Source organism: Pseudorasbora parva, chromosome 8 (genome assembly GCF_024679245.1).
Source record: "Pseudorasbora parva isolate DD20220531a chromosome 8, ASM2467924v1, whole genome shotgun sequence".
NCBI lineage: Eukaryota > Metazoa > Chordata > Actinopteri > Cypriniformes > Gobionidae > Pseudorasbora > Pseudorasbora parva.
In genome coordinates, this window is record NC_090179.1 from 13,584,092 (window position 1) to 13,872,449 (window position 288,358).

At 39.9% G+C, this 288,358-nt stretch overlaps 7 protein-coding genes across 12 annotated transcripts in view; 2 read left to right on the forward strand and 5 right to left on the reverse strand.

Annotated features, from left to right (window-relative positions):
- The first annotated feature begins 12,376 nt into the window (after positions 1–12,376).
- On the forward strand, positions 12,377–29,904 carry clrn1 (clarin 1). Its single transcript, XM_067451598.1, has 3 exons — positions 12,377–12,820; positions 17,152–17,331; positions 26,088–29,904. Exons 1-3 carry the CDS (start codon positions 12,568–12,570, stop codon positions 26,351–26,353), a joined length of 699 nt encoding a protein of 232 aa, XP_067307699.1. The 5' UTR covers positions 12,377–12,567; the 3' UTR covers positions 26,354–29,904.
- Positions 29,905–46,596: 16,692 nt separating this feature from the next.
- Positions 46,597–73,559, forward strand: mindy4b (MINDY family member 4B). Of its 3 annotated transcripts, XM_067451599.1 has the most exons (12): positions 46,598–47,098; positions 47,179–47,206; positions 54,329–54,505; positions 62,989–63,108; positions 65,946–66,040; positions 66,171–66,336; positions 70,172–70,237; positions 70,994–71,064; positions 71,436–71,508; positions 71,588–71,764; positions 72,896–73,076; positions 73,154–73,558. In XM_067451599.1, the coding sequence occupies exons 1-12, from the start codon at positions 47,004–47,006 to the stop codon at positions 73,294–73,296; spliced, it is 1,392 nt and encodes a 463-aa protein (XP_067307700.1). In that variant the 5' UTR covers positions 46,598–47,003; the 3' UTR covers positions 73,297–73,558. The 3 variants fall into 3 exon arrangements, with proteins under 3 accessions (XP_067307701.1, XP_067307702.1, XP_067307700.1); XM_067451600.1 differs by lacking the exon at positions 70,172–70,237 and having other exon boundaries at positions 46,597–47,098; positions 73,154–73,559; XM_067451601.1 differs by lacking the exon at positions 62,989–63,108 and having other exon boundaries at positions 46,597–47,098; positions 73,154–73,559.
- A 2,148-nt stretch (positions 73,560–75,707) lies between these two features.
- zmp:0000001236 (mastermind-like protein 2) lies at positions 75,708–176,121 on the reverse strand. 2 transcript variants are annotated; one of them, XM_067450152.1, is made up of 6 exons: positions 175,892–176,121; positions 171,973–172,401; positions 101,196–102,452; positions 78,745–78,909; positions 78,322–78,430; positions 75,708–77,310 (listed from the first exon to the last, which is right to left on the reverse strand). In XM_067450152.1, exons 2-6 carry the CDS (start codon positions 172,372–172,374, stop codon positions 76,484–76,486), a joined length of 2,760 nt encoding a protein of 919 aa, XP_067306253.1. In that variant the 5' UTR covers positions 172,375–172,401; positions 175,892–176,121; the 3' UTR covers positions 75,708–76,483. The 2 variants fall into 2 exon arrangements, with proteins under 2 accessions (XP_067306253.1, XP_067306254.1); XM_067450153.1 differs by lacking the exon at positions 175,892–176,121 and adding an exon at positions 175,642–175,876.
- Positions 176,122–178,118: 1,997 nt separating this feature from the next.
- On the reverse strand, positions 178,119–201,562 carry LOC137084162 (NACHT, LRR and PYD domains-containing protein 3-like). Its single transcript, XM_067450154.1, has 13 exons — positions 201,175–201,562; positions 198,797–198,883; positions 193,873–193,980; positions 193,687–193,794; positions 193,501–193,608; positions 193,315–193,422; positions 192,952–193,032; positions 190,994–192,796; positions 187,264–187,437; positions 185,148–185,321; positions 184,145–184,318; positions 182,498–182,671; positions 178,119–181,709 (listed from the first exon to the last, which is right to left on the reverse strand). Exons 2-13 carry the CDS (start codon positions 198,814–198,816, stop codon positions 181,703–181,705), a joined length of 3,039 nt encoding a protein of 1,012 aa, XP_067306255.1. The 5' UTR covers positions 198,817–198,883; positions 201,175–201,562; the 3' UTR covers positions 178,119–181,702.
- An 8,860-nt stretch (positions 201,563–210,422) lies between these two features.
- On the reverse strand, positions 210,423–222,620 carry LOC137084165 (E3 ubiquitin-protein ligase RNF14-like). Its single transcript, XM_067450159.1, has 7 exons — positions 222,574–222,620; positions 218,538–218,705; positions 218,032–218,162; positions 217,355–217,858; positions 217,020–217,242; positions 212,219–212,391; positions 210,423–210,785 (listed from the first exon to the last, which is right to left on the reverse strand). The coding sequence occupies exons 2-7, from the start codon at positions 218,686–218,688 to the stop codon at positions 210,645–210,647; spliced, it is 1,323 nt and encodes a 440-aa protein (XP_067306260.1). The 5' UTR covers positions 218,689–218,705; positions 222,574–222,620; the 3' UTR covers positions 210,423–210,644.
- An 18,922-nt stretch (positions 222,621–241,542) lies between these two features.
- LOC137084164 (E3 ubiquitin-protein ligase RNF14-like) lies at positions 241,543–267,676 on the reverse strand. Its single transcript, XM_067450158.1, has 7 exons — positions 267,424–267,676; positions 262,430–262,590; positions 260,942–261,072; positions 260,308–260,811; positions 259,960–260,182; positions 250,985–251,157; positions 241,543–241,756 (listed from the first exon to the last, which is right to left on the reverse strand). The coding sequence occupies exons 2-7, from the start codon at positions 262,578–262,580 to the stop codon at positions 241,610–241,612; spliced, it is 1,329 nt and encodes a 442-aa protein (XP_067306259.1). The 5' UTR covers positions 262,581–262,590; positions 267,424–267,676; the 3' UTR covers positions 241,543–241,609.
- A 654-nt stretch (positions 267,677–268,330) lies between these two features.
- LOC137084166 (E3 ubiquitin-protein ligase RNF14-like) overlaps positions 268,331–288,358 on the reverse strand; it is a 43,870-nt gene continuing 23,842 nt past the window's right edge. For 2 of the 3 annotated variants that reach the window (XM_067450161.1, XM_067450160.1), the window contains exons 5-7: positions 288,121–288,343; positions 284,540–284,661; positions 268,331–269,910 (exon numbers count right to left, since the gene is read on the reverse strand). In XM_067450161.1, coding sequence (XP_067306262.1) covers positions 269,779–269,910; positions 284,540–284,661; positions 288,121–288,343 — 477 coding nt within the window. In that variant the 3' untranslated portion in view covers positions 268,331–269,778. Of the gene's footprint in view, positions 269,911–271,948; positions 272,054–284,539; positions 284,662–288,120; positions 288,344–288,358 lie in introns of all 3 variants that reach the window. The other variant, XR_010906713.1, reaches the window with a different exon arrangement.

Here is a 288,358-nt window from a genome sequence, read left to right on the forward strand (position 1 = left end):
AAAGTACATTTTATTCTTAAATTTATTTTTCATCTCTATTTTTGTGTTTATTTGAAATAAGCAAATTATAACCTTATATCTGTTATGTAACAGTTGAGCTCGTTCTTAACGCTGATCTAACCAGCAGAAGACACACAAGCTGGGTTTAAATCATTGTTGTAATACTGCATTACAATGAGCCCCTATTAGAACTACACTATTATATTTTATACTTTTATGAATTCTTTTGAGAAACCAGGAGAACATTGTGAATTATGGCCGAGACTCAATGTTCAAAAATAATGAATTATTATAATGTTTTGAGTTTGTGCCCCTCACATTACAATGTACCCCACCTATGGGGCATGTTGTCACATTTCACTTCCATTATTTTGGGATAAATAAAAGTATATACTGAAGGGGGGATTTTGAAATCCACTGCCGCTTCAAAATACCTGTATATATTTATATCCTATAACTTCATAATCAAAACCTTAATTAATATTTATCTTCCTATATTACCTATATTATTATAATGATTCTATCCAGATTGATTTTGTTTTAGTTTCTTGTTTTCTAAAGTGTGTATTTGGTCTCTGAGGAGTGACTGAGGGTCTGGCCTAGAGATGTGTGATGTGTCACTAAACACTGGCAACAAGGTCATGTGTTTGGATTTAAGGTATCACACACCCCTAACATGTCAGGAGTGCAGTAACAGGGTTTACTCACTTAGCCCGGCTTCCAGATATGAAATATGGATTTGTCTTTCATTTAATTTATTATGTTTTATTCCTTTTATATTTCCTTTTACTGAAACACTAAAGACTCAAGATGAATATTGCCGGTACTGTGTGTCCCTCTCACTAAAGGAAAGCACATGTTTTCAGTATGTTTTGGTAAGAACTAGTTAGAACTGGAGCTTAATCAGCTCCAACCTTGGAGAGACTGTGTATCTGTGTATGTGCGCAATATTCTATGCTACAGATCAGAATGGTGTACAATGGGCACCCTAAGAGATGGGTGGACTTGTTGTTCTGGGCAAGCTGGCGCCTGCTCCATATCTGGAAGGTCACTACGGGCCTAATTCTGGGTGAAAGCATCAACAAGTGACACGTCAGTGGAAACGTGCATCAGATTAACTGACTCGAGTGGAAATTTACCATGACTGTGCATTGTCTCTGAGCCAATCAGAACCATCCACATCGCAGTAATGACGTGGATAAGACCTTGAAAACGGTATAACTGTTGGGACAATTGTATGTACGATAGGGCGAGGCAACCAGACGGTGAGAGAGGGAGCGCGGCCTACGAACTCCTTGTGAGACTTGAAGCTGGCTTCTGCTTTTGAAACTGCAAACTATTCTTAAGTAAATTTTTCTTTTATTTAATTGGAATCCTGACTCTGTCTTCATTTCTTCACTACTGGTCCTGGGTCATAAGCTGTTAACCCCTAACAGTTTTGGTGGAGGATGCGCGGGCAATCATTTCTTGGTGACACCCCTGGCAAAACAACAAATAAGGTAGTAGAAAGCTTTAATTATTTGGTTAGGGTTGTCTGAATGGAAGAGATTGGAGAAGGAGAGCAGTGTGCTTCGCTTCATTCCACTGGTGAAGAGTGAGGCATAATTATACTAAAGGGTAATAGTATAAGAAGTCGCTGAGAGCATCGTGACGTGCTGAAGGCATAGGTAAAAACGGTAGCAGACAGTGCAAAGAAGCGGACTCAATAAAGGGGAGGCCCTGCGGGGCAGAGGTAACGTCCTCTACAGGAGCCGTCTTGGATCAACTGGTAAGGTCCAGGAGACATTGTGAACCTTCTCCATCTCTTCCATCTCAGACAGGGGTACCCCGAACTTAGAGTTTAGAACTTAGAGAATCAGGCAGTCAGGGAATAAAATATTAGTTATTAGTTAAACAAAATAAAAATAGATTCAGGAGTTGTTTGCCAGGGATGCATCTGGAACGATCCCGAGGAAAATAAATATTGTGGCCCAAATTGGCACGGACCAGTATGTGTGACGTTTTCGTACAAGTGTCCTTTGCAGTTTCATCACGCAGAAGCCACAGCTGTGTTGGGTAAAGATCGCCGCCTCCATCTCTTGCTGTCTCGGTGAGTATGAACTTTGACTAAAATGTGGCTGATAAATTGTGAGATGATCAGTAACTTGATCAGTCTTGATAATATGTTGAAATGAAAGAGAGCAAATGCTGTAACTAGCTTTGCTCTGAAGCCCTCACTTAAAAGAAATTTGCAGAACATATTTATAAAAAAAATTAAAACATGAAAGCAAGGTTTTAATTCAGACTGAAAAGTTAAATAGCAACCTGACTTGCTACAAACAAAGAGTGCTTATTAATGAATTTGTAGAATGGGTGGGGTTTAACCCCTGTAAGAAAAATCCCAGAAGATTACTGAGGGATGGTATAGTCTAATTGCCAAACGTAATAACGTCTGAAATTACTGGAATTGAGTTGTAGTCTGAAAAAAGGGCTTAAGATTGTTTTTGAAAAAGCGAAAACACCAAGATGTGTGAGCAGCCAGTCTTATCTGCCCCCTCCCCTCTCGCGCGCTCGTCTCTTCTCTGACTGTCCGAGCGACTGCCGCTTTAGGCACCGCCTTACAGACTGGGAACTAGACTGAAACATGCCAGTTGCTAAATGACAGAGAGTTTTAATTGTGGTCAGCAGGGCCATTTTGTATGTAACTGTAACCACCCACCCATAAGGTGTAGAAATGGTGGCAAATCAGCCCATCAGACTAAATTTTGTATATGAAACAAAGTAAGAAAGTAACAAAGAAGTGGCTTCCACTCTGTCCAACAAAATAATGAAATATGAATTTAACGTCTTATGTTATTATTTTTGAAGGAAAGATCTATGAAAATTAATTAAAATTATGAGGTAAAATGAAAGACATTGACTGAAAAACGTGAGGCAAGAAAATGTATAAATAGTAACATAGAAGTTTAAATGACAGGTTTATAAAAAAGGTGCTTCCTGTTCCTCTTTTCTGATAAAGTTAATTTGTCTGAATGTTGGTAAAAACACTGTTTGTAAGATAAATTGGGTTAATATGTTAAAAACCCTAGATTGTTGGTGTTTTAGTTTCAAAAGATAAGCTGGTGCTGAGCTGTAATAAAACAATTCGCTTATCTGAATCTGGCCCCCACCGTTTCTGGTGCTATGGCCGAACTTGCAGGAGTAACAGAGACTTCATCTGAGTCTTATTTGAAAACAATTTTAATTTCTAGCCAGACCTTATGCTGAGCTAGTGTGAGTAGTATAAAATTTATGAAAACACAGTGTACCATCCTGAATAACTCAGAGTCTCTCTCTCATTCAAAACCAGCTCAATGCTGTTATCTGAGCCTGATAAGATATTTCTAGTAAAAGCACAGTGCATCAGTTGAAAATCATAGAGACAGTGATTTGTTAAAAAGAGTGAAAGTGTCATTAAGAGGGCAATAATAAAGGTATCAAATGTTTTTAAATACAGAAGTTTAATGAACTGAATTTTTTTAAATAAATTATCCCATGACCAGTGACATCTTTGTCTAATCTTAGCCGCCACCATGCACAGGACCAATGGATCAGGTCAGAGTCAACATGCAGGACATTAAATTGAGTGGACAGTTGTTATGGCTAAATTCACTGAGTATAATCTACGCACTAATATGTTGCGGTTTGGAAGATGTAATTGATATCAGTGATTAAGTAGTGTTATGATTAACCTGTCTCCATGTTCTACCTATAGTAAGCAGACTAAATGGCTCTGGTGACTCTTGAATGCACTTTCCCCAAGAAAAACAGAAAAACATTTGATCCATTTTAAGGATCAAAGATCTCAAGCGATGACCAATGTGAATGAGGGTGATTCGCCTAAGACGGGTAAGATCCTCTTTTGGCCAGCGGGGGATGACCTAAGACATGGGGGTCACCGGCATTGGGCACTTCCAAGAAGGGAGGTGTTTTTATGTGAGGTGTGTATGAGAGTTGAACCGATGTCTGTGAGGCCAGCAGCATCAGTAAGGGGGGACGCTGTGGTTGTAGGGGCCGAGAGTCCAGACAGGACACAGCATGGCCTGCCCTAATAATGGCTCCTCCATACCGCTCACTCAAATACCGCATTGTTTGTGAATGCCAGGGAAGACCCTGAGTCAAAGTTATGATGGGTAAAGGTCATTCAAGAGCCAGCTGAGACCATGATGTGATTGTCATTAACTTCTGTGGAGACCAGAACAAAATGCATTAACTGAATCAGTAAAACTTTGATATTGAACTAATATTTCCATATCATGAGTTTAATCCTGCAGGTCATTAGATATGGCAGAGGAGAATTTGAAGGCATGGTGGTGTCTAAAGATAAGGACAGCTGTTGAAGTTTAAAGAGGTCTGGATAACAAAAGGTATTTAACTAAAGTAACTTGAAGAAAATAATTCATAGCATAACTTATTTTGAGATGATTATATAGCTCTAATTGGAAAGTGAAACATTTAAATTTTTTGATACAAATTTATTCTTTAAGGATAAACTTTGTGAAGGTTAAAAATTAATGAATTTAATAAAAGAGACTATCCATGTAAGAGAGAGAGAGACTGCTTGAGAAGGAGGAATGGTGCTCTGTCTGTTATCGTCCTGCTAAAGCTGAAACTAAACAAAAGCAATGATATCAGAACCAAAACAACCCAGCTGACTTCTCTAAAAATGAAGGAATAATGAACAGACATGATTTGAAAATTGGTTAAGAAACCATGTAAGAACTGAGTTTAAATATGTTTTAGTTAAACACTAAAAGCAAATTTTGAGAATGAGCAATTCAAAATTATATGTTTAATGTGCGTATGTTTGTTGATGACTGCACTTTATGTTTTGTATGTGTTGGTTTGTGTAACTGTTCTGTCCTGATAGTGTGTATGGGGTCATTAACCTCTGGAATGAGTGTTTATCATTACAGATGGGTTAAGGCAAATGACAACCTTTAAAGAAACTGCTAATTCTGAAGGAATCTGGAAAAGTTGATCCAGAACATGGGACGAGCTTTAAGTGGACTGGTATCCAGCTCTGTCCGTTACTGGTAATTATGACTAATTTTGTCATTTATGATGCTGATTTGAATTAATCTCTGGATTAGTTGAAGTGGAATTATAAAGTTAAAGATTGCCGTTTCTTAATGGATTAAACACCCATCTCTAAATTTAACTGAGGGTTTAAATTGAAATATTCAATTGATTAGAAATGGTAAACATAAATGTTAGAAACTTGACGGCAGAGTGACAAATTGGCTGAAGTCACTATCTAAATTATCCAGAGATTCCCTCATATTTCTGAAGGCAGAAGGGCGGCCAAAAAGATAACTTCTAAAAGAAAAAGTTTTATTTTTATTTTTCATCCCTTTAATGGATGCAGGACATTAGATGTCTAGTAATAATGTCTAATTAATGTTAAAGGAGCAAGTGACTTTAAGTTTTTCGGTGTGACTGAGATTGAAAGATGAATAAAATAATATTTTGGTTTCTGTAGAGCAGTAGAGATAAGACTGAAACAATAATGATCACATGGTGCATCTGCACTGGAGACTTACTATTTTGATAAAGAATAATCTGACAAGTTAAAACGAGAGAGAAATAGCCCTAAAGATTAATGTTGTGAAAATAAAACTTCTGACATAATTTATGAACACTTTACATCAAATTAAGTTAATATTGAACAATGGATGATTTTCAAAATACAGATTATTTTAGAACAGCTTTAAATAAATTGATGATGACAGTACAAATTTGGATTTCTTATGAAGTAATATGGGAGATTATGGAAATGTGTAAATTCTTGGTAAAATTATAACAATTTTGGTGTAAGTGGCAAAGGAAGGCTAGTGAGGATTTGATGAGAAGTATCACTGCCAGATGACATGAATCAACAGGGTTAAGATTTTGGTCATTTGGAGTTTACGCCTAAAGAGTTTTAATGGACAAGACATTGAAAGAAAAATGTTACTGTAAAGGAAACCCTAATGAATTGATTTTGAATGGTTAACTAAATAACATGGGTTTGGAAATTTAGTTTGAAAAATAATTTGTATTGAGTATGATTAAGCACAATGTCACAAGATAAAGATGTGAACAAGCTAAATGAATGTAATACAAATGGATAAATATGTCATTTTGATGAAGTTTTCAACATTAACAATTTTATGGTTATGTTCATTTAAGTTAAATATGATGTGGGCTATCATGAGTGAAAACTGAATTTGATGGAAAAAGCAAGTGTAACAAAAAGGTTTGAGTATGTGGAAATCTATGTGGAAAAGAAAAAGATGAGTTATGAAAATGGGTTTAACAAGAAGGTTCTTGAGTAAAATCAGGGAAAAGCGATTGAAATGGATGTTATGAACATGTTTGGGAAAGAAATGAATAGGATGTGTAATTAAGATGGTACATGCATGTAGAGTGTAAACTGAAGGATGTTTTATGCAGAGACTGAATGTAATTGGATGGATTATGATGCCTATTTATTTTGTTTATTTTTATTTCAGACCACTGTTGTTTTTGAAGATGAAGAAGGTCTGTGTTTGAAAGAAGTGTATTTAAAATCCCTAATTTTAGATGAGATATCTTGGTATTTCTAATGGGGTGGTATTTAACATGGGGTGATGTAGTATGTCCTCCTGAGGATGAATATGTGCTTATTGTAATCAATCAAGCCATTGATAAAACCAAATTAGATGAGATTAATAATGATTGAAGTTAAATCCCTGAGGGGAAAAGAGATTTTCTTTTTTTCAAAGATTATAAACTAAAAAGGGAAGGGCATTGAACATTATGAAGCGGCCTAAAATTGGTAGACCAACTTTAGGGGGTCATTGGGACCCCAAAATTGGCCTTTAGGAGGGAGTGAAGGGGGGATTTTGAAATCCACTGCCGCTTCAAAATACCTGTATATATTTATATCCTATAACTTCATAATCAAAACCTTAATTAATATTTATCTTCCTATATTACCTATATTATTATAATGATTCTATCCAGATTGATTTTGTTTTAGTTTCTTGTTTTCTAAAGTGTGTATTTGGTCTCTGAGGAGTGACTGAGGGTCTGGCCTAGAGATGTGTGATGTGTCACTAAACACTGGCAACAAGGTCATGTGTTTGGATTTAAGGTATCACACACCCCTAACATGTCAGGAGTGCAGTAACAGGGTTTACTCACTTAGCCCGGCTTCCAGATATGAAATATGGATTTGTCTTTCATTTAATTTATTATGTTTTATTCCTTTTATATTTCCTTTTACTGAAACACTAAAGACTCAAGATGAATATTGCCTGTACTAGTGTGTGTTCCTCTCACTAAAGGAAAGCACATGTTATCAGTATGTTTTGGTAAGAACTAGTTAAAACTGGAGCTTAATCAGCTCCAACCTTGGAGAGACTGTGTATCTGTGTATGTGCGCAATATTCTATGCTACAGATCAGAATGGTGTACAATGGGCACCCTAAGAGATGGGTGGACTTGTTGTTCTGGGCAAGCTGGCGCCTGCTCCATATCTGGAAGGTCACTACGGGCCTAATTCTGGGTGAAAGCATCAACAAGTGACACGTCAGTGGAAACGTGCATCAGATTAACTGACTCGAGTGGAAATTTACCATGACTGTGCATTGTCTCTGAGCCAATCAAAACCATCCACATCGCAGTAATGACGTGGATAAGACCTTGAAAACGGTATAACTGTTGGGACAATTGTATGTACGATAGGGCGAGGCAACCGGACGGTGAGAGAGGGAGCACGGCCTACGAACTCCTTGTGAGACTTGAAGCTGGCTTCTGCTTTTGAAACTGCAAACTATTCTTAAGTAAATTTTTCTTTTATTTAATTGGAATCCTGACTCTGTCTTCATTTCTTCACTACTGGTCCTGGGTCATAAGCTGTTAACCCCTAACAATACTGTATTAATAAAACAAAACCACATAATTGTACTAGACGTGGGAAATTAATGTGGGGAAAAATACAGATTTGGAACCACAAGTGGGTTAATACAAACTGTCAAAAAGCATTAGGCTATGGCCAGCTCTCCCCTACTCATTTAGTGCTGCAAGGATATGGCACAGCACCTAGATCTTCTCACCTGAGCCTCTGTGGTCTATCACCACTCATCGATGTCAAACCATTTGCCAAATGTGCCCAAAGTAGGCATGCTTTATGTTTATTCAATTCATTGACAATATGAACACATTAATTATTAATGTTATGCCTAATATGATGAAATCATATCCTACCCTAAACCAGCTGTCAAATATTAAATATTTAGCTCCTTATCTCACATTTTATGACCATAACCACAGACGCATGCAGCTGACCATGAACTCTAGCATGACGCTTCATAAAGATAAGTATGAGATAAGTAGCTTAAGTACTGTTTTTTTGTGTTTTTTTTTTTTTTTTTGCAGTATTTAATTGCAAGTAATTGTTTGCCTTTTATAGGGTTTACACAATTTAAAATAATAGACAATTTTGTAATTTAATGGGGCATTAAATAAATATTGAATATCATCTGCCTAGCAATGATAGTGTCACGTACACACAAAGGAAATGGTGCGAGGACTCAAGTGCAGAAAATAATATATTTATTTATAACAAATAAAACAAACTCAAAACAAAACCCACGAGGGGGAAAAACACATAATAGAATAATAACATATAAACTTAAACAAACCAACAGAATCACGGGGAGGACGGAGGACGGAAGACGCAGACATTACACAAGGATCCAACCCAGACTGACAAACACAAGGAGATTATAAAGGGAACAAACAAGGCAGATAATGAGGGAGAACAGGTGGGGCAAATTAACCAATAATCAGATAACAAGGGGGAGGGAACTGACAGGGACACGAGCACATGCTCAACATAACAAAACCCACAAGTGCACACAAGACAGGACAGGCATGTGACATTACCCCCTCCTTAAGGAGCGGCTACCAGACGCTCCACTAGGGACGGGAGGGACAGACCCGGGCGGGACGGGAGGGACAGACCCGGGAGGGACGGGAGGGACAGACCCGGGAGGGACGGGAGGGACAGGGACGGGAGGGACAGACCAGGGAGGGACGGGAGGGACAGACCAGGGAGGGACGGGAGGGACAGACCAGGGGGGCACGGGAGGGACAGACCAGGGGGGCACGGGAGGGACAGACCAGGGGGGCACGGGAGGGACAGACCAGGGGGGCACGGGAGGGTCAGACAAAGAAGGTACAGACAAGGGAGGGGTAAACAAGGGAGGAACGAGGAAAACAAAAAGTTCAGGAGGCCATGGTGGCCCACAAAGTTCGAATGGCAAGGGAGGCCCACCAAGTTCAAGCGGCCGGGGCGGCCCATAGAGTTCAGGCAGCCAGGGAGGCGCGGTGAGAGCAGGGTGCCAGAGAGGCGCGGTGAGAGCAGGGTGCCAGAGAGGCGCGGTGAGTGCAGGGGGCGCCAGGGAGGCGCGGTGAGAGCAGCACGCTTTAGCGGCGCGGTGAGAGCAGGACGCCTCAGCGGCGCACGGAGAGCAGGACGCCTCAGCGGCGCACGGAGAGCAGGACGCCTCAGCGGCGCACGGAGAGCAGGACGCCTCAGCGGCGCACGGAGAGCAGGACGCCTCAGCGGCGCACGGAGAGCAGGACGCCTCAGCGGCGCACGGAGAGCAGGACGCCTCAGCGGCGCACGGAGAGCAGGACGCCTCAGCGGCGCACGGAGAGCAGGACGCCTCAGCGGCGCACGGAGAGCAGGACGCCTCAGCGGCGCACGGAGAGCAGGACGCCTCAGCGGCGCCCGGAGAGCAGGACGCCTCAGCGGCGCCCGGAGAGCAGGACGCCTCAGCGGCGCACGGAGAGCAGGACGCCTCAGCGGCGCACGGAGAGCAGGACGCCTCAGCGGCGCACGGAGAGCAGGACGCCTCAGCGGCGCACGGAGAGCAGGACGCCTCAGCGGCGCACGGAGAGCAGGACGCCTCAGCGGCGCACGGAGAGCAGGGCGCCTCAGGGGCGCAGGGAGAGCAGGGTGCCTCAGCGGCGCAGGGAGAGCAGGGCGCCTCAGCGGCGCAGGCAGGGCGTTGGGGAAACTTCTCCAGTCCAGCAGTATCCACCGGCACTGGGACCACCGGAACTGCCTCCGGGGCTTCGGATAAAGCCCTGTGCTCCTTCCACGCATGCAGGACTGCCACCACAAAGCATCCCATCACAGCCCTCCAGGCCGTTTCCGGACTCGGGACCACCGGAACGGAGTCCACCGGCACAGGGACCACCGGAACACGATCCACCGGCACAGGGACTACCGGAGCACGATCCACCGGCACAGGGACCACCGGAGCACGATCCACCGGCACAGGGACCACCGGAGCACGATCCACCGGCACAGGGACCACCGGAACATGATCCACCGGCACAGGGACCACCGGAGCACGATCCACCGGAACTGGGACCACCGGAGTGGTGGATGACACCCTGTGCTTTTCCCAAGCATGCAGGACTGCCACCACAAACCCTCCCATTACGGCCCTCCAGGCCATGTCTGGACTCGGGATTCCCGGACTCGGGACCCCCGGAACTGGCACCGAGGGAGAACTTCTCTGCTGAGTCCTCATAGTATGGTTGGATCCTTCTGTCACGTACACACAAAGGAAATGGTGCGAGGACTCAAGTGCAGAAAATAATATATTTATTTATAACAAATAAAACAAACTCAAAACAAAACCCACGAGGGGGAAAAACACATAATAGAATAATAACATATAAACTTAAACAAACCAACAGAATCACGGGGAGGACGGAGGACGGAAGACGCAGACATTACACAAGGATCCAACCCAGACTGACAAACACAAGGAGATTATAAAGGGAACAAACAAGGCAGATAATGAGGGAGAACAGGTGGGGCAAATTAACCAATAATCAGATAACAAGGGGGAGGGAACTGACAGGGACACGAGCACATGCTCAACATAACAAAACCCACAAGTGCACACAAGACAGGACAGGCATGTGACAGATAGCCAACACACTTAAATGAACGCATCAATTGACCTAAAGGCAGCAAACTATAATGCAAAAAGCAAAAGGGCCAAAACAGAACCCTGGTGACCACCATAGGACCGAGATTCTCTTGGTGAAAGATACCTGTAACTGAAAAAATGCTGTTTCAGAGATACCAACACATACTCTGAGCCTCTCAAGCAGTGATCAACAGTCTCAAAAGCAGTCGTAAGATCTAAAAGAACCAGAGCAGCTTCAGAAGTATGCAGACTGAAATTTACCAAACACATTATAATCATCTGAAAGAGCTGTAAGTTGACACTGGAACTAAGAGGCCAATCCCAAACCATGAAAAACAACCATCCACCATAATCCTCCCTCCAGCAAACTTTACACTTGGCACAACACAGTCAGGCAAGTACCGTTCTCCTGGCAACCACCGAACCCAGACTCGTCCATTGGATTGCCAGACAGAGAAGCGTGATTGGTCCCTCTAGAGAACACATCTGCACTGCTCTAGAGTCACACGAAGTTTGGAGAACTGTAGCTATTGACTCTGCAGAAAGTTGCCGACTTCTGCGCACTGCACTTCAGCATGCCCTGACCCCGCTGTGATTTTATGTGGCCTACCACTTCATGGCTGAGTTGCTGTTGTTCCCAAATGCTTCCACTTTGTTATAATACCACTAACAGCTGACTGTAATGAGGACATTTCATGAATGGATGAACAGGTGGCAACCTATCATACCACGCTTGAATTCACTGAACTCCTGAGAGCGACCCATTCTTTCACAAATGTAGAAGCGTCTGCATGCCTAAGGTGCTTGATTGAATAAACCTGTGGCCATGGAAGTGATTGAACTGAATTAAATTATTTTGAAGGATGGTCCAATACTTTTGGCAATATGTGTGTGTTATTATATTTATAGTACACATTCATATATAAGCACAAACGTTTATGTTAGAGGTGATTAATCTATTTGACAGCACTAGTATACTAAAAAACATTAATGAAGCTAACAAGATTTAGATTTTTGAAGCATGTATTATGTTTGGTTGTTAATTATTTCTTATTTCAAATGCAGTCTAACAGATGCAACTTTGTATTGTTTATTTTTAGATCAGTTGAACTAATGCTGTTAACTAATGCAAATCACACCTTATTGTAATGTGTTACCCATTATAACTATCCATAAATCCTCCATCATATCACACACGATGAACAACATATTTAAAGTTCAACTGTAGCAGTGAAATTGCTTTATTAATTGGCGCCAGGGTTGTTGATCTAGTAACCAATCCAGTGTAAGGTCACATCATGCCCGATCACTGGTGCGAGACGTTCTCCCGGTCGCTTGGTGACGGAGTCAGTGAACGCGCCTGGCGTAACACTATCCAGAGAAGACATTGGGACACAACTTTACTCTCTCAACATGTGCATTTCAGCATTAGAGATCACAATATGGTTTTAGACTTGAGGGGAAATCGACAACAGCACAATGTCTTTTTCCATATTGGATTACGGGAAGATTGACGTGTGGATATCCATTGATTAGTGAGGCTGTGCTCGTCGCCGTGTCTGACACAATGCCGAGCCGTCAAAAGAAAATTATATTCTCTATTGGTGGGGTGCTTTGTTTTGGTTGTGTTCTGGTCGTGGCAGCTGCGATGGGGACTCCGTTTTGGGTTCAAGCGACTGTTCTATGCAAGACGGGCGCACAGATCGTCAACGCGTCGGGAGCAGAGCTGGACAAATTCATCGGAAGGGCAAACTACGGACTTTTCCACGGCAAGGGGATGAAACAGTGTGGTCTGGGAGACAGACCCTTTTATATCTCGTGTAAGTGAACTAATCATCTTAAAGTTAAACTAATGACAAGTCTTAAAAACACACCAGGAAAAATCTACTTCTTGTTCTCATATAACACTGCCCTTACAAAAACGAACCATGGTTTTACCACAAATAAAACAAAAAAACATGGTTATAATTAAACCGTGGTGACCACAAATTAACCATGGCTGTGCTACTCTAACCATAGTTGAACCATGGTATTTGTTGTAAAACTGTGGTTATGTAAATGGTAAATTAGCCAAAAATCCATGGTTAGGCACACTAAACTTTTACTATAATAACAACCACACTTAATTGTCCTAAGAGTAAAGACAAATTACAAGAAGTACATGTGGATATGCGCCTCCAAAAGTAGCCTGGTAATCTGGACAAACGCTTGTCGGCTACCACCAATGCCGTTGCCGTTGCATTTAATAGTATAACAGGTATAACAACTCACAAATGTTTGTTAAATCTCAAAGCAGTAGACATGCTATGCAAATCGAAGATGGTCTTTTGTTGCAGACCATGCTCTTGCATGTGTGTGCAAGTGCCACTCTTTGTGATTTGTGTATCAAATGCAATGACATTAATGCATTTTTAAAATGTGGTTCCCCTGAAGTTATTATATGGTATCAGAAGGCTTGTTATATGGGTCAAATGAACTGCTTTTATGATTTGTTTTTTTCTTCTTTTGCATAATTTTTTAAGCATTAAAGGGTCATGAAACCCCAAAACACTTTTTTTGAGATGTAAACAGATATGTATAGGCTGCACATCATTGAAAACACTAAGGGTACTCATTAATGGTATTAATATGTGAAAATAATTATTTTTGCATTTTTCAGAGCGATTTCTGTCTTCCGGTTTGAAAAGCTTAGTCGGAGCAACGTCACAAATGCTGACGTCGGCACGGCCTTTTCGGCCCAAGTATGGGCTGCTGGGCACATGCTGACGTCGACCGCTCCGAGCGATTCTCGATATATATTCATGACATAAAGCTCATTCAGTCCAATCCCTGCGCTGTAGTATGCGTACAAGATAATTTATTTAATATGTATGAGACAGTCACTTCTGTCAGGCTCGTCTTCCATCATTATTGTAGAGATATGGTGGGGAAGTTTTGGAAGCAGCGTGCGGAAAAGTCACGGAGGAAAGCTTTGCGTTGTGCTGATACGAAGTAAGAGAAAGGGCGCCGAGCGAGCTGTAACCGGCGCCGTCTGTGGAAGCCTTTGCTACAAAGGCTCGGTAAAGTAAAATTCACCTGAGGAATCGCACGCCGAACCTGCAAGCGTTGACTAACGTTATCTATGTCAGGAGTGTAAAATAACCAATCTGTAATCTGTAGGCTAATGAACAAAAGCCACGTCCTCTCCGTTTTATTTGTGGTCACAGACATGCACTAAACCGCATGTGTTCGGGCTCTTAGTGAAACAGCGTGCTGCATATTTGGACAAATATAGATTTAGCTGCCGAGTGACCGTGCGGATCGTCACGCAACCCAGCGCGCGTCGCTCTGTGCTTCAGATGCGCGGTCGAGACTAGCCTCAAACCCCTTCGCTTTTACACCGATCTAGAATTACACATCTCTATCACATCGCATGTTGGGGTTCACGTTCTCTTATCACGTCGGCGCGTTGTTCATCTTGCCAAACAGCGTGCATATTTGGACAAATATAGTTTTATCACGTTTGCAAAATATTTCGTCATGCAGAATAACATTTATTTTCATTTCTCACTGAACTATGCTGGTTTGAACTTAGAAGAGCTGAATGATTTGCGATCTCTGCTGCACGCCACTCATAGCTCTCTCATTCGCTGTACTCATCCCTCATTTAATCTCACTGTGGTAAACAATGCCAACGTGAACCAAGAACATGTCTCAGAACCGCTGTCTGCTGCTGCTATATCTCTAATCTTAATGCACCTATACTGACAGACACTCCCCTATTTATGCAAACATTCCCTCTTTCCACACAATACCATCCCACCTTTTCACAGTCGACCACTCCCCTTTTAACAAGCTTTTTCAAATCGAAGGTGTGAAAAAACACCGCTGCAGCAGGGGGGTTTCATGACCCTTTAAAGGAGTAGTTCTCTTTAATCTGAAAACTGCCCCATGATTTACTCACCCTCAAGCCATTCTAGGTGTATATGACTTTCTTCTTTCAGATGAACACAATTAGAGTTATATGAATAAATATCCAAACGCTTCCAAGCTTTTTTTTGGCGTGGTCCAATGAGTTTGAAGCTCAAAAATAGTGAATTTGATCATCCATCATAAAAGATCGATTGATCGATCTATCTATCTATCTATCTATCTATCTATCTATCTATCTATCTATCTATCTATCTATCTATCTATCTATCTATCTATCTATCTATCTATCTATCTATCTATCTATCTCATCTCTCTCTCTCTCTCTCTCTCTCTCTCTCTCTCTCTCTCTCTCTCTCTCTCTCTCTCTCTCTCTCTCTCTCTCTCTCTCTCTCTCTCTCTCTCTCTCTCTCTCTCTCTCTCTCTCTCTCTCTCTCTCTCTCTCTCTCTCTATATATATAAAATTTTTAATCTTGTTTGGCCCAAAGATTGTTTCTCAAAGATTTAACGGAGACAAGGCACGCTATTTGCACTTGGTGTAGACACAGATATCCATATTTAACACGGTACAGAGTAAAATATCTAGCTACCTCCAGACCTCCTTCGGTATTCAACTTTCTTTCTTAAAGTTGAATACAGAAGTACTTTTATGATGGATGCACTTTTTTGGACCCCGTCACTGCCATCATAAAGTTTTAGAGCAAAGTTCGAGAACAAACTTCGTTCTGTATACTTTAGATCGGTCGTGGGCTTTGTGTCTCACCTGGTTGACCGTTGATGACAACATTGCCCAGCAACATTGCTCAAAAAATGTCCCTGTGTATCATCACCTTGAAGATTTAATTTCCTTTATTAAATAAATGTCCAAATACGTTTTGCGGCCACTGTAACATTCTCTTTCAAATTATTTTTATTTATATATATATATATATATATATATATATATATATATATATATATATATATATATATATATATATATATATATATATATATATATATATTATAATATAATTATAATTTTTTTTTTTTTTCCCCTCATGGGGAACAAAAAAAATGCCCCTACAAGGACAAGGATTTCGGATATTGCCATCTTTATGGGGACATTTTGTCCCCATAGCATAGGGAAAACCTGAACCACACACACACACACACACCCTTATTTTCAGTCATCATCAACCTAATGCGTTGGAAAATTGTTCCTGTATCTTCCAAATGTCATCACACATCACATGGCAAGTAAATCCCCTCGAAAGAACTATAATGTATGAGTCAAATGGGCTGCTTTAAGAGACATCTGATTCATTACAACCAAGTGCAGATTTTCAGTTTTTCAGTTGTTTAATCTTCATTTTATCTTCGTCTCATTAAATGTGAACTGATGGATCTTTTATGACAGCTTCATGTACAACAGCATTCTTTCCTAATGGGATCTGGAAAAGGCCCAGATTCCAGAGCCAGACATTTAGCACAACAAAAGAATATTGCATGGAAATGCATAAGTGGAATGCAGGAGATGCATGGAAATTGTCATAAGTGCCCAAAACGTGCATCTTATTCACATATTTTTGTTTTAAGATGGACATTCGACAGGCTTGTGCAGCAGTTCTATTGAGTTATATGGCGGTTTTGCATAACTCTTGACACAGATTAATTTACAATGAGGAATCTTTGATCAGTGTAACTCTCTCTCTAATTCTCTGTGGTTCTCTTCACAGAAAGTTTAGTTTAGTTTTATTGTCCATTCAGTTTGTCACAGAGCAGAAATGTGTCTTTGACATTGATATTGCATCCATAAATACATCCACATAAATGCTGACATTGTCACAAACATTAAACTGCTTGGGACATGTCCAAGCATCCCACAATAAAAAAAAAAATACTGCTAATATTACATTAACAGAGATTACTTTTAATAATTTTCATAATTTTTCATTTGCACTGTAAAAAATATTTTAAGTTTTCTACTTCAGTCGTTCGTGTTTAATTCATTGTATTATTTGGCAATTCTTTGTGAAATTTACTAGCAATTTCTGAGTGAAAATTGTTTCTACAAAAAATGTTCAGTGAATCTTAATGATCAGTCAAAAGGAAACACACGTAACAGTCACTCACAATAGCTAGTGAGAGTGAATATGAATGAAAAACTATGTTTTACTCACATTATGAATCATAATGATTCATAAGCTTCCCTTACATCTAACTCTGGTGATCATGTTAGAAACCTTTTTACCCTGTGTAGTTTTTCCTGACCTGATGGATGTGGTTCCAGCCAGTCTACATGTGAGCGTGATCTTCTTCTGTGCGGTGCTCATCGTCTTCTCCTCTGTGTCCTGTGCGTTCTTCTTCTACAATGCCTTTGGAAGCCCATATGAGACACTGCACGGACCCCAGGGCCTTTACCTCTGGAACATGATAAGCTGTAAGACTTTGCTCCAACACACACACAGACACACAATGGGATGTTTTAATGGGGACTCTACACACAATTATTTTGATACAAACTATATTTTCTATCTCCTTATACTAAAACATCCATTTTGTGATTTATAAGCGATTTATAAGCCGTTTCCCTCATGGGGGACAAAAATGTCGACACAAGGACAAGGATTTTGGATATTGTCATCTTTGTGGGGAAATTTTCTCTCACACTCAAACGAGTGCGTGTGTACACACGTGACCACAAGCACACAAACACACACACACAAGTGAACGCACACACTCACATATTGGAACACAAGCACGCACACAAACACATGAGCATGCACACAGGCACATACACACAGGAACACACACACGTGAACACAAGCACACACACATATATATGCACACACATACAAAAACACACATGCACACAAGCATACAGGCACCCACACAAAAGCACACTCTCTCACACACACATACACACACACACACACACACACACACACACACACACAAGCAGAGATGTTTGACACAGTCACATCTACCTATTATTTATCATTACTATTTCCCACATACAATTGTATAGTAGAATAACTTAAAATTAAAATTAAAACTTAACTGATTCTGACTCTGGACAGTCTCTCAACCAACTTCATGAACTTCATCCTGGGATGCTTTGAAACAGTCCCCATATGGCAGATTTCCTTAAAGGGATAGTTCACTTTAAAATGAAAATTCTGTCATCCATTACTCAACCTCAAGTTGTTTCTAACCTGTATGAATTTCTTTCTTCAGCTGAACACAAGGGAATTTTTTTTGAAGAATGTCAGTTACCAAACAGTTAACTAGAGCGATTGACTTCCATAGTAGGAAAAACAAATACTATGGAAGTCAATGGCTCTAGTTAACTGTTTGTTTACTGACATTCTTCAAAAAATCTTTCCTTGTGTTCAGCTGAAGAAAGAAATTCATACAGGTTAGAAACAACTTGAGGGTGAGTAAAAGATGACAGAATTTTCATTTTAAAGTGAACTATCACTTTAAAGGGGGGGTGAAATGCTGTTTCATGCATACTGAGCTTTTTACACCTTTAAAGACTTGGATTCCCATCCTAAACATAGACAAAGTTTCAAAAACTAATGTTGGACGTTTGATGGAGTATTTCTGTGTCAAAAATACTCCTTCCGGTTTCTCACAAGTTTCGGCGAGTTTTTTTCGAGTATGGGTCTATTTGACGTTAAATAGAGCGGAAGGTCCTTGTATGGGCTGTACAGGCTCTTCTCCCGGAAGGGTGCGCGCGCGTCACTAGAGGGAGAGAGAGGAAATGCACGCTGTAAACAGTCTCTCAGCTTCAGATCCAGTCGTCCGTGAACACTTATGTGGCGCGCCGTGCTACACTTTATTCCTATGGGTGACGTCGAGCGGCTTCAGCACAGCATTCCGGGAAGGCAGCGCTGCATTTGAACCGATTTGAACGCAGAAATGACGGGAAGCTTCAAGGCATCGCTTCAGTCGCGTCGCAAAGTGGATTTCCACGGTCACTGCTGTCACAGGACTTCACCAAATCATACCAAAGAAGTGTGTTTTTGACAGAGCGGTCCTGCTTTGGAAGATGCCGGTGAGTAAATCAACTTCAAATGTCTCTGCTATTGGCTACCGTCGCATGAGTAAACATCAGTAAACGATACGATCGCGTGCTTCGTCATTCAAATGCGCTAACGGTTACTCCATTGTTGTTCTGTATAACGTTACACTAGTCTGACTCTGACGTGCAAAACCGTTTTGCTTGCTACCGCTAAGGTCTAGTCACATACAATAGTCCATAAACCGAATCATGTCCTCATAAACTGCACACAAAGGCCCCTAAATACAGTACATACCACAGAGATGGACATCCTGATGTTGCCGTTTCTCCTGTTCAATTTATTTCAGCCTCAGATTTGATTGTGGATCATTATCTGTATTAGCTGAGATAGATGGGTTTCTCCACGCTTGAGGACGTCACAGCTTTGCGCGTTCATCATTCTTTAGATCCGCCCACACGATACGCCTCCAGGCGCTCGGTTTTTTCCGGAAAGACTCGGTACAGCCCATATTTCTTTTATAAATATGATAAAACTAAAGACTTTTCGGAGATATGAAGGATGCAATACTACTCTATAGGTACTCAAGATTGACATGAGATTGACTGAAACTGAGTGTTTCACCCCCCCTTTAACTGTTCTGTCCAACTCATCAATTTACATTTTTTTAATATAAATTATTTAGTAAATGTAAGTAATTAGTAAATATAATAAAATTAAACATGTACTTAAGTTTATAAGAAAAACAATACGTAATATTAAACAATATAAAACTAATTTCAAGCATTTACATGTTTTGAAATTGAAAGAGTCATTGGCAATATTTTGGCAATTTAAGTTTTTTTACCAGGTCTATAGATGCTTGAATTCTTGAATCTTGAGAGAAAGTCCAGATCCTGAAGACTGTATATGATAAATATTTCACACATACATCCACTCAAACAGGGTCTATACTGAACCACGATAGAAACGAGCCTCGTTGATTGTTAATCTGTTAGTTGTGAGAAAGTGAGCTCAGCTATACTGAGAAGAGAGAATTGCATGATAAATAAATAAAGTGATGGAAATGAATGCGCTTGGTGGAACTGGCCAGATTTCCACTCCATCTCTAGTGTCAGGTGCCTCTGTTGTGTTTGGACTGATGGAGGCCATTTGACCTGTCCACACAATTGAACCATTAAGTCAAAAAATAAAGTAGGATCACTTGCAGTGATGGCAAGAGAGCATTCTGTGGTAAACCTTAGAGATAATAGCAATTCTGAAGCTTAATATGCTACTGATTTCATGTAGCTAGCAATTTCATCATGTCATACTGAATATATTAAAATATAGAGAAAAAGAGAGATATATGTCTTTGCTAAATTGTGAACATAGTAAGCATGGCTGGAATGTTATACTGACTAAACTAAATCAAGTTTTGGATCTTTCATGTGAGTAAATGAGTGAATAAGTATGGGAATTAGTGAGTAAGCATGAGAGTAAGTATTGGAATATGAAAGTATGGCATTAAGTGAGTAAGTATGAGAGTAAATAAGTAAGTATGGGAATATGGGAGTAAGTGAGTAAGTATGGGAGTGAGTAAGTATGCGAGTAAACAAGTATGGGAATAAGTGAGTAAGTATGGCAGTGAGTTAGTAAATATGGGATTAAGTGAGTTAGTATGGCAGTAAGTGACTACAGGAGTAAGTATGGGAGTGAGTAAGTATGCAAGTAAACAGGTATGGGAATAAGTGAGTAAGTATGGCAGTGAGTTAGTAAATATGGGATTAAGTGAGTTAGTATGGCAGTAAGTGACTACAGGAGTAAGTATGGGAGTGAGTAAGTATGCAAGTAAACAAGTATGGGAATAAGTGAGTAAGTATGGCAGTGAGTTAGTAAATATGGGATTAAGTGAGTTAGTATGGCAGTAAGTGACTACAGGAGTAAGTATGGGATTAAGTGAGTTAATATGGCAGTAAGTGAGTACAGGAGTAAGTATTGGATTAAGTGAGTTAGTAGGTATGGGAATATGGTAGTAAGTGAGCATGGGAGTAAATAAGTGAGTACGTATGAGAGTGGGTGAGTATGCGAGGAAGTAAGTCTGGAAGTATATGAGTGAGTAAGTATAGTAGTAAGTATTTAAATAATTAAGTATGGGAGTAAATGAGTAAGTAGGAGTAAATACGAGAGTAAGTGAGTAAATTAGGGAGTAAAGGAGTGAGTCAATATGGGATTAAATGAGTGAGTAAGTATGGGATTCATTGAGTGAGTAAGTATGGGAGTAATTGAGTGAGTAAATATGAGATTAAGTGAGCGGGTAAGTATTGGAGTAAGTGAGTGAGTAAATATGAGATTAAGTGAGCGAGTAAGTATTGGAGTAAGTGTGAGTAAATATGAGATTAAGTGAGCGAGTAAGTATTGGAGTAAGTGAGTAAGTAAATATGAGATTAAATTAGTGAGTAAGAATGGGATTGATTAAGTGAGTGAGTATGGGATTAATCGAGTGAATAAGTATGGGATAGAGTGAGTGAGTAAGTATGGGATTGAGTGAGCGAGTAAATATGAGATTAAGTTAGTGAGTAAGTATGGGATTGAGTGAGTGAGTAAATATGAGATTAAATTAGTGAGTAAGTATGGGATTGAGTGAGTGAGTAAGTATGGGATTGAGTGAGTGAGTAAATATGAGATTAAATTAGTGAGTAAGTATGGGAGTGAGTGAGTGAGTGAATGAGTAAGTATGGGATTGAGTGAGTGAGTAAATATGAGATTAAATTAGTCAGTAAGTATGGGAGTGAGTGAGTGAGTGAGTAAGTATGGGATTGATTGAGTGAGTAAGTATGGGATTGAGTGAGTGAGTGAGTGAGTGAGTATGGGAGTAAATGAGTGAGTAAGTATGGGATTGAGGGAGTGAGTGAGTAAGTATGGGAGTAAATACAGGAATGAGTAAGTATTGGAGTTAGTACGGGAGTAAGTGAGTGAGTAAGTATGGGATTGAGTGAGTGAGTAAGTATGGGATTGATTGAGTGAGTAAGTATGGGATTGAGCGAGTGAGTAAGTATGGGATTGAGTGAGTGAGTGAGTGAGTGAGTGAGTGAGTGAGTAAGTATGGGAGTGAGTGAGTGAGTAAGTATGAGATTGAGTGAGTGAGTGAGTAAGTATGGGATTGAGTGAGTGAGTAAGAATGGGATTGAGTGAGTGAGTAAGTATGGGATTGAGTGAGTGAGTAAGTATGGGATTGAGTAAGTGAGTAAGTATGGGATTGGGTGAGTGAGTAAGTATGGGAGTAAGTGAGTGAGTAAGTATGGGATTGAGTAAGTGAGTAAGTATGGGATTGAGTGAGTGAGTAAGTATGGGATAGAGTGAGTGAGTAAGTATGGGATTGAGTGAGCGAGTAAGCATGGGATTGAGTGAGTGAGTGAGTGAGTGAGTAAGTATGGGAGTGAGTGAGTGAGTAAGTATGGGAGTAAGTGAGTGAGTAAGTATGGGAGTAAGTGAGTGAGTAAGTATGGGATTGAGTGAGTGAGTAAGTATGGGATTGAGTAAGTGAGTAAATATGGGATTGAGTGAGTGAGTGAGTGAGTGAGTGAGTGAGTGAGTGAGTGAGTGAGTGAGTGAGTGAGTGAGTAAGTATGGGAGTAAGTGAGTGAGTAAGTATGGGAGTAAGTGAGTAAGTATGGGATTGAGTGAGTGAGTAAGAATGGGATTGAGTGAGTGAGTAAGTATGGGATTGGGTGAGTGAGGAAGTATGGGAGTAAGTGAGTGAGTAAGTATGGGATTGAGTAAGTGAGTAAGTATGGGATTGGGTGAGTGAGTAAGTATGGGATTGAGTAAGTGAGTAAGTATGGGATTGGGTGAGTGAGTAAGTATGGGATTGAGTGAGTGAGTAAGAATGGGATTGAGTGAGTGAGTAAGTATGGGATTGGGTGAGTGAGTAAGTATGGGAGTAAGTAAGTGAGTAAGTATGGGATTGAGTAAGTATGGGATTGAGTGAGTGAGTGAGTGAGTGAGTGAGTAAGTATGGGAGTGAGTGAGTGAGTAAGTATGGGAGTAAGTGAGTGAGTAAGTATGGGAGTAAGTGAGTGAGTAAGTATGGGATTGAGTGAGTGAGTAAGTATGGGATTGAGTAAGTGAGTAAATATGGGATTGAGTGAGTGAGTGAGTGAGTGAGTGAGTGAGTGAGTAAGTATGGGAGTAAGTGAGTAAGTATGGGATTGAGTGAGTGAGTAAGAATGGGATTGAGTGAGTGAGTAAGTATGGGATTGGGTGAGTGAGTAAGTATGGGAGTAAGTGAGTGAGTAAGTATGGGATTGAGTAAGTGAGTAAGTATGGGATTGGGTGAGTGAGTAAGTATGGGATTGAGTGAGTGAGTAAGAATGGGATTGAGTGAGTGAGTAAGTATGGGATTGGGTGAGTGAGTAAGTATGGGAGTAAGTGAGTGAGTAAGTATGGGATTGAGTAAGTATGGGATTGGGTGAGTGAGTAAGTATGGGATTGAGTGAGTGAGTAAGTATGGAATTGGGTGAGTGAGTAAGTATGGGATTGGATAAGTGAGTAAGTATGGGATTGGATAAGTGAGTAAGTATGGGATTGAGTGAGTGAGTAAGTATGGGATTGGGTGAGTGAGTAAGTATGGGATTGGATAAGTGAGTAAGTATGGGATTGGATAAGTGAGTAAGTATGGGATTGAGTAAGTGAGTAAGTATGGGATTGGGTGAGTGAGTAAGTATGGGATTGGATAAGTGAGTAAGTATGGGATTGGATAAGTGAGTAAGTATGGGATTGGGTGAGTGAGTGAGTGAGTAAATACGGGATTGAGTGAGTGAGTAAGTATGGAATCAATTAAGTATGGGAGTAAAAACGGGAGTAAGTATGGGAGTAAGTAAGTATGCAATACAATTGTTGTTTATTCCTCACAATTCTGACTTTTTTACTTGAGTGAGTAAGTATGGGATTGGGTGAGTGAGTAAGTATGGGAGTAAGTGAGTGAGTAAGTATGGGATTGAGTAAGTGAGTAAGTATGGGATTGGGTGAGTGAGTAAGTATGGGATTGAGTAAGTGAGTAAGTATGGGATTGGGTGAGTGAGTAAGTATGGGATTGAGTGAGTGAGTAAGAATGGGATTGAGTGAGTGAGTAAGTATGGGATTGGGTGAGTGAGTATGGGAGTAAGTAAGTGAGTAACTATGGGATTGAGTAAGTATGGGATTGAGTGAGTGAGTGAGTGAGTGAGTAAGTATGGGAGTGAGTGAGTGAGTAAGTATGGGAGTAAGTGAGTGAGTAAGTATGGGAGTAAGTGAGTGAGTAAGTATGGGATTGAGTGAGTGAGTAAGTATGGGATTGAGTAAGTGAGTAAATATGGGATTGAGTGAGTGAGTGAGTGAGTGAGTGAGTAAGTATGGGAGTAAGTGAGTAAGTATGGGATTGAGTGAGTGAGTAAGAATGGGATTGAGTGAGTGAGTAAGTATGGGATTGGGTGAGTGAGTAAGTATGGGAGTAAGTGAGTGAGTAAGTATGGGATTGAGTAAGTGAGTAAGTATGGGATTGGGTGAGTGAGTAAGTATGGGATTGAGTGAGTGAGTAAGTATGGGATTGAGTGAGTGAGTAAGTATGGGATTGGGTGAGTGAGTAAGTATGGGAGTAAGTGAGTGAGTAAGTATGGGATTGAGTAAGTATGGGATTGGGTGAGTGAGTAAGTATGGGATTGAGTGAGTGAGTAAGTATGGAATTGGGTGAGTGAGTAAGTATGGGATTGGATAAGTGAGTAAGTATGGGAGTAAGTGAGTGAGTAAGTATGGGATTGAGTGAGTGAGTAAGTATGGGATTGGGTGAGTGAGTAAGTATGGGATTGGATAAGTGAGTAAGTATGGGATTGAGTAAGTGAGTAAGTATGGGATTGGGTGAGTGAGTAAGTATGGGATTGAGTGAGTGAGTAAGAATGGGATTGAGTGAGTGAGTAAGTATGGGATTGGGTGAGTGAGTATGGGAGTAAGTAAGTGAGTAACTATGGGATTGAGTAAGTATGGGATTGAGTGAGTGAGTGAGTGAGTGAGTAAGTATGGGAGTGAGTGAGTGAGTAAGTATGGGAGTAAGTGAGTGAGTAAGTATGGGAGTAAGTGAGTGAGTAAGTATGGGATTGAGTGAGTGAGTAAGTATGGGATTGAGTAAGTGAGTAAATATGGGATTGAGTGAGTGAGTGAGTGAGTGAGTGAGTAAGTATGGGAGTAAGTGAGTAAGTATGGGATTGAGTGAGTGAGTAAGAATGGGATTGAGTGAGTGAGTAAGTATGGGATTGGGTGAGTGAGTAAGTATGGGAGTAAGTGAGTGAGTAAGTATGGGATTGAGTAAGTGAGTAAGTATGGGATTGGGTGAGTGAGTAAGTATGGGATTGAGTGAGTGAGTAAGTATGGGATTGAGTGAGTGAGTAAGTATGGGATTGGGTGAGTGAGTAAGTATGGGAGTAAGTGAGTGAGTAAGTATGGGATTGAGTAAGTATGGGATTGGGTGAGTGAGTAAGTATGGGATTGAGTGAGTGAGTAAGTATGGAATTGGGTGAGTGAGTAAGTATGGGATTGGATAAGTGAGTAAGTATGGGAGTAAGTGAGTGAGTAAGTATGGGATTGAGTGAGTGAGTAAGTATGGGATTGGGTGAGTGAGTAAGTATGGGATTGGATAAGTGAGTAAGTATGGGATTGGATAAGTGAGTAAGTATGGGATTGAGTAAGTGAGTAAGTATGGGATTGGGTGAGTGAGTAAGTATGGGATTGGATAAGTGAGTAAGTATGGGATTGGATAAGTGAGTAAGTATGGGATTGGGTGAGTGAGTGAGTGAGTAAATACGGGATTGAGTGAGTGAGTAAGTATGGAATCAATTAAGTATGGGAGTAAAAACGGGAGTAAGTATGGGAGTAAGTAAGTATGCAATACAATTGTTGTTTATTCCTCACAATTCTGACTTTTTTACTCAGAATTGAATTTATATCTTGCAATACAGTCTTTAAAAACTTGCAATCGTAAGTTTATATATTACAGTTCTGACGTTTTCTCATAATTGTAAGACATAAACTCACAAGTTGCAAGAAAAAAGTCTGATTTGTGAGATAAACATTTGCAAATGACCTTTTTCATTTTTTATTCCCTTGTGGAAACAAGCTTCCTTGAAGAACAGCTTTTTCTCATTCTTATATTTCCTGACAGGTTTCTGTGGCTGTTTGGTCCTCATTCTGTTCTCCTCTGAGGTCAAACTGCACCACCTGACCGAGGACATCTTCAACTTCAATGAGGGCAGCTTCGTCTACAAGACGCAAAGCGAGAGGTACGACAGATCCTTCTGGCTCATCTTCCTCACCTTCCTCACGCACGGTCTCAGCACCTTGCTCATCCGCCTGGCCGGGATCCAGTTCCCTTTTCAGGAGGCCAAAGAGTCTGATGTTAGCACAGGAGCTGCGGATATCATGTACTAACCAGCTCTTTTGTTCTACTTCCTCCCCTGCACACGACATCCTACCGCAGAGACTAGCGCTTCTCAACAGGAGCCTTCAGAGAAGCAGCAGCCGGTTTGTTTACATCTGAACAGGCGAGGCACATCTGAGCCTCTTAAGCTATTCAGACCATGTGTGGCGGTGAACTTGGAGATGCTCGTGGGTCTGGGAGAGAAGGGTTCTTATCTCGCAGCGGGGAGGCGGGAGAGAGGAACTCTCTCTTTCAAAACAGTCTGCTGATGGAGCATTCATTCTGTCAATCACTCAAACAATTAACGCTCACCGTTTCAAACGGCTGATGAAAACACCCTGTAGTTTCCAGTCTGGCTGGGGACATTGCAGTTTCCTTTCGCGGTGGATCTTTCATAGTCCAGTAGCACAAAGGGATGCGACAATTGGCAATTCTACAGTGACCACAGAAAGTATTTTGACACATAAGCCACACTTAAATATGTATGAATGTCTTTGCATTAGATAACAAAATAATCTAACTAAGCAGCACAGAAAGAAGTTTGTTCATCCACTACAAATCACCAGACGATTAAAAGTCTTAGCAAAAATAGCTCAGAAATGTAAAGTAATCTCTGAGCAGGGATAGTGTTAACTGAAACTAAAATGATAAAAAAAAACATTATTTCATTACTTGAAATAAATAAAATGTAAACAATGAGTCTATCTCAGCTATTTGCCAAGACACCATTTCTCACTTTCATTTATTTTAAATTGAAGTACTAAAATAAAATGAAAGTAAAATGGAAATTGGAATAAAACCCCTCAAATCTACTAATAATAAAAATACAACAAACTGACTAATCATACACCATATCATACACCGGCGCAATGCAGCACCAGACGCGGCGCAATGATAGCGCACTTATCATTTTCACGTCCAGCACTACGTTGTTTAAATATTAAAGGTCCCGTTCTTCGCGTGTTTTCGAAGCTTTGATTGTGTTTACAGTGTGCAATATAACATGAGTTCATGTTTCGTGTGTAAAAAAAACAGTATTTTCCACACAATTTACTTATCTGTACAGCGCTGTTTCCTCTGTCCTAAAAACGGCCTGATGATTTCCTTGTTCTATGAAGTCCCTCCTTCAGAAACACGTAACGAGTTCTGATTGGTCCAGCACTTCCCGTGTTGCGACTGGACAGCAGCTTAGCGCACTTTGCCCGGAAAGTTCCCGCCTCTTACCATAACGGGGAGATGCAAGCGCTGAATGCGCGCTCTTCTCCACGTGGGAGAGCAACAAGACCACGCCCCCATTTTGCGTGTTCTTGTGGGCGGAGGGTTAGTCAACAAACGGTTCTAGTGACGCCATTCCTGAAGGAAGTGCAGAGCTGTAGTCCAAACCGGCCGTTCGCTGTAGGCTTTGAAAGGGAACTTCTGTGAAATAAAATATCTCGCTTGGCATTGAACTTTGAGCTTTATAATTTTACAGGTATTATTTATGCTCCAACAGCAACATTTCACATTAACTAAAGTTTGAAAGATGGAATCGTGAAGAACGGGACCTTTAAATGCACTCGTGCCCATCTGTTCACCCATGGGTGTGCTAGTCTGAAAACCAGGTGTGTTCAGGCACATTGTTGGGGTGTTGAAAAAGACTGCGCCATTGACCAAAAAAAACCTGCTCTAAAGTCAATAGCGTATTTATTTTCAACAGTATTTTGTGTGTTATTTAAAGGGCGCGTTAGTAATATGCGCTTATAAGCGGATGCGCATACACTCTGCTTATTATGCACAGCAGCACACAAAACTTTTTGAAATGTTAAAAAATAATAGGATTCCTCTCTGGAGAAGCATTCAGTCTTTCCGCCCAAACAAATTCCCTGCAGCGAATCCGCCGTAGTGTGAGCGCAAATGGCTTTCAAAGGGAAAGGGAGATTTCCCTTGACTTCCCAAAACACACCCATGACTTTTTAGACCATTTTTCCCGTTGCTAAACAAGCAAAGGTGGATTCACACCCTAAGCCCACTTGAGCCATGCGCTTTAGACCATTGTTAAAATATTATTAACAGGGCCCTATAACTTTCAAATTAAAATAAAAACTATTTTATTCAAAATATGTTACAAAAACTACAATAGTATATCAATGGTACTAAAATAACACTGGCTCTGAGATGAGATCCAGCATCATTTGTTTACAGATGCCATGGTGGCGCATGTGGTTTGATATTTTGTTATCTAATGCAATGCCATGTATAGATTTTTCATGAGTTTTTAACTCCACTGTATAATGATATTCAAATGTATTTGCCTAGATATCATTTAAACAAAGCACACATTGAAATGCATACAGTTAAATTCACAAAAAATAAATAGGTTATAATAATAATAAAAATTATAATAATATCATTAACTACATGGCTTTAGAATATAAGACACATGATTGACCACATACACACTGTATAAAGTTTCAGGAGTGAGAGCCAGATTTAAAACATTAGTTCAGTCAAAAATGAAAATATTGTCATTAATTCCTCATCCTCATGTCGTTCCAAACCCGTAAGACCTTTGTTCATCTTCAGAACACAAATTAAAATGTTTTTGATGAAATATGAGAGCTCTCTGACCCCTCCATAGACAGCTATTTATTTAACACTTTCAAGGCCCAGAAAGGCCGTAACAGGGTTGCCACCTGAAAGACACACACTTTCTGGCTCTGTGTGTTCTGAAGATGAATGAAGATTTTACGGGTTTGGAACAACATGAGGATGAGGAATTAATGACAGTATTTTTATCTTTTGTGAACTAACCCTTTAAATTGTCCCATGTTTGTACAGAGCAAGACTCACTCCCGAAATTGCGATGATTGACAGTGATAACATGCGTCTCGTCTCGTCCTGCTATTTTTGATCAAATATAACAGCGACTCATTGTGTTCTACGGTTTAAACTATACCACCATCTCCTGAGCTGTCGTGTTATGTTTCAGTTTGTAATGTCTTGAAGCTCTCGAAGTGTTGCCATGTTCACTTATTATACGCATTTTTGGGCTTGTTGGATTTGGTTCGTAATGCGATCAAGTTTATGGAGATAAAGTGGGCAGGTGCGGGTCATGATATTTTAGTCTTGTTTTAAATATAAAGAATTTTCATTTATCTCTGTTTATTGCAGGCTTCATTTTTTTATAGCAAGATCTGGCAACACAAAAGAGTCAAATCACTTTTTAGACGATCAGTATGGTTTTATTGTTATCATTAAGTCAAGACCAGTGAATAGGGTAAATATATATATATATTAGGGATGCCACAATACTCAATATAATATTGAACCGTTCGGTACGGCATTCACGGTTCAATACGCGCTGGTGAATTGCGTTTTTTCAGTTTTGCATTTAATTAATTATTTCCATGTCTCTCCATTTAAAATATTTCTCTCAGTTTATTTCGGCTCTGTTTGAGTGTGCCTGTGAGTCTACGCGCTGATATGTGCAAATATCCAGTCATATGCACTAAAGGGTGTTTAGCCGCGTTTTAAAGCCTTGCCTATGGAAGTAAAACTGTGCCACTGGATTTTGAATTCTAATTTTTAGCACTGAATTTTTTTACATCGAATTTTTAACACTGAATTTTATTTTGCATCTAAATCAGACTTTGAATTTTAAAAGCCATCGAATTTCTAGCACTGTTTTTTTTTTTTTGCCTATGACATTTTTTCAATGTTTTAAAAAAATTCAGTGTAAAAAGAAATTCAACGTCTCAAAAAATTCAGTGTAAAAAAATTCAACGTCTCAAAAGATTCAGTGTAAAAAAATTCAACGTCTCAAAAGATTCAGTGTAAAAAAAAAATAATGTCTCAAAAGATTCAGTGTAAAATAATTCAACGTCTCAAAAATTTCAGTGTAAAAATATTCAGAGTCAACATCTGGGTAACCAAGGAGAAGCGATCCCCTGTATCAAATCATCCAACATCCAGCCAATCATTTACGCTCCATTGGTCATGTGACGCTGAAACAGGAAGGCGGGGAAGTTCACTTCAGGTGAGCTCCAGAGCTCAGCAGCATGGCTCAGAACACACACGATGGCGCTTCGGTGAGTTTACTCATGACCAATGGAGCGTAAATGATTGGCTGGATGTTGGATGATTTGATACAGGGATCGATTGCTTCTCCTTGGTTACCCAGATGTTGACTCTGAATATTTTTTCACTGAATCTTTTGAGACATTCATTTTTTTTTACACTGAATCTTTTGAGACGTTGAATTTTTTCACACTGAATTTTTTGAGACGTTGAATTTCTTTTTACACTGATTTTTTTTAAAACATTGAAAAAATGTCATAGGCAAAAAAAAAAAACAGAGCTAGAAATTCGATGGCTTTTAAAATTCAAAGTCTGATTTAGATGCAAAATAAAATTCAGTGTTAAAAATTCGATGTAAAAAAATTCAGTGCTAAAAATTAGAATTCAAAATCTAGTGGCACAGTTTTACTTCCATACTTGCCGGTTAAACATTTCATTTGCGTGCTTATGCACAGTTGTACATTGAAGCACACGCACTAAACTTCTGTCAAACACAAGTGATTACTGGACAGTCTTACTGCACTGATGCTGTCAAATACACGCAATACGTATCTACACATATATACACAGGTTAACATACAAACGCAGTCGGTTATGTCTAAAGTGAAAGTAAAATCGTGTGCGTCTGTATATGAGATGCGAGCAGGTCTTCATTTGACAGCAGCAGCCTAGTGAACACGCTAAAGGAACAGTTCAACTCTTAAATGATTTAAATAACAAAACAAAAAAAGACCTTTAATACAGTAGCTTTTAATCAATGTTGTATATTGAAAGATATAGTTTTAATTTTAGCCTACTGTACATCTCTGAGCTGCCACTGTAATTATATATATATATATGTATATATATATATATATATGTATATATATATATATATATATATATATATATATATATATATATATATATATATATATATATATATATATATATATATATATATATATTATACAATACACTGGGAATGTGTACAAGGGTTTTTTTTAAGTAAAGTTTTAAGTTAAAGTAAGGGTTTTTAAAGCTACACTGTGTGATATTTTCCCCCATCTAGTGGTGTAAAGGTATATGACCATCCAGTGTATAATAGTTTCTGTTCCTCTCAATTTCGATTTCGTTTCAACTCCTACGGTGGCCGATTTAGTCATGGCTTCCAGTTCGACCTCTTCGGTGAGTGTTGCTTCAAGTGATGAGGTTACTTTTGAAAACTATTATAATTTGCAGTTATTTAATTTGCCAAATGATCTATGATCAAATTAATCTATGTAAAATGAATAATAGTTTTACGTTTTCGTTATTTTTAACCAGTTCATTGCTAACATCAGCTATCAGGTTCCCAGACGAATGCAAGCTAATCTTAGTAAAGTAACTTTTTTTTATCAGTGCTATCGTTATTCTGTATATTGTATGACATCACTAGCGTACGGCAAACAAATTATAATGCAATTAAAATATTAATCTCATGTTATCCGTCATAGAACACGGATTTATGTTACAAGGTAAACAATACTTTTTCATCATTGACGCGAGGAAAACTATCCTAGACGTCGTTCTAGTGTTATGCACAGCACACCATGATATAATCAGCCAAGCAACAATAAAACTTCCAATATACACAAATAGGCTGAATTAATATTACCTGTTGAGAAGAAAGCAGGAAACGTCGGCGTGCTTTTTAAATTCGTTGCTCCTCATGAGCTCTTTCCATCTTGGAAAGGCCACTCCAATATTTACTTTTGTCTTGTTGATTTGCCTGTCGCGTTGCCGTCTTAATTCTCTTTTCCGCTTCCTTGGCGACTGATACATATCCCGCAATGTTACTAGGTCCCCGACCCGGGTCGAATTCGGTAATCAATGCCGGGACGTGGTTGCTTTTACACAGAAGGCGACCCGGCAATGTTCCGGGAATATTGCGGGTCCGACGTGCATTTAGAAAGGGGCTTAAGAGTGATCCTCCATCATCATAAAGCAGCCTCAAGCAATCCTCCTCTTCACATTCGACACAGTGCCATCGAGTGTAAAAACGCGAAAGGCGGCGCTTGAATTTACGGGTATGTCCCTCTTTGGCAAATGTACTTTCAAGATGGAGGAGCAACATGGCGACCGCCATCCGAACCCTCACCCGTATGTATTTTCAATGGTATATTATAAAATTACGAGAATACATTATTACTTGAAAGAAGTAAATATACATTAATGAGCACATATATTTTTGAAAGAACTAAGTGATTTTAGCTAAGAATAAACTAAAAAAGTTACACAGTGTAGCTTTAAGTCTTTTAAGTAAAATAAAGAAAGAGTATTGGAATAAAAACATTTTCTCCTTGACCCTTCTGTTCCTGTCGCCTAAGAATAGAATAGCAAAAAAAAAAAAAAAAAAACGAACCACACCGAAAAAACGTGGTTAAAAACCGAGGTATGTATTGAACCGTGGACTAACTGTATTGTTGCATTCCTATATATATATATAGGAATTAATCAATCAATTTGCCCAGTTGATTGATTGATTGATTGATTGATTGATTGATTGATTGATTGATTGATTGATTGATTGATTGATTGATTGATTGATTGATTGATCGATCAATTGATTGATTGATTGATTGATTATGTTGATTTGCAAAAAAAAATAAAATAAATGTGTTTAAATATGCAAAAGAGGCATTATCTAATTAAAATATGCACTCTTTTCCATAACTTTCTAGAACAAAATCCTGACCATTGGAGTAAGACATACAGTATTCATAATTAGAGTCAATTGTTTTTACTTTGAGGATTTTGGATACCCTTTAGAATATAGATAAAACTGTAAAGTTGTGTGTGTGTGTGTGTGTGTGTGTGTGTGTGTGTGTGTGTGTGTGTGTGTGTGTGTGTGTGTGTGTGTGTGTGTGTGTGTGTGTGTGTGTGTGTGTGTGTGTGTGTGTGTGTGTGTGTGTGCTGCTGATGTGGAGATTGTCAGAGCAGGAGAAAATAATAATAATTCTGAGAAAATTGATAAAGTGCTATAAAAGATACACTTAAAAGTATATTTTGGATGTTTCTTTCCACTAGCCTAAAAAAAACTTTACAAAAAGCTAAAAAGCCCAAAATCTCAAAATTGAAAGATGCACGAAAACCTGTTTAACTATTAAGTCTATTTAATTATATTAATCTATATGCATTTCTTTTTCACAAAACTAATTATTACTTGTGTTATGTGTTCATAAACTCTTATTGTGCCAATGTGCTACATTACTGATGACAAAATGTTTAATGGATCAGTTGTTGGTTTGTAAAAAAATAAATATTCTCAAATGGAATACCTAAACTGTGTTTTTACACAATTTTAATCAATGAATTCAATGATTAATACAATTTTTATTATATCATTACAAATGTAACTAAAATGCGGTACTATATGTTTAGTTATTTGACATACAGTATACTTATTAGTTGTGAGTGTTAAGATATAGAATGAGAGGCCAAAATTATAATAACATATAAATGATGTTATGCATAGATATGCTGTATCAATCCTGAGACACTCTTTTTCATCGTTTCCAGTCATTATGAATCTCTTTACTCAAAATAAAAATGTACAAACTTCAGTTTAGTTTCAGTTTGCTTTGTCGGGCTCCACTCGTCCTGGAAAACTGATGAGACATTTTCCAGTCCTGGTAAACACATTGAAAATTAAAGACAATGTAAAATGTCCTGGAAAACTTATGGAAAACTATTTTTTTAAAGTTAAAAACAGAGTACACTGGCCCAAAAAAATGACTGTTGGTTGCAGAAACTATTTATCTCAATTGCGAGTTTACATAACTGTGATAAAGTCAGAATTGTGAGATATAAACAAAAAATTGTGAGTTATTAAGTCTGAATTTGCAAATTCTGACTTTATTCTCGCTATTGTGAGTCTATATCTTGCAATTCTTACTTAACTCAGAAATGTGAGATATAAACTCGCATGTTATAAAGTCCAATTCTGAGGGAAAAAAATACTTTTTGTGAGAAAATCGCAATTGGGGGGGAAAAATTATGAATAGCAAGATTTAATTTTTTTTTTTAACTTTTTAATTTTTTATTCTGTGGCGGAAACAAGCTTCCATAGTCATAATGTATGATTAAGAGCTCATATTAAAAACTGATTTTATAGTTAAGTCATGGCAATAAACTGTAAGACATGGAGAGCAATATGTGAATAAAAATCCCTGTAAAATTTACAGTAAAAAAACTGCAGCTGTGGTTGCCAGAACTTTACTGTAAAAAATACGGGATTTTAGGTTTTACACATTTAAGTTAAATTTACAGTAAGTAACCATATTTCATTAACTGAAATAATGTTAAATTACCAACCTATTAAAAATACTAAAACCTTTTATGTACCTTTGATATATACTGACAACCACCAATCACAGTGGTGATGAGAGTCACATGATGAATCAAAGCTCATCACAAGCAGATTTAGGAGGACAATACTATATAGACGGTGCACAGTGTCACACAAACACTAAACAGCATCATGGTGAGACATGATATTAAAAAACAAAATGCAATAAACATTAATTTAACAACATCATATGTAACATGAAACCCTAATGTACATAAGTGATTAAAAAAGTTATTTATACGAAAATAAAACAAACGTGAAGTGTCAAGCAGGGAATTCTAGGAATGTCAGTTTATGTTTTTTCACTGTAAATTACACAATAACGTTATTTTTCACTTCTAAAAGCTGTACATTTAATGGTATTTTACTGTAAAATTACATTAAATGCAAGGTTAGCTCTGTTACATTTAATCAACTTTGTGTTAACCAGTTAACTGTTTTTAACTGTTTTTTATTTATTCATTTATTTTTAGCATTTTTACAGTTTTTTATCACTCAAATCATCATGTTTTACTCGCTGTAGTAAAATTGAAAATGTCCTGGAAAATGACTGCTTAAAAAGAGTGGGAACCCGTTTGTTTTTGTACTGTATACAGTATTGTGCATAGCTTATATATGCTTCATGAACACAGAATGTATTTGGGAGGTTTAAAGCGTCCAGAAACAATGCCGTGAAAGAGGAGAAAAGCAGCTCTCATCACTGAAGACATCGTTTAAGAGCGATGCTTTGTGTGACCAAAGAATTCGAAGCGACAGAAAAGGAACAAAGTACTCCACCTGCTGCCAGGAAAGTGTAAAATGAAAGGAGGCTTTCTGTCCTGTTGTGAAGCCATGTGTCTGTCCACCTCCTGAATATAAAGTGTCAGCTATATAAGCAATGTCTTGGTGAAGTCGTTCCCACTGAAGTTTGAGCTTAAGTTGGATTTGAGTTTACAGGATTCTCACCAGCGAATCTGTCTGATAAAGAAGAGTTAAGGTAGGCTTCTCAAACATCTGGCATGGAAATGCAGTAATGGCAGGAAGGACACGTCGGTCTGTGGTTGTGTGACAGATTTAGGTTGACCCAATTTTAAAGCAACTTTTGAGTTTGTACAGTGTAAAAAAATGAACAGCTCAGAACTTTTGTTCAAAAACACTTTATAATCAGGTTTAATTTGTTAACGTTTGAAATGCTGTACAAATATATATTGCTCATAGTTAATTCATGTTATTAATTAATGTTAAAAATGAGACCGTATTGAAAAAAACTTAAATTAAATAAACATTATTCAGCCTTGATTTATTTTTCTTTTATATTAATTTTGATTTATTAGCTTATATTTCAGAATAAGTTTGAAAACAAACTCTTACATAATATATTTATACAGTCAAACCATAAATTATCCAGACAACAAATATATATATAAACATTTTTACTATTATAATAAATTTTACTATATACATTTTTACTAAATTTAATTGAATTGCTAATGTGATCTTTTAATGAAGCTTTGCTTGGTAATGGTTAACCTAAATTGGTATTATCTAATTGTGTACTTAAATTAAACAGCTGGCAGCTGATTTGTTGATTGTAATTACATATATTTTTTTTTAATCAAAGTTATCTGACATTATCAAGATGAATTTAATCTGACACAGTTTACCTCTGACCATGTCATATTTTATTTTATTACTGTTTTCTAAACTATAGCAAATAAACTGTAATAATGTTGAAGGTGTCTGAATAAATATTGGTTGATTGTTTATATTATATATATATATATATATATATATATATATATATATATATATATATATATATACTAACTTATTCAAACATTCAAATCTGTTTAACTTTGTACATGTTATATTCTGTGAGAAAGCAGAAACATGATCTCTTAATCTTTTCACACATCACAACTTTATTTCCGGAACAGTCATATATGTCTTGGTTGTTGGTTTACCAGAAAGCATGGTCATCATATATCAGCGTTTGCTGCTTTTTGCATTTTCAGCTTTAGTTTTTTATATATGCATAATGTACTAGTCAACATCCTCCAAATGCAAAATGCATGTTCCCTCTTGTACTTATTCCAGGTTGAAGAAACTATAGAAGAATCAATAGATGGCACTGTACACAAAAAGCAAGGATGATTTTAAGTATTTTTGTCAATGTATGTACAAGAAAAAAAAGGGGATAATATATTATATATACTGTGTGTGTGAATATATATATATATATATATATATATATATATATATATATATATATATATATATATATATATATATATATATATATATATATATAGGGGGTTATTCCACCAAATATTGATATACATATACATATGTATATCAATATTTGGTGGAATAACCCCCTATATATATTATATATTAGGCGTGTGTTGTTCATCTCATTAACAATCGCTCCAGCGGTCGTGCTCAGTTCCTCAACACTCGGTCCTGCTCTGCTTCATAAAACAGTGATGTTAATAACCGCAACCATGAACATGATTTCTGCCCGAGTCTATATTTTCCACCAGCTGTGAGGTGAAGACCACATGTCCCACTATTCTGAGCTCAAACTTGACGACATCAAACTAGGGCTTTGTTTTGAATCGGTTGCCCTCTAGCGGACGGAAAAATTGCATAGTGCACTTTTAAAACTACATCAAATATTAGTGCTGACATAACTAACTGGGCAGCGGATCTGTAGTTCCCAGTATGCTTTGCAAGGGACTGCATTAGGAGAGAAAATGTAGTGATTAAAGTGTGATTTTATGTGTTTTTCAGTAAAGGAAAGATGTTGTTAGTTTATGTTAATTTTTAATGTTCAGTAATGTTGGACATCGAGGAGTTTCTGTAATTTTGTGGTTACCATTACGCAGAAGAGTGGAGTGTTTAGGAGGTGGGGACTTTTATATTTTATATTATATATACTGTAAAAAAATTCAAGTGCTTTCAACTAATTATTATTTAGTAACTAGTTCCACAGACTGTTTTTACGTTCACTCAATTTCGTTCTACAAATTGTTACCTGAATTAACATTTTTTAATTGGCTCAAACTTGACTTCAATATTAAAATGTACGTTTGCGCAATTATTTTTAAAGTTAATTGAATTAATAATTTTTAGTTGGCTCAAACTTGACTTCAACTGTAAAATGTACGTTTACTGAACCTGTTTTATAATTAATTCAACTAAAACATTTTAATTAGGGGTTTCATTTTTAAATGATTTTAATTATTACTAGAAATTGCAGTGGAACTAAAATGCAATAGTTTTGCAATAAAATGTATAAAATGTTATAGTGAGGATAAAAACAAATGAAAACACATTGTATGATCTGCATTTATAACATGTCATACAAACAATACATTTTCATAACAACAATTTCAAATTTCTTAAAACAAACACACAAAAAAAAGACCAAAGCCCTTCACTGTAAAAAAATATTTAGAAAAAAAGTTACCTGGTTGCCTTAAAATTGTGAGTTTATTGAAATTAAAATTGTGAGTTAATACAATTAACATTTCTTGAGAATCGACAACCTTTATTAAAACATTATTAAAAGATTTTGTAAGCATATTGTGTAATTGTGTGTGTTTTATTTCTGATGACGCAGAGAAACATGACAAATAGTGCTATTTTCATGATTTATCAAAACATTTTATGTGGTTCAGATACAAACATATTTTGAGTTTCTATTTATTAAACAAATTTCCTTCATTGTATCAACTCAAATTTTTAATTTCAATAAACTCAAAATTTTAAGGCAACCAGGTTACTTAAACCAACAAAAGAACAACAAACAAACAACATTTTTTTTTTTTACAGTGTTGTAACTTTTCTTTAATGTCTTTAATGCACCTTTAGTTTGGAAACTACACACACAGTCAAAGTAGATACAGTGGAGCATTCTTGCTTCTTGTCAGTGTTTCAGATGGTAAAGGGATAGTTCACCAAAAATGAAAATTCTGTCAGTTACTCACCCTCATGTTGTTCCAAACCTGTATGAGTTTCTTTGTACTGCTGAACACAAAAGATATTTAGAAGAATGTTTGTAACCAAGCAGATAGAGCAACCATTCACTACCATAGTATTTTCTCCCTACTATGGTAGTGAATTGTTGCTCTATCTGCTTAGTTACAAACATTCTTCCAAATATCTTTTTTTGTGCTCAGCAGAACAAAGAAACTCATACAGGTTTGGAACAACATGAGGGTGAGTAACTGACAGAATTTTAATTTTTGGGTGAACTATCCCTTTAAATTTCTTTAATTTAAAGGGACTTTAATTTAAAGGAAACTTTGCAATGATGTTAGCATCGATGGATATCTTGGTCACACCCTGTTGGAGAAAGAAAGGGAAAAATTAATTAAAAAAAAAATCGAATTATGCTCTTTAAACATTTTATCAACATTAAGAATGTACTTGCATGTGTGACTAAACTAAAGCTGCAAATTAAAGTAGTTTTTTTTTACCCTATATTGTAACATACATGGCTTTCTTTCTCTTATGCTGTTTAGAATTTGTCCCGCTTAAAAAAGAGGGCCATTTTATCATAGTATTCATGGTTATCTTGTTCTCTTAACTTTACGGGACAATTTCACAAGTTGGAGCACGAAAAATCACGTTCAACACAACCACGTAACCCTAAATAGCGGCCTACATTAGATGTCTGACATGTTTCAGTAAATTTGCTCAGATACAAATCCACACCTTGGCCTATAGCTTTTGAGAGAAAGACGTTAGTTTCATATGAGCATTAATTCGGTGACGACTCTGACTAGTGAACTTGACAGACATCACTTAAATAGCAAATCCCTATTTCCCTTGGATATATTTACTTCTAACTCCTACTTACTTCACTTCTAAAGTTAAATATCCACACAAGCCTAATATGTTCGGCCCATTTGTCTGCAATTTAATCAGTACCACTTACCTGAGGCATGAACTGCACCCTGTAATAATCCTTCCGCAAATACAGATCCTTCCGCGAAATCAAACGAGAACTACAGATCCCTTCCGCATGATATTGGAGAAGTCAGACGAGCTCTTGTATGTATTCATTAAAATCAGGCAGATTAAATGCAACAAAATAGCTACATATGTTCATGAATTATATATTTATGTTAAATAAGAAGTGTTGTAGGATCCATCTTCTTATCATAATGCAGACAACATCATAAAAAAAACATGGAAATTACATCTAATTTCACAAATGTTGTTCTGATATAGGCTATTACCAAATGTTTCTTACAGTCCATTTCAACAGCACAAACAAAAATCTATTTATCGTAGTAAACTATTGTGTGTGAAATATTGTTTTGGCCTTAATAGCCTACTTTTATAAAACATTGACTAGATTTATGTTTTTTTAGTCCAGTCAACATTTGCAATTCTAAAAGTTAACTGGATTTGAAAATATCAATTAATTTAATGTTCCCTTTCAGTCGGTCACGTTCAACGTACGTCGGACTTAGACTGACAAAGTGGGATCTGCCTTTAGAGACCAATCCTACTTCAAATGTGTGTAAAAACGAGCCAATGAAATTTGGCATGCGATCCACGCATTCCACACTCCACCCCGCAGCGCGGGTATAAATAGGAAGGGGAATGGTAGATCAGCGCTTTCTACTTCGGAGCCGAACAGTTGTATTGCTGTTTCTAAGGAGAGTTTGAATTTCGAGGCTCGTGAGAGAAAACTGCCAGTGCGGGTGATACGGCACATCAGCGAGTGATCGACGAAAGTGAAACTAAAAGAGCTTGTTGGTTCGGTTGGCGGGTTCCCATTCAAACAAATAGAGCTGTTGGTTCGCTGGGCGTTGTACATATACACACACACTGAGAGCTTACACAGGCTTGCACTATCAGGCTGTGTGTTGCCGCGGTCATCTCCCTGATTGCTTCAGCACGCAGTTTTCCATTCACAAAAGCAGTTTTCCATTCACAAAAGAGCAACACGGTTTGACCCTGCGTCTTTTTCAAGATGTCATTCAAACCGTGTGTTTCTGGGTGCGGGCAATTTCTGTCTCCGCTTGACGGGCACGTTCGTTGTCTCACGTGTCTGGGTATTAAGCAGGCTGAGGCTGCGTTCGTGGATGAGTCCTGTTCCCTTTGCGGGAATATGACCATCGCAGTGCTACAGTCCAGGCTCCAGTAACTCAAGAGAGGTGGCGCGCCATTGCGCATCCCCCGATCTAGCGGTCCTCCAGCTGCAAAGCAGAGGGCTGCTACTTTGGCTGATGACCTTGGTGGGGACCTGAGGGTGACGGTCAGGGCAAACCCGACGGGTCAGATGGCTCCTTGGGCCCCTCCACTGCGCCAGTGGAGTTTCCGGAAGGGCACGCTGACCTCCCACATGGAGCGCCAGTCGTCACTTTCTGGGCTCCGATAAGATGTTGGTCGCTGCATCGGGGGACGAGCTAATGGGCTCCGAGGATGAAGATTCGGCTGTGTTGCCCCCTTCGGGTGTGACAGCGTTGCCTGAGTCCGGCCGAATCCAGCGTTGCCCGAGTTGGAATCCTCCACTGCGTGCTGGTTCTCAGCGCCCCACCCCGGTACCATTCTTCCCGGAAGTGCATCAGGAGCTCACGAAGTCATGGGCAGTGCCCTATAGTGCTCGCCTGCGATCAAATGACTCCTCCGTCCTCACTACCCTCGATGGTGGTTCGGCTAAGGGCTACGAGGGGATCCCTCCAGTCGAGCGGTCGGTTGCAATGCACCTGTGTCCAAAGACGGCTGTGGACTGGAGGCAGGCCCCGCTTCTCCCCTCCCGGGCGTGTAAGTTCTCGTCCGGTCTGACGGGCAAGGCTTACACAGCCTGCAGGGTTCACTAGACCAAGCAGGTCCACTAGGCCAAGGCGCTCATGGAGCTGCACGAGGGGAGTTCCGACCAGGGTGTTATGCAGGAACTGCGTGTGGCGACGGACCTCGCCCTTATGAAAGTCACTGCACGCTCCCTCGGTTGGGCGATGTCCACACTAGTGGTCCAGGAATGCCACCTGTGGTTGAACCTGACAGACATGCGTGATTCGGACAAGGTTCGCTTTCTAAACGCCCCTGTCTGTCAGGCCGGCCTTTTCGGCGACGCCATCGAGGACTTTGCCCAGGAGTTCTCGGTGGCCAAGAAGCAGACGGAGGCCATCAAGAATATCCTGTCACCGGGGACAGCACCCCAGTCTGCTCGTCGCTGAGGGTATCCTCCGGCGTCCGCCCCTGCCAAGCCCAAGCAGCAGCCTCCACCTGCGAAGCAGGGTGCCAGACACAAGGGAGGCGCCCAACCTGTCCAGGGTCCAGCTTAACCGGCCGGCAAGCACAAGGGGAAGCAGCCCAGGGAGAAGAGGAGCAGCTCTGAGGGAGATGATGTCCGCATCTCTCCCCCACCCCCCGGTCCCGACTGGTCACACAACACCTCTGCCGCTGGCTCTCCGGAGTCCAGCGGTACCCACATTCTCACAAAAAGAGCAGTTTCCTCTCTCTCTGGGCCCCAAGAGGGTCAGGATGGCAGTGTGCGACGCCCACGGGCCTTGTCACTCCTTTCCTCCCCTCCCTTCGCCAGGGGGCAGCAGTGTGGGTCTCGAGGACGCCCCCGGGCCTTCTCCCCCACACGCTGCCTCTCTCTGGAGTACTCAGTCAACACTCCGGGCCGCCCCCGGGCCTCCCGAATCGGTGCTGAGCTGAGTACCCCACTTCCCTGCCTCTAGGCAGTGGACAGCAGAGTGGGCTTCAAGGATGCCTCCGGGCCTTCTCACCCACCCTCTTTCCAAACCAGGAGTGTCTGTACAACCACCCGAGTCGGGCCAGAGCACTCCGCTTCGCTTCCCCACCTTGGGCACGTCTGTGGTGCTGTTGGTCCCGCTTGCTCCCGTATGTAGGCTGGGTTCCATATGTAGCGGTTCCCTCACGGCAACCCCATATGTGTATTCTTCCACGGTACCAGCTAGCCCCGTGTCTTTCCCTGGACAGAGCCCGCTCTGCCATCTCTGGGCGTGTTCTTTCCCCCCTACAATTAGGTTGGAACCACCCCAGAGACTGCCATATGTTGCACTACCCTGCCAGATTAGTCCTTATGTGTATTCCACCACCAGGCCCTCCGTGGACCAGGGTTCCGCAGCGTTCCATCTCCTGAGACGGGCACGCTTTCCCAGCGTTATCCAATAGTCATACTGGCCCTCATTTATCAAAAGTGCGTACACCAAATTTCCAGCGTACAACTTGCGTACACCCAAACCCACGGTGACTTTGAGATTAATCAATATGGACGTTGGCGTACGGCACGCTCAAATCCTACGCCAGCTCAGGAGGTGGTGTAAGCACGTTTGAGGTAGTGGGAAAATGCGCAGAAAAGCAATTCCTAACACCACAAAACGCACTGAAAAGATATGCTATATGACCCACTGTTAAAAACCACAACAACAACATTCAGTGTTTATTTTTGTGCAACATGAACGTCAATGTTTAATTTGTGTGACTTTACCAAAGCGTTTGATCTGTAGGCATATGTATTCCTCCAGTCGCGAGCCTGTGCGCTTTATCTGACGTTTCAGACCCGCCTGGCCCGGCAGCTGCGCACGGACTGGGACTAAAATAATTCAGACTGACAAAATAATAAAAATGACCTTCTTCTTTTAAATAATAATAAAATCAATAAAAATGACATTCTACTTCTAAATAACAAGCGTCATTAAGAATAATAATAATAATAAGAAGAATCTTACAAATTGTCATGTAATTATTAATGTGAATGAATCTTACTCCACATCACATCAGCATCACTATTGTACACCCCAATACATGTGCTGTGATACGAAATTAAATGCTAATTTTTTCAAAACGTGCTGTAAAATAATGCATTGTGATGGTAATTTATCATCCAAACAGCTAACTGCTGGAGTGCGCTTCTCAACCTCCACACTATTAACAGTACTCGTAATTTGGGTCCATATTTTGTTTTTGGAGGTGCCTTTAATTCCACTCTTTAAACTCCCAAATAAAACAATTTCGTTTTTTTTTTCCCCCACTTCCCTGGTGATCTCGATGGGCATCTCAATCATCTCACTAGTCCACTAGTCAGGGCACTGATCAGGGAGTCAGCCCATTGACTTATGTCCTAATCAGTGCCCTGACTAGTGGACTAGTGAGATGATTGAGCGCGCCCGATCTCCACGTCGGAGAAGTTTAGCTTCTTTGCCGTCTTCTGTTTGTCCATGACGTAAAATGAGGGCGTGGGGGAGGCGGAGACTTGAATATATAGGGGCGTGTTATTCTAATGACGATCGTTTTCAGCCGCCGCATTTATCAAGGGCAAGTATTGCGTACACCTGAATTGCAGAGGTGCGCACAGCTTCATAAATCAGGCGATGAGAGGAGTGTAAGCATAATCTTACGCCAACATATACGCCCGTTTCTACGCAAGATTGATAAATGAGGGCCACTGAGTCTTGCAGAAACAGCAGTGACGGTCCTCCCTGCTTGGAGCCCTGACTTCCGTACCATACTAGACGGTACAGTGCGCTCAAGCAGGACACTGGAAGGGCCAGCCTCCTGGCGTTTTCAATAGGGATCCCAATTCGTCGGTCTAAGTCCGACATACGTCGAACGTGTCCGACTGAAAGGGAACGTCTCGGTTATGTATGTAACCCTCGTTCACTGAAGGAGGGAACGGAGAGGTACGTCTCGTCGCCAGGCGCTGTGCATCCGCTAGGAGTCCGAGTCACTAGTCGGCTCCTCAGCATAAAAAGTGCTGATCTACCATTCCACTTCCTATTTTTACCCGCGCTGCGGGGCGGATCGTGGAATGCGTGGATCGCATGCCAAATTTCATTGGCTCATTTTTACACACTCAAAGGAGGATTGGTCTCTAAAGTCAGATCCCAATCCGTCGGTCTAAGTCCGACGTATGTCTCCGTTCCCTCCTTCAGGGAAAATTAGTTCAACATATATTTTTTTGCTCTTCCAACATTTTATTAATTGGCGTTTTTAGAGTGTGTGTATATATATATATATATATATATATATATATATATATATATATATATATATATATATATATATAGTGGGGAACTTTTTTTCAGGATTCATTGAAGAACAAAAAGTTAAAAAGTACAGCATCTAAATATCAGAAAGTCGAAGTAACACCACAAGTGTCAACATATGTTAAATAATTAATCAAAATTCAGCTTCATTTGAATCACCTTTGCCATTTTACAATATTTCAAATCATTTATTATATATTACATTTATTATAACGTCTGTATCATCCATCCTGCTATTACTATATGAAGCTACAATTTTAGTTAATGTGCATTTCAATAACAAATCCATTGTGACTAAACCTCTTAATTGACCAATTAAAAGAACAGTGTGTGAGGGATTAGTAAATGTAAAATGTTTAGATCATATTTGATTTATGAAAGTTGTCATAAAAGCAATATCATGTTGTGGCAAGCAGCGGGGCGAGGGACCGTGAGAGAGGGCCGTGACGACTGATAATGAGTGCCAGCTGCGCGCCACACTGGTCTCGTCTTACGGAGGAGTGACGGGAACATAAAAGGGGGAGCGATGACAGTGCAAGATGAGAGAGGACCAGGCCTGGATTTTATGTTGGGTTTTGTTTGTTTTATGTGTGTGTGGGCAGTCGTCTGTGAGGAGCTGCCCGGATTACTTTCAGTTTGTTTATTTTATTTGATTAAAGTCTTTAAACATTTGCCGGTTCCTGCCTCCATCCCATATCTACAAACTTTACTACACATGTACTATATGGATATTAAAATGGGTATCTATTTATTTTTAATGATCATTTACACATTAAACAATGAATAATGTTTATTTATTGATCTATTCTATTGTACCTATTGCTTGAATAACACAGACTTAATTATAGATAATATCACAACCAAAAACTTCTGCAAACATTTACAGTAATCAGTAGCTTATAAAAATTGCTAGTTGAGATAATTAATATATTCTTAGTAATAATAATAAATAAATAAAAATCTATATATTCTGCAATTCATTAACCGGCTCACTTTAAAAAATATTTTAATAAGTTACCTGGTTGCCTTAAAATGTTGAGTTTATTGAAATTAAAAAATTGAGTTAATACAATGATACAATACTACAATACTTAAAACATTTTTAAGAATCAAAAACCTTTATTCAAATATTATGTTGGGTAAATGTTTGTTTTATTTGTGATGACGCAGTGAAATGTCAAATTGTGCTATTTTCATCATTTATCACATTTTTTATTTGGTTCAGATACAATAATATTTTGAGTTTCTATATTTATTAAACCAATTTCCTTCATTGTATCAACTTATTTTTTTTTAAAGCAAAATTTTAAAGCAACAAGGTTACTTTTTGTTAAGTTAAACCAAAAAAATGTTTCAGTGCAGTAACCACCATAGGCACTGAAGGGGACAAGTTCCCCCAATAATTGAAAATCCCCCCCCCCCCACTCCCCACCCCAAGCATTGAAGGGGACAAATTCCCCCAATAATTGAAAATGTTGTTTTACAATGTTTGACGAATCAGAGTAACATACAGGGATGCAAACTACTCAACATTTTAATGTCTTCGCCATTTTAAAAATATGCTGCTATATACATTTTTGACATACACATACAAACAAGAGTGAATCTGTGCATATTTTTAAATGGATTACTTCACATATAGCCTATTAGAACAGGGATTTATTTTATCATTCTTTATTTCCTTAAAGCCCTTTAATTCATTTCTTTAAATAAATAGACCTCCCCTCCGGCCTCCGTCCCCCCCTGATGCTGTACAGGAAAACGGGATTAATGTCACGCGCTCCCATGCACGGCGCATCACCCACATGTACAACACCTGCTGGATCTAATTACCACAACCTGACTTTAAATCTACTAATAAAGATATAGGGCCTACTATGTGTTCCAAATGCACATTAAGGCGCTCCCAAATTACGCGTTCTCGGCTTCAAAACCAGCTAGACTGAGCGCAACGGAACTGAATGGCATATGTTCTCAAGAGACGTTTATTTTAAAGACAATGTAGTTGACACGCCGTGTTAAAACACGATGCTCTGAGTAAAACGCCCTGAGCGTTCTGTCTGTGCGCAACCGGGTGATTGTCTCACTTATCTATTCTTTTGTTGTGTGAACCTGGGGGAGCCCTGAGACTGTTTTACCGGGAATCCCACTGAACTCGAGCCGGGGAAGGACTCGTCTCGAACTAAACGCAGATGTGATGTTTCCTGTCACCTGCAGATGGACGCTGATGTGGACGCGAGCAGTGAGCTGAATGAAATCCTGCAGCAGGTCGCGGAATTGGATGAATGGAGAGAAATATTTAACTCCCGCGGGTAGGGTCGGATACGAAAGCGCTTCCTGATGTCCCCTTCTGCTGAGACTCATGTTCAGTTAACCTGTTCTTATCTTACAGGTTGGAATTACAACAAGACAACGTTAAAGTAAGTGCTTGATTTGGATTGCTTAATTCTATCTCTAATTTAGACGTCTAGGGTGCGTTCATTTGTGCTGTGCCTAGTATTGCATTAGCAAATTGCGTTTTCTACAGCATAATTTTTTACAAAATGGCAAATGCTATCCTACTTCTCAAAGTAAGGTTCTCTCAACGTAGCCTACATTAAAATGTCGAGCCCTAGGGAAGCTTCCGGTAAAAACAAACAAAAAAAAAAAAAAAACTGTTCCTTTTAACCCTCATTTTGACCTGAAACTATTAATATACTCATATTAATAATATCAATATACTCATATTAATAATAACTGGGAGTTCATTGGAGTGGTCCAAGACACTACGTTTGCCGCACTTGAACCATGATTCGATTTCGAGGAGTTTTGTGTTTGAAATTTAAAAAAGTAACATCCTTCCTTCACAAGTCAATTATTTGACCCATGTAGGAATGAAGGAAATGGGATGACTGCTTCAGTATAGAAAATCAAACTTCAAACTAAAATGCTTTAATAATGTCTACTTTTATATGAATTGAATTGGAAACTGACTTTAGGACCCAGCGGAACAGGACAGATCATTTGCTCCCTATTAGTGCTATAAGGCCATCTAGTGGCAAAAGGGTCATGAAATATCGTGTTAAATTCATAGAATGTAAAAAATACGTAGTGTCCATGACGTCAGCCATAGGATTCTGATAAGCCGTTCTTAAGCTTAAAGTAGGGGCGAGCTGGGCGTTGCCATCTTGTGAGCGAGTCATCGCGTGTCATTCCCGGATAACAGAAAAGGTGTGTTGTATGGCAAGCCGTATTAGCATTAAATACACCTTCGCATACTAGTCATAAATCAGTTTTGACTAGTCATAATTCCAGTTCCAGATATCTACAATGTGATTGTGACTAGTCATAATATGGATTGAAGATATCTACAATGTTAATTCGACTAGTCATAATATATATTCAAGATATCTATAATGCTATTTTGACTAGTCACATTCTTCCATTGACTTCCATTGGAAAATATTTCCAGATATCTTCAAATGAGTTTTGACTAGTAGAAATTGTAATTAAAGATATCTTTAATTGATTTAATACTAGGCAGAATTCTAATTAGAGATATCTCAAATTACAATTGCACTAGTAAAAATTATAATTAGAGATATCTCTAACTGGTTTTTGACTAGTCATAATCACATTTAAGATATCTTTAATTCATCAAATTTAAAGATATCTAAAATACATTTGTAGATATCTGCAAATAATTTATTACTAGTCAAATTATAATTGTAGATATCTTAAATTGGATTTTTGTCTAGGCAAAACTTAATACGAGATATCTTGAATTGGAATTCTTCCTAGTCAAAACTCATTTAAAGATATCTGCAATTTAATTATAGATATCTCTGTCTGATTTTTGACTAGACAGATCTTTCTTTGGAGATATCTGCAATTAGCTTTGTGACTAGGAAGAATATAAATGTAGATATCTGGAATTAACATTCTGACTAGTCAAAACTCATTTATAGATATCTTAAACATGCATGCAAATATGCCTTAGCTAAGCCACACCTTAAACATTTTATTAACCAATCCTACCGTGGAAACCGTTGTCATCTGCCATTTTGTTTAAGAATTGTATAATAAAAGTCCTGCGTCTTTGGTCATTTTAAGCTCATTTATATAGAAGGAAATCAAACGTATGAAAATAAAAATGTACCTGGGACATGTGTAAAAGTGACATATAATATGCTGAGAAGATCAAGAAGGTTGTTGTCTAATTCTAGGCTATATATTAAAGTAATAAACAAGGTTGAGATGTGCATGCTGTGGATTAAATTGTGTTAGTTTTTATTCCCAAACGAACACATTTAAAGCTAAGCATTTGGCCTTATTTCTGGTGCAACATTACATATGTTATAATTTTAAAATAACTTTTCAACTCAGTGGCGCTCATCACTCAACACAGCAGAATATCACATCGCAGATCTTTTGCTATAATACAACACACCACTCCCACCTTGTGGATTATTACCTTTATGACACGAGTAAACACAACGCAATATACTAATCAATGTAATCAGTATCTACATCAGGTCAATGTTATTTAAACATGTATTAACCTGTAATCTTTTTAAAATCATTCTTAAATGTTTTTGACTGGGTCTGCTGGAGACATTTAATCATATGCATCCAAATGTTGTCACTCGTCGATTATTGGTGGAAAATGTCCTCACGTCACAACCCTACACAACAGCGCAGATTTGACTAGGAGCAGGTACAATTCAGATATCTTAAAATAGAGTTGTGACTAGTCGAAATTGAATTAGAGATATCTCTAATTACCTTTGCGTATGTGTGACGCGTCTATTGAAGATATCTCTAACCTCATTACAGATATCTTTAATAGAGTTTTGACTAGTCGAAATGTATTTAGAGATATCTCGAATCAGATTTCTTACTAGTGCAATTATAATTGCAGATATCTCTAATTGTCATTTTGACTAGTCGAATTATAATTATCACTAGTCAAAATACAATTGTTACTATCTTTAAATATATTTATAGATAGTCAGACAAAGGTTTAAATGTTAAAATGGCTTGCGATAGTGTTGGACATCGGCTGCGGCTGGATGGATGCGATCGGCGAGAGTAGCCGAGTGCAGGCGGGGAGGAGCTGCAAACGGAGACGTGAAGCCGGACACTTTCTGCTTCCTGTGGTGACGCATGCACTGCGTTTGCAAACTATCACAGCTGAAGTTAAATAAATACAACATTTCTCAAATACACAGATGTTTCAAATTACATTTTCATTCAATACTTTATGTACTGTTTAATAAAGCGTTTATTTGGACAAGATTAATGTTCAACATATAAACATACACTATCAATGAAGTCTTGTCAACGGTTTTTATCAGTTTTAGTTTGATAAACATGATGATATAACATCGCAGCTACATGAAGAGGTTTTACTGTTATAAATAAATGATCTGTGAGCATTAGCATAACGTAAGGTTTTAGAATAAACACGAAACGCACGTGTTCGCTGTCATGCGGTGAATCGGCCAATCAAGTTCAAGTTCAAGAGTTTTATTTGTCACATACACAGTTATACAGAATACAACCGGCAGTGAAATGTAAACAGGTCCGCTCCATGGACAGCAAATAACAATTAACAAAAAAAGCACAATAAATTATAAAATAGGGATAGGATAAAATAGGAATAGGATAAGGTGCTATATATATATACATATGTAGAATTATGAATAAATCAAGTAAAAGAACTAAGAGATGTGGAATAAAATAAGCGAGATAAAGTAAACTGGAGACTATAAAAATAAATCTGTGGATAACAGAAGTGCAGGAGTGTAATGTGCAAACAGCATTATAATGAGTAGTTACATGAAACACAAGAATAAAGTGCAGTGCAATATCAGTATGTGAGTTTGTAAATACTGAAGTGAGGTGAAGTCACATGTATTTAAGTGACAGCGTTCAGGAGTCTGATGGCCTGTGGGAAGAAACTCCTCCTGAGTCTCTCAGTTTTGGCCATCAGGCTACGGAAGCGCTTACCAGAAGGCAGCCGGGTGAAGTGGGGGTTGGCCGGGTGATTAATGTCCTTGATGATTTTTGTAGCTCTGCCTGTGCATCGTTTGATGTAGATGTCCTGCAGAGACGGGAGAGCTGACCCTGAGATGCGCTCGGACAAGCGCACCACTCTTTGCAGGGCTTTGCAGTCGTGACTGATCCAATCATGGATCAGCTGTGTCGTCATCAGCGCTCTTGCATCCACCTGCAGTCCCCCTTGAGAATCTGCAGCGGCTGCATCAGCCGGCTGCTCTCGAATCGCTCTCGCGGTACTTTGTTGACATACGTCACAGTCATGTGATGTCGGCACTGTCTCAAGTCGGACAACATTTCTAACCGGCATGCACTGCTTCAAGTCAGCCGACGATCGGTCTGCGCATCGCTAGGTGAAGTCGAACAAGCCTAAAATGGGCAAATGTGGGCGGAGATGTGGGCGGCGCTTAGGTGACGCAATGACTATAGACGGCAGATAATTGGCTATCCACCTGTCACTCAAAGTGACCATTCCCTTAAATATGCAGAACTTTAAGGCTTTATATAATGTAAATGAATAAAAAACATTCATCCCCCTCACAGTTGCCGTGAAGGTCAAAATTAGCCTTAATAGGCCAAAACCACAATTTGTACCAGATTTGTATCTGATATGATAAACAGAGCTGCGTTACCTCATACTCATGACCGGAAAAGCAGGAAATGGCGCGGGCGCCCAGCAACTGTGTCCCTTCATAATAAAAGTCTCGCAAACTAAAACTGGACCAATCAGCAGCAAGTAAGGATACAATAAAGCCACACCCCCTCTGTATGGCTCTTTCCAAATTAAGGAAGTGATATAGTCAGATATTCTTTCAGCTGCCTTCTCAAACTCTCGACGCTGCAGCAGTGTTTATTCCTGCCTTGTAAAAACATTTAATTTCATAGTAATTTTCAAACCGATCTCAATCTTCAAGAAGTGAATCAAACAGACACAGTGATTGGCTGTTTGCCACACGTGTCACACTTTCAGGTGTACGCGCTTTAGAGTTGATCACTAACTCTCTATTAAACCTGAGTCAACAGGGAAAGTTTATACCGAGCTTTGAGAAACGGTTGAACTTAATCTAAACCAGGTTGGATTTGTTAACTCTAACCCTACCCTGAAACTCAGTTTGTTCAGCTAGCTTCATGCAACAGGCCTTAAGCCGGGTGCACACTGTGTGATTTTGCCCACAATTTGGCCATCTGAGACAAATTTAGCAAATCCTAAAAGATTTCTCAGATCCTAGGCTAAAATCTGACGTCTTTGGTCATTAGTCTGTCATGTTCACCGGCAGCCGATTAATGAGCGCTGCGATCAAATTTGACCTCAGACGAAATTCTGGCAGTGTCAGAAGATTTGGCACACAATCCTGCAGTGTGACTTCTCCTACGACGACAGTCAAATATCTCTGTTTTTCAAGACAAACTATGACCAAAATAAGAGCTAGAGATTTCTTTGTAGCCTCCATTTCAGTCCCGCGTGTAATGCAGCTCATTGTTACCGAACACGTCATTCATTGATGATATAAAACTCCGGACGAGTTTTCATGCGCGCGTCCGTTTTTAGCGCGCCCTCTTCGGGGATCATGCTCGTACAGTCTGACAAGGGACATTCGCAAAGGATTTTGAAAAATCGCACAGTGTGCAGGACCCATTACATGTCCCAAGATTCTGCGCTCAAACTTGGCATCATCAAACTACGCCTTTGTTTTGAATAGGTGCCCTCTAGTGGATGGAAAAGTTGCATAGTGCACCTTTAAAAGGGTTATGCATGAAATTAAACAAAATGAATGAAGTAGAACAAATGCGATTGAATAACTATTTATTGATAAAATCTAGTAATTTAATGGTAAATAAAATAAAAAATAACTTAAAATGTGCCTAAAATATTATGTTTTCTGGACAAAGAAAAAAACAAGTATAATTTCCGGGTTACGGCTCATTTTGACCCACGAGGGAAGGATTTGTTACAAAGTGCAAGGGAAGGATGAGGGTATAATAGAGACCCTTAATACATAATATGCTCCATGCAGTTGTTGTTGTTGTTAATTAATCCAGACCGTATCTGTGTGAAGATCCTGCGATCGGAAATGTAACACACCCTGTGTCAATGTCCTTCTCATGTGGTTGTCTGATTTTTCCATAATTGATACTGCAGACACTGGGCTCTCAGGTGGCTGCATGTCATTTCTCCCATGACATACAGTCAGCCAATCAGAGTCGAGTGTATGTATGTGCCTGTGTGGCTGCCATACTCTCAACAAACTCCGTATCACAAGACTGGAGGACAGCTGTGTGGGTTTAGTACCAGATTAACTGGTAGGCTGTTTACTGGTCATATTGTTAATGCCATGTGTGAAATCGAATCCACATGCAATAGTACAGCGTAAGTAAAGCAGTCATGACGGATTATCAGGACCTTCTGCAAACCATCAAGAGTTTGCAGCACTCCAGACTGAGCTACATAGAGCTTCTTCAAGAGGAAGTGAAGAGAAGCCAAGATGTGAGTTCAGATCTGCTGACGGCTCCTTCATCACAAACCTGGTATCACATTCCTAAGAGTAGTTACTCTGTGCTTTCGGTTAATATTCTGTTAATATAAAGTTTACTTTGAGGAGCTGTGCTCACAGTTTAGGAAGAGGGTGATTTTATAGAAAGCAAGCAAGAAGAAATGTAATGGATGCTATGGTCAAAAGTTGTAATTTGTTTTTTGCTTACCAAGGCTGCATTTATTTGAACAAAATACAGTGAAAACTGTAATATTACAATTTAAAAGAACAGTTTTCTATTTGAAAATTGTATTTATTCCTATGATTTAAAGCTGAATTTTCAGCATCATTACTCCAGTCTCTAGTCACGTGATCCTTCAGAAATCGTTCTAATATGTTGATTTGCTGCATTTATCATATATTATTGTGGAAACTAGTAATTTTGGGGTATGTATTTTATTTATTTTTATTCAGCAAGGACATATTCAATTGATCAAACGTGTCAGTATAAATTAGTGATTTTTATATATTAAAGAATCCTGGGGGAAAAATGTATTACCATTTCCACAAAAATATTAAGCAGCACAATTTTTTTCATCATTGATGATGATGATAATACATGTTTCTTAAGCACCAAATTATAATATTAGAATAATTTCTGAAGGATCACTAAAGACTGGAGTAATGATGCTGAAAATTCAGCTTTGACATCACATGAAAAAATACATTTTAAAATATATTCAAATAGAGAACTGTTCTTTTAAGGTGTAATATTTTACAATGATCAGTTTTTTGATTAAATAAATGCCACTTTTGTGACCATAAGATACTTAATTCAAAAACATGAAAAATCTTAATTATTCCAATTTTTTTTTTTTTTTTTTTTTTATGTTTTGAAGGGACCCTATTCTTTAACAACGGCACGTTCACTTTTTATATTGTATTGAATTGTGATGTTTCTTTTCTTCTAGACTTGTTTTTGCTATGCGCATTGTGATTTCTAAATATTCACACTTTTTATCTCCTGTATAGAGACCTAGTGAGAAGATCAAAGCTGATGAGGACAATGATGACTCATCTAGACCTGCCACGTCATCCCATCACGTCAGTGCCCCAAATAACCAGTTCATGGTGCCGTACTCCATACCTCAGACCCTTGCAGTGTCTCCAAGTCTGGGTGGGCAACCAGTGTCACCAGAGCTGGCGGTGGTGAGTTGTGGAACATGACCCTGTCACTTGACCCTCGCTCTCTTGCCTCCCATGTGTCTCACAACAGACTTGTGCTGTGTGTGTATGTGTGCATGCACCGAAGACAAAAGACGGGATATAGACTCATTGCTTATTTATTAGCACTTTAAGCAATAGATCAGGTGAATGGGGGCATTTTAGAGTTAACATTCAACACTGAAGTTTGTAGTAATTAAGATTTTTTTGTTATCTTTTTGAAAGACGTCTCTAATGCTCATCAAATCATCATATATTAGAATGATTTTAGAAGGATAATGTAACACTGAAGAGTGGAGTAATGGATGATAATTCAGGAATAAATTACATTCTAAAATGTATTGAAATAGAAAAGTAATTGTTTTTCAAATATTTCACTATTACATTTGTACTTTTTGATCAAATAAATGCAGCCTAATTGGCATAAGACAATTTAAAAAATGTTATTCCAAATGGGTGACCGATAGTGTCCAGTATAATGATAGATGCTGCTTATTCCTCTTTGGTAGATTATAACATTGACTATAATGAATTTGAGCAGTAAGTACCTAGCCTAGAAATCTAGACGCACCCTAGTGGCAGCAAATCTAGTGTACTAGATTTGTACACTAATAATACTAGTGTAGTCTAGTAAGTCTCAATAGACTTATGAGCTGTAAAAAAACAAACTCTGGTCAGGCCAATCACATTGGCCCTCATTTATCAATCTTGCGTAGAAATGGGCGTATATGTTGGCGTAAGATTATGCTTACACTCCTCTCACCGTCTGATTTATGAAGCTGTGCGCACCTCTGTAATCCAGGTGTACGCAAATGCTGTGGCTGAAAACGATCGTCATTAGAATAACACGCCCCTATATATTCAAGTCTCCGCCTCCCCCACTCCCTCATTTTACGCCATGGACACACGGAAGACGGCAAAGAAGCGAAACTTCTCCGACGTGGAGATTAGGCGCCTCTCAATCATCTCACTAGTCCACTAGTCAGAGCACTGATTAGGACATAAGTCAATGGGCTGACTCCCTGATCAGTGCCTAGTAGGGCTGGGATAAACAATTATTTTTTAAACGATTAATCTAGCGAATATTTTTTTCCCGATGCATCGATTAATCTAACGATTCATTTTTCCTGTCCGATTCGGTTACGATTCGATTATCGATTATCTCCCCATTAATTGCCTAATAGCAATTTATACATGTTGATTTAATTATCTGAATGAAAAAAACTAATTCCTTAACATTGCAATATATGTTTATTGCTTTTAAAATTCCAAAGTAAAAGACTATACAAGAACAATGCATTCAATAAAATCATAAAGTGCACACACACACACACACACACACACACACACACACACACACACACGCACAAATAAATAGCTAAGTATAAACCAACAACAAAGAAACACAATATACGATTTTTCTTTGTATGCAACTCAGCCTACAGGCTATGCCCATCGATTAAATATCAACAAGTTGGCTAATCATATCCGGGGACACTGAAGCGTCTCGTGAGCGTCTCGGCTGCGTGGCGTGTCCGTTTTTGTTTCGGCTCCCACGTAAACAGGTTGGAGTTTGCACACTGCCTGTGCCGTCAATATCATAGATATGTGGTCAATAGGCTACTGCCGACGTTGTCTTTGCTGTATCAGTAGGCTATTTATGTTTAACATTAAGTAAAGGGGTTCCCTCCGCATCAATAGCAGCAGCAGCGCCGCGTCAGACACGCTTCTAGTGTGCAGAGGCAGAGAAAACGCCACACAGCCCCGTGGATGACACGCAACAGAAACGCCACGCGCAACCGCGGCATGACAGTGAAAACAGTTACATGTAGAGTGCATTACGGCGCCAATATTCCGTTTAAAAACGGAATAGTCCTGGGATGAAGCTGTGCTCACTTAGAGGATGGATACCCTCGGTCACATCAGGGCGATTAGACAGTGAACATTTTAAATTTAAAACAGCTTATTATGTAGGTAACGGAGCCAATGTGTCCGATGCTTTCACTTGATGCAAACGTTTGTTTTTGTGATTAAAATACATAAAATATTACCAAAACATCTGTCTTCCTGTGTGCAGAATTTTTTTTATGTAGCCGTGACAACAAAACGCGTGCATGCGCGCCTGTGTTAAGAGCGCTTGCTCCGTGCGCGCCGCGTGCCAACCCGCAAGCCTTGCACTTCTGAAAGTCTGAGGAGCCACTCGTGTTGCTACCATAGATATACATAATAAATAATATACTTAATTACATAATAGACTTTATTATGTATATCTATGGTTGCTACTAATCTCCGGCGCCACCATCTATATTTTGAGTCTGACGAATCGACGCGCATATTTTGCGTCAACGTATTTTTTGCGTCGACGTCATCGATGACATCGACGTGTTGTCCCAGCCCTAGTGCCCAGACTACTGAACTATTGAGATGATTGAGACCCGCCCATCGAGACCATCACCAGGGAAGTGGAAAAAAGCTAAATTGTTTTATTTGAGAGTTTAAAGAGTAGGAATAAAGGCACCCACAAAAGCAAAATGTGGACCTCAATTACGACTACTGTTAATAGTGTGGGGGTTGAGAACCGCACTCCAGCAGTTTAAATCGCTGTTCGGATGAGAAATTATCACAATGCATTATTTTACAGAACATGTTTTGAAACAATTAGCATTTCATTTCGTATCACGGCACATGTAGGCTATTGGGGTGTACAATAGTGATGATGTGATGTGGTAGCCTGGATGCCAACCGAACCTAGCCCCGTCCACAACATTTTTAGGTCGGGCATTTCGTTCTGGCCTCGCTTAATAGAGGAGTAATTATCCCCAAACAGAAACCGTGCGGACCAATGAAATCATCAGGGCGGGCTTTAGATGATGACGGACAGATGATCAACAGTAACGTAATCATGCACGTCATGAAAGGGGCTTGGGTTGTATTTACTCGAATCCTAAACGTAGAGCTTGTTTGTATATGCATTCACCTTCCTAATTTCTCTCAAAGATGATGATCATGTTGGGTAAGTACTCTTTGTATCAATCAATTCTTTTATTTTTTTACAACACGGCTAAGATCGTTTATTCCAGCGTGCGTGCAGACAGGGTTGCCAAGTTTTCACAACAAAATCCGCCAACTACTAGCCCTAAGCAATAGCTTCTCAGGGGGGTTATCCGGGGGAAAAATGGGGTTTTGAGGGGGTGACGTGTTATTTTGGCAAGGTTGCTGCTAAAATTCGCACTCATGGGTCTATATATCACATAATAGTCGCTTCAACCCTTGGACATAGAAAACAACCGCGGAAAAAAATGCGGACTTTGCAACACAGTGCAGTTGAGCTCTGTCTGTTGCGATTTGACAATGCGTCCTTCGTTGCTCTGATTGGTTGTCGGTCTGTCCAATTGAGGTCTTTTTCTGGTTCGGTTAAAACACGCCCCATAAACACAGCCCAATGGAGCAGTTTCAGACTCATATTCTGACTAGAATTGAGTATGACCACATCAGGCTAGTGATGTGGAGTACCATTTATTCCCTTTAAAGGGGTACTTCAGCGCTGGGATGATGAATCTGTATTTAAATTGGGTCATCAATGTAGTAGAAATGTGAAATTATTTTTAAATTTGGTGCCTTCTAGACTGAGAAAAGACAGATCATGTATTTTTGTCTCATGGGGATGAAAGACAACAATTCCCAGAATGCTTTGCTGTCCTGTGAGGCCATTCCCAAAGCCACCAACTTGATTACTGTGACTGAGTTGAAGACACTACAATTAAAAACTGAATGTGTCTGTTCAATATAATGAGTGAGTCAACGTGCGAGTATCACAGCACTGAGCACTAACTGCAGGAGTGAGATAAATGAGCTGATGAGCTCTTGTGATGAGAGCTGAGGTAATCGCAACTTCACTCGCGGCATACATTCACAACCCAACGCGAGTTCAGTCTGGCGCGTTTCAGTTCATGCCTTTGCAAGCTTAACTTTCATAGAAATTAATTTGAGAAGCTAGAAGACTTACATTGCTCAGCTCACCATAGCTCCGTTTAAATGAGTGCCTGTAGCTGCGAGCTGAGCTCTGTGTGTAATCTCCATCCCCCATGTGCGGGTTCAAAACATGCGGAAATGGCTCCCTCTGCTGGCTGTAGTCTTTAGCTTTGGCCAAACATTCCTCCTATGATGCAAATATCGTCTATTTGTGTCATAGGAGGAATTTTTCCAGAAATAAAATGCATAAATCTCTGGTCTCAGGGGGATATGAGGGGGGAAAGCACAATCATTTGAATATACTCCAGGGTTTCTACTGATACAAAGCCATATGCTAATCGCTGAAGTAACCCTTTAATAATTGCATGACAATTTGTAAGATTCTTATTATTATGATGATTTTTATTATTAATGATGCTTATTGTTATTTAGAAGAATAATGTTATTATTTATTTTATTATTATTATTATTTAAAAGAAGAAGAATGTGATTTGTATTATTTTGTCAGTCTGAATTATTTTCAGTCCCAGTCCGTGTGCAGCTGCCGGGCCTAACCCTGAAACGTCAGGTAAAGCGCACAGGCTCGCAACTGGAGGAATACATGCCTACAAATCAAATGCTTTGGTATAGTCTCACAAATTAAACACTGAAGTCCATTGCACAAAGTTTATAATTATTGTTTTACAGTGGGTCATAATATAGCATATATTTGTCAGTGCGTTTTGTGGTGTTAGGAATAGTTGTTCTGCACATTTTCGCACTAACTCAAAACGTGCGTACACCACCTCATGAGCTTACGTAGTATTGTACGCCAACGTCCATATTGATAAATCTCAAAGTCACCTTGGGTTTGGGTGTACGCAAGGTGTACGCTGGAAATTTGGTGTATGCACTTTTGATAAATGAGGGCCATTGTGAGTCAGTGGGCAGTTTTAACATAAGGACAGCAGAGTTGCGTGTTACTTGTAAACAAAGAAGCTGGCGAATGGCGGTCTTTCGAATCGGCTTTGGCCACGACTCTGGAAAACTTGGAGTTAAGCTTTTCTTTGAGAGAAGAACAAAGAATGGCACTGAAATCATTTTTAAGAAGGGAAGATGTGTTCGGCGTTTTGCCGATCAGTTACCGCGAAAGTTTACTTATCAGTTAAGTGCTGTCCAGTTGCGTGCAGAGGGAGTCTGAAAGACAACCGTTTATCCCGCCCTTGGGATTGAGCCCTGCCAATGGTGAGTTTCCAGACCAAACATCTTGATGTGGGTCTGGCTTGTCAGGCTAATAAGTACCCTAAACATCCTTAAAAGCTGCAGTCTGTACATTTTACCTCTTTGTCTCTATCTGTTTAAAATTGCAGCTATTTGCAGAATTATGTTCTTTACGTGGGTTGTGCATTGGCACATTTTGAACACTGGCATGTTTTGTACTTTGTAACGTGTTCTTAAAGGGTTACTTCAGCGATTAGCATATGGCTTTGTATCAGTTGAAACCCTGGAGTATATTCAAATTATTGTGCTTTTCCCCCTCATATCTCCCTGAGACAAGAGATTTATGCATTTTATTTCTGGAAAAATTCCTCCTATGGTGCAAATTGACGATTTTTGCATCATAGGAGGAATGTTTGCCCAAAGGCTAAAGACTACAGCCAGCAGAGGGAGCTATTTCCGCATGTTTTGAACTCGCGCATGGGGGATGGGAGATTACACACAGCTTGCAGGTAGAGCTCAGTTTGCAGAGCTCAGTTTGCTCATTTAAACTGAGCTGTGGTGCGCAATGTAAGTCTTTTAACTTTACAAGCTTAACTTTCATAGAAATTAATTTGAGAAGGCATGAACTGAAACGCGCCAGACTGAACTCGCGTTGTGAATGTATGCCGCGAGTGTAGTTGCGATTACCTCAGCTCTCATCACTCCTGCAGTTAGTGCTCAGTGCTGTGATACTCGCGCGGTGACTCACTCATTATATTGAACAGACACGTTCAGTTTTCAATTGTAGTGTCTCCTCTAACTCAGTCACTGTAATCAAGTTGGTGGCGTTGGGAATGGCACAGGGCAGCGAAGCATTCTGGGAATTGTAGTCTTTCATCCCCATGGGACAAAAATACATTTTCTGTCTTTTCTCAGTCTAGAAGACAATAAATTCAAAAATAATTTCACATTTCTACTACATTGATGACCCAGTTTAAATACAGATTCATCTTCCCAGCGCTGAAGTACCCCTTTAAGGTGTATGAATAGTTAGGTCTTGAGGCCAGTTGCGTAAACGTATAGGGGTATGTATGTAACCCCAGTTCACTGAGATGGGAACAGGATGCTGGGTCAGCTGCTAACGATATGGTGACTGACCCATTGCAGAACCCGGTGTCTGAGGCACGTGTTCAAACGCCATTCAATGGCCAACACTTTTTAACAATGTTGCAAGGTGCACCCCAGCCTATAAGAATGGCACCTGAGAACACGTCAACACATTTTTGTTTGATGGAAGATGCAGAGACATGCATGTAGCATTAAATAGACAAGGCCTCATTTAAGTCCATGACCTATGTCTAACAATAAGGGCAATGAGAAGGAGCATAACCTCAGTTTAGCGTCCAAGCCTGGTGGAGGTGAAAGGGGGGAGAGAGCATGGGCTTCTCCCCGCTCAATCGTTCTCCCTTTTTTTTTTCTCCCAGTGCCCAGATCTGTGTGAGTGGCTTCTCTACTGCGGTTTCACTTCGCTCCCAGTTCCTCAGATGAAGAGCTAGCTTTAGTCACACTCACCTTTGCTCTTCTCCCCAAGAACTTGTTCCTTGAAAGGGCACATGGATATAGAAAGGGCTGAAAGAAATTAAAAAAGAGGCGAGAGCTTAAGCCTCAGCCCTGCTCTATAACTCTCCTCTTTCTTCTCTCCCATACTTCTCAGAGAGGGATCTCGGGCAGCCACATGTGCCTTCTGCCTTTCTCTCCAGGAACTTGTTGCTAGAAAGGGTGTAGACTGTTTAGGAGGGGCCTGACCCCAGCGAGGGATATACTTCCCAAAGGTGGCCAACCATGTTCTCACCTCTCTGAAGCTGTCCAACACAGTCTCAATGGCAGTGCCAAACAATCCCAATGGTGAGACCGGCATCAAAGAGGACAGCTTTATCTGACACCTTGATCCCTGAAAAATATTTTTTTTTTACAGATGCCTCTATATCGTCACCATATCAGCCGTGTACCATCCAATTGTGCAGTCCGCCTACTTAGTGCACAGAGAGGTAGATCTATGGCTATAGTCAGTTCAGAGACAGCCTCAAAATGTAAACCCTCCCCTAGATCTAGCTCTTTGAGCAGATCTGCCTTATAAGCTTGCAGTACTGCCATAGTGTGCCAAGCTCCACCAGTTTTCCCAGCTGCGGCATAAGCGCTGCAACTATTCTCAATGTTGTTTAACATGTTTTTGAGTGCAAAAGGGGAGCCTTCAGTGATGTCCCCAGGGAAAGTTAATTCTCTAAATTCCTGACTTTACGCCAAAGTTCCTTAAATCTGGTCCTGTAGGGCCACCTACTGGCAAAGTTTAGTTCCAACCCTAATCAAACACCTGAGCTAGTCAAGGTCTTCAGAGTTTCTAGAAAATTGCAGGTAAGTGGTTTGAGCTAAACTGTGCAGGACAGTTGCCCTCCAGGGCTGGATTTGAGGAACCCTGTTTTACACTCACTGCTATTTACTCTGTGGAAGCTGCTTGTTTGTGTATAATAACAAAGACAAAGCTGATGCCGTGCTCTCAGGTGCCCTTCTTATACATTGGGGCGCACCTTGCAACGTCATTACACTGCATGTGCCACTGAATGGCGTGTTTGAACACATGCTTCAGACACCAGGTTTCGTGAGGGCACGTCTCCATGGGATCAGCAGCTGATGCAGCATAGAAGTTCCCTCGAAAGGGAACATAGCCATTACGTTAAGACTGTGTCTTAAGTACTAGTCTGATCAACTAGCAGTGATGGTGCTTTGCCATTGCATGGTACTGGTGCTCGGCTCGCTTTTACTTTGGCTCTGCAACAAACAAACGCACAACACAGGAGCAATGGAGCATATCGACGAAATGGTGTTCTTGATTCTCTGTATGTGGATTTTCACTGCAAGACGAAGAGGTTTGTTTCTAGTGGGTTTGGTGTCTCGTGTCAAAAAAATCCAATGGTGCTGATGGTGATGATTCTCTCCCATGATGACCAATCATGCAGTGATCTGCAGTATTTACATGTCACATTTTAGTATTGGTACGTCTTGCTTCGTACCACCTCGTTTGAGGTATCATTTAAATGAGCCATACCGAGCCACACCATGCAGTTAAAAAGTAAAACTGATTACCTTTACCATGCTTTATGTATCAAATTAGACCACTCTATGCAATTTATGCAAATCTCTTTGGCCAAAACGTGCTGTTTTTAAATGTGCAATAGAAAATAAGTGTTTTTATTTTTTATCCTAAATAAATAACTATTTACTGCATTTTGACATTTTCCACTTTGTTTTATCACTTACAGAGTTTAAGAAGTATTTTATTTGGAAACACCTTCCATATATTCAACTATGAATGGAAGAAATCATTCTTCAAGTTTCGTGAGCCTTTCTCTGATATGGCATATGCTCTGGAGACTGAGAGGGTGAGTATGAAATTCAACTTTATCTGTCATTAGCAGCCATCGCTTACTGTCATAATTTGTCTGTAAATCCTTGGAAACGGGTAGGATATTGTTTAAAAACATTTTGAAAATTGGCAGTTGACAATCTGAAGAAAAAAATATATATTGTCTCCATAACTTAAACATTATTTCCACAATGTATTAATTCATGGCCTCATTAATTTGTTCACTATTTTTAGTCAAATCATGGCCACATTATAGTAAATTGTTCCCTCATTTTTAATTTCGTAAAATAATGACCAATCGTGGGTTCCGTACTTAACATACATATTTATTTTTGTTTAAAGCTGGTATCAGTGCACAATGTACCGCTGTTTAACATTGTATACATACACTGCTCAAAAAAATGAAAGTAACACTTTTTAAACACTTCAGCTCTGAATGGGGAAAATATCATGCTGGATACCTATACTAAAATGGACTGTAGGTAATTTTAAGGATAAAAGGATGCCACATCTTTGATGGAAATGAAAATGATCAACCTACAGATGACTGAATTCCAAGACACCCTGAAAATCAAAATGAAAAAATTATGCAGCAGGCTAGTCCCTTTAGCTGAAATTTCATTGCAGCAACTCAAAATTGTACTCAGTGGTTGGTATGGCCCTCACATCCTTGTATGCATGATGAGACAATGGATGATGTCCTGGGGTATTTCCTCCCAGATCTGGACCAGGGCATCACTAAGCTCCTGGACAGTCTGAAGAGCAACCTTTCGCCGTCGGATGGATGGAAACCTAATGTCCCAGAGATGTCCTTTTGGATTTAGATCAGGTGAGCGTGGGGGCCATTGAATGGTATCAATTCCTTCATCCTCCAGGAACTGCTTGCATACTCTTGCCACATGAGGCCAGGCATTGCCATCCACCTGGAGGAACCCAGGACCCACTGCACCAGCTTAGGGTCTGACAATGGGTCCAAGGATTTCATCCCGTTACCTAATGGCTGTCAGGGTGCCATTGTCTAGCCTGTAGAGGTGTGTGTGTGCATCCCTCCATGGATATGCCTCCCCAGACCATCACTGACCCACCACCAAACCAGTCATGCTGAACAATGTTACAGGCAGCATGACTCCACAGCTTCTCCAGACCCTTTCTTGACTGTCATGTGTGCTCAGGGTGAACTTGCTCTCCTCTGTGAAAAGCACAGGGCACCAGTGGCGGACCTGTGTTTTCTGGTGTTCAACGGTAATCAAGCTCCACGGTGCCGGGCAATGAGCACAGGGCCCACTAGAGGATGTTGGGCCCTCAGGCCACCCTCATGAAGTCTGTTTCTGATTGTTTGGTCAGAGACATTCACACCAGTGACCTGCTGGAGGTCATTTTGTAGGGCTCTGGCAGTACTCATCCCAAGGACCAATCCGGTTCGTTTATTTTTCTATAGGCCGTACTCACAAAGGTATAATGATCTAGATAAACTTAAAAATTCCCCAGAGTTGTCCTTTAAGAGTACTCAAAAGTTCTCAAAATGCTTGTTAATACTGGAAATGGAGAAAAACTTCAGGTTAAGTACAAACTTGAGGCTTTGTACTTAACCACTTGCGTGTGATCACATTAATAATGCTACTTGCCCTTTGCCAGAACTTACACAAGTGAAGAAGGGTTATGTTACAAGCTTTAGTTGATCACTAATTATTGTGGTGAAGCCATGACTCAGTATGTTTCTGATTGATTAGTATGACACCATTGTCTGAATATTACATCACTTCCCGCCACCTCATTATTTCCTAATGAGCTTGAAATGTTGCCACTTTCTTAACCACAGATCATTGGTACAAAAAGTAAATATGCTTCCCCATTATCCTCAGGTAGTGTAGTATGCCTCATGTCATTTATTGGCAGATTACACACTGGCATTATGATGCTACAAGAAAGCACAGTTATATAAAGAGCACTCCAGCAACTGATTCAAGATTAACTTTCTCCACCAAATGAATATAACATTTGAAACTTACATGACCCGTAAAATGGTTGATAAACTGAACACTTAGTGTTGCATACCATTTAAAAGTCTTTATAGGTCTCTTATGCTCACCAAATATGAATTTAATTGTATCAGAAAAAGAGCTGTAATGTAATATTTCACTGTATTTTTATTTTAATATTCATGTTTCATATATTTTAAATATAATTATAGTGATGGCAAATCTGAATTTTCAGCATCATTACTCCAGTTTTCAGTGTCACATGATCTGTCAGAAATCAGTCTAATATGCCAATTCTTATTATTAATGTTGAAAACAGTGCTGTTTGTGAAACCCATGAGTCATATGTCCTGTATACTCTCTCCAGCTGTAAGAATGCATTAAAATTTACACATTTTCATTTTTGATTGAATTTTAATGCATTCTTTCATCAAAAAAAGTCTTTCAAATCTGTAATTTAGTCAGTTTGTCCAAACCCATATAAATTTCTTTTTATAGAGGAACACAACGAGAAGTTAGGCACAATATTAGCACTTTTTCTTTTTATTCCTTTTTCTTTTTTTGTTAACCACAGTTAGTAATAACACAAGAGAAATAAATAACTGAATACACAATTTAGTTTAAAATATTCCTTTAAATATATCAAGTATGTACAAGCAGAGCAAACAGCTGGTTTTAATTATGGATTTTTATTTATGGAATTGTATTCATGTGTGCTGTATTTTATCATTTAATATGAAAATATCCTGCATTTTAAAAAGGCAATTACTTTCAAAGGAACTTTTTGTGTAGAAATGATTTACTAAAATGGATAATTTGTTAGAGAAACTTTCAAAATGTGAGGCTTTTTTTCTTTACTTCTGTCCTCTTGCAGGCAGGAGTCAGTGCTATTCAGATGGTGGTTCAGGCTCATATTATTAAATATTTGCTCTTCAACCGGCCAGGGAATTCAGCATGCGCAATGCAAAGGTTCTTTGTTCTTGTCTTTAAGTTTGTAAAAAAAAAAAAAATTGTATGGAAAAATTATCGCAGAGATTTCATTGAATAATCACTTTTTGATCTGTTCCCATTATTACTATGTCTTTTTTCTCTTTCTCAGCATGCTGGAGGTCGGGGAGAAGGAGCAGAGGAGAGCACTGGCAGCCGCTCTAGCTGACATCTTGTGGACAGCTGGTGAGGAGCAGACAGCTACCGTCTCCTTGGTCACGTCAGAGCGCTGTTTCACCCCCCACCTCGACTACAAACTGGACAGCTTCACAGAGAGGGTACGTGCTGGGGGTAATCCATTACAAGTAACATGAAGTAATCAGATTACTTTTTTTCAATTACCGTGTTACTTTTGAATGACAGCTCTCCTGTTGTCATGTTGAGAAAAATCATAAGGGCAGAAGCATTGTATGGTGTGAGAATGATGAGCATAGTAGTTCTAGACTGAATGTGAACATGCATTTACTCAGATCACTCACACAAATACACATTCAGTATTCCTCAAAATAAACGCAAAGTTAAATGCAATCCAAACTGCTGACAAATTATACCATACAAAGCTAAAATTCACACAAAGCATCTCATTTGTGTTTACTTTAAAAAAATAAAATTGTGTATATATATATATATATTTTATTGTTTAAGTAAGAGAAATTTCTCGCCCCGTCTCTTCCCGCCTTTACATCTGGCAAAAATAGATTACAGAAGATGAGCATCCAAAAACCACTACAACAATATTATATAGTTTGTTGACCTGTGTACTTGCATTAAACTAAACTTTTCCAACAATGTTTAAATCCAGAGACATCATCTATTTTGACCAGTTTTACGGAGCGTGTCGCCTGTCAATAGCATCATATCTGTACTACCCTTGATTTCCAGTTTTACTTTCATAGAAACCATGGAAATAACAAAGATGCTTTTAAAATGTTTTATTTGACCAGTCAGTATCTGTTTGAATATACATTTATCATCAGAAAACTAATCATTGTCATATACACCGATCAGTCATAACATTATGACAGGTGAAGTGAATAAAACTGATTGCCTCTTTATCACGGCACCTGTTAGTGGCTGGTATATATTAGGCAGCAATTGAACATTTTGCCCTCAAAGTTGATTTTGACTTGATTTTGTTGGATTTGAGCGAGTTTGACAAGGGCCAAATTGTGACGGCTAGACGACTGGTTCAGAGCATCTCCAAAACTGCAGCTCTTGTGGGGTGTTCCTGGTCTGCAGTGGTCAGTATCTGTCAAAAGTCCTCCAAGGAAGGAACAGTGGAGAGCCGGCGACAGGGTCAAGGGCGGCCAAGGATCATTGATGCACTTGAGGAGTGAAGGCTGGCCTGTGGTCCGATCAAACAGACAAGCTACTGTAGATCAAACTGCTCAAGAAGTTAATGCTGGTTCTGATAGAAAGGTGTCAGAATACACAGTTTGTTGAGTATGGGGCTGCATAGCCACAGACCAGTCAGGGTGCCCATGCTGACCCCTGTCCACCAACAGTGGGGACGCGAGCATCAGAACTGGACTACTGAGCAGTGGAAGAAGATGGCCTGATTTGATGAATCCCATTTTCTTTTACATGTAGATGACCGGGTGTGTGTGCATCGCTTACCTGGGGAACACATGGCACCAGGATGCACTATAAGAAGCCAAGCCGCTGGGGGAGGCAGTGTGATGCTTTGGGCAATGTTTTGCTGGGAAAGCTTTGGTCCTGCCATACATGTGGATGTTACTTTGACACATACCACCTACCTAAACATTGTTGCAGACCATGTACACCATTTCATGAAAATAGTATTTCCTGGTGGCTGTGTCCTCTGAGGCAGGACGCATTATCCTGCTGAAAAAGTAAAAAAGGTTCAGGGATTGTTTGAGGAGGACAACAACGAGTTTGAGGTGTTGACTTGGCCTCAATTCCTCAGATTTCTGTCCAATCGAGCATCTGTGGGATATGCTGAACAAACAAGTCTGATCCATGGAGACCCCACCTCACAACTTGCATGACTTAAGAATCTGCTGCTAACAACTTGGCGCCAGATACCACAGCACACGTTCAGTGATCTAGTGGAGTCCATGCTTCGACAGGTCAAGGCTTTTTTGGCAGCAAAAGGGACCAACACAATTTTAGGAAGGTGGGTTAGGGTTAGGTCATAATGTTATGCATGATCGTTGTATAAGCTCAACACGTTTTCTTGATTTACCATGAGTGGTACCATGTTTTACCATGCCTCAGAGACGATGCTATTTTGTCAAGTGGCTAACAACACAATCAGAGAGAGCTTTCTCCTTCCATGTGTCCATACTAAAGCATGTGTAAAGTACTTAGTTTTAACTCGTTATATTTAAAATGTATTTAAAATGTTCTAGATTGCAACTTCTTCATTATAAATGTTTAATTACAAATATTTAAATATTGAATAAAATGACATTAAGTATATTTTAGTTTACCATAAATGCTTGTCAATATATTCGGCAGTATACATTTAAACAATATTGCCATTTAGCAACAATCATTTAGTCATCCTGGTTTTATTAATTTGCTATTCTAATATCGATCTAGATTACTGCAAAGTTCAACAGGTCTCTCATAGCAGCCACCAAGCAAACGCACTCGTTATCACGACATAACTTTCAACACACTCAAATGTATTTAGTATGATAGTTTTAACTGTAAAACAGCGCTGCCTTACCCCACATACGCAATGAAAAGAGGAAGCGGCGACTGCAGCTTCAGCTTAATAAAAGCTCAGAGACGGTGTTTGGCGCAGGCCTCTCATTAGCATTCGCTCTCGAAGGATCTCAACACATCCTGCTTCATGCCACCGTGACATTAATAAAACGTTAATACATTCGCTCATTCATGAATGTGATTTCTGACCATGTCTGCCGGATTCATTTCCACCGGCTGTGGAGGTGACGAGTCAAGACTACAACTCCCATGATTCCACACTCATTCACGGCGTCATCAAGTCTTTGTTTTGAATAAGCGACTTCTAGCGGCAAAATGACACATTATGCCTTTTAAGTGTTTTTTTTAGTTTTTAACACAACCAGCAAGTCCAGCCCAGAAGCCTGTTGCATGAAGCTAGCTGAACAAACTGCGTTTCAGAGTAGGTTTAGAGTCGAAAAATCCAGATAAATCTGGTTTAGATCAAGTTCAACCATTTCTCAAAAGCTCGGTATAAACCTTCTCGGTCAACTCAGGTTTAATCCAGAGTTAGCGATTTAACCCTGAAGCACCTGAAAGTGTGACACGTGCAGCAAACAGCCAATCACGGCGTCCGTTTGATTCACTTCTCGCAAGAGAGGGCGCAATTCATCGTTTGTTTTGAAAATTATCATGAAATTAAATGCGTTTACAAAGCAGGAATTTACAAAGCCCCTGCTGCAGCGACATTTTGAGAAGGAAGCTGAAAGAGTATCTGACTCTAACAATGCATGATTTGAATCAAAGAAGTATGCCTATAATTATAAGTTTACAAAGAGCTCAAATGAATACACATTGTTTAAAAGAATTATGAATGAATGTTTTATAGTACTATTTGGGTACTTGTCAATTCATATAGTAATTATATGAATTTTATATTAATTAAAAGTAATTTTAATTTGTATAATATAAATATAATAAATAATTAGCGCCAAAGGTTGAGCAATTTTGTCTCTAACGTTTTTTTCACTTTTAAACAGCAAATTTGGAACGAGAGATACAGGGGGTGTGGCTTTATTGCATCTTTACTTGCAGCTGATTGGTCCAGTTTGGGTTTGCGATCTCTAACCCAGAATAAAACCTGCTCCAGAGCAGATTAGCTGTGTAGTGTCAGTTACCATGGTGATAAACACAGCTAAAAAACAATCCACCTTCTTGAGCCCCCCAAAAAAACATAGTTTGCTCAAACTAATCTTGAACTTACCTGGGTAGCAACTAAACCCAGCTTTGTGCAAAAGTAATGTAACACCACTTTTCATAAAAAGTAACAAACACAATTAGTTACAATATTGCATTACACCCTAAAAAGTATCACATTGCTTTGAAAAGTAACTTTCCACAACACTGTGAATATGTTGTAATGTTTTTTTGTTGTTTTATTTTATTTTTTTTATTCCACAGTTGCAGCTTTTCACCTTTAAAAAGAAAGATGATGTTAGATCTTTTATTTGCGAGCACATCCAATGTGTGGGTAAATTTTAAAACTAATTATTTATTTTATCAGGAAATTCTGTTTAATCTGTACTTTATATCAGGGTTCCTCAAATCTTACCCTGGAGGGCCAATGCGCTGCAGAGTTTATCTCCAACCCTGATCAAACACACACACACACACCTGTGATATTCTAATGATCCTGAAGACATTGGCTGCATCCAAAAACCTAGTCAGCTGACTCGTTGCCTCGCTGCCTTATTAGACAATGACTTGTAAGGCAGTGTTTTGTGCATGAAGGCACCTTACGAAACTAATTTCGGACAGACTTCTAAGGCAGTGTAACGGTTTAATGATCTACAGCAAAATAGAGAGAGCTTTGGGAAAAACTAAACATATACACATTTAATTACTACATTAGTAATTTCTTGCTAGAAATTACATCAGAAGTGGAACATATTGGTAAAAAACATACATTTACACACAAACTGACCAGCAAATGCATTTTTCTGAAAGAATAAAAATCGATCAGATGCAGGTATCTCAGGAGGCAGGAAGTGAAGCTAATATTAGATTCGGACATGCCTTGATGCCTTCCTGCCTTGAAATGTGTCATCCGAAGGCAGCATTTTGCCAATTTCGGACACAGTAATTGAGTAGCATGTTCAGGTCTGTTTGATTAGGGTTAGAGCTAAACTCCGCAGGAAAGTGGATCTGTTGGGCCAGATTTGAGGATCCGTGCTTTATATTATAAAAATAAGGTTATATTAACTTTCACCTGAATGTTTGTAGTTTAAGGAAGAAGGAAGCCATGGAATCATACTTTTTCTGTACAGCGTTATCTTCTCCAGGACTATTGACAGGTACGTTCACAGATCAAGCACTGATCAAACATGACCGTAAATACTTTTCATTCATTCAATAACCATTTCAGTCATATCTGACCCGTGGTGATTCTATGGGCAATCTCTTGCCATACATAAGAGTTTGTCTATGAATTTTTATTTGAGATTTATTTTTTTCAGGGTAGATCACCATATCTTTCCCCAACCCTCCCCATTACATGACTCACACACGTGCATTCACACCTACAGACAATTTAGAGTCTCCAATTCACCTATACTGTATGTTTTTGGACTCTGGGAAAACGCTATAACAGTGGCAGAGAAATGCCTCAAGATTTTCTTCAAAATTGAATGAGATGAATTAAGTATACTTAATCCTATATTTGTAGGATACGAGCAGACTTCGATTGCACCACCTCTCATCTTTTGCATTTGTGCTTGGGAAACTTTGTTTGTCGACAGGTAACGTGTTTTTTTTGTTTTGTCCATTTGACTTGTTAGTAGCTCTTTAATTGCTTCATAGTGTCTCTGCATTTATTAGGCTTTATTAAACCTGCTGTTGACCGGGCGTGCTACCCCTCATGTCTTCAACGGTACATCACTTACCGACGAGAGAGACCAACCACTCGCCCACCCGCTTCACGGGGTTCTGACTCGCAGTCATGTCGGGTATCTCTTCTGGAACAGGGAACAAGTCAAGCATGCACAGCTCCCCTTGGTACAGTACCCATCCTACGGGTTTTCACATCTTTCTCTTGTACAGAAAAGGGAAGCGTTTCTTCTGTCAGACTGATCTGGGATTTTGTCCCATCACCTTTGACACCTAATCTTACTTTCTCTGTAGGATAACTGTAGGTAACCTACGAATAAATGCTGTAAACGACAAGATACTTGAGCCACACTGATCAAACTCTTTGAAGAATTTCTGCTCTGATGTAATTAAACATTAAACGTTGCACTAGAACATACTAAAGCATGTGCAAAGTGCTTAATTATAGTTTATCAACACATCAAAATAAGTGTACTTCTTGAGAGCCGGGGCGGCAGTGGCTCAGTGGTTCATGTAGATTGTCTACAAACCGAAAGGTTGGTGGTTCGATCCCCGGTTCCACCTGACCAAGTGTCGAAGTGTCCATGAGCAAGACACCTAACCCCAGCATGCTCCCATGCTGGATGGCGCCTTGCATGGCTGACATCGCCGTCGGTGTATGAATGGGTGAATGTGAGGCAAAAATGTAAAGCGCTTTGGATAAAGGCGCTATATAAATGCAGTCCATTTACATACTAAATGAAGTTTTTTTGAGAAAGTAAAAATGCAGAATGTTTCCTGTGATGGGTAGGTTTAGGGGCAGGGGCAGTGTAAGGGGATAGAAAATACGGTTTGTACGGTATAAAAACCATTACGCCTATGGAGAGTCCCTGTAAACCACATAGACCAACGTGTGTGTGTGTGTGTACACATTAATCATTTGCAAATGTCAAGATTTTGTGTGTGTGTGTGTGTGTGTAAAGACTTCAGATGCAAAAACCTGTCTGTCTGACCGTTTTCTTTTAAATTAGTGTTTTAAATGAGCACTTTTATCAGGCTCCAATCTTAAGTTCAATTACTTTTAATAGCATTGAAAAGTTATTAGTCAGTTATTGAAATGCCTTATTAAAAAAATGATACTGTTAAAATAAAAATGTTAAAATGACAGAATTAGTGGGTTTTGCATCTGAAGTCTTTATACTGCATTACTGTATTAACTAAATATTAACTTAGTTATTTATTTGGCTAACACTTTACATTAAGGTTCTTTCTCCATTATATTTTAAAAGCATTCATGTTAAGTTGATCCCTGTTTCCTAGGTGGGCAGCATGCTGAAAACCCCCAGGCTGCCTATCTGGGTGTGCAACATCAACGGCACTTACAGTGTTCTGTTCAGCCCAAACCGCTCGCTGCTGTCTGACTGGAAGATGGAGCATCTTTTTCAGCTTTACTTCTACAATGGCCAACCGACTCAGCTCAGCACAACAGTGCTCACCATAGGTATAGTCATTCGCTTATCCCGCATCTCTTACTCATTGACACTGCCTGCTGAAGAATATTGCTCTCTTGTATTTCAGATACACACTCCCATCACTGGGAAGCTGAAAATAATGACATTCAGGGAGACCTAGAGAAAAAGTTTCCATCTGTAGAGATGACCATTAGGACAAAGTGGGAGGGTGCTGTTATTGACTGGAACGGGACAGTGGCTTTTTTCTAAAGAGGTTTGAACAAGAAGTGTCTGATATCTAGTCCACCTCTTATGGCATGCAATAACAGCATATTAAATAGGTTTTAATTCTGGCTTAATTTTATCTTTGGGTTGTGAAAGTTAATAACATGATTTGCAGCCTACCCATTCAACCAGCTCATTTAACATTTAACAAACGTGAAAACCAAAAATGGCCCCACTTTATATTAGGTGGCCTTAACTACTATGTACTTACATCAAAACAAGTACAATGTACTCACTGTCTTCATATTGTATTGCAAAACACTTTTGCTGATATTGAGGGGGGGGGGGGGGATACGGGTAAAGTTAGGGGCAGGTGTGGTGGGATGGGTAAAGTGTGAGGGAAGTGTCACTAAATGTAACTACAGAAATTACAGATGTAATTACTGTACATGCAGGTATATTTTACAATGCAAAAACATGTATGTGCACTGTATCAAATTATTAATTAAAATGTCAGTACATAGAAGTTAAGGCCACCTAATATAAAGCGGGTCCCCAAAAATATATTTTGATTGTCAGAAATATATATTTAAATCTGGTTTACAAATGTCCCATAGATGTCTACCTCTTTTCTGGTGTTTATATGATCTATGATGATCTTCTATACTGCTTTTGTCCTTCCATTTGGATGTGATATGGGTTGCTGGTCTCAAGTCAAGTGTCAAGTCATGTTGGAAAAGGCTGCTGCCTCAAGTTACAGGGTTTAATCAATTGAAGTCAAGATCTTAATTCAAAGCCGTCTTTGATTCCTATCTGGTATAAAGCATGTTTATTTTATTTGTATATACCTTATGTTCATGTTTGCTGATCAATGTTTATGTGAATAAAAGCCTAAATTCTTCAGTGTCTAAAATAATCAAGTCTCTTCAGAAAACTTGGACTAAACCACTCAATTCATATGGGTTAGTTTTTACGATCTTTGAAGCATTAAAGTGGTAGTTGTGTAGACTGTCAATGGAGGGACAGAAATCTCTCAATTTCAATAAAAATGCACTATATTACCAAAAGATTTGGGACGCCTGCCTTTACATGCACGTGACCTTTAAATGACATCCTATTCTTAATCCATAGGGTTTACTATGGGGTTGGCCCACCCTTTGCTGCTATACCAGCTTCAACTCTTCTGGGAAGGCTTTCCACAAAGTTTAAGAGTGTGTTTATGGATATGCATATCATTTTTGACCATTCTTCTTGAAGCACTTTTGTGTGGTCAGTCACTGATGTTGGACGAGAAGGCCTGGCTCGCAGTCTCCGATCTATTTCATCTCAAAGGTGTTCAATCGTGTTGAGGTCAGGCCAGTCAAGTTCCTCCACACCAAACTCGCTCATCCATGTCTTTATGAACATTGCTTGGAACAGGAAGGCGCAATCCTCAAACTGTTCCCATAAAGTTGGGAGCATGAAATTGTCCAAAATCTAGAGTCCAGTGGTGGCTTGCTTTACACCACTGCATTGCACTTGTTGATGTAAGGCTTGGATGCAGCTGCTCGGCCATGGAAACCCATTCCACAAAGCTCTCCACACTGCTCTTGAGCTGATCTAAAGGTCACAGGAAGTTTGAAGTTCTGTAGATACTAACACTACAGAAGGTTGACGACTTCTGTGCACTGTGCCCCTCAGCATGTGCTGACCCCGCTCTGATTTTTGAGTGGCCTACCACTTCATGGCTAAGTTGCTGTGGTTCCCAATTGCTTCCTCTTTGTTATAATACCCCTAACATTTGACCGTGGAATATTTAGTAATGAGGAAATTTCACAAAAAGGGTTGCATCCTGTGCAATAAGACTATCACGGGACCACACTTGAATTCACTGAGCTCCTGAGAGCGACCCATTCTTTCACTAATGTTTGTAGAAGTATACTATCTGCATGAGCTGCTTGATTGTATGCAATTTTGGACATGAAAGTGATTGGAACAGTGATTTGGAGGGGTGTCCTTATACTTTTTGCAATAAAGTGTATCTTAATTTGTGTTCCAAAATGAACAAATGTCTTACAGGTTTAGAACAACATGAGGGAGAGTAATTAATTAAAGAATTTTAGTTTCTGGTGAGCTAACTCTTAAACCTACCCATACCACCTAACCTCACGTGTCCCACCTCAACAGCAGCACAAATGTTTTACAATTCAATATGAACACACTACGTACGTTTTACATCTTTTAATGCGACTGAAAATTGACTAGCTACTATTGAGCTGCGGAATTAAAAACCTTACAAGTAGCAGTATTTTATAACTGTGTATAGTGATGATGGATGTCAGAGCTGATATGATCAGATTTTCTGAATCTGGTAATAACAGAGGACCCAAGACAGAGCCTTGTAGTACTTCACTTCCATTTGACATGGAGTATAAGAAATAAATAGTCAAAATGTTCTGTAAATTTTCTTCTTTGACGTAGTTTATTATCAAAGGCTAAACTGACAATAGGATATACACTTATGACAGAATTATAGTGCATTATAGAAAAGAAATAGAAAAAATATCTTTCATATAACTGAGATACAGATGTACAAATACAATATTACCAATAAGAACTTTTAAAACTTACTGCGTCTTTCTAAAGAAGGTCAACTTTATCAATTAACAACATCTAACATTCTAAGCATGTTTATTCCCTTTACAGATTTGACTCTTTTGGATGTGTAATGATACAAAAATGGCTATTTTTTCAATACCCGTTCATATGTAATTTTAGACTGGATAGTCAAAACGGATCTGAACGTTTCATGTCACAGAATAGTATTTTAAATGTTCAAATATTTAAGGTGTATAACCTCAAACTATTAGAGCCAGATTAAGCAAAGTATTGATCATGTCAAACTGCCTGCTTGTTAAGTGTCAACGTAATGCTCGATGGCTCCATTATGGCATTTATTTTATATTAATATGTGCTAATGGAGTAATACAATCTTTAACAGAAATCTCACAGCGTTTTAATGATAACTGATATGAATATAGGGGTAGTGTGTGGTTGACTAAAAAAAAGTCACTGAAGCAATGCATGTGAAACTTTACAACGTTAGTAGAAGATATGAAGAAACAACCCAACAATATACTAGTACATTTGTTTCCCACACAAATACAAGGATAATAAAATATTTTAACAGGCCTTTCAGATCAGGCTCCTAATACAGACATTTTGAACAAAATTCTCATGCTTTGAGTCTGTTTTATGAATGTCCACCTAGAATTTCCTCCAGGTTGATGTCTTTCATCCAGTCATCATTGCTCGAACCAGATTTAAGCAGGGAGTCGATGAAATCAGAGTCTGTGTTTATACCTGGTACCGTGTTATCATCCTCCGGTAGGAAGTCAAAGGTCAACCGGCCTGCTCGGTTGTTCTGATAATTTGCTGAGCTTTGGCTCAGCCCTCCAAATGTAGTCGGGCAACCCTGCTGTTCAGGGGAGGATTGGGCCAGGCAAGTCACCCCAGGTAGTGGGGGTATTCTAGGATGACTGGATCTGGGAGCAGAGCTTCTGATCACAGGGTTTATTGGTAGCAGGTTAGAATGAGGTGCCACCTGGTTAGGTGGGCAAATAGACCTTGGAGGAAAATTAATGTCACTTTGGGGGGTCACTGTATTGGGGAGTCTTTTGACATCTAGACCTGATAGCGCTCCACTCTGTTTGGCACTGGCTACCCAGCTCAAAGCAGTGTCCAACCTGCTGGGGTTTGTGCTCATGTCACCCAGTCTTTGCCCCAGCAGGGAATCTTGACTGACGCTGGTCCTCGCATGCTGAGTGCTCGATTGAAAAGTGGGTCCCTGGTTGTTTGTCCCATGGAACTGAGGCTTGTTTTGCTGATGCCCCATTCGGATCAGGCTGCTGGGTTGCTGTCGGACCTGGTTTGCACAAGCCTGAGCACCTGTGGGTCCTGAATTAGGGTCTTGTCCAAGAGGAAATCTTCTCTCTCCAGAGGAGGACACCATCTTGGTTCCCTGTCCACTCGGCAGGTGGCACGATAACGATTGGATGTCACTTCGATCTGACCCATTGCCTGTTGTATGAGCATAAAAAACATTGGGGGTTTAAAATATTGACTTACCAAGAAATATCATACTGTAAATGTCTTAAAGGGATAGTTCACCCTGAAATGAAAAGTTGTTCCAATACCCTATGTCTTTCTATCTTTTTTGGGCCTCAAAAGGAGAAATTTTGAAAAAACGTCCTGCACGCACTCCTTCATATTATGGTGACCAGGCTAAAACTTTAGAAAATGGATACAAAAGTATCACGCAATGATACAGTGAGACGTGTGCCATATATGGAAAGTGTTCTGGAGGCATACATAAACCTTATTGTTTCTTTCTCGCAAAAGTCTCACTGTATCATTGCGCGATACTTTTGCATCCTCTTTGTAAAGTTTTAGCCTGGTTGCCATTCACTTCTATCCTAGAAATCTAGACGCACACTAGCGGCAGCAAATCTAATCTGCTGCGAGCGTAGTCTAGTAAATCTCAATAGACTTCAGAGCTGGAAATACCAAACACTGGTCAGGCCAATCACATTGTGTATAGAGTCAGTGGGCGGGGCTTAACATAATGACGGCAGAGTTGCGTGTTACTTGTAAACAAAGAAGCTGGCAAAAGGCAGTCTTTCAAATTGGCTTTGGCCGCGACTCTGGAAGACTTGGAGTTAAGCTTTTGAGTATTTTCAGAGGTAGAGCACTTGCTACTGCCAAAAGATACAGACACTTTGCTGTGAGCATGTAAGACATGCTGCTGCCGTTGCATCAATATAAATCCATGAATCCCATAGCAGGTCTAGGCAGGTGGCGCTGGGGGAGGTGAAGGGTTCCAGAAGAACTCTAATAGCTTACAGCGATAACTGAACCAGACTATTTAATTTTTAAGCCAGCAATCTCATTGGCTAAAGAATCAGCGGAAGCCAATTTGGCAGGCGCTGCATAGTAAATTATATGATTATTAGCAGATGCATGTAAAGGACCTATCAGAGTTTACTAAATATTTCCCATATTATATAACACAAAAAAAAATACAATCCACACCTGAGTACAAGCTAGGCTGTTGAGATCCAACTCCATTGCGTGGGTGTTTGTAGTCTGGTGGAGGTCGTGTTAGATGACGACTGAACGGATCCTGCGTGCTCAGTTTATCCTGAAAAATTGACAGAAAAAGGACATAATTTAGAAGTTTAGGAATAAAACTCTGGGACTAGGTATTTAAGGATTCATTAGTATTTTCTGGTCATAACTTTAAGGTTTGTGCTTATATGCAGGAACTGACTTTATTAAAAAATAAACCTAGTACCAATAGACGTGTAACAACTAGCCCCGGTCTCTAAAAAAAAAAAAAAAAGTAATGGTCATCTGTAAATTGTAAAATTCCTTCACCTTTCAGAAAATATTTAGAAAACCTCAAAGTTGTAAGTATTTAGACAATAAAGCACATTTCCCAACTTTAGCACTCACTGTATCAGCGATGTTGTGTTGCGGTTGGCCCAGTCTTTGAATGTTCTGGTCTTGGCCTGGGTTCTTCTGCTGAGAACTGAGAACTGGAGGCCTCTGCTGTTGAGCCTGGCCTGATATATCTGCAGGACGCCCATTCGCTGGTAAACGAGGGCCTGGTGATATTCCCTACAAACAGAAACTGTTGTTATCATCTGAACTGCACATCAAACTAGCCACTGCATTCATTTCTACTGTGCTTGACAGATCAGTCCACTAGAGGGCGAGCTTTGTTTACGGTGAGTCTGATGTTACACAGTCACTGTTCACATGTGACTTCCTGTGTGTGGTGATAGGGATTTTCCATAGCCTTTCCCACACTGTTCTATCACTTGGAGAAAACACGTCCATGGCTAGATTCATAATGGTCCCCATTAATGGTACCAAAGGGAGAACAAATTAGTCAAAAATTCTCAAAACATCCTGTCATTTTAATATGCCTGCAGTTAAAGATAAACTTTAAATAAATACTTGCTCTTATATTATTTATAAAGCAAGGTCTAAAAGACTGTTGTTTAAACAAGTAAACAGCCGTTTTCACTGGAATTAAATAACTGAAAATGTGTTGGCTACCCTGGTCAATGAGGCTGTCAGGACTAGCTGTTAGTGAGACTTTTTGTATTTTATTTTTGTGCATACAGTAGCATAGGTTTATTGTATGACTGATAGCTGTGCTCAAGCCCTGCTGCACTCTTATAAAACTGATCCTATGGGGCGCAACCCAATTGCTGCCAGCAAAGGACAGATTTATTCAGCCACAGGGCAGAGGCATGCAATAACAGATAATCTCATAGGCCTACTTATCCCTTTTTTTGCACTTTGCTGAAATGCATTTATACTGAGCTGTGATATTTCATGTTAGTCGCTCTTTCAAAGCAGTGATTAAATGGTTGCGCGCTGCTACTTTAGCCGTGAAAAACTCAACTTGGATGAGAGCAGAGCACCATTATAATCAATTATGAAAACACACTTATCGGTTTCAAGGTAGTCAAACTTAAGTAATTGTGTGTGTGTGTGAAATCAACTAAATTACATTTGCAACAATTAAATTAGCATTAAGCACGCACTGTTAACCCCAAAAAAGCTAAATAATACGCTTTATTACGGATAGTATAGATCCATTTAAAAATATACATTTATAAAATTTCACAATTATAATATATATATGTATACACTGTAAAAAAATATTGTTGGTTTTTGTTGGTTTAAACTTAAAGTAAGTAACCTGGTTGCCTTAAAATTTTGAGTTTATTGAAAGTAAAAATTTGAGTTGATACAATGAAGGACATTTACATAATCTTTTATTAATATTTTAATAAAGGTTGTCGCATTTTAAAAAATGTTCATTGTATTAACTCAAAAATTTAATTTCAATGAACTCAAAATTTTGAGGCAACCAGGTAACTTTTTTTCTAAATCATTTTTTTACTATATATATATATATATATATATATATATATATATATATTCATTCACAATTATTGTGAATGAAACAATTTTAAATGTAAATATTAAATATAATAAGAGAGTTTTGCCATATGTTTATTTTAGTTTTTGTAATGTTTTGTAAAGTAATAGTTGTGTTAAAATGTAATGTCTGTTTGACATGCAAAATCATCATCATTAATAATTATAACAATACTATACGAAACCCACAATAATAATAAAAAAAATGTATTGTCCCCATCTTTTAATTAATAGATATCAAGTGAGATTTTGATTATATTTCGAACACTGTCCCCAGTTTCGATTGTTCCCCTTAACCCTTTTCCCTAGCCAGTTCAAATATTTTCTGTCATTTACGCTTCCCTGCCATTGATGAGGTTTTTCGACAATCCGTGTTTTTGCTGTTATGTGGTGGGGGGTGCTGTTAATGATCTCCTGAAATGCTACAGAATCTCCAGATCCAATTTTTTAAAATAAAAATTAAGATCATCTGCATAAACCTGAAGGCACAGATAGCACACACACAAGTAAGCTAACGAGATAGCCAAACAGCATGTCGATAATTACCTAATTTTGGATCATATTGCCTATGTTTGCCTGAGCGGTTAACTTGAAACAGCTGATTATCCTCCAATGAGAGAGCAGGTAAAGTCCAAACAATATGCATGCCAATGATTTGTGAGGAGGTATTCATTCCCAAGCTTTCCTTGAAACTTCTTGATTTTTAAGAAATACTTCACCCCCAAATTAAGATTCTGTTATTATTTACTCTCCATCATGACATACCGTAATTGCATTCCTGTAGCTCAAACTGTTGCACTAGACACAACAAGGTAATGGGTCCGATTTCAAAGGAGTGCATGAACATGCAAAGTAAGTTGATTTGGATTCAATGTATAATGTATAAATGCAAATTACAAACTTGTATAACTTTATTTGTTCCATATTAGACAAAATAAGTTTAGTTCAATGTCCAAAAAGGACCATAAAGTGTCACAGCAGTCCAATTGTGTGAGATATTTTCCCATGTCTCCTATAATACCTTTGCGTGAGGTACAGACTCAGAAGTCATTTTAGCTAAAAATCTGACATGGCTCTTCAATGCTCACACACATTCAGATACATAATATATGGGATGGATTACTTGTACTTGTATGTCACTGGCCATTTAAATGGAATCACATTCCATTATGTATGGGGAAAAGGCAGCTTGAACATTCTACTAAATACCTCCTTTTGTATTCTATCGAAGAAAGTCATACAGGTTTGGAATGACAAAATGGTGAATAAATCCTGACAGAATTTTTGAGAAAATATCTGTCGCTGCATCAGATATGGGCTTTCTGCAGTAAATTATCCTATAATAAATGATAAGGCATGTCTAGGAAAAAGACCATTGTGCTGAACCAAAAAGGAACAATTCTGTCTAATAGCTTCAGAACTCTAAACAAGCCTGAATCTGAGGAACTTCTCAAGTGGCTAGATCTCGCAAGAGCATCTGCAAAACAGCCGAGGCTGTAGGCTTCTGTCCTCGACAAACTCTGTTTGAGAACATCAGCCCGAACGGCCAAACACACACTGTGTATACAGTGTCAATCACAGTGTTGACACAAAACATTTCCCAGGGCAGAAAGGATTTTACTGAAACCCCACTGCGTTACGCGAGGCTATTAATTTGAGAACAGATGTCTTTAGGAGAGAAACTCCCTCTAAAGCCCCACTCAAGAGGTCCAGAAATGAAAACACTAAACGAACTCTTCTGTCATGGGAGGAATTCCACAGTAGACCACAGAGACGGAAGAATACGAGAGTGTGAGACAGAGATTATTCGGAGAGAACACTTTCTAGAGATGCAGTGGATCTCATAGATGCCACATTCCCTGATGGATCAGCTCTGGGATGTCTGAAAATGAATGTGAGGGCGAGTGGGTTCAGTTCGGAGCTCTGATAAGCTCCTTTCACAATGCAAAGATGAATCTCTTCCTGGAAGAAAAAAAAAAAAAAAGACAGAAGAGGACAAGATAGTGACTAAAAATGTGGCCAAGTTGTTATGAAGCTGCTAAAGGTGTTTTAAGAGGGTTTTTGTTCATTTTTTCTGGCCAGATTGCTAAAATTGTTTACATTGGACAATTGGTACTGAACGAGTTATGCATCTAAATGTAATATTATCCTTATGTACATTTAAATTTAGTTTAAAAAATACATTTACCAAGATAGGAATATTCTCTTTGTGTGTATGTTGGTATCTTCAGCGATTAGCATATGGCTTTGTATCAGTAGAAACCAAGGGGGTAATCTAGCGCTCGGAAAGCGTTCCACCCATAGGGGCTGCCATTGCTAACCAAGCCATCAGCTGCTGTTAGCATCCCATTGACTCCCATTCATTTTTGAGTCACTTTGACAGTGAATAACTTTACATCTGAGGCGTTAAAAGACTCCATTTGTCCATTGTTTATTTCTAAAGAAACACGACAATGCATAAAAGGCTCCATTACCTTGTATCTTACACTATCGCCCCGCAGAAGCTGTTTTTGTAAAAATAGGCTAACGATTGCGTCATAACCAACGCGACTCTGTCGCACAGTTGAGAAATTACCGTATAGACCTGAGGAGACGCTCGCAGGCAATCTTTTACTGTCTATGAGACAGTCGGGGGGACGTGGAGACAAAGTCTGATAAAGTCAAGGGGGAAGAAGCCCATAGTGAGCCAAAAGCAACAGGAGAAAATATTTAAACAACGTGATTCAGATTTCACTTTCCACATCTACTAGAAGACCTACAGCTGTCAGACAGGAGGCTCACGTCACATCTACGTCGTCAAGCTCAGTCTGAGCCTGCGCAGTTCGCTCAGCCATCAGGAAGTGAGTGCCCCTAGGTTGACTTCATTATTTCGCCGTTGACGTCAATGGGATCGCTCAGTCCATTTCTTTTACTGTCTATGGTAGAAACCCTGGAGTATATTCGAATGATCGTGCAAGAGGATGATCATTACCGGAGCAGGAAACAGGTGAGGATCATTCAGAAACCTGTCAATTCTTACACACCGTTAGGTCAGGGGTCCTCTCTACGATATCATTTCCAGTTTAATGTTTTTTTTACATTTGTTAGTCGCACCACATGATCTTGATTTGTGCAAGTTTTTTGGTAACACTTTAGTATGGGGAGCACACATTCATTAATAACTATGACTTTTCCTCAGTAAACTCCTAACTTACTGCTTATTAATAGTTAGTAAGGTAGTTTTTGTAGCATTTAAAGGGGGGGTGAAATGCAGTTTCATGCATACTGATCTTTTTACACTGTTAAAGACTTGGAATCCCATACTAAACATAGACAAAGTTTCAAAAGTTAAGGTGGACGTTTGATGGGAGTATTTCTTTGTCAAAAATACTACTTCCGGTTAGTCATAAGTTTCGGCAAGTTTTTTGCGATCATGCGTCCCCTTTGACGTTAATGGGGTGGAATTTCCTTGTATGGGCCTTACGGACAATTCTACCGGAAGCGCGTGAGAGAGAGCGAGGGAGAGAGCGAAAGTAACAGGCTACGCCCATCAAAGCGCTGGCTTGTAGGATGCTGGACAGGTGATGTGCACATAACAATGTCACCAAAAAAGTGCGTTTTTGGTTGCCAGACCAAGACAGTCCTGCACAGATTCCCCAAAACCCCGCGTTAAGGCAACAGTGGATGTAATTTGCTTTTCCGGATCAGCAACTGAGTTGCGCGAATGTTTATATCTGTTCGCTGCATTTCGGTGCCGACTGTTTCATAAACAAGGCCCAGCTCGACGCCGGATTTTCCCAATCGCCTAATGCTGAAGGATGGAGCAGTCCCAACGTTAGAAGGGTGAGTGAGACTGCTTCAAATGTCTGTGTTTTTTTTAGTCCGCTTACTGTCTACACAAACCACGCGTAAACACACAAACACACGTGCACAACTGCACTTCCCACATGTACACCTTCAAAGACAAAAATACGACGATATAATTCAAGTATAAATATGTAAATAACACAAGCCGCTAAGCATATTATATAGTTAGTGTATAACTTGTACCACATAGAGACGTCCTGCTCTAGTCGTTTTTGCTGCTGCTCCTGTTCAACTGCAGCCTCTGGGTCTGATTCCGGATCATAGATGTATGGCTGTATCTGATTAAAAGCCATATTTTTATTTTGAATAAAGTTTTTTTCCCGCTGTTAGGGATGAGACAGCTTTACGACGCACTCGACTCAACACACAGCGCGCTGCTGCACACGTCATTATTTAGCTCCGCTCACACGACACGCCCCCACCCGCTCGGCTTTTTTCGGAAAGACTCGGAACAGCGCATCTTTCTTATATAATTATTAAAAAAATAAAGACTTTTCGGAGATATGCAGGATGCAATGCTACTCTATAGGTACTCAAGATTGACATGACACTGACTGAAACTGAGTGTTTCACCCCCCCTTTAAGTTTAGGTATTGGGTAGGATTAAGGGATGTAGAATAAGGTCGTGCAGAATAAGGCATTAATATGTGCTTTATAAGTACTAATAAACAGCCAATATCTTAGTAATATGCATGCTAATAAGCAACTAGTTAATAGTTAATAACTGAACCTAAAATAAAGTGTTACCAGTTTTAAAATCAACAGTGAAAAGAGAAATAATAATAATGACAAATCACAGCACATAATAAGGTTCATTTGTTAATAATTGTATAATTGATGAGGCCTTTTAATGGGGCTTTTATTTCTTCATTATGATATCAGACAGTCGCACCACCCTGACATTTTTTACACTTTTATTTTGACCAAAAATGTATAAAAAATAATTTAAATCATAGTCATCAAAGAAGAGGTACTCAAGTCATTGTGTGTGAATTCATTGTTTTTAAATGTATAGATACACACACAAAAACGTACAAAAAAAAATTGGTGTAGAAACCATTTTCACAAGTGGAGATAGGCATGTAACTGATTTAATCCTGAAATGTATGTGTTTTATTTACAACTTTGAAAAATATGTTTTTTAAAGTAAAGGTATAAAGTATAAGTATTTTAAAAATAGCATTACATTATAAGCCCATGTGCATGTTTGCTAATGCTAATAAAGGAAGAGAGAGAGAAAAATGCCACGTATTTGAAGAACGTAAAGCCTCTCATCACATTCCACACATGCTAACATGGTTAAATGTCATATTGTTGTAAATGCTCTGGTGGTGACGACTATGTCCTAAATACAGAAAAAAAGGGGGTATTCACTTCTGTTCAGGTCTATTCATTACATCTGAACTCCCTCCACCAGTCGATACCGTGAGAAATTCAGACCATTCTCATAAGTTGTGACCACAAAGCCAGATTGTGTTCACATTTGACTGAAATCGACTGCCTCAGTCAAACCCTTTGTTATGTGGGGGAGCTAAAGCCTCGTTAGTGTGGCCGTCTCTAATCCACTCTTTGTGATCCTGATGTGTCATAAAGCTGTTTTCCATCTCTTTTTCCCTCTCCGTTCTTCACCAGTGCATCGTTAAATGAATACCACATGTGTCCGCGGAGTCCATAAAGGAGAAATGTGATTTAGGCTCCCATTCCACCAGCATTACAAGCAGTTGACAGGACTCCAGACCCGGGCCCCGCTGCTCTCTCACAGCACTTCCTGCCGACTGGAGGCAGGACGCCCTCCCCGGGGAACAGCTCGGCATCTGGATTTGGCCCCAGATCGTTTTCCCAGGAAACATGCGCTCCTCTCGGAGTTCGGCTACAACAACCTGGCACTCTACCCCCAACCCCCACGCTAAACCAACTCATTCCCACTCGCATTGAAGTTGCTTTAATGAAGAGCTTCAGTCAGGCTCTGAGCAGAACTTGAGAGTGTGAGAAAACACAAACCTGAGGCCCCAAACTTTCATTTCCCTCACCAAAATACATTCTATATTTTACTACTCATGTGAATGATAGAAAAAAAACATGTCTTTCTGCAAAGACGTATGATTAAGAGGGGTTATATAATGGCACATGCACTTTTACAAGTTGGAAATGTATGTTGCCAGTGCCTGTACACAGCCATCCTATAATGATAAAAATCCATCCCTTTTTAAAAAAAAAATCTCCTTATATGTTTTCTACTGTCTCAAATCAAGCCGTACGACCATGTGACACCACACACGCCCCTCCCACGATTGATAACTGACAGCAGCGTTTCAACACAGACCCGCCCTGAGCGAGCTCATCACAGTCCGCCATTGTGGATATGCTGAAGCAGAATGGCGTCTAAGCGATTGTGGTGTTCTGTTCTTGGGTGTAATAACGAACTAGGGCTGCACGTTTTCAAGTTTTTCATTAACCGTTAACCGAGGCCCTTAGCGGTTAATACTCGGTTAACCATAGTGTGCGTCAGGGTTATTTTTAGCTTATTAATTTGACGACCACCATCTCCGTAGTGAACGCGCCTATAGAGAGAAATGCACATCATGGATTACACAATCAGAGAGTAGCCTATTTCTTTTCGTTTTAAATTGTTAAAAGACATTTCAAGTTTCTTAAGATCTATTTCATGTCTGCGAGGCGTACGCTGAGTTTCGTTAAATTAGGATGAGATGCGCTCCAGTTCACGAGCAATGCGAGTGGCCGCGAGGGCGCCTGCACGATTAGGGCATGTAACGTTAGTAAAATATGCAGCCGAGAATGATTCACACAGACAGCGTTTGACTCGCGCGGCTGATGGGCCTCTCCCGGCAGAGAGTTCAAGCATCTGTGGACTCGTCCCGTCAGCTCTGGCCATCTTGCTTTCAGTCCGCGATCAGCTTTTTTGTTTTCTTCATTACAGTTAAAGTAACGTCTGCTTTTCTCTAGTCATTCACAAGTTTCTCACTTCAAACTTTCTTTCTTCTGATCCGTTATGCACAGCGCGCGCGGCTCCCGACTCTGCTTCTGCCCTAATGCGACTTTTAGTCCAGTGCGACGTGTTATTTTCCTCTTCATGACGCATATTTTGACTGATGCGACTCATACTCCGGAGCAACTTTTGGCCTGAAAAATGCGGTAAGCACTGCATTGCAATACTTGCATTTCGCCCCGTCACTCTCATTTTTAAAGTGCTCCCACGCTTTCTTTGCCCGCTTAGAAAGCTGGTCATGACTTCTTCTTGTGGATACTACCCTAACCCTATGGATACTACAAATGTCTGGGAGCGCTCTGGCGGTCTATAGGGGTGCAAACATATATTACAACTAAATTCAAGGGACGTCATTGACGCCACTTAACCGAGCAAAATGTTTCACTCGGTTACGCAATTTTTAACGGTTAATCGGTCAATCGGTTAACCATGGACACCCCTATAACGAACACAGCAGTCATTCTGATGTTCCTAAATCCGAACCGCTGAAGACGCAGTGGCTGAGTTTAGTTTTCGAAGGGAATATTCCCCCTGATCAACGTCAAAGCTTTTATGTTTGTGCGAATCATTTCTCACCAGACTGCTTTATAAGCGAGGGTCAGTATGAAGCAGGTTTTGCTGAGAAGCTGCTCCTGATACAAGGATCGGTACCAACTATTCGTGTTCCTGCTGCGCCTCCAGAAGAGGGGAGTGTAACGTTTGAATCGCTTGCACGCTTCACGATGAATGCGGCTAAAGTTTACAGGGTAAGTTACATTACGGCATGCTTTCTATGTATGACGTTCTCAATATAATTCATAATCCCACGTTTATAATGAACAACACATTATGGTTACTGTGTTACTGTGTACGCTGGTGCTAAAGTTAACATGGTAACACAGCACTAATCTTACTTTTGTAGATGGTTTATAACTGTGTCTGTTACTGTCCAAACAAAATAAAAAATAGCGTTGTAACAGTTATTACACTGCATAGATAATGTTACGCATCACTGATTCAAGTCAAAGTTTTTATTGGCATCAGCTGTAACATCAATCTGTCAATGAACTAACTTATACATCAGTAAACACATAGCATTCATATCTCACTATGCTAACGTTACCCTGGCAGTACATACAAAGATAAATCAAAGTGACATTACATTAACCAACCATTCAGAAACGTCATATTCAGCCTTAATTGTCGAACTTCATTGGTTGGGGCTGTCATCTTGTTCCGGGTCCGATCCGGTTCAAATTGTTACAATGACTTCAGTTACTACTAACTGATAAGGGCGGCAGTGGTTCAGTGGTTCATGTAGGTTGTCTACTAACCGGAAGGTTGGTGGTTCAATCCCCGGTTCCACCTGACCAAGTGTCGAGGTGTCCATGAGCAAGACACCTAACCCCAACTGGTTAGGGGTGCAATTTTGGCATCCTGGCCAAATTTGCCTATTGGCCTCTGTCCATCATGGCCTTCTAATCATCCCCCTCTCCTGATTGGCTTAATCAGGTCTCCTCTCCAACAATCAGCTGGTGTGTAATGTGTGGTGGGGGTTCTGGTGCAACATGGCTGTCGTCTCATCATCCAGGTGGATGCTGCACACTGGTGGTGATTGAGGAGATTCCCCCCTCCATGTAAAGCGCTTTGAGGTGCCAGAAAAGCGCTATATAAATTATTATGATCTTCACTTTAGAATTAATTATACACTCACCTAAAGGATTATTAGGAACACATGTTCAATGTCTCATTAATGCAATTATCTAATCAACCAATCACATGGCAGTTGCTTCAATGCATTTAGGGGTGTGGTCCTGGTCAAGATAATCTCCTGAACTCCAAACTGAATGCCAGAATGGGAAAGAAAGGTGATTTAAGCAATTTTGAGCGTGACATGGTTGTTGGTGCCAGACGGGTCAGTCTGAGTATTTCACAATCTGCTCAGTTACTGGGATTTTCACACACAACCATTTCTAGGGTTTACAAAGAATGGTGTGAAAAGGGAAAAACATCCAGTATGTGACAGTCCTGTGAGCGAAAATGCCTTGTTGATTCTAGAGGTCAGAGGAGAATGGGCCGACTGATTCAAGCTGATAGAAGAGCAACTTTGACAAAATAACCATTTGTTACAACCCAAATATGCAGCAAAGCATTTGTGAAGCCACAACACGCACAACCTTGAGGCGGATGGGCTACAACAGCAGAAGACCCCACCGGGTACCACTCATCTCCACTACAAATAGGAAAAAGAGGCTACAATTTGTACAAACTCACCAAAATTGGACAGTTGAAGACTGGGAAAATGTTGCCTGGTCTGATGAGTCTCGATTTCTGTTGAGACATTCAGATGGTAGAGTCAGAATTTGGCGTAAACAGAATGAGAACATGGATCCATCATGCCTTGTTACCACTGTGCAGGCTGGTGGTGGTGGTGTAATGGTGTGGGGGATGTTTTCTTGGCACACTTTAGGCCCCTTAGTGCCAATTGGATATCATTTAAATGCCACGGCCTACCTGAGCATTGTTTCTGACCATGTCCATCCCTTTATGAGCACCATATACCCATCCTCTGATGGCTACTTCCAGCAGGATAATGCACCATGTCACAAAGCTTGAATCATTTCAAATTGGTTTCTTGAACATGACAATGAGTTCACTGTACTAAAATGGCCCCCACAGTCACCAGATCTCAACCCAGTAGAGCATCTTTGGGATGTGGTGGAACGGGAGCTTCGTGCCCTGGATGTGCATCCCACAAATCCCCATCAACTGCAAGATGCTCTCCTATCAATATGGGCCAACATTTCTAAAGAATGCTTTCAGCACTTTGTCGAATCAATGCCACGTAGAATTAAGGCAGTTCTGAAGGCGAAAGTGGGTCAAACACAGTATTAGTATGGTGTTCCTAATAATCCTTTAGGTGAGTGTGTATTATTCATTATTCATGTTAATAATTAATCTGTATGTAGTAGTTCTTAGTAGTCTTCTAGGAGGTCCAAAAATAGCAGTTATTGATTAACTAATAATGAATTACCACATTTGACTAAGCACTATTACTTTCTAATTCATTAATTAGAGTTTCTTGTAAGTTAGCTTTCAAAACAGGGTTTTCAGGGGTTTCCGAACTTTATGATGCCAAGGACCCCCACATGTGATAAACCTTTTATGAGGGACCCTACTATACTATTTTATAAGAAAAAAATAGTATAGTATGTGTGACATTACAAATACTAAACATTGTTTCCAAACGTAATTTGGCTATACTCAATGTTGACTATATTAACCCGAAGAAGAACATTTTCAGTTAAAACTATTTGTATAAGCTACTTTCACAATAATGTATGTAAGCATCTTACCGCATTAAAATACTCGTACTAGATGGATACAAAGCAAACATATACAATTCTGGAAAGTATGAATATGGCAATACAGGAGAGAAACTTTTAGAAATGAAACAATGGTCGGTAAACTTTATCCCTTTTTGCTTTGTCTTTTTTCTGGGGACCTCTTAGAACCTTCTGGAGGACCCCTGGGGTCCCCCAGTTTGAAAACCCCCAAACTAGAGTGTTAATACTGCATTACTCAATTGTTCCTGTGTAGTGATAGAACAGTATTCTAAAGTGTTACCAAATCTTGTTCATATTTGATGCAACAAGCTTTTATGTAATATGATATAGTGAGAATATGGAGCACCCCCACCCCACCCCATCCCACTCCCCAAAACAAATCAATGAGATCTTTAAAAAATTAGCAGACTATTTACATAAAATGCATATAAATAAGGGCTGTCAATTTAGCTCATTCATTTTATTACAGTTTTTCTCAATTGCTAAGACACTAAAAGCCATCAGCTAACACATTTCTCAGTTGCCTGAACTCATTTAGCTAATTGTGCAGTCTGTTTTCAATACCTTAAACCATTTCACCTTGGTAAAACACAATTTGCAGACCTCACTTAGACTTTTCAGCAAAACTCTAAACACATTCTCATTGTCAAGACACATTCTGCACTCTAATGCACGTCATCCATACGGGTCAACACAAGTGGCAACAATCAAATACAAATGGAGAACACAATGTCATTGATTGAACACAACCACTCAAAACTGATTTAACCTGTTTCAAATGATGAGACAAAACCAATATAAGTACAGTGCATTAGGCTGTATACTGTACAATTAACAAATCGTATTGCCCTGAACATGTTGCTTTCCAGTTGTTTACAGTACTGACTGCTCAATAGATTTTGACCGGTTGCAGGTTCATATCAACAAAGAACAAGTATTACAGTTACAGTATCACAGAAACAAAGGACAAGTTTGTGAGATTCAGAGTACAGTACTGTAAAAATCATATACCAAATAAACGATTGTCTTTCAGACTCCCTCTGCACGCGATAGGATAGCGCTACCACCAACCAGAGCAACGAAGGTGAAACAGAGCTTGTTGATAGATTAAACATTCTCCGTATTTGGTCGGCTAAACTCCGACCACATCTTCCCTTTTTAAGAATGACTTCAGTGCCGTTCTTTGTTCTTTTCTCAGAGAAAAGCTTAACTCCAAGTCTTCCAGAGTCGCGGACAAAGCTGATTCGAAAGACCGCCACCGTTCGCCAGTTTCTGTGTTTACTAAAAGCACGCAAACGCAACTCGGCCGTCGTTATTATGGCCCTGCCCGCCGACTCTATAAACGATGTGATTGGCCCGTCCAGATTGAGAGGAATACAGCTCAGAAGGGTATTGAGAGTTGCTAGACGACACTTGCGGGCAAATTAAATTTGCTGCCGCTAGGGTGCGTCTAGATTTCTAGGCTATATCTATAGCACAAATTGTATTTATTGTGTGATTTATATGCCAAAATGAGTTATGTGCATATGCTACGCAGTTTTCGTGTGCATATGATATGTACTTTATATTGTGTTATGTGCACATACTCCAAACAACTAAACCTACCCAATGGGGTGACAATGCAAATAATATGCACATAAAAACAAATTGTGCCATATAAATCACACAATAAATACAATTTGTGATGTATATGCATTTCATGAGAATGAGTTGGTAAAAATAGGGCTACAAGCAAGAGGAAGAACAAAAAATTGCAAAGTAAAGCAGAGTAGTAATAATTTCTGACAAATTTCGAGCTACTATAATGGAACATGTTTTCATTAATTACAAGACAATGGCAGAAAAATATGACATTTGTTTTGAGATTAAAAATGTGCTTCTCCCTGAGAACTATGTTTTGAACAATGTGTTTTCTATTTTTTGCTTTATTGTTTACTGATTGCTTGATAGAGTTTATCATTTTGATCACTTTGTTTATGATTTGAGAGCGGTGTTTGATTTTGAACACAGGTAAAACTCTTTTGAGGCGAAAGTTTCATTTTGCAAGAGAAGTCAGAGGTTTTGTGAATGGTGCTTGAAGAGGAGGTTTTGTGAATGGTGCTTGAAGAGGAGGTTTGGTGTTTAATGGTTTCAGAAAATGGAGCAAGGTTTCAGAAATAGTGTTTAAGCAAGTGAGAAAAACTGTAATTAGTTAAGCAAAAATAACATGATTCAAATTATTTAACTCACCCGCCCTGCCCCAGATCTACGTAGTTCATCTTACATTTCATACAGGTGATTGGTGATGAAAATGAAGCAGGACAACAACTAACTGTGTGATAGCCTGTAGAATGCCATTACAATACACCTCAATTTTAACATATCAGGGTAAAAATGCCCCTGTATGAGTTTCCGTCTCAATTCACAACAGTTCAACTAATAACAAGTTAATATTGTGGTATATTTTAGACACAAAATAGTCTGTTTTGGCTAAATTTTGCCACTGAAAATATTAGCCGGATCAGGGTTTACGGTCTCAAATAGTACTGTACTGAACTGAACCGTTCCGCACCGCTCGGTAGAAATGAGCAATTAGAGAGCAGACGGTTCGATATGCTTTCGAATCACTCTTGCAAATTAATAAATATATTAAGCAAATCAGTCTGGGTGAACCAATGATTCAATGGCCCATTCATAAATAGAGCCATTTACTTCATTCCTGAATGAATTAGTCGTTTTAAATGAATGAATGACTCAATGTCTGCATCCGAAATCACTTACGCAAATCCTCTTGAGTAGGTACTTAAGTAATTAACTCACGGCAGCTAAAAAAAGATTTTTTTATAGTATGAATGAGTGTCGTAAGTGTAGTATGAATGTAATCTGGATGTTTTCTTTTTATTATGTGACCAACCAGCAGCAATTACAATTCACATTTATATTTACACACCCTCATGTTGTTTCAAACCGGTCCAACTTTCTCTCTTTTGCGGAACATAAAAGAAGCTATGCTGAACTGTTTTGGTCTATAAATATATCTAAATACCAGTTCAGAAGCAGATTCTGAAAAAAAAAGCAAAAATAAATAAATATAAATGCACATTGTAGCCTAAAGTTCACGTGTAATAAATTCTGTTTAATCAAATATTTATTTCTAAAGCAACTTTTTTTCTAATGTCTATTTAATGCTTTTCTTATTTAACACAACACATTAAATGGTCTGTTTTAGAAGTAATTTCTCAGCCAAATTTGATTCATTTCATTTGTACAATTAATTTGTGATTATTTAGATTAATTAATCGGCACATGATGCAATTAATTAGATAACGACTTTGAATCCTTTGACAGCCCTACAAAAAATAAGTTGTCACTCTGTGTCTGCCAATAATATGTCTTAGTAAGATGATATTTAAATGCTGACCAAAGCCAATAATTTTTCTAAATACAAAAAATATAATGATGTATTGATAATCAAGTAAACCTAAATTGCTTCGGTAGGCTAAGTGTTCATCTTGAAATATTGCTAACAATATAAAAGTTATTTTTACATTTACTTCATGAAACTCAGTCAAGCTTTCACAGCAAAAAGACATGAACCACGACCTAAAGGGGGACGCTTTTACAATGAAAGGCCTTTTACGTGCTAAATAAATTATACATTTGACGACAGAAGGGATGTGGTAGTGTTTTTCAGCAAAACAATTTAACACGTTGGTAAAGGCCAAATAAATCTACGTCACATATGATGAAGTAGGGCTTAATATGGTTACATTTGTCTTACTTGGGTGTTATGGATGGCTGTTACATGTAGGTCATTGCCTACTAACTTAATTAGGAACTTTCTAAACCAGCTTTTTTGTTGAATAGATTTGGCTATGATACTATACTAATATTATGGTTACCAGGTCCGCTTTATCTGTCCATTCAGTGCCCTGTACTGTAGATATAAAGATACTGTTTAGATCTATTTCAAAACCTAGTCAGCTGAAGAAAACCCCATAATGCACTGTGACAAGCAGCGCAAAACTAAATCCTAGATGGTGGACAAATCAAAAGAAATGTCTTCCTGTTAAGCTGACTTCCATATTTTGAAAAAATCCTAAGAAATGCATACTCAGACTAAAACAAATACAGTTTGTGAATCCTTTGCACTAAAAGCATAATTATGGTCTCATTTGAAAGCACACCTAGCAGTTTACTGTAAAGTCAAAATGATAATATTTTTTATAATCAAAAAAAGCTAAAATAAGCTTCAAAGTTTTGTAAAGTTATTAGAAATTTATTTGTATGAAATATCTTTATGAAAATAAAATCGAAGTGGGCCTTGGAGAAATCTAGAAATGCACTACAGCTAAAGCCACAAGTCTGACCATGTTATATTTCAGATCTGAAGATGATCAGTCTAAAACTCTGAATTTTATTAAACGTTTTACAAGATCGTTTCATGTGATTTTATTTTGAGATATCTCTGAAATATCAACTGATGTTTATTGCCACATCTTCTCAGCTTTCATTCACTATATTGCCTCTATTGTTTAGAGGTGCAAACTGCCCCATTCAGTTTGTCTCCCCGGCACACATTCACACTTCTGCGGACTGGTTATGGCTCTAATTATTATTCTTTTGTCTGCATTATAATTACTAACGATTCTCTATTCAAACTGTTCTATTCAAACCTCATTTCTAAATCAAACCTCACTTTACCCTCACTGAGACTCTATCGAATGCATTTCGTCCAAATAAGCATTTCAGTAGTTTTACATTTAGAAAATGTTCATAAAAATAAGTATTTACTCAGTGGCAGGTGCATCTAGGGCAAGCTAGCATGTTAGCTTAGCACACCAGCAAAACAACAATTTATACGATTAAAATCATGTTTTATTCAAAACTTGCTTCATATCACTTTATAATTTATAAGTCGAGTGTTTTATATAACAATATGTGATCTCATATAGCTTCGGGTCAAAAAATCTGACAGAAAATATACAATGCTAAAAGCTATGTGGAATAGCATTGCATTATAAATATAATCTATTATGAAACCACCCAACATGGCATAAAGAACACAGACCAACTATATATTGCCGCGATTGTGTGTTTATTGTCTTAAAACGTGTCTATCTGCATAAAATATAAATAAGGGCTTCTGACGATCTCTGGAAGCAGTTTTGGTCATGTCAGATACTTCCTGAATGTCACATGGTGTGTCTGTTCTTCATGTGTTCCACATGGGAGTGAATTTTCAGTAGTACAGCTTTCCAGCGCCCTCCGGCTGCCAGAATGAATTGAAAACACAGCACATCACAGTCTACTGCTCTCATAATCATACATCCGCGGATTTTGGATAAAGATTTAATAAATAATACTTCTCTGTATAGAAATTTGACTCAAACATGTGAGAATCTATCAATATTTCTCCACATCTGCACACTTTTGAAGTAAAAGCCCTGAGGGAAGTTGTTTTGTCGAGTGTCTTCATGACGATCACAGAGGAGTATTTTATGAATGGGAGCAAATGACGCGCATATTACAATCAAAAGGTAGCGACGCCCAAGATCATATTCATAACTCCTGGCACATATTAAACATTACGGTCATTATAAGACTTTGAGAATAAAACGGGGGTAAAAAAATTAAACTTTAGTCTCAGATCTTTTTAATGATGTATAGTTTGTCAAGGTAATTACTTACACCTGATAGTAATTTTGAGCTAATTTAAGCAAAGAGAGCTTCAGTGCGTCCTCGTCCTTGTGACGGTTAACAGGTTGGGATAGTTCACCCAAAAATGAAAATTTGATGTTTATCTGCTTACCCCAAGTGCATCCAACATGTAAGTGTCGTTGTTTCTTCAGTAGAACACAAATTAAGATTTTTAACTCCAACCGTTGCTGTGTGCCAGTCATATAATGCATGTGAATGGGTAACAATTCTATGAGAGTAAAACAAACAAAACAAAAAAATACATGCTTAGACAACAGGCACAAAAATCCTGCTGCTCGTGACGACACATTGATGTCTTAAGACACAAACCGCTTTCAATTTTATACATTTTATATATATATATATATATATATATATATATATATATATATATATATATATATATATATATATATATTTCTCATTAGCGCCTGTGCGGATCGGCCGAATGAGCCATCTACATAATGCCTTTTTGACCTTACCAGACGGAAGTAATAGCGGATGGGAACATTAGATGAGACTTGTCGGGATATGAGGTAAAAAAAATAACAAATACTGTTTGGTTTCTCACGAAACCGATCAGTTTGTGTCTTAAGACATCAATGTGTCATCAGGAGCAGCAGGGTTTTTGTGCCTGTTGTCTAAGCATGTTTTTTGTTTTGTTTGTTTTGCTCTCATAGAATAGTTACCCATTCACATGCATTATATGACTGGCACACAGCAACAGTTGGAAGTGAAACATCTTCATTTGTGTTCTACTGAAGAAACAAACACACCTACATGTTGGATGCACTGGGGCTAAGCAGATAAACATCACATTTTTTTTATTTTTGGGTGAACTATCCCTTTAAAATAATTATTTAGATTCTGAAAACTATAAATAGTTTAAAATCACCGAACTGTGTAAAACCCAACATACAAAACAATAAGAATGGAACTGCGTTCGCTCGCAAAACTTTTGCAAAAGCAAATACAAAACCAGTAAAAGAAATAACGGGAGGTGGTAGGAAAAAATATACGTTTTCAAAAATTAGAGAGAAAATGCAAATTTTCTCAGGGGAACACAATACTTTTGCTAAATATACATTTTCCTCCCATCCCATTACCATGTCCCTTAGGAGCATTTAGCATTTATGTATTTCTATTGGTTTGTTTATTGTTATTTTTTGTTCAGACAAGAACCTTGTAACACTTCTTAAAAAAGTAATAAAATGTATTAAAATACTTTTTAAATATATTGATTTTTGTTTTATTTTGTGGTAGTCAAATTTTTTATCCTTGGCAGTTTCAAACTAACTCGTGTGTATGCTTTTTGAGCATTACGTTATTGTTCATCACGTGCTATTGAACAACTGAGAGTTGAGTCCTCTGAGGGGGTGCACAGCACCGCTGCCTGTGTAGAGCGCTTTAATTCAGTCACTTATGAGCTTCCACTATCGTTACTGTATAATGCTACTATTGCTGATATGCAGTCAGTGGTAGGCAGTTCAATAGGTTTTGAAGCACAGCTACAATCTCACATCAGAGCCAGAAATACTTGAATCGCTCCTCCAGATACTGAGTCAGTGTAACAGCACTTTAATCAGAACGTATCAGGCGCTACTTGAAGTTTTTGGGGCATGCAGGTCTCTCAATGTGATATATTACACTGTCTGAGGCTTTTTTCCTCTCTCAGGTAGTGCATGCGGCACATTTTTTTCCTCCACTGGCAATAAAAAGATTTCCACTCGACTCTTACGCCTGTGATAACACAGATACCCTGTTTGTCATACTTACTGTAGGCTGACAACTGATCAGCAGGCTGTGAGAACGAAGAAACAAGAAACAGACCCAACATTCTGGTCTCTTTACATGCAGTTTTTTTGTACTGCACCCAGTGGGAGAAAATTCAGCTTGAACAAAAGTTCTCGAGGGCTCCGGTGGGATCACGGCACCATTTCGGAACCTTTATTTCCATGGCATTACTAATTCAGTTCACTGTGGGAAGACTGTCCATTGCCTATTTTTCTCCCTGTTGGAACAGACATTCTGGCTTCATTTCCACTTGTGCAGCATACTTAACCCCATCAATGCCGTATCATCTTTACAATCACAGCCAATGCTCCAAAATATCAAAACACAATCATGTCATTTTATGAAGTTTAAGCTGAATAATGGACATTTTACATTAATCATGAAGACCATTCAACTCTAGAAAGCAGTGCTGGGTAGCACTTGCACAACAAATAGCAAACAACTTTCCTTTTCCTATTTCTCAGTTGCAAGGTGGCAGTGAAGCTAAATATTTTTGATCATCTGGAGAATTTTTATATCACAGTATATATCGCAGAAAAACAAAACATCACAATGTCAGTTTTTTTTTTGTGTGCAGCCCCAATAAGAGAGTTATTTCTTAGCTTAGTTAGCTACAGTTTTCCAGTAGCTTCCCCAACAACGCCTAATAATGATGGTGGCTGGAGGCATTGTTCTGATATGCAATATACGGTAACAACAGAATACTGAACTGATAAAAAAACAAAAACAGATGTCTATTCTGTAGGTACAGTACACAAGAAAAAAGCTCTTGCAGAGCCTAAACAACTGTCCCCTCAATGGCTGCAAAAAGAGCTGTATGTTCATGTGATTTAACGACTTTGTGTCAAAATCAAGCATGTCTCTCCACGCTCCACTCCCTCCGATGCGCTTTTGGAATTGGGTAAGGATGACTCCTCTTGTGTGGCTCCCGTTATCATTTCCCACAAAAAAAGTTGAGAGATACTGTTTATGTGAAACTGAAAAGGGGGATGTTCTAAAGCTTCCCCAATCATAACAAATCAGTGGTTCAACCTCCGGCACTGGGCTAAGCAGATTACTGTCATTTTCCACAACTTGTCCCTTGCAGCTAACAACCTCCAATTAGCAAATCCCGCTGTGCGCATCTATGCCCTGACGGCAAGTGACTGTGACAGGCGGAGAAATTAGAAGTTTCGCATGTTAATCCACCATGCTCTAGAAAGTCAGGCTACCATCAAACTGCTTTGAGGGGATATACAAATTCAAGGCACCCTACACCCACCTAGACACCAACAACAATCAGGAAAAACAAAATGAGAAACAGGCCTAGAGCAAAGTGCAGAGCTATTGAGTTTAAAGCAGTTGGCAGACTGCTAACGGCTAACACAACAGGCTGACAGATGGAAAGAAAGCAGGGTGTGTGGCTTTGACACTACGACTTTATTCTGTCAAGAACAACCTGCTCTGCACAGTGAAAGTGTTTAAACAGAAAATGCAGCAAAATCAATTATTTGACTTGGCGTATCATACGGTCTAACACAAAGATAGTTGATGTTGCAAGGCGGGTCTCATTTACGAAGGGTATGTTTACACAACACCATTTTCAAATGAAAACTAAAAACTTATATTACATTTTTCTGTGAAGTATGTAGTATTTTCACACAGAGATTGGTAGGCATTAGTAAAATCTGTTGAGTTCAGCAATCTTTATTGCACTGAATGCCAACAGTGACAGTTCAAAAATGGCAAAAGGTATTTCTTGTTTTTTTTTTGTTTTTTTTGCCTCAGGTTTGCATGCCTGTAACTCAAGAAGTGTTAAAGATATATTGCTATCCTTTTAGATTATGGTTTCTAACAAACTGTCATCTGTTGATGTGGCTCCGTGAGTACATTGTTAAATTGTACACATTTGCAGTGGTCAAAAGCCAAATGTGGGTAACTTTACATACAGCTGATACCTTTTTTTTTTTTAAGATGAATATCTGAGGAACAAATCATGTTGAATCAACTCAGTTGCATAGAGCATACCTATCTGAGTGCCATACATTTTATTTTTCTAAAGTTGGCGTGCCTGTTACTCACAATATCTTAATATCCTTCTAGATTCCCATTCATAATAAACTTTTATTTTGGAAACTTAAATTTAAGGCGTTATGTAATTAATAATGTGTTACACTTATATATCGCTTTTCTAGGCATTCAAAATGCTTTACATATTAAAGGGGGAATCTCCTCAACCACCACCTGTGTGCAGCGTCCAGCTAGATGATGAGACGGCAGCCATATTGCATCTGAACGCCCGCCACACACCACACACTACACACCAGCTGATTGGTGGAGAGGAGACCAAGTGATGAAGCCAATCAGGAGAGGGGGATGATTAGGAGGCCGTGATTGACAGGGGCCAATGGGCAAATTTGGCCAGGATGCCAGAGTTACACCCTTACTCTTTTCCCGAAGGACATCCTGGGATTTTTAATGACCACAGAGAGTCGGGACCTCGGTTTAACGTCTCATGACCTTATAGTGTCCCCATCACTATACCGGGGCGTTAGGATCCACACAGACCACAGGGTGAGCACCCCCTGCTGGCCTCACTAACACCTCTACCAGCAGCTACCTAGTTTTCCCTGTTGGTCTCCCATCCAGGTTCTAACCAGGCTCAGCCCTGCTTAGCTTCAGTGGAAGACCAGTCTTGGGCTACAGGGTGATATGGCTGCTATGTAGGTCACTCCCATAAATATTAGGACTCCAATGTGACTCCATGTCCACATTTTTTTATTTCAATGGTCAAAGATTTCAACTCCAAGCTTGGAATTTTGGCACAAACCCAAAGTACTCCCTCCATATCCCTGGCTGGATAGGACCCAACTGAGAGTGAAGAGACGAAGAGACGGAGGGATGCAGAGAACGATTGAGGAACATAGGTGAGTTGGCTATGTTGGCCTTCTCTCATGCTGATTGGATAGATAATATGAGCATGTTCCACCAGAACTTTGTTAACAAAACATATTTCTTTCAGTGCATTTAAGACTATAAAGCTAATTTGAAAGAGCTGTCTTCCACTCACGTTACAGTCAATAACCGTCCTGATGAGAGAGCAAACATAAGGTGCTCAGAAAAAGAGTCAGATGGAATGAAGAGTGAGCGTAATCCAGTGAAAGGCAATAAAGAGTGCATTGCATGGCTTTGTAATAAATGCATTAATAAAATGAGAGAATCTTTACACCAGGGTTTTACACAAGATATCAGTGGGAACATATCATACTGTCAAACATGCAACAGTCATTAAAAGGACCATAAACACAGTCGCTTACCTGTCTCTGCTGTGCCATTTTGAAACTGATTCCAGCACCATGCTGACTGAGTGTAGGCCTTTGAATTAAAGGCTTAGTTTGTAAGCAGGGAGATGGCTGCATGGGCAGCTGGCAGTTCTGGAAGTGCATGCCCTGGCCTGCTGTAGACGGCTGCTGTTGTATGGTTGTTTTGTTAGGTGGAACAGCCATGATGGGCATTTGTTGGCCAGTCGTGGAAGATGGTGCTTTAGGGCTGAAATGCAGCAGGGGCTTACTGCCGAGAACCTTTGTGTCGATATGATGGGAAGAGTTGAATCCATTGGGCTTGAGAAAGCAGTTGGACATGCCTTTTGCCTGACCAGCACTTTGAGTGTTATGTCTCTGCTGTGAAAGGGAAGCATTACCGGGAAGGGTCTCCTGATTGAAAGAGCCAGGAGCTTGGTGACCACCTAATGCGGAAGACCAGTTTCTAACCCCTCCTGCTTGACTCTGCTGGTGGTTGTGAAGCATAGGGTTGGGCTGCTGTTGGTTAGCAGCCATTTGCTTCAACTGCTCAGCATGTGACATCTCAGGCCATGCTGGAAGACCTCTAGAGGCATTACCAGTAGGTACCTGTCCATGGTGCCCTGAAGTGATGGTTGAGGTGGATAAAGTCGCATTGGCCATGGAGAACGAAGGTCCAGCCGAGGCTGGTCTTAGTTGTGGAGAGCCTCCAGATGACTGGCAAAAATCTGGTGAGTACTCTGTCTTGATTGGCTTATCCAGGTGAATACATGGAGGAGCCGCACCAGCTGAATTAGGTCGGCCCAGATCCAGACCAAAGTCATCATCTTGCTTTAGCATCTTCTCCAGCTCTAGATCGTTGAGTGATGGCACGGTCTTGGTGAGCTCATCGAACAAGTCCTGGAGCTCTGGGTCAATCTGTCCACTTACTTCATCTTTGAAGTCAAACGTCAATGTGGCATGATCTGTGGACTGGCCACAGGTCTGAACTTCAATCGGTTCCTTCTTCATATCCCTTAGAGTTATGTTGAATAAATCACTGCCAACTCCATGAGGCATCAAGAAGGTGTCCTTTCTTCGAAGGATGTTACCCTGGGCGGCATCCCCAACCAATCTTTGAGTCTGCCCTGAAGCCAAAGCACAGGAACCAGGTCGAAAAGAGCTGGGCTCCATTCGAAGACGCTTGAAGTCGGATCCTGACGCTCCACAGGAGAGGCCATTCTGCTTGGGTGTATATCCAGGAGACTGCGCTTCAATCTTTCTCCTAAGTCCTTGCTGAAAAAAAAAGAAAGGAAAAAGAATTGAAATTCAATAAGACTTTATATTAAGCTCAGTATGTTCACAAATCACAAATCAGGTGCCAACAGATTATATTGCTCTACAAATTTAATGAAAAGACATCTTCAAAAGCCTTACTCTAGCTTTCTACAGCCAAAATGAACTCATTTTCTGCTCAACTGGGAGACAAGGGCACATAATGTAACAAGACCATCTCTATCTAATTAATGAACTCTTATTAAACACTCTTTGATGGTTCAAACCAATTACAACTATGACAGGAGTTCTAAATATTAGTGTATGAAAAATGTGTTCTCTGGGAGAATTATCTCAATGAAAATTGCTAAGAGTTTTGTAATTTACAGCCGAGACTCCTTAGCCTTTTTCAGTTGCCCATTTTTCATTTCAAAAGAGACGTATTAGATTTAATATAGAAAGTTTATGTTTTCCCACTGGGTCCTAATAGAGTAATGTCTACAGATATAGGTTAGACTCCTTCTTACTAAGAAAGTATGTGCTAGACATAGAATTTGGGTCTCAATTACATGAGTGTTTTGTACTTATGTGCACAAAGAAAGATTTCACAGTGGTATATGCGCATACATTTATTCTTACCCTTGTTCGAACGTGAATTAAACTAGATTCATGTTAAATTAGGGAGCTCATGCCCACAGTTAGTAATTAGCATAATGCATGCACAAACCATCTTCTGTACAGCGATTCATCACTCTCTGCAAATGTATTTCCCTCTAAAGATATGCTCTTGCCCTCAGAGCATGCATAGCAAGATATTTATGTTAAGCCACTCTCAAACCCAACTGAAACACAAAAAACACCTTTTATAGAGGCCTAGACTACGTGATCAGCTATATTTTTATGCAGCGCCTGTCCCAGCTATAATATAGCTGTATTTTTTTCATGACTCTGAAAACACATTTTTTCTTAACACATTACGTCTCTAATGCCATCACAAGTGATTTTTGCATTTGCATGTGGGTTGGTTCAAAACCTTAACCTAATTTTACACTTGGTTTATTTGCAAACGTATTGATAAATCAATTTCTGTGTGAAAATGTTCACACACACACACAGGGTTTACACAAATATGTGTACGCACACTACTACAGTTAATGAGACCCAATCTTAATCATATCATTAATATCCCTGGATAAGATGTGAGTATCTCTGCTAATCCATACGTTTTACTAGCAGCAGGTCTGTGCTCCCTAACAAAAAAATATATTCCAAAAACTATTGTCTCAAAACCTAGTATTAGCTGTGAGGATAAATTTAGCCATTAGATAGATGACGTTAGACAAAAGAAGGCTTTATCTGTGTCCCTCATTTGCATGAATTACATTTCCCACTGTTAGCTTGCTGTAAAGATAGCAGCATTTTCCTTGTGTGAAATGGTTCCCTTTGTTCCTCAAGTCTTAATTTATGTAAATAAGGCTTGAACAATGAATCATAAGTGCTGTTTAAGTAGCCATATAAAGACATGTGGTAAAAGGAGGGATACATTACTAAATAAAATGTATTGTCAGGTAAAATTTTACTTTTTAACTAAATGAACTGTCTGTATTGCTGATGTAGTCAGGTTTAATCTAAGACTACAATATATTAAACCAACAACGTATTTCAGATCAGGTAGAAATTGCTCCTACATCTGCACAATTTTAATTTTTATGATGGAGAATGATGAATATAATTTAACAGACAGAATAATCATGAGGTAGCTGCTGACCGAAACCGCCCTAACCAACATTATTTCCAGCCAGCCGCAATATTGCCAGCACATGGATATGTAAAGTTATTTAAACACCATCTGACATTATTGCCTACAGAGAGAGAGAGAGAGAGAGAGAGAGAGAGAGAGAGAGAGAGAGAGAGAGAGAGAGAGAGAGAGAGAGAGAGAGAGAGAGAGAGAGAGAGAGAGACCCAACATCATTATCAGTGCAAGGACGGGTGACTGTGGTGCAGTTTTTGCTGTAGCGGCAAATTGGAGGCATTTCCATTTACTGGAAATATTACTGGGCTGGGATGTTTTATGCCTTCAGGACTGGGAGTGATCACAATTCTCCACACCTCACCCCCATCTCTGTCTCTCAATAGCCAGTATGATATTTAAATTAGCTATAAATGGCATGCTGGCATATCAGTATCAAATTATATTTCCACTGTCTGACTCATCCAGGTTACTGACATGCATTGTGTTTGTTCAAACAAGATCATTGGGATGAAGCAAGATTTGAATTAGGCCGGACATCAGGGTGTGTGAGTGTGTATGTCAATGCTTGGGTGTTGCAACGTGGTTAGGTTTTTGTTGTGTTGTTTTCTGAAACTGTAGTAACATGGTCACACCCCCTTCGTTTGAACCACATGAATTCAAATATAGGTTTGTCAATGTCATGCACGGGAGAGTAATACCTTCTGCAACTTCATTGATTAAAGTTTAAAATTCAGATTATTTGTTCATTTACACAGACCAACAAAAAGCCATTCTTTTTAAAATCATGATTACATGCATGTCATTGGCATACACTTTACTCCAGTATACATGAGGTTAATTTAGTCAGCAGTTTTCTTGAACATGGCTCAAGCCTCTTGAAATGCCGCAATAACAAACATGGTTTCTAAACAAGACCACTATTTTTGTTCCTTGTCGTTTTTCTTCATTTGATGTTAGATTCACTGCGGGTTCCCTCTTATCTCAAACTCCAGGGCTCTCTTATGAATTTACTCACATCTTCAAAAACAACATTGATTGTTGCCATGCTAAATATACACCGATCAGGCATAACATTATGACAGGGGAAGCGAATAACACTGATTATCTCTTCATCACGGCACCTGTTGGTGGGTGGGATATATTAGGCAGCAAGTGAACATTTTGTCCTCAAAGTTGATGCGTTAGAAGCAGAAAAAATGGCCCGAGTTTGACATGGATCAAATTGTGATGGCTAGACAACTGGGTCAGAGCACCTCCAAAACTGCAGCACTTGTGGGGTGTTCCCGGTCTGCAGTGGTCAGTATCTGTCAAAAGTGCTCCAAGGAAGGAACAGTGGAGAACCCAGAGAGAGGGTCATGGGCGGCGAAGGCTCATTAATGCACATGAGGAGTGAAGGCTGGCCTGTGTGGTTCGATCAAACAGACGAGCTACTCAAGAAGTTAATGCTGGTTCTGGTAGAAAGGTGTCAGAATACACAGTGCATCACAGTTTGTTGTGTATGGGGCTGAATAGCCGCAGACCAGTCAGGGTGCCCATGCTGACCCCTGTCCACCGCCGAAAGCAGCAACAGTGCTCTGGACCACAGAGCAATGGAAGAAGGTGGCCTGGTCTGATGAATCACATTTTCTTTTACATCACGTAGATGGCTGGGTGCGTGTGTGTCGCTTCCATGGGGAACCCATGGCACCAGGATGCACTATAAGAAGAAGGCAAGCTGGCGGAGAGAGTGTGATGCTTTGGGCAATGTTCTGCTGCTAGGAAACCTTGAGTCCTAACATCCATGTGGATGATATTTTGACACGTGCCACCTACCTAAGCATTGTAGGTATTAGGTTACATATACCTATATTTACATATTATTTACATATACCTATAGTTAGAAACTTTGATTTGAAGCAAAAAAGACAAAGGACTGTGTACTTAACGGCTTTAGTGAGGGGAAGAACTACAATTCCATGAAGCATTTTGAACAGCATAAAATGGTGGAGAAATATGAAACTACTATTTAAAAATGTTAAACAATATATTTTAAGCTTACATTTTCAGAGCGTTGCAAACATTTAGATAGAGGCACCTATTAAAAAAATTAGTGAAATGAGTTTATTGGCCCCTAAAAATCCACTTCAGATTTGTCCACTTGTTTTATTATCCGACAAGCAAAGCAATAGTTCAATTGTCTGCACTGTCTGATGTATCATTCATCATTCACACAGTGCCAGATAGATTACATGCAAATGTAATACTTAACCATAAGTAGTGGTGCTTGCTAAATTGATACAACACAGAACAGCACTTTACGATCAGCTAGGATTTTATGCTACATCAGTGAATCTTTCTATGCTTTTACAAACTCTTTGTCACTTCCCTCAACATTATTTATATTAGTTGATGAAACAGAATTGCAACACTCCAGAATCTTTCTTCATGTCCCTACTTGGTGTAAACAGTAGATTATTTCCTAAGACGACATTTCACAAAGGAAGACTGTTTTACAATTATAAATAAAATCCCATTGTAGAATATTCTCTATATCTTTTTCACATAGATAAGTGTCTCTCAATTCCCAAATCATTGGCCAGTGAAGAACTGTGTCCCAAATTGAGAGAAGATATATGTGTGTCACTAACTTTTACAGTCCCTCACCAGATTAAACAAGACATTTCTATAAAATATTCACATGGTGACACAGATATAACTGCCACTAACCAGATGTAGCATATTAAGGCAAAGAGGAACCTGACGTTTTTTTGTCTGTATGCCAACCACACATGAAACGTCTGATAATTCTGTGTTCATTTTGGCGGTAGGGTTGCGAAGAAACAGTGCCCTCTATTCATTGGAAATCCTCCTGACAGAGCTACAAGTGACCTGAAAATAGATTTTCTGATTAAGCTTTAATGAGCTCAGAAGCTCTGGATCACTTTGAAAGTGACTCCTGGAAGGAGGAGAAGAAACGTCTCTCAGCACAAACCGTGCAAAGGCTCAGAGGTATCACACGTGTGACATTGCTCTTGCTGAAAACGAACACAACGGCAGATTAATACTGTAAAGTAACACTGCTCCACTGACGCACTCTAGGCCGTGTGCTGCGCTCATGTTAGACAAAGATCTTCTAGCTTAAGAACAATAGAAATTAGTGACTATAAACCGCTAGAAAATGAGCTGTTGGTTTAAGGCTGAAGTGTTAACGCTTTTCAATGTTAGAAATCTTTCTTATTTCTGCTTGAGAGTTTTGATGCAATTACGCTTGCAATAGAGCTACATGATTCTGGATAAATTGAAAATCACAATTGTTTGGGGTGGGGGTTAGTTATCTATACACTCTAAAAAATGCTGGGTTAAAAACAACCCAAGTTGGGTTGAAAATGCACCGACCCAACAATTGGGTTGTTTTAACCCAATGGTTGAGTTGTTCTTACCCAGCAATTGGGTTGTCTTAAGCAACATTTAACCCAACCACTGGGTTAAAACAACTCAACCACTGGGTTAAAACAACTCAACCACTGGGTTAAAACAACTCAACCATTGGGTTAAAACAACTCAATTGTTGGGTTAGTGCATTTTCAACCCAACTTGGGTTGTTTTTAACCCAGCATTTTTTAGAGTGTACATAATTTGAAATAATAATTTCTTTTTTTTTTAATTCAATGACTCACTCACAAACACTTGTTTCATAGTCTCACGTAGCCAGACCTTCAGACTGATGGCAGAAAGTGCCGTCTCTTTTTGCAGCTTAATTGACCAAGCACCGCCCAAAGGACGTTTGACTGACATGTGACACAACCAATCACAGTTTGTTTTGTTCTGACTCTTGTTTAGGGGGTCTGAAAATGTAACGGCAATAACAGACCGGTGTGCATTAATGATTCATTCAAGAACGTTAACTGCAACAAAGAAAATACTTTTAAAACTCAGCGTTTAGATGATCCTGGTAAGCGTTCAGTGTAAACACGACGGCCATCTTCGTCCATGAGAGAGCTTGGCATCACAGCATTTGTTTCCAGGTGTGATTACGTTAAATAGACACAGGCAATGTCTTTCTCTGTTTCTAAACATTGTGACTGATGCACTGTGCATGTGCTGAAGTTTTGTTCGGAGAATATATGTAATGCAAATATAAACAGTTATTTAAGCCTTTAAACGGTTAAGGGTATATAAACAGTACTTCAGGAGTCTAGGTGGTGATGTTTAAGTCATACAACCACGGTGCGTTTTGTGTATAGCTTTTATAGTTTTACAGCATTTGCATTTAGGCTTCGAAATGTATAAAAGTTTAGTGTTCAGTTATGCAAAATATGTAAGAATCATAAACTTTTGTTGGCCACTGAGCTTATTCTCTAGACTGGGTAAACCCAGCCTGATCTGCCGGCGATTTGATTTTGCCTTGGAACTCTGAAAAACTGTACATTCATTTCTACAGCTTCTATAACCAATCGCAGACTAGCTTATCCACCTGGCATGATATTGGCTGGTTTAACACGATGACCGATAGAGAAGCGATGGGCCTGTTGATCACGCCTCTTGTGGAGAAATTTCTTAAAGGACTATCCAATTGCGTACAGAGTCATTTGAATAATGCTCGTTGATGACGCCTCTTGTGCACACTCTCCAGACCAATTTTGGTCAATTTTGGCTTGGTCTGGTGATAGCCAGACAACTTATTCTCTCCAATTATCCAAAAGCCAATAGAAAAATCCTATTGGGTTTTTGTTGAAGAAACCAGAGTGATGCGAACTAAAAAAATACATCATTACTGCAGCATTTTATTCTAAGACCGACTGTGAATTTCTTCAGAAAGTATAAAAATCGAGGTTATGTTTACAATTCCATTTCATGCCACTGTTGGCACACACAAAAAATACATATCGCACCTTTAAAAACACAAATTCACAGTGTTAAAATAAAACATATTACCCAGAATCCTCTTTAGTAATAGCAACCAGATTATGTCACTGTAATGTAGGCTTTCTACAGTATATGCTTACAAACTGGAATCTTAAAAAGCTGCCACACAACGTGCACCATGTGCATGTCTGCTGATAAAGTGTTTGTAATCCAGCGTGACCATTAATTAAAACGTTTTATGACAGCTTGTCAGAGGTTTTGCCCTCTTGCCACTGTCCTCTCTGTAAAACGCAGCGGTAATGGCTTGCTTTAGGATTGAGATTTAAGCAAAGCATCAAGTGTTGACCCAAACAGTACCAAAATGATTTTAACATAAATGTAATCAAAAATGTGAATATTTCCATGAATTGGATAGGCCAACCAATGTGTCAAATTATGAAAATGACATTGAGACTTGAACAGGAAAAATACTATTTTGGTGTCTTGCTCTAACTATGCATGTTAGCTCCATTGAGCTTAGCATTCAGCATTGTTTTACCCTTCTGTCCATGGCCGGATCAGACAACTTTTTTGGTCATGACCAAGCGGCAACCTCACGTGATCTCTCTTGAAGCCAAAACGGAGGTAATGTAAACTGCAATTCCTCGACTGTCCACACAGGCTCCAGAAGGGAGCAGAATCTTATTGAGCCCCATGTTAAAATTCTCAACTTTACAGCAGAAAAAACATGTTTACAGCCTGGTACAAATTGTGGACAAAATATCAATATAATACGAGAATCGATACGCTGGCTCCAAATATCGATAAGGTGCTTCAAAATAGATTTACCTGCTCTCATCGTTGCTACATATCATGGCTTCAAGGTGGCGTTCAACAAATGGGGAAACGTGAACATCAGTTAACTAGCCTAGGTTTTTAAAGGGATGGCGGACAGCAGTGTAAGTAAAGTAATAGATGCCCTAGCCACGTTTAAGTCCAAAGTCTGGATCCACTTTGGCTTTTATACCGTTGATGGGACAAAAAAAAAAAATCGACAAAGAGTATGCAAGAACTGCCTGGTAAAGGTAAAGTACATGGGTAATACCACAAACATTGTCTACAATGTATTGATTATCGCATAATTGCGGTATTGTGATATTATCGGTACCGTGAGCCATGAATCGTGTATCGTATCGTATCATACCGTACCCTGTCATTCTCATCCCTAATGAACAGTATAAAAACCATTATGTCTATGGAGAGTCCTCGCAAAGATAGTAAACCAGACATGTATGAGTGTGTGTGGTCCAAGCAACATGTGTTGCCAGCAAAAGGAGTGTAATTGATAGAGCGCTCAGGGCAATGAGTGCGAGAGGATGTGACAGTCATCGTCCTGGAAGCAGCTGTCAGACCTGTGGCACATCCTACAGGCCCGGGTCTTCATGTATTTGTCTCTGTGTCTGCCTGCATGTGTAGACATCAAAGTGTACTTAAAAGCGTGATTGACTGCACTGCATTACACTGAGGCTCAGTATTGGGAATACAGAATGTGTTTACTCTTTTAAAATAATGATATTACATCATTCATTTTAATGGAAAGCAAAATGTTATTTTTTTATGTGTACTTTTTCTCAACAAAAAAAAGAAAGAAAAAAGATTTGACTTAAAAACAGAAAGCAACCACATATCAACGCTCTAGTAACAAAAGCCTCAATCCATTTTCCAAACTGCTTGTTCAATGTAGGGTTGTGGAGAGGCTAAATCACCCTAGCAACGCATTATAACACTCAGAACCCCTTAGCAACAAAAATTCTCTAGCAACTAAGGCGATATTGGAAAAAAACTGACCGATATTTAGTTTTTCTGCTGTATATTACGATATCAAACTTTTCTCTAGATGATTTGAATAGCTCTACTTGGAAAGAATGAATCAGTTTAGAATGATTGATGTGATTTTATAGGGGACTGAATCTGCATAGAAATAATAAACAAGCATTAGACAAATAAAATAGAACAAAGGTACAAAAAGAAATATACAGTGTTTTATGTTTTTCAAGTACAGAAATTGAATAATCAAAATTTAAAAAAAAAACTGCGCAGTCTTCACTGTATAAATTAAATATAACAAGTTTTTGTTAAAGCAACAAAAGTGATTTTCTCATTGTATTTTGCTGTTTTATTAACATAAATGTCGCAGACAGTAGCAGGAATATTAGGCTGCTGTTACTTTAAGAGCTAATGCACGGATCCAATACAATGATATGCATCCATTATACACAAACCATATGTGACTGTTTACGAAGACAAATGCTGAGACTGGTATTTTAACATTATTGTGTGTGTGTGTGTGTGTGTGTCTGTTCAAGCACAAATAAAGACGGAAGAGAGCAGAATTTTGTGTTGGCATGCGTCTGCGCCGCTCTATTGGCGTGCATAGAAAACTCTGTGCGAGTTCCGAAATTAGTTATTTTGCGCCTTGTTGTACTTGAATTGCTTTAAAAAAAAAACATTTGACTTTAAATACATTTTTAATGTCTGAGTCACTTGAAAGTGAGTACACTTATTTTAATTTGTTGATTTGCATACTAAAAACGCATGAAAATGATTATAATTTTAACTGTTGACTGTTATTTGATATAACATTCAATGTTTATTTTAAATGTACTAAATTGCAACATCATCATTACAAATGTTTAATTAAAAGTACAAACTCAATTCCAAAAAAGTTGGGACACTGTACAAATTGTGAATAAAATAGAATGCAATAATTTTCAAATCTCAAACTTATATTTTATTCACAATAGAACATAGATAACATATCAAATGTTAAAAGTGAGACATTTTGAAATGTCATGGCAAATATTGGCTCATTTTGGATTTGAGGAGAGTTACATATTCCAAAAAAAGTTGGCACAGGTAGATATACAAGGCCAGAAAATGTAAATGTACATATAAGGAACAGCTGGAAGATCAATTTGCAGCTTATTAGGTCAATTGGCAACATGATTGGGTATAAAAAGAGCCTCTCAGAATTCAAGATGGGCAGAGGATCACAAATTCCACTAATACTGTGGTGAAAAATAGTGGAGCAATATCAGAAAGAAGCTTTTTAGAGAAAAATTGAGTTTGAATTTAACCATTCTGGATGCCCGCGATCTTCAGGGGCCTTAGACGGCACTGCATCACATACAGGAATGCTATTGTAATGGAAATCACAACATGGGCTCAGGAATACTTCCAGAAAACATTGTCGGTGAACACAATCCACCGTGCCATTCACCGTTGCTGGCTAAAAATCTATAGGTCAAGAAAGACCTTCTCTGGACCAAGGCTCATTTAAAATGGGCCTAAAGAGGACAAGGACAGCCCAAGTTGTTATCAGCACTCAGTTCAGAATCCTGCATCTCTGATGGTATGGGGTTGCATGAGTGTGTGTAGCATGGACAGCTGACACGTATGGAAAGGCACCGTCAATGCTGAAAGGTATATCCAAGCTCTAGGACAACATATGCTTCCATCCAGACGTCATCTCACTCAAGCAAGACCTTGCATTTTCCAACATGACAATGCCAGACCACATACTGCATCAATTACAACATCATGGCTGCGTAGGAGGAGGATCCGGGCACTGAAATGGCCAGCCTGCAGTCCAGATCTTTCTCCATTAGAAAACATTTGGAGCATCATAAAGAGCAAGATGCAACCAAGAAGACCTAAGACAGTTGAGCAACTAGAAGCCTGTATTAGACAAGAATGGGACAACATTCATATTCTTAAACTTGAGCAACTTGTCTCCTCAGTCCCCAGACGTTTGCAGACTGTTGGAAAAAGAAGAGGGGATACCACACAGGGGTAAACATGGCCTTCTCCCAAGTTTTTTGAGATGTGTTGATGCCATGAAATTTAAAACCAACTTATTTTTGCCTTAAAATGATCAATTTTCTCAGTTTAAACATTTGATATGTCATCTATGTTGTATTCTGGATAAAATATTGAAATTTGAAACTTCCACATCATTGCGTTCTGTTTTTATTCCCAATTACACGGTCCCAGCTTTTTTGGAATCGGGTTTGTATATTTTAAGATGTTTCAACAGAAATTACATTAATTCTTGTCAGTACAGCCATTTTTCAAAGTCAACAGAAGTAATTGTAAAATTAAATATTATGATGAACTTGAGAGTGCTTTTTGACCCACTTGAGTAGGACAACTAATTGGATTTAATATAAATTTAACTTATGACACATTTTAATTTAATTGTAAATAACAAGCAGTTCATTCAGTTACATTACATTTAGTTTACACTCAAGTATATTCTTTTAAAGTATATTATTTCTGTAATAAGTACAATTTTATAGAGTATTTCATTTTTATAAGGGACATTTACACATTTACTTACAGTAGTGACCTAGAAAAAGTGCAGAATATGAAACATTTCTTCGTTTTACAAAAAAAGGTCGATCCAGATTTCACTGTGGTATAATATTCTATATCACGGTATATCAGAAACTACTGGACCTTTGACTGTCTATTTAAAGAGAATCTTGCATTTGACAAACAGACTCAATATCTTTGTGTGTAAGAGTGTCTGTGCTCTTTAATCTATTCTACAGGCCCTTCAGGCATATTGTAATGCACTCCTGAGAATATGAAACCCTCTCAAATCCAACCTGGCAAAAAACATGCCCAAAATAAAAAAAATAAACACCGCTATTGTGTTCCCAGGGAGACATAATATTTATACGGTTACAAGGGATGCAGAGTGCCGAGAGGTGGAATTTCAATCGGAGAGAAGCGAGAAATTACAGCCTTGAAACCAGTGTTTCATAGTCCCAACTCCCTGCTACCTGTGCATGAGAACTAATTACACTCAGCCTTTGAGTGGAGAAAGCACGAGAGGCAGAGAGCACTTATCACAGAACGATAAACACAATAAAAGCTATTGGACTAGCAGCTTTTGTCTCTGCGTGTGCTGATTTAATGATTCCCACTAATCGCTCCCAACACATAATGACTCAAGCACAGTGACATTCAGATGCTGGATGATTACGGCCAAACAAATCATAACTGTTGATTATTCATTCTGATTCATTATTCATCACTAGCTGTTTAGTTTTAGATGTTGTCCCCCCCCCAAATTCTTTTCAGTCATTCATTTGAAGAAAAAAAAAGTTTTATGTTTGATATTTTTGAGCAGGCATTCGAAAATAGCATTGTTTCAACTGGAGCGCGAGACATAGTGAGACTGGTAGCATCACATTTTAGGTTTCTACAGTTTAAAGTGGGCAGCATGTCAAAACAATGGAGCTGTACACACCACAAGCGCTTTCAGTGGTATAACCTCTAATATTTTGGTCTAAAGCCAAACACACTTCATTCAAGCCCTTTCCGCTCAGTTGCTTCTCTCTTCCGCAAGCATTGTGCAGTGTTGTCCCACATTGGCTGCACAAGCTCTGATGAGGACAAAGGTGTTTCACGATTGGCCGGAAGACACCGATCACGTGTGTTTCGTGTTTTTTGAGACATTCAGCTCAGCTGATGCTCACAAATATGTGTTATTATATATTTTCAAAACTCCCGTAATAATCAAAAGATCTCTTATTTACATTGTGTTTGCACTGTTAGTTATGATGAAAGCATTCGTTAGTGTGCAGAGATGGCGAGATCACTGCATTCATGCGCTCAACATGTGTCTGTGATCGGCAACAAGGCTCATCACTGCAACCTTTCATCCCACAATCTAAATATAATGGCAGAGACATAAATATAATACTATAATCAACACTTTTCATGATTAGTAAACCTTGACAGCTGTAAGAGTAAAAATGTGCTAAAGTTCCGCATGTAATACTTAGCTATTTCATATGCAGAGATGTAAGCCAATCACAGCAGTGGGCGTTTACACTGAAGTCTCACAGCGGCCAATTACAGCAGTGGGCGTTTACACTAAAGTCTCACAGCGGCCAATCACAGCAGTGGGCGTTTACACTGAAGTCTCACAGCGGCCAATCACAGCAGTGGGCGTTTACACTGAAGTCTCACAGTAGCCAATCATAGCAGTGGGCGTTTACACTGAAGTCTCACAGCGGCCAATCACAGCAGTGGGCGTTTACACTGAAGTCTCACAGCAGCCAATCACAGCAGTGGGCATTTGCACTGAAGTCTCACAGCAGCCAATCACAGCAGTGGGCGTTTAGACGGAAATTTCACAGCAGCCAATCACAGCAGTGGGCGTTTACACTGAAGTCACAGCAGCCAATCACGGCAGTGGGCGTTTACACTGAAGTCTCACAGCAGCCAATCACAGCAGTGGGAGTTTACGCTGAAGTCACAGCAGCCAATCACGGCAGTGGGCGTTTACACTGAAGTCTCACAGCAGCCAATCACAGCAGTGGGCGTTTACACTGAAGTCTCACAGCAGCCAATCACAGCAGTGGGCGTTTAGACGGAAATTTCACAGCAGCCAATCACAGCAGTGGGCGTATACACTGAAGTCACATTAGCCAATCACGGCAGTGGGCGTTTACACTGAAGTCACATTAGCCAATCACGGCAGTGGGCGTTTACACTGAAGTCACATTAGCCAATCACGGCAGTGGCCGTTTACACTGAAGTCTAATTAGCCAATCACGGCAGTGGGCGTATACACTGAAGTCACATTAGCCAATCACGGCAGTGGGCGTTTACACTGAAGTCACATTAGCCAATCACGGCAGTGGGCGTTTACACTGAAGTCACATTAGCCAATCACGGCAGTGGCCGTTTACACTGAAGTCTAATTAGCCAATCACGGCAGTGGGCGTATACACTGAAGTCACATTAGCCAATCACGGCAGTGGGCGTTAACACTGAAGTCACATTAGCCAATCACAGCAGTGGGCGTTTACACTGAAGTCTCACAGCGGCCAATCACGGCAGTTGGCGTTATACAATGTAGTCTTACAACAGCCAATCAAAGCAGACATGCCCCTTCAAATCAAAGGCTAAAACCAGGAAAAATGTCTTTTATTTAAAAATTATGACAAATTTTTATTGAAGTAAAAATCATACTAACATTATAAATGCATCACAGAAAACATAAAACAATGCAGTTCATGGCCCTTTAAGTAGCAGCCTACATAAAGTACTGAATTTCTGAAGTTTCTTTTGCTTCATGAAAACATCATCAAACGCTTCAGTATTTGACAAATAATCCATCTAATTCACTTCATCTGTCATAGATTATATAAACACCTCACGAAAGTGTCCGACTTCACATCTCCCTTTTCAACTTCTCCTCGCCTGCAACTGGCAGATTTTGTCCACCGGTGGAAGTCACTCAAACGCACCTTTAATATCATGTCACCAGACATGCATGCATTGATTTATAAAACTACAGTCAGGTGTCATACATTTCATAACTTTTTTTTTTTATTCTGCTCCTATTCCTTATCAGTGTCATTAATGCCACAGCAAACAAATTAAGAAGAAAGAATTAGGGAAGTCCACAAATAAACAGGAAAATGGTTATCATGAAAGCCAGAAAAACTGGAGTAATCAGATGGACGGGTGTTCAGCCTGCTTTCTCACAGATTAACGCCTCTGACAATCCACCGGATCAGAATAAAGCACTTTATACAGTATACAGCGTCCAATGGGTTATGCTTTTGGTTCATATGTGATCAGAAGTCTGTTTTACGTCCTGTTATAACCATTTCTTTCTGATATGCATATGTCTGACATTCAAATATGAAGCAAGTAAGAACCATTGATGCCAAACTCTGCCAAGTTTTAAAAACGTACATGGATGAATAGAATTATGGCACATTTTTCTTTTTTTTATTAAAAATATAATAATATTTCAGTGAATAACAGCTTCAATTTCTGATCTGTTCTGATTTCGAATATAGTTGTATGAATTTTTTTGTGGAACCTTTAATTGTGTTTTTATGTCATGGCTTTACTTTTATGACATTGTCTCTGCAACAGAGAAAGATATGTTTGATAACTAGCTTATTGGAAGAAAAAAAAACTCATTTCACAGGGAATGTGGATGAAAACGGAGGGAGGAGAACAGAATATTTATTTGCAGTCTTTGTTGTTATTAAGGTCTGTATTCTGTTTGAGTTGCCATGGTGGAAATTACTTGCGGAGCTCACTGTTCTTGCCATAATTTTATGGCTCTGACAGATTTTCTTGAACCAAACATGTCCTCCAAACTATGTTGAAACATCATCAATCATTACTATCCTACGTGTAACCTGTAGAAAACAAATATCAAAAATGAGATTTATTTAATATCACGCATATTTCTCAGTCAGCAATAAAATTATAGTAAATGGAGCGTCTGCTGTTTCTCAGATGTTTCTCTTGAGAAAAAAGGTCTCTGTAATAGTAGTTTCAGGAGAGATCTGCAGTCAAAAGTCAAAGAGTTCAATAAGAACTCAAAGATTTCAACTTCTGACTTCATTTGACATGGCAAAAACACAGGTGTTTCAATGTGTGAAAGTAAAGAATTATTTTAAACATATGTGTGTATTGTAACTTCTTCTTTTGAGGAGTGAACCCAAGTGTGAACATCCATAAAAGTTTGTAATATTGACCGCTAGCGAAATGGATGAATGAAATGGATGCTGTTGTCCAATTTAAAAAATGCTGGACCCTGCACGGGTTGCCAGATTGAGACCACACAATCGGAAGTAGCACATTGACAATATGTGTTTAAATATGCCTCTGGTCATAGAGCTTTGTAGATGGATGCTGAGGCTTTTTATGTCAGGTACAATCTGCGATCGCTGACCTAGTTCGTTTGCTTGCTTTCATGGCTGCAATACACTGTTTTTTGGTATGTGAACTTAGCATGTTTCCTTAATATCAGCAATTAGTTATGGTATTTGTATGTTTTAGTGCAGCCTAAAAAATTACATACAGCACCTTTAAAAGTAACTACTTCTATTTAATTAAAAAGGATACAAAAAACACACAAAAAAAACGATTTACTTCCATATTATGTGACCATTAACTGGCAGAGAACCGTGAACATGCAAATGTGTCATCATTTTTTTCAAATTTAAGAACTTAAAATAATGAGTGGTTTATGTTTACTTGTCAGCAAAAGACTTTTGATGGTATTTGTGAAAACTATAGATTATACTTCTGCAACGTCAGATCAACAGAGGGCTTATTGTAGAACAGAACAGTTATTGCAAGCGTAGATTTAGCACTAAAAAGTTGTATTTTACCATCTCTTCTCTTTGAACAGCATTGTGAGAAAGCTGTTGCCATAGTGTTTTTACCATACTGCTTCAGGCAGAACTGACGTTTGGCCGTTTCTTTCAGTTTTTCCTAAAACACTGTGTTCTTGGTCATGCAGTTTTAAATGTTGACTACAAACACAGAGGTTTTTCAGTTTTTCTGTCACAGCATTCTCTCTATATTTACCATTTTTGCAGCCTTTAGTCACTGCTTACAACGCGCTGGATCCTTCACTGGAAACTGAAAGTAACTCACTCCTGCTAAACGTTTACTCTTTGAATTCTTGCTCCCGGGAACAATACAAGTCAACTCCACTGTAACTGATAGTTTACTAAGGAGTATTTCCTACTAAAGCAAGGCGGTATTTGACTCTGTTAAGCGTATTCATTGCAGACTGTTAGAAGTGGCCTTGGATGGCAAAATAACTAGTGCATCATGGCTGTTAAAGTTTCCGGTAACACTTATAAGGTTGTATTAAGTAAGGGATAATGTACACCCAGCCGGTTGTTACCGCAGAATAAACCCCGACAGAGTGATCAGGTCTTGCATCACTCTGAAGGGGTTTATTCTGCGATAACAATCAGCGGGGTGTACATTATCCCGCTTATTACACGGCTACTAGTCTCAAATAAATAATTATTAGACACAAAATATTGTCTTGAGATTAAATCTTTTATTAGCTCTTACGCAAAGCTTCCGCGAACAAAAACAGTTCCAACCTGCTTTAAGCCTTTATCTATTGCTGAAGATTTGCCATATGCCCTTGCTAAATGTTGAAAATGAATGCTGAAAGGGTTAGTTCACCCAAAAATGAAACAAAGTCTATGATTTACTCACCCTCAAGTTATCGTAGGTGTACATGACATTCTTCTTTCAGACAAATACAATCGAAGTTATATTTAAAAAGTCCAGGCTAACGTTAATCCAAGCAGTAGGCTAGTTGTAGTTGTGTTTGAAGTCCATAAAAAATGCATCTGTCCATCAAGTAACGTGCTCCACACGACTCCGATGGGTTAATAGAGCCTTCTGATTCGAATCGATGCGTTTGTGTAAGAAAAATATCCATATTTAAAACATCATAAAGGAAACCTGCCTTGAAGTCTTCCATTGTAACCCACGGCTGTTTAAGCCACAAGATGGCGCCAGCGTTAAGCACAGAAGTAGTACCGGTCAAGTAGTACCCGTATAAGCGGGTGTTATCTGGAAATAACATACCGCTGGAATGTGCGATTGACCAATCAGAATCAAGTATTTCACAGAGCCGTGTAATAACATTAGTTAATGCATTAGTTAACAGGAACTAAAAAAAAAACAACTTGTAGCTTTACTGTTATTTAATAAGGTTATCTTACTATACATATTTACATTAGTATATGTAGCAGTTGACATAAACTAAGTATGAACATTCCTAACTCACCATCTCAGTCTAAAGGTAAAAATGCTTTTGTGTTAACATTATTAAACAAAGCATGTATTAATGCCCTTCTTATCAAGTGTACAGTAGCTCGCCATTAACTGATGTGTTGACCTTTATAGGTTCATTACAAAACAATAAATAATAACAAATGCTTTGTTAATGGTAAGTCATGTTAATAAAGAGTCTACAAATGTAGTAACACATACGTTAATGATGAAATAGTGTACACTTCACAATAAGGTTCTCAAAATGTAAGTAATGATAGTGAAGTGCATATAAACATAAATTATTTACCAACAGCTCAAATCAATGCCTTATTTTTAGATCATTTTGATAAAGTACATGACAGCATTTTTACCTTTAGAGTGAGATGGTAAGTTAGAAATGTTCATCCTTAGTGTGTGTCAACTGCTATGTAAACTAATATAAATGTACAGTAAGATAAACTCACAAAAACAGTAAAGCTACAGGCATTGTTCATGGTTAGTTCATGGTAACTAATTGCGCTGTTGATGTGTGACTTCAGATGAATGCTAAACCGAGGTGTTGTTCATGGTTAGTTCATGTTAACTAATGCTTCAACTAATTGCACTGTTAATGTGAATAGATGCATTATTATACACTCACCTAAAGGATGATTAGGAACACCATACTAATACTGTGTTTGACCCCCTTTCGCCTTCAGAACTGCTTTAATTCTACATGGCATTGATTCGACAAGGTGCTGAAAGCATTCTTTAGAAATGTTGGCCCATATTGATAGGAGAGCATCTTGCAGTTGATGGAGATTTGTGGGATGCACATCCAGGGCACGAAGCTCCCGTTCCACCACATCCCAAAGATGCTCTATTGGGTTGAGATCTGGTGACTGCGGGGGCCATTTTAGGACAGTGAACTCATTGTCATGTTCAAGAAACCAATTTGAACTCATTTGAGCTTTGTGACATGGTGCATTATCCTGCTGGAAGTAGCCATCAGATGATGGGTATATGGTGGTCATAAAGGGATGGACATGGTCAGAAACAATGCTCAGGTAGGCCGTGGCATTTAAATGATACCCAATTGGCACTAAGGGGCAGGGGCGTGGGACTGGGGGGATAAAGGGCACTGAGTAACTAGGGCCCGAGGCAGGGAAGTCCGTTTTCTATACATACACATACATGGTACGGGGGCCCAGCAAGATGGTTTGTACCCAGGGCCCAAAATTTGGTGCTACGCCACTGCTAAGGGGCCTAAAGTGTGGCAAGAAAACATCCCCCACACCATTACACCACCACCACCTGCCTGCACAGTGGTAACAAGACATGATGGATCCATGTTCTCATTCTGTTTACGCCAAAATCTGACCTTACCATCTGAATGTCTCAACAGAAATCGAGACTCATCAGACCAGGCAACATTTTTCCAGTCTTTCCAATTTTGGTGAACTCATGCAAATTGTAGCCTTTTTTTCCTATTTGTAGTGGAGATGAGTGGTACCCTGTGGGGTCTTCTGCTGTTGTAGCCCATCCGCCTCAAGGTTGTGCATGTTGTGGCTTCACAAATGCTTCACCTATTTGGCAAACGGGAAGACAACAGCCTTTTTTTTCTCTAGTCAAGTAATAAACTTTTATAAAAAAAAATAATAATAAAAAAAACACCTTTCTACTGCATTGGAAGCCCAATTTTATTAAAAGCTTATTTTGCCAGTGATGACGTGCCACTTTAAGCCATTATTCATTGATAATCATTCCTCCATTGAGCTGCAACCACAGCATTGGGATGTCTGAGAACAAATCATTCAGACCGCATTGCTGCACCGATTTACTGATTGATAATTGAAAAGAACCACTATGAAGGGTGTCCAGTCCTTTTAGTTGTTCTGTGTCTCACAAACATCTTAGCTTTAGAAGACTTGGGACACAGCAGACAAAAATGTAATAATACTTTTTAATGGTGTTTTGATGTCATACAATGCTTCTCAAGTTGCTTTTTATTTGAATTACATGGGAAAAAAGAGCATGGAAACAGTAAAACTGTTTTTTGAATGTGTCAAAAAAACAGTCTTCTCAATTTGAGTTCCATGGGGGAAAAAAGAACACCAGTGAGGGTGAGTAAAAGATGACAGAATTTTTAATTTTGACTGAATGATTCCTTTTCAAGCATGTCTGATACTCGACTTGGTGGGTGTCTACATATGTGTGCATGTGATTACCAGTCTGTGATAAACCGATGTGATGTATGTATGTGTGCATACTAAATAAGAGAGATGCCTGCAGCGGCGCACAAACAGAGCAGAACGCTCTCTCTCAGAGATCTAGGCAGTTCCCTGGAGAGAAAAAAGGGAGGAAAAGAATAGAAAGATCAGCAGCATATGAAAAAGGGAGAGAAGGAGAGAGAGGAGAGGCAGGCAGCTCCATCACAGAAACATCTGAGGGAAAACGGGAGTGCGAGAGACAGGAAGAGAGGGACGATCATGTGCCTCTTTGAAGAAGTCAAGCATCCATTATGTTTACTATGGGCCGCGTGTTATTAAACAGTAACTCACAGCACCTCATTTCCCGTCTGTCTACGGCTGTGCTGAATCGCACGCGGCGGCCCACTTCACCAAACCCTCTGCGGAAAGAACCCTGAGATTCAGAGCCTAGCTGACCCCGTTCACAAACCGACAAAGCAATATGTTTGTCCTCAGCACCTTTTTTTTCTGTACCAGACAGACCAATAGTGTAGAAAACAAAGAAAAAGAAGAGATGACTTGTGAAATAATTTCCAGAGATCTCATTGGGGGTTCTCAGAGCAGGTCTGATCTGGGAACAGGGCTATTTTCTGCAATGATTTAAGAAAAAGTTGCATTTTTGCTTTGTTTATTCAATGTTTGTATTTTGTGGCAGTTTTAGTTTTTAACTCTTGTGAAAAATAAGTACTTTTAAAAAGAGTACTTATTACAGACATTAAATATATTAAAATAATATAAGTAACTACTAACATTACTAATTACTAAAATGTATATTAAATGCAATTAGTTGAACTTTAACATGCTTTTTTGCCCACTTAAGTACATCTTTAAGTGTAATTTCATTCTTTTAACCCTTAAATGCATGAATGTTTCTCCAATCATTATTACATATTCGGGTCTTTAGTGACCCAGCTCTATCTAACACAGATGGGTCTCTACCTGTCGTGATGATATAATATTAAAGTAACAATTACAGAAGAATAAAATAAAGCATATTTTAAAAGCTTTTGGAGTTTGTCAGGGTTCAGTTTGAGCAGATGTTTTATACTATCATCACTGCCCTCGCCAAAGCCAATTTCACAGTATATTTATTACTGCCTCATTTTCTCAAAACTATCATTCTCTTCCCTGTTTGTTTTCAATCCTCAAATAAAGATTCAAACGGTGAATTTGAATACAGTGAACAGTGAATCGATTCATGATTCGGATCGCCAGTGTCACATGATTTCAGCAGTTTGGCGACATGCGATCCGAATCATGAATCAATGCGCTGATCAATGCCTTTGAATCTTTATTTGAGAATTGAAAACAAACGCGGAAGAGAAGACAAAGGCGAATAAAGTCGTATTTTTGTGTGATTTTTGGACCAAAATGTATTTTCGATGCATCAAGAGATTCTAATGAACTAACTGATGTCACATATGGACTACTTTGATGATGTTTTTATTCCCTTTCTGGACATGGACAGTATAGTGTGCCTACACTTGCATATGCTCTCGGACTAAATATAAAATATCTTAAACTGTGTTTCGAAGATGAACAGAGGTTTTATCCTTAGGTACCTTTAATCCGTATCCTTAGGTGCCTTAGGTATCAGATGTTTTTTAAAGTAAGCTATTTTGTTGATTTTACTTGGTTTGAATTTTTGTTGAGTTGCACTGGGTAGCTCAACCCTCAGTTAATTTTTCTCTCTTGAGGTCACTTTGTTTTTTACTTGTTGGAAACTTATCTTGCATGAAATTATGAAACTATAATAATTCATTAGAGCACGCCAGGTTGAGATTTGAGCAAGCAGCAAAAGTAAATTTGCAAAGTAAAATTGTGTACAAAAGGTAGTGGGGCAAATTAAGGGTGACCTCAGATGCTCTCTGAGAGCCACCAAGAGAAGGACACAAATATTAACATGTCAAGACCCCACAGCAAGACAATGTCATGGCACTAGCCTCCCAAAAACCACACACACACACACACAGTAGTCACTAAGGAGTCCATCAAACTCGGCATGACAGGCCGTCACATTCAATGACCATATCTATACTGCTTTTTTAAAGCATGCCCCGGATATGACACTGTTGTCACCCTCAATCTTTACGTCACCTTCAACTCTAAGGACAGTCAATGAAAAATCCCCCCAGCACTGAAAAACACATCCAAGCATCAGGTCACCAATATTACTTGATGTAACACGTTCAAAACAGCAATTACTTAAACCATTTATGCTAAAACATAGGTACAACATACACGATAAAAAATAAATAAATAAATAAATAAATATATATATATATTATATATATATATATATATATATTAATAAAACTATTTTACATTACACAAATTTAAATTTATATATATATACACACATTAACCTAAAGGATTATTAGGAACACCACACTAATACTGTGTTTGACCCACTTTCGCCTTCAGAACTGCCTTAATTCTACGTGGCATTGATTCGACAAAGTGCTGAAAGCATTCTTTAGAAATGTTGGCCCATATTGATAGGATAGCATCTTGCAGTTGATGGAGATTTGTGGGATGCACATCCAGGGTGCAGGGATCTCAGTCTTGAAGGGCCGCTGTCCGCCAGAGTTTAGCTCCAGCCCCAAATAAACACACCCGAACCATTAGTGTTACAACCAGGCCATAGTAAGACACTGATTAGCGTGTTCATGTGTGTTTAATTGGGGTTGGAGCTAAACTCTGCAGGACAGCGGCCCTCCAAGACTGAGATTGGAGACCCCTGCTCTATTGGGTTGAGATCTGGTGACTGTAGGGGAAATTTTAGTTCAGTGAACTCATTGTCATGTTCAAGAAACCAATTTGAAATGATTCGAGCTTAGTGACATGGTGCATTATCCTACTAGAAGTAGCCATCAGAGGATGGGTACAAGGTGGTCATAAATAGATGGACATGGTCAGAAACAATGCTCAGGTAGGCATGATGGACCAATGTTCTCATTCTGTTTACGCCAAATTCAGGACCACACTCCTAAATGCTTTGAAGCAACTGCCATGTGATTGGTTGATTAGATAATTGCATTAATGAGAAATTGAACAGGTGTTCCGTTAGGTGAGTGTACATATACAGTATATGATTAATCGATTGCCTAGCACTAGTTATAACCTGTGTTCATCTCTTTTACTTCTGTCGATCGTATTTAAGCTTCAAAATTCATTAACGTTGTGTTGATTAGTGAAAATAAACATGATGAAAAAAAAAAAAAAAACTTGTGAGATAATTCCTATTGTGGTTTTGTCGAGGAAATCAGGGTGATGCTAACTTCTAAGTTCGGCTGAAAATTACTTGTATTATGCCTCTCACTTTTAATGAGAATTTCTCTTCATTATTACATTGAATTGTACAGTATCCAGTGTTTCCCATTAATTACCTAGGCTGTAGCAGCCCACCATAGTTTAATCTAAGCCACCAGTTTCATAATAAACCAAAAATATTTGAAAACTTCTCATAATAACATTACAGGTCTATAAAGTTGTTTTGCACCATTGCTTTGGCAAAGTATCTGTCAAACAAACTAAAAATCGAAAGTGTGATATGGCTTTGTGCCCTTACCAAAGAGCTCCATTTAATTAAGTATATAGTCTGTGCTACATGTCTCAAAGCAAAGTGCACACATTTATTCTAATTGTTTGGCTTCTTAAAACACCATGAATGCAATATTGATTGTCTGGCTATCACCAGACCAAGCTCAATCTTTTATGACTGAACATTAGTCTGTAGAGCCTTCTCTGTATTTTCTACTGCACAAGAGGTGTGATCAACAGGCATAATTTAAATGACTCTGTACACAACTCCTTCAACCAATCAGACCACAACAGGCATGATCAATGAGCATAATTCAAAAAGGACTGTCCTTCAACATCAGAACAACGATCCATCTCTTATCTGTCGTCATCGTGTTAAAAGCGTTTCCACTCTAGACTAGGGTGACCAAACGCCTGTTTTCCAAGGACATTGTGGTTATAGACAATATTTTGTAATATAACAATTTATATCCATTCAGAGGGGACATCCTTTAAATGTATTGCAATTAATAAGCCATTTAGAGTAAACTTCGAGTATCATTTGAGTATCTTATTGCAGGGCCGAGTATCCTGGTTTTCGGTAATCAAAATATGGTCACCCTACTCTAGACGTTCTACTAACTATAACTAACTTTGGAATTAAATGTCAACTAACTCTCAGGGTAGCAGTAGACTGTAGCAGACTGTTAGTAAACTGGTAGTTTAGGGTTCGGGTTAGTAGAATAATTTTACATGTATCCAGAGTCCACACTTTCGTGGCGTAACGCAGCTTTGACTGCTGGGAGGGTGCATATCAGCCGCAAAGGGGGCACACTTCTGAGATCTAAAATCAAAAATGGCACACCATACAGTCTCGTGGACTTAACATACACACGCATGATTGTCTATGTAAGTCCACAAGAACAAAAGTGCATGTGAAGTGTGCCATTTGGGACAGGGCCATGGTCAGTCAATGTATTTTGGGGGACCATCAAAATAAAGTGTTAGCAGATCTCCTAAAACATCTAAAACTCCCATGAGCATTAGTTGACATGTAGTTGTAAAGTTACTTATCGTTAGTAGGATGTCTAAAGTGGACTATCGAAATAAAGTGTTACTAAAAATATTTTATAATAAATAAATACTGCAATATTCTATTAATTCTGAATTCATGGTGACTAAACCTAAAGTACAAAAACCTACACTGCAAAAAAATATTTAAAAAGTATGTTACCTGGTTGCCTTAAAATTTTGTTTTTACAATGAACATTTTTCAGAATTGACATGACCCTTTATTTAAATAGCATTAAAAGATTTAGTAAGTATATTGCATAATTGTGTTTTATTGTAATAATGCAGTGAAACATGCCAAATTGTGCTTTTTCATGATTTATCACAACATTTTTTTTTTAATTTAAGTGGTTCAGATACACTAATATTATGAGTTTCTATTTATTGAACCAATTTCCTTCATTGTATTAACTCATTTTTTTAAATTTCAATGAACTCTATACTTTAAGGCAACCAGGTTACTTACTTTTTTAAGTTAAACCGACAATATTCATTTATTTATTTATTTATTTACAGTTTTTCTAATTTGGGTATATCTAAAAATGATGGCAAACAATTATATCCATGTTTCAATCGCAGGAACTTTCTCCAGGTACGAGGCACTGGGGTGATGCTCGGCGGGTTTCGGCCGCAGGGACCAGGGTTCAGGAGTTCAGGAACTTTTGGGGGTGGGACTTGGGCACTGAAGATGCTGATTGGTTGAGTTCAAACTGAATTTTATTTTAGTCAGTTGTGGTGCGTGCAGTAAGAGTTGCTTGCTATTTAAAAAACAAAAAAAACAAAAAAACAAACAAAAAAAAAAAACAATGAAGTTTAAAAATACGACAGATGGACCGGCAACAAGGTTCAGGCTTTATTAAGCTTATATGCGGAGTACGAAATCCAGCTGGAACTGGAAAGTCGCACACAGTCCTACATCACTGGACTCATCTTCATGGTACTTTAGTATGTGATGGAAATGCAGACAGCAGCAGGTTTGGGGAGAAAACAGTTCCTGGGACAAACTGTTCCGGGTAATTTCTGTAAAAACGTGGCTTATTACTGCAGCATGTAAAAATGAGGTTCATTATGGAGCATTATCATTATTTCAGCTAAGTTAAACCATGGAAGAAAAAAAACAAGTGCTTGAATCTCCTAATGATATATTTGCGCCTTTGGAAAAAAGAGACAATTTAATTTGAAATATAGGCAATGTGCTGCTCCATTGGCTCGAAAATGCTGCAAGGGAGAGGTGGGGGTGGGTATACGCTGCTTGACTGAGCTGTGTCGAACAAAAGCCCTTTGGTATCTCCTTTACAATGGCTGCTACAAAAGACCACTGTTCTCCAGGTTCAGTGGGCATTTCCTGCCCTTGCGTACTAGTTGGGTGTTTAATTTCATTGTTTCTATCACACACAACAGCCACCATTTTTCGAGACCCAACCTGGCCCTTCTTTCTCACTCGCTTTGCGAGCAGGATTAGGAAAGAAACCTCCCACTAGCTCTCTGAGCTCTTCTCGACTGATGCTCTTGCAGCGATCTGTCAGGCAGGCACACGATCCTTCCACTCAGGCTGAAAAGGTTTAATTTAGTGGCAGCTCCGACACCGATGCTCATTTGCCTGAATGCACCTCAGCAGGCTTGAGAACAGAGTTTAATCTCTTCGACAATCTCGTTTCGTTCTCATTAACCAGCGCAGAGATGGCTCTGACAAATGTGTGAAAACCACTTCTAAAGTGGGCCTACCTACTATAGGAAGTGTGCAGGAAAAGCACAGCTGTCACGATGTACTATTGTGCAACGAAATGGGTTTTGCCCATGCTTAAGTTCCTGCAATGACGCCAAGGTTGATAGACTACTGATAGATAGTCATTTAAACTATCAGTTGCTATGGTGTTCCGGGTGGTTGCTGGGTTGTTCTTTACTGGTTCAAGTCAAAAGTGCCCCAAGTCAAGGAAACACTGGTTAGTCGAACGACATGAGCTTTTTTTTGAATGGCTGATGGCAACAAAGGTATCTAAGATCAATGACAATATAACGATTTACTTGTTTATCATGCACTACATTACACCTGTTCTAGCTGATTTGTATTGTTTGCCCATTAACTCTTTCCCCATCAGTGTTTTTGATCATTTTCACAAAATATTCATGGCCCCCAGAATTTTGTAGTATGAATATCTGAACATGCAATATATCAAAAGAAAGAGCAAAAAAAAAAAAAGAAGTTTATTCTAGCTTCATTCATTCCTTTTTATCAACACTTGAATGTGGGTCCGTTTCATAAAAAAGCAACATTTTTAACAAAAAGCTGAGGAAAAACTTGTTTTTAATCAAAGACTAAAAGATCTGGATGGGATTCAGAACGATGATCAAAACACAGATGGAGTAGATCGAGTCCATCAACACACCCAAAGCTTCACAGTCCTAGAGCTCACCCTGGGTTGACATTTCATTTAGTACCATTTGGCAGTTTTGCTTGATATGATATTTAATGTTGATAATCATATTATTTGTTAGGCATATCCCAAGGGCGTAGGTTTGATTTTGCCCCAGAATCTGAGGATTCAGCTAATGCAACCAATTCAAATCAGCTAGAACAGGTGTAATTAGGTGCATAATAAACAAGGATTCAAATTAATAGGATGTATTAAGGTTTTTAATCTATATTGACCTTAACAATATGTTAATTAATGAATTATGCAATGTTACCGGCAACTAATTAAGACAAGGACAAAGTTTAACTTTACTCCGTCCATGGTGCATGCAATAGTCAATGTGTCCGTCTTGTTCCGTGCTGTTTAAAGAAGCCAAACACATGTCTGTGTCTGTCATTAACAGAAATGAACTTTTGGCATATTTGTTTCACATATTGCCCAGTTTATCTTGGTGGACATAGCACACAGCAATACTGTTAAGTCTCACTTTTGCAATTGTTGTTCTGTACCATGTTTTCAGTCTCCTAAGAGCACTAAACAGACCAAGCAATGTTGAGTTTTTATGTTTTATGGGGACTTTACACAGACATAATGGTTTTAATACTGTACAAACTGTGTACTCCATCCACTTACACTAAACCTACCCATCACACAAGAATTCAGAATTTTTACAAACATCACTTAGTGCAATTTATTTTCCTCCTGGGGACCAACACATTTTCAAGATTTTGTCCCTATAATGTTTCACACACACTCATACTCAAGTTTAGCCTTGCCACTTATCCCGGGATTGTATTGGGAAAAAAACTGCACTGTCCCGGAATCAATGTGACGCGATTTGCCCAGTATTTTCACATACAGAACTGTTGACTCTCACGTACCGCATCTATCACGTACCTCACGTAGCGCATCTAGGTTTCGAAAGAGCTTTGCTTTGCCGCTTAGCACCACCAGATGTAGCTATGACCTCTGACAAGTTAGAAAGAAAAGACAAAGCCAATCAGATCAGCGATGTGGGTTCAGGAGGCGGGACTATTCTTTGGGAGGCAGGACTATTAACTGTTTATGTACTAGGAATTGAGCATTTTTCGCAGAATGCTCTTTTTTTTTATTTAAATAAGATGTTTACTAATTAAATTAAATAGGTAATACATAAAAATCATCCGGACAACAGCGAGTATATATAAATATAAATTTTGATCGAAATTATTGCTAGGGACAAATCAGTGTCACTACTAAATTCTACGCCCCTGGCTTGTTTCTGCTTCTTCTTCGCCTGTGTTTTGATCGTGAGATTCAGAACTCTTTCAGAAGATGTTTCATCGCGCCCCCTACCGTATAACAGTGAAAACATGGAAAGCTGGCAAATTCCTTCAATGGCGGGGAAAGAGTACATTGATCTTTTAAAATGCAGCTGAAAACACATTTTTTATAAGTTACAATTTCATATTTATTTAAAATCTTTCAGAAATCTATTGAATTATTATTTCCTGCATTTTTGCTTTATTTTTGCTCTTGCAATTTGAAGTTTAAAAGGTGCAAAATAAAATGTACTATTAATTTAGCATTATTATTAATGCACTGTAAACCCTAATGTTGTCTTTACTTAAACAAATCAAGTAATCTTGACTAAATATTACTAGTTTAATCCAAAAACTCAAAAGTATAAGTTAGTATAACTTATTAACCTACGAAATACATAAACTTAAGATTTCAAGTTGAATGAACTCAAAATCATAATTAGAGCTCACTCTGCTCTTGCTTTGATGTGATTGGCCATGCAAGGAGGTCTGTCTGGCAACAAGAACTAATTCACTGATTGGAGGACATTTACAAAAGGCGGTCCTTTTCTGTTGCTGATTCATTTCATTGTGTGCAATCTTAAAATCGGTAAAAAATAAATAAATTGTAAGTTACTAAACATAATAATATGTAAACTAACTTATAACTAACCAGACTGACTTTATTTCTGTTTTAATGAAAATAATAGTTTCGTTGGAAGTCACCATGATGGAGATCAGTGTTTGCTTTAGTTGGGCTCTAGACCCTTGACTGTATAATATTATAATATAATGTTTCTCTGGCTGATTTGTGTTTGTGAGACACATTTGTGAAGGAACACAAAGTCAAGAGAAAATATCATCAAGTGATGTTGTTAATACATTGATGATAATAACATCATCATGTAATGACAGAATCCCTGACCTCATGCAGAGTCTAATGCTCTAGTTGTCAAAGCAGTTATTAATAGTTTTGAAATATTAATAAAAAAATATCCATGAGATTCTTTATTCTTGTGGTAATTGAACAATTTATTATTTATTTTTTGTGCACAAAATGTTTAAATCTACCTTATTAGTTAGACATGCACAGACATCAAGAATCCGTGTATGAATCTCTACAATGGTGACAATCCCAAAAAACAAAACAAAAATCAGATAAACAGATCAACTCAGAACATAAAACAAGCTACAAAAACATCAGAACAAAAGAGAAAAAGTAAAAGCTAATAGTACGAATCAAAGAAAATGTGTCACAATTCAGATGTATAATTTATTCATGCTGCAATGCGTGTTGAAGTTTTGATTGGTTGTACCCAGCATGGTGTACTGAACTTCTGGGGTACCCAGTTTGGTGAACTTAAAGGTGCACTATGTAACTTTCCGTCCACTGGAGGGCGCCTATTCAAAACAAATGAGTAGTTTGATGACGCAAAGTGTGAGCGCAGCATCTTGGGAGATGTGGTCTTCTCATCACAGCCGGTGGAAAATAGGACTCGGGCAGAAATCACGTTCATGCATGCGGTTATTAACGTTACTGTAGTCTAAATCAGAGCAGGACCGAGTGTTGTGGAGCTGAGCACAGCTGCTGGAGCGATTGTTAAACAAATACCCGCCTCGCGAATACCGGGACTTTTATTATGATGGGACGGGACACAGTCGCCGGGCGCCTGCACTGATCCGCTCTTCCGGTTATGATTTTGAGGTAATGTAGCTCTGTTTATCATATTAGATACATTTAAGTGTGTTCAAAACGATGTTAAGACGTTACTCCGTGCGTTCATTTGTTCACACTGCTAAGAGTAAAGCGCACCCGAGGGTAGTGCAGATATGACACAATTGACAGGTGACTCCCTCAAATGCAATGCTGAAACGTCCTGACCTTAGTTAAAATAGCAATGTTCTCACAATTTACAAATAGTTGGAAACTTCTGGGATATTGTAGGTACTCAACTGAACAAAATATATAACACCGGCCTAGTGGTTTTTGGATATTTTACTGCAAAAATACTACATAGTGCACCTTTAACAATTTAAGTACAGTGAATGTGAGCACCAAGTTAAGTGAACTTAAATATACAAGTTTTGGGAGACACTATTACTAAGGAACGAGTTTACTCAAATCAATTGAGTTCAATCAACTTATTAGGGTTTTCAGTGTACTGCATAATTTAATGATGGTAAATCAGAAATGAAATGATAAAAGTATCACTTATTTTACAATAATTTAAATTACTCAAAATTCAATGAAAAAAATATCTGAAAAGAAATGTGTCTTACAAGCACATTATTGAAAATAAGGAAGAAAATAAATGGTTATATCAATATTTCTGGTCGCTATACTATGAATAGGATTTTCTCACCCGCTTTATCGTGGGGCAAAAATCAGGAAAATCCAAATCCAAAAGCCTAAATATGAACAGTAGTAGTGATGCTTGTCACTAAACCCCCTAGTCACTGAGCCATGTGCAGAAGAGCAGAGATCGGAGACGAGAGGAGAAGAATCTGCTTGATGAGACAGTCTGAGCGTGTAGGAGGGAGAAATGAAAATCATATTTTAAGCTGCACCCTGATAGGAAGTATAACAGATTACTATGCTAAACCTCAAACCCTCGGCTCATGCCATGCCAGCAGGGGTCAGTCTGTTAAGCTGCAGGAACAGCTGTGTTCAGTATTTCAATAGTGAGAACTTGACGATAAACCAAATCTACTGCTGACCAGGCTCGAAGCTGCTCAGCACAACTGTAAATTACAAGCACAAAAGAGGTGCAGTTATTTATCACAAAACGTTTGCCCTAAAACGCAGTGGCATCAAGCTTAGTTACACTTAAAAATAACTAAATATCAAATTAAGTCATCTGCAAACAAATGATGCAAGGTCCTTTTTCTATGGCATTTATCTTGCTGGTCTGGTTTTTAATGGATGAATAAATACAGCTGCCACATTTATCTTCATTTTGAATATAAAATCAATTTTTTTATGGTTTAAGTTGCATATTTCTTTAAAGTTAATGCGACTTAATTTGTTTTTGTTTTTTGATATCTGATGCAATGACATTTCAAAAGTTATTTTATTGTAATTTTAAAACTAAAAGACTGTAAAAATGCAACCGTTGATTGTTTAACAGTATATGTTCCTTTATTTTTTACAATGAAATTATTATTATTATTATTTTTTTTACAATTTTAATAAATCTAATAGCACATTTAATTTTACAGTGAAATACTTTTTTTGGAAGCAAAAAAGAACAAGTCTTCTTTTAAATTGACATTTTCAGAGTTATCTGTGTGTGTGACAACTCACATTTGACAGTTTTTCATTGACTTTTAGTTTTTTTTTTCCCTTTCTAATCAGTTATGTACGTTGGGCTTTCATGCACCGTATCTCATGTTATTAAATTTAAGTTAATTGAATTTCAGGGTCATGTTTGTTTCCATGATGGTGGTGGTGGTGGTGGTGTGTGTGTGTGTGTGTGTGTGTGTGTGTGTGTGTGTGTGTGTGTGTGTGTGTACGGCCTTATAATACATTGTGGAGAACAAATGTAACCACACAGATAGTAAAACCTGCAATCATCTACACTGTAAAAAAAATTCAGGTCTCCAATTGAAAATTTTCTAATGGATGATCACATCTAAGTTTTTCAGTTGGCCAAATTGATTTGATGTCAATTAAATTGCACCAATTCACAGAAATTCAATTTGGCCAACTTAAAAACTTAGATGTGATCAGCCATTAGAAAACTTTCAAATGGAGACATGCATTTGTTTTTTACAGTGTACGTTTTGGGGACCCGCCAGCGGTCCCCACAATGTAAATGGATTCATAGACATACTGAAAATGTAAAAATGCAGAATGTTTCCTGTGATGGGTCGGTTTATGGTCAGGGGCAGTGTAGGGGGATAGAATGTACAGTTTGTACAGTGTAAAATCCATTACGCCTATGGAAAGTCCACCCAATTCACAAAAACCTAATGTGTGTGTGTGTGTGTGTGTGTGTGTGTGTGTGTGTGTGTGTGTGTGTGTGTGTGTGTGTGTGTGTGTGTGTGTGTGTGTGTGTGTGAGCCAAATCATGTTTCTATTTAAGTGTAGTGTTTTGCACATGTTTATGTGATGGGTAGGATTTCGATGAATTCTTGATTCTGGTTCAGCCATTAATGATAAATACTAAAATTATTAAAAAAAAAATGATTAAAAAAAAGAATGCATGAGGCTACTTTTTTTCCTTCCTTTTTTTAAGCAGGGGGGCTGTTCTTTCTTGTGATATATTGACTGATCAGATATCCACACAACAAAATATTCTGGGGGCCATTAAATAATTTTGTTATATTTAGAAAAATACAATTTTAAAATTAAAAACCCATTGGTGGGGAAATAGCTAACATTATTTAAATTAATTAAATATAATATTTTGGTAACACTTTACAATAAGGTCTTATTTGTTAACATTCGTTAATGTTTTAACTATCATCATGAACTAACAACGAACAATACATTTGTTACTGTATTTATTAATCTTTGTTAATATTAGTTAATAAAAAACTAGCTGTTCATTATTTGCTCAAATTAACATTAAGATTAATAACTGCAGTAGTTGTTTATTGTTGGTTCATGTTAACTATTGTAAAGTGTTACCTTTTTAATTTACTGTAAATTTAAGTTAGGGCAACCTCAGCTGCCCTTTTTTTTAATTAATTCATTAAATTATTTAGAGTGAATTGATTCAAAATCTGAGATAACATACAACTTCCATGAAATGCAGCTACTTGTTGATTTAAAAAAAGAAAGAAAAAAAAGTGGTAAATCCAGCCAATTGGCCAGTCCGGCTTCCTCTTGTACCCATAAATGGTCATTTCCAGTTATGCACCTTCTCAGTAAAATGTCAAAGCCCACAGTCTCCCCCCGGTCCCTTGCCACAGGAAACGGCCCATAAGCAGGGAACAAGTTGCCTTCCTGTTTTCAAAGACGACTCCTGTGGCATGCCGAGCTGTTTCCTGCTCGCTCTCTCTCTCTCTCTCTCTCTCTCTCTCTCTCTCTCTCTCTCTCTCTCTCTCTCTCTCTCTCTCTCTCTCTCTCTCTCTCTTCTCTTTCTCTCTTTCTCTCTCTTTCTCTCTCTCTCCATCTCAACATCTGGCTCTCCCTCAACAGTGCAGCTGCCTCATATGGCTCAGATAAGCCATGCTATTGACCACTAAATGATTTCAGCCATATCGCTTGGCCCAGCAAGATTTGTGTGGGGGAAATCCTGATTGAGGTTCTTCTGTTGTGCTGATCCAGGACCAGTTTCCCCCATGTGAATGCAGCCTGAAACCACTAGAAAAAAAGTGCTGCATAGCTGATCTCAAACGAGCCACAAAGGCTGTACAAAGTGCAGTACAAAACATGCACTTCACTAAATCACAATATATATATACTGTGTATGCCTGATGAGTGGGCGAAATACCCGTAGACACGATTAACCAATAGAAATTTGTCAGAATGATTTTGCTATGCGTGTGCTAAGTGCTGTCTGAGAGCGTGTGAGTACTGAACTGAGTTCTTTTTTTTCTCCACATAATTGGGCTTTAAAGGTTAAAAATGCATACTTAGTCAAAATGCCCATTTTTAAGTATTGTTTAAGTCATTTATGTATTAAGTGGATAAAAACAGAGAGAGAAAAAGACTTGAGTATAGTGGATCAGTGCAGTCTTAAAGGGGTGATGAATTGAGAATTCAACTTTCCCATAAGCTTTTGATATATAAAAGGTTATGGTAATATAAGATTATCCTGTAAGTTTCAGATCTGAAAACTTCCTTGTTAGTCAAAGAAAAGCTTTTATAGAAACCAGACTCAGCAAACGAGAGATCTCAGAATATGCCTCACCTTGACGTCATTGTGTGGTGAAACACCGCCTCTACAGAAGCAGACTAACATCTGATTCTGTAGCTCCGCCCACTGACTCGTGCTTGACATGCATTAGTCCTACATAGAGCTAAACCGGATCCAACTTCCAAGCAATAAACATACCGCATAAGCTTCATTCGGATTCCAATATTAGGAAGGCATGGATGAACTTTATTTTTAATGAATGTCCAGCTCATGTGGGGAACACATTGCGCGTCTGTTCCTTCATTTTCGTTATGAGGTACTATATATGATAGTGTATCATTGTTACAGATCGTTTAACATCTATTGATTATGTGTACGTGTCTAACTGAACATGCCTTAGCCCGCTGGATAATCATTTATTTGTGGTGTTGTTAGTTTATTTTCCAGCAATTCGTGATCAGACTAGAACATGTTTGGGCCAAGGCTCTCAAAGCCCGACGTCCCGGGGCTATGTGTTTTCCAGACGGGCTACTAAGTGTGTTGTTCACTCTCTTGACTTGATATTTGAAGGAAAAATACAATCACAGAAGTTTTGATCAATGCCAATCTGTGTTTGTGTGTGTGTGTGTGTGTGTGTGTGTGTGTGTGTGTGTGTGTGTGTGTGTGTGTGTGTGTGTGTTAGTGATGCACGGTTCCAAGTTATATACACCCATCAGATGGACCAAGTAATAAAAAATAGCATTCCAATTAATTGCAGGTAAATGAGAGATAAATCATTGTGTTTGTTTGATAAATACATTTTGCGAGCCCTGGTTGGAGCATCCTGGTTGTTGTTCAAAACAATTACTTGTGTGTAATAATGGGAGTCGAAGCAAATTATAATAAGCAAATCTTTTCCAATTCTATCCGTGGGCGTTTACTTCCAAGTCTTTAATGCAGGCCACCCATAGAAACTGAGCGATCCAGGAGCTAGGCTCAAAACCAGGGTAGTAAATAGCCTATTACTTATTAATTATGATGTTTTTGCATGTAACCATGCAAACATCATTAGTTGACCTCAGACAACTGTATAAAACAATTTTAAAAAGCCAGTGCATGACACATTTAAAGTGACAGCAGCCTAATAAATGTAATGTCAAACAGCAAAAATCTCTCACTGTTTGGATTTATTCTTTATAACTTTAAAAATAATGAATCTTGTTTTATTTTTTATTTTTATTTTACTGTCATACATTCCAAATAGTTCCAGAAGCTGTAATCAATAGATATGGGAAAATATTTTGATGTTGTATTATAATTCTGACCAAAATTGCCTGAAGTTCCTTATATTATATCCGTAGATGCTTAATTTAAATCAATATGCAGTTAATCTCCCGTGGGAACATGGGACAGAGGGGTTAATTCTGGGCTCAGACACTATTGTTTATGTCTCTAGATCGAACAAGATCGCTTGTTCAACAAAACGTCTTTTCAGAACCAACAGGAGAAAGATGGACAAGTGTGTGTGTTTAATGGATAAAGCCTGAAAATTGAGAAATAGTACAGGCTATTTTTGGAACACTCTCTTCTCCTGAGCCTACTCTGTGCGGATCTCAGCCATGAAATCCTCTCCCGAGCTTTTCTTGCATTCAGTTAAAAATGCTTACTGTCATAATGCTGAAGTTTGCAGTGGACTCAGCTCACCATACAGTCTGGCTTCACTCCCAAATATATTAAACAACATAGTTGACTGATTTTAGGACCGCACAGCAATTCCTTCAGTGCACCACATATGGGCTAACGCAACTCCAACAAAGGAGCACATTATAGGATGATTTCACAATGCGCAGAGAGGGAACGCAGTAGGAACTGAACTCCGCTCAACTCCCACACACTTCTGACATTCCGACTAAGGCCTGTAGACCAATATTGGCAGCCGCACGCACAAACCGAGGCTGAGGTCCCGCAGCCAAGAACATGGGAAAATAGAGGCACGCATTCAAAACAACTTCTAACCTCACCATCTATCAACAAGCGGCCATTTACTGAGCTGCACTCGGAGCGATAGTGTGTTTGGAGTGATTCAGTGGTTGAGACCGGCCATTGTTGTGGCTAGAAAATTGTCGGGTTTCTTGTGCTGTCACGCAGCCAAAACCTCTCTCTTTTGACAGCAAGTGTGAGAATTTAGCAGAGGACGGATTGGATGACACCAAAAAATATAGGGCTTTATAAGTCCTAAAAGCCATGTGTTTACTATTGAAGAAAAAGAGCTGCGTGTGCAAAAGTAAAACACGATGACAAATCTTCTAGAGATGCTCCGATCAGGATTTTTGCAGCTGATAACGATTTTTTTGTCATCATGAACGGCCAAATACAGATAAAAATCTTGATAATTTAAGCTTTATATAAATAATAATTAAGCTCTCTGCTGAATGTCAGTCTTCTTTTTCAGAAACGTTAAACCACAACATTATTTACAGTAGAGCTAAAGATTGTTGTTCTAATTGAGAATCAAATAAATAAAACACAACAAATATACATTTTACACTGAACATTTTAATAGGCCTTTAAAACAGGACTTATGCAAAACACTATCCTTATTAGGATACTATACAAAACCTAATGTCAAACTGAACATAATTACAACCCGTAAGGTGTAATTAATATGACTGAGGATAAAATGCAGCACTCCTAAATGAGCTAAAAGAGTATTCTGATAGAAAAATGATCAGGAATATTATTCAGCAATTGCTGAGTATGTGTGTCCTTCCTTACTTTATCCTACTTAAGGCAAAATTCTTCAAGCCTTTTTGCATTTTGGGAAAATATTATTTTCTCTCTTTTCATCAAAAACATATGCGAATGTACTGAATAGTTGCTCACCGTCAACACTCAAATGCTAAATCTAGCACTAGAAATAGAAATACAACATAATATTGCATAAAGTAATTCAATATATAAAAACAGTGCATAATCTTCACTAAAGTGATCTAGTAAAGAGCAATGACAGACTGTTTGATTAACATAAGTGGCTTTCACTTTAACACTGAATTCACTGTTTACATTCATTTAAGACATAAACAACTGGTTTTACGGAAATACTCACAAAGACGGACATATTGACCGTTCAAGCACAGAAAAATAAGTACTCACGCGCTGTATCTGACTGCGCTCTGAACCCCCCTCTCAGACAGCACACACACTTATTGAATGGTTTCAAATCACTTGTTCTTAAATCCCAAGGCTTTTGCTGACGGCATAATAACTTCACACTGGCGATGACACGCTAAATTCTCACGTCATCAATTCGCGATCGGTTGATGAGGACTATTTAAAGGTGCACTATGTAGTATTTTGCAGTAAAATATCCAAAAACCACCAGGCAGGTGTTATATATTTTGTTCAGTTGAGTACCTACAATATTCCAAATGTTTCCAACTATTTGTACATTGTGAGAAAATTGCTATTTTAACTAAGGTCGGGACGTTTCAGCATAGCGTCTGAGGGAGTCGCCTGTCAATTGCGTCATATCTGCGCTACCCTCGGTTTCGGGTTTTATTTGACAGAAGCGCTTTACTCTTAGCAGTGTGAACACACGGAGTAACGTCATAACATTGTTTTAAACACACTTAAATGTATCTAATATGAAAAACAGAGCTGCTTTACCTCATAATCATAACCGGAAGAGCGGATCAGTGCGCGCGCCCGGCGAATGTGTCCCATCCCGTCATAATAAAAGTCCCGGTGTTCACGAGTTGGGTATTTGTGTAACAATCGCACCAGCAAACGTGCTCAGCTTCACAACACTCTGTCCTGCTCTGCTTCATACTACAGTAACGTTAATAACCGCATGCATGAAAGTGAGTCCTATTTTCCACCGGCTGTGAGGTGAAGACCACATCTCCCAAGACACTGCACTCAAACTTTGCGTTATCAAACTACGCATTTGTTAAGAATAGGCGCCCTCAAGTAGACCGAAAGTTGCATAGTGCACCTTTAAGCGACTCCCGATCGGCCGATACCAGTCTGTGACAGATTGATCCGAGCACGTTCACACAATTCATATTTTAGCATGAGCTGATTTTGCATGAAATTAAATTAGCATAGCATTGAAACATTGTCACACATTTGTAATGATGAAGTTGCAATTTAGTACATGAAACGGACTACAGTAAAAAAATGTATCAAGCCCTTTACAAGTACTTTAGTATGTAAGTCAACGTGTCAAACACTTCTTTAAAGCACAATAACAATCTTTTAAATGTACAAAACACATGAAACAATGAAAACACACACAGTCTCATGTTATTCTGTGTACCTATAGGGTAGTACTGAATCCTTCATATCTCCGAAGAGTTTCGTTTTATCATATTTATATCCTTTTGGAGCACAAAGAAAAGCTACGTGGCCGAAACAGGACAGAGATGTCATCGTCTGAGACAGCACAGAGTAATTAGCGCTCTGTAAAGCAGTTTATCCGTTTAGGGCTACTGTAGAAACATGGCAGCGCAAAAATGGCGACTTCACTGTAAGGGGACCCGCGGTGTATGGAGATAGAAATGGCTCATTCAAAGGTAATAAAAACAACGGTTCTTTATCCATGTTAGTCTTATTACACAACTGAAAACAAAGTTATGTATATTATATTGCTTTTCTGTCAATAGAGCCTCATAAATACTACACACTGCACTTTTCACACTTTTTTTGGGGCAGCTGAACAAGGTTATCTTTCCCTCACAACCAAAAACACACTTCTTTAGTGATATTGTTGATTTTGTGGTCTAAAAACAAAAACAGGTTGTCTTCCGTAACCTGAACGAAGTTCGTTGATGGCCGCAATCTTTTTTTCGCTCTGGCTGATCATCCGGGAGAAGCTTATTTGCATTTCTGAAGGAGTGCATTTGGCACAGAAATATGCCGTCATTCGTCCCACTATTTTTCTTTTTTTTTTTAATTTTGGCTATGTTTAGCATGATAATCAACTCTTTAACTTAAAAGTGTACTTAAATAGCCTACTTAAGAAACTGTCATAAAACTATACTCTCTTTAAGTACACTTAAGTGGCCTTTTATTATCTGCAAGTAAAAAATAAATAAAAATGTATATACTTTTACGATTTGAAGTGCACATACAATACAATTAAGTGCACTCCTTTTTCACAAGAGTTGACTGCTAAAGTTTCCAAGTAACTTCCCAATCACCGTCAGCATGCATACTAAGGGTTATCGCTGCACAGCTACATCTTTAGTGTGTAAAAATCCAGGCTCTGATAGTCACATGGAGAGTTCAAGGTTGCAGCAACTCTCTATATCAGTGCATGTTTGAACATGCGAGGCTGGTTGCGTGTGAGCGATGTGTGAAGCAGCTTTCTAAAGTAGCTTTACAATGTACAGTTGAAAGAAATTGAGAGAGAGAGAGAGAGAGAGAGAGAGAGAGAGAGAGAGAGAGAGAGAGAGAGAGAGAGAGAGAGAGAGAGAGAGAGAGAGAGAGAGGAGAAAATCATGTGACCTGCTGAAATCAATCTTCACTGTATTTCTCACTACAGAGTATAACATGGACTTCCCACTTTGTAAGCAGCTTTCCCATTCATTTTGTCCATAGACGTGAACCAACTTAGAACACATTAGAGAGAGGTTTGATCAGTGGAGACAATGAATGGGATTATTTTTCTTCTGGAAACTGAAAGTTGTGAGCTATCGACCAGCTTGAATGTGATTAAAATAATGACTCGGCCTCTGAGTTATAATTCTGTAAACGTCATGACAAGTGCGTGTTAACGCTTTCCACGCCAACGTTTACTTGCGTCATTCATTCTTTATCAACACTTGAATGTGGGTAAGTTTCAAAGAATAAAAGAACATATCAGATTGAGAGCGATGATAAAAGCAGAAGCCCCTTTTACACATTAGCGGCAAATTGGTTTTTGCAAAGATGCTGTTTTACTTCAAATGATCCATCCCCTACCGTACAACAGTGAAAACCTGAATTGCCAGAAAAAAAATTGTCAACGGCGGGTAAAGAGTTAATGTAAACATTGAGGAGAAAGTGCTCATATGACACATTCATCTCTGGATTAGTGGCCTGAAGGCAGTGTGCATGTCTCTTGCAACAAAGACCCAACCGCTTAAAGAACTTCGTATTTAATCAGATTGGTTAGAATACACCCCAAAAGGCTACAACCTTAACTGAAGCGCTAGAATTGTCACGAACAGTCTATTAGCTGCATGTCAGGCAAAGTTCAGAATGGCTTCCTTATGGCTGTTGTGGTTAGAATTCATGTTGATCTCAATTCCTATGCAGTGCATTTTCATGGCACAATCACACATTTTGTACCAAATGACGCACTATTCACTATGAATTTATGCCTCACATAACCTTGTAATGTATGAATTTTATGAGGTTATTTTCTTTCAACACTGGAGCCTGATAGCCCCTCCCCTCTATGTAAGGCATGAAGTGTACATTCTACACAGTTTTTATGCTTAATAAAGTGCATCATGTGGGTTTTAAAGTGCACTTTTTATTTGGAATGTGCAGTCTGTACACACCTCTCACTATTTAGAATACAAAAGCAGTGCATAAGTACGTGAACTGGGACAGGCCTATGTTTTGGTAAAACAAAAAAATTATAATAATATAATAGTGTGAATTTAAAATACTCATTGCTTTGGTTTGAGTAGATAGTTAGCATTTTTGCCATGTTAATTTTTAAGATGAAAGCTCATGGGAAAATTGATTCAATTAGTAATCATATCTGAATATCCTGATGCCTCAATTTCACTTTCTATCCTGGGAATTTTCTGTAATATCCCTTTTAACAAAAGCAAATTGGGGGTAACAATTATTTGAAGGTGATGTAGTTTCACATGTTCTTACTATAGCAACATATAAATTAGGCATAATTACAAGTAACTAACCCTGAACCAACTCAAATCCTAACTGTAAACCGAACATAATCATAAAAAAATTGCTTAACTCAACATAACTTAAAAAAGTAAGTTACTGTACCTGGTTGCCTTAAAATGAAACTCAAAATATTATGTTATCTGAACCACATTCATTATTTAAGTTGACTTGACAAAAGATAAAAAGTTGTGATAAATCATGAAAATTATTTTTTTATCAAAACTGTATTGTTGCTGGCAAAATAAAAGCACAGATTTGCAAATCTCAGTATTGGTAATGGATTTGACCACTATAATAATTTATTATAATATATATATATTTTTTAATTATATTAATTAAATTCAAGTTATTGTTAAATTCAATCACTTTCTAATCACTAAATGTCTGTAAGAAAAAAATCCCAACAAGTATATTAATAAATTATAAAATCTGAGCAGCTGTACTGTATGTTCATATGTAACTTAATATCTAAGAGAGAAAATAATGTTTAAGGCAACATTTAAAATGAAGTAGAAAGACAGAGATTTACAATCTTCATAATAGTTGCAAATACAACATAAAATATTTACAAACTGCTTACAAATTCCACTTAAATAGCAAAAAATTTAATATTCATAAAGTCTAAATGACTTTATATGACCTTAAATGACCCACCCTGAGTGTTTAAATAGTTGTAAACTCTTTGCCATTTGTTATTAAAAAGACATTATTATATATTGTATTTTCCTACAAAAATTGTGAAACACCATGGAAACCATATCAAATTAGATATCTGTGTAAAATAAAAATCACAGTTAAACATTTAATTAATATAATTTATTATAAATATAATACAAGTGACGTTTGATTCCAAAATATTTGTGATGCTAAAGTTTGACATGCATTAGACTAACACTAATGAAATAATATAGTGTTGGAATATGTTCACACCCAAATTAGGGTCATATTCTCACAACTAACTATTTACTATGACTTTTTCCTTAATAAACTCTTAATTACTGCTTATTAATAGTTAATAGTGGAATATGGTTAATGCAGAATAAGGCATTAATATGTCCTTTATAAGTAATAATAAACAGTCAATATCCTAGTAATATGCATGCTAATAAGCAACTAGTTTTTTAGTGAGAATTTGACTTTAAAAGTATATAATCCTTATTAAATGTCAATTTAATGTGCTAGTGTGATTAATTATAAAATGCTATTAATTGCTATTTACAATAATCAAACGCCCTGACGTAAAGTCCGCCATAAGGGTTTTATTCATGAGCGATACATTTTATGAAGGTTGAGTACCATGGGAAATGCTTAATTTTTCGCTCCATATAACGCAATATAAAATGATGTCATAAAATACATTATTATAAATAATAGTATTTTATAGGAAAATCGCTTTCCCTTCCAGGCTCATGTAGACAGAAACGATCCAATCACACGCAGAGAGTGGGAGGGAGAGAAAGAGAGTGAGAGACATACAGGCGAAGTAAAGGAACCTTCATCAATTTTATGAAAATATTTGATCGTGCCCTTGAACGCTTGCCATGCGTGAACATGCTGTTGGTATATGGCACAAGCTTCTCTTTGTTGCCGGATGTGGGAAAAACATCCAATAGATGCTAAAATAAGAACAGGAAGGAAGCAGGGGGTGGGGTGGCAGCGGCAAGCTACGGGGGAGGACGAGAGAGTGGGAGTGAGAGAGGAATGTTCCCTTTTCACTCAATTCCCTCTTTCAAAAGCACACACACACACACACAATAGCTATGAGCGGAATGTAACATTGCAGTTATTTTCCGGGCAAGTAGTGGATACAGGAGTCTGAAACTTTAACAAGCTTTATGATTCATTAAGCCGTTGTTGAGCTTCGCGGAGAGCGTGTGCAGACGCCGCGAGTCTCTCAGACTCTTTATACAGCCTCCTCAGACATTTAAGAGGCCTGACATATACTAGATAGAACAAGTTCTTCTTTTTGATGAGTCAACAAGTCAAACTGACACGGTGCTCCAGCTAAAGGGGCCCTGGGCAGAACACACTCGTTTATCACTGTGTACACACACTTCTGCTGCTGATCTCTGAACAGAACGAACAGAGACTCAAAGACGATATATCTGGACAGGTTATAAATACAGATGGGAAAGTATGGAGCAAGACTACAGCCTTACAAAAAAATACTGTGGTGGTACCATGGTGTTCACTCAGTCTAGGTTCAAACAACCAGTTCTTTTTGTTTTATCCTTGCATTGCAAACAAGCAGAGACGTTCAAACTTTGTGCAGAACTTAATTCGCAATAGCAAACTGTCCTCCAAAAAAATATGTCTCTATAGGTTGTTTTTCTAGCACCTTATTACGACCTACACTCACCTGAAGGATTATTAGGAGCACCTGTTACATTTTTTCATTAATGCAATTATCTAATCAACCAATCACATGGCAGTTGCTTCAGTGCATTTAGGGGTGTGGTCCTGGTCAAGATAATCTCCTGAACTCCAAACTGAATGTCAGAATGGGAAAGAAAGGTGATTTAAGCAATTTTGAGCGTGGCATGGTTGTTGGTGCCAGACGAGCCGGTCTGAGTATTTCACAATCTGCTCAGTTACTGGGATTTTCACGCACAAACATTTCTAGGGTTTACAAAGTATGGTGTGAAAAGGGAAAAACATCCAGTATGCGGCAGTCCTGTGGGCGAAAATGCCTTGTTGATGCTCGAGGTCAGAGGAGAATGGGCCGACTGATTCAAGCTGATAGAAGAGCAACTTTGACTGAAATAACCACTCGTTACAACCGAGGTATGCAGCAAAGCATTTGTGAAGCCACAACACACACAACCTTGAGGCGGATGGGCTACAACAGCAGAAGACCCCACCGGGTACCACTCATCTCCACTACAAATAGGAAAAAGAGGCTACAATTTGCACAAGCTCACCAAAATTGGACAGTTTAAGACTGATTGAAAAATGTTGCTTGGTCTAATGAGTCTCGATTTCTGTTGAGACATTCAGATGGTAGAGTCAGAATTTGGCATAAACATAATGAGAGCATGGATCCATTATGCCTTGTTACCACTGTGCAGGCTGGTGGTGGTGGTGTAATGGTGTGGGGGATGTTTTCTTGGCACACTTTAGGCCCCTTACTGCCAATTTGGTTTAAATGCCACGGCCTACCTGAGCATTGTTTCTGACCATGTCCATCCCTTTATGACCACCATATACCCATAATCTGATGGCTACTTCCAGCAGGATAATGCACCATGTCACAAAGCTCAAATCATTTCAAATTGGTTTCTTGAACATGACAATGAGTTGTCCCCCTAAAATGGCCCCCACAGTCACCAGATCTCAACCCAATAGAACATCTTCTATCATTCCTTCTCTAAAGGAAACTTCATCTGCATAATGGGAGGTTGTGACATTACAGACAGGATTTTGGTTCAGTCTGCAGAGGTGGAGAAGAGTAATGAAAAAGACAGCAGCCAGGTATTTTCCTCAGCTGACCTCCAGTGAGGGGCTGTAGTAAAACAGCGGAGGGCCTGTGTCTGTGAGAGGGAGGCTGAGGGCACCAGGCGCCAGGCATCAGCTCTGGCAGGAGCCAAGACTGTCACCTCACAACACAAACACACAGCCATCCAGGTGCAAGTCCTGAGCTTGCATACTGTCCTGCTCTCTTTATTGAAATAGTCCACTGTAATATAGTAGAGCTGCACGATTAATTGGTCAAAGTTCACAATCTCGATTCAAACACTGATGCAATCTTATTCCTAAATGACAGCTATTCTCCTGTGCCTATTAAACCTTTAAGAAAATTAGAAAAATTTGATTATTTAAAATTTAAATTTAAATTTGTGTTTGTGCTGCCGTTGACCCAGAGAGAGCAGTTGTCATGTATAGGTATGAAACGGCTTCACAAACAGTCTTTTCAACACCTTAGTATAGTTATTTCTGTAACAAATATTCTAGGGCTGTCGATTAAATGCCTTAAGGGGGGGGGGGGGGGGGGTGAAATGCTGTTTCATGCATACTGAGCTTTTTTACACTGTTAAAGACTTGGATTCCCATCCTAAACATAGACAAAGTTTCAAAAACTAATGTTGGGCGTTTGATGGAGTATTTCTGTGTCAAAATACTCCTTCCGGTTTCTCACAAGTTTCGGAGAGTTTTTTTCGAGTATGGGTCGGCTTGACGTTAATAGAGCGGAAGGTCCTTGTATGGGCCGTACGGGCTCTTCTCCCGGTAGGGTGCGCGCGCGCGCGTGACTAGAACGAGAGAGGAAATGCACGCCCATAAACACTCTCTCAGGTGCAGATCCAGTCGTCCGTGAACACTTATGTCGGTTATAGTCCGCGCCGCGCTCCACTTTATTCCTATGGGTGACGTCGAGCGACTTCAACGCTTCAGCACAGCATTCCGGGAAGGCAGCGCTACATTTGAACCAATTTGAACGCAGAAATGACGGGAAGCTTCACAACATCGCTTCAGTCGCATCGCAAAGTGGATCTCCACACTCCAAGAAGTGTGTTTTTGACGGAGCGGTCCCAGCAATAAAGGTTCGGTCCTGCTTTGGAAGCAGCCGGTGAGTAAAACTGCTTCAAATGTCAGCTGTTGCTTATCGTCGCGTGAGTAAACATCAGTAAACGACACGATCGCGTGCTTCGTCATTCAAATGAGCTAATGTTACTCCATTGTTGTTCTCTGTATAACGTTACACTAGTCTGACGTGCAAAACCGTTTTGCTTGCTACTGCTAAGGTTTAGTCGCATACAATAGTCCATAAACCGAATCATGTCCTCATAAACTGCGAGTAAAGACACACAAATGTTGACAGGCCACTAAATACAGTACATACCACAGAGACGGACGTCCTGCTGTTGCTGTTTCTATTTCAGCCTCCGAATTAGATTCTGGATCATATATCTATTAGCTGAGATCGATAGCAAGGGTTTCTCGACGCTTGAGGACGTCACCGCTTTGTGCATTCGTCATTCTTTAGCTCTGCCCACACGATACGCCTCCAGGCGCTCGTTTTTTCCAGAAAGACTCGGTACAGCCCATATTTCTTTTATAAATATAATAAAACTAAAGACTTTTCGGAGAAATTAAGGATGCAATACTACTCTATAGGTACTCAAGATTGACATGAGACTGACTGAACCTGAGTGTTTCATCCCCCCTTTAAAGTTGTCATGAATTGAGAAATCAAATTTCCCTCAAGCTTTTGATATATAAAAGGTCATGGTAATATAAGAACATCCTGTAAGTTTCAGCGCTGAAAACACCAGTTTTATTGACACCAGGCCCAGAAAACAATCAATCTCAGAATGTGATTATGTGTACGTGTCTAACTAAACATACCTTGGCATGCTGTCACAGGCTGGAGAATCCTTTATTTGTGGTGTTGTGTGTGTGTGTGTGTGTGTGTGTGTGTACTTGTTGTTGTGTGTACTTACTTATTGTGGGGACCAAATGTAATATAAACCGGAGATCACCTACATTGTGAAGTTGTAAATGTACAAATGTTTGAAAATGTAAAATTGAGAATGTTTCCTGCGATGGGTAGGTTTATGGGCAGTGCAGTGCAAGGGGGATAGAATGTACAGTTTTTACAGTGTAAAACGCGTTGCGCCTGTGGTTTGCAAATGTTTTCATTCATTCCTTCAAGAGATAGACAAGGTTTTGTAAGATTCAACACATTTTTCATTTCCCTAACCACAATGGTTTTGTTTGCATAATTTGTTTTTATTTAAATCCTCAATTTAATATATTAGGTTGTCTTTTTGGCTCTGTGGCAATGGGTTGTTAAATGCACTCTGATGAATGTGGTTTGAAGAAGGGAAATAGGTTGCGCAACTCCAATGACTTTTACAGTTATCCAGTCAACTGATCCTTTATTTGAAATCTGGACAATGATTCATGGCCAATAAATTATATATTTATATATATGATTCTGTACCAATATTTTAATCTGCTATGCCCATTAATTGATTGCAATAAGATATGAAATATTTGTCAGAATGTTTTTTTTTTCTTTTCTGAAGCAAATGTGAGTGGTGCTTGTCCATTCAAAGATCTGGGTGGTTGCCAGAATGTTGCTACATGGAGTTTATAATGTGTTGCAATGCAGTTGCTAGGGTTTTCTGGTCCAATTGCTAGAAAAGTGGCCTCGCACATACACGGTTTGAGGCATCATTCATGTTTGTACCCGCCAAACAGCAACAGGATGGATTAAGTGAGAATGTTTACTTTAGGGTTAGTAGTTTATCTAAATCTCAAACCCTAAGCATGTGCAGTAGAAGAAGTGATAATACAACCACACAGAGATCACAAGCTTGCTGTATTGGTCAAGTAAATGGAAAGTTGCATGGTTGCATTTGTTCTAAACATGGCAAGTTTGGCATGCCTCACACTGGTTCGACTCCATGTGATCACAATTTTCTTGTAATAACTTTAAAGTTAATTCTATAATTTCTTCCCACAATGTATCAAGAGGATATCAGCAGAGATGAGGGCCAAAGCAGTGTCAAAAATGCAGCATCGAGCATTCTTTAGTCAGCATGTCATTCTCAAGAGACTGGGAAAATGCTGTCAGTGCCACATTTCATATTTTAGGCTTCTGTGAATATAAGACACGATGTGTAGATGCTTAAAAAGTGTATGTTTTGCACTACACCTTTCTTGCAAAAATCTGAGTTTAGACAGGAGCAAAAAAGTGAGATATTTAAAAATAAAAAAATGACGATGCAACAAACAGAACACATAAACAAATCTTGCGAAATTCTGAAGTTATTTGGCAACAGTAGACCTCTAAGAACTTTGTCAAAAGGTCCTTCACAGGTTACAGCACATAAACTTCAGAAACGGCAAACAAAGATGACCTTGAAGTTACCTCTCTGCGCAAGCACAAGTCTGCATATTGTTTAACATTGCATCATGCAATTGCAGGAGGACCTCTAAAGATATGATTTATGGTGCTTTTTGTCCTTTTTAAAGCTTACAAACCACTGCTTCCCATCCACCTTCAGTGTAGGGAAAAGAGCAGCTCGGACATTCTGCTAAACATATTTTTCATTTGAGTTTAGAACAACATTAAGGTGGAAAAAAAAATTAAAGTCCCCCTGCAGTCAATAATTTTTTCCATGACATAAAATATATCCATTATATGCACTTTGTCTCTTTTTTTTAGATTGTAATGTTACAATGTAATGTGATTTGACACCCTTTTTTGCACATAATAGGCCAAAATCATAAATTACACAGCTATATTCACTGGGTTTGATTTTATAGCCTTCAATATCAAAATGGTTTGTAAGACAGTATTTGGCAAGATGTGATTTTTTTATTAATTTTTTTGTTTCAAAATATTATTGTTTATTTTTTAAATGTAAAAATACTGTGATTTACCATACATCACCATTCTGCCCCAAAATACAGAGATATGATTTGTTTAGCCTTATATTGCTCAGCACTAACCTATGGCATGCTTTAAATGCTGAATTTTCAGCAAAACATTTTTTAGCTAAGCAGTAATGATGCATTATTATATAGCCTATGTTAAATGGTAATTTAAAGATCAGTAGGCTATACAGTCAGTCCTTCATTACTAATTTGGTATTTTGGTGACCCCCAAATGCAACTTTGACTGAAATAACCACTCGTTACAACCGAGGTAGGCAGCAAAGCATTTGTGAAGCCACAACACACACAACCTTGAGGCGGATGAGCTACAACAGCAGAAGACCCCACCGGGTACCACTCATCTCCACTACAAATAGGAAAAAGAGGCTACAATTTGCACAAGCTCACCCAAATTGCACAGTTGAAGACTGGAAAAATGTTGCCTGGTCTGATGAGTCTCGATTTCTGTTGAGACATTCAGATGGTAGAGTCAGAATTTGGCGTAAACAGAATGAGAACATGGATCCATCATGCCTTGTTTCCACTGTGCAGGCTGGTGGTGGTGGTGTAATGGTGTGGGGGATGTTTTCTTGGCACAATATAGGCCCCTTAGTGCCAATTGGGCATTGTTTAAATGCCACGGCCTACCTGAGCATTGTTTCTGACCATGTCCATCCCTTTATGACCACCATGTACCCATCCTCTGATGGCTACTTCCAGCAGGATAATGCACCATGTCACAAAGCTTGAATCATTTCAAATTGGTTTCTTGAACATGACAGTGAGTTCACTGTATTAAAATGGCCCCCACAGTCACCAGATCTCAACCCAATAGAGCATCTTTGGGATGTGGTGGAACGGGAGCTTCATGCCCTGGATGTGCATCCCACAAATCTCCATCAACTGCAAGATGCTCTCCTGTCAATATGGGCCAACATTTCTAAAGAATGCTTTCAGCATCTTGTTGAATCAATGCCACGTAGAATTAAGGCAGTTCTGAAGGCGAAAGGGGGTCAAACACAGTATTAGTATGGTGTTCCTAATAATCCTTTAGGTGAGTGTAGTTCATCATAATATCATAACCACCGTTCTGCACATTGACCGGATTGGTTACATGTAGGAAACCAGTGGTTTCACTGTGCACTTTTTACAGGTTTTGTTGTTGTTGTTGTTGTTGTTGTTTTTGTCTTTGGTACCCTGCAGTTGAATGACTATGCACATGGTTTGTCTTGAAGCATCTTAGAAACACCACATAGACATATAATCAACATTAAAAATAGAATTTTCACCACAGGGTGTCTTTAAAAAAGTTAATTTCCTGCGTCAAAAATCCCTTTAATGTCTGTGCAGATCTCTAGTTTACATATTAGCACCTCCATATACACTTTGCTATGAGCAAAAATCAGCAGAACCCAACAGAGGTCAAAAGGTTAGACTACCGATACAGTTAATGATGGTTCAGAGATTGTTTAGCGACTAATAGAGGGGTCATGTTTCATAAATAATGAAGATAGCCAGAACCAGCAACTATAGTGTGAGTGCGTGTTTTCTTTAAAGGAAATGAAGACGGAAATCAGAAATCAGGTTGTGGTTGAACGGTTTTGTCAAAAAAGCCTTTAATCAAATATAATTTAAATCTAACCAAAGCTATTTCACTATTGAATCCTTTGACACATTACTCAACATTTCCTACTCATAATTAGGGCCAGTTGATGCAGTTCATAAGTTTACATAACCCTTGTAGAATATGTGGGATGTATTAAAAATGCATAAAAAACTGGAATGTTATTTTTTATTTAGAACTGTCCCGAATAAGCCGTTTCAAAAACAGATGTTGAAATGTTTTGTCCAGAAGGCAAAAAATGTACCCTTTACACACCCTTGAATCTTAATATTGTGATTTATTACCTGAATGATCATTTTATGTTTTGTGATATTTGTTCCCGAATCCCTTGTTTGTCCTGAGCACTCTTCTTCTTCAAAAAAAAAAAAATCCTCCAGATCCTGCACAATCTTTGGTTTTTCTAGTTTTTTTTTTGCTTTGTTTTTTTTTTTACAAAAGCCTATCTGTAACATTTTCCAAATGTGACTATAATTTTGAGTGTGAGATCTTCACACTGAGGACAATTGAGGGACCCTTAGACTATTAGGTGAAGGTAAAAACATGCACTGCTGCTCAAAATAGCATCATAATCCACTGAGAGCCATGGGTTGTAAATGTTTTTTCCATTTACCACTGCATTTAAGAAGCTACATTAAATATTTACATATGTCTACCCAAAGACAAAATTTGTACAATTTACCCTGATAATCAAATCAAAAGGTTTACACCCACCGTCTTGCAATGCTAATTGTGTAAGAGGTATGCAAATGTATATTTGTTATTAACAATGTATTTGCAATTATTTTACTTGTGATGGATTAATGAAATTAAGCAAAGAAGTATTCTTAAAAGATATTTTGTCTTTTTGTTCATACAAGGGAAGTCAGCAATCCAAAATATATCAAAATATCTTATTTTGTTTTCAAGAATAAAGTTGGTTCTACAGGTTTGAAATGACTCAAATGGATTGTTCACGGATTTGATTTATTAAAAGAAGGAAAAATGGGCAAGCGTAAGGATTTGAGCGAGTTGGACGAGGGCCAAATTGCGATGACTGGGTCAGACCCTCTCCAAAACTGCAGCTCTTGTGGGGTGTTCCTGTTCTGCAGTGGTCAGTATCTGTCAAAAGTGGCCAACGGAAGGAACAGTGGGGAACCAATGACAGGGTCATGGGCGGCCAAGGCTTATTGATGCACATGTGGAGTGAAGGGCTACTGTAGCTTAAATTGCTAAGAAGTTAATGCTGGTTCAGACCAGTCAGGGTGCCCATGCTGACCCCTGTCCACCGCCAAAAGCGCCAACAGTGGCACGTGAGCATAAGGATCGGACCACGGAGCAATGGAAGAATGTGTCCTGGTCTGATAAATCATGTTTACTTTTAACTCACGTGATGGCCGGGTGTGTGTAGGTGTCGCCTACCTGGGGAACACATGGCACCAGGATGCACTAAGAAGGCAAGCAACCTTGGGTTCTGCCATCCATGTGGATGTTACTTTGACACACACCACCTACCTAAGCATTGTTGCAGATCATGTACACTCTTTCATGGAAAAAGTATTTCCAGGTGGCTGTGGTCTCTTTCAGCAGGATAATGTGTCCTGCCATAAAGCAAAAATGGTTCAGGAATGGTTTGAGAAGCACAACGAGTTTAAGGTGTTGACTTGGCCTCCAAGATCTCAATCCAATCGAGCATCTGTGGGACGTGCTGAACAAACAAGTACAATACACAGAGGCCCCACCTTGCAACTTACAGGATTTAAAGGATCTGCTGCTAGCATCTTGGTGCCAGATACCACAGCACACCTTCAGGGGTCTGCTTTGCTGTTTTGGTAGCAAACACAATATTAGGTCCTAATGTTATTCCTGATCAGTGTATATGGTGAGGGCTGTCACAAATGAAGATTTTTTTAACTAGCCACATACAGTAGCTACAATATAATGAATGTATGGAATAAGGTTTTTTCACCACCCACTCCCTGCTGAAGTTGTACTTTTGACTTTGACCCTGGATGAAGAGAGGGAGAGAAAGAGAAGCATGAGGGAGGGACAAGAGCGCGGAGGGAAAGGAGAAATAGAGAGGGCCTGTGCTCCTTTTCAGGGCTGTGAGCGAGGAGCCTGGGAACGTGGAGAAGTTTGGCCAGGCTGATAGAAATATCCTGAGTTGAAATGTAAACAGGCCTGATCTCTGATCTACCCAGAGAGCCCCTGATGTGACCCGGCATTCCACCCAGGGGTTCAACACTGACATCAGGAGCCCACTTTCTCATTTCCTGGGCTGGACGGTGAACCCTCGGAAAAGTGGGGTGTTTGAAGTTTCACAAATTTAATGAGACTTCTATAACTAAAACATCTATTGTTGTATATAATTTGGAAAATTATCTTATCTGTATAGTAACCCATAGGGTTAATCATATTTAAGGTTAATTTATGACCATCCGCTCACTGGCTGGTAGAGGTGCACCAATCCGATATTAGGATCGGATATCGGCCGCGATACTGACGACAAAGCTGGATCGGGGATCGGAAAAATGAACAGATCCACAGGCTGATCCAGGTGTTTTTTTTTTTTTTGACGCAGCAGAACCTACGTCATTGGTCAGCTTCACGTGTCTCTCATGCTCGAAGCAACATGGAGCGAGCCAGAGAGTTCGTCTGTCGGCAATACCAATTTAATCCAGAAACACCATGTTAAGGAGCACTCTGAATTCCTGCAGCTCAGCAAAACTAAAGGAGTGGACAATACATTCCAGCAACTAACTTTGTAGGATGCAAAGGATTAATTTAGTGTAAGTGGTGACTGATAGTGGATATGGATAAAGGCTAATGTAATGAACTGACGGTAACAACACGCTGTTGACGCTCGCGCATCTTAAGGAGAAATCAAAAAAGCGCCGCTCACACAGTAATTGCGGTAAACATTCAAAATGTTACGTTTTTATCTTTATAACAAATTATACAGTTAAACAACATCACACAACCAAATTTGCTGTTTTCCTGAATACCATCCTTCCTATACCAGCTCCATAAACAATCATTAACATTAGTTACTTACATTTTAGATGCAATATTGAGTGTTTTTGTTCTATTTCAGCTGCGAAAATAGTTCAAAACAAAGATTCCAAGCAACAAAGTTCCAAACAGCAGAACCATAACACGTCTCACTGATTCAGTGTTTGAATCAAAGATTCAATAACCTGTTTGTAAATGACTGCCCCATTCTTACGGCCGTTTCACACCGCAAGCGTGAGCGGCGCGTGAGCAGCGCATATTTTTTCCGGCGCCCATGTTAATCATTGAGTGCATTCACACCGGGAGCAGGAGCAGCACGTGAGCGTCAAGCAGGAGCGTCGCGTGAGCAGCAGTGAAGCGGGGGTTTCGGCTGCGAGCCTATTTTTGCTGCGCTGCTGACGCTCCTGACGCTCAATTAAAGTGAAAGCACACGTTTAAAGGACAAAATAAATGTGATTTCACACAAAAAGTGCCTAAAATTCACACAGGAAGCACGTGTAGTGTATTTGAACAATAACTGGATTATGTCAGAGAAGAAAACGAAGAATAAAAAATATCTGTGGAAGATTTTAGCAATTTAAACTTGTTTTGATTATTCAGTTTGGGTGAAAGTATGGTTATGATTATAAAAAATAAAGTAAACTAGCCAGAAAATATAACAAACTTTCGTTTTTTTTTAGTATTAATATTCAGACAGGTAAAGGCTCTCGGTCTGCAGCTGCAGTCACGGTGTAAAGCGAAAGCACACTTTTGATGGACAAAATAAATATAATATCACAAAAGCGCTCAAAATGCACACAAGAAGCATATGTGGTGTGTTTTAAAAATAACTGGAGTATGTCATTAAAGAAAACAAAGAATAAAAATCATCTGTAGAAGATTTACCCATTTAAACTTGTTTTAATTATTCAGTTTGGGTGAAATTATTATAAAAAGTAAAGTAAACTACCCAGCAAATATAATAATTGATTTTAGTTTAGTATTTAATACTCAGACAGGTATAGGCTCTAGCATTGTGGGAGCCGCTGCTGTGACGCTGCACCAACGCTTCCAGTGTGAATACTCTCGTGCGTCTGCAGCTGCAGTCACGGTGTAGTTACGCTGAAGTGCTGCTCAAGCGCTGCTCACGCTTGCGGTGTGAAACAGGCGTTAGGGTGTACTCACACTAGCCAGTTTGAACCGTGCCCGAGTGCGTTTGACTACCAAAGCGCGGTTCGTTTGACTAGTGTGAGTGCTCCGACCCGTGCCCGGGCGCGGCTCGATTAGCCGGCCGTGGCCCGCTTGGAAGAGGTGGGCCAGAGCACGGTTCAGTTGGACTCGGGCGCGGTTCACATGCAGTGTGAGCGCTAACCGTGCTGGAGTCCGTAATCAAAGCTGCAAAGTCCTTGCTGCACTTCAGCTGGTACCTTACAAACCTCCTCATACGAGCAGCACGATTACGTGAACATTTTCGCGCCACTAAGGCGACACATATCTGTTTAACAACAGGCTGTGAGAGGGCTGTGGACCACCGTGGACCAAACGACACAAAATTATCCACAAAGAAAACAGAGCGATGGACTCCATTGTGTTCAGAGAGCGCCGCTCTTCCTGTTTATCCCGAAACCGTCGCACCATAATGACGTAAGCGTGATCCGACACGAATGCTGAAACCCTATGTGAGTGCAGGCCAGCGGGGGAGTGGGGAGGGGGGACAATCGCACTCGGGCCCGGTTAATGGCAACTGTGCCTAGTGTGAGTACACCCTTAAAGGAATCAGTCGTTTGAATGAATCGTTTGAATTAATGACTCACTCATTAAGACTCACCTACTGCCACCTACTGGTGGTTTAGTTTCCTATATTTTTCAACATTCATTTTGTTTATTCAAAAATACAAATCTCATATCATTATTTAATGCAGTAGTAATTTGTATGTGTAAATAATTTAATTTGATTGGTAACATCCCTATAGTGTCTTATTTTAATTTAATATATAGATCAAATTTAAGAATATTATATGAAACCTGAAGCATAGCTTATATTTAATAAGATTAGGGGAAAATGCCCTTTATAAAGGAAAAATATCACAAATATGCAGATTTAAAATATGCCAAAGCCGATTGAACACTAAGAATATTGCTTCAGAATAAGTTATATTTACAACACACGCACGCACGCACAAATCTAACTTTTTTCCAGACAAGCACATTTTTTACTCAGACAAGTGAATGACCAATTAACTCATCTGAAGAAGAAGCACATGAGCATGCTTAATGTCGAGCCCTAAATTATATTTTAGATTTGAATGCACAATTGTTAAATAACACATTTATAAGAATTAATTTATTTTTTACATGTTTACAATGTTTGGTAACTGTCAGATTACTATTGTATGTTTGACTAATACACTGTTTTGTTTCCACTGCTACACTTTATTTATTTAAAGAAGTTTGATTACATTCTATTTTAGATTTGAAAGCACAAATCTTTTTTAAATAAATAAGAATTCAACACTTTGCATACATCTGTTATTTTGTCTTATTATCTTTATTTAGTAAAGTCTGGTGCCTTTAGTGCCTTTAGTTTATTCATTTAAAGCTACACTGTGTAACTTTTTTAGTTTATTCTTAGCTAAAAACACTTAGTTCTTTCAAAAATATATGTGCTCATTAATGTATATCTACTTCTTTCAAGTAATAAAGTATTCTCGTAAGTTTATAATATGCCATTGAAAATACATACGGGTGAGGGGTTCGAATGCCGGTCGCCATGTTGCGTCTCCATCTTGAAAGTACATTAGCCAAAGAGGGACATACCCGTAAATTCAAGCTTCCCCTTTCGCATTTTAACACTCGATTGCACCGTGTCGAATGTGAAAAGGGGGATTGCCATGTTAATCTTGGATTAAATCGGCCACCGTAGGAGTTAAAACGAAATCAGAATTGAGAGGAACAGAAACTAACATTCACTGGATGGTCATATACCTTTATACCGCTAGATGGGGGAAAATATCACACAGTGTAGCTTTAATAATAGTATCGGATCGGTATCGGGTATGGACAGATTAACAAAGCACAGACATCGGTATCGTATTGGGACAGAAAAAGTCGAATCGGTGCACCCCTTCTGGCTGGCCTTTTAAATTTAAAGGGTCCATTAAATGGTACTATGCCTTTAAGAGATCCCCCTCCCTCACACACTAACTGAGGGTCTAGCGCAGTTTTTAACTGCTTTATCCTTCAATCAAAGCTCCTTTGCCAAACCTGCATTACATTTTGACATTATAAAACAATTTGCACTGAAATATGCCACAAAAACTGTTCGAATCAGATTGAAATGATCAGGGATCTGCAAGATATGCAGAGCGGAAGTTGCTACACACAGGAAGGAACAGCATAATGTTGGACAATCATTCTCACATTTATATTCAGTTTCTTCTGTTCTTACCACGGCTCTTTATCCTCATTTCATCCTTTTTAATATCCCCACCATAAAGGCAAACTTATGAGTAAATGTGGACAGTCAAAAGATGATTTTAGTTATGGAACGTTTTTTACCGTTGGTTTTCAATAAATGTTCTTTTTAGTCTGTATAATGATTTTTTTTTATTATTATTATCAATATTGTCCATTTTGGATATACATCATTATATATTTGTGCACACTCATTTCCACCTCTTTTATATTTAGAGTACTTTTGTTGTAGCGTACTTACATTGATACATTTAATAACCCAGATAAATTTAATCTTTAGTCACAACATTTATATTTGCCTTTTAATAAATGCCAAAAATTACATTTTTATATTTAATAATTTTAGACAATATAATGTAGAATTTAAATACTAGTCCTTTATCAGTTAACTGCAATTATAAGCTAATAATTATCAGCTTACTAGAATCAGTCAGAATTTTAATGGCAGTGGATTCCTAATAATTATTACGTTAACACTCAATTTTTTAACACTCAATGTCTGTGAAACACAAATTTATCTAACCCTCTCAGGGAGAACTAGTTTTTCTTTAATGACTAATGGTTAGAGCTAATGTGGTTAATCTAATGTTGTTTACAGTGAAATTATTAAAAGTTGGAAAGTGAAAGAGGTAACTGATATCACAGGGGAGTGTGGATATTTGAGTCATATCGGTCATATATGCAACTCCCACATACTGTATCTGGGACTGAACATTTACAAAGGCATAAATTATGGGTTGGGGGTTTTGTGGGTTATTGTTTTTGCAGCAAAGAGTCACAGATTTTATCATCTCAGGGCCCATGGATACACACCTGAGGATGCAGTTTCCCACAAGGGTTGAATTTCAGGTGAGTTCAACAGAGCACAAGACTTGTCGAAAGATATAGTGAGCCACCCCCTCTAACGCTTCACCTCTTCTTTCCTGCTCTGTTCTATTTAGTCGGGCAGGAAAAACCTGACAGACTTTGGAGGGCTCTGTGTGCTTTCTCTGTGCTAGGGAAAATCACACCAAGCATGAAAGTGTCTCAAAATTCACAACCACTGGCTGGTGCAAAGAAAAAGTCAACACAACTCTTCCCCAATCTGCATTGCTACAGAAATATCCTATTTTGCCCCACAAGTATTTGGAAATTTTTAAAAAATGTAAAAGTCATCTAAGACTAATTTAAAATGAGTCTAAATGTAACATATCAGTCTGAGTATGTCATTTATTAAAGCTACGAAATAACCTCATTCCATAAATAAGTATTAAAGTAAAATAGTTCACACCTCGCGCATGTTACCACGTGCATCAAAAACAGAGGTTGCCAGTGAAACCCTCATTGGCATCCAGCACATCACTGACTATATTGCCAGCTAAGAAATAAATTGTTATTATTACCTTACAATCCATTGGTTTTCAAATTCACATCATTTGAATATCATGATATCTGTGTCTGTCAGAAAATAACGCGCACAATACAGGGTAGTATTTACAAAAAGCAGAGGTCCAGCGAGTACAAGCATTTTCTGAAAAACCTACACTAACGGATGTTTTGACTATAGCATCGCTTTCTGAGAAGAGGGAGAAATTGGCAGCTTGAGCGGCTTTAACATGCTGTCTGTCAGAAACATAATACATATAATACATAATGTGCATATTACATAACACACACAAAGGGCCTGACTGATTAGTTTGCAGATACATTTGATTGTGGTCTTCTCAAAAGGCACAGGTTATAATCGTGTTGTGCATTATGAATCGAATAAACCGAGGCGTTCAAAATTAGTCATCATTGAAACATCAGAGTTTTGCTCTCACTCACTGAAATCTGCAATCTCATCATAAACAATACAGCAGACTAGTGTTGTCAAAAGTACCGACCGCGATACCAAATCGGTACTGAAATGTTAAAAATGTGACGCTTCGAGCGCTGTTGAGCTGTAATCGGAAACACCTCTGACTGGTCATTGTGCTCACGCGCTCGTCGGATGTGCCTGTGATTGGCTACAATGATCAATGCACGGCAGCGGTTTGAAACAACACGGAAGTGTTTGAAAAGGAGCGGGAGCGTTTGAAAGCACAAGCAGACGTCGACCAGCGGACTGGTAGGCTGATAGACAGCTACAATCAAACGCTCTGTGTGTATCTGTGCAAGCACTCAGTGAAAAGCGTCATTGATGTATTTTTACAACATGTTTGTGAAGCGCTGATCAAAGTAGCCAATCATAGACCTATTTGATGAGCGCGTGAGCACAATGGCTATTCAGAGGTGTTAACGATTCCGCTCAACAGCGCTCAAAGCGTCATATTTTTAACATTTCAGTACCGAATTGGTACAGCGGTCGGTACTTTTGACAACACTACAGCAGACATGCACGTGCAACGCATGTAGGAGATTCATTCAACATACAGTGATTGACTGTTTTTGTTCTATTTCAGCAGCGAAAATGTTTTTTTTTTTTTTAAAGATCACAGCAGAACCATAGCACATCTGATGTGACTGGCATAAATTTGGCAACTTACAAGTGATTTTTATAAAATTTACTTTTTTCTCAGTTGTTTAAAAGATTAAAGGTTTAGTTCACACAAAAATGAAAATTCTGTAATTAATTACTTAACCTCATGTCATTCGACACCCGTAAGACCTCCGTTCATCTTCGGAACACAAATGAAGATATTTGTGTTGAAATCCGATGGCTCAGAAAGGTCTTCATTGACACCAATGTCATTTCCTCTCTCAAGACCCATAAAGACACTAAAGACGTCGTTACAAAGCCCATCTCACTTCAGTGGCTCTACAATCATTTTATGAAGCGACGAGAATAGTTTTTGTGCGCAAAAAATCTAAATTACAACTTAAATAGTGATGGGCCGATTTCAAAACAAAGCATCGAACCGTTATGAATCAGCGAATCAATTCATGATTCGGTGTCAAACTGCCAAACTGCTGAAATCACCTGACTTTGGCGAGCCATCAGTGATCTTTGGCGAGCCATTTCTGAGCCATCGGATTTCAACACAAATATCTTCATTTGTGTTCTGAAGATGAACGATGTCGTATGCCTGGTTCAGTCTACACGATATTAGCCCGAATTTGACGTAAGGTGTCGTAGGGATTCGTAAAACGATAATGGACGTCGGGACGCAAGAATCGATCGTTTCATCTCGTATAGTGTGTCAAAGTATACGACAATCGAATCCGCGTCTGCGATGGTTCACGACGTCATGACAGAAAGACTAGCATGTTGAATTTTTTTGCGGTCCTTCACGACAGGTTCTGTCACGTGTGACGCTGACCAACCGGAGCACAGACAGTTTTCGTACACAGCTTTCAAACACGGCGAAACGCATGAGATGACGGAGCGGCTAACTTTAGGTGGAATTATAAAATGGAAGAAAGGTTCATGTAGTTGTGGCAATAGTATTCCTGCCTGTGCGATGTGTCATCAAAATACTACCACAACCAAATAAGAAAAATGCTGGAGAACGATAGCGGAAGCCCTTCAGGAACCCGGTGAGTAACGTTACTGGAATGTAAGCTTAATAGATGCTTTACAAATACGTTGTGGTGGCAAGCTTTTACTACTGGCTAATAACTAAATATTTAATATAAAAAGAACAAAATTTTACCTCAGGTTCTCTTTGGAGGATTGACAGCCCATAATGTCATCTTCCAGCAAGCCAGGAACATGTTCTTTGTTGGGTTTTCTTTCTATTTTTGTGCTTTTCTAAACAAAACAGCCAAAACACGCTGCTTCAGACATCGTTTGTTTACGCTCTTGTTTCTTGAAGTCAATGACATCACGCACGTCGTGACAACAAGCGATGATTGGTCGAGTAGCAACGTGTAGTCTGACAGTGTTGTCAAAAGTACCGACCGCGATACCAAATCGGTACTGAAATGTTAAAAATGTGACGCTTCGAGCGCTGTTGAGCTGTAATCGGAAACACCTCTGACTGGTCATTGTGCTCACGCGCTCGTCGGATGTGCCTGTGATTGGCTACAATGATCCATGCACGGCAGTGGTTTGAAACAACACGGAAGTGTTTGAAAAGGAGCGGGAGCGTTTGAAAGCACAAGCAGACGTCGACCAGCGGACTGGTAGGCTGATAGACAGCTACAATCAAACGCTCTGTGTGTATCTGTGCAAGCACTTGTATTTTTACAACATGTTTGTGAAGCGCTGATCAAAGTAGCCAATCATAGACCTATTTGATGAGCGCGTGAGCACAATGGCTATTCAGAGGTGTTGACGATTCCGCTCAACAGCGCTCAAAGCGTCATATTTTTAACATTTCAGTACCGATTTGGTATCGCGGTCGGTACTTTTGACAACACTAGTCTGACATGTTTCCAGTCCAGGACACAACAAGATTTTAGGAGTAAAAATCGCGTAATCTGACACAGTAACTATCTTAACAGACAAAAATATATTGTAGTCTGAACGAGGCATTACAGGTGTCAAACGACATTAGGTTAAGTAATTAATAACAGAATTTTGAACTAACCCTTAAAGGCAATTATATATATATATATTTAGACACACACACACACACACACACACAATAATTTCTTAATGTGCAAATATTTGTATGAACAAATATAGTAGTATAGCAAATGTCAATGAGCAGACTTCAAAAGAACTCTATATCCGGATATTTGCTGCTTCCAAACAACTAAGACAAACATGCAGTTGAAAGAGTTGCAGACAACAATCAAGCTCTCTTTCTAGATCCAGGACAGACATACTGTATCACAGGATTAATAGAGCGCATTAAAAGAGATGACTGATGCTTTACTTAATCCACACACTACTTTGTAACATTCACATGCTTCTCAGAGCATGTTTCTAACTTGTATGTAACAGCCTAGAAAGTACTTTCAGTTTCATCATTCCCCTTGGTTAACTATAATAAGACTAAAACTCTTAAAGAATTTGGGTAATAGAGGCTGATACTAGACGCTGAGGGGGCGAGTTCTGCCTGCAGCCATTATGTTGTGCAAACGGAGGTAGGGATGTATATGCCGAATGGTTTCAGCACTCTTCAAAGCCCCAGTCATGTCTCAGACTGTGAATAAAACATGAGGTATACACAAGGCGCACCTCACAAAGAAACCTCTCCGAGAGCCAGCGCAGATGAGGAGGGAATGCTTTTGATTTAAGCAGCATGAGCGATCCTACTTGAGTTTCCTAAAGTTCTCTTCTATTTATGCCTCAGCCTTCCACTTGTAAATTTTGATCTTGTTTTATAGGTCACACTTATTGCATATAATGCATTTGTTGCTGCACATAGCTCAGATTGAAATGATCAACAAGCCCTCTATCCTTCAAAATCCTTAGACTTAGACAACACACCCGCAGATCAATCTGTTTGCTGGCTGTCGGATGCATATTGCGCACAAATGACAAGAGCTGACTGAAAATCAGCCGTTTTCTTAACACAACGTCCAAAAGGCAGACTGCACCAGTCCGTTTGCGCTAAGATTGCCAGTTTGGTGGTATCTAATCTTTAAAAGATACTCAAAAAACTGTTTTCACATAACTGCCCCAAACCTAAATAAACTTTTGCTGGTGACTTCATTGTCCATCAAAACGCCTTCTACCAGAATAAATTGCAAACTGGAACACACTTTATGCTGACAGTCAAAAATGTGACTCTTTCCTTGACTTTTTAACCAATTGTTCATGTAGGACTAATTCATTTTCATGTCAACGTGAATAACAACAACTATGGGACAAACTGCCCAGGGATCCATTAATATCCCCTCAAGTAGGCATAGACAATTTTGCTGGGCTTAAAGTGGCCTCCAGGGAGCGGGACTGATTGTTCCACATTCAGGTGGAGTGAAGCTAAGCCTGGGCCACCTTCAGCTTCCACTCCTAAAGCACTATAGCCGAGAAACACCAGGAAACACTTTGACATTTCCTTCTTCCACCTATTATTTTGAATGCCTGCCTGTAATGCTTAATTATGTCCATTTATGTTGTGACATTCTTAAACATTAGATTGAAGGTTTAGTCTTTCCAATAAGTATTGCTTATGGGATCAATCACTCACTCACTCACTCACTCACACACTCACACACTCACACACTCACACACTCACTCACTCACTCACTCACTCACTCACTCACTCACTCACTCACTCACTCACTCACTCACTCACTCACTCACTCACACACTCACTCACTCACACACTCACTCACTCACTCACTCACTCACTCACTCACTCACTCACTCACTCACTCACTCACTCACTCACTCACTCACACACTCACACACTCACACACTCACACACTCACACACTCACTCACACACTCACTCACTCACACACTCACTCACACACTCACTCACACACACACTCACTCACACACACACTCACTCACACACTCACACACACACTCACTCACACACTCACTCACACACTCACTCACACACACTCACTCACACACTCACTCACACACTCACTCACACACTCACTCACTCACTCACTCACTCACTCACACACTCACTCACACACTCACTCACACACTCACTCACACACTCACTCACACACACACTCACAAAAAAAATAAAAAATCTTAGGATACAAGACATCGGTATCGGCAGATATGTATATACATTTGTAATGTTATCAGTATCAGCCTGATAAGAAAACATTAGCAGATATATTAATGCAGATAAATAATGGATTATAATTGTGTGCCTGGGACATGGCTTTTAATGGGTAGACTTTAGTTTTTGTAATCAGGCTCTGAAATATTATATAAAAATTTGGATTTATTGGTCATTATAGCGGTTATTGGCTTACAGATATAAAGAATTATCGATTATCATTTGGTTTTCCATCTTCTGCAAAACAGAAAAGAAGATATTTTGAAGAATATTTCAAATGTTTTTGTCCAAAAAGTTATAGTCAAAGACAAACAACACTGGAAAACCATTCAAATTAAAATATATTATTTAAAATGTACTTTAAATATCAACTTTTATGTGCATTTTTATTATAATTGTGCATTATAATAAAATACACTTAAGCGTATAGGTAAAGTGTGTAGTATTTATGAGGATCTATTGACAGAAATGCAATATAATATGCATAACTATGTTTTCAGGGGTGTATAAAGACCTTTCATAATGAACCGTTATGTTTTTATTACCTTAGAATGAGCCATTTCTATTTCCATACACCGCGGGTCTCCTTACACTGAAGTCGGCATTTTGTGCCGTCATGTTTCTATAGTAGCCCTAAACGGACAAACTGCTCTACAGAGCATTAGTCGTCTCTGGCCACGGTAGCTTCTCTATGCTCTGAAAGGGAGGGGTGAGCGGTTGCAATTCACAACCTCACCACTAGATACCGCTAAAACAGTGCACTTTTAAGTGTGTTAATAAACATAATGAACCCTCTTTAGGTAGACTACGCCTAATTGAACTTTTGTTTAATCAGCGGATTGATTCATGATTCGGATCGTGTGTCAAACTGCTGAAATCCCGTGACATTGGCGATCCGAATCATGAATCAATGCGCTGATTCAGAACCATTTGAATCTTTATTTGAGGTTTGAAAACAAACGCGGAAGAGAAGACAATGCTGAATAAAGTCGTAGTTTTGTTATTTTTGGACCAAAATGTATTTCCGACGCTTCAAGAGATTCTAATGAACTAATTGATGTCACATGTGGACTACTTTGATGATGTTTTTATTCCCTTTCTGGACATGGACAGTATAGTGTGTCTACACTTAGATACGCTCTCGGACTAAATATAAAATATCTTAAACTGTGTTCTGAAGATGAACGGAGGTCTTACGGGTGTGGAATGACATTAGGGTGAGTCATTAATGACATCAATTTCATTTTTGGGTGAACTAACCCTTTAATCCTATATTATCTTCAAGTACAGTTTTTTACAAATGTACAGTTAAGATTTGAAGTACACTACAAGTGCATATTAAATTCAATTAAGTTCCCTACTTTTTCTTCACTTCGTTGGGGAAGTACTGCATGAAACGTGCATTAAAAAAGAATATCATTGAAGATTTATATAACCTGGGTAAATTGAAAGCATTCATAATATCCCACTTTCTCTTCTCTTCCACAATCCCCTTCTGTTCCCAAGTCGTCATAACTCTGAAATTAGGAAAAACTAATTTATCCGTAAGCTCATAACACTTAATTACTGGGCAGTCCTGTGACAATCATGTTTTCAAGGCCTGTTTGACTTTGAGTAAACAAAACCAGGACATGTAGGCTATCGAATGGCTCTAACCATTTATACGTAGGCTGCACGCTTCAAATGGCTTTATGGGAAAGCCATCATTCAAGAAGGTGCTTAATAGAGCAATTTATCAAACCTTTGATAATAGAGAACAACAATGCATGGCATGGAACAAAACACGAATCCATTCATGCTGTGTTTGCGAGGTTTCATCATCCAGCAATTTCTGCTCATGTCTTTGTCAAGTTTGCTTGATAGATATCGGTGTACACTTTCAAAATCTGAAAAGGTGTTGAATGGAAAACCTGATGCCTCACTTTATGATTATGCATTTTGCACGAATACTCTTACGATACACTAGACTGGAACTGTGTCTGGACAAACAAACAAGACAGACTCTAGAGCACAAACTGTGTGTCACTAAATTTGTCAATTCCACAAAATATGTTGTCTTAACAGAGGATTTCAGACGTCGTAAAGCGCTCATCTGTGTCCATGAGTTTAGATACTGTAGAGTGGTGTCAAGCAGTGAAGTCCCAAGAGACAAATATAAGGATGGAGAACAAAGAACCAGAACTGACCCGCTGACCGCAAGTACTTCCGTCTGTTACAAAAGCTGAGGTTACAGTACAAAACACATGGTTTTTATTCTGCACTTTTATTTCTGTTCTGATCAGGGGTGGTAAGTAATCAAGTAAAAATACTTTGATACTTTACTTAAGTATTTTTTTCGGGGATCTGTACTTTACTTGAGTATATTTTATTTGCATCTACTTTTACTCTTACTCCACTACAATATTAAAGGCAAAGTTTACTTTTTACTCCAATACATTTCCCCATGCCCACTCCAAGTATTAAGTATTTATTAGTCTTGATTTCCAAACCGGTCTGGTCATTCATGGATGATCCAGTCGGGTATAGACTTGGAAAAGCTGACATGTCAGGTTTGCCACACTAACGTTAGCTCAGTGTTTCCCCAACTTTTTTATTTTGCGGCACACTATTTACTATGAAAACATCGCTAACACTTTACAATACAGGTGCACTATTATAATTCATGCCTAACTAATGCACAGATAAACAGAGTTAATGTATTACTAATGAAGAACTAAACCATTTATTAATGATTACTGCATCAGCAACTAATGAACATTCTCTATGATTAATAGATTAAGTAATATATGAATTGCTATTAATTAAATATGACATCATTAATTCCCTAATAACACGTTACATGAACTAATAATGTAAATTCATGTATTCAAAGCCATGCATTCCGACTCTCAGTTGTCTGTTTAATTAATCATTAATCATAACAATTGGCAAAATTATAGTATGACTTTACTTGTTGAGGCACATGACTATTAACTAATTGTTACGTAATATGCCATTGTGGTTATGGCTTTTGAATAAATTTTGAATTAGTTAATAGTATCTTGCTCCTCATCTGTTTTATGGAGCTAATGTTATGGAACATGTCTATTTTAAGTTTAACCCCTATACTGCGTTAAGGTGCTTCATTGTCTCGTATTAATTGCAAATCTAACAAATTCTTAATTGCAGTATAATCTTATCATTTGTTCAATTAAAGCATTGCATATCAGTCCCAAAAGATTTTATCTGCTTATTGATATTTACAGTTAATTTGAATATTTACTTTTTACTTTCGGTACTTGAGTATGTTTTAAATCTGATACTTTTGTACTTTTACTCAAGTGATGTTTGAATGGAGGACTTTCTACTTTTACTGGAGTATTTTTTTATTTAGGTATATATACTTTCACTCGAGTATAACTTTTGAGTACTTTTACCACCCCTGGTTCTGATCTATAATTGTGAAATGATGCACACATCTGTACACAGTGGCGCCGTAAAGCATTTGGAAACTTAAGCAACTATGAATAATGAATTTGACCAGATATTGAACTAAGTGGCAAATCATGTTTATCTTCTCTTTTCTGTGCCATTTTCTGCAGTTACTTTTAAACAACTGGTGTCAGTTAGTATTAATTTGATCATTTTAAACCATATAAACTTCTTTGTTAAAAGTGTGTACACTCACTGGTCATTTTATTAGGTACACCTGTTCAACCCCATATTAAAAGGATTAGTTCACTTCAAAATGACTCATCTCATCCTATATGTTCATGTCTTTTTTCTTCAGTCGAAAATAAAATGTGTTTTGCGGAAAACATTCCAGGATTTTACTCCAAATAGTGGACTATAATGCAACCAATGGGTTGAAGGTCCAAATCAATCCAGTTTCAATGGGCTTCAAATGGCCCTGCTCAATCCCAGCCGAGGAAAAGGGTCTTATCTAGTGAAATGTCTTTTGTATACTTTTTAACCTCAAATTTTATGACTATAAAATTTGATTATGGTTATAAAGTTATGATTCTTCACACAGCGTATGACGTAATCACTTGAATAGGTCACGCCCGTGATGTAGGTGGAAGTACCGACCTCATGTTCTCCTCCAACTTCAAAATCGGCCAACATCGTTGGTTTACCTTTATTTTTTGCCCTATATTACCTTTGTTTTTTAGTAGTTAAAGAAGTGACGCCTGATGACGTCATACGCAGTGAAGAATCACAACACCAAAGTCAAGCATTTGTGGTTAAAAAGTTTATACATTTGAATTTTTTCTTGAAAATGCCCAATTGTTTCGCTAGATAAGACCCTATACCCGGGCTGGGTTAATGCAGAACCCTTCGAAGCCCATTGGTTGCCAATGAAATCCATTATGTGGAGAAAATCCTGGTATGTTTTCCTCAAAAAAACTTCATTTCTTTTCGACTGAATAAAGACGTTAGAATATTGGACGACATGGGACTGAGTAAATTATTAGGAAATTTTCATTTTGAATTGAACTAATCCTTTAATCCAAATTTCTAATCAGCAAATCACATGCATGTAGACGATCTGCTGAAGTTCAAACTGAGCATCAGAATGGAGAAGAAAGGTGCTTTAAGGGACTTTGAATGTGACATGGTTGTTGGTGCCAGACAGGCTGATCTGAGTGTTTCAGAAACTGCTGATCTACTGGGATTTTCACACACGACCATCTCTAGGGTTTACAGAGAATGATCCGGAAAAGAGAAAATATCCAGTGAGCGGCAAAAATGGCTTGTTGAAGCTAGAGGTCAGAGTTGAATGGCTTGACTGGTTCGGATGATAGAAAGGCAACAGTAACTCAAATAGCTGCTCATTACAGCTGAGGTCTGTAGAAGAGCATCTCTGAACACACAATACGTCAAACCTTGAAGAAGACGAGCTACAGCAGCAGAAGACACACCGGTGTCACTCCTGTCAGCTGAGAACAGCAAACTGAGGCTACAGTTCACACAGGCTCACCAGCACTGGACAATAAAAGATTGGGAAAGCGTTGCCTGGTCTCAATTTCTGGGTCAGAATTGAGCGTAGACATCATAAAAGCATGGATCCATACTGCCTGGTATCAACGGGTAATTCTGTTAGTGGTGTAATGGTGTGTGCGATATTTTCTTAGCACACTTTGGGCCCTTTAGTACCACTTAAAGGGGGGGTGAAATGCTGTTTCATGCATACTGAGCTTTTTACACTGTTAAAGACTTGGATTCCCATCCTAAACATAGACAAAGTTTCAAAAACTAATGTTGGACGTTTGATGGAGTATTTCTGTGTCAAAAATACTCCTTCCGGTTTCTCACAAGTTTCGGCGAGTTTTTTTCGAGTATGGGTCTACTTGACGTTAATAAGAGCGGAAGGTCCTTGTATGGGCCGTACGGGCTCTTCTCCCGGTAGGGTGCGCGCGCGCGTGACTAGAGCACGGCGTAAACAGTCTCTCAGATGCAGATCCAGTCGTCCGTGAACACTTATGTGGCGCCGCGCTTCTCTTTATTCCTATGGGTGACGTCGAGCGACTTCAACGCTTCAGCACAGCATTCCGGGAAGGCAGCGCTGCATTTGAACCGATTTGAACGCAGAAATGACGGGAAGCTTCAAGGCATCGCTTCAGTCGCGTCTCAAAATGGATTTACACGCCACTGCTGTCAGGACTTTACCAAATCATACCAAAGAAGTGTGTTTTTGACGGAGCAGTGCCAGCGATAAAGCTTCGGTCCTGCTTTGGAAGCAGCCGGTGAGTTAACTTAAACTGCTTCAAATGTCTCTGCTTTTGGCTATCGTCGCATGAGTAAACATCAGTAAACGACACGATCGCGTGCTTCGTCATTCAAATGCGCTAACGGTTACTCCATTGTTGTTCTCTGTATAACGTTACAGTATTCTGACGTGCAAAACCGTTTTGCTTGCTACTTCTAAGTTCTAGTCGCATACAATAGTCCATAAACCGAATCATGTCCTCATAAACTGCGAGTAAACACACAGAAATGTGGAGAGGCCATTAAATACAGTAACTTACATACCTCAGAGACGGACGTCCTGATGTTGCCGTTTCTCCTGTTCAATTTATTTCTCCCTCAGATTTGATTCTGGATCATTATCTGTATTAGCTGAGATAGCGATGGGTTTGTCCACGCTTGAGGACGTCACCGCTTTGCGCGCTTGTCATTCTTTAGCTCCGCCCACACGATACGCCTCCAGGCGCTCTGTTTTTTCCGGAAAGACTCGGTACAGCCTATATTTCTTTTATAAATATGATAAAACTAAAGACTTTTCAGAGATATGAAGGATGCAATACTACTCTATAGGTACTCAAGATTGACATGAGATTGACTGAAACTGAGTGTTTCACCCCCCCTTTAAGCATCATTTAAACACCACAGTCTACATGAGTATTGCTGCTGACCATGTCCATCCCTTTATGACCACAGTGTATCATTTCTGATGGCTACTTTCAGCAGAATAACACCCACGTCACAAAGCTTAATCATCTTAAACATGACAGTGAGTTGACTAAAATCAAATGGCCCAAACCGTGATCAGATCTCAATCCAAAATCTGAGGAATGTTTCCAGCACATTGCTGAATCTATGCCACCAAGAAATTAAACCGGTTTAAAGGCAAAAGTGGTTCAAACGCACTACTAGCAAGGTGTAATAAAGCGGATGGCGAGTGTATATCTTTCTTAGAATTAAATTCCACGTGGACTGATATTGTAACGCAATGGCATTCAAACATTTTCCAACGTGACTTACGAGTGAAAATACTTCTTGGAGGGACTGTATGGAAATGTGCATTGTAAAAAAAAAAATCAGATGTCGGAATCACCACCTCCTTTTAAGTTATATTTTGTTTTGTTATATTTTTAAAAGACCTTTAAAAGAATCATGTGCCTGCCTGCAGGGCCCTTTTTAATTAAACAGACACCCCCATCTCTCCCTCACACACCCGCAGTAATCACATCATATCAGTGTGTTGATGTCATTCTCTGGGGAATTGGTCTGACACGTGTCCCAGTGTGTATTAGACAGATTATAAGATTTATGATGTGGGTGTAGTTAATTCAACCCGTAAAACTTACTGCTATTTGAGAAGAAATTTTGGATTCTGCCTCCGTTGAGCTGTGGCCTTTATGTTCACCATTCACTCTGCTGTATTCAGGAGGCTGCTGAGAGGCCGATCTATTGCCCTTGGTCTTCCTGTTCCCGGGGCCCTGATGGACGATGTTTAAGAGCTGCAGTGTGCTCTCGTGTTCCCGGTCCGAATTTTCCGCCTGACCACGCACATAGCGGTCCTCGCAGGTGGAGTGATGCCGCCGGCAAAGCTCTATTCTGGCACGCAAGCGCTCCACTATGGCGCTGTGGAGCTGAGGAACGGCTGATCCTCTTGAAGTGGCGATTGGTGTCATTGATCCTCCCATCCCGACGCCCAACATGGGTGCAAAACCACTCGGGGTGGCCTGGGTCGGAGCCGCCTCTCCCATGACCTTTAGTTCCCCTCTTTGTTAACCCTTTAATGGTCACAAACCAAAAAAAACAACAAAATTATTTATTCAAGTAAAAATGCATTTGATTAATCACAGAAATATTACAAAGTGAAAATAAATTTACCCAGGCATTCACATATTCTACAAAAATACGTACTAAAATGATCTAAATCTAAATAAAATGCTACTTTTCAGGAAATAGAAGAAAAAAAAAACCTGAATTTTTGCAAATAATTAACCAAGGTCAAGCTGAAATGAAATTAAGTTATTGACCAGCGAATATTGTGTCGCATCTGAGGCATTTAGTGCATCACATTACGTTTTTATCAAGTTTACTGTAGTTAATTTGGCCTAAATCTCATGTTATAAAAGATGTGCTGTGCATAAGCTATTTAAGACAGTATATTGGCTTTGACTCGACAACAATTACTGGACAAAGACACTTTCACCGCTTCTAAAATACACAAAACATTAGCCCTTATACAGTATATAGTGCTTCTTGAGTAGTGAAAATACTGTACTCATTCAAACATCCAGTTCTTTATTCACCAAATTGAATTGCAAACAAGCATAGATGTTGCAAAATGTATTTTGTGATGAAGGTATGACGTCAGAACTCAGAAGACTGATGCTGGCTTCACATGCTCCTGGAATAATCGCAAATATGAGTTTTCTTGGTAAAAATTGCACATAAACGCTCTCCTCATGACTTTGGAAGTGGGAATTATCAAATTTCCGATAGCACGTGAAGGCAGCACAATTCGCCGCTGGTTCCTTCAAGAGTTTCCCATGGCTTTTTATATATTTCTTTAGATTTGTGTGTAAAATAAGGCCTGTGATAAACAAAACCTTATTAAACTTTGACGTGTCTTATTATACTACAACGTAAATTACACACACCCATAGTGAAAACATGACTTTAGAAGCAATTACATTTTTTAAAACATGCAATTTTAATAACTATATAAGACAGCTTCTGGTGTAAGTGTGTAATTTTGTGTGTACATTGTAGAACACAATGTCAAAGTTATGGTCAAGTTATGTTTGCCAAAGGCTTTATATTACTCATCAATTTAAAATCTCGAAGGAACCAGCAGCAAATTGGACTTTTGACGTCATATTCGAGGCGGGTGGAGTTTGGTTTGACTGACAGTTTGAAGAGCCCATGGAGTTACACAGTATAGACACAAGCTGTTTGTACTAGGGCTTTGCGACATTGAAGAAAAATGCGATATGCGATATCTTGTTAAATAATGCGATATTCGATATGCGATACAATATTGCTATTAGTGTGTAAAATCTTTTTAAATTATATTTTAGCATTTAAAACTGAGAATGATATTATTTGTGTGTTTCACATTCTTTCTGGGACAAGAAAGCATCGCTGCAACTTCTGAAAGTGACCAGCCTAAAACGTACTTTTTACAATGTTGACGTAGCCTATTAAAATCATTCAGATATTGCATATTGCGATATGCATATTGCGATATGTACATTTGAGATATTTTGATATATTGCACAGCCCTAGTTTGTACTACTTTTTCTTTGGTTATAAGAATTTTCAAAACCCACAGAGACGTAAACGGTGACCAATAGTAATTTATTTCATATATATATATATATATATATATATATATATATATATATATATATATATATATATATATATATATATATTATAAATAATTGTATTAACTTATGAAGTAATCATCTTACAGAGTTTTAGCATTGAATAATAATTCCTGTATATCAGGAAATGATAGCAAGGTAATGACACTACATGTTTTTAAAACAGCATTAAAGGTGGACAGTGGACTTTCCGTCCACTGGAGGGCGCCTATTCAAAACAAATGCGTAGTTTGATGACGCATTTTGTGAGCGCAGCATCTTGGGAGATGTGGTCTTCTCATCACAGCCGGTGGAAAATAGGACACGGGCAGAAATCACGTTCATGCATGCGGTTATTAACGTTACTGTAGTGTAAAGCAGAGCAGGACCGAGTGTTGTGGAGCTGAGCACAGCTGCTGGAGCGATTGTTAAACAAATACTCGCCTTGCGAATACCGGGACTTTTATTATGACGGGACGGGACACAGTTGCCGGGCGCCTGCACTGATCCGCTCTTCCGGTTATGATTTTGAGGTAATGCAGCTCTGTTTATCGAGTCATTTAAATGTGCACTACTACATAGTGCACCTTTAAAGCCACATATATTTTGAGGTTTTTATTTATATTTTTATTTAGAGGTCGCTTATTTAATACAGGCATAGCTTGATGACACCTTGATTTCGCTGAGCTTTTATTATGGCACAGACGACTGCTTTCGCTTCTTCCACTAATGTGTATGTGAGATAACGCAGCGCTGTTCGGCTACTATGAAGTACTTGCCACTGCAGAAAGCTAGATCAATATTAGGCATGGTAAAACATGGTATTCACAGTAAATCAAGAAAATTAGATTTAAACAGTTAGACTAAATGTGTTGAGCTATACATCAATGATTTGCTTATTTAATCGATGAATGCATCCAAACAGTTGCTCACCTGTCTAAAAAAAATGCAATATATTAAAGCGTTTTTATAAGACCAGAAATCGAGGGTTACGCGGACATGATGTCACAGTCTGAGTCCTGGGTAAAATGGCTTATTTCTCTGGATTTAAACATTCTTAATGGAAACATATAAGTACACAAGTCAACAAAATATATAACTGTTCTAGTGGGACTTTTTTTGTTGTTGTCTATTTTAATCCAAAAATCTTACATGTTGTGCCTTTAATGTAACTTCAATGTGATGCTTGTGTCTGATTAAAGTTCCAAAGAGAGAACGTTATTGTGCAACTTTGTTTGAACTATTAAATATCATTTTAGTAGTGATGGGTTATTGGTTTAAGAGCAAACGTCAAAAATAAACAATTTTAAAAAAAAACTTGTTACAAAGGAAGTTTGGTGACGTTTTCAAGACATCTGGCTATGTCGTCTTATTTTGTTAAACAGCTCATATAACGTTTGCTCTATATCGTTCTTTGTACCTTACGCAAACATTTCGACGTTCTTACAGCAATGAAATGTTTGGGAAACGCTTTAGAAAGCACATTTGTTATCTGGGTATACAAACTCAATGGAAGTACGCGAAATTAGCTAGGCTACTCCTCAATATATCTATGTCACACAGACCCCCATAACAAAGTGCATAAAATAAATCCAAACGTGATTTCAGTGTCTATGCAGTAGATCTCAACATTATTAAAACACTATGCATTATTACTTTCCAGTGCACGGGGGTGTCTTGCAGCTTGCCAGGTTGCCAAAATCGCAGCGTGCGCTCATTCAACTCCATGCAAGGTGTAACAAATCCACAATGTGCAGTCGGACGGCTTACACAGCCCTGCACCAAACGCAATAAACGCAATCACGCTAATGCATCCGGCTAGTCGGTCATACCCTAGCACATTTATGGCTTTAACCAAGGGTCCCTTTCTGCTGACAAATAATAGATGCAATTTTAATCCATTTACTTGAAGACAGAAATCCGCGAACTTCGAGAGAGTTCAGGCAGTGTGCAGGCACTTTCCATCATTGTCATCTTTGACGCTGTTTATGGTTCCTTGTGGTGATTCCCAAACAAACTGAATAGAACTGGAGTTGCGGCGCGTTCTCCGCGCAGTGGATTGTCAGCAGTCCGAGCGCGTACGGGGTTAGTCCGGAGAGGCTGGCTTACCGCAGCTGACTACAGACTCTCATTGTATTGCAGATCCCTCATGCTGTAAAGACATCCTGGGATTGGTGAGCTGTCATTTTGCAGGCTCTAGTGGTGCCAGTGGGGAACTACATGAAAGCCAATGAATGCGAGCCACAGCCTGAACCATATTCATACAGACAAGCCCAAAACAAAATATAAGACATTGTGGTACAGTTTAGAGTATGTAGAACAGAATAACAACATCACCTAAAATATAGATTAAGTTAGTATTTTTTAAAATAAAAAATAAAGTATAATATTAGGGCAGTTACATAAATTTGAAAATCTTTACATTTTTGTTTTGATACGTTTTTGTGATCTTATGTTTGAAAGGGTTTCAATGTATTTTGTGAGATCATCATAAGGTAATATACGTGGGTTTCTTATGAGTAATTATTGTCTAATGAATATAAAACGTAGCCAACATAATTAAAAATATTAATAGTTTTTCAGAAAAAAAAGTGGGTTTTGAAAACAGCATAACATTTTTTGTCATGTCTATTTTAAAGTCAGTCCAAAAGAAACGGAAAAGTGCAATAGAAAGGGCGACGTGTTGCAAAAAGTTCATTTATCACAAACAGTGTGAATATATCTACGAATGGTTGCATGATAACGTATATGAACAATTTTGTAAATTATTTATTTTACTTTATTAGAAATAACATGTATGTGTTAATTTCCAAATGCTGTGCCAAGCCTTAACCAATACGAGAGAAAAATTTTTTTTTTTTTTTTTTGTTATGAAACATTTACACAGCTTATTGGGGAGACCGGCTATATTTGTTTTCATTCCAAATATAATGGTATAATTATTTTTGAAAATCAGTTTCTGTATAGACTAATTCCTTACAGTCTTGACATATAAGGTATTAACGGTTTTGTACACTTTATTTTGGTGCATGTCTAATCATCAGTGCTGGGTGTAATTTAGTAGTGTACTAAGTAATCTAATTAATGTAATCCAATTACTTTTCCCCTTATAAGGTACAATAAGGGATTATTCTAATTTTTTTCTGTAATTTATTTAGTTACTTCTGGTGTAATTGCATAGTAATATAGCCCAACACTGTTAATCATACTTTTAAAGTCCTTATATGTATTACCAGTGTTGAGCTAAGAGTAATATTAATGAACTACCCTCTCAGAAAAAAAAGTTACAAAAGCTGTCACTGGGAAAAATATGTAGGCTACCATTTGACAAGCTACCAACCTTAAGATATGCTTTAGGGATAGTTGCATTAAGCATTATTTATACGTATTACTGTAGAAACTACATGTAAGTAGAAGGAGGAAAATAAATGGTTAGGATCCAAATGTAATCCTGGTTAAACCACTAGATGGCGCTGTGCGAGTAGGCTCGTATCGCATGATATTCCTTGGGTTGTAGGAAGAATGTTCAGGAATTTTTAACTGTATTTGTACTGACAAAAGTTTTGATAGGAATCATATTGAGCCACATACGCAGTTATGTAAAAGATTAGTTAAGTTAATGAAATCCCATGATATTATTGATATCTGGAGACAATATATGAGTATGTGGCGTGCATATGTCATCATTGGTTTCAAGCATCAGTCATTTTTTCAAAGATTGTTCAATATTTGGATTTTCTGATCCCGGTCTGGTAAAATGTGAGATGTTTGTTGATTGTTTGATTGAAAACCAAAAAGTGCATTTGCCACTTTAATAATGCATTGTTGTGACAAACATTTTAAAGTTTTTGTTTTTTTGTTTTTGTTTTTATGCACATTCCATTAATTCTTCTTTTGAAACTTTACAACAGTGGTGGGAGTTTGTAAAAGCTTGAGTTAAACAATATACTCTCAACGTCACAAGAGATAACATTAGGTCAATAAGAAAGCTAGAAGATGATGTAGCTAAACTTCAAGAACTCTAAGTTGAAACTCATTTAATGTCCTTTAAAAAACTTATTTGACTGAATTGTTAGATTTAACTAGGGTGCTATAATCAATCTGTTAGGAAACAGACTAGAGAGATGGGTAAATAGAAATAAAGACAAGGCTTTATTTAACACAGCAGTCATGAAATGACGGAGGATGATATGGCAGTAGTGTCGATGCAGATAGAGATCAACAGACGGGTAAGTTTCCACACACACGTATTCAGTCACTGATGGTATGATAAACACTTTATTTTCTTTGTAGGACAAACACACGGAGCTTTGAGGGAGACAGATAACTGGAGATAGGAGACTGGGGTGAGGAGATGAACAGCAGGTAGATAGATTTCAGATGAGTAACAATCCAGGAGAACATCACCATCCACTAGGGAAGGCAAAGGAGGTACGCCACTATCACCAGGCTTTATGGAAGGGAAAGAAACAGGTGAGTGATATGGCTTGAGCTGTGAGACAGGACTGCTGGGTGAATGCAGTAGTGATTGGGAAGTCCAAGATGGAAGGATACCGGATTGATCTCCTTGGTAATTCCAATGGGGCCAATTGTACCTGGGACTCAGCTTCTTGCAACTTGGACGCAACCTGATGTTGGTTGAAAGCCATAAGCTTCTGACCCGGATGATAGTTTGGAGTGGACGATCTACAGCATGTCGTTTCTGTCTCCTTATGGCTCTTTGAATATGATGATGAGCTGAGTCCTGGACCCTGTCACTCTCCTGGAACCTGTGGTTGACCAATGGTACATTTGACGGTTTCCCCTGACCAGGGGAACAAGGGTGGTTGGTAGCAGAGTACGCACTGAAATGTAGTAAGACCTGTGGCTCGTTGACAAGAGTTTAATGCGTATTCAGACCAAGCTAGATTATGGCAGAAGGTTCGGAGGAAACTGCCTGATTTCTGGCATGAATCTTACTTCCACCCCTAAAGTAAAAAATCAAATTAAAAAAATCAACTACAGCAGGCTACATTATTTTATTCGTTATATTAAAATACCCTTTTAAAGGATATTGGTTTACTTATGCCCTTTTTGAGCTCTACTTAACTGAATCTTAAGTGTTTGAAGACATTTAAGTGGCTGTTGTGTTGACCTTTATTTAGAGACCAGGTATGGGAGAGTGGTAACGCCACCAACTTCACCAATCAGGGATAAGCTAGGAGTCCTATGATCACCCTTTTCCTCCCAGATCCCATATGAATGGTTGTCAAGGATTTTATAAAGAAAAAACTAAATGATTTTTAGGTAAGAATATAATTTTTTACTGACTATATTTAGTTTGATACAGATAAAATCATATAACTTACATGCAATTTTTTTCTCTGGCAAAATGTAATGCATTTTTAAACTGCTAATTTCAAACATTTCAAAGTTATGCTTATACAGCTAGCTAAACACTGACTGACAGGGATGGAGTAGGTTGTATTAATCATCCCCTTACATACAACTAAGAAGAGTTTTTATATATATATGTTCAGGCGGAAATGATGGAGCCGAATCATCAGGTAAACAAACTTCTCGCATGGGCACACTTCATGTTCCAGGCTGTGCAGGGGATGTGAGGACTTTTCTTCCCTTCCCACAGATAAAAAATGTCAACAGTCATAGTTGATGTTTATAATCCGATACCACAACAATTTATTACAAGATTGTTCGTTTGTTTGGTCCATTTCAAGCAAATTTCACTCAGCGTCTTAAACTGAAGAAAGTTGCAATTACAACTGTTTTCCTGCAAGCAGTAAGTAGCGATTAATCCACTTATTGACTGTTTAAACCATTTCTGATTAAATTGAAAGTTTCTTAGAGAGACCGCATTGTCTAGATAATGCAAGATGCTAATACAGTAACAATAGGAAACTTCAAGTACCATACCAAACTAAATAGTGTGTCTAATGACAAAGGGTAATATTATTTTGTATTACAAAATACAACCGTAGATTCTTTGCTTAGATCGTTCACTCGATCCTTCTAGCAAACGTCACCCTTTTCCACCATATTAGTTAAAACGACAGTCATTTGACAAGGCTATTCATTTTGTAAAAATATGAGTTATATATTTATATTTTTGAGAACTGAAGTATGGTGTTTCCTGTGATGTTTTTGCCTATTTGTATTTCAGATTAGGCTACATCACAGTCACTGCGTCCCGTCAGCCTACATTGTGACTAACATTATATAAACAGTCTCGTTGACGAAAAAAGACAAGTCTAAAATGTAGACTGAACGACACTTTAAGCAGAACATCTCAAATGGAGATTGATAATAAAATACAGCTTACTTGTTTATTGGTGTTTTCAGAGCTCGCGTTCGTGCGGTTGCCAGATTGTACATGTTTAGGTAAAACACCAGATAGTATACGTGTTCTTTTCACAAAGATCAACATTAATATTCATGACTCTTCCAATTAAGGCAAAAACAGAATATTACATCCTAGGGACAAATTATAGGGTTTTAAATGGACCTGTAAAACTGTATCTGGACAATTTTTGCCCATAAATAAGCCACATAACCTCTATGTAGATATCAGCAAACAATTTAACATACTGTTTCAACTCATTCTAGGCCACCTTAAAAAAGTGTCAAGTGTCTACAAGTCGAGTGTTCATTTAGCATACATACCCATACCGCATAAGGACGTTTGTTCTAGTAGAAAAATGATCTTACTGTTTGACTCAGGAGTGCGTGCATGTGTCTGTAGCTGTAAGTGGATTTGAGCTGTGGTCAATCACAGAAAGCGAGGCATGGTTTTGGATTGTTTCAGTTAACCTGTTTTTGAAGCATATTGCCTGGTGTGGTTGTTTTTTTGTTTGTTTTTTACAACTTACCCCAGTATATGTTACATCCTACCACAGTAGTGAGGCAGATTTGAACTAAGGCAAACCATATATTTGTGACGCGTTTGTGTAGGAAAAATATCCATATTTAAAACTTTACAAAGCATAATCTCTAACTTCCGCTAACTGTTGAACACGATTTGAGACTGGCGTTCCAGCGTATGGCATAGGAGTACAACAGTTAGCTGAAGTTTGAGATTCAAGTAGATCCCTTAGGTTAAGTAGGCTACTGTTAAAATTAGATACTCCAAGACTAAGTAGTTTTGGAATTGGTGACTTGTAACTTCGCTGTAAAATATATGTACTTCTACTTATGTATGAATTTCAGGTAGCCTACTCTTTACACCTGCTCACATAGATTTAAATTACTTGAAATAATCTGAGTGAGGCGGTGTAAAAATTAACACTCAGCTAGTACAATAATAAAATAACAAAGTCTGTAAATTGTAAATGTTTATAGTTAATATTTTGGAATAAATATAAAAATGCTAAATATAATAATAATAACAACAAAATAAACTGTAATATGAATTTACATTAGATTTAAAAATAGAGAGGATTTTCCTAAATGTTTCACAACAACACCAAGCTGCATTGATGGAAGTTGAAGTTAACAAACTTGTGATCAACACAATGACAGTGTTTAACTTTTTTAAGAAATGTCACACACACACACACACACACACACACACACACACACACACACACACACACACACACACACACACGCACACACACACGCAGGGTTCACTGTGCCTCCAAGGTGTATTCTGTTGACTGTAGATTCTCTGAAGTGGCTTCTTATTCAGCTTTAACTGGTTCTGGTGGGATTAGACTGTCATCTAAAACCTGTTATTAAACAAAAGTCACATTTACTTTAATTATTTAACTTGTTAAATCCCATTTGCAGTCCAATCTCTCAAACTGAAAAAGTTCACTTGTGCATTCGCGTGATTTTGTGCAGATATAATTTGTGTTTATTTTGTATATATCTGATTAATATAGGATGTTTCGTTGAGCTAAATAACACGCTAGCAAAGTGTTCCAGTGTACCAGTGTTTATTCAGTGCTTCAGCGTGTGCGCTCAAACAGCAATGCATGGCTAATAATAACTATGATTGGGACTGTCACATTACATAACACTGAGAACACTATTTTTATAAATCATTTTGAAATCATTGGGTCTAGTTGCCGTTTTTAGTGCATTGTTCCAGAAAGAGCATATCCACATTCTGAATAACACGCATCTGAGATGGCATTAGGGTGGGGCATTGTATTAGTTGTTACATTTGATTATATAAATAAGTGATTTAATGAATGATAAATCACATCAACTCGTTTTACAATCCTACTAGCCCTTAATTTAGACTAAAACACCTTCTCATTCATTTGGTGATGAAAATAGTGTTTTGAACGGCATTTGCACACCTTGTCATGCTGTTGCCTATAAGACACTGCTGTAAATGCATATTCCAGTGTTAAGGATAACGATTAATCGTTAATTTAAATGACGATCAATCATGGAAATCTGTGTAATTTGACATCCTAATCAGTATGTATTAATATCGCAAGATCTTGTAACAACCCAAATGTAAACAAATGAGACCTTGTTGTAAAATGTCACCTTTACTACTCACCGCAGTGTCTCAAGTTTATAATCTGCATTATTTCGTATATCAGAGAGCAGCTTCATTCCGGAGTCTGTCGGCTTATTTTTGACCAGATCCAGTTCTCTCAGATGTGAGGGGTTTGATTCCAAAGCTGAAGCCAGAGCAGCACAGCCATGATATGCGACACTGCAATCACTTAACCTGCAGAGAACAATGACACACTCCTCAGTTTGTCCTTCTGTACGTTGAAAGCCATTTACTAAAATCTCTGTTAGGTATGAGAACAGCTGATATTCATGCAATAATGTCTATATTAACAGTACAGTAAGTTAAAAGAGAAAAATTAGAAGCCTGATCATTTTTTCTCAGTCTTAAAGGTCCCGTTCTTCGCGTGTTTTCGAAGCTTTGATTATGTTTACAGTGTGCAATATAACATGAGTTCTTGTTTTGCGTGTAAAAAAAACTGTATTTTTCACACAATTTACTTATCTGTATACCGCTGTTTCCTCTGTCCTAAAAACGGCCTGATCATTTCCTTGTTCTATGAAGTCCCTCCTTCAGAAACACGTAACGAGTTCTGATTGGGCCAGCGCTTCCCGCGCTGTGATTGGACAGCAGCTTAGTGCACGTTGCACGGAAAGGTCCCGCCTCTTATCATAACGGGTAGATACGCGCGCTCAATGTTATTGCAATCTATATTGCCTTATCAATTTGAGTCGGAATCAGACCCGGAGAATATCGAAGAGGATCGATTACAACCTGCTCAGGAAAGACTTTTGCTGGATGTTTCAGAATGGTAAGCTGTCTATTCAGTAGTTTAAACTGATCATTACAAACACCAACAATCGATGGTGTCTGAATGAATTACTACACTTTTATATACTACGTTTTTCGGATTAGTTTCACAAAGCTAAACAGCATTGCACTTTGTGTCATGAGTTACATAAACTGTTAAACGGACCAACTTAAATAATAAAATACACTTACCGGTTGTGGTCCATAAACAACGCCTTCTCCAGACAAAAAGGGGAACTGCGTCATCTTTTAAGAATAATCTTTCTGCGAATCCGGCATTAAACTGATTGAGATTGAGGAAGCAGTCCTCAGCAAAATGTGCTGCACATAGTTTTAAATTGTGATTATAATTTTCCGGAACCGAGTTAACCATAAACTGTAGCCATTGATCTCGTACATCGTCCGTGAGAAGGCCAAACAAAGGTGATTTGACTCCGGGATGAAAATAACAGCGTTTCAATGGCATGGCGACAAACACACTCTACAAAAACAACGCTTCCTATTCTCGACCTGCGAGAGCAAAAGGACAACGCCCCCGAATTTGCGTGTTCTTGTGGGCGGAGGGTTCGTCAACAAACGGTTTTAGTTGTGTCATTAAAGCAGGAAGTGCAGGGGTGTAGTCCAAACCGGCCGTTCGCTGTAGGCTTTGAAAGGGAACTTCTGTTAAATAAAATATCTCGCTTGGCATTGAACTTTGAGCTTTATAATTTTACAGGTATTCTTTATGCTCTAACAGCAACATTACACACTAACTAAAGTTTGAAAGATGGAATCACAAAGAATGAGACCTTTAAGGTATCAAATATTTTGTTTCTATTATTTTTTGCATTTTTACCGCACCTTTCTTTTCAGGTTTTTGTCATGCGTCATGTGTCTTACCATAATTTTTCCAGTTTACAGTGTGGATTCTCCAGTCCTACAGAGAGTAACTTCACTCCTGAGTCTTTTATTTTATTCCAGGAGAGATTCAGTTCTCTCAGGTGTGAGGGATTTGATCTCAGAACTTGCGAGAGAGTGGCACAACATTCATCTGTGACATCACAACTGCTCAAACTGCAGAGACCAATGACAAGCATCATATATGGAGTAAATTTATTTTTAGAAACGCATAGCACCCTTAAACCATGCCACAATCACAAAAGTATGCTTTAGTTGTTCGTTTTATAAATTATATACTGTACATTACATCTACTTCTACACATGCCTGGAAATTACTTCACAAATTAGAGGACTCACTTACAGTTGGCACATTGGAACATTAGGCAAAGGGGAAACAACAAAGGTGGATATACACCTTTTTGCAAGCATTAACTATGAGTTCAGGGTCAGTGGAGTATACTCAGAAATACTAGAACTCTTGACATGCTACTGACAGTAGACTCAACAAGCTGTAGATAAACTGGACTGAAACATTTCCTCCGATTGTTATTCTTGCGTAAATGCCAAATGTGTTTCATAATAAAGATGTATTAACTGTTTTACGTGGAGAGAAAAAAATATTATGTCCGGTATTATATGAATGTGTGAGAAATGATAAGTGTTCTGGCTAGAAGGAAATAACCTTGGGTTACAGAACAAATTTGGACTATCATCCACTAACTGGTGACTTCTCCTACAGCTGATATTTATCCAATCATTTTTACACAAACAGTATGATAATTAAATAAGAAAATGAGAAAACAAGAATCACATCAATTTAAAGAATAAATGTATTACACATATTATTATTGTACATATTACTCTTCAGTTATCAATTCTATCAGTTATCATTTTTCTATGTAAATTTTGTTACATACAATTGTGTTTGTCTTATGATGTGATAAGAAAGTGAAGATGAATCTGAGGACCAGTTCTAATATAATTATTGCAGACATGATCTTACCAGAGTTTCTCCAGTTTACAGTGAATATTCTCCAGTCCTACTGAGAGTTGGTTAACTCCTGAATCCCCTAGTTTATTCCATGACAGATCCAGTTCTCTTAGGTGTGAAGGGTTTGATTTCAGTGCTGAAGCCAGAGCAGCACAACCTTCATGTGTGATTTCACAATACCTCAACCTGCAGAGAACAAAAACTCTCAGTTTATAAACATAGATAAAATGTAGGGATGCACCGAAATCAAAATTCAGGCTATACTTGACTAAAAGCCCAAACCAAAAATACCTAAAATAATAATAATTATCTTGTTTTAAATTATTTGTTGTATAATTGTATTATTATTAGACTTAAAATATATAAGCTAATAAAATAACCACACTTTTATTTAACCCCCTGGACTCGAAGAACGAGGCCACACGTTTTGCTGTATTTTTCCTCATGACAGTGTAGAACAACTTAAAATACTAATTGCTTGGAAGCTTGGAAGACATGCTTGCGAGTTTACCTTGGATTTGCCTCAGAATAAGAACGCAATTTTAAGGTAAACCATTTCTTCTCACCTATATTAGCGTTATTGATACATTAACTTCATATTGTAGGCTACAAGTTGAACAATTGTCAAACTAAAATGTGTGAATTTAACGGAAACATGTTGAAATATGAAACAGGTAGGCATAATATAATATTAAACGCATTATGATATAAAAGTAGCCAACATTACACTATTATCTAAAGATGTTTATTGGGCCTGTTTATTGGGCCTAAATGTCCCGTACATAACTGTCCCGGTTATTGACTGGTACGCTGATGTAACCATGTCTCGCTCACACCCGTCTTTTGCGCACTCAAGTTCATTATTTTAAATGTAAATGTGTGACAAGCGCGCTCAAATAGAGACTAATTCCCTGTTTCCATGAATGTCTCTTTTGCACTGTTTAAAAAAAATAAAAAATACCACTGCTCTGTGTTGTTTTCATGTGTCAACCCAAGTATACACTACCAGTCAAAGGTTTTAGATTTTCTACCGTTTTCAAAAAAGTTATTCTGCTTAACAAGGCTGCATTTATTTGATCCAAAATACAGCAAAAACAGTAATATTGTGACATGATCCATCAGAAATCATTGTAATATGCTGATTTGCTGTTCAAGAAACATTTCTTATTATTATTAATGTTGAAAACAGTTGTGTACAATTTTAAGATTTAAAATTGATAAATAGAAAGTTCAAAACAACAACATTTATCTGAAATAGAAATCTATTGAAATTAATACTTTTATTTGTAAAGATGCATTATATTGATAAAAAAACCACACTTTTTATTTCAGATAACTTTCCGTTAATCAAAGATATATCCCTCTAGGTTAAATCTTTGATTTATTAAATGATCCTGAAAAAAATAACACAACTGTTTTCAACATTCATGATAATAAGACGTTTGTTGAGCTTATATATCAAATTCTCATATTAGAAGGATTTGTGAAGGATCATGTGACACTGAAGACTGGAGTAATGATGATAAATTCAGCTTTGATCACAGGAATAAATTACGATACTTGACTTTACTATATATTCACATAGGAAATGTTTATTTTAAATTGTAATAATATTTCACAATATTACTGTTTTTACTATTTTGGATCAAATGCAAAATAATGTTTATGCATAGTTTAAAAATAAAATAAAAAAGTTAATTTATATATATATATATATATATATATTAATATATATATTAATATATATATATATATATATATATATATATATATATATATATATATATATATATGCATAAACATTATTTTTTGAAAACTATAAAGCACCTGAAAAAACAAACAAAAAAACAAACACAAATGCCAGAGCATGTCAAGCTTCTTCAGGGCCACAAATTAGCCTTAGGGTCCAGAGGGTTAAACATTGAGTTTATTTCTTAAGTCGAAAGCAAAATATGTTTTTGAAGACATGTTTTTGTTTTCGGTTTAATCACTCATGACAGCATAGTTTTCCAATGCTGGTCTGTTTGACACTAAGAGCTGATATTTGATAGAGTATTATGCTTATTGCAAGTCAAAATCTGGTTCTGTAATATTAGTTAATATACAACTCTTAAATATATTATTTTACCACAGTTTCTCCAGTTTGCAGTGAGGCTTCTCCAGTCCATCAGATAGTTGCTTTACTCCTAAGTTTCCAAGTTTATTCCCAGACAGATTCAGTTCTCTCAGTTGGGAGGTGTTTGATCTCAGAGTTGAAGCCAGAGTAACACAGCCTTCATCCGTGACATCACAGTTGTTCAACCTGTAAAGAACAATGATGCATACACAATGTCAAACTCTTCTTAGACAGTATTTTTCTAGCATTTTTTTTAACAATAAATACTATTATATCCATTGGGTTTTGATAATCAATGCTGTGAGATCATAAGTTAATTGGCATTGCTGAGATTGATTGTATTTACAACATTAAAACTTCACTCCTGAATCCTGTAATTCATTCTCATCAAGTTTCAGATCAAGCTGACAATCAGAGTTGCATTTCTATTTCAGTTAATAGACAATCTCAGGATTAAGGAAGGGGGATGAGACGCTGCATCTTGGTGTTTTGATGCTATGGGGAGCCCTCAGCTTGACAGGTGTCTGAGCATGTGTGCACACGTGCCAATCCACTGGCAGACAGCAGTTCATAACATCACAAGCGGAGCTAGTGTTATAACTTGTCACCACCTAAGCACATTCTATGTGATTTGTGCAGAGAGTAGCACAGTGGCCTCCCTAAAGCCAGTGCCCCAAGGTGAACGTATTCTGGCCAAGGAGGCTGATAGGGAGCAGCCTAAGGAAGGGAGCAAACAAAGCTTTTCTAACTTTAACAGTCAGACTGAGAGTACTGAGAGTACAACCTTCAGTAGTGCCACCATCCAAAGAGGAGCAACATTACTCCTGAAATAAAATGATAAAGGGAGGAAGACAAATTAGAGCAATGGGACATATTGTGGTTTGCCCAGAAACTCATTCACCAGCCTCTATACCCCAAGTGATCAAAGGGAAGCCTAATCCCTATTTAAAATCCAAATACATAATTAGAGAGGGTGGAAATAAAAGAAAGGGATGCTATGTGGTCCATTCTCTTAACTCATATTTGCCTAGCTCATACACTGACTAAGTAAAGGTAATCTCCAGAGATCCGTTATGGCCAGTGACCTCCAGCGCAGTGCAAAAGTGTGTAACAGGTAGGAGGGATTCCACCAGCAGCCACACAGGGCACGGACAGCCATGTACTTTCTAAAGGCAGATGACTGCGCTCTTGCCTCCTTGAAGAGTGGCTTGTTTCCTTTAGCTTGACATGCCTACAACACTGCCATTGTGTGCAGAGCAACACCAGCCTGACCCGAGACTACATACGTCTTACCTGCGAGCCGGGATGTGGTCGGACGCGTTTTTGATGGTAAGACTGGAGCCCTTAATGAGGATACCGTACCCTTTGAGAGATAGCTAGTCGACATCTCTTCTACAGGGGAAAAATTAAATACCCCTGTTCATATAATCCCTCCACATAATAATAATAATAATAATTTCTGATAATTTGAATGTTGAAAGGGAAAACTGTGTACCAAGTATAGTTTCTTCCAGGATATCTCCATCTCAGTTACCCCTTTTCCACCAAGGCAGTGCTGGTGCTAAATCAGAGCCAGAGCCTAGTTCCAAATCGCTTCTTTGTGTTTCCACACCCAAAGCACCAGCTCCGAGCCAGGAAAAGTAGTTCTTAAGTAGCACCAAAACATTGCTGGGCTAGAAGTAAAAAACGATTACTTCAGGCGCTGGGGGCGGGGTCAACAAGATGAACACAAACTTGAGATCTGACATTTTTTTAAATAGCAGCTAATGGAGCTAAAAGCTGCTGCTCGTTTGTAATCACCGTCTATACAAATTACTGCAAACTGCATGAATGCGCTGGATTCGCTGTGTTTTGATGCCGATGATTTACGATGTCGTAAAGCCATGTGAATCAATAGTAATGCAGCGTTCGCCATTGTTGATGGAAGGCTTGTTCAAGATGCATTGGCGCTGTGCAGCCCGATCGCCGAATGACATCAAAAGTACAGTGAGAGCAAACGACTCCTTATGCTTTTGAATCACTCGTGCAGTATTTATCATATGTGGGTTTGTCTGCGCAGTGGCGATGCATTAGATAATATGTGCTTGGTGTGTGTGTTTGTTTCTCGCTACCTCGCTAGCAGTAGAGTCCATGTGAATGAGCGTCACCTGCGAGCCACACCGGTCTCAAGTCCTCTCATGAGGGAGCTCTGAGGCATATAAGGATGAGCGACACTAATAAAGGACGAGAGATCACCAGACCTGGATTTTACGTTGAGTTGTGTTTATGTTTTATTATGTGTGTGTGTGTGGCAGTTGTCAGTGAGGGGCTGCCCACGTTACTTTCCTTTTGTTTGGTTAAGTCTTTCAAATGTTCGCCGGTTCTCGAAAAACGATCATAACGATTCGGTCCTCCTTCTTCCCCCCTGAACATACTGTATTACAATTTCTATGTCCAAATTACCATTACACATACACGCAACAACATGCCATTTGACCCATCGTGTCACGTCACCACCAATGCTACTTTTGTTGATGCCTCTTGTAGCCCAGTTGGAGCGAAGGTTGCAGGAGTAGCAATGGATGAAGTAAAAGTAAAGTTGGTGAGTGGAGTATATAAAAGTGTTGACAACGAGTCTATAAAGGCACTTGAGCCTGTTTTTTAGCCCATTCATGCTGTTGTGATGTTTAGAGAGGTGCAAGAAAAAAGCATTTTAATTGGAATGATTTTTTAATTGGTGTGATTTATTGCGTGCATGGATCGGGTAACGGGCCAAATATTAACGGGGCTGGGATGAACCTGTGCAGGACTCTGGTATGAAGTAAGACCTGGATCTGTTGTGGCTCTTAGTATGTGGAAAAGCAAACGGTTCTTAGAAAGCTCTCAAGTCGAACCAACTATGAACTGGCACTAGCACTGGCTTCAAACTAGCACCCGGTTCATTCTGGTGGAAAAGGGGTAAGTGTGAAGGTCCAGAAGGTAACAAAAAGCTCAAGGGGGAGGGATGATCGTGGCCCTCCAGGAGTTGCTCATCCAATCAGTTGCGAGAGACTTCCCGCTTTCTCAAGTCAAGATTCAACCTGGTCGTTGCAGGTCCACTCAGTAATTTCATGTCCTACTTCCACCACAACTAGCTCTAAAGAGCTAGATGCCACCAACAATATGCTCTCTGCTAGCTTGGAATAAACCACAGAGCAGTCTTCGGAATTCAGCAGATTGCCTGAAGGTGAGAGGACATTGACACCTCCCAAACTCCCAAACTCCTCCGCAAGCTCAACCTGTGACCACCATAAACAGAGTGTGAGCGGAGCTTTTTCACTCCGCTCCTAGGCAGATAACATAAGTTCATGCATGTCCTCTGATGTCAAAAACTTCCTGAAAATCTTGTTCTCTAATATCATGCGTCTAATAACAATATTTTGTTCTCTCAAACAAACGGCTCCTGAAAACAAAAAAGCTGATGATGTGTAACTGATAATGTGTCAGTCCGCGAGTGATGTCATGGACTTTTATCTGCCAATGGATTGGGGTTTGTGTACACATGCTCAGACACCAGTCATGCCGAGAGCTTTCCCCATAGCGTCAACAGTACACCAAGACGCTACATTGAAGTTGCACTTCAAACGGGCACTGGATATTCATAACAATCAATTAACATTTGCAATAATATATTATGTATTAACTCATGGACATTCAAAAGAATTTTGATATCTTAGGCTTTAACAAACTTAAACTTGAAATAATTATCTACAGTGTTACTTACTGAGCTGATCTGTATGCTTTGACCACAGGTAGCAGCTTTAGAAGAACTTCGTCAGCTTTCATCTGTGATCCAACAAAATCTTTGAGCTTAAACACATTCATCTCTTGCTCTGATGTCAACAACACAAAAATTAAAGCTGACCACTGTGAAGAGGACAGTTTCACTTTATCTAATGTTCCAGCTGTCACATAATGTTGAATTTGCTCCATTAGTGAACAGTCACCTAGTTCATTTAGACAGTGAAACAGATTGAGGAATTTCTCAGGAGACAGATTCTTCTTGATCTTCTGTTTAATGTACTGAACAGTTTTCTCTTTGTTATGCAAGCTGTTTCCTGTCTGTGTAAGAAGGCATTGTAAAAGAGTCTGATTACACTCCAGTGAGAAGCCAAGAAGGAAACGAAGGAAAAGGTCCAAATGTCCATTCTTACTATGTAGTGTCTTGTCCACAGCTTTCTGATGGAGATTTGATATAGATATCAGTTTCGGTTTGGTATATTTCATAAAGTTCAAACATTTGGACAAAAACTTTCCTTTGTTAATTAGATCAAACGCATTTATGTTATCTTTTATGAAGGATATGTGTCCATATAGAGCTGCAAGATGTTCTTGAATGCTCAGATGAACAAAGCAGTACACTTTCCCCTGATACAAGCCAGACTCCTCTCTGAAAATTGTGCACAATCCTGAGTACACTGATGCTTCGGTCACATCAATGCCACACTCTCTCAGGTCTTCCTCATAGAAGATCAGGTTTCCTTTCACAAGCTGCTGAAAAGCAAGCTTCCCCAGTTTGAGAATCATGTCTTCATCTTTCACTGTCTTCTCATAGTCCTTCTCATGTTTGATGTTGGTCTGAATGATCAGGAAGTGTGTGTACATTTGAGTGAGAGTCTTGGGAATCTCACCACTCTCTGCTTCACTCAGCATCTTCTTTAGAACAGTGGCTGAGATCCAGCAGAACACTGGGATGTGACACATAATAAAAAGGCTCCTTGATGACTTCAGATGTGAGATGATTCTGTTAGCCAGAGTCTGATCACTGATTATTTTCCTGAAGTATTCCTCCTTCTGTGGCTCATTGAAGCCTCGTACCTCTGTCACTCGATGGACACACTCAGAGGGGATGAGATCAGCTGCTGCTGGTCTGGTGGTGATCCAGATGAAAGCAGAGGGAAGCAGATTCCCTGCAATGAGGTTCGTCAGCAGCACGTCCAGTGAGGCTGATTCAGTCACATCACACAACCTCACATTGCTCTGAAAATCCAAAGACAGACGACACTCGTCCAGACCATCAAAGATAAATGACACTTTATATTCACTGTTGGGAATATCCAGTTCTTTTGTTTCTGTGAAAAAAATGTGAAGAAGATCTAAAAGACTGAGTTTTTGGTCATGTATCAAATTGAGCTCTCTGAAAGGAAGTGGAAATATAAGGTGGATGTCCTGATTTTCTTTCCCTTCAGCCCAGTCTAGGACGAACTTCTGCACAGAGACTGTTTTTCCAATGCCAGCAACTCCTTTTGTCAGCACAGTTCTGATGGGTTTGTCTTGTTCAGTTAAAGACCCAAAAATGTCATTGCATCTGATTGGTGTGTCCTCTATTGCTGTTCTTCTGGATTGTCTCTCAATCTGTCTTACCTCATGTTCATTACAGTCTTCACTTTCACCTTCTGTGATGTAGAGCTCAGTGTAAATCTCATTCAGAAGTTTAGGGGTTTCTTGCTTTGCGGTTCCCTCATACAGACACTGAAACTTCATTTTTAGTTTTGCTTTAACTGCATTGCAGACTTGAGATGCATTGCTATAAGTGTAACATAACAGATCATTAGTAAACATATATACAAACTGATCAGTGTATGCAGTCCAAATAAGCCTGCTTGGTAAAAATGTTTACTGGGATTTGGGAGGGGGGGATTGTTGGCTTTAATAGCCACTATTTGTGAGAATATGTCTTACTCAATGTCTCTAATGCTGATGGTCTGGTTATTTTTCCAGCTGATCTGTCCAGTTTCTATGTCTGACTCCTCCTGTGGGACTCTGAAAAACAAATATGAAATCATAAAACATATTTTTAAAGTCTTACACATTAATATTTTCATTGACTTTCATTGAAGAAGAAATGTTGTGATCAGAATCCACAGTGCAGAAACTATGACAATTTTGTGATTACCCATAAACAAGCAAGTAAGTAAGTCTAAGTAAGGTAGTCAGTGTGAAATGAGGATTTTTTTTGAGAAGGACCTGTATAAAAAATGGGTAGTGGAAAACTGCAAAAGTTTATCTCCCCTCATCTTATGAATTAGACTGACATCTAAATACCTGAGATCAGGAAGACAGCCTTTATCATTGAATTTTGGAGGACATCCCATTGACCGGTCACTCTTCATAGACACACAACTGGGTTCTGGTACCTTTTGGTTGACTGATCTAAAGAGAAATGTATTATCATATAACTGCAAAAGGTTATGTCCCCTCATCTTATGAACTAGACTGACATCTTAATACCTGAGATCAGGAAGACAGCCTTTATCATTTAATTTTGGAGGACATCCCATTGACCGGTCACTCTTCATAGACACACAACTGGGTTCTGGTACCTTTTGGTTGACTGACCTAAAGAGAAATGTATTATCATATAACTGCAAAAGGTTATGTCCCCTCCTCTTATGAACTAGACTGACATCTAAATACCTGAGATCAGGAAGACAGCCTTTATCATTGAATTTTGGAGGACATCCCATTGACCGGTCACTCTTCATAGACACACAACTGGGTTCTGGTACCTTTTGGTTGACTGACCTAAAGAGAACTGTATTATCATATAACTGCAAAAGGTTATGTCCCCTCATCTTATGAACTAGACTGACATCTTAATACCTGAGATCAGGAAGACAGCCTTTATCATTGAATTTTGGAGGACATCCCATTGACCGGTCACTCTTCATAGACACACCACTGGGTTCTGATATCTCTCGGTTGACTGACCTTAAAGAGAAAGATATTGTCCTATTTTCATAGGTCATTCAGTCATTTAAATAGCGGGGTCAGCGCATGCTGAGGCGTTCAGTGCGCAGAAGTCACAAACGTTCTGCAGAGTCAATAGCTACAGACCTCCAAACTTTGTGTGACCTTCAGATTAGCTCAAGAACAGTGCACAGAGAGCTTCAAGGAATAGGTTTCCATGGCTGAGCAGCTGCATCCAAGATTTACATCACCAAGTGCAATTCAAGGTATCTTAGCTACTTATTTAGCTCCAGTGAAAGGAACTGTTGGAGGGATAGTTCACCCAAAAATGAAAATTTGATATGTTATCTGCGCACCCCCAGGGCATCCAAGATGTAGGTGTGTTTGTTTCTTCAGTAGAACACAAATTAAGATTTTAATAAGATTAATAAAATTTAATAAGATTAGAATTAGACCCTATTGACATGCATTATACGTGCAACAGTTGGAGTTAAAAATCTTAATTTGTGTTCTACTTAAAGGGGGGGTGAAACACTCAGTTTCAGTCAATCTCATGTCAATCTTGAGTACCTATAGAGTAGTATTGCATCCTTCATATCTCCGAAAAGTCTTTAGTTTTATCATATTTATAAAAGAAATATAGGCTGTACCGAGTCTTTCCGGAAAAAAACGAGCGGCTGGAGGCGTATCGTGTGGGCGGAGCTAAAGAATGACAAGCGCGTAAAGCGGTGACGTCCTCAAGCGTGGAGAAACCCATCTATCTCAGCTAATACAGATAATGATCCACAATCAAATCTGAGGCTGAAATAAATTGAACAGGAGAAACAGCAACATCAGGACGTCCGTCTCTGTGGTATGTAAGTTACTGTATTTAGTGCCCTCTCCACATTTCTGTGTCTTTACTTGCAGTGTATGAGGACATGATTCGGTTTATGGACTATTGTATGCGACTAGACCTTAGAAGTAGCAAGCAAAACGGTTTTGCACGTCAGAATACTGTAACGTTATACAGAGAACAACAATGGAGTAACCGTTAGCGCATTTGAATGACGAAGCACGCGATCATGTAGTTTACTGATGTTTAACGTACTCATGCGACGGTAGCCAAAAGCAGAGACATTTGAAGCAGTTTAACTCACCGGCTGCTTCCAAAGCAGGACCGAACCTTTATCGCTGGGACCACTCCGTCAAAAACACACTTCTTTGGTATGATTTGGTGAAGTCCTGTGACAGCAGTGGCATGGAAATCCACTTTGAGACGCAACTGAAGCGATGCTTTGAAGCTTCCCGTCATTTCTGCGTTCAAATCGGTTCAAATGCAGCGCTGCCTTCCCGGAATGCTGTGCTGAAGCGTTGAAGTCGCTCGACGTCACCCATAGGAATAAAGTGGAGCGCGGCGCGTCATAAGTGTTCACGGACGACTGGATCTGCACCTGAGAGACTGTTTACGGCGTGCATTTCCTCTCTCGCGCTAGTCACGCGCGCGCGCACACTACCGGGAGAAGAGCCCGTACGGCCCATACAAGGACCTTCTGATCTATTAACGTCAAACCGACCCATACTCGAAAAAAAACTCGCCGAAACTTGTGAGAAACCGGAAGGAGTATTTTTGACACAGAAATACTCCATCATTACTCAATACTCCACGTCCAACATTAGTTTTTGAAACATTTGTCTATGTTTAGGATGGGAATCCAAGTCTTTAACAGTGTAAAAAGCTCAGTATGCATGAAACAGCATTTCACCCCCCTTGAAGAAACAGACTCAATACAATAGGGGTAAGTAGATAAACATCAAATTTTCATTTTTGGGTGAACTATCCCTTTAATGCTTCAGCATACCGAGACATTTTGGATCATTTCATGCTCCCAACTATGTGGGAATAGTTTAGGGATTGTTGACATGCACCTAAGATGACAATTTCAGACCCCTCCATGATTTCAAAGTGGGAGAACTGGCAAAATAGCATGGTGTTCAAATCCTTTTTTTCCTCACTGTAAGTCAAGTCCCTTTTTTGTCACAGATTGCTTCAAAACAGCATTACAGTGATAATAGGAAATTAATTTTGCTCTGGAAAAAAAAAAAATTCTAAGTTTTTGATTGATTATTTTCCGTTGCAAAAACTGATTAGTTATTTAATTTGGCGCAACTGAAACAACACCATCTTCAGCTAAAACAGAAAATCCCTCATGCATTTCAGACACCCATCCACACTAGACTGGGTTAACCTAGCTTGATCCGCCTGCAATTTGATTTCACCCAGCAGCTCAGGCTGGAAACCTGTACATTAATGTATCCTGCTTCTGTTACACATTCGCAGAAACCAATCAAAGACTGGCTTATCCACCTGGCGCGCTATTGGCGTATTTAACATGTTGACGGATAGAGAAACAATGAATGATTGGTTGATCATCCCTCTTGTGGTCAGATTGGTTGAAGGACTATCCAATTTTGTACAGGGTCAATACATTACGCTCGTTGATCACACCTCTTGTGCAGCAGAAAATACAGAGCAGACTCCCCAGACCAATATTCAATCATAAAATATTGAGCTTGGTTTGGTGATAGCCAGACAACATCCGCATGTGACATGTTCACCCTGCTAAGAGAAAAGCGCTTATATGACGCAATTGACAGGCGACTCGCTCAAACGCTATGCTGACACGTCCCGGTTCATTGGTTAAAATAGCAATTTTCTCACAATTTACAAAAAGTTGGAAACATTTGGGATATTGTAGGTACTCAACTGAACAAAATATATAACACTGGCCTAGTGGTTTTTGGATATTTTACTGCAAAAATACTACATAGGGCACCTCTAACTACTTTGTACTTGCATAGAAAAAATAACTAATTTTGCATTGCCAAACCCTTTTGCTGCTATTGAGGTGGAAAATACAGGTAAGTTTAAGGACAGGTTTGGTGGTATAGGTAGGTTTATGGGTGGGTTAAGGTGTAAGGGAAGGCTCAATAGTGTAAATATAGATATAATTACAAGCAAGTATTTAAAAAATATATACATATATAAGTACAATGTATGTACATAGTAAGGGCATTGTATCAAATTATTACATTTAAATACAGTTAGTCCACACCTAATATTAAGTCTATCTATCTATCTATCTATCTATCTATCTATCTATCTATCTATCTATCTATCTATCTATCTATCTATCTATCTATCTATCTATCTATCTATCTATCTATCTATCTATCTATCTATCTATCTATCTATCTATCTATCCGAATATAGTTCAGCTGGCAAACCATTAAGGTACGTTCACACCGAACACAAATAGAGCGCCTGGAGCGAATCGAATGATTTCCATGTTAAGTCAATGGAAAGGCGTGTTGACGCGCGTCTCAAGGTCCTGCGGCGCAGTAGACGCGTTTGGCAGTGTGCGATGGATGTGATTCTGCCTCATTCGCGCGCCCAGTTCGCGTAATGTGTTTCGTGTATTCATGCATTTGAAGTAGGGCTGTAACGATATGCGATATGAAATCGAAATCGCAATACGCAGGTCCACGAACCTGTATCGCGATGTGAGAAGGCAGAATCGCGACACACCCCTTCCAACTCCCAGAATTATCCTTCCTGTCCAGGTCCAACTTTTAAGTTGCCAACTTTTAGTATGGCAACATTTCAGCTACCCGGTGGAGAACAAGGATGGCAATCGTGTAGTTGACAAGACCCAGACAATTTGCCGTAAGTGTTTCAAGAAGCTTCCCCAACCGGCTGGCAACGTGGTGTGAGCGTGGCGTTTCTGTTGCGTGTCATCCGCGGGGCGGCTGCGTGCCGTTTTCTCTTTCTTTGCACACCAGAAGCGTGTCTGACGCGGCGCTTCTGTTGGTATTGATGTACAGGAGGCCCTATACTTCATGTTAAATATATATTGCCTATTGGTACCGCAAAGAAAACGTCGGCAGTAGCCTATTGACCATACAGATATATGGTATTGATGGCAAAATAGGCTACAGAATACTGTACAGAATAAAACTGTTTTATCCCCCCCATATCGAGGTTTGTATCGTACCGTGGGTCAAAAATCGTGATACGAACCGAATCGTGGGTTTGGTGTATCGTTACAGCCCTAATTTGAAGGGAATTCGCATCTGAAGCCCAAGTTGTAAAATCTGAACCTTGGCATCAATTAACCGTGTTAATCTGGAGCCTGTTTGTTGCTGTCACGTGGTAAAGTGACGTGATGAGAAACCTGCAGAATTTACAAAATACTGTTTTGCCACTAGATGTAGTTTTAATGCTTTTCAGTTTATAATGTAGTTGTTTAAAGCTAAAATATGTCATTTATTTATAAAGAGAGCGCCTATTTAAAAAAAACATTCTTGCGTTTCTGTAATATTCTGTATAAGGCGGTTTTGTTGCGTAGTGACGTAAGTATGAAGCACAAGAGCGTTTGCTGGGCCTGGTGACTATAAAAGCTTCTCTTTGACTAACAAATAAGTTTTCAGCTCTGAAACTTGAGGATAATCTTATATTACCATGACTCAAGGGAAAGCTGATTCCTCAATTCATCTCCTCTTTAAGTAACCTCAAAGTTTGTGGAACATGCCAAATAGTATACCTTCAGGTAAGTTATACCTTTAGAGTCTTCATAGCGCTCTGAGACAACATTATCTGGAAATTCAGCCCAGACCATTTAAGCATCCTTTAATTTAAACATAACCCTTATAAATCCAGAGTTCAAGCTCTGATCTGTACGAAGATGTTTTGTAATGTATGTTTGTTGGTATTACGGCTTTATGACAAATTGCCATTTATTGTAAAATTTATAAAACCTCATTAAGATCTTTTAATGGTGACAAATGTTGACTATACCTGATTCCTGAAGACTCCATCTCTAAATGTTTGTTTTTTATCTGCGTAGGTTATCATTCCATCCTCATGAAGGACTCCAAAAAACAACTGCACATATAAAAAGCCACAAAATGATTACTGAAAATTAAATATGGACAGACAAAGAACCTGAGTGTGTTCTGTTTGGATAAACTCGTGGGAGTTGCAGTTGCAGTATTTATCTATTCGAAACAAGTTTTTTTTTTTTTTAACAAAATATTGTTTACAAAGTCAAAGTTTACATTTTGGAACATTTATGTTTATAAATGCCTAGTAATATCAAGGATACGCTATTTCAAACATTCAAACGTAAATTTACATTATTGAAGACACATTAACAAATTATAGCCATGTCAGTAGTCTATACTATGGGTAGATGACAAATAAGGGTGAAACAGCATTTTTTTAAACAAAGTTCTAAATTGCTTGTGAATTGTATGAATTTGTAAAGTTCAAATACTGTTGTTTTTGAAACTGTTAGAGGTTAGCACATTTTTTTCTCATTATGTAATTTATTAAGCTTTTCTTACAGCTCCAGGCAAAATTTGTCCTGCGGTGTGACATGACATTACTATAAAATTCAAATATTGAAAATGTTTTAATTTCAAATACAAATCAGGTATGTTTTAAGTTTAACAAGTATTCTTAAAGAATGATCATTAAAATTCTGCATATATTTTTTTTTCACAGCTGTTTTTCGATTATATTCTTTGCTGGTACCATCTTTTACCACTCACTCCAGTAGAAATATTGTGTAAAATTAGAAATAATATTTGAAAATGATTTTTTCTTTTTTCTACCACATCTTTTCTTCCCTTCGCCTCTCTATTAATGTGCTTGGACACAGAGCTCTGGGATCGGCCAGCCTCTTTTGCAATGACCTTTTGTGTCTTACTCTCCTTGTGCAAGTTGTCATTGATCATCTTTTGGACAACTGTCAAGTCAGCCGTCTTCCCCATGATTGTGTAGCCTACAGAACTAGACTGAGAGACCATTTAAAGGCCTTTGCAGGTGTTTTGAGTTAATTAGCTGATTAGAGTGTGGCAACCAGGTGTCTTCAATATTAAACCTTTTCACAATATTCAAATCTTCTGAGATACTGAATTTGCGATTTTCCTTAGTAGTCAGTTATAATCATCAAAATTAAAAGAAATAAACATTTGAAATATATCAGTATGTGAGTAATGAATTAAAATAATATGCAAGTCTCACCTTTTTAATGGAATTATTGAAATAAATTTTTGATGATATTCTATATGACCAGCACCTGTATATTTATGTTTAATATATGTATAATATATGTATATTGTATATAATATTTACAATATGTGTTTAATATATATAGAGACGGAGATATATTTATATTTATGTATAATTTTGTAAACATAACAGACGAAAACTCTAGCTAGACATCTGACTTAATAATGTCACGCTACAGGACGGGCTGTTACACCACAGGACTTGTTCATTTTGAGTCATTTCTATACAAGACTGATCTTAGGCCTCACAGTAACTGAATAAGTTCATTGTTTTAAACCTGAATATGTTTCTTTTATTTTAAATATTTTTCTTTTTTCTTATACTAGATCAGTCACACCACAGGACTATGAAAAATTGACATATTCATGGTCTGACAGAAATGATGAAATTTATCATATTAATAAGAGATTAAAATTCAATTTTTAACCTCTTTAGCACATCCAAACATCTGGGGGATTTCCTGGTAGGGGGCTTGACTAAATTACCCCTATGGCTGTCCATGTAACTGCCAGTACAAAAATCTAATATCCTATGTCACACTGCAGGACAGCATTTGTGTTTCAAAACTAAACGTACTGTAAATATTATTTTAGTACTTTTTAGCATTATGAAAACTTAAGTTAATTAAGTAAATACATACAAAATAATGCCAAGGCATTTATTAGCTGCTCCAAGCATATCTGCTTTATTTTACTAATAATTACATTTGATGAATCATAAATGTTACAGTCACACCGCAGGACATTTTGCTATTCACCTTGAAAAACACCAAAACATTTTATGTCCCAAAATCATAATATTGAAATAAAATCATGATCTATGCCCCACTGGCATGTGTTGTTTTAGTTGAAAATACAGTTCAGTAAACATTTACACTTAATTACAGAAAAAACATGCGTCACATCATCTGCCCGCAGATTTTTAGTGCAAAAGCACTGATGCTTGATTCACTGCAAAGTCTAGGTTGTACTCTACTTAATATATTGAAAATGAAAACATAGTAGACTTTTTAAATGAGCTAAATGCATTCAAACTGCAGATGGCAAACACACAGGACTGAGTAGGCTAAAATAAATTTTAAACACCGCCGTAATACTTACCTTATATTTGGTCGTATTTGTAGCCAAATTTTTGCAAAAGCTTTCAATAACGTTAGGCAACAATAAACAATACTGCATTCATTGTTGCTCTTTATTTGGTGTGCAAGCATTTTTTACTGCCTACAATTAAAATAACAAAAAGACACATTTCGAAAGTAACAGGACAGAAGACCGTTGCCTGCAACCCTGCAACCTTTGCAGAAAGCGCCACGACAGAGGAAAGCGGTGTCGATGTAAACAGGAAGAGGTATTTTCGCGTCACACTATCCCATTTAAGAGCAGACGGTGACGGTGAGTTTATGATCATGAAGGTTCCTGACTCATAAAGTATGGGGAACATAACAGTCCCGTGTAAATCCCCCGAGTCCCGTCATGTATTATTCCCTATACTGTAGCAGAAACAGAAATTATGTATCACAGGCAATTACGCGAACAGCTAGTTTTTTTTCCTCTTATCGTTGGCGATTAACCCCGAAAGACCCAGCTAGGCTATATCCTAATAAAAAAATAAAATAAAAAAATAAAAACACCTTTTACATTTTCTTGTAGGAGGCCTATAGGTGAATATATGATGTATAATTATTATAACTAATATCAGTTTGTATATTTGTTAAATTGGTGCCTCATGGCATGGGCTCTCTGACTTTATGACCAGGTCAAAAATAAAATGGCAAATTATGTCATCAATCCCATTAAAGAAATGTGGTAAACTGGCAATCATTGGTGACTCAGGAAAAATAATAGTGCACACATTCTAAACACCATGTTCCGAATGACACCTGAAAAATTCAATGTACAGTATAAGAAAACACACACACACACACACACGCACGCACACACACCCGCACACATATAAATAAAATATATATAAAATATATTCAACTTTTCTGGTTAAAACTGTGCTGGATCTTTTCTAGAATAAAACAAGGTAGTATATTGCTCATACTCAGTTATAAGATGATTGGTGAATTAAGCCACTACACAATGATCATGTTCTTATCATCAAGCGGCCAAAGGCATCTGATTGTGTTTTCTCTGCTTTTCTTGCCATATTAAACCCAGATACAGCAGTGAGAGAAACACTAACATTAAAAAGTCGCCAAACTGCCCAACTAAAGAAAACACTAATCACCATAATGGTGACATATAACAACTCTATTAATTCTCAATAAGAGCCCTCACCTATTACCAGTTCACCTTTTGTGGTTTCCTTTTCACTTTTATTTTACCTCCATCTTATTTTTTTTTTTTTTGTGTGTGTGTGTGTGTGTGTGTGTGTGTGTGTGTGTGTGTGTGTGTGTGTGTGTGTGTGTGTGTGTGTGTGTGTGTGTGTGTGTGTGTGTGTCAATTGCAGACATCAAAATCAAGATTTGTTTATATTACAAAATTATTACAAAATACAATAAATTTGGCCAGTGATATCATTGGACACTTTTTCTTTGTACTTTTGTCAGTTTAATAAAGGATAAAGAGAAATAAATAAAAATCACAGATTCGTTATTTCATTAGATTTTACAAAACATCTCTGGATTTTTAGAAGCGAAGTACACATGCGTGTTCATCATACATTTATACTGTAATATCTATGTGGACAGCAATATGCATTGATCCAGATTACTTTATTTGAATGTTTCCTTGATTTAACATGACACTGAGAAACGCATAAAATAAATGCAGGAACCTATGAATCGGCTTTTTGAACCAGTACTTTGAGCCGAACTGACTGAACCGGTTTGTGGAAATGAATCGCGTTGCATCACTAATGCAGGTAAGAAGATGATAGGAGAATAATAATACAAATGACAGTGACAGTTTTGCACCAAGTAACCAACACGTTCTAAGAATTGTTCTAATGTGTATACTTTCTTTGATGGTTTGCTGATGCCTTGTTGAAGTGTTTTTATAAAATGTTGTTCACATTTTCTTGCTGGTCAGAGAGGTTACATCATTTCAGTTGCAAATGTCCATGCTGTGCACACGAGTTGTTCTGCCTCCTTAAGAGGCTGTGTAGTTTTTAAGGGACATTTGCAGTCATAAATATTTGGTTATGGTTTGTTTTTGATATTCTGTTAAGTTTCGGTTTTGCCTGCCGCAATTGTATAGGTTTTATGAGAGGACTTTTATTATGACGTGTGTTCAGGAGCAACACACGGTGAATAGCAGGAAATAACAAGCTCATGGCGCAGTGAACGCTCAACATACGTTTGTGATTCAGCTGATTCATTCCTCCTTCTAAACATTGTGGAAATCATTGGCTGTAAGTTTATCTAAATAATATATATGTCTGTAATATATTGTAGGAGTTAAAACGTGATAATCAAAGATGTTTGTTATTGCGGATTGGCGCTAGAGTGCTGTAACGTTATGCTAATGAGTCAGCAATCTTTCTCTATCTACATTTACTTGTTACATTGTTAAGTATGATGCCATTTTGATTATTAATACGTTTTCTGTATTTCTTTTATTTCATTCACAGTTTTACTCGGTTCAATGGCCGACGTTTACCCCTGTAAACTGCACTAAATGTTGTGATCATTAAAGGAGCAAGACGCTCATATCCTGGCTCTTGAACAGAGTTTGGCTTGCTGTTTATCTATGTTCACGCAAGAAAGCAAACACATAGAGAGAACAGTACAGTAAAAAGCCAATAATCAGCGTGTACAGGAGGAACATACAGTAATCATGGAAACTGAAGTGAGTGGAGGGAAAGAAAAGGCATCTTCAGAGGTCAGTTCTAAGCGCTCTTCATCTTCCTCTAAGTGTACAGTTGCTAGCGCCGCCGCTAAAGCTAGAGCCTCTGCAGAAGCTGCACGTGCCAAGATGGCGTTTGCAAAAAGACAGCTTGAAATGAAGAAGGAGAAAGCCAGGCTGGAACAGGAAAGAGCAATGGTGGAAGCGAGTCTAGAAGCGTTGGAAATCGAAAAGGAAGCTGCCGCTGCTCTTGCAGAAGCTGAAGCGTTAGAGGCAGCAGCAATGGAACGTGACGACAATCGCAGTGAAAAGAACACACTTTCGTCACATGTTATTTCAATGAGAACAGAAGAATATGTAAAACACCAGACTCAGATGAGCTCTGATTTTTCTACCTTACCTCTGAATAACGCTTTGTCTTCCTGTTTAAAGGAATCAACTCCACTTTTGATAGACAAGTCGCAGAGCATGAGCGCAGCATACAACGGTGACACAGAAATAGCTCAGCAGCAGAGCATATTCTTTGATAAAGAACATCTTCAGAGCACAAGATATCCAGATTCACTGTACAATCTGCCTCGTTCCATACTGAATACTACATCTAAGGCATCGGCATGTCAAGATCCTGCTTCACAGAGGTACGCAGTCCATTCAGATACACAACATTTCTCTCAAAGTCAAGCCGTGCCTATGTTAGACTTTGCTAGATTCGTGGCCCGTAGAGAGCTAGTCACCACTGGACTTACCAAGTTTGACGATAACCCAGAGAACTTCAGAGCCTGGGAGTCTTCATTTGTTAATGCTATGCAAGACTTGCAGCTCTCAGCCAGTGAAGAATTAGACTTATTAGTCAAGTGGCTGGGAAAGGAGTCGTCAGATCATGTGAGAAGGATTCGAGCTGTGTATGTTACTAATCCACAAGCTGCTCTTCAACTCTCTTGGATGCGACTACAAGAATGTTATGCCACTCCAGAAGTGATAGAAAGTGCTTTATTCAAGCGGCTGGATAACTTTCCACGTCTATCTCCAAAAGACAACGCGAAACTCAGGGAGCTCGCAGACCTGCTCATGGAGCTGCTTGCAGCGAAAGGAGATTCATACTTACCTGGGTTAACTTATCTCGATACCCCTCGCGGTATTAATCCCATAGTGGAGAAGTTACCAACAAGTTTGCAGGAAAAATGGCTGTTCACTGGCTCACGCTTCAAGGAAGAGAACAAGGTTAGTTTTCCCCCATTCTCGTTTTTCACTAATTTCATCTGCAGTGAAGCTAAAGCCAGGAATGATCCTAGTTTTAAACTCTCAAACAGTAGCCATACAGTCATCAGAAACGAAAAACCTTTCTTCAAACATGGTGCTAGCAGAGTTCCTGTGTCAGTGCACAAGACAGATGTGTCTGCAAATGACGAGTCGGATTCAACAAATGTGAATGAGACTATTAAGGGAGACTTGAAATACTGCCCTATTCACAACAAATCACATCCTCTGTCAAAATGCAGAGCCTTCAGGAAAAGGACATTGATGGAACGCAAGACCCTCCTGAAAGAACACAAAAGATGTTTCAGGTGTTGCTCTCCGAAGCATGTAGCCAGAGATTGTCGCACGACCCTGAAATGCAGTGAGTGTGATTCTGACAGACATTGCACAGTTATGCATCCTGACATAGCTCCACCCCTCTCAACACCTCTGATGCAAGATCCAGACACAGAACAGCAGGACAACGCTACCCCAGAGGTAACTTCAAGGTGCACAGAAGTTTGTGGAGAAAATGCTTCAATGCGATCCTGTGCAAAAATGTGCTTGGTGCGTGTATTTCCTCAAGGGCAGCGAGAACGAGCTATCAAGATGTACGTCATCATCGATGATCAGAGCAACCGCTCACTGGCCAAAGGAGAGTTCTTCCGTCTGTTTGGAATCCAGAGTAACCCCTCTCCATATTTGTTGAGAACATGTGCTGGTTCCATAGAAATGTCTGGAAGAAAAGCTCTCGGCTTTCAAATAGAGACGCTGAATGGTAAGACGTGTCTTGATCTCCCACCATTAATAGAGTGTAACGAGATAATGAGCAGCAGATCTGAAATCCCCACTCCAGAGGTTGCCTTTGCTCATCCACACTTAAAACCTGTGGCACAGTTCATCCCTAAGCTAGATCCTGATGCTCAGATCTTAATATTGCTGGGAAGAGATATGATCCGTGTACACAAAGTGAGACAACAAATCAACGGGCCTCACAATGCACCCTTTGCACAGCGGTTGGATTTAGGCTGGGTGATTGTAGGTGATGTCTGCATTGACAAAGCCCATAAGTTGATGGTGAGAGTCTTTAAAACTAACATCCTGGAGAACGGCCGCCCATCTCTTCTCACTCCATGTCAGAGTCACATCAAAGTGAAAGAGAAATTGTGCTATGGCGGGGAGCAAAAGTCTGTCATTTTTCCGCCTTCATACAATCACGCTACTCATTGCATGCAAGCAGAAGACGAACTGGGACTCAAGCTATTTGAGAGAACCAAAAATGATAACAGACCTGCCATGTCCTTTGAGGATGAGAGCTTCTTGAAGATCATGGAAACAGAGTTCCACCAAGATGAACAGAAAAACTGGGTCGCTCCTTTGCCATTCAGGTCACCCAGACCATTACTCCCAAATAATCGGGAACAAGCATTGTCTCGCCTTAATTCCTTGCGTTGCACACTGAGTAGGAACCCTGAGATGAAGGAACAATTTTCTGCCTTTATGGAGAAGCTCTTTCAGAACCATCACGCGGAAATAGCACCCCCTATCCACGAGAATGAAGAGTGTTTGTACTTACCCATCTTCGGAGTTTATCATCCGCATAAACCGGGGCAGATACGGGTGGTTTTTGATTCCAGCGCGCAACACCAAGGTATTTCTCTGAACAATGTGCTCCTCTCAGGCCCTGACCTAAACAACTCCCTGTTAGGTGTGCTGCTACGGTTCAGGAAAGATCTTGTTGCGATTATGGCGGACATCCAACAAATGTTCTATGGTTTCCTGGTGAAAGAAGATCATAGAAACTATTTGAGATTCCTCTGGTACAGAGACAGTGACTTGAGCAAGGAAGTGGTAGAATACCGTATGAGGGTACATGTTTTTGGGAACAGCCCTTCTCCGGCAGTGGCCATATACGGTCTGCGGTTAGCTGCACAACAAGGTGAGCAAGAGTACGGAACTGACACTTCGCACTTTGTCAATAGGCATTTCTATGTCGACGACGGTCTCATATCCTTTCCCACAGAAGCCGAAGCAATTGACCTGCTCAAGCGCACTCAAGAATCGCTTTCTAAGTCAAATGTCAAGCTCCACAAAATAGCCTCGAACAGTATTGAGGTGATGCAAGCTTTCCCACCAGAAGACCTGGCCTCTGACCTCCAAGATCTGAATTTTGGGAATGAGAATTGGCCCACACAAAGAAGCCTGGGTTTATACTGGAACATTAAAACAGATACCTTCACCTTCAAAGTCGCAACTAATGACCAGCCCTACACTCACCGTGGAGTGCTCTCCACTGTGAACAGCCTTTTCGACCCCTTGGGCTTGGTGGCACCAGTGACGATCCAAGGTAGAGCGCTGGTACGTGAGCTGACTAAAGAGATACATGACTGGGACACTGTTCTTCCTGAAGAGAAAAGAAACAAGTGGGAAGAATGGAGAACCTCACTTCAGAAGCTAAGTAACCTTCAGATCACACGCACATACTTACATTATTCACTCTCTAACACTGCATACACTGAGTTGTGTGTCTTTTCGGATGCCTCGAACTGGGCCATTGGGGCAGTGGCTTACATACGAGCTCTGACTGATGAAGGCGAGGTCAAAGTGGGATTTGTGCTGGGCAAGGCAAAGCTGTCACCTCGTCCTGAGCCTTCCATCCCTCGTCTAGAGCTTTGTGGAGCGGTGCTGGCTGTAGAGATGGCTGAATATATCCTTGACGAACTAGACTACAAGCCGAATGCAGTGACATTCTACTGTGACAGCAAAGTAGTCCTAGGATATATCTACAACGAGTCCAGACGCTTCTTTGTTTATGTGCACAACCGTGTTCAGCGGATACGGCAGTCGACTTCTCCAGATCAGTGGAATTACGTGCCTACAGACCAAAATCCAGCTGATCTAGCGACAAGATCTGTGGTTGCGTCACAACTTAGCAACACTACATGGTTCACAGGACCCAGGTTCCTCTACAAACCACCCCAAGTGCAAGAGTGTGAGTCCTTTGGACTAGTGAATCCAGAGTCGGACACAGAAATCAGACCTTGTGTGACCAGCTTCGCTACACAAGTTGAAAGAAGCCTCTTCTCAGAACGGTTTCAGCGCTTTTCTACCTGGGAATCTTTGTTAAGATCTGTTTCCTTTTTGATTCACCAAGCACGTTCTCACACGTCAAGGCCCATCAGCACATCCCATGGATGCAAAGGATGGCATCAGTGCAACGGAATACGCACACCTGTAGAGCAGACAGCAGCAAAGAGACTAATACTTCTACACATCCAAAAAGACCTGTATCAAGAGGAGTATGCTGCTCTGCAGAGTAATGAGCAAGTTTCCAGTTCAAGTGTGCTGCGGAATCTTGACCCCTACATATACGACGGTCTCTTGAGGGTTGGTGGACGTCTCAGACACGCCCCTCTTGAATCAGAAGTAAAGAATCCAATCATCCTCCCAAAACAAAACCATGTTACCAAACTGTTGGTGAATTATTACCATTCAAAAGTGCACCATCAAGGCCGACAGTTCACAGAAGGAGCAATCCGATCGGCTGGTTTGTGGATTGTAGGAGGGAAAAGATTGATAAACTCCATTCTTCATCGTTGTGTGACATGCCGCAGACTCAGAGGAAAGCTGGAAGTCCAGAAGATGGCAGATCTTCCTCCTGAGCGCCTCAGTACATCTCCTCCATTTACTTACGTGGGGTTAGATGTTTTTGGTCCATGGACAGTGGTCACTAGACGCACCAGAGGAGGTGTAGCCGCAAACAAAAGGTGGGCTATACTCTTTACGTGTATGAGTATAAGAGCTGTACACATAGAAGTAATAGAGTCTATGAACACTGCCAGTTGCATCAACGCTTTGCGAAGATTTTTTGCTTTGAGGGGACCGGCAAAACAGCTCAGATCAGACCGAGGAACCAACTTCATCGGAGCTAGCCAAGAACTGAACATGCAGCCAACAAAAGAAAACCAGACGAGTCTTCTGAAATACCTCCATGAGACTGGCTGTACATGGGAATTCAATCCTCCACACGCTTCCCACATGGGGGGAGCATGGGAACGCATGATCGGTGTGACTCGCAGGATTCTAGATGGTATGTTGTTGGAGAAGAAACATGCTCATTTGACTCATGAGGTACTTTGCACACTGATGGCAGAGGTGTCCGCAATCATAAATGCTAGACCTTTGGTTCCTGTCTCGTCAGATCCCTATTCTCCATGCATACTCACTCCAACAATGCTTTTAACCCAAAAGACGGGAGTGTCTGTCCCATTTGAGAACTACACTGAAACAGATCTCCTAAGGTGTCAGTGGAGACTAGTACAAGCATTGGCCAACGAGTTCTGGAGCCGATGGCGAAAAGAGTACATCAGTACACTCCAACCTCGACGCAAGTGGCACGAAACTCACAGAAACTTGCACGCTGGAGATGTTGTGCTGTTGAAACAAGCTCAGTCCCCAAGAAATGACTGGCCTTTGGGCTTAATCACATCCGTCTTCCCGAGCAGTGACGGAAAGGTCCGCAAGGTAGAGGTTAAAACAACCTCAAGTGGTAATGTGAAGACATTCTTACGACCTATTTCTGATGTGATCTTACTGCTAGCTAAAGAGGACTAAGTAAGAGTAAGACAGACTGTTATAGTGGCATAAATCATGCCAAGCGGGGAGTGTTCTGCCTCCTTAAGAGGCTGTGTAGTTTTTAAGGGACATTTGCAGTCATAAATATTTGGTTATGGTTTGTTTTTGATATTCTGTTAAGTTTCGGTTTTGCCTGCCGCAATTGTATAGGTTTTATGAGAGGACTTTTATTATGACGTGTGTTCAGGAGCAACACACGGTGAATAGCAGGAAATAACAAGCTCATGGCGCAGTGAACGCTCAACATACGTTTGTGATTCAGCTGATTCATTCCTCCTTCTAAACATTGTGGAAATCATTGGCTGTAAGTTTATCTAAATAATATATATGTCTGTAATATATTGTAGGAGTTAAAACGTGATAATCAAAGATGTTTGTTATTGCGGATTGGCGCTAGAGTGCTGTAACGTTATGCTAATGAGTCAGCAATCTTTCTCTATCTACATTTACTTGTTACATTGTTAAGTATGATGCCATTTTGATTATTAATACGTTTTCTGTATTTCTTTTATTTCATTCACAGTTTTACTCGGTTCAATGGCCGACGTTTACCCCTGTAAACTGCACTAAATGTTGTGATCATTAAAGGAGCAAGACGCTCATATCCTGGCTCTTGAACAGAGTTTGGCTTGCTGTTTATCTATGTTCACGCAAGAAAGCAAACACATAGAGAGAACAGTACACGAGTGATGTGTACACAGGATTAGCCTGTTGAAGTACTAACCGATATGTGCAAAATATACATAATGCAGGATATATATAGAAAAGTGAACATGATACAACGTTCATTTGAGGGCATGTATACACAATGGCACTTAAAAATCACATAAAAAAACCCACATTGCATTAGTTATTTGCCATATGTTGTTAGTTAATATCGGCGAAATTCACTATTCGTCTGTGTATCACTATTCGTTCTGGTTGTAGCACGGAGAGCTAGTGTCAGTGTAGTGGCTGTAGGGATCCCTCCAGTTGAGAATTTGAAAGCAGATCCAGCAGAAATATTGCTTACAGGCGGAGCAGGTCATCTTGTTACAGCCCATTGTTTTCTTTAAAAAAAGAAAGAAAAAAAAGGTTTAGGAATATGTAGGATAACTAATGGAAGTTTCCATATTTCAAGCAGTATTGTTAGATGTTTTGAACTATTATTTTGTAAACTCTTTTATTAACTAAATTGCCATTTGATGGTGGTTGATTGTTTTTCTTTTCACTGAGACACTTTTTGACACATTTTTGAGCCAAATGGATTAGATTGCAGCTCCCAGAAGACCAAAAATTTCCATATTTTTACATTTGATATGTGGCAAGCAGTAAGTGTCATCTGCACAACGCATCGGCCTTGTATTTCATAGAGGAGCTATATGAGCATAAAAAGAGGAGTGACGACAGTGAAGGATGAGAGAGAGGACAAGGCCTGGATATTTACGTTATGTTTTGTTTGAGAGTGTGCTGTAGTCATATGTCTGTGGGGCCACTGCTTTTACTTTAGTTTTGTGCTTGTTTAAATGTCCCGTTCTTCGCGTGTTTTCGAAGCTTTGATTGTGTTTACAGTGTGCAATATAACATGAGTTCATGTTTTGCGTGTAAAAAAACAGTATTTTCCACACAATTTACTTATCTGTACAGCACTGTTTCCTCTGTCCTAAAAACGGCCTGATGATTTTCTTGTTCTATGAAGTCCCTCCTTCAGAAACACGTAACGAGTTCTGATTGGGCCAGCGCTTCCCGTGTTGTGATTGGACAGCAGCTTAGCGCACTTTGCCCGGAAAGGTCCCGCCTCTTACCATAACGGGGAGATGCAAGTGCTGAATGCGTGCTCTTCTCCACGTGGGGGAGAAACAAGACCACGCCCCCTATTTTGCGTGTACTTGTGGGCGGGGGGTTAGTCAACAAATGGTTCTAGTGATGTCATTACATCCCTGCACTTCCTGCTGTAGTCCAAACCGGCCATTCGCTGTAGGCTTTGAAAGGGAACTTCTGTTAAATAAAATATCTCGCTTGGCATTGAACTTTGAGCTTTATAATTTTACAGGTATTATTTATGCTCTAACAGCAACATTACACACTAAACTAAAGTTTGAAAGATGGAATCGCGAAGAACGGGACCTTTAACGTTTGCCAGTTCCTGCCTCCTCCTTCCCTTAACTGACTTATCATGACTGAGCATTACATAATAATTATGCCTTTAAAGCATTCCCTTAAACGCAAGCAAGAGCTCGTAGGGCAGCAAAGAATTCTGGGAAATGTTGTCTTTAATCCCCATGAGACAAAAATACATTTTCTGTCTTTTCTCAGTCTAGAAAGCACTAAATTCAAAAATAATTTCACATTTCTACTACATTAAAGACCCAGTTTAAATACAGATTCTTCTTCCCATCGCTGAAGTACCCCTTTAAATATGAGGCCTGTTTTTTAAGGATATCACCTTTAGGACCACAAAAGTAAAATGTCTGTTTGCTGTCATGAGGTAGTATTTTCTGACCTGTATGTTAGCGCCACAGGAAGGGCACTGTTTAGAGTTTTCCTGCACCCAGTCTTCACTTAAAGAGTCCTCCATTGCTCTTTGAATTCGCTCCTTTTCATAATTCATTTCAAGTTGTTCCTTCTCCTTTTCACTTGCAGCGAGGTACTCATCCCTTATCCTGCGAAGCTCACCTAATAGAAATGCAACGCAAAAGAGAATAACGCTTGTGTGTGTGTGTGTGTGTGTGAGATATATATATATATATATATATATATATATATATATATATATATATATATATATATTGATATATATAGATAATATATATATGTATATACATATACATACATACATACATACATACATATATACATACATATCATATGTATAGATATAGACATCTCATAAACTTTTGTTAACATTTACTTTAAATAAAATACTTTTGGTGTATATTGAACTTTTCAATAAAAGCAAGATAACATTCATAATAATGATGTAGGTATGAATATCACTGATGCATTGAACAGATGTTGTTAAATATTATAGTAGTATAATATTTTACAGACTAATTACACAGTCCACTTGTCTGGCTATCACCAGACCAAGCTCTATCTTTAAAGGCTGAAAATTGGTCTGTGGAGTTTGCTCTGTATTTTCTGCTGCACAAGAGGCGTGATCAACGAGCATAATTCAAAAGGACTCTGTACGCATTTGGATAGTCCTTCAACCAATCAGACCAACAATCAATCATCGTGTTAAACCCTCCAATAGCGCACCAGGTGGATAAGCCGGTTTGTGATTGGTTACTGCAAATTTCTAACAGAAGCAGGATTTTACAAAAAAGACAAATTTACAGACTGACAGTCTAACAGTCCACAGCTCCTCCTTCAAGCTCTTGTCATTTCAAGACTGGACTAGAGCAATCATGCTCTACAGTGACCAGCCTTTATTTACATAAACAGATGACTTCAAGTTTTTTGGAAACACCATTTTGAGTTTTCTGAGTATTTTCTGCATTCTGTCGCATAATTTTTTCCTGTTTATTTATGCATTTCTTTATTTACATAGGCCTAATTGTTCCAGCAAACTGTTGCATAAGAGAAATGTCACAAGGTTTTTTTTTTTTTTTTTTTCACATTGACTTTGCAATATTTATAAAATGTTAGAATTGTAATAATGAAAAATGAGTATGCCTAAATGTAGGTAAGGAATACAAAAGCCCCGACACGCAGTGGATAAATACAGTAGAAAGATTAGAAGAAAATTAGCCCATCAAAGCCAGCAAGAAGCTTTCTCTTCCCGATTCAAGAGAGGGTTTATTCGTTTTAATTTGTTCCCATTAAAGTTAATGTCATTAGCCTATAAATAATTAATGAAATTAAAGGGATAGTTCCCTTTAAAATGAAAATTCTGTCATCCTTTACTCACCCTCAAGTTGTTTCTAACCTGTATGAATTTCGTTCTTCAGCTGAACACAAGGGAAGATATTTTGAAGAATGTCAGTTACCAAACAGTTAACTAGAGCCATTGACTTCCATAATAGGAAAAACAAATACTATGGAAGTCAATGGCTCTAGTTAACTGTTTGGTAACTGACATTCTTCAGACTATCTTCCCTTGTGTTCACCTGAAGAAAGAAATTCATACACTTTAGCTCAAAACTAAGCCACCACACTATAAAACTCATGGCTCCTAGCATGCATTGTTGCATTAAGTATGTCACCATTGTTGAGACTCCTATGCTGATTCTTGATATCTATTTGCATATAAAACTTTTTCCCCCCTAGAATCATCATTATTCATCATCATTAGGCTCTGTCATTCAGAAACACTGCTTCTCCTATCACTGCTATGCGGATGACACTCAACTCTACTTCTCATTTCAACCAGATGATCTTACAGTCAGTGTTCGTATCGCTGCCTGTCTGACAGACATTTCTGGCTGGATGAAGGAGCATCACCTTTAACTTTAATCTTGCAAAGACAGAATTACTTGTTGTCTCAACCAACCCAGCATCTTATCAAAATATCTCCATTCAGCTTGGTTCATCAACCATAACTCCATCTAGGACAGCCAGGTTGATGACCATTTAAACTTCACTGACCACATTACTGCAACAGCCCGGTCCAGCAGATTTGCTTTATACAACATTAGAAAGATTAGACCCTTCCTATCAGAACAGGCTGCACAACTCCTGGTTTAAGCTCTTGTTCTCTCCAGACTGGACTATTGTAATGCTCTTCTGGTTGGGCTTCCAGCATGCACTATCAAACCCTTGCAGCTGATCCAGAATGCAGCGGCGAGAGTGGTCTTTAATGAGCCGAAGAGAGCTCATGTCACGCCTCCCTTCATCAGACTGCACTGGTTGCCAATGGCTGCTCGCATCAAATTCAAGGCGCTGATGCTCGCCTGCAAGGCAACCACAGGCTCTGCACCAATATACCTAAACTCGCTTGTTCAGACTTACACACCCTCCAGAAGCTTGCGTTCTGCGAGTGAGCGACGCCTCGTGATGCGATTCCAAAGAGGCATGAAATCGCTCTCGCGGACATTTTCCTGGACCGTTCCCACCTAGTGGAATGACCTGCCGATCTCAGTTTGTGCAGCCGAGTCTGTAGCCATTTTCAAAAAACATCTTAAGACACATCTTTTCCAACTTAACCGCATTATTCAATGTGTTGACGTAATTTCCCCTGAAACGGCTTCAACTGTTAGCAGCTCCTCCCCTTTTTTGAAACAGCCAATAGCGTTTCGTTAATATACAGTTTGACTAGAGCGCAAGAGCGGACCTTCTCTGTTTGGTAAAGCCAGTTTCCTCTAACACTGTTTATCATCATAATCTCCTTCATATCGCTTTGGAAAACAGCATTCTGTGCAGAATTCAAATGGGACGATATGTTTGTTGTCTGCGCGGACTCGCGCATATGATCCGCACTGCGCTCTCATGTCTGTAGTCTAAATTTAGACCAGAGCCGTAGGGGTGTGTGCGCTGAGGCGGTGCGTGAAACTAATGTGAAAACAGACTTTATTCGCCTCAAATGAAAGCATATTTACACTAAATCGTTTCCCATCACATATATAGTGTGCTATGTGCCTTTCACCATGTAGAAATTAGTAAATGTGTGTTAACAACTCCTGACCGAATTCAGACATAGCTTCGGCAGTGTAGGGGGCGGGCTTTAGATTCTAGAGAGCATTTTGATTGGACAGAAGATTTGACGAGAAAGTGAAGTCTGCGATGATGTCACCAAAATCTGAGATTTGTTTTAACGGAAGTGGGAGACTGTACATTTTGAATGCTTATATCTCCTAAATGCAAATTTTGGAACATACCAGCTTATTCATAACTTTAAGGCTAACACAGTCATACTAAAAGCTAAAAAACTTAAATTTTGATTTCAGTGGACCATTAACTATCCAATTAAATGTTCTATTTGTTTGTTTGAGGAAAAACATTTTTTGTTTGTGTACTGTTCTTCATTAACTGAGACTTCTTACAGCACTTGCAGGTTGTTGCCCTTGTTTGTTTCGTTGCTTCTATTGCTTCGAAGTCGCTTTGGATAAAAGTGTCTGCTAAATGATTAAATGTAATCGACGGAACATCCTCAATAAACCCGTCTCCTGGGTGATACCAAGAAATTTAGAATATTCCGATCTAATGTGATTTCTGAAGATTGCTAGCCTGACAAGCCAGACCCACATCAAGATGTTTGGTCTGGAAACTCACCATAGACAGGGCTCAATCCGAGGGGCGGATAAACGATTGTCTTTCAAACTCCCTCTGCACACGATAGGATAGCGCTATCACCAACCAGAGCAACCAAACAGAGCTCGCTGATAGATTAAACATTCGCCGTATCCGGTCGGCTAAAACTCTGAACACATCTTCCCTTTTTAAGAATGACTTCAGTGCCGCTCTTTGTTCTTTTCTCAGAGAAAACCTTAACTCCAAGTCTTCCAGAGTTGCGGTCAAAGCTGATTCGAAAGACCGCCGCCGTTCGCCAGTTTCTGTGTTAACTAGAAGCACGCAAACGCAACTCGGCCGTCGTCATTATGGCCCCGCCTGCCGACTCTATACACGACGTGATTGGGCCGTCCAGATTTTGAGGAACACAGCTCAGTATGGTATTGAGAGTTGCTAGACAACACTTGCGGGCAAATTAAATTTGCTGCTGCTAGGGTGCGTCTAGATTTCTAGGCTAGAAGATTGACAGAATAATGATCATACACTGTTTGTTAATAGGCCAGAGGAGAACTGGCACCCCGACTGAGTCTGGTTTCTCCCAAGGTTTATTTTTCTCCATCATGCCCTGCTGGAGATTTGGTTCCTTGGCTTGCTCAGTTGGGGACACTTAATCATGATCAAAGTTATTTAACTAAATATACAATAAAAAATTAATTAATTGGGTTATTAATTCATTTTATTTAAATTAATTGTATAAACTATAATACTGATCTGCCAACATTGTCGCTATATGATAAAAGAAAATAAGCTGATAACATCACTGTTTTCTATAGAACAGCTGTACAGCCAAATCAAATTTTGTTGCAGTATTGTCCTGTTTAACACTGTGAAGCTGCTTTGAAACAATCGGCATTGTAAAAGCACTATATAAATAAAGTTGATTGATTGATTGATTGATTGATTGATAAATCGGCCATTGTGTACTATGAATATTGTTGGCTTTGTGAGAAATTTATTCCTCTATTGATGCTCTGTATAAAAGTGTCTGCTAACTGCATACATTTAGATCACTATATAAAACTAATTGATCAACTGTCTTTGTGTTTATGATTGCCACTCCACTGTGATCTTACGTTCTTTGCAGAGAGATGGGCCATGGTATGTTCGCTTGCAGAGGGTGCAGAAGACGAACTGGCATGAGGGGCAGATGCCCATGTTGGCATCAGGCTCGATCATCACAGCCATGCAGCAACTCATGTTTGGACAATAAACAACATCTGGCATTAGGTTCAGACTCGACTGCAGAAGGAGGCGATCATAGCGGGCAAATTCATCTTCGCCCACGAGAAGCTTCACCTATAGTAGAATAGTAGGCATTAGTTTTTTCTTAAACAGCTGTAGAAACAGCTATAGTCCGTAATAGTCAAAGCCTTTTCATAGCTCATACTAATGTTCAAGAAAAAAGTACCTGTGCAGGAGAAGCCATGGACATACACTCAGGCTCAGGGCAGGTAAGGGACTGGACTTGGCCATCTCTAATCTGGACCTGAAAGTATTCCTTCACGCAGGCCTTGCAGAAGACATGCTGGCACTCCTTGAAGAGCAAAGAGTTGGAACCAAGATTCTCAGAGAAGCAGATTCCACAGCAAAAAAACTTGCCATCAAACACCTTCTGTTTCTGAGCTTCATTAAAATCCAGCAGCTGGGTAAGTATATCTGTGTGAGGGTCAAATTCTTGAACCGCTCTTTGGTCCAACTCTTGCACTTTACTCTTTTCTACAGCAGTGTCTACTGCTTGGTTCTGACCAGATTCATATTGAGGCTGCCCACCAATGGTTTGGATCTCGAGTGGAGATTGGATGTTCAGAAATTCAAGAGTTTCTTCTTTTAGAAACTGGATCCAGGTAAAAAGAACCACATTGCCCCTGTTCTCTTCCCACAGTTCGTCCAGTCTCTTGCAAAGTGCGGTGATCTTTTAGACATTAAATAACTTATTAATTGAACAGAGATTATTTATCTTCAGAGCTATGTCATTATCATTAGGACAAATCAGGTCCAAAAATAAAAGTAATTCCATAAATATAAATTATTTAATTATTTAATGTTACCATTTAAATACACTAGCTCAGATGCTAAAATACAAACCTGGACTCTTGAAAGCCATTTGGAGCTTAGAGTAAAGACTGGAGCTGATGATGAAGGGTAGTCTGTAGGTAGTTCAAAACTCAGAACCAAGGGGGGTAGAAAGGACATTGCACACTCTATGCATGCCTCCCCTATGAAAAATATGCACAACACATAAAGACTATGGAGAATAGATGCATTAGAGCTCCAAAATTAATTGAATTAATTAAATAAAAATTGTACTATATAATCAAATAAATATAGTTATATTTTTTATCTTACACGAGTTACAATTTAAAAAGTCAGAATTGTGAGATATAAACTCGCAGTTGAAAAAAACAAATCATACCACTCTTTTGAACAGTTTGAATGCAAATAATTTTTTTTACAGTTTGGGGGGGAGGGGGGCATCATTGTTGAGTGTGAGAACTGTATCATGTTTATCATGATCGTTTACAGTAGCTTATAATAGTTTAACATACAATATTATTTAAAAAAAAAAATCAAAATCCTGCATAAAATCTTACCCCTGACTAGCAGTCTGAAGTTGGGAGGAAGCTCAAGGCACAGATGGATCTTGCCACTCTGTTTTGATTCTGTCCTGTGAAACTCCTCTTCATCATATATGCTCGCTAGAGCCAGCAGTTCATCTGTTTGTGCTTCCTGGTTGGCTGACATTTGAAAACTCTTGAGATCTATATGAAAACAAGTATAGTAAAACTTCTCCAATGGATTGATAGACTGCTATCTGCCAAAGTGATGCATGACAGTGCAAAAACAGGGACTCTGGAATACCTACTGCAGGTGTGCCCAATACTGTTCATGGAGATCTATAGTTCAGATCCAAACCTTATCAAACACATCTGTCTGTATCAAGTGCTCCTTATTTAAGTTACTCACCCCAAGGCCATCAAAATAATACCCTTATTTGTTTACTGGAGCCATGTGGACCCCTTTGAAGCTGCCTAAATATGGATTTTGGATGATCAAAAATGGTCTACATTGGGCACCGCTCACTTGCATTAGTTTAAACTCAGTCCTAGAGGGGCATTGTCCTGTAGGGTTTTGATCCTGGCTTACAGGACTGCCACTGGAAAAGTAATGCTGAAAACAGCTTGTGGTATGTGTAGGAATGAGATCCCCCGTAAGACAGTGCAAGCTCAGCCATTATCGCGAAATAAACACTCAGCTCTCGTCTCCTATGGGGAAATGCGCTGCAAATAATTTCGCTGTAGCGATTAAAGACGATAGAGAACTCGTTGAAAGAAAGGAGCCGAGATGAATTAACGGCCACATTTCTTAAAGTAACAAAGAAGTTATAGTAGAAGATTTTATTATTGAAATGAATGTAAAATAAGCTGTATTGAAGACACTATTAGATGTATGCTGAGGTTGCGTTTGCCCTGTATTAAGTTTGTGTGGACGTTGACAACGTGCTCTAAAATGACATGCAGAAGATGCATGATTGACAGAAAAAGAACTTGGAATGTGGTGACGTGAGCCAGGAAACCAACTGGAAAACTAGCTGAAGGTTGTTACCATTTTGGGAAAGCAGCTTTGTATATATGCTAGGTAGACCAAAAGAACAGGAGTTGTCTCCTGCAGGAGAGTCTCGGCTTTGTTGATGTGAATAAAGCCTTTCTGAAATCAAATGATCTTTGAGAAATTATTTTTGCAAGAAGAAAATTTCCAACATTAGCTACATTAATTTGGTGGTCTGAAGTGGATGGAGGAAGTAAAGATAATAAGGCAGATAAATCCACATCCGCAACTGATAGAATTTGGGTCCTTTGCTACTTGTGCTCGCTTTGGCCTTCTGGAGGAAGAAGTCGATTTGGGAAAAAGGGAGGAAAATTGAAGCGACACATACAGTGTGTATAACTGTGCTTTAGTTATTTTCAGAGAGAAATGAACCTCTGCGCTGATGAGCGCTAAGGCTTAAGACTCTCCATTTCTCTGTCGCTGGAATTGTTGGATGGGCCGAGGCATAAGAAGATGCTGGAGTTGCTGGTCGGTGTCTTGTTGGAAGAGGTGAAGGTAATCCTCTGCGTCATGGAGAACGGGAAGCTGCCCGAATGGGCTGATGTCCAAGTATCGGCTACGGGGATTGAGAAATGGCATCCGGTGGAGCATGGGAGCTCATGACATCTGCATGAGGTGAAGATTCCTGGGAGATGAGGGTCTCATCGGCAGAAGGGTAGAGCTGGATTTCTGACATTTGCAGACAAGACTGGCAGACCAAATGCTGGAAAACTGTCAATGAACTTGGGTGAGTTGACTGGGTAGGGTATTTATGTAGTCCTTCATTTGTGCTGATTGGGTAGTCATGTTGATTGCTGATTGCTGACAGCTGGTTTGAATGACATGATGATTGGATAGATTATTTGAACATCCTCTCGAACTTTGTTAATAAAAACATCATTTATTGTACTATGTTGTACATTTTTGTGTCCATTGCAGTCCTGGGTTAAGAAAATATGACGTAACATTGCAAACTGCAAATGGCTTATTCTGAGACACTGCTTATGATTTATTGGGGTTAAAAAAAGGAGTGTCTGGATTTGTACCAATATCCTATAGGGTGGTTGTGTACACACACTTATATTCAAATCCCATGTAAAAGTAAATTTTGCATAATCCTTTAACACTTACCTGTATGGGCAGTTGGGGCAGTGCCCCACCAACATTTATAATCTTAAAAAATATAGAACACTTTATAAAATTAATCATTCCTAAATTATGTGTTTAACATTATTTAATACAAAAAAAATCTGATTTTCTAAACTGTTTTATGTCATAACGTGATATGGATATGTATTGGAAATTTAACACATGGCATTGTACGGCAGGTTGGCTCTGTAAAGTACTATGGGTGGCAGAGGGAGCTGCTGCCCTCAAGCTCAATGGCACCCCATATTTTTCCAAAGTAAATATGTGGTGAAAAATGGAAATGCACAGTGCCCTAACCGAGAACCATATGGGCCAGACTGATATATATATATATATATATATATATATATATATATATATATATAAAAATATATATATATATATATATATATATATATGTATATATATATATATATATATATATATATATATATATATATATATATATATATATATATATATATATATATATATATATTTTTTTTTTTTTTTTTTTTTTTTTTTCTGGAGTAGATTGATAAATCATCAACATTATACTCTTTACTTTTGGAAGTGATCAATCACTAGAAAATGTTCAATTGGAGACCTGCATTTTTTTTTTTTTTTTTTACAGTGTATACATAGTAATTACATGTAATTTATACTTTAATTTGACAGATACATATTTGCACAAAAACATATATCCATATTTAAAACTTTATAAAGTAGACCCTTGAAGTCTACCATTGTAACCCATGGTGGTTAAGTGTTTTACAGCCACCTCAAGATAGCGCCAGACAGTCAACGACGTTAAAATATAAGTAGTACTGGTCAAGATAACTCATAGTCCGCGAATGACCAATCAGAATGTGTGTGTGTGTGTGTGTGTGTGTGTGTGTGTGTGTGTGTGTGTGTGTGTGTGTGTGTGTGTGTGTGTGTGTGTGTGTGTGTGTGTGTGTGTGTGAGCCTGTTTATGTGGTTTATGAGGACACAAATTTGTATAACTACATGGGTATTACACTGGTATTACTCTATAAATGTGGTTTATGAGGACATATCAAATGTCCCCATAATTCAAATGGCCTTAAAAACATACTAAATGATGTTTTTTTGAGAAAGTAAAAATGCAGAATGTTTCCTGTGATGGGTAGGTTTAGGGGCAGGGGCAGTGTAGGGGGATAGAAAATACGGTTTGTATGATATAAAATCCATTATGCCTATGGAGAGTCCCTGTAAACCACATAGACCAACATGTGTGTGTGTGTATGTGTGTGTGTGTGTGTGTGTGTGTGTGTGTAAGTGAGTGAGTGAGTGAGTGAGTGAGTGAGTGAGTGAGTGATTATATTTGCACACTTTATACAGAAATTTACCATGGTGAACATATTTAGAGAGTTTGTGAACCCTGCAAGTGTTCAGTCATTAAATGTAAAATTATAATACTAGCAGTTAGTCATACAGTATAGCTTACAATATGACCCATAATCTGCCCCACATAAATGTATAATCAGGAGCCGCTTATATGTTAACACAACTCAGTTTGTAACATGACAACGTTTTAACGCAGAGGGAAACATTTTCAGATGGTCCCTTAATATCACGCGCATCCTTATATTCACTTGTTTCACATCGCCTAATAGCAGCTTTGGCTTTGGGTCTTTTTTTATTTTATTTTTACCATTGCCTGGTAAGAGATGTTGCCAAATATAATACTAGGCTTTCCTAAAAGCTAGCACATTGTAAGGGGCAAACTCAACTTTAGGCTATAGCCTAACTAGAGAAAATAAATGACACGTAATAACACGTCTAATTACGTCAGCAACTGCTTTAACAGTTAGTCAGTTCACTCTCTTTATTCTGAATGATCGGCCAAGAAAATTAATAGCTTCTAAAGTGCTTAGTATTCTTATTTCTTACCTCTTTCTTTTTCTTCTGCTTAGTTTCTGGCAAACCGGCACATCGTGTGTTCCGCCCACAGTCTATTCCGCCACTACTGGGTGTGATTCCCTGGTCGATGCAGAGCTTTGCTTGGTCTTAAAGCCTTCGATTTACACATATTTCTCTCTCTCTGTCTGTGGTTACGCAAAACTTCACAATAAATGAAGCTAAAGATAACATGCCCCATACAGAGTGCGCACTTTGCACGGGTGAAGTCATGAAAGTATGATGAGAACGCAATAAAAAACACTGAAGAAAAATATTCATCTCAGTGTGTGTGCGTGTGTGTGTGTTTGTGTGTGACCCCCCCTTTCCGTGTTTTAAACAGATTTAAAGGTTCTTGACTACGCCACCTGGTGGCTCTCACACCAGGATATACCTTACACCTTAACTGCTAAATACATGATCTAAGGCAAACAGATTCGAAGTACACGTGAGATGAACCAGACAGAGACGTGTTCTCAAAAAAACAATAACAACTTTATTATATAATGGTATAATCACAGAAAGCCATACCGTCATACCACAGACATATTACTGGCACGAGAGACTAGACCTGGTATTAGCTGTAACGAGGGACAATATGATTACCATTTAAACTGGAGAATACAGAGTCACTGGCAAGGCAGGTTACCCGTCCGATACATGCGTGACATCCACCAACCGTGCTCTGGAACCTAGGGCCCACGATCACACACACACACACACACACACACACACACACACGATTCAAACAATATTGTGAAGTGCAGTTTACCACTACAATACGGGGTGCAGTGTGTGGGGCGGAACCAGGAACCTCCCCTGTGAGCAGCTACACTAGTACTCTGGAAAAAAGAAAAGGAAGTTATCACTAGCAGAGTGGACAGGATTCTCGTACTAGAACAGCCAATACCACATCAGTCAAACAGCAGTAGACAGAGGCTACAGCAAAAAACACAATAAAGAAAAAGAAATAAAACTTAATTCAGGCAAGGCAAAACAGCAGGAGCAATCTGCCTGCAGATACAAAACCATTAAAATTAGTACTTGATATAAACATGCAATAATAGTCGCGTAGTATCTCAACAATTTCATAAAACATTTTCTTTTACCTCAATTTTAACATATGAACTGCCACAATGGAAAAACAGCCCGTTGCTCCAGTTTTCACAACCCTACATAAATTATTGCACACAGCATACTCATTACATACATTTATATTAAGAGTTGGCAATAAAACAAAGTCATACAATATGGCAGGGCAACACAATTAGACTCATTTTACATGTGTTCAAAAGCTTTTAGTCCTAACACACTGGATCTCATCATAACACAATAAACACTTTTTTTTTACCTTCTTGATAATTCTGCTTAGTTGTGGCATGTGCTTTGTCCAGGACCTTTAGTAATACACAGCACCATTACCCGGAAGCATCTATCAGTAACGTTAAAGGTGGGTACTTTGCCCCAGACCTGTGTGCAAATATGCTCATTAAAATGCATACATCTCAACAATAACACCCACATTATGGTTAACAATGAATTGCACAATACCTTCTTGATGCCACTAAATTGTGGTAAAGCTACCCGGAGTGCGCTTTGCCCAAGACCTTCGGCAATACACAGCGCGATTACCCGGAAGTGTCTGGCAATCAGTCAAGCACCTTTGTGACTCCGGAGAACCACATACCCGAGCAGCAACAGGGCTAAAGAATGTATCCATACACCAGAGACTATGTCCAAGCCCAACAGGCAGACGACTTTATAGAAACTGGCCCAAACGCAAATGAGTTGTTTAGCCACTCGCAGCTAGTTGGGTGACGTCAGGGGGTTACCGTAGCTGCGGAGGGACAAACTTCAAACAGAACGCGATTTCTCCACCGGTTACACTCTACCCCGCCGATTTGTTATCGGCGTCCCGCCGATTAGCTCAATAGCTCATAACTCTACCTTCCTTTACTAAAAACAGTAAAAAAAAGTAAACAAAATGCAAGGGGGTAACCTAATACCAAGGACGGAAAACGGTTGTCACTTTACTGCTAGACCCAAGTACTTGAGAATCAGTAGCCCCATCTGCCCTACTCACCACCGGCCCTGGGAGATGATGTAGGTTGGCATGTCTTCCTGCAGTAGTCCGAGCTGTTCTCCGGGGGGCCACTGAGCCAGCTGGTGTCTCGTCCATGATGGGGGCGACCCGCTGGGAGTCAGGCAAAACCAGCATGGGGACATCCACTGGAAGAGTTGTGGCAGGCTGGATAGGTGGAACCTCTTCCCAAGAGCGGAGAAGAACCCATTGGCCAGGGCTGTCACCATCGGCTAACTGTCTTGCCTCCTCCTGCAGTCCCACAGGCCTATTGGATGTTTGTGGGTCCTGGGCCAAGTGGACCGGTTTTAGCATAGTTCGATGTACTTGTCGTACTTTGCTTAGGTCCTGTGCTGGAGCCACAGAATATACTACCCCACCAGATGGGGGTGCACGGATGATCTGATGTATTGTGGTGCCCCAGGCATCTTGGATCTTTGACCGGCCCCTCGTTGTATGGTCTCTGATGTAGACATGCTGTCCTTCTGCCAGTGGCTCACTCCGGCTTTTCTGGTCATGCCGTTCTTTTCTCTTGGAGGCAGCAGCTTGCATTCGCTCCTTGGCATTCTGGAAAGCCACATTAAGGCGCCGCTGGTGCTCTCGAACCCATTCACACACATGCCCATGTCCAGGCTCACGTACCCTGCCAAGCAGGAAGTCCACCGGTAACTGGGGGTCTTGCCCAAACATCAGGTAATATGGTGAGTCGCCAGTTGTCTGATGAGCAGCAGTGTTGTAACTAAACACTAATTGGGGTAGGTACTCTGGCCAGCGCTGCTTCGCGTCTACGGGCAAAGTACGGAGCAGATCGTGCATCGTGCGGTTGAAACGCTCACACTGGCCGTTGCCCTGAGGGTGGTAAGGGGTGGTCCGGGTTTTCTGGATCCCGTACAGGGCACACAACTGGTAGATGATGGCATTTTCGAAGCTGCGTCCCTGATCAGAGTGCAGACGAGCTGGGACCCCAAAACGAAAGAACCACTCCCGGATGAGTACGTTGGCCACAGTTGTTGCCTTCTGATCCCTGGTGGGCACGGCCTGTGTGAATTTAGTAAAAACATCAGTCATGATCAACACTTGTTCCCTACCATCCATTGCAGGCTCCAAGAAGGTGAAATCCACCGCCAGTATCTGGTTTGGACGAGATGCCAGGAGGTGCCCCATCGGTGCATGGGGTCGGAGTTGCGAAGACTTCGCAAGAGTACAACGTTCGCAGTTCTGACACCACTGCTTTATATCTTCCCCCATTCCAGGCCAATAGCACCGCTGTCTTATCAGCTCCGTGGTACGTTCAACCCCTTGGTGGCCATGGTCGTTGTGGAGCTGCTGTAGGACTTCCTCCTTTAAGCATGCAGGCAACAAGAGCTGACGCACCTCTTCGCCCCCATCTGGACGGAATGTTCGGCGGTAGAGCAGTCCATCGGCTCCCACAACACGGTCCCATTGTTGAAGCAGCACACGGGTAGAGCCCGGCAATTTCCTACGCACTGTCGGGTCGGGCAGTTCCTGTGCCAGCCAGAACGGCAGGAAGGCTCCGATAATGGGGTCCGCTGCTTGTAGCCTTCTTAATTCCTCAAGGGTCCGGGAGGGGAAGGTCGAAACAGCCATCTGGATTGCCAGTGGTGGGTCTTGACATCTGGTCGTTTGTTGTACAAGGACTGGTATAGCTGTTCCTAGTGTGGAGGGCTCTATGGTCTGTCCCAGTTGTCCTGCAGGTTGTCGGGAGAGGGCATCTGCATTCCTGTTGGTACGCCCAGGCCTATAACGGATGGTATAATCAAAAGCAGCAAGCTCAGCCTCCCACCGCTGTTCAGTCGCTCCCAGCTTGGCAGTCCCCAGGTGGCTCAGGGGATTATTGTCTGTCCAAACAGTGCACTGTTGGCCCCACAGATACTCCCGGAACTTGTCGGTCATGGCCCACTTCATTCCAAGGAACTCTAGTTTCATTGAACTGTAGTTCTTCTCAGCTGGACTAAGACTGCGACTAGCGTAGGCGATTGGCCGGATCTTTCCTTGCTGCTCTTGAGAGAGCACTGCTCCGAGACCAATGTGGCTGGCATCCACCTCCAGAATAAATGGTAAATTAAAATCAGCGAACGCCAAAGTGGGGGCACTCACCAAGCTCTGCTTCAAGGCTTGGAAGCTGTTCTCACAGGCATCTGTCCACACTCCATCAAGCCGTGGCCCTTGGCCCTTCCGGGTCTTAGCACCACCATGCTCTGCCCCCAGGCGGTTTAAAGGAGCTGCCAGCTTAGAAAAGCCCTCCACGAATCGCCTTTAGTAACCCGCGAAACCAAGGAAAGACCTCAATTCGGACACAGTGGTGGGACGTGGCCACTGTGCCACTGCGGACACCTTGGCTGGGTCAGTGGATACGCCGTCGCGGGATACGAGGTGGCCCAGATACTGGACTTCCTTCTGGAAAAAACAACATTTCTCCAACTTGGCTTTCAGACCTTCTTTCTGTAGCCGACTCAACACTAGATCCAGACGATGTATATGATCTTTGACACTAGAAGAAAAAACAATTATATCATCCAGATATAGTAACAAGGACTGGCAATGTTGTGCTCCAAACATTCTCTCCATCAGTCGTTGAAAAGTGCTTGGAGCGTTACACAATCCGAAGGCCATGCGGTTAAATTCAAATAACCCAAACGGCGTGCAAAAAGCAGTCTTTGGACGGTCCTGTTCAGTCACAGGTACCTGGTTATACCCGCTAGCAAGGTCCAGTGTAGAGAACCATTGGGCTCCTGAAAGGGCATCCAGAGACTCCTCAATGCGGGGGAGAGGGAAGGCATCCTTTCTGGTCCTGCTGTTGAGCTGTCTATAATCAACACACATACGCAGGCCGCCACATTTCTTCCGCACAATTACAATGGGAGAGGCATAGGGGCTACTACTTTCTCGTATGACCTGGCTGTCTAGTAACTGTCGAAGGTGGACCTTAACAGCATCATAATCAGAAGGGGGGAGACGCCTGTAACGTTGCCTAACGGGTTGGTCGTCCAGCAAAGGTATATCATGAGAGATAAGATTAGTACAGCCAAGGTCGCCCTCGAAAGCTGAGAACACGGACTCATGTTTTAACAAGAATGCCCTTACCTGTTCTTGCTCATTCTTCACTAACACTGACAAATCAAGGGCCTGTATCTGCTCCCTCACTGACTTAGGCCTGTCTTCCCCTTTAGGAGCCTGTATGCTAGCCACAACAGCCACCATTTCTGGTTGGTCTTCAGAAATTCCCACAGGAAGGCCCTCAACAGTTGCATGAACAAGCAACCCCAGTGACTGGCGGGGGTATAATTTAGCACGTGTAAACCCTACATTAACCACAGGGATAAACGCTGTACCTTGTTCTATGCGCACTAGGGCAGGCGACACTAGGAGACCACTAGGTAAAGAACCATTAGCCGGTTCCAGCAGGACAGCAGGAGCGCCACAAAAGTGAGGAGAGCAAGTGGCTGCCACCAATTTTACAGTGCCTCCTGGTATATGAATTGGTCTTCTACCTCTAACTTTAGCTACACCCGTTTTGGGTGGAAAAGAGCTAAGCTGGACCCGATGACAATGCTGCAAGGCGTGCCGCCATGGAAGTGAAGCATGAACTACCGGTGGGAGTTCAAACAAAGAAGAACCATGTTGGCCAAACAGTTCAGCATAACATTCTCGAATAACATTCATCCCAAGCACACCCGGCACAAGTGAAGTAGCAAGCTGACCTGGGGGATCTTTAACAACTAACCAACCTCTTCGGGGGATTACCTTCCCTAATACTTCAACCGTTAGTTCAGCATACCCAATATAGGGTATGTCTAGACCATTTGCAGCCCGAAGCTGCAACCAGTTACACTGTTGAAGTTTATCCTTGAAATGTTGCACAAAGAAACTCTCCACCAAGGTAGATACCATAGACCCTGTGTCCAAAAGACAACTGACAACTACTCCCCCCACTCTCACAGCTACCTTCGGGGACTGAGCAACAAGGGAGGTTACAGGGTGATTATGAGTATTCTGATTCTGAGAGCCGCTATCATCCCCTCTCAGCGTGTGGCTCTGCACGCTGAAGGGAGCTAGTTTTCCGACTGAGAAACTGAGACAACATTAGCCTGAGCTTGGGCCTGGGGGATGTGATTAGAAGCTACTACTCTCTCGTTGTTACACTCTCGAGCGTAGTGGCCAGGCTTTAGGCATCGCCTACAAATGACAGTTGACGGCCGACTAACTAGAGAGGGACGGTTGGAATAGGCTGGGCGAGCTACTCCTTGCAAAGTGGTTAAGGCACTAGTTAAATGGTTGATCTGTTCTTGTTGCTTCAGCAACATGGACCGCAGCTCTGCCATTTCTGAACTTGCCATACTAATGGGCGATGAAGCTCTGCCCGGCTGAGTTTTGGAATACTGCATAGCGCAAAGAGAGGGAACTGAATGACTCCTACCCCTATTGAAGTCACTGGGCCTGCCCTCACACTCCCACCGGATGGCAGCAGCACGCACTTCCAGCATGGACATCCCTGGAGTCTGACGGACAAGTCTCTTCAATTCCCTGCGGAGGTCCGAATCAATAACGTGCTCTGCAAACTGGTCACGGAGCAGCATGTCAAACTGGGGTACTGAGTCAGGGGAGACCTGTTTAACTTTATCCATCAGAGAAAAGAGAGCATGCGAATATTCTTGTAAAGATTCACCGTCTAATTGTTTTCTGGAAAAGAAACTCTCTTGTAGGGCAACGTAAGACTGGGAACACCCATAAAGTTCTTTGAGAATAGTTGCAATTTTGTCCGGGTCTTCCCGATCTGCCCTTGGCCTATAGCGAATCTCATCTTTAGCCTCCCCATCCAAATGATCAAACATAAAGTAAGCTTTATCAAGCGCACCCAGATGTCTAGTACGTGCACAAACCTCCACCTCTTCCACCCACTCAACAATGTCAATACCCACCCTACCCCGGAATATAGGACACTTCCGTTCCCTAGGAAGATAAATCATCCGTTCATGGGACACAGGGTTAGCGGTATTGTCCGGCTGAGGCGGTGGTGGTTGCTGCTGCTGCTGCTGCTGCTGCTGCTGCTGTTGCTGCAGGCGGCCATTGTCTGCCTGCAGCTGGAGGATTTGTTCTCTCAGCTGTTCAACTACATCCATTGCTGTAGCGGAGTAATGCCCACGTTACAAGAGAGATGGTGGGGTGATCAGTGGCCTGCCCACTGCTCCTTTAGGTCCCACGCTGTGCCCACTGCTGTTTTGCCCTGAGCCAATTACTATACCTTGAAAATCAAAACATACATAGACCAAACAAAACAAAAAGAGAAAGGAAAAAAAAAAGAGAGAGACACGTCTCTGTGTGCAACGCTCCTGCCGACTACGCCACTTGTGACCCCCCCTTTCCGTGTTTTAAACAGATTTAAAGGTTCTTGACTACGCCACCTGGTGGCTCTCACACCAGGATATACCTTACACCTTAACTGCTAAATACATGATCTAAGGCAAACAGATTCGAAGTACACGTGAGATGAACCAGACAGAGACGTGTTCTCAAAAAAACAATAACAACTTTATTATATAATGGTATAATCACAGAAAGCCATACCGTCATACCACAGACATATTACTGGCACGAGAGACTAGACCTGGTATTAGCTGTAACGAGGGACAATATGATTACCATTTAAACTGGAGAATACAGAGTCACTGGCAAGGCAGGTTACCCGTCCGATACATGCGTGACATCCACCAACCGTGCTCTGGAACCTAGGGCCCACGATCACACACACACACACACACACACACACACACACACACACGATTCAAACAATATTGTGAAGTGCAGTTTACCACTACAATACGGGGTGCAGTGTGTGGGGCGGAACCAGGAACCTCCCCTGTGAGCAGCTACACTAGTACTCTGGAAAAAAGAAAAGGAAGTTATCACTAGCAGAGTGGACAGGATTCTCGTACTAGAACAGCCAATACCACATCAGTCAAACAGCAGTAGACAGAGGCTACAGCAAAAAACACAATAAAGAAAAAGAAATAAAACTTAATTCAGGCAAGGCAAAACAGCAGGAGCAATCTGCCTGCAGATACAAAACCATTAAAATTAGTACTTGATATAAACATGCAATAATAGTCGCGTAGTATCTCAACAATTTCATAAAACATTTTCTTTTACCTCAATTTTAACATATGAACTGCCACAATGGAAAAACAGCCCGTTGCTCCAGTTTTCACAACCCTACATAAATTATTGCACACAGCATACTCATTACATACATTTATATTAAGAGTTGGCAATAAAACAAAGTCATACAATATGGCAGGGCAACACAATTAGACTCATTTTACATGTGTTCAAAAGCTTTTAGTCCTAACACACTGGATCTCATCATAACACAATAAACACTTTTTTTTTACCTTCTTGATAATTCTGCTTAGTTGTGGCATGTGCTTTGTCCAGGACCTTTAGTAATACACAGCACCATTACCCGGAAGCATCTATCAGTAACGTTAAAGGTGGGTACTTTGCCCCAGACCTGTGTGCAAATATGCTCATTAAAATGCATACATCTCAACAATAACACCCACATTATGGTTAACAATGAATTGCACAATACCTTCTTGATGCCACTAAATTGTGGTAAAGCTACCCGGAGTGCGCTTTGCCCAAGACCTTCGGCAATACACAGCGCGATTACCCGGAAGTGTCTGGCAATCAGTCAAGCACCTTTGTGACTCCGGAGAACCACATACCCGAGCAGCAACAGGGCTAAAGAATGTATCCATACACCAGAGACTATGTCCAAGCCCAACAGGCAGACGACTTTATAGAAACTGGCCCAAACGCAAATGAGTTGTTTAGCCACTCGCAGCTAGTTGGGTGACGTCAGGGGGTTACCGTAGCTGCGGAGGGACAAACTTCAAACAGAACGCGATTTCTCCACCGGTTACATGTGCAAGGTCTCTCTCTTTGGGCCCCAGGCAGATCCATCTATCCATCTATCCATCCATCTATCTATCTATCTATCTATCTATCTATCTATCTATCTATCTATCTATCTATCTATCTATCTATCTATCTATCTATCTATCTATCTATCTATCTATCTATCTATCTATCTATCTTAAACTTTAAACTCTATATAAAGATGATATATTTGGGAGAAGTGAGTCTGAAATGTTAAATTGGGAGGGAGTAGAGGAAAGAGTGTGTGCCCGATTGTCTCGCTGGAAATGGTTGCTACCCCAGGTTTGGTTGCTAATAATTTGGTGGCTTCTACTCTTTGGCATAAACTGTGTGTATTGCAGCACCTACAGGACTAATTCAAAGCGTTCAGAGGAGGTTGGTGACGTTTTTCTGGTCAGGTACGACACTGGATTCGATCAGCCGGCGAACAGGGCTTGATGGATATCAAGTCTAGGATAATGACTTTTCGGCTGCAAACAGCACAAAGACTTTTGTATAATAAATTCTCTGCCTGGATGGATACTGCAACAGCTCTTTTAAGGGGGGCAGGTGGAATGGATCTTGACAAACATTTGTTTTTAATGCAGTTGCAAGAGAAAGAAAGGATGGATCTCTCCCCCGTTTATAGATCTGTGCTGGAGGCCCGGAGGGTTTTCTTCGTGTCAAGATCGTCTAATGCACCTGCTGGTCATTGGTTGTTAGAGGAACCCTTGTTTTTCAACTCCTTTTTATCTTCAAGACTGTTGTCATCTGAAAATGTGCGAGCATGACTGTTAATGGCTGGGTGCAATAAGCTGGGACATATCCTGAGAAGTAATTTGCAAGACCTGAGCAAAAGAAGTGGTGTGAAATCGATTGGATTTTTACAATGGTGCATTGCAGAGATATTCAAGGACTTGAGTACAGACTATCAAGTTTTTTTGAAAAATCCAGATGTCCTGAAGGAATGGGTTGAAGGGTATGGTCAGCTTTTTCCCACAATCATTGTAAGCATGGCTGTGGAAGATGTATAGAAGATGGAAGCTTTTTACTGACCCTGAAAACACCAGGTTTGGAAAGTTTTGACTCTGCTGGAAAGAAATCTCTTTATGTGATATGTGTTAAAGTCTCCAACATGCAGTTTTTGAATGGCGTTTCTTCAACAAGATGGACACAGTTTTTTGGATCAGTTTTTTCCCCTAAAGGCTGCTGGCGTACCCTGTACAAATGTCCGCTTGATAAGCGGACAGGTGACCTCCAGTGGAGGATTGTACATGGGGCAATAGCTGCAAACAGAAATGTGGCACACTTCAATCCTAGTGTTGGGGTGGGTTGTCCTTTTTGTTCTGAGACAGAGTCAATCTTTCATCTTTTTGTGCAGTGTTCAAGATGGGGTAATCTTTTTTTTTTTTTTTTTAAGTAATTGGTTTTTGTCCTTGGGGGAAGAATTTTCTTTGCAATAGTGTATTTTCGGGCCAAAGTATTAATTTTGAAAGAAAAATGTGTTGGTTTTAAATATTTTTTTAACTGGCACTGCAAAATTGGCTATTTGGAAGACAATGAAAAACAGACTGTTGGGGCAAAGTTCAGTAAGCGTTTTGCCTATGTTTTTAGGTTTGGTAGCCTCTCGATTGAGGGTGGAGTATGCATATTATAAATGGGTGGAATCTCTACCCTAGTTTACAGAAGTATGGGGAATTAATGATGTATTATGTACATTGTATGATAATGAATTGGTTTTGAGGTTTAAAAAAAAGAGGGGGAAGTGTAAATTATATTTTACATTTTTTATTTTACTTTTGTGTAGTTTTTTTGTAAATCTTTTGTAACAGAAAGTTGACTGTAATAATAAAGGTGAAATAATCCCCCCCCCCCACCCTCTCTGCTGTTAATATTCCTTACCTCCCAAAATAAGACATAAATATGCAAAACATTTAACATTACTGTCAAATTATTAATTAATAATGACTTGCCTAATAGGGTGAAACCTCATAACAGTAGCTTTCCATCCTTGTCCTGCATGGTTTGCTATCAGTAATATGTGTGGAACTATATTAATATTTATATATACATATATACGTATAGAATTTGCAATAAACATTAAATACAAAAATTTTTATTTGAATTTTCACCCTGTTAGGTAAATTAAGCTAAGTTAGCTGTAGTTCTTTGAGTAATCAACATTTAGCTAGCTAACCTTCTACAGATAAACAGAACTTTTATAACTGCGTCAGATATGTTTTGGCATATTTTTGACCAGACAAACATTCTTCATAACATAGCTTAACAGGGTGGCACTTTAAGAGTTGGAAAAGCATAATAACATTTCAAAAACTACAAAAAAGGTAGGAGTGAGAGTCAGGGCTTGACTGTGGCTAAAATTCGGCCCTGGCAAACCCAGCCCATCTGCTTTTTTTTTTTTTTTTTTTCAACCCATGTTTTTGCTGGGGTTGGGTCCTTAAATTGGAGTAAATAAATAAAACAAGGACAAATAATGATAGTATCGAATTTGCTGCAAATGCAGAATGAAATTCTGTTGCAAAATGAAACTTTCGCCTCAAAAGAGTTTTACCTGTGTTCAAAATCAAACACTGCTCTCAAATCATAAACAAAGTGATCAAAATGATAAACTCTATCAAGCAATCAGTAAACAATAAAGCAAAAAATAGAAAACACATTGTTCAAAACATAGTTCTCAGGGAGAAGTACACTTTTAATCTCAAAACAAATTTCATATTTTTCTGTAATTTTTTTGTGATGAATGAAAACATGTTCCATAGCTCAAAATTGGTCAGAAATTATTACTACTCTGCTTTGCTTTGCAATTTGTTTTTCCTCTTGCTTGTAGCCCTATTTTTTACCAACTCATCCTCATGAAATGCATATATATCCCAAATTGTATTTATTGTCCGATTTATACGGCAAAATAAGTTTATGTGCATATGATTTGCATTGTCACCCAATTGGGTAGGTTTAGTGGAGTACTTGCACATAACAACATATAAAGTACATATCATATTCACACAAAAACGGCATAACATGCACATAAAAACTCATTTTGGCATATAAATTGCATGATAAATACAATTTGTGCTATAGATATGCATTTTCATTAGATTAGGCTGATTTTTACAGTACTGTACTCTGCATCTCACAAACTTGTCCTTTGTTTCTGTGATACTGTAATACTTGTTCTTTGTTGATATGAACCTGCAACCGGTCAAAATCTATTGAGCAGTCAGTACTGTAAACAAATGGAAAGCAACATGTTCAGGGCAATACGATTTGTTAATTGTACAGTATACAGCCTACAATGCACTGTACTTATATTTGGTTGTGTCTCATCATTTGAAACAGGTTAAATTAGTTTTGAGTGGTTGTGTTCAATCAATGACATTGTGTTCTCCATTTGTATTTGATTGTTGCCACTTGTGTTAACCCGTAGGGATGACGTGCATTAGAGTGCAGAATGTGTCTTGACAATGAGAATGTGTTTAGAGTTTTGCTGAAAAGTCTAAGTGAGGTCTGCAAATTGTGTTTTACCAAGGTGAAATGTTTTAAAGTATTGAAAACAGACTGCACAATTAGCTAAATGAGTTCAGGCAACTGAGAATTTTTTTCAGCCGATGGGTTTTAGTGTGTTAGCAATTGAGAAAAACTGTATTGTGCGATTTATACGGCACAATTATTTTTTATGTGCATATGATTTGCATTGTCACCCCATTGGGTAGGTTGAGTTGTTTGGAGTACATGCACATAACACAATATAAAGGACATATCATATGCACACGAAAACTGCATGCGTAACATATGCACATAAAAAACTCATTTTTGCATATAAATCGCACGATAAATGCAATTTGTGCTAAAGATATGCATTTTCATTAGATTAGGCTGATTTTTACAGTACTGTACTCTGCATCTCACAAACTCGTTCTTTGTTGATATGAACCTGCAACCGGTCAAAATCTATTGAGCAGTCAGTAGCCTACTGTAAACAAATGGAAAGCAACAGGGCAATAAGATTTGTTAATTGTACAGTATACAGCCTACAATGCGCTGTACTTATATTGGTTGTGTCTCATCATTTGAAACAGGTTAAATCAGTTTTGAGTGGTTGTGTTCAATCAATGACATTGTGTTCTCCATTTGTATTTGATTGTTGCCACTTGTGTTGACCCGTAGGGATGACGTGCATTAGAGTGCAGAATGTGTCTTGACAATGTGTTTAGAGTTTTGCTGAAAAGTCTAAGTGAGATCTGCAAATTGTGTTTTATGATGTGAAATGGTTTAAGGTATTGACAACAGACTGCACAATTAGCTAAATGAGTTCAGGCAACTGAGAAATTTGTTCAGCCGATGGGTTTTAGTGTTTTAGCAATTGAGAAAAACTGTAAAATAGTTTTTTTGTCACACAGAAATGCCCTTGACAGTAAAGCACTGATGATTTGGAGCTAGGATGCAGTAAAGTACATTTACTGCTTTTAAATGCTGTCATCATTTACTCAGACTAGTGTCGTTTTAAACCTACATGACTTCCGTGAAACACAAAAAGAAGATGTTTTGAAGAATGTTGGCAACCAAGCCATTTTGGTTAGACTACCATTTGAATATTGTATGAACACGAAAAACAGACTCAAATTATTTTATTTTATGCTACACAGAAATAAATTCATTTAGGTTTGGAATGACATTAGGGTGAGTAAATGATTACATTTTTGGGTTAAACTTTCCGTTTAAAAACAGTCATATTTTTCAAGAGTTAACACATAATTTAAGTAAGACACAGATCTATCTTTCATGAGGCTATCATTGAAATATAATTTAATTAAATTTCAGTAGATCTATTAAAAAAGTTAATAAAACTTTTAAAGAGGAAAAAAAAAGTTTGTCCTTAATTCATGGGCTCCAGACTTTAAAGCAGTTTTATAGACTATAGTTTAACTGTAGGCCAGTTTCATTTAAATGTAAGATCATGGTAGTCACAGGGTAAAACATAGACTGTAAAAACCTTGCTCCTCATTATATGGCTATATGGTTTCTAAAATATATAAAACATTAGCCTGACAAGCCAGACCCACATCAAGATGTTTGGTTTGGAAACTCACCATTGACAGGGCTCAATCCGAGGGGCGGGATAAACGGTTGTCTTTCAGACTCCCTCTGCACGCAATTGGATAGCGCTACAACCAACCAGAGCAACGAAGGTGAAATAGAGCTAGTTGAAAGATTAAACTTTCGGCAAAACTCCGAACACATCTTCCCTTCTTAAGAATGACTTCAGTGCCGTTCTTTGTCCTTTCCTCAGAGAAAAGCTTAACTCCAAGTCTTCCAGAGTCGCGGTCAAAGCTGATTCGAAAGACCGCCGTTCGCCAGTTTCTGTGTTTACTAGAAGCACGCAAGCGGAACTCTGCAGTCATTATGTTAAGCCCCACCCACCGACTCTATACACGATGTGATTGGCCTGACCAGAGTTTGCTGTTTACAGCTCAGAAGTGAAGTTAGAGGAAGAGGACAAGGAGGAGCAAGAGGAGGATGAGGAGGGGTGAGAGGAAGAGGAAGAAGAAGAAGAGGAAAAAATATAATTACTGATGACATCAGAGCTGCAATTGTGGACCATGTAATGAACCATGGACTGACCCTGAGGGAAGCAGGCCAACGGGTTCAGCCTAACTTGAGCCGCTACACTGGAGCAAGCATCGTAAGGACACTTCAAAATGAGAATCCGTTAGTACAGTCACTTTACACTAAGTTTTGTAGCACTGCCATACTCTAATAAGAAACCCAACAATAAAAACACTGTAAAAATACTGAAATTATTACTTTACAGAATTGCTAGATGTCCAGATGCTGGGGGCAGAGGAAGAATGTTCACTGCAGAAAAAGAGACCCATAGTCAATATGGTGATTGCAAATAATTCCATAAGGCTATAAGAAACACACACTCTTCACTGTATTCAATCTCCCTCCATACTCTCCATTCTTGAATCCATTTGAAGAGTTCTTCTGTGCCTGGTACTCTCTACATCCCCCCATCAACGCAAAGCCCTTTTACAGGCAATCGAGGAGGCATGTGGGGATATTGACCAGGCATCACGTCAGGCCTGGATACGGCATTCCAGAAGATATTTTCCCGTGCCTTGGGCTAGAAAACATTGTATGTGTTTAGACAACATTTTGTGGCCGGACCCAGAGAGACTACACGATGTAGACTGATTGTTTTCTTCCTTTTTTTTCTCAGTGAAATTACTATTTTGTGTTTTGACTTGGGGAAAAACACTTGTGTATGTTTTGATGTGTGTAAATAAACACCAGTACTTGAAGTTTGGTCAGATGTGTTTTTTATTCATACCATCAGTGTGTAGTTGGCGCATTGTGTGCTTATTTATGTGATAACTTGTGTTAACTGTTTGATACAAAAGTACCATTTTTACAAAGGTTTGAAGAGTTAAGCAAGGTTTATTAGCTTTTGGAAGAGAACTACAATGTTTTGCTGATTTGGTGAAGGGTTTTCTTATTTGTGTGTAGACTTTTGCAAAAATAGCCAATAGTTACAAAAAATGTGCTTAAGCAATCAGAAAAAAACTGTAATCTTATTGCTGCTGCTTTATGGCATAAGATAATGATTTTAGAACCTCCTGAAGAACTGATAATGGACATTCAAAAACAATTAGTTGTTTTCTTTTGGACTGGTTATTATTGGCCAAAAGCACCTGTACTTTATCTGATCAGGATGGAGGGAGGTCAAGGACTCATTGATATCAGATCCAGAATTAAAGCTTTCAGACTTTGGACTGCTCAAAGATTCCTATATGGTGAAGACGTGAGCTGGTTCCGTGCAGCCTGAGAAGAGCAGGCAAAATGGGTTTTGATCATCAGCTGTTCTTAATGGACATTAATAAGCTGGACCTAACTGGTCTGTCGTCATTCTACAAGTCAAGGCTGAGAGCGTGGACTCTTTTAAAAATTTGCAGAGATCTTAATGGTGAACAGAGTCAGTGGTTACTGGAAGAACCCTTGATCTTTAATACAAAAATTGATTCGGATGTTCTGACCTACATATAAACGCAGCAAGAGAGAGACTTATCACCTAATCAATTTTATCTTCGGTCAAGCAAAGTTAGCTGTCTGGCAATTCCAATATGGTTGGAATTGGCCCTTTCTTCAGTTTTAGACGCTGAGCGAATCCTGCTATATTGCCCCAGGTTAGAAAAACTCTCAGTGTTGAAATGGGCCGAGCAAACAAACAACTTTGAATTACTTTGTTGCGGTATCCAATTGTAAATAAACATCAACCATTACTGTTGACATTTTTTATCTGTGGGAAGGGTATGAAAAGTCCTCACGTCCCCTGCACAGCTTGGAACATGACATATTTTCATGATCTGCCGTTTTTGCTATACTCACGTGTCGTTTGTTTATCTGCTGAACTGATGATTACGATGCGCAGTTCCTCCTATACCTGTCAACACTCCCGTTTTTGCCTAGAGTCTCCCGTATTTCACACCCATCTCCTGCCCCCCTCCCGTTTTGTAATCTCCCGTAATTTGTATGGCCCAAACCCCGTTCTTTGAATAATTACAAATATGTTATTTCAAGGTTGTCCAGTTGCCAGATCTTGTATGAATCGCAGATTCATACAATCGACACATCAAACAAATTTCAAACCATTTGTGGCCTCAACCTGGCAACCGAGTTGTGATGTTGATATCTGCGCAGGGTGCGGGAATTTTTTAGCCTGACAAGCCAGACCCACATCAAGATGTTTGTTCTGGAAACTCACCATTGACAGGGCTCAATCCAAGGGGCGGGATAAACGGTTGTCTTTCAAACTCCCTCTGCACGCGATAGGATAGCGCAACAACCAACCAGAGCAACGAAGGTGAAGCAGAGCTTGTTGATAGATTAAACTTTCGCCGTATCCAGCGAACACATCTTCCCTTTTTAAGAATGACTTCAGTGCCGTTCTTTGTTGTTTTCTCAGAGAAAAGCTAAACTCCAAGTCTTCCAGAGTCGCGGTCAAAGCTGATTCGAAAGCCCGCCGTTCGCCAGCTTCTGTGTTTACTAGAAGCACGCAAACGCAACTCGGCCGTCGTCATTATGGCCCCGCCCACCGACTCTATACACGATGTGATTGGCCCGGCAAGAGTTAGGCGAAAACAGCTCAGAAGGGTATTGAGAGTTGCTAGACGACACTCGCGGGCAGATTAAATTTGCTGCCGCTAGGGTGCGTCTAGATTTCTATATATATATAGTCATCTGTCTATGTATATATGCACTATATATAAAAAATATCTATATAGTTCATTAAAAAACGAATCAATATGGATTCTACCAAGCGATTTTTTTTGTGATGCCTTCTGTGCATAGACTGAAGGTGATGACTTTCCAGCAGGACAATTATCCCAAAATGACTACATCCAAATTTACCAAAGTTTGGCTCAGGGATTGGTCCTAGAATGTTCTTGAGTGGCCTGTTCATTCCCAGGACTTAAATCCCATTGAAAAACTTTATTGCAATTTCAAGAAAGCAGTGACAGCACAGAGAATATCAGTGAAGTTCACTGGATGTTTTTGGACTTGAAAATGGACTAACATTCCCGTAGATATGTGCTAGAAGCTTGCAAGCACTTAATTTGCACTGAATAACAACAATACGTTCTCAGAATCATTTAAATGTGTATTAACATTTTATTTGATGGTTTGCTGATGCCTTGTTGAAGTGTTGTTGTAAAAAAATGTTCACATTTTTTTGCTGGTCAGAGAGGTTACATCATTTCAGTTGCAAATGTCCATGCAAACGAGTGACGTGTGCACAGGAATTGCCTGTTGACTACTAACCGATATGTGCAAAATATACATAATGCAGGATATATATATATATATATATATATATATATATATATATATATATATATATATATATATATATATATATATATATATATATATATATATATATATATCAGTGGCGGCTACTGGTCTGTCATAGATGGGAAGCTAATTTTCGGCCAATTGTCTTATTTATTTAAAAGTAAATTCTGCCCTACGTTCCTTTTCAAGAAAATGGTCTTTTATCCTGTGAATGAATGAACGATCTAAAAAAATATTAAACTCTGTAAAACTGAAACAAGGAATGTGGTGTATAATTGTGTGAAATGTATGATGAAAATCAAGCAATTTCGCCAAGCAAATATCAAAGAAATATGTTGCAGAAGTTTTTATTTCGACTGAACTTGAGAAATCCGCGATGGGACTGAGCGCGAATAGCTTCAGTGATTCCTTATAGTACAGAATCGCTGTCAGTCAAAAGGAGATGCAGACCCTCCAATCAACACGCAGAAGCTCGGAGTCCGGGCCAGCCCACTCCCCATTCACTCCCAGAGATGCTGAGCGTCCGTGGGCGGGACATAATCGCAGCGTTTATCCAATGACCGTCTAGTTTCGAAGCGCTGAAAAAACCGTTCAAAGCAGCCCCATTGAAGTCAATGGACGCTGGGCTTCAATAGGGAAATGCACTGACGCTACGGGAATGTATGAGAAGGAAATCGAGTCAGCCGACCTGCTATATGTAACTGATTCTGAACGAACTCGTCTTTGAGATGAACGTTTTCTAACGCATTTTTAGTCAATACAATGTTAATATAATAGTACATATTTGACCATTAATTTTGTGACATTATAAGGGAAGCCGAGCTTCCCTTGCAGTCTTAAAGAAATCGCCACTGATATATATATATATATATATATATATATATATATATATATATATATATATATATATATATATATATATATATATATATATAGAGAGAGAGAGAGAGAGAGAGAGAGAGAGAGAGAGAGGTTTCTCTGATAAAAACATGAGCGCTCATGTATTAGATTCCGTATGTGAACATGGTACAATGTTCATTTGAGGGCACATATACACTGGGACTTGAAAATTGCATTAAAAACACATTGCATTAGTTATTTGTCATATTTTTTTATTAAACATATCGGCGAAAGCCACTATTCGTCTGTGTCAACCTTGTTGAAGCACGGAGAGCTAGTGTCAGTGTAGTGCCTGTAGGGATTCCATTCGAGAACTTCAAAGCAGATCCAGCAGAAACTCTTCTTACAGGAGGAGCAGGTCATCTTGTTACAGCCCGTTATTTTCTAAAATAAAATAATAAAAAAAAAAACATTTAGGAAAGTGTAGGATATTTGATGGAAGTTTCCATATTTCAAGCAGTTTTGTTAGATGTTTTGAACTATTTTTTGTAAACTCTTTTCTAATCCTCTTTTCTAATCCTTTGCCCTGACACATCAGCCATTATTGTTTACACCTGTGTGCCATTTTGCCTCAGTCTATATAAACCATGTTCACTCTGCCATTCACCGCAAAGTCTTGTAAAGTGTAATCATTACCATTCTGAGCGTTCTGTCATGGTTTCATGTCTCTTGGTTTTCGATCACCTGCCTGTTTCTGGACTGCTCTTTTGCCTACGTTCCCTGCCTTGTTGTGTTGTGTTTGTTTGTTTGTTTGTTTGTTGGGACTGTCTACATGGATTGTGATCTTGCCTGAACTCTAGACTTCGATTGTGGACTGTTGATTAGATAAAATTGCATTTGGATCCCCACTCTGTTGACTCATCGTTACAGAAGACTTCGCCACACATGGATCCAGTAATTCAACTCATCCGTCTGAAGCAAGGTAATAGACCACTAGAGGACCACACCCGGGATTTCCTGGACCTTGCTTATTTAACAGACTTCCCTGATTTTGCCCTTATTGACTTTTTTTGTTATGGACTCAATGATCATTACAAGTCCAGACTCACCTCAAGGTCCTCGAGGATCACTGGCTGAGTTCCTGGATTATGCACTATTACTAAGTGGTGCCTCCTACACTGTTGGGGAGGTAGAGGATGAGGTTTCCCCTAAATATTTTTTGGGAGGGGGCACCGTGCATCAAGCTCCGACGGCCACGGAGCTTGGCCCCTCACAGTGTTCACCAGGTCCAGTGTTGATTATTGCTAGTCCTGTGTTTCCTGCACCCTCTAGTCATGTGGTTGCTGAACCGGAACCTGCGCACAAGAGGGCTGCCATGCCAATGTGTCCGGACAAGGTGGTCGGCATGCCGGAGTCTCCAGCGGCTATGGAAACCATACCCCGGATCCCGAACCCAGAGAACATTACCGAGGTTGCTGCCATCCTGAATCAGCCGCCCAGGCCTCTTGCTCTGCCCTCGCCGCCCAGGCCCCTTGCTCTGCCCTCGCCGCCCAGGCTCCTTTCTCTGCCCCCGCTGCCCAGGCTCCTTTCTCTGGCCTCGCCGCCCAGCCTCCTTTCCTAAGGAACAGGCTCCAGAGAGGACTCCGCTCCCGATCACAGGTCCAGAGGCGACTCTGTGGGCTCCTGAGCTTCCGGCGCTCCTGTGGTCCACTGAACGGCCCGCACCTCCATGGCTTCTAAAACGCCCTGGTCCGCCCACGCCCCACGGCCCAGGTCCGCCCATGCCCCATGGCCCAGGTCGGCCTACACACCCAGGCCCATCTATGTCAAGCCAGGTCCCAGGTCCTGTTCCGCTCCATGGGCCTGCCCTCCATCCCACCCCCAGGCCGGCCTCCGCTCCACCACCACTCCTTAGGAGGGGGGCTCTGTCACAAATAAGGCCTCTGGGGCTCCCTCTGAACGCCACCAGAGGGCTCCCTACCTCAATATCCACTGGCTCAGCAGAGGGGGGAGGGGCCCAAGGAGCCTGTTGACCCATCGGGGAAGCCCTCACAGTAACCCTCAGGTCTTCACCAAAGGCATCAGCCAAAGTAGCAGCCCTCTGCTTAGCAGCTGGAGGGCCACTAGATCGGGGGATGCGCAATGGGACTCCGCCTCGTTTGATCTAGTTGAGCCTAGCCCGTAACACTGCAATGGTGATGTTCCAGCAGTGGGAACATGAGTCATCCACGAACGCCGCCTCAGCGTGCTGAACGCCCAGACATGTGAGACAGTGATCATGACCGTCAACTGGGGACAAAAAACGATGCCATTCAGAAACACACGGTTTGGAAGACATCTTGAGAAAGACGCAGGGTCAAACTGTGTAGCTTTTTGAGAAGGAAAATTAGCTTTTTAAGTAGTGCTGAAGCGATGATGAAAGTTGGCCGCAGCTCGACACAGTCCAGTAGAGCAAACCTGTGTGAGCACTCAATATATGGGAGATGCCCAGCGAGCTGACAGTAACCGGGGAAACACTCGGTGAACCAACAATAATATCAGGAAAACACTCAGTGAACCAACAATAGGAAGCTCTTTTAGTGCGGCCACCCGCTGAAGTCTGCCTTCACACTAGCACTGGAGAACATAGAACACTCTTCACAGAAAACAGAGGCTTCGAACAGCAACCGTTCGGCTCTGAGGATGAAAGCGAGGATGCGGTATTCCATTACCATATATTTAAAACCCGTGCTGCAGGGCGGTGCGTGAACCAACGCATACCAACGTTATTGGCTCGTTTTTATATACCTGAAGCAGATTGGTCTCTGAAAATGATCCCCAATTCGTAAGGGAACCCAGAGTTTCCTAGCCTAGAAATCTAGACGCACCCTAGCGGCAGCAAATTTAATTTGCCCGCAAGTGTGGTCTAGCAACTCTCAATTCCTATCTGAGCTGTATTCCTCAGAATCTGGACGGCCCAATCACATCGTGTAGGGCAGGCTATAGAGTCGGCGGGCGGGGCCATAATGACGACGGCCGAGTTGTGTTTGCGTGCTTCTAGTAACACAGAAACTGGCGAATGGCGGTCTTTCGAATCAGCTCTGCCCGCGCCTCCGGAAGACTTGGAGTTAAGCTTTCCTCTGAGAAAAGAACAAAGAGCGGCACTGAAGTCATTCTTAAAAAGGGAAGATGTGTTCGGAGTTTAGCCGAACGGATACGGCAAATGTTTAATCAGTCAGCGAGCTCCCCTTCACCGCCGTTGCTCCGGTTGGTGTAGCGCTATCCTATCGCGTGCAGAGGGAGTTTGAAAGACAACCGTTTATCCCGCCCCTCGGATTGAGCCCTGTCTATGGTGAGTTTCCAGACCAAACATCTTGATGTGGGTCTGGCTTGTCAGGCTAAGAGTTTCCCGCATTTCAGGGTTAACATATTCAGAGTTTCACTAATTTCTGGAATGGGCCCCAGCTGTATCTATTTACAATGTGTGAGCAATGTAGCCAATCACCGACATAGTTGTAGATCTCAACACAATGGCCAATCAGAGTCTCACTGCTCAGTTATTCTGTGCTGAAATTTGTAGGCTTGTGAAACCTCACATTAACAAACAAAATGTAAAAGTGCTTCTTCAATGGTAACATAACTTTTTACTATCGCAATAAACTGACAAAGCAACAGGGTTTTAGTGATTGTAAAGGGAGCAGTGTTTTTAAACCATTCAAGCATAACAAGACAAAGAAAGAATGCCCTGTCTTTGAATTTTCTGTGTCACACACTGTAATGTCCATTCAGGATGAATTAATCTGTGTTTGTTTGGTAATGCCTTGCTGCATGTTTAGTATGCAGCTGTTTTGGTCTGAAATAGTTAGTTCCGGTTGTCTGAAAGTAAAGTGAGTTGCGTGCATCAACCTCTTGTCCAGCGTCTTTTTTTATATACAACACAAGATGGACAGAAAGAGGTGTGGCAGGATCATGAGTACAGACAGTGCACCAGTGCAATCGAGTTCTCTTTCGCGCTTGAACAAACAATAATTTTGAATAGTAATTGTGCTAAAATGTCATTTATGTCGAGTATCTTCATAAGAGCAGTCTTAAATGAGTTAAATAAAATCTTAAATTAACTTTGTTGTCCAAAAATAGGAAACGTTTGACAAGGTCAGAATTATATCAAATATATAAAATATGCTGTCTTTATGTGTTTTCTACATTAATTTGGAGATTAAAAGTGGGGTAAGTGTTATTTCATAAATGCTTTGTAAAAGTGTCTCGGGCCAGGGACCTAAACTAACTGATAGCCAATCAGCAGCAAGGGGCGTGTCTAGTAATGACAGGGAGAAGAGTGTTCAGTGCACCTCATTATTCAAAAGAGACAAGGCAGATATTAGCCAAGCAATGATAGAAAGAGAGATTGCAAATAGACAGTTTCCATATGTGTTTATGGAACAAAAGAAGGCTTACGATCAGGCAAGAAGTATCTGTGTCTGTATCTTGTCTCTCTTTTTTTATTGTGTTCTTTTGTTTGTGTGTGACAATTGTGTTTATTTAAACGCAGAACTGTCTCTTTAAGACCACAAAAAATGAGAGACTTTTCAGACACGCACACTCAAACTTCGCCTCAGCGCCAGGCGCAAGTCAAACGAGTGCGGAAAAGTACAGAATGAGCTTCAGCAGAACAACAGTGAACAGTGAACAGTTACAGGTGGGTTGCAAGACCTTTTTAAGTGAGTCTTTGTGTGCATTCGATACCTAAACAATACCAAAAGAAACAATAACAAATGCAATTCTCTGTTCCCTTTATCGAGGGAACTCGCACTGCGTCATCGAGTGACGACACTCTGGGTGACGGCTCTGAAGTATGAATGAAATCAGCCACCAATCCGGTTGGTGCTACGTCATGACGTAGTAGGTGACGGCGTACGCAGAAGCTATAAGAAGGCGCCGTCTCATACAACAGGCAGTCTTTGCTCTTCAGCGAGGTGCTCTGTGTGATATTGTTTGTCTATTTATTGTTGTCTGTCACCAATATCAGTAGATAAGCCATGGCAAGCGAGCACTTTAGACGGTGTGTGCACCCGTGCCCGCGTTTCATCACGGGCTCGGACACACACCAGCTGTGTGTGCAGTGTCTTGGGGCGCAGCACGCTCAGGCGGCGCTTGAGGGTGCCGCCTGCAGCGAGTGTGAGAGGCTGCCGCTCCGGGAGCTGCGCTCACAGCTGGCCGTGCTCACCGAGAGCGGCCAGGCTCGCGAGCCCCGTGGATCCGGTCCCGCGTCTGTTGAGGCAGCGCGGTGGCGTAGATCCTGGGGCTCACAACTGGATCTCGTGACGGGAGGCGGGCATGCTGAGGCATCTTCCCACTCCTCGTCCGAGGATTCAGAAGCTCTTCCGCCTCGTGAGGAAGCCCGCGCTGCGGCATCTTCCCACGAGGTCGATAACCCAGTGCTGATGCTGTCTGATTCCGAGGTATCAGACCAGTTCAGCCTGGAGGCAGGCGAAGTGCAGGTGAATTCACCTCTAAACTCCCCCGCTCAAGAAGAGCTAGTGGATGTGTTGACACGCGCTGTGGCCAAACTTAACATCGACTGGCCACAGGAAGAAGTGGAAGTTCAGCCTGTGAGCAGGCTGGACGGACGCTTCTTCAAGAAGCGTGCTCAACCGCCACGCAGGGGCTTGCCGTTTTTCCCAGATCATGGGGAAAACCTTACTCGGTGCGCTTATCGAACCCCCAGTTCTTGATTTTGGGTGTGTCGTGGGCGCGTCTGAGGCTGGCTATGGGGCGCTGCCTCGCGTTAGCGAGCTATCTGTCTCCCGAAGCAGCAGCGTCCCTGAAAGCCCCTGTTCTGCCCATCAAGCTATGCAGGGACACGTCGTCCCTGGTGGGCAAGGCATGTCGAGCGGCTGGGCGAGCTGGTAGTTGCCTGCACACCATGGCGGTACTGCAGGCCTACCAAGCTGAGCTTCTCAAAGAGCTCGATGAGGGAGAGGGTCCGTCTCCGGACGATATTACTGAGCTGCGAAAAGCAACCGACTTGTCTCTCCGCGTCACCAAAGAGACAGCCCATGCCATCGGCCGCTCTATGGCTGGCTTGGTGTGCGTGGAGAGACACCTCTGGTTGAATCTATCGGGGATGAAGGAGAAGGAGAAATCCTTCCTCCTAGATTTCCCGGTAGCCCATGCGGGTCTCTTCGGCGGCGCAGTTAATAGCGTCGTCGAGAGATTCCAGGAGGTGAGGAAGCAGTCGGCGGCTTTTCGGCAGTATCTCCCTCGCCGCCCGGGGCCTCCTGTAGCCATCAGGGAGGCCTCGGGTGGCCAGTCCCGGCCGTCCACCAGCGCCGCCCATCGGCAGGCGCAGAAAGAAAGCGTTGCTTCCCGCGCCCCTCCTGAGGGAGCTTGGCGAAGGAGGCGGCGGTCCCAGAAGCCTTCTAAGCCTAAGGGCGATTTAAGGGATGTCCTTCAGGCGAAGAAGGCTTCTGGCAAGCGGTCCTAGCTGCGGCGGGACCGCTCAGAGCTGGCCCTCCCGGGGGCGGACGACCGAGGTCATTCCGAACCCGCAGCTCTGGGGAAATCGATGCTGTGCTTCCTCCGTTAACAACATTTGAGCCTCATCGATTTCCCGTGTACGTACGCCGCTCCAGCCCCCTCGAAATCGACCTGCGACGGGGCAGCGAATGCGTGCGCACACCGAAAATCAGGGGGTCAGGCAGGGGGTTCGGTGGCTACCAGAGACCAGCCTTGAGAGGCTGGTTCCCCTAGTAGAATATATCGGCGCATGGTCATGCCTCGCGAATATATCTGCTTGGGTCCTGAGTACAGTGGGAAGGGGGTAGAGACTGCAGTTCAGAACTCCACCACCGAGGCTCAACGGTGTGGTCTGGACCGTGGTCCCCCTGGCCCAGAGGCAGGTTATGGAACAGGAAGTGCGCTCTATGCTGTTCAAGGAGGCAATAGAACGAGTTCCTCCACCAGACAGGGAGTCAGGGCTTTACAGCTGCTACTTCATAGTTCCCAAGAAGGGTGGGGGCTTGCGTCCAATATTAGATCTGAGATACTTGAACCTGACTCTGAGGAGATTCAGGTTCAAGATGCTCACAAGATGCTCTTCCTTTCGGTCTAGCTCTTTCCCCTCGCACCTTTACCAAGTTCATGGATGCAGCTCTGGCCCCGATGAGGCTACAGGGCATCCGTGTACTCAATTACATCGACGACTGGCTCAGTCGCGCGAGATGGCGATTCGGCATCGAGATGTCGTTTAATCCCATCTCAGGTTCTTGGGGCTGAGACTGAACACGAGCAAAAGCGTGTTAGTACCCGCCCAGAGGACTACGTTCCTTGGAGTGGTATGGGATTCGACCACGATGCGGGCGGGCGTGTCTCCCGCGCGGGTCGAGACCATACTGGCGGAGGTCTCAGGTATGAAGCTAGGCCACAGCCGCACTGTGAAGCAGTTTTAGAGACTGCTAGGCCTCATGGCAGCAGCGTCCAACGTGATTCCGTTCAGCCTGTTATACATGAGGCCCCTCCAGTGGTGGCTGGGGACCAGGGGGTTCTCCTTGAGGGGAAAACCTTTCCGTATGATCAGGATAACGCGCAAATGCCTTTGTTCCCTCGTCATATGGAAAAATCCCAGGTTCCTGTCCCAAGGGCCAGTGTTAGGAGCGTCATGTTGCAGGAAGATCCTTTCAACAGACGCCTCCCTCACGGGCTGGGGCCTGGTCATGGAAGGCCGGTTTACGAGAGGTCTGTGGGGGCCCCAGCATTCCTCCTGGCAAATCAATTGCCTAGAAATGTTGGCGGTTTACAAAGCTCTGAGGAGCTTTCTCCCGGACCTCCACGGCCACCATGTCCTGATACGGTCCGACAACATGTCAGTAGTATCGTATATGAATCACCAGGGGGGTCTGAGGTCACGCCCACTGTGCATGGGTGGACCCAGTTAACTGTGCCGTGGCTTCAGTGCTGGAGTTCCTCCAAGACCGTTTCTCCGCCGGTCTGACCCCATCCACACTGAAGGTGTATGTGGCTGCCATAGGGGCTTTCCACTCGCCTTTAGATGTGGGTCCGCTGGGTTGCACCACTTGGTTGTACGGTTTCTCCGTGGGGCTAGGAGGTTGAGGCCTGCGGTTCATCCCAGAGACCCGGCCTGGGATCTGGCAGTGGTTCTTGAAGGGCTGGTCAAAGCCCCCTTCGAGCCATTGGAGTCAGCTGAGGCGAGAAACCTGACCCTTAAGGTAGCTTTTCTCCTCGCTATCACTTCTCTGAGGAGAGTGGGGGACCTCCAGGCCTTGGCTGTCACGCCAACCTGCTTGGAGTTTGCCCCAGGCGGGGTGAAAGCTATTTTACACCCCAGACCGGGCTACGTGCCCAAGGTTCCATCTACGGGGATGAGGTCAGTGTTTCTTCAAGCATTTAATCCTCCGCCTCACGCGACGGCAGAGGAAGCTAGGCTGCACCTGCTCTGCCCTGTTAGGGCGCTAAGAATTTATATGGAGAGGTCAGCCCAATGGAGGAAGTCGGACCAGCTTTTGGTGTGCTTTGGCCCCCCCAAGAAAGGGTTGCCTGCGGCGAAACAGACTATCAGTAACTGGATCGTCCAGGCTATAGCCACGGCTTATCGGGTGCGCAATTTGCCTTCCCCCATAGCTGTGAGGGCTCACTCTACGAGGGGCTTGGCCTCCTTGGTGGCCCTCCTTTCGGGAGCTTCACTTATTGAGATTTGTGAAGCAGCAGGGAGGGCTAATCCTCACACCCTTATCAGGTTTTATAAGCTGGACCTCCCAACCACACCGGGTGCTAGGGTGCTCGCGTCCTGAGTGTGCCTGAGATGTCAGCTTCACACCAGGATGGACGTGTTTCGGTGTGGCCTAGTGGGTATTCGTACCCCAGAGTGTCGTCACTCGACGACACAGTGCGAGTTCCCTCGATAAAGGGAACGTCTCGGGTTACGTATGTAACCCTTGTTCCCTGAGAGGGAACAAGACACTGCGTCTCATCGCCACACCTTCACGTAGAGCGCTCGCTTCATCGCAAAGGCTGTCTGTTGTATGAGACGGCGCCTTCTTATAGCTTCCGCGTATGCCGTCACCTACTACGTCATGACGTAGCACCAACCAGATTGGTGGCTGATTTCATTCATACTTCAGAGCCGTCACGCTGGGGGCGTTCCCCAGAGTGTCGTCACTCGACGACGCAGTGTCTCGTTCCCTCTCAGGGAACAAGGGTTACATACGTAACCCGAGACGTTTTTTCGATACCACTTTCATTTTGAACATGTGTAAAAGCTGGTGACACTTCTGTCAGATGCTGAGAGAAGCGGGTTGTCCCGATTCAGTATGTGGTCAGATGAGATGTTATCAGTCTATATGTCAGAAAAAAAGAAATGTCCTTTTCTCAGTGTCCACCGTTTTACTGTGCTCGCGGTGCACAATGTTTAATACCATGCGCAAATGCCTGTATAGGTCTATATCACATCAAATAGAACAGAAAAGAAACTACAAGCATGCAAAGTCGTAGAACAGTCAGCTATTTAATCATGAAATAACCAAAAATGTGTTATTAAAAATTGTATCGAACATGTATATCTGTGTATTTGACTAACAAATTAATGAAGTTAAGGATCAAATCTGATCATAAACGTATTCCTTTATGGACCACAAAAGTAAAATGTCTGTTTGCTGTCATGAGGTAGTATTTTCTGACCTGTATGTTAGCGCCACAGGAAGGGCACTGTTTAGAGTTTTCCTGCACCCAGTCTTCACTTAAAGAGTCCTCCATTGCTCTTTGAATTAGCTCCTTTTCATAATTCATTTTAAGTAATTCCTTCTCATCTATACTGGCAGCGAGGTACTCATCCCTTATCCTGCGAAGCTCACCTGTTAAAGAAATGCAGACCTCCTTTAAGCTCATTTCAAGACTGGACTAGAGCAATGCTTTTTTGGAAACAACATTTTGAGTTGTCTGCTATTTCCCCCCATTTATTTATGTAATTCTTTATTTCCATAGGCCTAACTGTTCTGGCAAACTGTTGCATACAATAAATCTCTCAAGCTGATTAAAAGACATGACTATGAGCACTTGCAAAAGTATAAAATGGGTTGCTTTTAGTTAAAAGGATGTCATGCACGATAATTTAGATTTATTTTTCACATTTACTTTGCAATATTTATAAAATGTTAGAATAGTAAAAATGAAAAACTAGTGTGCCTAAATGTGTGCAATTTATGTTGCCTACAGTAGGTAAGGAATACAAAAAGCCCCCACATGGAGTGGATGAATACAATAGAAAGATTACAAGAAATTTAGCCTATCGAGAGAGGTTTTATTGGAATACATTTTTTCCTGTTAAAGTTAGATTCACAGAGCTGCAACAGGCAAACAGTAAACACTGTCTTGCGCTCTTTAGCGGCAGCATTTACATTTTTAAAAGAGAAATGAAGAGCAGCCTAAAAATGCACAAATGTCATTATAGCCTATTGTAAATAATTAATTAATGAAATTTAGAGGACCCCCCTCCCCAAGTCTATTTTTTACTTCCTATGGGGGGTCAAGGATCACCCCAGCCCTCCCCTCAGTTCGAGCACTGACACAAACCTTCAGTAACTAAATGTATTATCCAATGTCTTTGCTGCTGAACTTTGATGATACAATTCAACCATGCTAATAAGCAAAACAAACACTTTATAGAGTGCATCCGGAAAGTATTTACAGCACTTAACTTTATTTTTCCACATTTTGTTGTTACTGCCTTATTGCAAAATGTATTAAATGAATTAATGTTTTCCTCAATTCTACAAACAATACCCAATAATGTCAACATTTTGTTTGAACAAAGGTTTGCTTGAAATCTTTGCAAATTTATAAAAATAAAAATAAAAAAAGAGTACAAAATTATACCTTTTAAGGTACAAGTGGCCGTCACTGGGGTGGTACCCTTAAGGGTAAAATTTTGTACCTCCAAGTCAGGTTTAGGCAAGATTGGTCCTAGAGAGCTGATTAAAACATGTCTGTCTAGTCTTGTTGAGCACATGTGGTGTTTTGTTATTTTCTAGCCATGTGCTTTGGTTTGTCATGTTTTGGTTGCGTCATGTCTATTGTTCTGATCCTGCCCCATTCTTGTTATCTCATTAATTGGCCCTACGTGTTCTCCCTCATTTCTTGCCTGATTTGTCATCCTTTATTATTTTATTGTATCTTCAGTTCTGTGCTGTTTCGTCATCATTGGTATGTCTTATGTCCTGTTTCCTGCAGTGTTCATGTTCCTGCTCCTTGTGTTCAGTTTATTTCTAGTTTGGTTTCCCCCCTCGTGTGTTTTGTTTTGTGGTTGTGTTATTTTTATTATTTTTGTTAATAAAATATTATTTTCCTGCATGTTGAGACCTCACTCCATTTCTACATCCCGATTCCCATGACAGAACGAACCAGCCATTAGAGGACTCAGCAAATTATGGATGCTCCTCTTTCTCCAACTTTCCCCATGAAACCCTTCAACCATCTACAAGTCATGAGATTTGTAAACTCCCATTACATTCGTCAGCAGTGAGCTAACGAGAGGGAGTTCGCTTGGGTCTTTCTCGTTGAGGTGGATCATTTGTTCCTGAGTGAGATAGAGAGCAAGGATGTTTTCAACCTGTGTCTGGACATGCCCCTCAGTCTGGAGAAGGCATCTCGGAGAGGATGGAGAGTTTAGGGTTGTGGGAGTTTGTCGACCATCTTGAACCCAGCCCTCCGATGACCATGAGGAATGGGAGACTGGGATCAAAGTTTTTGTCAGTACAAGCTGTCCATGCTGGGAGGATTGTGGCCGGAATGGCCATCACGTCTAGGCTTTCTACCCATGTCCAGAGCCCACTGACGTCCCATGTCTCCATCCAGGTCCCAGTTCCGGTGGTCCCGAGTTCAGGTAGGGCTCCTTCCGGGGAGGTCTCAAGTCCGGGGAGGTCCCAAATCCAGGGAGGGCTCCGTCCGGAAGTCCCGAGTCTGGGGAAATTGTACCTTTTAAGGTACAAGTGGCCATCACTGGGATCGTACCCTTAAGGGTAAATTGTTGTACCTCTAAGTCAGGGGTAGGCAAGATCGGTACGACACTGATTTCCTGCAGAGTTTAGCCCCAACCCTACTAAACCACCACAGTATGAAACTCATGTCTCCCAGCATGCATTGTAGCATTAATTATGTCACCATTGTTGAGATTCATATGCTGATTCTTGATATCTGCATGCGTCTAAACTTTTTTCCCCTTTAGAATGTATTTAAAAATCAGAATTTAGAATGTCAAGAAAGTATTGTTGGTGAATATTATTTATTAACATGTTTAGTCAGTGATGATTTTGGTCAAACATTTTTCTTCATGATAATTTTTGTTTATGGCTTCTTTTGATTTTGCTTCTTTTGATTTTGTTAACACTGTAACACAAACCACAAACTTAACATAAAAAGTCAAGAGTCAAAACAACTAAAGGATAATGGTGTCCAAACATTTAAAAAAAAAAAAACATGAACATCTAAACCTCTGTTAATTCTCAATAAGAGCTTCTATAGAGTCTTTCAGGGTTGGAGCCAAACTCTGCAGGACAGCGACTCACTAGTACACTACTGAACTTGCCTATCCCTGCTCTAAGTAGAGGAAAACAATGCTATAATTGTTCCCCAAGGAACAAAATTGTACCTCCACTGTACCTGAGAGTGTGTACATAAGTATTCACTGGCTTTCCTCGATACTTTGTTGAAGCACCTTTGGCACCAATTACAGCTTTTGTCAAGTCTTTTTGAGTATGATGTTAAAGCTTAGCACACCTATTTTTGAGCTGTTTCTTCCATTCTTCTTTGCAGGACCTCTCAAGCTCCATCAGGTTGGCTGGGGATCGTCGGTGCACAGCCATTTTCTGATCTTTCCAGGGATGTTCAATCTGGTTCAAGTTTGGGCTCTGACTGGGCCACTCAAGACCTTCACAGAGTTGTCCCATAACTCATTTGTAACTCATTTGTTATCTTGGCTGTGTGCTTAGGATCGTTGTCCTGTTGGAAGATGAACCATGTGAGGTCCAAAGCACTCTGGAGCTGGTTTTCATCAAGGATGTCTTTGTACATTGCTGCATTCATCTTTCCCTCAATCCTGACTAGTCTCCCAGTTTCTGCCACTGCAAAACATCCCCACAGCCTGATGCTGCCACCACCATGCTTCACTGTAGGGATGGTATTGGCCAGTTGATGAGAGGTGCCTGGTTTCCTCCAGACATGATGCTTGCCCTTAGGCCAAAGAGTTCAATTGTTGTTTCATCAGACCAGAACATTTAGTTTCTCATGGTCTGGGAGTCTCTAGGAGGAGTCCTGCTTATTCCAAACTTCTTTTATTCACGGATGATGGAGGCCACTGTGCTCATTGGGACCTTCAATGCTGCAAATTTTTTTCTGTACCCTTCCCCCAGATCTGTGCCTAGATACAGTTCTATCTCGGAGGTCTACATACAATTCCTTGGACTTAATGCTTTGTGCTCTGACATGCACTGTTAACTGTGACACCTTACATAGACATGTACCTTTCCAAATCATGTCCAAGCAACTGAATTTACCACAGGTGGACTCCAGTCAAGTTGTAGAAACATCTGGATGATCAGTGGAAACAGGATGCATTTGCGATCGATTTTGAATGGCATGGCAAAGGCTGTGAATACATGTACAAACATTTCAAACAAAATGATTTAATGTTGCCATTATGGTGTATTGTTTGTTGAATGAGGAAAAATTTAAATCCCTTTTAGAATAAGGCTGTAACATAACAAAATGTAGAAAAAGTAAAGCACTGTGAACACTTTCCAGATGCACTGTATGAACTTCACATTTGTTTTCAATTTTAGTTTTTATTGCTGAAGTAACAGTTGAAAGGTTTAGCTACTGTACAGATATCAATTTCATCAGCCTGAGGCTCATTTAGTTCACTTTTGGTGTGAAAGATATATTTTAAAAACAAACAAGCAAGCCCAACCCTGGTGAGAAAAGTAATGCAAAAGTATGTAATGCATTACTTTCCATAAAAATAAATAAGACATTGACTTACTCTTTTTATGCACTGAAAAAATAAAACCCTTGGATCAACTTAAAAAAATTGAAGTAATCGATCACACGAAATATTTTACATTGACTCAAGTAAATAATTTAATTTAGTTTAATTTGAAAAGTTTAAATCCATGCAACCACTTTTTAAAGGTTGATCAAACTAATTATTTTAGATTGGAACAAACTAATTATTTTAAATTGGATCAAACTAACAAATCATTATTTTATGTTGGGATAAACTAATTATTTAAATTAAAACAAAGTAATATTTATAGGCCAAAGTAAATTAATTATTTTAGGTTGTCTCAAATTAAGATGTCATTATTTAAAATGTATAATCAAAACAAAAAAAAAGCTTTTAAAACATTTTGATCAATGACTATCATAACACTTTCCTTTAGAACACATTTATATTTATTGTTCAATGAAGATGTTCACATGTATGAAGAACAGTCTCCTTCACACAAAAATACAAATTTGTTACAAATAATCAAATCACCACTTGATGACATCACATTAGTAGTAATATTAAATTAGGAATGTTTGTCCTGACAACACAGTTCACCATAAAACATCCTAAAATACAATTAAAATATTAAGATACAAATGTATTTCATGTCCATAAATGTATATGATGATGAACAGTCTCTTTCAGCTGAACACCAGAGACAAATCCTGGATCTGCTCCTCAGACAGTGAACAGTGAACACTGCATCAGTTTCTGATACAGAGCTGTAAGCTCTACATTTAAAGGGTTAGTTTACCCAAAAATAAAAATTCTGTCATTAATCACTTATCCTCATGTTGTTCGACACTCGTGAGACCTCTGTTCATCTTCGGAACACAATTGAAGATATTTTAGTTGAAATCCGATGGCTCAGACAGGCCTTTAATGACACCAATGTCATTTCTCTCTCTTAAGACCCATAAAGAGTTCTGATTGGGCCAGCGCTTCCCGTGTTGTGATTGGACAGCAGCTTAGCGCACTTTGCCCGGAAAGGTCCCGCCTCTTACCATAACGGGGCGATGCAAGCGCTGAATGCGCGCTCTTCTCCACGTAGGAGAGCAACGAGACCACGCCCCCTATTTTGTGTGTTCTTGTGGGTGGAGCGTTAGTCAACAAACGGTTCTAGTGACGTCATTACAGCAGGAAGTGCAGCAGTGTAGTCCAAACCGGCTGTTCGCTGTAGGCTTTGAAAGGGAACTTCTGTTAAATAAAATATCTCGCTTGGCATTGAACTTTGAGCTTTATAATTTTACAGGTATTATTTATGCTCTAACAGCAACATTTCACACTAACTAAAGTTTGAAAGATAGAATTGCGAAGAACGGGACCTTTAATGACAGAATATTCGTTTTTGGGCGAACTAAACCTTTAAATATAACCTATTTGTATGCAATATAGCAAGCAGGTTCCGGACCTCTGATCCTTCAATGACAATTTTAATGTCTTTTGGTGGATGAAGAGGATCCTCTTTCCCAGTGATAAAGATCGCCATGGTTGTTTGCTCCAGTTCTTCAATCTCATTTTCCTGCATAAAAAACAAAGAGAAAATAAGTACATTATAGTTTCAGAACTCTCCCATTTTCAGCTCTTACACACTCTAAACTGAACTTGAATAGGCGCGTGACGAGTGAGAGCAAAGCGAGGCCGGTAAGTAATTGGATGATCAGTGCCAACTGCACGTCACACTGGTCTCAGAGCTTTCACAGAGGAGTGAAGGGAGAATAAAAGGAGGAGCGACGACAGTGAAGGAAGAGAGAGGACCAGGCATGGATTTTACATAGCATATAGGTGTTAAGTCATTTCCAAATGGATTCCTTTGGACACACTTATTTTGACAGTGTTCCAGGGAAGACAAGGAAAAAAAAGATTGTTTTGGTACGTCTGGACATGGTCTAAGTGTTCACAGCTCAAAATTCAGCAACAAAGATTTCTTATAAATCGTGTTAAAATCTCATCTTGTGAGCTGAGTTTCTCATCACACCCCTATTTATTAAAAGTGGCTAGGAAAACCTAGACTATGACCATGTTAGTCTGTAGGTGTTATTTGTGTGAGCAAGTGAGAGAGATGCCCTTACCTGGTATTCTTTGAAAAGGTGCGCAAAAGGTTTGCCGAGGTAGATCAGAGATTTGAGGATGCATTCTCTTCTGATGGTGATGTCTGCAGTCTGAGTAAGAACAATAACTATGAATTAAAATTAAACAATTACAAAAAAAAAAAAAACACTATTCAGCCATGGATCCCACTGATTATCAAATTCATAGATACCTCATCTAAAACCTGCAATGTCCTGGTGGACTCCTCCCTTGCTCCTGATGACCTCCAACAGTTTGGTGGAGTGCTTGTCCAACTGCACCAAGAACTTGTAATCCAACTTGTCACCAAAGGAACTGTTGTAATTCGCATGAACTTAAATTGATCTTAAAAGTAGAGCATACAGAAATAAGTTTAGAAGATGGTGAACACAAAACAGAATCCCCAGCACAACCGTACTAAATTACAACAACAACAACTCATTAGTGAATCAACAGTTAGGTCTAAAAATGTGGAATGCCAGGGTATGGCAAATGCCATACGTAAACGAGTAGTCGTGTGCCCAGTCTATTCTCTGCTATATGCCGACCTAAAACATTCACTTTCATAAAATCATCATCAAAGCAGTCCATATGTGACATCAGTTAGTTAATTCGAATCTCGAAGCATCGAAAATACATTTTGGTCCAAGTATCACAAAAACTATGACTTTCAATCTACGACGTGTTCCTCAAAAAAAGATTAAAATGGTTCATGAATCAGTGAATTAATCAATGATTCGGATCGCCAATGTCACGTGATTTCAGCAGTTCGGATCGCGTGTCGAACTCCCAAACTGCTGAAATCACGTGACATTGGCGATCCGAATCATTGATCAATTCACTGATTCACGAACCGTTTTAATCTTTTTTTAGGAACACTAAAGAGAAGACAATGCTGAATAAAGTCTTTTTGATATTTTTGGACCAAAATGTATTTTCGATGCTTCAAGAGAATCTAATCAACCAACTGATGTCACATATGGACTACTCTGATTATGTTTTTATTAGCTTTCTGGAAATGGACAGTAAAGTGGGCATTGACTGCATATGCTCTGGGACTAAAATATAAAATATCTTAAACTGTGTGTGAAGATGGAGGTCTTAAAAGTAAGGAACGACATTAGGGTGAGGAGTTAATGACATTAATTTCATTTTTGGGTGAACTAACCCTTTAAGAGCTGGAATAGAGTGTGGCCCCTTTAAGAGCTGCGAGTTTCACTATTGAACTGCCGGTATTTTGTGTGTGTGTGTGTGTGTGTGGAACTGTGCCGCGATTCACGCAAACTGTGAGAAACACAGACTCGGGAGCACTCTTTTTCAGAAAAGTAACCTGCTTATTCGTTTTAGCTGATTGTAATGTATTTAGTTCAATACTGTAAGCAGTGATGGTGTTAATGATTTACCTCAGATATATGAGCAAGCGCTTCAGAGCGCTCGGACTGCAGAGAATGTGCTCAGCGAAAAAACACACTTTTCTTTTGAACTGGAGTCTAATAAAAGTCAAGCAGAAAATATTGTAGCTTATATAGGCTATAACTGCACTTGTTTCGAGAAATGTTATTGTTAACTCTTTCCCTTGACACGGTCAATGCCCCCACAAAATGAATTTAGATAGTTTGCATGCATTTAGGTTATTACTCACCCGCCCAATGAGGGGCTAAAATAACCGAACGTTATAGTTTGAATGAAGATTACGAACATTTTGAGTGCTATCTTAAAAGTTAATTTACACGCTATCAAGCGTTAGCGCTGAAATTACGGCCAGACTCAAGTCCCGTCAGATATAGCCTACTTGAGGTAAAAACGTTAACGGTAGACAAAGTTTCTCTTACCTTATCAATGTTCCTCGTAGTTCTGTCTCGGAGCCTGGCTGGATGGGTCTGACGTCCGTTGAAATGTAACGTTATCGTCACGGCCACCCCTCAAGTTCGTGCTGTGTTCTTCTCAGACAGTTCTCAGACTTTTTTTTTTTTTTTTTTTTGAACCACAGAGAGCGGGATCTGCAAGTCAACAATGCGCATGTGCAAATCCTGCTTAATCTAAAAAAAATGCTCTGATCAAATTAATAAATTCAGTTTAATGTCCCGCTGCCCATTTAGATTCTATCAATGTAAAAAAATGGATTGAACCATAAATCTAAGCTAAAATGTTTACTTGACATGAAAAAATTAAAAAAATTAAGCTATTTCAATGAGAAAATACACATTAAACGAACAACACTAAAGTTATACTTTTTTCAGTGTGGAGTAACACAATATTATAATGCATTACTTTTAAAAGTAACTTTCCCCAACACTGCCTCTTTAAATTCCTCTTCTTTCTTGTCTGTATTTCACATCTGTGTAATTTTTTGCCTATATCTTCCTAATAAATCTGCTATTGTGTACTATGAATATTGTTGGCTCTGTGACAAATTGATTCCTCTATTGTTGCTTTGGATAAAAGTGTCTGCTAAATGCATAAATTTAAGTCGCTATACATTTAACTGACTGACCTAATTGTACTTGTGTTTATGAACATTGCTATTCCACTGTGATCTTACTTTCTTTGCAGAGAGATAGGCCATGGTATGTTCGCTTGCAGAGGGTGCAGAAGACGAACTGGCATGAGGGGCAGATGCCCATGTTGGCATCAGGCTCGATCATCACAGCCATGCAGCAACTCATGCGTGGACAATAAACAACATCTGGCATTAGGTTCAGACTCGACTGCAGAAGGAGGCGATCATAGCGGGCAAATTCATCTTCACCCACGAGAAGCTTCACCTACAGTATAATGGCAGTATAGTAGCAATAGTTTGTCTTAACCCACTGTTCAAACCGTTAAAATGCTTAATAGTCAAAACCTATATATAACTTATACTCAGACACAAACACCCAAGAAAAAATACCTGTGCAGGAGAGGCCATGGACATACACTCAGGCTCAGGGCAGGTAAGGGACTGGACTTGGCCATCTCTAATCTGGACCTGAAAGTATTCCTTCACGCAGGCCTTGCAGAAGACATGCTGACACTCCTTGAAGACCAAAGAGTTGGAACCCAGATTCTCAGAGAAGCAGATTCCACAGCAAAAAACCTTGCCATCAAACACCTTCTGTTTCTGAGCTTCATTAAAATCCAGCAGCTGGGTAAGTATATCTGTGTGAGGGTCAAATTCTTGAACCGCTCTTTGGTCCAACTCTTGCACTTTACTCTTTTCTACAGCAGTGTCCACTGCTTGGTTCTGACCAGATTCATATTGAGGCTGCCCACCAATGGTTTGGATCTTGAGTGGAGATTGGATGTTCAGAAATTCAAGAGTTTCTTCCTTTAGAAACTGGATCCAGGTAAAAAGAACCACATTGCTCCTGTTCTCTTCCCATAGTTCGTCCAGTCTCTTGCAAAGTGCGGTGATCTTTTAGACATTAAATAACTTATTAATTGAACGGAGTTCATATTAATCATGATTCAAATATCATGCCCAAAAATAAAAGAACAAATAATTCTATAAATAATACACTAGCTCAAATGCTAAAAATACAAACCTGGACTCTTGAAAGCCATTTGGAGCTTAGAGTAAAGACTGGAGCTGATGATGAAGGGTAGTCTGTAGGTAGTTCAAAACTCAGAACCAAGGGGGGTAGAAAGGACATTGCACACTCTATGCATGCCTCCCCTATGAAAAATATGCACAACACATAAAGACTATGGAGAACAGATGCATTAGAGCTCCAAAGTTAATTGAATAAATTAAAGGTGTCATAAACTGGCTTATAAAAAAAAAATTATACTGTTGTCTGAGGTCAGCTAATGACGTTTGTGTGGTTTTTACATTCAAAAACATCATAACTAATAAGTAATAGGCTATTTTCTACACTGGTTTTGAGGCTCTCTCCTGAACGCTGGGTTTTAATGGGTGTGCCACACTGGAGACTTGGAAGTAAACGCCCTTCAAATGTCACTTCAAGAGCCTTGAAGTGACATTTCCTTGAAGTGAGCCTTCATTACCCCCCTTGGTTCTGAGAGAGAATAGCAGAACAAGAAAGGAATATTATGAGATTCAGATATGTGTCTGAGTCCAGCGTGCTAAAGGTATCATCTGTTAGACACGTACACATAAGCAAAACGATCTATAACAATGCAATACTATTACATATAAAAAACACGTTTTACTAACATAAGTGTGTTGCACCCATAGACTGTAAAAAAATATGGACGTAGTGTCCGTGACGTCACCTATAGGATTCCGATAAGCCGTTCTGAAGCTTAAAGTAGGGCGAGCTGGGCGTTGCCATCTTGTGAGCGGGTCATCGCGTGTCACTCCCGGATAACAGAAAATGGGCAAAAAGGCGGGATGTGCGCGGAGCTTATGTGACACAATGACTATAGACGGAGGATAAATGGCTATCCACTTGTAGCAACGCCCTTAATTATGCAGAACTTTAAGGCTTTATATAACATAAACGAATGAGTTATAAAAAAATTCACCCCCTTCACAGTTGTCATGAAGATCAAAATTAGCCTTATAGGCCAAAACCACAATTTGTACCAGGCTGTAAACATGTTTTTTTCTGCTGTAAATTTGAGAATTTTAACATGGGGCTCAGTGAGATTCTACTCCCTTCTGGAGCCTGTCCCTAGTGGCCAGTTAAGGAATTACAGTTTACATTACTTCCGTATTGGCTTCAAGAGAGATCGCGGGAGGTTGCCGCTTGGTTGCACCATTCCTCCTGTCGGATCCAATTTATCCTGCTGGCTAGCGCAATCTGAACGGCTCCATGAGTCAGTGGGCGGGGCTACTGAATTAGATGTGCTTATTATTCTGTAGAGGCGGTGTTTCGTCATTCGATGACGTTAAAATACGAACACAATGGCTTCCTTGGCCTGGTGTCTATAAAAGCTTTTCTTTGACTAACAAGTACGTTTTCAGCTCTGAAACTTACAGTATATTCTTATATCACCATGACCTTTTAAAACCTTTTAAAAATTAGTACGTTTTTATTTTTTTAACCAAATCTTGTATAAAATCTTACCCTTGACTAGCAGTCTGAAGTTGGGAGGAAGCTCAAGGCACAGATGGATCTTGCCACTCTGTTTTGATTCTGTCCTGTGAAACTCCTCTTCATCATATATGCTCGCTAGAGCCAGCAGTTCATCTGTTTGTGCTTCCTGGTTGGCTGACATTTGAACATTCCTGAGATCAATATAAAAACAAGTATAGTACAACTTCTTCAATGGATTTATAGACTGCTATCTGCCAAACTGATGCATGCCAGTGCAAAAACAGGGACTGAATGTATAACAAGTTGTTTTAGAGCTAGCATAAAACATTGCATTTAACTTCTGTATGCATGTCTGTATGTCACTCTGAAGGGGTTTATTCTGCGATAACAACCAGCTGGATGTATATTATCCCGCTTATTACCCGGCTACTTGTCTCATGTAAATTAGACACAAAATATTTTCTTGAGTTTAAATATTTTATTAGCTCTTGCGCAAAGCTTCCGTGAAAAAAAACAGTTCCAAACTGCTTTAAGCCTTTATCTATTGCTGAAGATTTTTTTAAAGGGGGGGTGAAATGCTGTTTCATGCATACTGATCTTTTTACACTGTTAAAGACTTGGATTCCCATACTAAACATGGACAAAGTTTCAAAAGTTAAGGTGGACGTTTGATGGGAGTATTTCTTTGTCAAAAATACTACTTCCGGGTTAGTCATAAGTTTCGGCAAGTTTTTTGCGATCATGTGTCCCCTTGACGTTAATGGGGGCGGAATTTCCTTGTATGGGCCTTACGGACAATTCTACCGGAAGAGCGTGAGAGAGAGAGAGGGAGAGAGCGAAAGCAACAGCCTACGCCCATCAAAGCGCTGGCTCGTAGGCTGCTGCACAGGTGATGTGCACATAACAATGACATCAAAAAAGTGCGTTTTTGGTTGCCAGACCAAGACAGTCCTGCACAGATTCCCCAAAAACCCTGCGTTAAGGCAACAGTGGATGTAATTTGCTTTTCCAGATCAGCAACTGAGTTGCGCGAATGTTTATATCTGTTCGCTGCATTTCGGTGCCGACTGTTTCATAAACAAGGCCCAGCTCGACGCCGGATTTTCCAATCGCCTAATGCTGAAGGATGGAGCAGTCCCAACGATAAAGGTCCCAACGTTAGAACCGCAGGCGGTGAGTAAGACTGCTTCAAATGTCTGTGTTTTTGCCTATGCTCATCAAGTAGCCCAAACATGATCACGTATAGTTAATTGATCAATGGAGCATGCGATGTGTAGTGCGTGTACATTTGTTTAGCTGGCCACTATATGTGTAACTTTATGTTTGTGTATTGTAAAAGCACTCCAAACAACAATACACAAAGAGTGGGGAAATATGTTGAACTAAATAAGCACGCTTCTTCATTCAAATGCGCTACTATTCCGTGTCTTTCTATGTAAACACTAACTTAACCTGCCGTGCAAAACCAGTCCGCTTAATAACGTTACAATTGTCTACACAAACCACGCGTAAACACACACACACACACACGTGCACAACTGCACTTCCCACATGTACACCTTCAAAGACAAAAATACGACGATATAATTCAAGTATAAATATGTAAATAACACAAGCCGCTAAGCATATTATATAGTTAGTGTATAACTTGTACCACATAGAGACGTCCTGCTCTAGTCGTTTTTGCTGCTGCTCCTGTTCAACTGCAGCCTCTGGGTCTGATTCCGGATCATAGATGTATGGCTGTATCTGATTAAAAGCCATATTTTTATTTTGAATAAAGTTTTTTTCCCGCTGTTAGGGATGACACAGCTTTACGACGCACTCGACTCAACACAATAGCAGCAGCGCGCACACGTCACTATTTAGCTCCGCTCACACAATACGCCCCCACCCGCTCGGCTTTTTTCGGAAAGACTCGGAACAGCGCATCTTTCTTATATAATTATAAAAAAAATTAAGACTTTTCGGAGATATGCAGGATGCAATGCTACTCTATAGGTACTCAAGATTGACATGACACTGACTGAAACTGAGTGTTTCACCCCCCCTTTAACATACATTTTGAAATTAATTCTGAAAGGGTTAGTTCACCCAAAAAATGAAAATTAGCCCATGATTTACTCACCCTCAAGTCCTCATATGTGTATATGACATTCTTCTTTTAGACGAATACAATGGAGCAACTAGATTCTATTTACACTCAGTTAAATCAACATATTTTTTTAGATGATATTTACACTAAGTGCAAATAGCTTTAGATTCTATTTACTAAGTGAAAATTGTGATATGTTCTATTTACACCATATAAAGTTTCAGTCCTTTGCTATATAAATAGTAATTATATGCAGTTTATACTTTAATTTGACAGATACATATTTGCACCTCAGTATTCTTGTACATTAACAGGATGCAATAATGAGAGAATGTAAATTGTTATTTTCATTTAAATTATTAAATAAATGCAGCTTTAAAGGGACAATAAAAGCCCTCCCTACACCTACCCCTATCCAATAAATGCTTTTATCATAATTAAACATTTCGTTAGGCACGTTATTTCCACCTTTAGAACATTTTCTTCTCCACATTCTCTTTCCGATGTGATTTGTGATGAGAGAGAAGAGCAAGCTCTGTAAAAGGCAGATTCAAACCTGTGTTGATCGCGACAAAACAATGATCTATTAGCCATACGCTTTACTGATTGCACCACTGAGTTTGTTGAATTATTCAAAAAAAAAAAAAAAAATTGTAATCTTGTTTGGCACAGCCAGGCATTGTTAGGTGGAGCTAGTGCGAATAGCTCTTGCCATCAAGGCACACTATTTGCAATTTTTTTGCAGTCTGAATAGACACTCCGTATTGTTTTTAAAAATTCCTGGCTAACATTCATCCAAGTAGTAGTTACAGCAGTTTTTAAAGTCCATAAAAAATGCAGCTGTCCGTCAAATAACTCCAATGGGTTAATAGAGGCCTTCTGGTTCTAATCGTTGCGTTTGTGTAATAAAAATATCCATATTTAAAACTTTTTAAAGTAAACCCTTAAAGTCTTCCATTGTAACCCATGGTGGTTAAGTGTTTTACAGCCACAAGATGGCAGACAGTCAACGCTAGCTTTAAGCAGAAGTACCGGTCAAGAGAAGTCGTAGTACCCGGATGAGCGCTGTGTTATTCCTTTTGGTGGTTGTTATCTGGAAATAACATAACACTGGAATGCCCGATTGACCAATCAGAATATATATATATATTAGGGCAGGGAATTTAAAGGGGGGGGGGGGGGGGGGGGGGGGGGGTGAAATGCTGTTTCATGCATTCTGAGCTTTTTACACTGTTAAAGACTTGGATTCCCATCCTAAACATAGACAAAGTTTCAAAAACTAATGTTGGACGTTTGATGGAGTATTTCTGTGTTAAAAATACTCCTTCCGGTTTCTCACAAGTTTCGCAGAGTTTTTTTTTCGAGTATGGCTCGACTTGACGTTAATAGAGCGGAAGGTTATTGTATGGGCAGTATGGGCTCTTCTCCCGGTAGGGTGCGCGCGCGCGCGTGACTAGAGCGAGAGAGGAAATGCACGCCCATAAACACTCTTTCAAGCCGCAGATCCAGTCGTCCGTGAACACTTATGTCGGTTATAGTCCGCGCCGCGCTCCACTTCATTCCTCCACTTTGACATCAAGCAACTTCAACGCTTCAGCACAGCATTCCGGGAAGGCAGCGCTGCATTTGAACCGATTTGAACGCAGAAATGACGGGAAGCTTCACAACAATTGGAATACTACTCTATAGGTACTCAAGATTAACATGAGATTGACTGAAACTGAGTGTTTCACCCCCCCACCCCTTTAACGCATTAATTAATTAATCAATACGCAAAAAATAAATAACATAATTTTAACCACAATTATTTTTGCACCAGGGAAAGTTTTTCAATGAATGAGTTTCGACGGACCGATTATATTGGAACACCAACTAGCGTTCACGAGTCACGACAACAACAAACCAGTGTGAACATGAACGAAGAAGCTGATGAGACCACTTTGCTTGGCCCCGTGGATGGGAAATTTTGTTTAAAAAAACGAAAGGATGGCAGCGTCGACAACAGCATGGTTGTGTGCAAGCTATACAACAAGGAATTTGCGTATCACCGCAGCACATCGAGCCTCAAATATCACAAATACGCTATTGCTACACTTAATGGCAAACATTGCACTGGTCTGCTGGACTGAAATAAATAAACAATATTTTGTTAATTAAGCTTATGTATTCAGTCATTATTCAATGGTATACTAAAAATCCATGTGAAAAATTACTTCTCACTGTTCTTAGGTCAAATATTTATATGCAATTAAAATGCGATTAATTAATTCGTTTTTTTTTTTAATCGAGTCCCGGCCCTATAATTATATATATATATATATATATATATATATATGTGTGTGTGTGTGTGATTATATTTACAGTTAATTCAGAAATTTACCATGGTGAACATATTTAGAGAGTTTGTGAACCCTGCAAGTGTTCAGTCATTAAATGTAAAATTATAATACTAGCAGTTAGTCATACAGTATAGCTTACAATATGACCCATAATCTGCCCCACATAAATTTATAATCAGGAGCCGCTTATATGTTAACACAATTCAGTTTGTAGCATGACAACGTTTTAACGCAGAGGGAAACATTTTCAGATGGTCCCTTAATATCACGCGCATCCTTATATTCACTTGTTTAATATCACGCTAAAGCCTATAGCAGACGGCTTTGTGTATTTTTTTTTTTTTTTTTAACCATAGCCTGGTAAGAGATGTTGCCCAATATAATACTAGAATTCCCTAAAATCTAGCACATTGTAAGGGGCAAACTCAACTTTAGGCTATAGCCTAACTAGAGAAAATAAATGACACGTAATAACACGTCTAATTACGTCAGCAACTGCTTTAACGATTAGTCAGTTCACTCTCTTTATTCTGAATGATCGGCCAAGAAAATGAATAGCTTCTAAAGTGCTTAGTATTGTTATTTCTTACCTCTTTCTTTTTCTTCTTCTTAGTTTCTGGCAAACCGGCACATCGTGTGTTCCGCCCACAGTCTATTCCGCCACTACTGGGTGTGATTCCCTGGTCGATGCAGAGCTTTGCTTGGTCTTAAAGCCTTCGATTTACACATATTTCTCTCTCTGTGTCTGTGATTACGCAAAACTTCACAATAAATGAAGCTAAAGATAACATGCCCCATACAGAGTGCGCACTTTGCACGGGTGAAGTCATGAAAGTATGATGAGAACGCAATAAAAAGCACTGGAGAACAATATTCATCTCAGTGTGTGTTTGTGCAAGGGCTCTCTCTCTCTCTCTCTCTCTCTCTCTCTCTCTCTCTCTCTCTCTCTCTCTCTCTCTCTCTCTCACACACACACACACACACACACACACACACACACACACACACACACACACACACACACACACACACACACACACACACACACACACACACACACACTTTATGACCAGGTCAACAAGCATACAATAGAAAACGTTAGTGTTGTTACTGTAAAATGTAAAGAAAAACAAGCAAGCAGATGTATTATCCATTTATTAGATTTTCTTCTTCTTCTAGTTAACCTGAAAAGATCACAAAGGAAAGAGTTGTCTGTAATCCAGTCTGAGGACCCCCAGGGGGCTGCAAGGGACTATATAAATGAGAAAATAAATTATAAATTAGTTATAAATAAATACATAAATAAATAAATGTGATTAAACTTCTGCCAGATCTGACGTAGGGATGAACTTTTTTGGTCTTCAAATTTTTGGCTGCCATTCACTGCCATTATAAAGCTTGCACGAGCCAGGACATTTAATATATATATATATATATATATATATATATATATATATATATATATATATATATATATATATATATATATATATATATATATAACTCTGATTGTATTTCTCTGAAAGAAGAATGTCATACACCTAGGATGGCTTGAGGGGGAGTAAATTATGAGGGCATTTTCCTTTTTGAGTGAACTATCCCTGGAGCTTAACCCTGCATTTTGGGCCCCAGGCAGGGAAAGTCCCTAAATGTATGGCCACTCCATCACAGGATTCACACACAGACACATGCACACTTGCTGACAATTTAGTGTGTCCAATTCACCTGAACTGCACGTCTTTGGATTGGGGAAGAAACCGCAGACACATGGAGAACATGCAAACTCCACACAGAAAGGCCTCCTGTGGACCCGACCCGGGACTCGACCCGACCTGTGAGGCGACAGTGCTACCCACTGAGCCACCCCAAGATTAGAATTAGTGTGTCTCAAATCAAAGTATGCCAAAATGAGTATCCCAAAGATACCAGATGGTCTACTTTCCAGCTTTGCTTTGAAGGAAGATTCAGTTCAGAACTACAAGCACAAATTAAAAGACCCGCAGTGCTTCATCACTAGAGTAAGTAGAATGTTTGTATGCTGTAAAAACTACTAATGAGATGCTATTAAGCTCATTAAGAGACAAAAAGAAAGGTGTTGCCATTAGTCAAATCTGCATCATTATGCAAAGCCAGCACGAGCAAAGTTCTTTGCTTGAGACTGTGCTGCTACTTTTATTTCCTATTTGGTAAATAAAATGAAACGTGGAGTGTGTATAAAGACATTGGGCCCAATTTTAACGATCTGAGCGCATGGCTCAGGTGCACTTAGGGCATGTTCGAATCCGATTGTTGCTCAATGGCGCAGTCGTTTTTTTTCCCCTCAAAATAGCAACACACCAACAATGCATCTGACCACACCTAGATTTCACACCAGCACGTCAATGGGCGAACAGATGGGCGCGTGGCACAGGACGTGAAAATGATAAACTGGGCTAAATCGGCGACTGGCTAAACTAGCAAAAAACACTTGCATTGCGACTGGCATCACATTGTGCGGTGTGTATGAAAGGGCCATTGACTATGATTGCACAGTAAAAAGTAAAGTAAACAGTCTATGGCTTGAAGACTTCTTTTGTTACACATTTAAAATTATGTATTTTTCCTTTACAAAACAAGTAATTGTTTTAATGGTATAAGTAGGTGAATTTGCATGTAGCAACATGCAAGACTGTATGTCAGTGGTTATATCATTTTAAATGAAAAATCGGCACTTATATTTACTTTGTGGAATTTGTGATTATATGTAAAAATCAATGGCGATAGTTTTTAATTTCTCTGTGTACTGGCACTTGAGGGTTCTACTTGTCTACAGTTGCAACTTGCAAGTCTTTGGTTCTACAGTAAAACAGCCCTCTAGAGGCTGAAATACACTCGACATGGATTTTGTGACACATGCCTTATTCATTGTACATGAAAAAAGCCACTATATGTCAGCATTTAACTAATTATACCATCGCGCATTGATTGTTGTCTATGTAGTGGCTGTAGGGGTCATTATTGTCGAGAACTGCAAGGCAGATCCAGCAGAAATACTTCTGACAGGAAAAGCAGGTCATCTTGTTGCAGCCCATTTCTTTCTAAAAAACAAAAACACAAAAAAAAGGGGGGGGGGAGTACCCAGGGCCCGGACTTCTTTAGAAACTTCTGTCAGTTTTCTATACATACATATACATGCACTAACATTAGTATAGAATTTATGTACAAATGACTTATTTTGTTTACATTTTAAGTGTTTTATGATAAAAATGCAATACCCCACCCATTGGTATCACCATGGTATTTGGTACAGGGAAGATGGTTTGTACCCAGGGCCCAAAATGTTGTGCTACACCGCTGCCTTTCGGAAGGCTGCGTCCTCCGGAGGTTGCATTCGAAGGCTGCATACGTCATAAGACCGTCTCATTTCAAAAAAGTGAGTAGGACACTTCGAATGCGATCTTCAAATGCGCCCTTCCTTCACAGGATTTCGGAGTGTGCATGAGGTGTATCCTTCACGGCTGGAGATAACCCACAATTCTTTGCGTCGCTGTTAACAACCATAATTTTTCTTATATTATATGCAAAAACGGCACCACTGCCTGATATACATGCAAGCGTAGGTGTGGTGTTTAAATTAAAGGACAACTCTGGTGAGAAATGAACCTAGGGGTAATTAACAGATGGTTACAGAGTAGATCGTTCTCTGGGATGCGTTTTCATGAAAATTGAATGTAAAGAGTTTTATCTCTAAAAACAGATTAGCTTATAACGCTAGTCTATGGGGCACCGGGTAGTGAAATTAAATCACTAGTTAATACCACTAACAAGGCTGAAAATAGCCTCACACTAACACGGTAGCATAATGAGGGTCCCTACATGCAAACCGAAGCATTGAGAACTTTGTAAGAGTACAAACAGTTTAATAAGAAGATACTGTATAAACATAGTGCCTTACGCGTTCACGGACAGGCACCATCTTGGAAAACAGTCTCGACTCATCGAGCCACGAGCGCTGTGCTAAGTGATGAACTGTGACTTGGAATCTCATATGGTCTGTTGTTTCCGGAAGAAAACACTGAACACAACAGAGAAAATAAATAAATAAAAATAAAAATGTCCATGTTATTACATTTCCCAAACTTAATTCCTATCGATCAGCTCACTTAGAACAGCGCTCATGGATCGATTCGTCGAGACTGTTTTCCAAGATGGTGCCTGTCCGTGAACGCGTAAGGCACTATGTTTATAAAGTATCTTCTTATTAAACTGTTTGTACACTTACAAAGTTCTCAATGCTTCGGTTTGCATGTAGGGACCCTCATTATTCTACCGTGTTAGTGTGAAGTTATTTTGAGCCTTGTTAGTGGTATTAACTAGCGATTTAATTTTACCACCCTATGTCTACCCTGTGCCCCATAGACTAGTGTTATAAGCTAATCTGTTTTTAGAGATAAAACTCTTTACATTCGATTTTCATGAAAACGCATCCCAGAGAACGATCTACGTGGTAACCATCTGTTAATTACCCCTAGGTTCATTTCTCACCGGAGTTGTCCTTTAAGTAGTTCAAGCTTGTTTTTATTTTTTAAGCTCTATTACCTCAAACAGATGGTTGTGATAAACAGGATTACAACTGTTTAGTGCATTTTAAACATTTAGAACAGTACATTGCTGTCAAGACAAGAAACATTTCATCGTCATTTTCAAGTTATAAATCATTTTCATTCATTTAACTGGCGTGAGAGCGCAGCGAGGCTGAACTTGTTGGCATAGCAATGTGATACTTCCTGCCTGTGTGTCCTACGAAGGACGTCTCGTTTAATTCTGATTGAGGACACTCCGTATACTGCATCCTACACAGGACGTGTCCTCCGGAGTACGCAGCCTTCGAAATTTAATGAAATGAGACACAGCTACAGTCACATGGGCTTGTAGGAACTTTAAAAAAACGTTGCCACTTAACAGTGTCACAAGCAAACCGCACTGATTCACCGGAGTACTGATCACACCGGAGTACACATCACCTCATCACTGCCAGCACTTAAGCCCCACACACACAGTCAGTCACTGTCCGGTCTCGTTTGTAATAGGACTTACCCGATTACTTACCTCAAGGACTAACATTGTGCTACTCACCTGGTTCCTTAGTCTTCAGTGTCTCCTTGCCTCCAGTGTGTCTCCTTGTCTTCGTCTCCGGGTTTCCTTGTCTCCATGGTTCAGCTACTCGTCTTCCACATCCACCTGCAAGAACACTGAGTATTGTCATCCAGATATCCACTATTCCTGAACTTCCATCTCACATGATCCAGTTACCAGTAGTGATGGCGAAGTGAAGCTTTTTTTGAACCAGTGAAGCTTTCAGCACAATTGAATCAGAAAAAGGTTCATTACTCGAAGCTTTTCAAATCAGAGCTCGATGAGGACCTATTCTGTTGAAAGTGAGGGAAAGCGCTGTGTCGCAAAATAATTTGAAACCATTGTCTTATAAGTAAAAAAATAAAAATAAAATAATGAATAGATGTATAAATGAATTAATCAATATGTTAAATACATGACAACAATGTGTTTCATTGCATACTCCTAAAATCAAAATTTTGTAAAACTTGATACAGAATAAAGCAAGTAGACGAACACACACACTCAATAAACTAGCACAATACAAGTTCTAACCACCCGTGTCGTGCTTTTTGAATCTGAGTACGAAGCAGTCACGTGGGCGTGTGTGAACCGAAGCTTCGGACGTCATAGGTCACGTGATTTTGATAGAACGAATCAAGCATCGATACAAAGCTTCGGAGCTTTGGTATCACTGTTAACATCACTAGTTACCAGTCTGCCTTACAATAAACTGTGCTTATTACCGTCATCTGATCTCCGTGTCTGTCTGTCCGTAACAAGCAGTCTGCTGTTGCATCAGTAAATGCAACTTGAATTTTCCTGGGAAATCGATGGTTAGGGATTAGGGAGAGACAATGCCAGGCCTCATTCTGCATAGTTTCTTAAGGGTCGAGATCAAATGATCTGCATCTCCTGCGCTGCATCACTCCCATAATATCTGTCACCACTTCAAATTAATGCACGGCTCAGATTAACTGTAAAGCATGTGTGTAAATACAATTATAATTTTAACAATACAATTATAAAGTAATTATTCCATCACAAATAAATCAATCAAGTGGCTTTTGTCTATAGTATTATCTACTACACAATATTATATTATTTTCAATCGAATCTTCGGGGGTGTTATGAAATGTGGATCATATCATTTTGGCAATATGGGGGTGCTCGATATTTTGCCGCGCCACATCTTTAAAATTCAAACACATTGTTTTCAAGGAGTGTATGCACACCAGCGGCGGCATTCGGTGCCTCTCCGCGGCGATTTCCCTCAAATTGTCAATGTACATACTGATATTACCCTGTGCTAAAAGATGCACCCATCGAGCATCTTTTCTGTCAGAAGTTGATTGTCGAAAATTGAGCTTGCATGTATAATGTGCGCGTTCGATGTGAGATATCTGAGACACGGCGCTGAGCTTCGCATCCGGTGTGTGACCCCCTTTAGGCACAATCGGCTTAAGAACGTAAGAACGTGCATGTGTATGCACTCAAAGTGTTCTTTTCCTCTCTAGGCAGGTATTTTTTAGGGTTATTTATCAAAATTTTCTTTTATATAGTTGTGTGATGTTCTGTATTTCGATCCCCACCCAACCCATTCACACACACATAGATGATTCGACCATAGAAAGATTCGACAATTCTGATTCAAATGTCTAAATCCTTGGTCGGGGACACCCTTAATTATTACTAGTATTTAAAATTATTATTGCTCCTGTTTCAGTAAGGAAATCTTGAAATAAAGTAGCAGTGGCTGGGTCAGAAAAGAAGCAATCTAATCCTGTTTACATTAAATAAGATGCTCCTGAGCAGGTTTAAAATGATAGTTCACCCCAAAAATGAAAATTCTGTCATTAATTACTTACCCTCATGTTGTTCCAAACCCATAAGATCTTCGGAACACAAACACTATCTTTCTGGGCCTTGAAAGTGGTAATTAAATAGCTGTCTATGGAGGAGCCTGGGAGTTCTCAGATTTCATCAAAAATATCTACATTTTGTCACAGTCACCAGCTCATCTCACTGTATCTGCACTACACTTCCCATAATCCTCTCTGCTCGCCACCAGCACACACTTGTGCACCTCATCATAGACTCACCCTTCATATTCACTGTGCTCCAGTCACTCCTTGTATGGTCTCGTCTCAGTACACATGGATTCTACAGACTCCTTACCTCTCTACTTACCGATGATCGTCCCGTCTCGTCTCCTGTCTTCCATCTACTGATGGCAAAATGAGGCTTCCTGAACCACTGAGACATCGCAGCCCATTGCTTCACCAAAAGGTTCATTACCCAAAGCTTAATTCACCATTGCTCACTAGTGACACCTAGCTACTGTGCAAAGAAATAGCAGACAAATCCATTAGTCCTGAGCCAATGACCTGGCAAGACATTTGTCCATTGCCTGGGTATGTATCTTTTTATGTCTGACTCTACTTGCACAGAGACAACTTTCAGACCCACTACTAATTATTTATGTATTTATATGGTGATCAACCGTGCCATCCAGCAGATGCCAAAGGACACCTAATAAAAGAGGAACAATATCAGAGAAAACCCTAATAGTAATAATGTATTATACTGTAGTATAATAGCATAATGTAATAATATACACCACAATAATGACAATGACACAACTCTCTGACACTCACTCTTCTTCTATGACTCCTGACACTTCTCTGAAACGCCACAACAACCACAAGGTGGCGCGAGTTTTGAACCCGAAGAGACACTCAGACCATCACATCACTACTTCCTTCCATCTGTCTGGTTACCAATCTTCACTTATTGAGTTCTGCATCACCTTGCATGAGACCACACTCTGAATCTGCACCAGCTAAGTCACCATTACCCTTCTACAAGTCGCCATCTACTTCCATTGCCTGATTCACGCTACTTCAACCCCACTCTACAATTAATAAAGAGCACTTATACTTACCTGCTTATCTGTGCCATGCTTCTGTTAGTAGAAGACCAGATCTACTAATATGAGAAATGGGGAGATTGCTTCAATTAAAGGAACTGTATGTAATAAATGTATTTCAATGAATCATAAAATGGCCCTGATATGTCAGTAGACATTAAGAAATCATGTTAATTTCAAATACTTATATCACTGACAACAGTAGCTCTGGCCAGGATATTGTCATTTAAAAGTTGTTGTTGCAGCCCTCAACTGATGTTGATGTTGACATGTCCTCCACCTATCGACCAATCACATAGTCAGTACTCCTTCTGCATCCGGGTTGCCAGATCTGCTCTAGTTACCACAGCTGCAGCTACAAACGTTCCTGCTGGATCCTGCAGTCTATCTGGCAACCTCAAGTCAGGGGAGAGGGGATGCACCTGCAGTACCAGTTTTGGCCACAATCTTACATACACTTCCTTTAATGTTGCCTCTTTAAATGATGTTTCTTAAAAAACTAAGTTCGGGAGAAGCACGTTCAAATGATCTACCTAATCATGATGTCATTCCAACCAGCTGTCAACAATCAGTAATCAACATGTCTACCAATCAGCTCAAGTGGAGGATCACATAAATATCCAGTCAACTCACCAACGTTCCTTGACAAAGTTTGCAGCATTCTGGCAGGTCACTTTTCTACCCACGCTGTCAACATGGCTCCACACGCTGCTTGAAGCTATGCTACAATGCTACAAAACTTTCCTTACAAATTCCTAAGCTACCTAAAGCCCCTTTTGGCTGCTTTTCATCAGCATTATTTCAAACCAATGGCTCCTCAACATCACGGTAAAAGAATTCCTGTTTTTTTCCAAAGTGTAATATGGTCTTTGCCACAATTCAATCAATGAGGAGTCAATTGTTTGAGCAGCGCTCAGACACTGTAAAGAGTGCACACTGCACAGACTTGCAGCAGGACAGCTACAACAGCTCCTGTCCCAAGAAATAGAAATGTATCTTAAATAACATAGTTCCGGCACGCATCAAGCTTTGTTGTGATCTTGCTGCCTCTGTGTACAACAGACAGAAACTTGTCACACAAAGTGCATTTGCCGTGGTGATGAACAATAAATTTACTCGCTCGCAAAGCGAATGAATGTATCGTGAGGCTAAGTAACTTAAATGTTGACAATACAGCATAATGATTATTTAAGCCATCTTATATTTTGGAGACAGAAACATGCATCACATCTTCCTAATTGTGATTAAACTTTTGAATGTGGCGCCGCGTTGCGTTCAGAATATTACAGTTTCAGAGCATTTACAATCAATGTATGGCGCCAAGTTCTTATGAACCAGGACTGTTTTCTTTAATGTGATTATATTGTAATGTTGTATGCTAAATTTAATAAGAGTTGGACCCAAATGGTCTTACCTCTTTCAAAATAAGAGTCCCATTATGGTTTTACAAACATGCTTTTCCATTTTGTTCCATCTAACTTTTTCTCCACCACAGAAGCAGTGATGTTCCATCTTCTCCCACAGGAGCTCAGTTTCTCTGGCTAATTTCTCCTCTGCCATAACAGTGCTATTCTCTCTGCTCCCACAGGAGCTCAGTTTTCTGGCTAATCTTTTTCTCCTCTGCGCCACAGCAGCGCTGTTATCTCTGCTCCCGCAGGAGCTCAATTTCTCCGGCTATTTTTCTCCTGTGCCACAGCAGTGCTGTTCTTTCTGCTCCCACAGGAGCCCAGTTTCTCTGGCTAATTTCTCCAGTATCCATAACAGTGTGTTTCCTTTTGCTCCCACAGGAGCTCAGTTTCTCTGGCTAATTCCTCCAGTGTCCATAACAGTGTGTTTCCTTCTGCTCCCACAGGAGCTCAGTTTTTCGGGCTAATCTCTTCTCCACTGCTGTAGCAGTGCTGTTCCCTCTGCTCCCGCAGGAGCTCAGTTTCTCTGGCAAATTTATCCACCGCCAAAGCAGTTGTTGTTCCCTCTGCTCCCACAGGAGCTCAGTTTTTCTGGCTAAGCGTTGTTCCCTCTGCTCCTACAGGAGCTCAGTTTTTCTGGCTAAACGTTTCTCCACTGCTGCAGCAGTGCTGTTCCCTCTGCTCCCACAGGAGCTCAGTTTTTTCTGGCTAACCTATTCTCCACTGCTGCAGCAGTGCTGTTCCCTCTGCTCCCACAGGAGCTCAGTTTTTTCTGGCTAACCGTTTCTCCACTGCTGCAGCAGTGCTGTTCCCTCTGCTCCCACAGGAGCTCAGTTTCTCTGGCTAACCGTTTCTCCACTGCCAAAGCAGTGTTGTTCTTTATGCTTCCGCAGGAGCTGAAGAAAATCAGCATTTGGTCCTACCCATTGCAATGTTTGAGAATGAAATTTATCCATCTGACGAAGATCCTCTACAGCATCCCACAGCTGCAAGGAGCACCACAACCCAACAAGACACCGTGACTGAATCTCCAGCAACACAGCGTGGCCGTCGGCCCAGCCGAGCCACATCCCGTACACCGAGACACAGAGGCTTGCCATCGCCTCCACCTTCAAGACATCCACCATCTCCAGCTTCCTCCTACTCCTCAGTACAACCTACGATTCCAGCAATAGAGAAATGGACCGTACTAGGGTTAAGACAAGTGCTAATCAGTGTCGATGATAATTTTTCCAGAAGAATTAATAAAGCCAAATTATACAACCTGTACGTGTCACTTCAAGCAGCTTCTCCATCTCCAAAATCCACTCCACCTTCCAAAACTACAAACAGGTCAAGGAAACATAAGGATCCGAACTCACGCTCTCAAAAGACCCCTTCTCCCACAGAACTGGTTCTTCCTCGAGCACCAGGCCACTGCAGCAGGCCCTCAGCTAGCCCGGGCCGTGCCCCAGTTCCAGTCACCGCTGCCATTGTCGCCGCCACCCAGCCCAACTCATCTCTCTGCTCCGCCGAGCCAGAGACCGTGGGTGTTTCCAGCATTGCACCTCAGGTTAATAATTCTAGTTTCCTCTGCCCCAGGCAATCCTTTAAGCGTAAGTACGCTTCTGCCAGCAGCTCAAGCTTTGTATCACAGCCTTTTCCTGTCACTTTTTCTAACCCCTTCCCTTGGCCTGCAGCCCCACCATCAAACTCTAGCGCGAGGCTGCCTCCGCTAGCGGTGCAGGCCCAGCTGCTTTTTGTCCTCCTTAGCTTTCCTCTTTCCCCTTTTTTCCCATTCCTCCTTTGTCGGGGACCGACCGAAACGAGAGGTTGCCTCCGCAAGCGGTTTTCGGCCCCTGGTTTCTATCCGCCTAACACTTTTTCCCAAACTAGTGCTCCATTCACTCTGTTTTCTGCAACACAGATGCCCTTCCCGCCGAATGCTACAGCCTTGGAACTGCCCCCTGTCGCCAGCAACATTAGAGCACAGATCCTCACAGAAATTCAGGCTGTTGGTGCCAGAGGTGGACCCATTCCCAACCCCAGTACCAAAGTATTGAGAGCTAATATTCCCATAAACCACCCATTGAGACCCCTCATTGACGCTTCTCTCAATTCCATCCTTCAAGCTGTTTCCCCCAGAACCCTCCAATCCTACCTAACTGCATGGAAGTGTTTCAAGTCTTTTCACTCCATATACAAGCTGAATTTTCCAGATTATTCTTTGCTTACCATCACTTCATTCATATCTTATTTCAACAGCATCAAGAACCTCCAAGTCAGCTCCATCAAGGGTCATCTAAGCTGAATTCAACAAACTTGTGTTTGGTCTGCCCTCTCCAGAAATAACCAATTCACAAACATCCATGCTCATCAAAGGCATCCAAAAAACTCAACCCACCCACGCAGACAACCAATAACTCTAGACATACTTACCAAATGTATCTCCACCCTCCGCCAAGGCTACCACTCCACCAATACTGCCCGCACTCTGGATGCAATGTTTATATTGGCTTGCTCCGGTTTTCTCAGAAGCTCTGAAATTACCATCACGTCCACCTTCAACCCAAAGCTTCATCCTATAATTTCAGACCTAGCAGTGATAGATGACGAAACAATCTCTTACTTCATCAAACAAAGCAAGACGGATCAAATGAAAAAAGGGCAATCCATTTACATTTTCAACCTTCCATCACCAATCCAGTATCCAATATCCAATATCATCCAATATCAATCCATTTTAGCCAACCTACATTTCAGAAGTTTGCAGACTAAACTTTTATCTGAACCACTCTTCACAGACGATGCTAACCGCCCTGTCACACGTTTCTGGTTCCAAAAACACCTCAAGTCTATACTGATTCTATCCGGCATCTCGGCAGACAACTTTTCTAGCCATTCATTCCGCATAAGTGCAGCAACCACAACTGCTCAAAAAGGTCTCTCCCAGCACCAGATCCAAAAACTTGGTCGCTGGTCGTCAGAGGCTTTCAAGAGCTACATCCGCTCCAATCGCTCCCACATCAAAGAAGCCCAACAGACCCTCATCAACTAAAATTGTTTCAGCTTCAGCTTGTTTCCATACACTCAATCCTACAGGATCACCACATCCACTCCAATTCAACATCACCAAATTCACTAAATGAATTAATAATATTCACTGCCGTAGCAGCATCTCTCCAGTCACTCCCGCAGGAACCCACCTCAAATTTTTCACTGCAGCAGTGTTATCTCCTCCGCTCTAATAGAAGCTCAGGATTCTCCATCCAGGTGGCTCTCACTGCCGCAGCAGTGTTATCTCCTCCGCTCTAACAGAAGCTCAAGATTCTCCATCCAGCTGGCTCTCACTGCCACAGAAGTGTTATCTCCTCCTTCTCTAACAGAAGCTCAGGTTTCTGCATCCAGCTGGCTGTCACTGCCGCAGCATCTCCCCCGCTCTAACAGAAGCTCAGGATTCTCCATCCAGCTGGCTCTCACTGCCGCAGCAGTGTTATCTCCTCCGCTCTAACAAAAGTTCAGGATTCTCCATCCAGCTGGCTGTCACTGCCGCAGCAGCTATCTCCTCCGCTCTAACAGAAGCTCAGGATTCTCCATCCAGCTGGCTCTCACTGCCGCAGCAGTGTTATCTCCTCCGCTCTAACAAAAGTTCAGGATTCTCCATCCAGCTGGCTGTCACTGCCGCAGCAGTTATCTCCTCCGCTCTAACAGAAGCTCAGGATTCTCCATCCAGCCGGCTCTCACTGCCGCAGCCGTGTTATCTCCTCCGCTCTAACAAAAGCTCAGGATTCTCCATCCAGCTGGCTTTCACTGCCGCAGCAGTGTTATCTCCTCCGCTCTAACAAAAGTTCAGGATTCTCCATCCAGCCGGCTCTCACTGCCGCAGCAGTGTTATCTCCTCCGCTCTAACAAAAGCTCAGGATTCTCCATCCAGCCGGCTCTCACTGCCGCAGCAGTGTTATCTCCTCCGCTCTAACAAAAGTTCAGAATTCTCCATCCAGCTGGCTCTCTCTGCCGCAGCAGTGTTATCTCCTCCGCTCTAACAAAAGCTCAGGATTCTCCATCCAGCTGGCTCTCACTGCCGCAGCAGTGTTATCTCCTCCGCTCTAACAGAAGCTCAGGATTCTCCATCCAGCTGGCTCTCACTGCCGCAGCAGTGTTATCTCCTCCGCTCTAACAAAAGCTCAGGATTCTCCATCCAGCTGGCTCTCACTGCCGCAGCAGTGTTATCTCCTCCGCTCTAACAAAAGCTCAGGATTCTCCATCCAGCTGGCTCTCACTGCCGCAGCAGTATCTCCTCCGCTCTAACAGAAGTTCAGGATTCTCCATCCAGCTGGCTCTCACTGCCGCAGCAGTGTTATCTCCTCCGCTCTAACAAAAGCTCAGGATTCTCCATCCAGCTGGCTCTCACTGCCGCAGCAGTGTTATCTCCTCCGCTCTAACAAAAGCTCAGGATTCTCCATCCAGCTGGCTCTCACTGCCGCAGCAGTGTTATCTCCTCCGCTCTAACAGAAGCTCAGGATTCTCCATCCAGCTGGCTCTCACTGCCGCAGCAGTGTTATATCCTCCGCTCTAACAAAAGTTCAGGATTCTCCATCCAGCTGGCTCTCACTGCCGCAGCAGTGTTATCTCCTCCGCTCTAACAAAAGTTCAGGATTCTCCATCCAGCTGGCTCTCACTCCCGCAGCAGTGTTATCTCCTCCGCTCTAACAGAAGCTCAGGATTCTCCATCCAGCTGGCTCTCACTGCCGCAGCAGTGTTATCTCCTTCGCTCCAATAGAAGCTCATTATTCCCCATCCAGCTGGCTCTCACTGCCGCAGCAGTGTTATCTCCTTCGCTCCAATAGAAGCTCAGTATTCCCCATCCAGCTGGATCTCACTGCCGCAGCAGTGTTATCTCCTTCGCTCCAATAGAAGCTCAGCATTCCCCATCCAGCTGGCTCTCACTGCCGCAGCAGTATCTCCTCCGTTCTTACAGAAGCTAAGCTTTTCCATCCAGCTGGTTTTCACTGCCGCAGCAGTGTTATCTCCTCCACTCCAATAAAAGCTCAGAATTCCCCATCCAGCTGGCTCTCACTCCCGCAGCAGTGTTATCTCCTCCGCTCTAACAGAAGCTCAGGATTCTCCATCCAGCTGGCTCTCACTGCCGCAGCAGTGTTATCTCATTCGCTCCAGCAGAAGCCCAGTTTCTCCAACCGACTTTATTGCGAAACAGTGTCATCTCCTCCGCTCCAACAGAAGCCAGTTCCTCCACCCAAAGGCCTCCACTGCCACAGCAGTGATACCGCCTCAGCTCCCGCAAGAGTTCCGTTTTTCCATTCAACTTGCTTGTACTGCCGCAGCAGTGATTTCTCCATATTTCCGCAGGAGTGTCAGTTCTACGTCCAACCCGGCTCACCGGTTTCGAAAAACAAGTTAAAATGGCTCGTCTCCGCGGCTGCAGCAGTATCGACAACTCAGCTCTCGCAAAGCCCGATACTCCATTGAAACTCGTTTCAATACCACAGCAATGTCGTCATCTCCATTCCCACAGGAGCCCAATCATCCGTGCAAATTGTTCGTTTGGATAGTTGGAAAGCAAGTTGAAACGTCTCGTATCCTCTGCCGCAGCAGTTATAGTCAATTTCGCTCCTGCAGGAGCTCTGATACGACTTTTCAAAACCTGTTTCACTGTCTCAGCAGTCTCACCTTCTCCACCCCACAGGAGCCCAATTCTCTGTACAACTGGGTCTTCAGATAGTTTGGAAAGCAGATTTAAAAGGGCTCATCTCCACTGCCACAGCAGTATCACCAACCTCACTCCCGCAGGAGTTCTGTTCCTCCATCCAAACTTGTCCCACCCCCACAGCAGTGTCATCTTCTCAACTCCTACAGGAGCCTAATTCTTTGTACAGCCGGCTCATTGGATATGTTTGAAAGTATGCTGAAACAGCTCATCTCCACTGCCACAGCACTGCTATCTCCTCTCGCCTACATGCAACCACCCCAGCTGACTACCAACGAGGTTCACCTTTCTGATATCACGACCATACAAACCTCAGACAATAATGAACAAGATCTCCCGATCCAGTGACTATCCCCCCCCTTCGATTGGCACAGCACCAGTTCATGCTCTGCAACTTTTGGGGGGCATCAACATCATTTACTGGCTGCTGTCCTATGCTAGTAGCAATTTTTTGGGGGAGTACTCTGGGTTCGGGCCAAATACCGAGCTTGGAGCCCTCTCCTCGGACAGCACGCCAAATACGCATACCATTTATTCTATCTGAATTATTTGTAAGTGTGAACTCGTGAAATGATGTTTCTTAAAAAACTAAGTTCGGGAGAAGCACGTTCAAATGATCTACCTAATCATGATGTCATTCCAACCAGCTGTCAACAATCAGTAATCAACATGTCTACCAATCAGCTCAAGTGGAGGATCACATAAATATCCAGTCAACTCACCAACGTTCCTTGACAAAGTTTGCAGCATCCCTCCACCACCCCTTCTACCTCACACGCACCTGGTTAACTTTCCTAACCAGAAATACGGGGGGAGTACTCTGGGTTCGGGCCAAATACCGAGCTTGGAGCCCTCTCCTCGGACAGCACGCCAAATACGCATACCATTTATTCTATCTGAATTATTTGTAAGTGTGAACTCGTGAAATGGCAGTGGAATAAAAGAAGGTGCCACAGAAGGTCAGAGACTTAGAAGAGTATGTCAATGAGTTCATCACCATCAGCCACTGAGCCACTTGCAGTGACTTATCCTTTTGGCAGGATTTTGGTGTGGAATGGATGATGGGACCTGCTATGTAATGCTCCGAAGAGGTACATCATGGACGCTGGAGCAGTATATATTAACTTTGCCCTATGGATATAGGGATCCTCATTTGTTATTGGTAAAGTGGATGAGGACTTCATCACCATCATTCATTCCAACCTCACACCTATCATGCAAACAGCCACTTACCATCATCCAGAGTCTCGTCCTGCCAAGATGGCTGCCACACCTGCATCGCTTGCCAAAACATCCAGAGTCCTGTACTGTCTCCTGTGTCCGTCCGGAGCAAGGTGATGGCTCCAGCCCTGTGATCAGCATCCAGAGAGAGCTCTAGCCAGTGACCAGAGTCCAGAGAGGACTCCGTATCCTTCCATCACGAGTCCAGTAAGGGTTCCGCCTTCTTTCCCCGAATGACTCCATCCCCGTTCCGAGTTCTAAGAGTACTTTATCCCTCCCCCCAAAAAAATCGACATCAATGGCCATGGAGGCTAAACCTGAACATTCGCCATTCAGTACACATGGATTCTACAAACTCCTTACCTCTCTACTCACTGATCATCCTGTCTGGTCTCCTGTCTTCCATCCATCGCTCAATGAGTTCTCCATCACATGCATGAGACCACACTCTGAGTCTGCACCAGCTACGTCACCATTACCCTTCTACATGTCACCATCTACCTCCATTGCCTGATTCACGCTACTTCAACCCCACTGTACAATTAATAAAGAGCACTTATACTTATGTGCTTGTCGGTGCAATTCTGTTCCGTGACATATGTATGTTCCGAAGATGAACAAAGGTCTTACAGGTTTAGAACAACACGAGGGTGAGTAATTAATGACATAATTTTAATTTTGGGGGGAACTAAACCTTTAAGTTTAGGGACCTGTTGCTATGACAGCTATGACATCCTGAAGTCCAGGATGAGCATCGAAGAAAAAATCCAAGATCATGCCAAATCGTCAACAATCAAATGGACTCCAGCAGTGCAGGTCAGTCTCTTATTGAAAATGTATGGGCCATCATGAAAAGAAGAATCAGATAATGACAATCGCAGATATCAGGCGAGTCAAAATTCCACTTGCAAAACTGCAACAACCAGTATCCACAGTTTAATTATTAGGGAACTACTATTAGTAGTTCCCTAATAATTAAAAAATGTGATTAAAAGGAAAGGTTGTGTGACACAGAGGTTAACATGCTAAAACTAAAACATGAAGTATTTAGTATTTATTAAATCATACACTGGAGTGAAAATGGTGTGTGCACATAAGAACATTGTCTTAATTAAAATTTTATCCAGATTTTAAATCCATGGAATTTATGATCAAATCGGATCATAATCTGCCTTATAAATTATCTCCCAATAATGCTACTCCTGTGTTTATTTTTTTTATCTCCGTCAACAAAAAGAGACAATTAATCCTTTATTTTGAAAAGATTTTACTAAGAATCTAAACGAATGCCACACCTTTAGGACCACAAAAGTGAAATATCTCTTGGAAGGTATGAGGTAGTAGCTGCTGACCTGTATGTTGGAGCCACAGGAAGGGCACCGTTTAGAGTTATCCTTCAGCCAGGCTTCACTTAAAGACTCATCCTTCACTCTTTGGATTAGCTGCTTTTCATGTACGTCCTTTTCCATTTGTACTTTGTAGAGGAGAATAAGATTAAAAATTACTAAAACTGGGCTATATAATGAAGTTGAAAACCGATGCCCAACCAATGAAGTTAAAGTCTGAAAAACCAAAAATCACAGCTACATAGAAAATAATTTGCTTAAATATAATATTTTAGAGTCTAATTACAGATTCCAGTACATTAAGGCAATACACTGTGTACATCAAGCATAGAGTATATCATGTCATAACTAATGACAACATTGTGCAGTTATCAATTAATTCCTGCAAACCCAGCACTTGACCACAAAAATCACTGTTTAAATGGGGTCTACAAAACTAACTCCACCTAAAACAGTAAGGGGACCTCGGGGTAGTGTTCAATGACCAATTAACCTTTACCAGCCACATTTCAACAACATAGGTAAACACACATACACAAACTGCTCTTCTACTTTTTCACATTTATCCTATCTTCTTCTTCTTCTTTCGGCTGTTCCCTTCAGGGGTCACCACAGCGAATCATCTGCCTCCATCTATTCCTATCTGTATCCTCTTCTCTCAGACCGACTACCTTCATGTCCTCCTTCACTACATCCATAAACCTCCTCTTTGGTCTTCCTCTTGACCTCCTGTCTGGCAGCTCTAACCTCAGCATCCTTTTACCGATGTATTCACTCCCCCTCCACTGAACATGTCCAAACCATCTCAACCTGACCTCTCTAACTTTGTCTCCAAAACATCTCACACGTGCTGTCCCTCTGATGTACTCATTCCTATCCATCCTCGTCACTCCCAAAGAGAACCTCAACATCTTCAGCTCTGCTACCTCTAGCTCTTCCTCCTGTCTTTTCCTCAGTGCAACTGTCTCCAAACCACACAACAAAGCTGGTCTCACTACTGTCCTGTACACCTTTCCTTTCGTTCTTGCTGGTACACTTTTATCACACAACAGACCTGACACTTTTCTCCACCCATTCCAACCTGCCTGCACACACTTCTTCACCTCTTTTCCACCCTCCCCATTGCTCTGGACTGTTGACCCTAAGTACTTCTACTTACTTAAGTAAATCCTGCACCTTCTTTACCTCTTCTCCCTGTAACCTCACTGTTCCACTTGGTTCCCTCTCATTCACACACATGTATTCTGTCTTGTTGCGACTAACCTTCATTCCTCTACTCTCCAGAGCAAACCTCCACCTCTCTAGACTTTCCTCCACCTGCTCCCTGCTCTCACTACAGATCACAATGTCATCCGCAAACATCATAGTCCATGGAGATTCCTGTCTGACCTCATCTGTCAGCCTGTCCATCACCACCGCAAACAAGAAGGGGCTCAGGGCCGATCCATGATGCAGTCCCACCTTCACCGTGAAGTCCTCTGTCTCACCTACGGCACACCTTACCACAGTCCTACTGCTCTCATACATATCCTGGACAACTCTAACATACTTCTCTGCCACTCCAGACCTCCTCATACAATACCACAGCTCCTCTCTTGGCAATCTGTCATATGCTTTCTCTAAATCTACAGACACAATGCAGCTCTTTCTGACCTTCTCTGCACTTCACCATTAACATTCTCAAGGCAAATAATGCATCTCTAGTGCTCTTTCTTGGCATGAAACCATACTGCTGCTCACAAATGTCCACTTCTCCCCTTAGCCTTGCTTCCACTACTCTTTCCCACAACTTCATTGTATGGCTCATCAGCTTAATACCTCTGTAGTTTCCACAACTCTGCACATCTCACTTGTTCTTAAAAATCGGCACCAAAACGCTTTTCCTCCATTCCTCAAGCATCCTCTCACTCTCTAAGACCTTGTTGAACAACCTAGTTAAAAACTCTACTGCCATCTCTCCAAGACACTTCCATACCTCCACTGGTATGTCATCAGGACCAACTGCCTTTCCTCTCTTCATCCTCTTCAAAGCTCTCCTAACTTCACCCTGCTAATACTTTCTACTTCCTGGTCAACAATATTTGCCTCTACAACTCTTCTCTCCCTGTCATTTTCCTCATTCATCAGTTCTTCAAAGTACTCATTCCATCTTTGCCTCACCCTCCTGTCACCTGTCAAAACATTTCCATCTCTATCTTTAATCACTCTAACCTGCTGCACATCCTTTCCATCTCTATCCCTCTGCCTCGCCAACCGATACACATCCCTCTCACCTTCATTACTATCTAACCTTGCATACATGTTCTCATAAGCTTTCTGTTTGGCCTTTGCCTGTCTACTACTTAATTCCTGTCTACTTTCCTCAGTCCTCTCACTATCCCACTTCTTCCTAGCTAACTTATTCCTCTGGATACTCTCCTGGACTTTCTCATTCCACCACCAAGTCTCCTTGTCTTCTTTCCTCCTTCCGTCCCCCTGATCACTTTGGCTGTAGTAGTCCAGTCATCTGGAAGCCCCTCCTGACCACCTATGGCTTGCCTCAACTCCTCCCTGAAAACCACACAGCACTCTTTCTTTTCCAACTTACACCACTTTGTCTTCTGCTCTGCCTTTACTCTCTTCATCTTCCTCACCACCAGAGTCATCTTACACACCACCATCCTATGCTGTCTAGGTACACTCTCACCTACCACTACTTTACAATCACTAATTTCCATCAGATTACAGCGTCTACATAAGATATAGTCCACTTGTGTGCTTCTGCCACCACTCTTATATGTCACCCTGTGTTCCTGCCTCTTCTGAAAGTACATGTTCACCACAGCCATCTCCATACTTTAAGCAAAGTCTACCAGCCTCTGTCCTTCTGGGTTCCTTTCCTGAAGACCAAACCTGCCCATCACTTCCTCGTCCCCACTATTCCCTTCACCAACATGTCCATTCAAATCTGCCCCTATCACTACTCTATCACCTCTGGGAACAGTCTGCATCACTTCCTCCAATTCACTCCAGAATCTGTCTCTCATCTTGCATACAACCTACTTGTGGAGCATAGGCACTAACAACATTCAACATCACACCTTCAATATCCAGCTTCAGACTCATCAACCTATCTGACACTCTCTTTACCTCCAGAACATTCTTCACAAACTCCTCCTTCAGGATCACTCCAATTCCATTTTTCTTTGTGTCCACACCATTATAAAACAGTTTAAACCCTGCTCCAATGCTTCTAGCCTTGCTCCCTTTCCACCTGGTCTCCTGGACACAGAACGTCAACTTTCCTCCTCTGCATCATATCTACTAGCTCTCTGCCTTTACCTGTCATTGTACCAACATTCAAAGTCCCTACTTTCAGTCCTAAACTCTTGCCTTTCCTCTTCTCTTTCTGCCTACGGACATGCTTTCCATTGGACATTTCTCCTATGGTTTAGCTCATCTAGATTTCTAATAAAAACCTGCCATTGTGTACTATGAATAATTGAGTCAATATATTGACTGTGCATAAATGTACATTGCTATAAAATGAAAATGACTTGACCTAACTGTACTGGTGTGCATGAAAGGATACTCCAATGTGATCTTACGTTCTTTGCAGAGAGATAGGCCATGGTATGTTCGCTTGCAGAGGGTGCAGAAGACAAACTGGCATGAGGGGCAGATGCCCATGTTGGCATCAGGCTCGATCATCACAGCCATGCAGCAACTCATGCGTGGACAATAAACAACATCTGGCATTAGGTTCAGACTCGACTGCAGAAGGAGGCGGTCATAGCGGGCAAATTCATCTTCGCCCACGAGAAGCTTCACCTATAGAAGAATAGA

Coding starts and splice junctions, on each gene's coding strand:
- clrn1 (XM_067451598.1), top strand. CDS start 12,568: ATGCCGAGCCGTCAAAAGAAAATTATATTCTCTATTGGTGGGGTGCTT. Junction 12,821..17,151: donor CAGACCCTTTTATATCTCGT/GTAAGTGAACTA, acceptor TACCCTGTGTAG/TTTTTCCTGACCTGATGGAT. Junction 17,332..26,087: donor CCTCTGGAACATGATAAGCT/GTAAGACTTTGC, acceptor ATTTCCTGACAG/GTTTCTGTGGCTGTTTGGTC.
- mindy4b (XM_067451599.1), top strand. CDS start 47,004: ATGGACGCTGATGTGGACGCGAGCAGTGAGCTGAATGAAATCCTGCAG. Junction 47,099..47,178: donor GAAATATTTAACTCCCGCGG/GTAGGGTCGGAT, acceptor CTTATCTTACAG/GTTGGAATTACAACAAGACA. Junction 66,041..66,170: donor TCAGCATGCGCAATGCAAAG/GTTCTTTGTTCT, acceptor TCTCTTTCTCAG/CATGCTGGAGGTCGGGGAGA.
- zmp:0000001236 (XM_067450152.1), bottom strand. CDS start 172,374: ATGGGAGAGGCGGCTCCGACCCAGGCCACCCCGAGTGGTTTTGCACCC. Junction 78,910..101,195: donor AAATGGCACAGCAGAGACAG/GTAAGCGACTGT, acceptor TTCTGTTTGTAG/GGAATATCACCAGGCCCTCG. Junction 77,311..78,321: donor ACAGCCTAGCTTGTACTCAG/GTGTGGATTGTA, acceptor CTCATACAACAG/GCAATGGGTCAGATCGAAGT.
- LOC137084162 (XM_067450154.1), bottom strand. CDS start 198,816: ATGGAGTCTTCAGGAATCAG. Junction 193,795..193,872: donor GGCTGTCTTCCTGATCTCAG/GTATTAAGATGT, acceptor AGTTCTCTTTAG/GTCAGTCAACCAAAAGGTAC. Junction 193,033..193,314: donor GGCTGTCTTCCTGATCTCAG/GTATTTAGATGT, acceptor TTTGTTTTTCAG/AGTCCCACAGGAGGAGTCAG.
- LOC137084165 (XM_067450159.1), bottom strand. CDS start 218,688: ATGTCAGCCAACCAGGAAGCACAAACAGATGAACTGCTGGCTCTAGCG. Junction 217,859..218,031: donor AATGGCTTTCAAGAGTCCAG/GTTTGTATTTTA, acceptor AATGTCTAAAAG/ATCACCGCACTTTGCAAGAG. Junction 212,392..217,019: donor CCCATCTCTCTGCAAAGAAC/GTAAGATCACAG, acceptor CATTTCTATTAG/GTGAGCTTCGCAGGATAAGG.
- LOC137084164 (XM_067450158.1), bottom strand. CDS start 262,580: ATGTCAGCCAACCAGGAAGCACAAACAGATGAACTGCTGGCTCTAGCG. Junction 260,183..260,307: donor CCATGGCCTCTCCTGCACAG/GTATTTTTTCTT, acceptor ATTATACTGTAG/GTGAAGCTTCTCGTGGGTGA. Junction 251,158..259,959: donor CCTATCTCTCTGCAAAGAAA/GTAAGATCACAG, acceptor TTTCTTTAACAG/GTGAGCTTCGCAGGATAAGG.